Below are 244,809 nucleotides of genomic sequence, written 5' to 3'. Positions count from 1 at the left end.
GCTACGTTGAGAGTTCATCAAAGAAGTAACATTTTCAAGACTGCTAGTAGTAGACTAGCTCTGGGTCAGCCATCTCAATTGCAACCAGCATCAGGGAGAGAATTTTTTCAGTACTAAGCACAAAAATCCCATTCTTATATCTGATCTATAATGAGGGGGGAAAGCAATGAAAAGCCATTTAAACTTTAAATTCTCTACTGCTTAATATTTTTAAATGTTACATTACAGGTGTTTAAATATCAGAATATTTAAACTAAGGCTATTTAGAAATTGGAGATTACTGTCTTTCCCAGTCCAGTATAATATGTGTTTACTTTCTAGCAAATATGCATAGAATCAGGCTCTACTTAGCATGCTTGACAGATCTTGTGTTCACAGCTGTTATATCAGAGAAAACATGCATAGAACCGAGCTGTGCTTTGTAATCTTGGTAGAAAAATGTCCAGTTTGAGAAGAATAACATTTGTGCTTGTGAGTGCATGTATGCAGATCCCACTTGTTATCGATGGCATAGAATCTATCCTAAGTGAGTCCTACAGAACAATATAATGACCACTTTTCAAAGAGGGGACTATGTAAGATATATTGTTACAATTTGGCAGCATGATCAAATTAGATGTTTCATACAAATGTGTTGTTGCTTAAAAATGCTTTGTTTATTGAAAGACAACATCAGGAGGGCATGATTCAAATTCAAGAATCTGTAGGTCCACTTGCCACGTGTTGTTCTAAGATATGCTAAACACATCCTTCTCATAAATATAGAGTGGTGGCTGGCCACGCCTCCTCCCCAGCTTTTAATGACAACCAATCAGAAAGAAGCCGGCTGAGGGGCGGGAGGTGGGAAATTTGAACTTTGACTGCTCTGTTTTCTATAAAAATGTACTAAAATTCACTGCATGTATGTCTCTCCTGACGAACTATCGCAGTTTGACATCCTTTCCAGCTAGATCGCAATAAACAACTCGGTAACTTTTCTTCAACCTTGGTGAGATTTATTTGGGAAAATTTAGGGAAAATTATGGGTTCCTTCCTCTTCGGTTGTCAAGGCTTTGGACCCTCTTTGGTGGGTCTGAGGGCTCCCTTCTCCTGGGTGGGAGCCTCCAAATTCTAGCTCAATATCAATAGCATACAAAGAGCATTAACAAGAACTAGGCATATATATTATGTAATCATATGAACTCGGCTAGCATCTGTGTGGAGTCTGATATCAGTAATCAATTTCTCTGCAGAGAAATTCCATACTCATTTTAATGCAATTTTAAGTGAATTAATGCAAAAGCACCTCCCTAATTTCTATAGCATTTCTGATAGCAGATTTAGATTTGTCAAAAACAACTAAAGTGGAGAAAGTTCAGCAGGGAACTTCGGCCTGCTTATTAGCTCTCTATACATCTGTGGGAAGGCTAATACAGCACAGTATGTACTGTGAACACTTGATATGTGTCACCATCTTAACTCCTTGTTCCTAAAGGTGGGGGAAGTAATTAGGTAGTAGCTATTTTAGTACTGAGTCTTGACTAATAGGGCTGAATTGGTTGAAAATGGTGGCTGATTGGCAAATTGAGAGAAAACATTCATTACTCAAGCTTTAAGAAGAAAAGAATGGAGTGGGAGAAATCTAACAAGGAAAGTGGACTTGAGCAAAGTTTTGAAAGAACTGAATTTTAGGTTAGTGTCTTAGTGTGATCTAGCAATTTATGTGTAGGGGGAGATCTTGCTCTCTTTCTTTCCTCCCACTACAGTACTGAAAAGTAGTAAGAGAAGATGGTTGACTAGGGATGCCGCTCCTCCCCATGATGTGTTAGACTGAATTTTTCTTAGGTCATGGGGGTTCTGTGTGCCAAATGTGGTCCAGGTCTATTGTCAGTGGGGGTCACAGTGCTCTGACTTGATGCAAGGTGAACTCCAACTTCCATCATGTGGAGTCGATCCCGCAAACTCCTTCAATATGTTTAGTTGCTGCTCACTTCTGCTCTATTTGTTATGCAGACAGAGTTGAAAAGAATAGGAAAGTGTTAAAGGAGAGGCAGTGGGCAGGGTCATGCAAATGCCACACCAATGGAGAGAGAAAGAGACAACGGGATATTTGTGGTGAAGGAAATACATACAATCTAGGATGAACTTGTCCCCAAATGAGTGGACAATTTAATTTGAGTGGTGGGCAGTATGGTGTTTGGGGAGGCCATTGGCAGGGTTTGGGCTACATGTTCATGGTGCTTGCTGTAACCTCAAATGTTATTGGAGGGAGTGCTTTTGGTGGCTCCTCAGCACTGTGCATTATAGTTGTTTGTGGAAGTGAAAGCCTGTCTGATGAAGTGGGCATCCCAACCAAAAACACACATACATATTTTCACTTTTATTATATGTGTAGATGTTATATTCATATTTTCCCTTATAATTTAAATACTGGTATTGTCCAATAGTGCTAAAAATAGAAAATAAGAAAAAGCTGTAGTGCAGGAAGATGGAGTTACATTGGTGTATGAAAGTATGATCATGGCACCATAAATGGCAAATCGGCACAATTACATTAATGAACAGTGCTGCTATATTGGGGGTGCTCAATGCAGCATCTATTCCCTATCAACAATAATGTGACTGTAGTAAAATAGCAGCTTTGTTTGATAAGGTCCTCTGGACAGAAGTCTAGTGCTTGTATTTCATTGTCATGGCCTTCACACTTTGGCTCGAGAATACATTTGATACCAGAAACAGCAGCTGTGAAAACAGCCAGGATTAATACAAAGACTTTGAAATTTGTTGTAAGGTCTCATGAAAAGAAGTTGTTCCATTTAGCTATGGAAACTTGTAAATATATACCAGACTAACAAGCCACTGTGCAACCAACAAATCGATGAAGTTGTCTTCAAATTGCTCAGTCATGGTCCTGCAATTATACTTCTGAGTACCCTCTTAACCTCCCCCCTTCCAGCACTACCACTTCTCCATATATTTTAAATATTTATTGTAAAGCAATGTTACAATTCCAGCTTTCAAATACAAAAATGGCAAATATAACTATAAAAGATAAAATAAATTGAAAAAGTCCAGCTTTGGAATAGCAAGGAGGAGAAAGAAAGGAGAGGAGAAGAATCCCACTTCTTTTACATCACTTTACTGATATCATGTTGGTACAGCAGTGGAACAAACCCATCACACCAAAGTAAGTGATGGGAATTTTGTGGGATTGGGAGCTATTAGTATCAAGAGATGGAATCATCATGGAGAAGAGGCAGACCAGCAATGAGATGAGCAAAGTGGCCCAGCTGCAATGCTGATTTGTTTGTTTTGTGCAATAAAGCTAAGAAGTGCAGGGAGAAGGACTTGGAAAAGGTGGGGTATGTAGGAGAAAAGCAGCTGTAGTTTTATAGGGGAAACTAAGAAGATACACCAGTGGTTGGGTATAACATGTCAACAAATGTCATTAGGAAATCTCACAACAGCATACAACATGTGACCACATTTGCAAGAGCCCAGAAATACATTCATCCAATTAGTAACTAACTGTTCCACACATTCTAAAGGTGTATTCCAGTCCAGGACAAATCTTTTGTCTTATAATGGAGCTGGCTAAGCTAACGGTTTGAAAAACAAATAAAAAGGCATCCAATAAATGCTTTGTCTTAATGAGTCTGTGTTAAAAGACGTCAAAGTGAACAAGCTGTACGCATTGGAAAGAATGGATGGGTAATATAAAGACTAATGTGGCACCACTAGGACCTTTATAACAATAAGAGATTACAGGAAAAAAGCAAAGAAACACAAACATAAAATGAATTGCAATTAGTGATTGCTCGTACCATTTGCTAGAAGTTTTTTAAGGACCCTTTAGAGGAAGATGAAGAAAAATGTGCAGGAGAATTGTATTGGATCCTTCTTTACTTCGTTCCTCAATTGTTTTGAGATACATGTTTGGTTAATCAGGTTCAGAGAAAGGAATAGCTGTTTATATCAGCCTGTACCTAGCACAGTCTTTATACTGAAGTCATACAATGGATGGAGAGGTTCAGTGGGACTGGAGATTTGTTTGCACCATCTTGTCTTCACAAACCTGAAAGGAGCCACATACAACCAATAGCAGGTATCCCTGACAAACGTTGAAGCATATAGAAATGACCCACCAGGAGATGGGGGCGAGGAAAGTTGCTCCTCATGCCCCCCCCCCCCCCCCGACTTCTGGTGCATCATTTCTATGTACCAGGAGGACTCCAGGAGTACCTTAATGGCAGCCGGGTAAGTTATTTCTTCTTGTAAAGACTTTGGGCGGGGGGAGGGTGCCCTCCTGGTTTTCTGGGCTCATGATGAAGCCCAAATTTTACCAAAGATCCAGGTCTTACCAGATATCTAATTAATTTGGGACAAAGCAGGGTTTACCTGTCATTTGGATGCCTTCGGTAAAAGCATGACAGGTCCCACATTTGGGGCTTGCCTGGAAGGGCCCATAGTAGCCTTGCTAACCATCATTTAGCTACTGATGTGGTATAGGTGTGCAAGGTGTATATACATGGGAAGTTTAAAGAAGTTGCCTAAAATACCCCTTCCCATAGATTTAGCACACAAGATAGTTCCTCTACCTGAGGCTAAGCCTCAGAGCAGATTAACTGCTCCACTAGCACCGTTTCCCACTGAGTGTGGCTTTCTCCTTAGTTGATTTCCAATTTCCGAAGAATGGGGCATTTGGCACTGGTATGTTACCTTAAAGCACTGCTATGCTGATTTGCTGCCTTCATCTGACTAGTCAGCAAGGCTAATTATGAGAATTGTTTGAAGTATTAACAACATCTGGAGAGCCACAGTCTGCTCAGCTCTGAATTGCCCATCAAGTGAACTGTGGAAGTGAAACCTGAAAGAGGACTTTTAGTGGGAAGCTCATATTGTTGAATGATAAATCCCACAGGTTACTGTTAAGATCCTGGATGGCATGTTAGCAGAAAAAAAACCATTCTGTGCCTACTGCTATTTTAGTAGTGAAGGGTAGTGTTTCTTGGGTTGTGGAGAAGAAGGCATTTCATTAGCAACTAAATTGGCCTACATGTTCCTCTATAGCTTGTGCCCCCAGTAGTAGAAGTAGAAGTAGTTGTTGTTGTAAGGTTTTCTTCCTACAATTATGTAGCTGTAATGGGTTATGGGTTTTTCATATCTAAATAAAGTTCAAAACATGATTTAAGATTTTGTCATTCAGGAGCTCAACCTGGAAAAATGGAGCAGATGATGCAGTAGGAAAAATATAGTACAGGATAGGCAATGGGGTAATAAAAGAATATCTGCTACTATAAATGAATTCAACTCTCCCTGGCCAAATGAATTACATTCAAAGGTATTAAAAGACCTGGCAGAACTAATCCCTGAGCCACTGGCAGTAATCTCTGAGAATTCCTGGAGAACAGGAGAAGTCCTAGCAGACCGGAGGAAGCCAAATGTTGTCTCCATCTTCCAAAAAGGGGAAAAAGAGGACCCAATTAATGTCAAGTCAGCCTGACATCAATACCAGGAAAGATTCTAAAGCGTATCATTAAACAGACAGCCTTAAATTGCTAAGAACAAATGCCATGCTCCCTAAAGTCAGCATGGGTTTATCAAAAAGGAGTCATGCCAGATTAATTTTATGTCTTTTATGATAGAGTTACAAGCTTCATAGATGAAGGCAATTCTACAGATGGCATATATCTTGATATAGTAAGGCCTTCAACAAGGTCCCCCATGATAGTCTTGAAAGCAAGCTATTAAAATGGTGGTTGACAATGCTGCTTATGGGTGGATTTGTAATTGGTTGACAGAACAAACCCAAGGATGGTCATCAATGGCTCCTCTTCATTCTGGAGAGAAGTAATTAGTGCCACAGAGTTCTGCCCTAAGTCCAGTGCTATTCAACATCTTTACAGGACATGAAGCAAGACATTTAAATTGCAAGGAACAAGATGACACCTAAATGCTAGGAAAAACGTTGTGATAACAAGAGCTGTTTGATAATGGAACAAACTGACTCAGACGTCTGGTGGAGTTTCTTTTTTAGAGGTTATTAATTTTTAAAAGGCAGGAATGTCATCTGCCAGAGTTGCTTTGATTGTGTAACTCTGCATAGCAGATGGTTGGACTGGACGGCTCTTGTGGTCTCTTCCAACTTTATGATTCTAAGTTTTACAAATTAGGCTCCTACTGTGCACTAAGGAAATGCCCAAAGAATGTGGCAAACTGAAATTTCTTTTTAAAAAGCAAGCAAGCAAACATAACTTTGGCACCTTTCACAAGAACTTCAATTGGCAAATGTTTCTATGTTTCCTCCTGATTACTTGGAGCTTACAACAGATAAGGTTGCTAGGGTGAAAACTGGAAACAGCTCCAGTATCTTTAAGGTGATGTGGAAAAGGGAATTTCAGTAGTTTTTGCTTGTTACTGGTTGCATGACAAGCAACACCTGCTGGAATTACTTCTCCTACACAGCTATTAGTAGTAAAGAAGCCCTCACCATTTTTCAACATGGCAATCCTAACAACAGATCATGGGAACATTATCTTGAGGAGGAATCTGAGCTTTGTAGCACAAAAAAGATATCTTCTCCAGTCTGCGGTACAGTGTTTTACTACTCCGAAATAAGTAAGTGATGGAGCTAAAAACTACCTAGATTATTTTTTCTAAGGAGATGTAGAAGCCCTAACTTCTTGTGATGGCTGTATGCCCTTCAAGTTGCTTCCAAGTTATGTCATTCCTAGGGCAAACTGATCATGGACTTTTTTGGCAAGATTTGTTTGGGAAGGGGGGAGCTCTGAACTTTTGTTACTGCTGATAACCAGCTTTATTTGTAGGTTCTACTGAAATTTAGGAAATTTTATAATTATTATAATTCTTACAATTTTATTTGTGGGATTTTATGTGTGTTGTTGTTTTTACACTTATGTCACTGTGTATATACTTGAGTATTGTTGTTTATATGCGGCACTTGGAGTGCTACTGTGAGCCGCCCGAGTCCATTCTGGGAGAGGGTGGCAGCATATACATATTTCTTTATTATTTATAGCTGCCTTTGCCTTCCTCTAAGGCTGAGTGAAGATGGTTTGCCCAAGATCACCCAGTAGGTTTCCATAGCTAAGTGGGGGTTTCAACCCTGGTTTTCAGAGTTTTAGGCCAACACTCAAACCATGACACTACACTAGTGCTCTCTCTCTCTCTCTGTAGCTACTTTCAAGTCGCCTCATGACTTATGTCAACCCCATGATTTTCATAGGGCTATCTTAGGCAAGAAATACTCAGGTGGTTTGACCATTTCCTTCCTTAAATATAATGTACAGTGCCTAGTATTCATTGGCAGTCTCCCATTCAAATACTAACCAGGGCTGACCATGCTTAAGCTTCCAAGATCATATGGGATCTAGAGAGGAGAGAAATTCATTTTCTTGACATGCCCAGATACATGACTGTCATAAAAATACTGTTCACACTGAGCCTGGGTGGCATTAACAGAAGCTCTTAAGGCAAACTCACAGGGCTGCTTGGCTCAGCTTTCGCAGATTCTGGATCCGATCAGGTCTCCCCTGAGTATTTTGAGCCTCTCTGCCCACCTGGCTCAGCTGAACTTCACAATTTTCATGACGATTTGCTTGCTGTTTTCTGGCACTCAGAGGATTTTCACTGGATGCTGAAGAGAGTGGGGGGGGGGGGGGGGAGAGAAACGGCATCAGTGGTGGGTGTTTCAAGCATCTTTTTAATACTGATGCCAGCTGCCTCGACAAGTAGGCAGATCTCAGGCAATGAGGGGGGACAGGCGGCAAAGAGCCTTAGCAGCCCTCTCTCTCAGTTTCATCTCATTAATCTTCTCCATCACAGCCTTCAGCAGCAGCTATTGGTGTGAAGGGATCAAGAAAGTCATCAAACCTTTTTGCAATGAACTGCAGGATGGCCCCCACTGCATCCGCTTCAACAGCTCCGGGACAAACAATAGCAACGTGGTTCATTACATCTGGGAAACTGGGGATGACAAGTTTGTGGACCGAAAGTTTCATGCTGGTATCTGGTATTCTTGTGAGGAGATTCTCAATGCAGAAGGTGAGTGCTGTCCCTTTACAGTTCCTTTCTCACAATTTTCTTTGAGATAGTAAGCATTGTTATGTGATTTCTTTAGTGTGTTGGGCTGGGAAGGGCAGCAGGTAGGGAAAGAGAATAATTGCAGTGGCTCTGGTGATCCAAATATGATAATGTCAGACTAATTGGCAAGAAACCGACATTCGATTCACAGATCTGCTGATGGTGAAGCAGTTGTCAAACGACATTCCATTTTCAGTTTCCTAACTGCTTACCTCCCTGGATTCTTGTAATGAGCATAAAAAAGTGTAGCTGTGGGGTAGAGTAGGATGGAGGGCACTCATCCTACAAAGAAATCTTGCCCCCACATGAACTTTTCTTTCTGCCTTCTAATTTCCAGTACTGCAGTAACTGAAAACTTCATTTGAATATATAGAAATAGATTTTAGGCATCCAAAAGGGAGAGAAAAGGTTATCAAGGAAATGTGAATACAGCAGGCATAAGTTGGAATTGTGAATTATTGTCAGTGTCTCACTTTCTGCAATGCTAGAAATTTGGGGAACAAAGTACAATTTTATTTGGGGAGGAGGATTGTATTTGAAGATCAGTGGCCTCATTTTGCCCCACTTCCTTTCCAAGCTACACACTTGAGCATAAATAAGACACTGACTCTAAAGTACAACTGACTTGAAAAATAAATTCAAAATATACTATTAGAGACATGTAATAGCCAAGTGGACGTGGATATATTGTTCCTGAAGAATATTATTGGTAGTTATGTCACAGTCCTATCTGTAGCTCACATACCCATGTTATCTTTGTATTCAAATAAAAAGTTGGAAGACACAAGTATACCTTAACATCATACACCCTGTAAATGAATAGGACAGGGTGTTACTAAAAATTTGTGTGTGGAGTAACAGTTACACTGAATATATGACTTTACTACAAAAGGGAAAGTCATTTATTTTGCTCAGAGGAATGTACTAAGTAGGCTAAAATAATAGTTCGGGTAAAGCAGAAAGAAACCAACATCTTTATTTGAACTAACAAAAATGCCACAAAGATAAAACAAACATTTGAGCCCCTCAGAACGCTTTATCTGATAAGTGTTCTGGTGAACTTGAAAATTTGTACAGCTTTGTGGTATTTTAGTTGGTCCTCACATAAGCATTCTACAAGTGTAGATTATATTTTCTTCTCTTATGGCTCAGGATGACTATCATTATCTTTTTAAAAAAATCACAAAGCATTTATTTATTTGCTTTTACAGAAAACGTATGTGTCTGTTTATGGGTAGATATGTGGACATTTTAGACTCCACATACATTTATGTGTATTCATATGCACACTGCCTCTTGCTTTTTACCAGTTTCTTCCTCTGAGAGCCCATCCACACAGCCATATAATCCAGAATATCAAGGCAGATAATCCACAATATCTGCTTTGAACTGGATTATCTGAGTCCACACTGCCATTCAATGTGGGTTTTATACAGCTGTGTGGAAGGGGCCTGAGATATAGCCTACATTACCTGGTATTTAACCTAGTCCAAATATTAGGATATTTTAAATAAAATTTACATTGAGCATTGAACCAGAGTCAGCAGAGCTGTATCAAGGAGTAGAATTAAATATTACATATCAAATAAGGGATTTCCAGTCCATTTCCCCTGAAATGCGTTTGGAGGATAAACCTGCTCAGTGGAAAATATTTAACCCCAATTCTCTATTGTAACTCTCCCAGCTGTGTTTAACCACGCAACGGATATGTCTGCTTTGGGAAAAAAAATCTGGTGAGAAAAGAAACCATATGCAAATAAAAACCACCATGTTCAAGTTAGTTTACCCCTCTGAAAGTCTCTCTCTGCTGGGATATGCGTGCACATGGCAACACCCACGCACCATTAGCTTCGTGTTAATTATTAACAAGAAATATTGATGTTATGGAAAATTCATTTGCTCTAAGAAGATGACAGTCAGCCCTGGGAGTGTAGGCCTAAAGTCTCTGCACAAATCTCACTTCAGCCATGCACTTCTTAAGAGGCCTTTGGGAAGCCATTACTTTTGAAGACCAACCCCAATGGAAGCAATCAAGTGAAATTAGCCTGGTCCACTTTATGAATACAGCACTTTGAAACCTGGAAATATGGTATATGGCTGCTGTACATTACTTGTGCATCGGGATGTGTTTACATTAAACAAATCTCAGATTTTTAAAAATATATATCATTTTATATTGTCGAAGGCTTTCGTGGCTGGAATCACTGGGTTGCTGTAAGTTTTTCAGGCTGTATGGCCATGTTCCAGAAACATTCTGTCTTGATGTTTCACCTGCATCTATGGCAGTCATCCTCAGAAGTTCTGAGGTCACCTCTGAGGATGCCTGCCATAGATGCAGGTAAAATGTCAGGAGAGAATGCTTCTGGAACTTAGCTATACAGCCCGAAAAACTTACAGCAACCTATATCTTTATGATAAAGGAAGGCAGTCCTCCTCAGAGCTCCACCTTCTATAAAGAAAGATGGGTCTGCAGCAATATGGAGAAAACTTTGGGAAACTCATTTACTCACAGTTTGGTTTTGTTCCACCTTCCTCTTCCCTTTGTGGGCAAGGTAATGGGGAATGTGAAGCAAAAACACCCATTGCTTCATGCTCTCCAAATTGTCCTGATGTCATCTGGACAACTCTGATTACTCCTCTGACACCCCCCCCCCCAGCTGTTTTGAAAGGTCCCATGTTCTCTTACCTCCTCCATTTCCCTTTTGTTCTCAAGTTCACTACACATCCTGCAAAATAAATACAAACCCCACCAAAGTAGTTGTACTCAATCATTCTGCAGGTGGGAAGGGGGACTGGGGGGGGGGGGAGAGAATCTTGCCCTTCCCTGCAGGCTCAAAGCAAAGCAAACCACAGCAGCCTTTCTTAGCTTGAGAGTTCTTCCTCTTTTGCCATTTTGACCCAACTCTGATTCTGGTAGGCTATATGAGTCCTGATTTCCACCTATGAAATGTTGGGCAGTATGGTGTTTTGAATGCTAATTACAGACCTCTGGGCTCAAAGCTCTGATAGAAGGGGGCCAGCACTCGGCCAGCTTTTTAAAAGATGGCCACATCCCAAGGTAAGATTCAGTTCTTATAAGAAAACCTATCTTGGTTTTTACTTTTCCCTCTTTGCATAGAGAAAAGCAAGTGGGGAGCAAAACCCACAACCTGGCCAAAGCATTGGGCAAAGGCTACAATCAGCCCTTTGGCTGATGAGGACTAGTTACATTTATGAATATGAACATGATACTGATAGGTTCTCTGCCCCACAAAGGAAGTGTTCAATGAGCAAATGATCAAGCCTCCTGTCATTCAAAATCACCCTCCTCTTCCTACGATAACCCAAAGATGGAGTTGGCTACTTAGACTTTACACTTCAAAGTTTTTATTCAGTCCAGACTCTACTCTTAATGCCTCCATTTGTATGCTAATGGGTAATATTTACATATTTCAAGATCTGGCAAGACAAATCAGCTACGCTTATGGGCCCTCATGCTTATTTGTCTGAACAGGAGCCCGGAGTTCGACTCCAAAGGCCTGTTTTGACCTCAGATTTCCTTTGATTTCATTATTCATAATATTTCCTCCAGCCACAGGAAGTCATTTTCATGTTCCAACAATGACACCTTTGCTAACTAAGCAATATTTCTTCTCTGTGCAACAATGATTTGATTTTATTCTACTGGAGAAATAGTAATCCCTTATGCACACCTTTAGTCCCCTCAAAAGACTATCGAGGTGGCTTTTATTTGCTGACATTCATCTTCACAAATACCAGTGCAGCCTTTGGGAGCTTTTTGTTTATTTCAAATGATAGCATAAAAAACAGATTTTGTTCACAATTCCATGGTAGTACCAAATAACAAATGAGACTTCAGTAAGAAAAAAAATTCAGATCTCCATGAAGATAAAAATGCTTGAGGGAGACAGTGAGCGATTACCTCACTCCCTGGTAGTGTGGGAAATAAATATATTATATTTAGTATCTAGTGCTCTCAGAAAAAGTCTTCCTGGAGGAAGAGGAGGGATTTCATGGTAAGAGGGCTAGCAGGACAAAAAGACAAAGGGCAGAAGAGTCAAAACTAGGAAAAGGAAAAGAGGGACATAGAAAAGACCGATGATTAAAAAGAGCAAAGGAAGAGTAAAATAAGTTGGAAAGGTATCAGAAGAGATAGAGGAAGGAACCATAGGCAGGAATAGTTCTGGGAACAAGACCTGAGTGGGTTTTAAATGTGGTAGACTATGGGGAATGTGCAGGGCCGGCCCTAGGTAATTTTCAAGTGTAATTTTCAATTTTGCGCTATATGCAAATGTGTAACTTGCCTATTGCTTCAGCCACCCCTTAATTTAATGAGGTTCATCCTCGCTGCTTGGGAGTTGTAAATACTACAAATAACTGTTTTCCACTAGATTCAGAATTGTAGAACTGCCATCCGATTTGGAGCAGGGAATGTGCGCGTGCACACACACACACTGGGATCTAAACCGGCAGATATTTGTGTCTCTGAAGGCTTTAGCTTTCATTTTAGGGCATTGGTCTGGAGCCAGGGAGGAAAACAACCACACTGATCATTTTATGCAGTTTCAAAGCACTTTCACTGTGTGCGTGGATGGTTACATAGGAAAGGGCTTGCGAAGGGCTTGCTTCTGTGGAAATGTTGTTGCCAGGCTTTGAAGTGCATATAATACTCAGTGTGGTTTGAGGCCCCTTCTACCACACTCCCATATCAAATACCGATGGTCTGCATTGAACTGGATTATATGGTCATGTAGACTCACATAACCTGGTTCAAATGAGATAATGTGGGTTATCAGATTTAATAATCTGGATTATGTGGCAGTGTAGAAGGGACCTGGGAGACATGGGACCTCAGCGACACTATCATATAAAATCCGGATTTATCTGCTTTGAATTGGATTATTGCTTCTAGGCAATAAAAGAAAAACAAAGCATATTACACTCAGGGCCCTTCCACACAGCCATATTACCCAGAATATCAAGGTATATAATACACAATATCTGCTTTGAACTGGATTATATGTGTCTACACTGTCACAAATTCCAGCTCAAATCAAATTATTTAGATTTTATATGGCAGAATAGATGGGGACTGAGGGCCCTTCCACACAGCCATATAACCCAGAACATCAAGGCAGATAATACACAATATCTGCTTTGAACTGTGTTATCTGAGTCCACATTCAGCTAATGTGGGATTTTCTGCCTTGATATTCTGGGAAATAGGGCTGTGTGGAAGGGCCCTGGGTGGTATGGAATGGTGGAAGGTCTTTCCCCTTCTCTGCCCAAGAGAACTGGTGCCATTACACCAAATTGCCCAATCCCACAGCATTCAGCCCTGGCAGTCCAAGCGGTGTCAAACTGCATTGAGTGTACAGTGGAGATGCAGCCTGGAGGCAGAGGGGAGAAAGGGCCAGCTGGTGGGGCCAGGGGCAGAGTCAAGCCACAGCAGGCTCGATCAAGGGGAGTCTGAGGAGGGCTCCTTTCTTTTTCCATGCCAAAGCTGAGCCCACAGTTACCTACCTGGGTGCCTAGCTTTCCTTCCCTCTGTGTGTGTGTCTCTGCTCGCCCTCCTGAAGTGCCACCTCTCTGCTCCTGGCCGCACATGGGGCCGGCTCAGCCGGGTGAAGGCAGAGAGAGAAAAAGATTGAGATTGAGAAAGAGAGAGAGAGGAAGAAGGGATCCCCGCCTGTCTTCCCCTGCCTCTTTCCTCAGGGGCCATGGAGACTCCAGTGCCTGGCTGGCAGAGCAGTGCCCCTGGGCAAGTGGCGCCCTAAGCAAATGTTTAATCTGCCTAATGGTTCAGCCGCCCCAGGGAATGTGGGAATTGTAATCAGGACAATTTGCCAGAACTCGGAGTCCAGAATCATAGGATTGATCCCAAAGTTATCTAATCCAATTCCTGCCATGCAGAAATACACAAGTAAAACATTTCCCCAAAACAACCATCCCACTCCTTTTTAAAGACCTGAAAATACATTCTCCACCTTCCAAGGCAATCTATCCCACTGCTGGACAGGTCTTACTGTCAGGAAGTTCTTTCTAATGTTTAAGTGGGATCTCTCTTTTTAGTAATTGGAATACATTGGTTTGCATCATAGTCTCTCAGGCCACAGAAATCAAACAAGCCTGCTTCATCTTCTATATTACATCTCTTCAGATATTTAAGGATGACTATTGTTCTTTTCTCCAAGCTAAATATAGCCAGCTCGCTAAGCCGTTCCTCATAAGACTTTGTTTTCAGAGCTTTGATCATTTTGGTTACCTCTCTTTGGGCACATTTCAGCTTGTCAATGACTTTCTTGAACTGTGACATTGGAAGGTAAGCCTTATGGTTCAGTGTAGAGCTTTTTGATGGTCAGCTGGATAACAGCAATCTGGATATCAATACTGTTGCTCTCTGTTCATTAAAAGATAAAAGCTGCAAGAACATGAGAGGCACAGCTACTATTGTGTAGTGTACAAACAGATGTAACCCCAACTAGATGGCAAAAAAGACATTCTTTCAAGAAAATTGAAACAATGTTTTCTATATACCCTTTGCTATTTCAAATGCATCCATGGTAGTTTATATATTGTCTCCATTCATTAACCCATTTATATATTCTAAAGGCACCATATCCCATCTAATCTTGGAAGTGGGATCAGTTCTGGTTAGCACTTGGATGAGAAACCACTAATGGGATGTAATAATAATTTATTTATTTGACTAGTCATATGGCCATTTCAAAATACAACACAAATAAAATACAAGGCAAAAAGGAGAGGACAGCAGCTGACCTTCTATTTACAGCCAGAATCTTATTTTCCTGGTTCTTCTTTCAGGAAATCTGCTCTTTTCTTGATAGCTTTCAGAATAAAAAGGCTTACTCTGATTATGGTGGATCTTTCTTGTCCTTGCAAGAGGAATGCCAGAAGATCTTTTCTGTTGGGGGACCTGCAGTTGGATAATACTGGATGTAAATATCTGTATTGCAGTTCAGCATATGCTGGACAGTCAACTAAGAAATGTTCAATATCTTCTGCTGTTTGTTCTTCCCATACACAGAATCTCTCACTTCTTGGGGTGTTACAGTAATGCCTAGTTTGCATCATAATACCAAGTTGTTCAAACCTACTTCTAGTATATAGACCACCAATGAATATTAGGTGATGTAGGTCATATTCAGAGGAAGAAGCTGGCAAAAATCATAGAAACTGAAAAATAGAAGCAGGGTTGGTTATACTTCAGAGTTGTTGAGAATGCTGTTTGGAAGTAGAGTTATCCTTAGTTATCCATAAAAGAAGACCAAGAGCTGAGCCCTTGAAAAACCTCTCCAAACGCTACCAGGATTTTGCTCACTTAACTATGTTCAAAGGCCCCAAACCAGAGGGGACCATAAAGGTTTCCCATTAGAAACCTCTCCTCCCAGAACATTGGCAGACTGGCTTTTGATCCCATTGGGCAGGACTTGCCTTGGTTGTGCATGTATTGAATATCTGGTGCAGGATGTGATGAATTGGGCACAATGTAGTAAGAAGAATTGTCTCTCTTGCATTTTACATTTGAACATGCTGTCCCTCACTATACTAAAGGCAACTCCAATTTAGTTATTTCATGTCAAAAGCATTGTATAAATAAGTATAAAACTGATAAAAATAGAGGGAGCACAAGCAGATAAATAATTTTTGACCAAAAATGGGCAACAGTGACTGCATTTTCTGTAGCATTAAACAATTCTTCCTTTGTGCATGAAGCAGGGCATTGGGGACAAGCATAAAGATGTGGAGTTGTTTGTTCTGCTTCATAGTTGTATATGGTGGAGGATTCTTCTAGGTAGTGCCATTTTGCCAGGTTGTATTTTGATCTACCCACTCCACTTCTGAGTCTGTTCAGGGACTCCCAAGTTGCCCATTCTTGGTTTGCCCCTGGAGGCAGACCTTTATGGGGGGGGGGGGGCATCCATTTGGGATTTTCTGATTTAGCTGCCCAGAGGGATATCCTTGCTGTTGGTGGGGGGACGTTAAGAGGAGTGGTGGTTCTCATGAAGCTTTTCCTTGATTTGAGTTTACTGAAAGGAGCCAGATAGCCACGAAGTGAATGGCTTTCACAGTATTCAACCTCATTTCTCTCACAGTTAGCAGCAACTTCCCATCGCACATCATGGGAACAATGCCAGCTAGTTTGTAGAGTTGATTAACAGGAAGGCAACTCCAAAATAAGTAGGGATGTTTTGATTGTTGTGCTGGCTCCCAACTGGAGTACATGAGGTCTGTTAAAGATGTAAAATACACAGGATAGATCTCAAGATCTGGCCTCTCTTGTCTGTTCTTCAGGGCAAGGGGAAGAATCTCAGGGTATGAGCATTGCCTTGAAAATGTGTATGTGATTGCTATCCCATGATGACACACGGTGTATCATGCTTAATGATACCAGCTAGGGCTTCCCTTTGCCTCACCACCAGGCCCCATCCTGTGACATCCCAAGGGATCATTTCTAAGGTTTTGCAGCCAAGGACAACTCTGACATGCCAGGCCTAGTGTACAGATGGACATCAGAGCTGTAGGTATGTGCCAATTTCTAAAAAACAACAACATGTGAACAGTGGAGATAAAAGATTGTACCCCTGTCCTCATGTGGGACAACCATTGAAAAGAAGAGATATTTCATGTGGCACATCCTGCAAGTATTTGGGCCAGCTATGCGTGCACATGAAACAGCCATAACTCTGTTCTATTTTAAGATTTATAAAGATGGATGGGTATGCTTTTAGTTTCCTCCCTTGGGGTTTGCATTCCAAATAATGCTGGAGTATTTTATCTTGCTGCCTCTAGTTTCCCCTGCCATCTGCTGCTTTCAGGCTGTTTTCCTGTAAATGTTAGGAAGGCGGGGAGGCTAAAGTGGCTAATGAGACATTTGTTGTTTTTTTTAAAAAAAAATCTATAATTTTAAGTTTTCATTATATTTGCTTAATAGGAGAGAAGTGCCGAAGTTTTATCAGCCTGACACCCCCAGCAGATCGAGGTAATTATATACTGTCACTATTTCAAGTTATACCTATTTTTATCTTTATGTTTAGTGTTCTGACTCATGGCGAAAGAATTTTTTTTTAAAAAAAAAAAGACACAATGATAAGTGTATTTTTCATACATTGGCTTTACATTTCAAATCTATGGTAAGCTCACATTTGCATTGTATTTTGAATTTGTAGGTTGAGGATGGAATATACTTTAAATATCTCAAAGAAGCCCAAGTTGGATTTCAAAGTATAAGGCCTCAAGTTGCTGAATAGGGAGATTTAGGAAAATCCTCCTTAGGATCAAATTGTGTCATACTACATGAAAGTGACTCAATATCAAATAAAAAACTTTGTATCACCAAGTACAAATACATGGGTTCTGTGACATGTATAAGAGAGAGATGAAATTGGATATGGATGTTTGGGGTGGGATTCAAGTTGAATCTACACCTGTTAAAAAAATCATCCTTAATTCAATCCTGCTCCTGGTTGAACACATGATAGTCCTCTGGTTTCAAAAGAAAAGCATTTCTTTTATAGCAATGGTTCTCAATCTGTGGGTCCCCAATTGTTTCGGTCTTCAAATCCCAGAAATCCTAACAGCTGGTAAACTGGATGGGATTTCTGGGAGTTGTAGGCCAAAACATCTGGGGACTCACAGGTTGAGAACCATTGTTTTAAACACTATTTACTCCACAGATTCTAGGCAAAACAGATTTTTTACATGTGTATCCTGTGCCCTAAACCAAGATTGTGGTGGAATTGGGGAGTGGGTGGTTGGGAAGCAGGCCAGTTTGGTTATACAGGCATCCTCATCTGGCAAGCATGGTGTCATCTTTTCTTTTTTTCTTACATTCAGTGTATGTTGTTATTTGCATATTCAACTATCTGATCCTCTTCTCACTAGGGCTGTGTTTTACATTTTATTAAACTCAATGGGAATTTAATCCCGGGTTCTAGTAAAGATGTCTTGGATTAGGTCGCACTTCCAAATACATTTACATCGAGAGAACTCCTGTTTTGGGCCCAACATTTATGGGCCAGAGGGGAAATGTGAATGCCCAATACTCCTGCCACCCTGCATTAACAGTGTGATTTTATACACAGAAGTAAATCCAGCTGAACTCAGTGGATTACAGCTTCATTAGACAATAAATTCTCTATAGAATCAAAGAAAAATGGGTAGGGTTGGGCTATATTTTTTGCTGGTTTGTGGCCAATTGGTTTACAAACTAGCTATTCCATACTATAAGGATTATTATTATTATTATTATTATTATTATTATTATTATGTTCTTCTAAATCCTGAAGGAAGTTCACATTGAGAACTTTAAATGTTGTTGCCAAAACTGAATGAGGAGGCATTTAATTTTTCTGACAGATGCACACACACATTTCTAAACACACACAGGGATGGAGATGTCTGAGGTTTCAGGGGGAAAAGAACAGGAAAGCTGGGGTGTTGTTGTTACATTTGATTAAGCTCTATGGAAATGTAATCCTGGGTTTTTACCAAGATGTTTTAAATCAGTGTGTATTGGTGGATATTTGCATATTTGAATACCCAAAAGGAAAGCAGAATGGGGGAGCCCATTGAGGGAGTCATATGCAAACCAGTAAATGTGAATGCAAGTAGGCCATAGGAATGACAGCACAGTCTATTATTTTATATGAATATGCAGATACATGTATATCTCCATTTGTGCCAGGAAGAAGAAAAAGCAGCCTCTGTGACCTAAAAAATCTGATACAATAAACATGTTAACATGGTAAAACTGCACTTTTGTACAGATGTGACCTTAGGGTGGGGGACTTGTTTTGGGCCCAACATTTGATCTAAAGATTGAGTTTAGATCAAAGCAGATGTGTGATGTTAACAGGGTCAAACCATGGCAGGATACTGTGTATTGGAGCTGGGGTATAGCCCTTGTGTAGATTCAGCCACACTCTGCTACTTAAATTCTGCTCCATTATAGGCTCATAAAAGGCAAAATGTTCTTTCTAGTCTGTCCCACATTAAGAGTTCATCTCTGTTAAGACATGGTTATAGGTAAATCAGGATTGGTCCTAGTTATTCTTTCTACCATTTTTTCAAATTAGTGCTCATCTGTCAGGAAACTCAAGTATTGAATAACCAGAGTTTAATCCCAAAAAAATATGTATAAGGACTTTCCGGAGGTGCAGCTATGAGAAGGAGGTTATCGTATTTCCAAATATAAATTATTTGGTACTATTAAAGGGATAGTTCATTTTACACGGGGTGGAGGTGGTTTTACTCCTTCAACCCCCACCCAATAAAATGGACTATCCTCTGTTTAGGCACCCTTTTGTGCTCTGCCCAGATAATGTACCAATTCTTCCCCTTCCCCATTAATTTTCTCTTCAATCCCAGAATCTCTAGCATTGGAATAATATAAAACTTTAGTTGAACATTTAGAAAAAAGTTCAGACATTCAACAAAAAGTTATCAAGGATATGTGAACACAGCTAATATAAGAAAAATCCATGTGATTGGTTTTCACTGTCTCATTCTGTGCAATGCTTGAAATGTGGGGACAGAAGGAAAATTTCACTGGGAGGCAAAATTCACTTTGTAACACCAACAATTCTAGCTATGTAGCCTTCTTTGCAGAGGTATCAATTTGTAGTATGACTTTGTGACATGGTTGCCATGTTCCTTCACAACTCTGCACATATTGATTGGATTGTTTCAAATTGCCTTGTCATAACTCAGATTTTGACATCAGGCAATTCAGACATAGAAGTGACAATGATATCTCAGAGTCTGGGGAGCTGGAGGCCATGCTCTCCAGTGAATATGTCAGATACTGAGGATGCTGAAGATGTATGTGCCTTTCTGAACCACTAAGTAATAGAGGTTGTGCTAATCCTTGCAACTGTTAAATAGGAGATTCTGATTAAATAGGTACCTGGTGTTTTGGAGACAGCTACCATAAATCTCCCAAAAACTCCCCGGTATCTCTTTTACCCACAACTGCCTTATCTGGATGATTTGACAGTACTCTTTTGGCATTTGTGTTTTCTTGACCTTGTACCAGCTGTGCTTTGACAACTCCATTTACTCCTTGCTGGCTCTTGTGTCTGGACTGCTAATTTGTTGTAACAACTCCTGGACCAGTTGACAATGACCCTCTTGTTTTGCTTTTCATCTCAATGGATAACCCATGACTGACATTGACTGAATTAATTATTCAGGAGTTCTTGAAGTTCTAACTACTTGATTCCTGGGACACTTGCTGACTGGAGCACAGAGTATATGTGATGAGAGTTGGCATCTTTTTTCTGGTTCTGCTCTGGTCACCTACACTTCACCTGAAGGCTTTTGGGCATAACTTCACACTATCCTTATTTGTAAAGGGTGGTTCTAATTAATCTTTGTCTTCCCACTTTCCTAGTTGCATCTAAAATGTCCATTTTCCTCCCTTCCCCTTGGATTCATTCCCTGTGTTCGAAACTTGCTTCAGTTGCTGCAAACTGTGCTCATAGAGCTGTCTCTCCTATCAGGCTTGTTACTTTGTTACTGATTTGAAAAAGAGGAGAGTGGAGAAGAAGAATCCCAGGGAAGCTGGTGTGATGTCTACTCTAGGTCCAATCAGGGTTAGTTGGGAATAGTCCCAATCTATCCTTTCATAACTTCCTCTTCTCAGGTGTGAAGCAGCTTCACTTGGACAAGGAAGGGTTTTGAAGGTGTAGTTCTGAATGGCTGATGTCCTGACTAAAACAAACACTAAACTTCTACTTCCCCATTCAGATATTTTCAGTACCCTAAAATTATCAACTCTCCCACTCAAAAGGATTGGCTTTTAAAATTTGTACTCTCTTTGTGTGTATTGGCAATTGCAGGGGATGGATTGTGTAAATTAACAATGGCCTTGGGGTGCCAATGAATCTCCGTGCTGCTGCTGCTGTGCTTTGTCGTTGCAGGGGTGTTGTGGCTGTCTATTGCAGCAGAACTCCTCTACATTACTTTACTCCTGATGGGTGCCAGCCTCATGTTGATTGAAATCTGCCATTCCATCAGCATCCTTGATGGGCTGAAACTCAATGCCTTTGCTGCTATATTCACCGTTCTAGCAGGTAGGCATTACCTGATTTGAATGGCAGCCTCTTTTCAGCAACGACTTTTATCAACACTCTGATGTCATGTGGTGCAATGTTTGTGTTTAGACTCTGAAGTAAAAATCATAAGACATACAGTATGTGTTTGTATTTAAACCATGACTTTATTAACCAATCAAGAACCTTCAACAGAAAGACCCAAATCTTCTTTTAGTCCTGACTGGAGTAGACCCATTTAATCCATCACATTTATCTACATGTTGATTCACCATTCAACAATTGATTAAATGTCCCTCCTTTAGTAACTGAGGACTAGGCAGTCAGCTTACTAAAAGTGCAGTGAGCTGCCTTATACTATTTTGATTCATTTTCCCATTCTTGTTGGCAGTAACTCTCAGGCTGCATCCTGTCAAAGGGTGCATCTACACTATAGAATATTAATGCAGTTTGATACCACTAACAGTCATGCTATGTAATCATCAGAGTTTACGGTTTACAAGGTATTTTGCCTTATCTGTGAAAGTTTGCTGCTACCTCACTGAACTACAACTCCCATGATTCCATAGGATTGAGGCATGGCAGTTAAGGTGGTATCAAACTGATTAATTATACAGTGTAGGTGTAGCCACTATCTCCTTGCTCTCTCAAACTGGAGATGCCAGGAATTGAACAAACATATGGACAAATAATTTGACCAGGTTGTGTCAGACTACTTTCTATGTTATCATACATATTAACTCCACACCTATCTGTACCTGCATGTTTTCCTTCAAACAGCCATGGCTTCTGTGCTGCTCTGCTCTTAGCTATACCATTTTGTTTATACAAGTATCTCATGCCAAAAGCATCCAAGGGGATAGATTCAATGTCCACGTGTAACATCTCTTTGTAAAGGACGGGCTTTCCCTTTCTAATCCAGACAGGTACAAAGCATCAGGGGCTCCCTCCACCAAAACAGGCAGCTCTATGCTTTAAAGAAAAGATGACGTCCATATGACATTTCCTTGAAAATCTTGTAATCAATGCATGGTAGTGAAATTGTGATTAAACAAGTAAGGAGAGTGTTATTCTTGTTTTCTTCCCATTTTTCTTTAAGAATGTCACATGTTATTTTGAAAGTCTTATAATAAATCCAAACCCAAATTAGTAAGAGATAACTGCTAACATTGCTATTATCTAATCTTCCAGGCCTCCTGGGAATGGTGGCTCATATGATGTATACCACTGTATTCCAAATGACTGTCAATCTTGGTCCAGAAGACTGGCGCCCACAGACCTGGGATTATGGCTGGTCTTACTGGTAGGTTTGTGTTTTGGAGTGGGGGGGGGGGATAATGACAGACAAATGATCTTTTTGCGGGTAACTTAAATTTAGGACTTTGATTTTGACCATTTTTAAAAAATCAGGATTGTAATTAGAATACATTCCAGCTGAGGGAAAAGTGGGACAGATAAACAAAGCAAATGATCTACATACAAAGGCAGTTATTCAGAAGAAATGGGAAAAACTGTTATGGGGAGGAAATTCTCATATTTAAAATTTACTCTTTCAGAATTTCATATGAGGCACAGATAGATAGACCATGTGGTGATAAGGATATCTTCACAATCACAGCTGGTAAATCATAGTAAATGTACAGGGGGTGGAGACTGTGTTATCAGTGAGCTTCGTTGTAGAAACGAGAGAAGGAGATGGCACATTGTTTGTATTTGAATAGTGTATTGGCATAAGGCAAGCATTAATCCAATAATAATAATAATCACACCAGAAGCGACTTGCTCCTGACATGACGAAAAATAATCCAATAATGGTGATCTAGCAGTAGCACACTAGTAACATCACGACTTTTACCCAACAGTTAATTAAGAGGAGGGGGAATGGCACCTTGCATATTTTTGGGAGGCCTGAAGCCTTCTGGTCTTATGCCACATCCCATACAGCATACTGTTGGACCAATTCAAAGTAGCCATGTTCGCCTGGAATACCAGTATGCAAAGGGATCTTGTAGCACCTTGGAGATTTCCCCAAGAGAAAGAAGTTGGTAGCAATCTTTCTCCTTTAATCATGAAGGTGCTACACGTTCCCATTGCATGCTGTCTGACCAAGTAGCCCAAATCCTTTTTAATAGATATAATTGAGTTTGTGGCTGCTGCTCTGCCACAATCTCCCCATCTGGCAGATGTTAGGAAGGTAGATTATGTTAGAAGCTGTGGAAGAAAAGTTTGAATGGAAATTGGGTGCATTTTGTGAATATTTTCTGATACTGTGAAAGGAGCATAACAGTTTTGAGGGAGAGAGGACAGAAGAGGAAGAGGGAAGGGGGCAAAAATAATTGGCTGTGCAGTTACTTCAGGGTCAAGATAGCAAATAATGACTGTACGATCACTCATAAGCAACTCTGTTCTTTACTCGTAAAACAGTTTCATTGCATTACCAAATATCAATTATATGATGCCAGGAAATTATCAGATTCACTATATGATTTTAATTTATCTGAGGTGATGTTGTGAATGAGGAAGAAGGAGAACATTGTGTTTTTGAAGGCTTTCATGGCCGGATTCACTTGGGTCACAGCAACCCAAGAGGAGCATTGCATTGAAGCAGAATGGGCTGTAAATGGCATGAACAGAGGTGTTGGACACCCTTCATAGAATTGTTAATGGATGATCATTCTGTACAGCCCTAGAAATAATGAAATATAAAAGCAGAGTAGGTCAGATTGTGTTGTGATTTGAATGGACTTTTTTGACATTTTAAAATGTTCAGTATGCCCAGAAGACATAGAAATTGTACGTGTTTTTAAACTGAAGTATAATGGTAAGGATTATAATAGAGATCCATGCATTGGCTGCACAAAAGTACTTGAAGGCACATGTAAGCTGCAAGGTAGTACTTTTAAAAATCAATGAATTGTACACAAATGCATACATGCATTTCTGCAGTTTTATTAATGATGCTATTGTTTTTATTGACAGTCTTGCATGGGGCTCCTTTGCCTGCTGTATGGCTTCATCCGTGACCACAATGAACCGATACACAAAAACTATTCTGGAGATCAAATATAAACAGAAAAAACTGGAGAGAAGTTTAAAGATGAAACCCAAATACTCAGATCCAGAAAGAGGATGGACGATGTACATTGACACTGTGCACAGCACAGCTGGAGACTTCATGCACCACCTGACGGACATTCACACCCCGGTCAACCCTACAGCATTTTCAGGATTGAATAACATCCCTTTGGCACATTGTGAAGAATACTGTTAAACCTTGGCTTCTGTAGAAAGATGGATGATTGGCTTAGCCAGTGCTGATTTGAAGCATTCTTTTGTATGTCAAAGACTGATATTCTAACTGCAAAACATGTTGGTGACTTACAAAGGAAAGGAGCAAACAAAAAGAAAAGCCTTCTTTCTTTTCATCTCTCCTCTCTTTTTGCTCTGGTTCTGATTGAGGGCAACATCTAGTCAAAATTAAGCTCTAAAGTTGCATTGATTTTTAGCTGGCAGTGATTGACATAACCATTCTAAACACCAGAAATAGGTCCCTTTCTGTGAGATTTAATCCCAGGTAAGTGAACAAACACTTGCTTAGCTCTCCTGCTGAAATGAATAGGACTTAAAAATAGCACCCCATTTAGGCATTTTGAGATTTTGAATGCAGTTGTGATTATCATCAACAGCAACAATAATATGAAAAACAATAATCTCACGCAAGGATGACTATGTATTTTTTAGTAAGGAAAAGGAAATGCCACTATTCAGAAGGATCTCATATCACAACTAAACTAAAACAGAACTGAGCTTTAAAGGGAAAGATGTTTTTTGGGGGGAAAGACCCTTTTCCAAAATACACATTAAGTGTTGGAGCTTTGCTTCAGGAATCCTTTGGGGTTTAGTCTCTGACACCAAGATAGATGGCCCTCTCTCATTAGGGCTAAGTTTTACAACAGAAAAAAACAAATTCACCCTGCAAACTTCTTTGCACTTTTTAATAATGCCCACTGAGGCACCTGTAAAAGTTCTCTTCTGGTAGGGAAATAAAGAAAACTTTTGTATTACAACTTTCTACTGCCAAGGAACCCCTTGAGCAAATAATTACTATCTGACAAGTGAATCTTGCCAAATGGGTTTTTATACTTTGGCTAAGGGCAAAAGTGAAGTAAACCAAGGAAGTGATGATACAGATTTAATGGCTGAGTTATGGATCTCACCTCACATAAATAGTGTAGTGTCTTGTGCTGTGGATGATGATAAAAGCAGCAGCTGGCAAGTATGACACAGCTGTCAAACTGTGCCAAAAATCCCCCAGATCAGCTCAACTGTGGGATTCCATGACACCAGAGTTAAGTTTCTGTTCTTGGCTTATCTTCCAGAGTGCTTATCTTCCATTAGATGGAGTGATGTTAACTGTCTCAATGAGGGCAGAAACTGGGGAGCTCTTTAAAAATTATCACACACAATGAGTTATTAAATTTATTATAATGTCATTATAAAGTGACATTACACCATTTGAATTTTTGCTGAAGATACACAATTATTCTACATCAACTCTGGTCCTGGTCCAATACATCAGCAGAAAAAAAAATGTAAATATGATTGACAACAGGTTTTTCAAGTCAGCCAGTTTATTCCCACAGTCCCACTGGCTTGGCATAACAGATATTGATTGAATCATTTTGGAGGAGCTTCAAGACTATGTCTTACCACTGGGTTAGTGGTAGCTTCTCAGCCATTCCACTGACCTTTCTGATTGTGGGATAAAAGAATGGCATTGTGACACCATGAGGCAGTGCAGTATTGTTGTTGCTGTTGTTGTGTACCTGCAAGGGATTTCTGAGTTATGGCAGCCCTAAGGCAAATCTATCACAAGGTTTTCTTGGTGAGATTTGTTCAGAGGGAAGTTGCTTTGCTCTCTTCCAAGCCTGAGTGAGTATGACTTGCCCAAGGTCACCCAGTGGGTTTCCATGGCCAAGTGACGATTCCAGACATTGTCTCCAGAATTGCAATTCAACATTCACACCACTATACCTCACTGGCTTCCACAAGGTGGTATGAATACTTTCTTATGCAAGAGTAGAAATACCCCTGTAGCCTGAGTTGAGTGCTGTAACATATTGCCAGTTCAGCAAGAGACAAGCCATTGCAGCAAGGTGCTGAGTCATTTTTAATCTACCAAAAAGTGGCGATTATTTCAAGTTTTCAATAATTCAATTAGAAACTTTTAGAAGGAGATACAGGATAGGAAAGTGTGCTATGACAATGGCTCTTCTCACACCTTTCTCATGCTATTTGGGATACAAGAACAAACTAAGGACTTCATCCCACAGCCCCTCTCCAAGCATATCAGACAATGCAAGATCATCCTGTGGGTTTCCTGTTTGAGCCCATTTCTTAAGTGTATAGAAACACAAGGATTTTAAAGTCACTTGGGAATTGACTCCAGATGTTTCACTGTGCATAGAAACAGTTTAAACAGTGAAAATTAGGTGTGATGGGAATTGTTTTCTTTTCCTGTGTTTTTCTCTGTTGTGATGTCCTGTGGGAGGTCCTTAAAAACATCCCAAATATGCTGTTATTACCATTACTCTAAAGACAGCAAACAGAGAGGTAAATACTTTATAAATGCTATTCACAATACCAAAGTAAGGGTAATTTGCTGTATAGGAGAGTTTCCTTTTCCAGGAAACCTTTACTTCTGCAGTACATCTCAAGTTGCTCAAGGGTGGATAACTTATGTTTAATCTTTTAAAAATGCATTCAAATCATTTGTGTATTCTACAAAACATTATATTGTTTTAAGCATTGGATAGAAAGGGTATTATGCTATAAATTGATAAACCCCCTTTTAATATATGTATGTGATCATTCTCCTGTGTGATTGCAAAACAAAAGGATGATTCCTGTAGAAATGGAAGAAGGAAAACATGTGTGATGGAGGTAAAAAGTTATCTGGATCCTTTGGAGATGAAGCAACATGAACATAATGCTAAGAAGGCCATTTTCCCCGGTTCCCACCTCCCCTGGCCCCCAAAACCATGAGATGAAGTCCTAAGTGTTCCTTGGCTATCAGATTGTCAAGAGATTAAAAATTAATAAGGTATTTTTAATTACAAAAATAATGGACATGCACTGAAATAGTTAAGAGGATGCAATTACTAAGCAAAACCATTAGTTTGATATAAGCAGGTGTGCCTGTGAAGTTGTTAGCCTCTGTGTTAGAGCCTTTGTGTTAGAACCTTTGTGTAAGTCCTGTGTGAAGCTCCTGTGTTTGGCTCCTATGTAAGGTAAAGGCTCTGGGTTAGCAAAGCTGAAGCTCTGTGCAAGAAAAGCCAGTGTGTGAGCAGGGAAGCCAAGAGCAAAGAATGAAGAGCAATGAACTTTTATTTGTGTTACAAGAAACTTTATTTTGTAAGTGCTGCAACTATGTTATTTTTGCTACAAGGAAAAAGCCTTCGGAGGAAGTAAGAAACGGGTCTGTGAGTTTTTGTTCTGTTGTTCATTTTATGGCTGCAGGTGCTGGGTTACACCCCTGCAAGTAAACTACTCTGCTATACATTTACAGGGAGGGTCTTTAGTTTATAAGCCCACTCGTCCAACAGAGAATGTGATGGTTAAATAAAATGTCATGTCTATACTACTGAGGAACAGAAGAGAAGACTAACACAAAGGAAAATAGAAGCTGGCTAGTTATACATAATGGTGCTCTTAACTGTTGTTCAAAGCGAAGGACCTTGAGGATGCGTTATTTCTTTATTATTCATTTCCTGTATATCTAGATTACCTTCCAGCTTTAACACTTCCATTAAAGCTAATAGCACCAATTAATGGCAATTTACATAGCTAAATGCAAAAAAACAGAAATCTCAAATCTAAGATCAACTGAACATTAACTTGTTAAACATCAGGGGCCTTTTCACGCTGTTCAGTTATAATATTCTGGATTTTCTTTAATGTTCATGACAGTATCCTCTGAAATCCTCCTTGGGTTTATAATTTGTTCAGAGGATGGGGATTCTAAAATCCTCTTCTGAAATTATGAATCCCAGGATTCTGTAGGTTTTTGTCATTGCAGATAAAGTGGAATTGTAGCACTACGTTTGTGAAGTGGGAAAGGGTCACAGAAAGACAAAGCTGGAGAGAGACCTAGGGGATTCATTCCTCCACAGGGAGCTCCATATGATCTATTCCATGGCAAAGCCAATTAAGCCTTTAAGCCATTAAATTTAAGAAGGCATGACTGGAGAGAAAGGCTAAACAGACACTGGCATGGGGCTGGAAATTCAGCAAAAAAAAAGAAATATGGAGGTAAAAAAATTAAAAGAGTAATAAGAGCTGAATACAGTCGGCTCTCTCCATATATTGTACTATCCATGGCTTGAAATGCATTTTTAAAAAATCTGAAAAGCCAAACTTCATATTGCCACTTTATATAAGAAATAACATTTTATTACACTTTGTGTATAATGCTAATTTAGCATTTGGGGATTTTGGTATCAACCGGGGGAACCAAACCTCAGTGAATACCAAGGGCTCACGGAGCATATGTATATTTCTGTACAGCATATATATTTACATGAATTACCATATGGTGCTTCATAAAGGACAAGTCTGCAGTCCAAGAGGTTTATACATTGAAATAAGACATGGAGAAACAACAGATGGATGTGGAAAAATATGGAGATATGGCAAAAATATGTGATTGTTTCATTAGCATGTACTTTAGATTATTTAGAAATGTTGTATCTGGTTTTGCAAAAGTTAAAAATTAAACACTTTTTAAAATAGGAAAATGTTCAGCTTAAATAAGAACAGTAATTTTGGGATGAACAAAGAAAGAGAAGGGAATTGCCAGCCTGGGCATCCCAAAAGAAGCCTGGATCCAAAACAAGAACACTCATGACTTTCACAGACCACAATTTTATCCAGAACATGATGTACTCTGAATCTCCAAACAGAGTGGCTATTAAGCATCAGTTACTCTGCCTCCCTGATAAGTTGCTTTGACACAATAGTTCACATCCAGGCCTTGAGCACAATCAGACAATGGCTGATTGTTCACAAACCATCATTTACGTTTCCTTTCTCTGGAAAATGGCTACACTACATTTGGAATACTAACAATCTGAGATCATATCGTTGATGACATGATTAGGTTATTAATCAGTCAAACAGAGCCACTTTGAAATGGTCTAATGTTTTTAACATTACCTTGAAGTATATGAAAGTTTATGAAAGGGAAGTTTGGAAAACTATTTGACTGCTATATGAAAAATTGCATTAATCCTTTATTGCTGTACATTCATAGGATGATGCTCTGGCTCTTAGAGCAGTGGATTTCAAGCTTCCTAATGCCACGACCCCTTAATACAGTTCCGCATGTTGTAGTGACCCCAAACTATAAAATTATTTTTGTTGCTCCTTCAAAAATATAATTTTGCTACTGTTATGAATCACAATGTAAATATCTGATATGCAGAATTTGAATACTGGTGGAGTTGAAGGGGGGAGGTGATTTGGTCATTTGGGAGTTGTAGTTGCTGGGATTTATAGTACACCTACAATTAGTGAACATTCTGAACTCCACCAATGATGAAATTAAACCAAACTTGGCACACAGAATTCCTATGACCAACAGAAAACACTGGAAGGGTTTGGTGGGCATTGACTTCAAGTCTTGAAGCTGTAATTCACCTACATCCAGAGAGCACTGTGTTCTCAATCAATGATGGATCTAGACCAAACTTGGCATGAATACTCAATATGCCCAAATGTGAACACTAGGGGAGTTTGGAAAAAATAGACTATGATATTTGGGAGTTGTAGTTGCTGGGATTTATGTTCATCTGCAATCAAAGAGCATTCTGAACCCCATCAACAATAGAATGGGCCAAATTTCCCACATAGAACCCTGATGACCAACAGAAAATCCTGTGTTTTCTGATGGTCTTTGGTGACCCCTCTGACACCCCCTCGTGATCCCCCAGGGGTCCCAACCCCCAGGTTGAGAAACATTGTCTTAGAGCATCAGTTGGGGGAAAACCATCCAATGTTTGCAAAAGTGTATATGTGTGCGTGTACATACATATACATAGACTGAATGCTTGTATTTTCACACAGACATACAACTAAACCATTATTTTAAAAACACAACACTACTTTGATTCCATGTTAATGTCATCATTTGGAAACACATTCTGTCTTATAGAAAGTGATTGGCTAGAACAATAGTTACTTACATTTCTGTCTAAGAAATGCCACATGGTTCCATGGGAAGGGACAAGGGAAGCTGGGTCTATATCAAAACAACATAATGAAGAAGACCTTCCTTCAGAAGGTGACTCTCACGACAATGCCTTTGTCATTTTCAACTTAGTCAGGAAAGACAACTGGTGGCTATGAGAGTAATTAAGAGGAAATTGTTCCTCCAGTCCCTCTACAAGAAATTATTGCTACAGATAGCTATATATTTCCAAGGACTCTCTCTGTCTGACGCTCCTGCACAGACACCTTGTGCCAAGAAAGTGTATATTGCTTGCAGGTTATTGATTTCTGCCATGGCTTGAGAAACAACTTTATTTACTTAAGGAACAGTTGCAGACAACCAAACAACATTTTTCAGATTTTTAACTGCTACTTCAGTACACAAGGGGAGACATCTAATACAAAGAAAAGATTTCATGGTTTAATCTTTCACAAACTGAGAGCGTGCAAGACATGACTTCAGTAGTATTGAACTGGAAGCAATGAGCTTGGGGAGGTATAATTATTCAAAGTTAGAGAAATACACTGCACTCTGGTCCTAGATAAGTAGAATACATTTGCCTAACTAGGGGAACAAGATTTGAATAATAGGTAAAGTGGTAATGTTACTAAGACTGCAGTGGTATGATTCTGAAATAGACGAATTTAGGGCGGCTATGGGCAGTGAGACCCAAGCCATGGTCTGTGAAAACCTGAAACCCAGTGCCTGGCCCCAAGCCAATTGAGCTGGCAAAGGCCGCAGGCCACCCTGAGGGTCCGTGCTTGGAGAGCTGATGGAAGCCAGGTATTTTGAAATAATGCTCACCCAAGCTGGAAGAAGAAAGCCACTGAGGTATTTTATTAATCAATTGATTAAGATCTCAACCACGATCATTCGCCAAAGTAAGAAGATACAATATACAGCCAAAAAAAAAAAATTTCTACATTTCATCACTCAATTCTCCCAACCACTCAGCCAGAGCTGGTTTGTGATGATTGGTGGAGTTCCCCCTGCAGGAGGGACTGATCCACTCATCAGCCAACCAGGAGGTTTCCCTCGCTTCTGACACTGTAAGAGGCACTGTCCAATCGCTGAGAGCGAGGCAGGAGATTCAATGAACAATAGTATGGAATGGTGATTAAAAGAGAGATTATGTCCTAAAACAGGAAAATAAAAAACATGAATCGGACTATCCGGCCCTAATAGGAGTCTTCTTATCTTTTTGTATAGGGTGGATGTGCCTTAAATGGAACCATAACACCTTTGGGTGCTATATATTGGGCAGTCCATCCAAAATATTGTTTCTTTATCTGGATAATATCAGGGAAGGAAATGGTTTGTTTGCTATAGCCTTGTTCCTCCATAGGCTCACCTATGGAATGAAATGATGGATGATTAGATTTTAATGTCCAGGCAGTTGCTCCAAGGGGAGATTTGCCCCCTGGCCTAAACAAAGTCTATGGAAACCAGTTCTCCCACTGGTCAGTGTTATGCAGATGTGTCAGGAAACTGGAGGAAGTTTTCCAAGCAGTATATAAAAGGTCATCTCAGGCTTGGTGGCCAATATTCTTCCAAAAAAAAAAAAAAAGGATTTTTGTGAATCATAAGACACAATACATGAATAAAATACATGAGGAATCCTGGACCCCTGAGGGACTCAGTCCATGTGGTCCCCTAAGTGAGTCAAAGATTATATAGAAAGGATACATTTTAAGATCTGAGAAATAAGTTCAATATAATAAGATTATTGTTCTTCAGACTAGGGCATAGATATGCAAATGTGTCTTCTTCCAGCTAAGACCAAAAGCATTGTTACTGAGACATTGAAGGTTGTTTAGTGGTTAGCTAGGGACAGGGCCGTAGCCAGCAAAAAATTTCGGGAGGGGTTGAAATTTTCAGGGGGGGGGTTTAAAAATTTCACAGGGGGGGTTGAAACCTGCCTCCTAGCTCACGCTGAAGCAAAAAGCACAGCAGGGGGCAAAGCAGCCTTCAATAGTCTGCAGCTCCGCCCGTCAACCACCTCCACCAAGTCTGGCCTCCTTAATGAGAACATTCAACGCACACACCCCACAATGACAGTAATAATAATAATAATAATAATAATAATAATAATAAACCTTTATTTGTACCCCGCTACCATCTCCCGGAGGACTCGGTGCGGCTTACAAGAGGCCGAGCCCAAATACAACAGTAAAAACAACAACAGCAATACAGCAAAATAACTCAGAAACAAGGCAACATTAACAACACACCATGACACAATTAAAATTTGTGGCAGGGACAAATGTAATAATTAAAATTAAAAAGTGCTGGGCATGACCAGGTGAAAAGGGTAGGTGTTTGGGGGGGGGGGGGGAATGGGCATGCAGTTATCCTGGCTGGGGCTTGCTGATGTCCTTAGGGAGAGAGTTCCAGAGTCGAGGGGCCATCACCGAGAAAGCCCTATCCCTCGTCCCCGCCAATTGCACTTTCGATTCAGGTGGGATCGTTAATAGGGCCTCTCCAGATGAACGAAGAGATCATGTGGGTTCGTACACAGAGATGCGGTCACACAGGTAGATGGGTCCCAAACAGTGTGAATAAATTGTCAATATTTGCCTGAGATAGTCCTTGCAGTTCTGGAGGGTTCTTAATTTTTTTTCATCTCATAGACTTAGCATGGGGATTTGGTTAACCAGTTAAAATTCATGAGTAAACCAGGTTTTTTAAAAAATCTGAAACATTTCGGGGGGGGGGGGTTGAATCCCTAACCCCCCCCCCCTCGCTACAGGCCTGGCTAGGGAATGTCTTCTGTGGCATGAATTCCAACACATTTTGTTATAGATACATATATAAAACTTTGATTAAAATGTACACAGATTAACCAGTGATGAGTTTTTGTTGCTGTTAGTCCTTGTGTAAGCTGACAAAGACTTAACTCCTTTTTGAGTGTGATGCCCTTTAGCAAACTACAGATCCCCAAACTATAGATCCTTTTTATTTGGGGGGGGGGTCCCCTGGATAACAGTTCCTGTTTAGGGCATAATATTCCTGCACTCTCTTCTTTTTTTGGGTCATTACGGTCTTTGCCTGGCTTCAAGATGGCGATGACTCTTGCTTTCCTCCAGATTTTGGGGATCTGACAGGATGCCGTGCAGTTGTTCATCAGCTCCAGCAGCCAGCACCTTGCTTTTGGACCAAAGTTCTTGATTTGTTCCATCCGTAGATCATCCAAGCCAGCTGCTTTGCGATTCTTACATTTATTGAGAGCCATGTCCAATTCAGTAGATGTAAAGGGTTCATGGAGGTTGTTGTTCTCAATCTCTGGTTGTCTGGCTATTGGTTTCTTTCCTACTTTGGTGGCAAGGTTGGGTTTCCCGTTCTTCAAGAGTTGGTGTGCTATCTGATCTGCCTTTATGTTGGCATGGGTATTCGTTTGTGAGGGATCGTTGCTCAGCCGTCTCAGCAGCCTCCACGCCTTCTGGCTGCTCCTGCCCATGTCGACCTCTGTGATCAACTTGATCCACTGTTCTTTCTTGGCTTCAGAGATGGAGGACACAATGCTCTGCGCTGCCTGAAGAGTCTGCTCACTGAATGGGTCTTCATTGTGGAGCCTGTAATAGTTTTCCAACAAGGCAGCTGTTTCAGGAGTAATGCCCTGGAGGTAGTGGGTTCTGCAGCCTCTCGGTATAGAGGCCCGTGAGCAGGTTTTCACTATTTCAATAAAATGTTCGTATTCCTCAGGGATTGGCGCGACCGATGTGATCATGTCGTCTAACATGTCTGAGAATTTAGTCCAATCTGCCTTTCTGAAGTTGTATCTTCGTTTAAATCGAACTTCCTGAGGCCTTATTGTTGGGAACAGTTGGCATATTATTGGTCGGTGCTGTGTGTTTGGGATTGGTGGTCCCACTGATTTGGTGCATTGCTGTACGATGCTGTCGCTCACAAATAAGAGGTCTGGGTTATAACCTCGGTGCCATCTCCCGCTGTTGTAGGATGGTGGGAGCTTGCTATCATGGATGAGTGATAGTTTGTGCAGTTCAGACCAGGACAGGACAGCCTCTCCATTTCTGTCCTCTTGGGCATAGCCCCATACATGGCTATGGCTGTTGAAGTCACCAATTACTACCGCCCTTTGATGCCTGTCAAAGTTCTCGGGGGAGGAGAAGCAGAAATCTTCATTTGGGGGCTTTTACACAGAGGTGATGGTGATGTTATTAAGCTCTACTGTTATAACCTCGATATTGTTTTCTTCAGTGTTGTGGGCACTGCTGACTTGGAGGCCTGGTTTGACAAAGACAGCACTTCCATACTGCGCATGTGGTCTTTCCGCTACTAGGATCATTCCTGGAACTTTGGGTCGTTTCTGTCGTTCATCCCTGTGTGTTTCTTGGACACACAGCACGTCACATTTTTTATCTCGGCACAGTTCGTAGAGCAGTTGTTCTTTGGCAGCTGACATGCCTTCGATGTTGATTGCGATTATTGTCATGGTTGGTCCTGAAAAGGACCGTTGGTTGTTTTGCTTCCTTGTTTGCATGCTTCAAGTCGTCTCTGGTTGCTTCTGGGTTGAGAGAATCGGCCGTCTACGAAGACGTTGCCCAGGGGACGCCCGGATGTCTTGCAATCCTGCGAGGAGGCTTCTCTCGTGTCCCCCAAAAAGCTACAGACCAATCTCCCTGTTGTGCCACCTCTACAAAGTTCTGGAGAGACTTATTTTGCATAGAATTATGGAAAATATAGACCCCTGTCTAATCCCACAGCAAGCTGGCTTCAGAAAAGGCAAAAGCTGCACATCGCAAGTGCTGAACCTGACCCAGCACATAGAAGATGGCTTTGAAAGGCAGCAGATCACAGGAGCTGTCTTCATAGACTTGTCAGCAGCCTATGATACTGTGAACCACCGCCTCCTCCTGAGAAAAATGTATAATATCACAAAGGACTACCACCTCACCCGCCTCATAGGAAACCTGCTACAAAACAGGAGCTTTTTTGTTGAGTTCCAGGGCCAGAGAAGCAGATGGCGGAAACAGAAGAACGGCCTGCCTCAGGGGAGCATGCTTGCTCCATCCATGTTCAACATCTACACAAATGACCAGCCACTGCCAGAAGGGACAGAGAGCTTCATCTATGCTGATGATCGTGCCATTACTGCTCAAGCAGGGAGCTTTGAGATGGTAGAACAGAAGCTCTCCGAAGCTCTAGGTGCTCTTACTGCCTATTACAGGGAAAACCAGCTGATCCCTAATCCATCTAAAACACAGACATGCGCCTTTCACCTTAAGAACAGACAAGCATCCCGAGCTCTGAGGATTACCTGGGAAGGAATCCCACTGGAGCATTGCAGCGCACCCAGATACCTGGGAGTCACTTTGGACCGTGCTCTGACCTACAAGAAGCACTGCCTGAACATCAAACAAAAAGTGGGCGCTAGAAACAACATCATACGAAAGCTGACTGGCACAACCTGGGGATCACAACCAGACACAGTGAAGACATCTGCCCTTGCGCTATGCTACTCTGCTGCTGAGTATGCATGCCCAGTGTGGAACACATCTCATCACACTAAAACAGTGGATGTGGCTCTTAATGAGACATGCCGCATTATCACGGGGTGTCTGCGCCCCACACCACTGGAGAAATTACACTGCTTAGCCGGTATTGCACCACCTGACATCCGCCGGGAAGTAGCAGCCAATAGTGAAAGGACCAAGGCAGAGACATCTCCAGCTCATCCCCTGTTTGGGTATCAGCCAGCACGTCAACGACTTAAATCAAGACATAGTTTTCTTAGATCTACAGAGACACTCACTGGAACACCCCAGCAAGCGAGAGTCCAAAAGTGGCAGGCCCAAACCCAGCACCTCAATTCATGGGTGATACCAGATGAGAGACTCCCCCCTGGGCACTCAGAAGACTGGGCGACTTGGAAGGCGCTGAACAGATTGCGCTCTGGCACCACGAGATGCAGAGCCAATCTTAAGAAATGGGGCTACAGGGTGGAATCCTCGGCATGCGAGTGTGGAGAAGAACAAACCACTGACCACCTGCTGCAATGCACCCTGAGCCCTGCCACATGCACGATGGAGGACCTTCTTGCGGCAACCCCAGAGGCACTCCAAGTGGCCAGATACTGGTCAAAGGACATTTAACCAAATACCAAATTTACAAAATCTGTGTGGTTTTTTTTCTTTCTTTTTTCTTCTTCTTTTTTTCTTTTTCTTTTTAATCTCTGTGTTTGTTTTGCTCTGTTAGAATTGTAATACAATGGTTGCTGATGACACGATAAATAAAATACTCTCTTCTTCTTGTTTCCTACATCCAGGGCCATCCCAACCACTAGACAAAGGGAGATGGCTTCCTCAAGAAATAAGATTTGGAGTGTCCGAAAGGGGCAGCCAATTGGGTGCACAGGTATGTGCTTTCAGGTCACCTGTTAACATAGGGTGACTCTATGAATTCAGAGGGCTTTTTGTAGGCAGGTGATACTCAGGCTGGATCGACACTGTGCTATATCTCAGGATCTGATCCCAGATCTGCTTCATACTGGATTATATGAGTCTACATAGCCAGAAATTATGGGATAAGCAGATAACCTGCTATAGGATCCTGGGATATAGGACAGTGTCAATCCAGCTCAGAAATGATTTTGACTAGTTCTTTCCTCTGAAATATAGCCCACATCACTTGGTATTCATTGGCGGTGTCCCATCCAAGTACTAATGAAGGCTGATGCTTCTTAGCTTCCAAGATAAGATGGAATCTGGCGTCTTTTGGGAATTAAGGCCCCTTAGAGACCTAAATAGATATGGAGGAAATGGGGAGGTTGAAGGGTAGTGTAGGTTTTTAGATAGATATAGCTGAAAATGCACAAAATGTAACCAATTAACTTGTGATATATATGTTTATTCAAACTTCTTTTTTTTCCTATAAAGGAAACTGTCTGTGTACATTTCCAGGTCTGAGTCTTTGCTGAGATTGATCTCGATTCTGAACAGCAGCTGCAATAAATCTTGAACTTTTCAACCTTTAAAGACTTGTCAGACTTGGGTGATTAATTTGGACCACAATAAGGTGAAGCAAAGCAAATCGTTTTTATAATTGGCATGATAGCTTATTCCAAAGTGCTTTAGGCATACTTTGCATATCTGTCAATTTCAATGAGAAGCACTGATTTTTGAGGATATACAATAGCAATGTGTTCCCCTGAGAATGCTTTGCTGTGTCAAAAAAAATGATGGTTTTTACTCCTTACGAAATGTGGAATGTGACAGTGCTGGTACATCTAGAGAAAGACCATAGTGCAAGTAAAGCATTTTCTTCTAGAGCTGGGGCAAAATTCAGTCTTCCTGATGTTGTCTAAAAAATCATCATTATGAAGTTTCATTTCTTTAACCAATTCTTATCTTGGTTTTTAAAAATGTGTGTGTGTGTGTGTGTGTATCTTTTAGTCAAATGATCTCCTAGGCCAGTGTTTCTCAACCTTGGGGGTCGGGACCCCTGAGGGGTCGCAAGGGGGTGTCAGAGGGGTTGGCCAGGACTAAACATGAAATTCATTTTTGTTTCATATACTCTTTATATGCATAGTCTGAAGATAATTCTATGTACAGCATTTTCGATAATGTTGTCCATCAAACAAAGTCTGTTTACATTGAACCATCAAAAAGCAAAGATGTGACTATCTTGGTTAGTCATGTGGGTGATTTTGAATTTTGGAGTATGTTGGATTTTGGAATTCTGAATATGGGATGCTCGACTTGTAATGGGGTAATTAGATAAAGCAGAAGCCCTAGAAGAGGGCTATGACACCTACTGGTTTCCTAATATTTTGAACAACAATTTCCAAATTCCTGCACCAATGCAGCCAATTATCAGAGATAATAGGATCTGTAGTCCAAATTGGGAGGGCACCACATTGTTTCTCCTTGTTTATTCTGGTGCCTTCTGGATGTTTTGGTTTTGAACTTCCATGAATTTTCACCATTACTTGTCCAGCAAGAAATAACAGTACTATATGCTATATTTTAGAGGAAGGAACTGACAAAACCACCTCTGAGTATTTCTTTTCTAAGAAACCCTGTGAAACTCATAGGGTTGCAATAATCTGACAGATGACTTGACAAGACATACACAGTGCTGTACCTGGGGAGAAGGCTCAGTACGTTGGAAAGTGAAGACAGCTCCTCTGAAAAGATTAAAACCCCTTTAACAGGCAGGGAACCAGTGAAGAAAGGAGAAGATGATTTTTGTTGAAACTGGAATATTCCCTGACTTCTCCTAATATGGTGTAAAACTGGGTTAACTGCTTTTACTCTGCATCGTGACTGGAAACCCCTGGGTGTCATCTGGAGGTGGTGCAATGGGTTAAACCCTTGTGCTGGCTGCAATGGGTTAAATCCTTGTGCTGGCTGAACTGCTGGCCTGAATGTCAGTTGTCTGAATTCTAGAGAGGGGCTGAGCTCCCATCTGTCAGCCATAGTTTCCCATGTGGGGACACAGAATGGTAACACATCCAGGCATCCCCTGGGCAACATCTTTGTTGACGGATGATTCTCTCACACCAGAAGTGACTTGCAGTGTGTTCCAAAGTCGTTTCTGACACAATAAAAAAAATCTGGACATTCAGGAGCAATGTCTGATTCAATGCAGGGTATAGGACCAGTGTACAAGCCTCTTGATACTTACACAGTTTTCAAATAAGATTCATGAAAAATCACACTTGACCAATTGACAAAAATAATCTTGTTAGCACCAAGGTATATCTCCCTTGGCAAGAGTATGCAAATTCTTGGAATGACTATCCTGTACCAGAAAAAGTCAACTGGCAACCTAGATTTCAGGTTATTGATTTTCACCACAACCCTTGCTTAAGGAAACAGCTGCAAACAGGGCAACAACTTCTTCCAGAACTGAAGCTGCCAGTTTTGGAGAAAACATAACATACATAGGGAGACATCTAAAGGTGCCCGGATGTACTGCAAAGAACAGTGAAAAACTTTACAGAATCTCTGGAGTTGTATTAAATCTCCAGCAGTCAGAAATAATATCAAGCAACTCTGTTTCGATTCCCTGAAGTGGGGTGGGCTCCCGTCTGTCAGCTCCAGCTTCTGGTATGGGAACATGAGAGAAGCCTCCCACAAGATGGTAAAACATCTTGGTGCCCCCTAGGCAACATCCCTGCAGATGGCCCATTCTCTCACACCAGAAGTGACTTGCAGTTTCTCAAGTCGCTTCTGACACACACAAAAATTGGCTTATTCAGTGGCTGCAAAGGGAGTTCAAAATGAAAAAGTAGCTTGCACTTAATGAACCCAGAAGAAGAGAAAGTAGAGGATAAGGGAGAAACTTATCCAGGCAAAGGCAAACTGTTGCAGCCTGCCTCGTCTTCTTCATTCTTACTTATTAATGACTTTCACCATCATGACTAGACTTCGATGATGTTTGCTCACATGTGACCCAGTTTTCATCTGTGAAATTTTGGAGGACATCGAAATACTTCAAAATATTCCATATCTTGGCTCAGTCATAAATCAGAATGGAGACCACAGTCCAAAAAGCAGAAGAAGACTAGGATTTGGAAGGGTATCTGTGATGGAACTACATAAGATCCTGCAGTGTAAAGATGTAGTAAATCATAAACAAGGAGGAAACAGAGGGGAAGCAGATAACATTAGAAATAAAGATAAATTCTGAAGGAAATAAAAAAGTTTCAAAGATCATCAAAGACTAGATGGAAGTCAACTTTTTTATTTACATTTTTTCCTTTTCCTCCCCGCCCCCCCCCCCCCCCCAGAAGATGGTCTCATTTTTGTTTCCCCCCCCCCCCCCCCATTTTTGGGTCTTTTCCTCCTCCTCACATTCTATCTCTCCTTTTCCTACTTTTCTATTCAAAATGAATATGTTTTCCTACTTGCGATGTAAAAATCTTTATTCTTAAGTCTTTTAATTTTATTAATAAAAAATACTTTAAAAAAGATGTAGCATCAAGGACCAATGTTGGGATAGTCCATGCCATTGTATTTCCACTTTCTGTGTATGGTTGTGAAAGTTGAACCATGAGGAATACTTATAAGAAGAAAATCAACCCCATTCCAAAATGTAGTGCTGGAGAAGAGTTATGTAGATACTGCAAACTCCTAAAAATACCTCAAAAATGGATGCTAGAGCAATCAAGCCTGAACACTCCCTAGAGACCAAGATAAGTAAACTGAGACTGCTGTACTTTGTCCATTTCATAATTAGACAGACATTGACTCACAAGAAAGACAATAATGTTTGGAAAGATAGAAGACAGTAGGGAAAGAAGAAGACTTGGCCACAGTGGTTTAATTTTTATATTCCATGTTTTAAATGTCCTTTTATCTTATCTAATGGTGAATTGTCCTATCAATTTTTTTTGCCTAGTTATATGTTGTTGATTTGAGTTTTGGTTTATGTATGTAAGGCATTGAATTTTGCCGTTATTTTTGTGCAACCCGCTTTGAGTCCCCCAGGGGTGAGAAAAGTAAATAAATAAATAAATAGATGCCATTCCAGATGAATAGACTCAATCAAGGAAGCCATGGCCCCAGGTCTGCAAGACCAATGCAAAGCAGTTGATGATAGGAGGACTTGGAAGTCTTTTATTCATAGGATTGTCAAAATCAACTTGATGGGAGTTAATTTTAAAAAGCATACACAATTACTGAGGTTTGAATGAATCTAAAAAATGATGACAGTCTACAGGGTATCCATATATGTAGAAGAAGAATAAAACACCCACGTACTGGTATTTTTAAAGAGAAAAAACTCTGATCATATGTAAAAATCCTGAGAGCAACTTGCATCGAATTCCTTCCAGTGATATACTGCAACTGCTATGAAACAGTGAGAAATCTAAGGACTCCACCTTCCATCATTTAGGAAATGGTACAAGATTTTCACAGTGGTTCGAATACAAGAGTCTTGCTTATCCAACATAAACAGGCCAGCAGAACATTGGATAAGCGAAAATGTTGGATAATAAGGAGGGATTAAGGAAAAGCCTATTAAATGCCAAATCACATTACGATTTTACAAATTAAACACCAAAACATCATATTTTACAACAAATGGATAGAAAAAGTAGTTCAATACACTGTAACATTATGTAGTAATTACTGTATTTATGAATTTTGCACCAAAATATCGCAATAGATTGAAAAGCTGTGGATCCGGGCAGGAGGCTAACTGCGTTGAGTAATACAAAATGTTGGATGAGTGAAGGTTGGATAAGCAAGACTGTACTGTACTCTTAAATAAAAACAAACTTTTTTAACAAATGAAAGCTCCAAGAGCAAATCTAGCCTTTATACTGTCAAAATGATTAAATTAATAACGGCAGTCTCTATATCTCATTCAGTTGGTTTGCTCTTGAGAGCTGTAGAAAGACTTTGAAGCTCTGTGAAACAAAATAGGTCAGGTATGTGGCTGGGGCCATTGATACTATATTTACTTGTCAGAATCCTGTCATGCAGCTGAGCCCTATTCATAGCCACCTTCGCTCAAGGCAAAAGGCTTCAGTGCAGGGTGCCCTTCCTTTCCAAAAATGCCTATGAGTTTAATTAAACTTCTTGAATAAACCAGTTGGCGGGAGACACCTCCTCATCAGTTTGTTGACTCTGCAATTCCAAGTAAGTTATTGCTTTGTTACACAACTTCTGGCAAACGTCAAATGGGTATAATTTTATCAGAAGATTTGATCGAATCTTTCCAATTAAGTAAGATATATAACACAATCCCATCTTACTTTATTTGTCTTGCATTGAAAATGAATGGATTATTTAACCTGCAACACTACTGACCTCACATCTATTCGTAGGATGGACTAAGTATTACAGAAATTAACCCAATACATTTTTAATTGGGCATATGTCATAATTTTGATTTCTCAACGTAAGCATGCTTTGCATGTATTCATTTGGAAACTGACTTTCCAGAGCAACAAATTCATTTCTTCAATTTTATAATTTTTTTGTGCATGGATGTATTATGCATAAAATCCTAACCTGATTTAAGCTTCAACTTGGAACATCTAAAATTTACTTGCTTTCCAGCCTGATTGATTTTACTGTGATTTTTTAAAAAACAAATTGCATGGAAAAATAATACAATAGTTTTTTGTTAACATCTTATTTTATTTTTATTTTCCTGCTAGGTGAAGATGGGTGTCTTAGGTGTATTAATCCTCCCACTGCTTGTGGTTGTAATCAGTGGGGTTGTATATATTTATCGGACAGTAATTCAGATGATGTCAAAATCTGCTGTGCGGAGTAAAGTTGTAGTGATCACGGATGCTCTGTCTGGTGTGGGCAAAGGTAAGTACATAGGTGTAGTAAATTAGTAGTACTTCATAGTAAATACACAAAAATGCACAATAAGTAATGTTCTAGAAATCAGTATGTTTTGAATGGAGTCACAGTAGTACATTTTCTGGCATATGAAATATCCAGAATCTCACAAATCTTTATGGTTATTAGAAAGGAACAGGGTTACTAACTTTTGTGGTTGCAAATGAAACTCTAGAAACATAGGTGTTGTGAAAATGCTTGTTCTCCATAGAAGCCAGGGAATCAAAGAAAACCTGGCATGACAGGAAATATTTAAAAAGTATATATGTACAGATATGCAAATTAGTACGCCTTGGCTATTTAATTCTGTCACAGAAATTGGGTGTTTTTTCTGTTGTAAAAAGCACATATTTATTTTTAATGTCGACTTTTGAAATCCTAGTCTAGAGGAAATATCCTTGGCCTATCCAAAACCAAAGGTGCAATAAAAAAGATTCCTTCGATATATTTAAAGAACCCCATTCTTATAACTAGATAAATGTGTGCAGGTAGGTAGAGTTGAAAAGCTAGCTTCTTTAACCATAAGTCTGATATGAAATAAATTGCTCTATTTATAGCAAGGTGGCTCTGAGATCTAATTGCACGTACAGTAACTATCAGGTGGCAGCAAGATGGTATAAATAGAACACTTCTATAATCTATCAGGTATGCATGAGTGCTGAGCTTTAAGTTCTGGGACCAATAAATTGAAAGCAGAGGGTAATTGTGCAACTAAATTGTTTGTTGGCCTTTGGGCTAAGACCTTGAGGAGGTAATAGTGGTTCAGGTAATAGTTGGATTTACAGCGACACAAGGTATTGGGGGAATGGAAAGTGATTCACAGCTCTGCTAGATGGAGGTCTCCACTGGGCTTGCTGCTGCTCTGTTGCCCTCCAGGGAGCTGGAAACAGGAGGAGCCAATTGAGAAATCCTCATGGCTCATATGCAGTATGCACCACTTGGCAGCTGCAGGTTGGGAAGCACACTGAGTTATGGAGCAAGAGGAGGCGACCCAGTCAATATCCGTATCCCCAAAGGTCAGGGATTTACAGAGGTGTGCTAGGAGAGAGAGACAAAGGTGTGTCCTGGAGATTTTTTTAAAAGGAAAAGTTTAAAAAAAGGAAAAAAAGAAGAAGGGAGAGCGAGAAACTGAAAGAAAGGGACAATAAAAATAGAAAAAATATATATTCTTGGGCATGCTGATCACATGAAATTGTTGCTAGGATCATTCAGTGTAATGAGTGATGGGGAATCTTTGTGAAGGTTAGAGTTCTCTTTGGCTTTAGAGATTTTGGGAGTGAACACATTCACACACACACTCACTCACACAAACACAATCTACAAAAAAAAATGTTGCAGCACTTCAGCCATGCATCTAACAGTGGTTCTCAACCTATAGGTCCCCAGATGTTTTGGCCTTCAACTCCCAGAAATCATAACAGGTGGTAAACTGGCTGGGATTTCTGGGTTATAACACATGAGGACCCACAGGTTGAGAACCACTGGTCTAGAAAATCTGTCCTGACATCCAGCCTGTGTGCTCTTTATTACAGGTCAAACCCTCCTCTAGCTCAGTGTTTCCCAATCTGGAGGTTGGGACCCCTGGGGGGAGGGGTCATGAGGGGGGTTTCAGAGGGGTTGCCAAAGACCAGCAGAAAACACATATTTCTGATGGTCTTAGGAATCCTTTTGGCAGAGAAGGCTGAAGATCTTTCCACCTGTCCTTCTCTTCCTTTTTGGTGTTGGTGAACTACAATTCCCAGAATTCAAAAACAGCCCTGCCCCCAACCCAACAGCATTCAATGTTGGTCATGTAGGTAGTGTGCCAAGTTTGGTGTGGATTCATTGTGGGCTGGGTTCAGAGTTCTCTTTGATTGTAGGTTAACTCTAAATCCCAGCAACTACAACTCTCAAATGTCTAGGTCTATTTTCCCCAAACTCCACCAGTGTTCACATTTGGGCATATTGAGTATTCATGCCAAGTTTGGTCCAGATCTATCATTGTTTGAGTCCACAGTACTTTCTGGAGGTAGGTGAACTACTCCAAAACTCCAGGCAATGCCCACTAAAACCTTCCAGTATTTTCTGTTGGTCATGGGAGTTCTGTGTGCCAAATTTGGTTCAATTCCATTGTTTGGTGGAGTTCAGAATGCCTTTTGATTGTAGATGAACTATAAATCCTAGCAACTACAACTCCAAAATGACAAAATCAATCCCTTCCAACCCCACAAATTTGGTTGTATCAGATATTTGTGCCAAATTTGATCCAGTGAATGAAAATACATCCTGCACATCAGATATTTTACATTACAATTCATAACAGTAGCAAAATTACAGTTATGAAGTAGCAATAAATAATGTTATGGTTGAGGGTCACCACAGCATGAGGAACAGTATTCAGAGGTCGCACAATTAGGAAGGTTGTGAACCACTGCTCTAGCTTCTTGGCCGAAAGGGCTGGGCAAGTATTTGATAAGAGCCACAGATGAAAGAACATTTGATGAGGGACCAACTGGTGAAAGTCATGTTCTAAGAAACATTATAATTTTGCAGTGTTAATCAACAGTTATACAAAGAAAACCTACATTTTAATTGGTTTTGTGAAAAATCATGCCCCTCCGAGGATGCAATCCACCACCTGCTTGATCTTATATATGAATGGAATTTTTTTGCTACAGTAAACTGCTTGGTTATGGCTTGTAGTCTAATACCTTATTTGTAGATATGTGTGTGCCTTTTGTGATGAGAGCCAGCATTGGGAATTGACTTGGGTATTGAACTAAGGCATTGAGAGGCCAGGGGTTTGAATCCCTGCTCAGCATGGAAACCCTCTAAGTGACCCTGGAAAAAGCAATGTTCTTTCAGCCTTAGTGGAAGGCAAGGGCAAGCTCCCTCTGAACAAAATCTGTCAAGAAAAATCCTTGATCATAAACCTTAGGTCACCATAAATCAGAAATGACTTGAAGGTGTTTAACAGGAACAACTTTTGTGACAATGCAGAGTGACTTGCAACAGTGTCAGTACAGTCACATTCAGTGTGGGACAGCTTGGTCTTCCTACACTATTGATATTACTGAATCTAATTATCAACTGTGTTCCAAGACATGTGATGCTTGAGGTAATAATATTAAGCCACTGACATAATGGTGGCTGAAACAGGTTTCAGATGCTGAGTTATCTTTAGTGACAATTTGTTCTGTGAACAAATGTTTCCAAACATAAATTTCAGTTTTACATAACAAGTAAACTGAACTCACTTCCTAATGAGGTAAGATCAGCTTCATCCCTCCTGTCTTTTAGGAAGAATTTGAAGTCGTGGTTCTGGGGTCAGGTTTTGGACAGCAGGGATTATTAAATAGCGCTTTGGATGTGGAATTTGATTGGAATGGTGATACGGCGGTTACTACTGTTTTTATTGTTTTAATTAATGTTATATTTATTGTTTTAATTGTTATCATATTACTTTGTTATGTTCAATGGCATCAAATTGTGCCAAATGTAAGCCGTCCTGAGTCCCCCTTTGGGGGTTGAGAAGGATGGGGTAGAAATACTGGGAATAAATAAATAAATAAATAAATAAATACTGTAAATGCATTTCCAGCTCTGTTCTGCAGAGATGAGCAAACTGCAACCCTCCAGATGTTGGTGGATTTAGAGCTCCCAGCATTGCTCAGCCCTGACGCTGCTGCCTTGGCAGGACTGATACACTCCAATATAAGTACTGTAACAGATGTGGAGGAATTTGCACATCATGATTTTGACACATTTCAACAGTATCTTCTCCCAGGAGGTTGAACCAATTCATCGGTTATTGTATTCAGGAATGTCTGTAAACAAATTTAAGGGCAGCTATAGGGTTATTTATGCAGTTTATGGATCATGCAAAGATGTCAGTAGTTCAGGGATGTCAAACACTTTCATCAAAGGTGACATCAGCCTCATGGTTGCCTTCATGGATGAACGTATGGATGGAGAAGCTGTGGTACAGAGAACAATCTATAATTTATTTACATAGCAACCAGAGCTCTTTAGTTTGGGTACCCAGATGTTGTTTAATGACAACTCCCTTCACTTTTGATTATCCCCCATGTGTGGGGGAATGCTGTCTGGTGGAAAGAATGAATTTCCCCCATTTAACAGAAATACAGTTTCATGTCCAGTGTCATTAACCTGCCTTATTCACTGGTTTATTTTGCAGAATGCTCACATGTATTTCACGCAGGTGGAGCCAGGCTAGTTCTATGTGGTAAACACTTGGACAATTTAGAAGCTCTCTATGATTCTTTAACCAGTGTGGCTGATCCTACCGCAGTAAGTACCTGTGTACACATATAGCTTAAATATCCTTATAAAGGCTGTGCAGTTGACTGGTGTATGAATGCATTTTATAAGACAAGATTTTCTAGTCTGATCAGTTTGCTTTTGAGAGCCAGCTCTAACATTAAGCAAGTTTAGATGACTATCTAAGGCAGTGGTTCTCAACCTATGGGTCCCCGAGTGTTTTGGCCTACAACTCCTAGAAATCCCAGCCAGTTTACCAACTATTAGGATTTCTGGGAGTTGAAGGCCAAAACACCTGGGGACCCACAGGTTGAGAACCACTGAGCTAAGGTGGTGGATTCCTAGCTGTTCCTTCATTGCCCAGCCTACTCTAATTTCCTCAAGGGTCTGATCAGTGCTGGATGCAGGTCTAAACTGCTTGTCTGTCTTTCTTATTTCCTCATCAGATGAGCATGGGGGAAGTGGGGGAAAGCAGGGGTGTGTGGAGGGAACTGTCTTATACTGTTTCCTTCAATCTCTCCCCATTTTCAGGGATGGCCAACCATCCCACATGTTTACCATCTTTTCACTTTCTCCCGCTTTCTCCTGCCTGGAGTCAGGTAACACCCATCTCCTGAAGATGGATTTCAAGCTCTGTTTCCATTCACTTAGGAAATGGAGCCCCAAGGAGTCCCACCAGAAATGCCCTTATGTCATATGATGGCCTCTGTGGGATTTCTGTGGGGCTCCGTTTCTTAAGTGCATGGAAACAGAACCCGAAGAATGTCTAATAAGGTCCTAGTCTCCCTCTCCCAATGTCACAGGGATAATAGTCAGAAAAATTCCGACTGAAAGAACAGGTCAGGCATGCTGAAATTAATAATCTGTACAGTGAAACCAATTTCTGCCAGATAAGTTCCAAATCAACCTAAGTGGTCAATGTATAGGAGCTTTTTCCACAATAAAGTACAATAAAGTAATGTTGATATTAAAACATAACATACCTATCAAGTATTTTAAATTAGGGTTGCTGTTGTGTTTTGATGACATTGTTGTAAACCATTGTATGTTGCCTATGCCTTCATGTGTGATTTAAGGTTCTTCTGCTCCATTTTAATGTTATTTGAAGAACATGTTACTTCTATTACATACAATTTTCATTGCAGTATAACACCAATGAATCTGTTAAGATGAAGGCCAATGTAGAAATATTTAAAATTACATGACATGACTATCATCTTCATGTAAAGGGTCAGCTCACACAATGCACTTTTTGTCAATGTAAACCATCTCAAGCAAATGTCCTTGGAAACCACTCAAGTGGATATGAGAAATAACAAATGGTTAGTCTTGGATAATGACAGCAGCAGTGCCAAAAGTCCTGGAATAAATGGTACTTTGCTCAAAGGAACTACTGCAGATTATTTGGATCATACAGTAGTATTCAGTAATGTCCACTGACCAAGAGATAATCCTTGGATTTGATCCCCGGATTTGATTTACATCAAAATGCTTTTGGATTATGAAACTCATCACCCTTCTACACTATGCTCCTGGGAAATAGACCAACAAACTCCAGGAGACCTGCAAGTTTCTCCACCCCGGTTTAACTCTTTTCACAGTAATTGTTAGCCTCTTCTGATACATTCTAGTTAGTATGTTGTATATAAGGTGGGCAACTGGTTACTAAGTTTCTCTGTATGACCTTTTTCAACTCGGGAGGTTGGCCTATTCTTCACTACCTTCGCCTTCAAAAACATGGAAACTTACAAACATGGCATCATAGCAAAATACTGTAGTAACCAAATATTGCTTTTTTCTAGACATTTACACCGAAGCTTGTCCTTCTAGATCTATGTGATGTAAACTGTATTCAAGATGTGGCTAAAGAAATCTTGGATTGCTATGGATGTGTGGATATACTCATAAATAATGCTAGCACCAAGTTGAAGGGGACAGTACACAATGTCTCACTGGAACTTGACAAAAAGATTATGGATGCCAACTATTTCGGACCTATAACACTCACCAAAGGTATTTGAAAGCATGCTCTTGTTATTTCTCTTAAAAGATGGAGTATTGCGTGGATCACAATTTGGTTATGTTTTCACCCTGGGAGCCCTGGTGACACAATGGGTTAAGCCTTTGTGTCGATTGGACTGTTGACCGAAAGGTCAGCGGTTTGAATCCGGGGAGTGGGGTAAGCTCCTGTCTGTCAGCTCCAGCTTCCCATGCAGGGACATGAGAGAAACTTCCCACAGGATGGTAAAACATCTGGGCATCCTCTGGGCAATATCCTTGCAGATGGCCAATTCTCTCACACCAGAAGCGACTTGCAGTTTCTCAAGTCACTCCTGACACACACAAAAAATATCCTGGGATGAGCCAATTAGAATATTTTAGACATGAATATTATCCATAATGCAATATTCCTTAACGGTTCATGACTACTGTGTCTTTTCATGGGTGTGAGTTGGCCAAATATAAGCATTTGGAAGCCTCCTTTGTGTAAATGTGCATATGTTAAATTGAAATGAATGGAAATTTAAAATGTTTATCATCAGCTGGACTCATCACAATTAGTACTGTTCGGGGCACACCTTTATCCAATCGTGAACTTGGGGTAATTCTATACTGTAGAATTAATGGAGTTTGATTTTAATTGTCCTGCCCCATAGTATGGTAGTTTTACAAGTTTTATCCTCTCCTTCCAAATAGTGCTGCTGCCTCACCAAACCACAACTCCCGTGATTCTATAGTATTGAACCATGACAGTTAAACTTGTGTTGAACTGCATTACTTCTGCATTGCAGATGCACCCATGGTTTTCATTTTTCACTAGCAAATATAATCAACTTTGCACAGTTTAGGAAACTTTGTTGTCCTTCCATCCCAGAAGTGTTCTCTCCCACCCATTTAAGTGTGGGTCCAAGTATTCTCCCCCTTTCTCTCTCATGGAGAAAAGTGCTCTCTCCCTCTTCCTTATCCATCCATGTGAATCCAGGTTCTCTTTCTGCTTCGCTCTGCTTTTTGACTTGCCTTCCATGCTCCTTCATTTTACTTTTTCCCATGCCTTTCACTCCTCCTGACTCATTCATCCTTTCTCTTATCTTCCTGTTTTGCTCCTCTTACAGTCTTTAAGACCTCCTCTGTCCACTGAACCCCCACCCCCTAAATAATCCAAATATTATTAAACATTATAAATATGTATAGTCTTGGAGAAGACTATGGCTGCCATATAATCCAGTTCAAAGTAGATAATCTGGATTGTGTAGAACAGGCTTATTAAGAAAAGAATCCACTTATGTTGCTCTATAATTCTGCATTTGGATTCTTTCCCACCCACAACCCTATATTTCAGACTTGAAAGCTGAAGCAGTTCACATTCTGTTTGGTTTGGTGTCGGTGACTGGTATCAGAACTCAGTTGTTCTTGTTGCTACTGTGGGTGTTACTTACTACCACCAATGCTATTAATACGAATCATAGCCCCAACATTTCTCATATGAAGTACAGGGACCTTGATTTCACATTGAAAAGTAAGGGGGAGAAAGTGACAGCAGTGCAAAACAGAAGAATAATGTGCAATTACTTAGCAAATAGTTTTTTCTTGATTATATTACTTAGTGGTTGTAGGAACAGGAACACTGATGTTGTATCAAAAATATTATGGAAAAGAATGTAATGATGTTGTTACGAGAATCCCAACCCTGCAGAAAGGTGAAGCATTAACTAAATAAATCAATGAAAAGACCTAAATGGGACATTTGAAGGAGGTTCTCTCTATATCTCTACCTGTGGTTGGCAGTATTTTATATTGTTTTAACTAGCTTTAAATTACCTGGATTTTTATTTAGCTGACATAAGATTTAATACATTGTTAGTTTTTAGAACATATTAGTATTATTTATTGTTTTGAATTCATTTCATTGCAAACTTCCCTAAGATCTTCAGATGTAGGGCAGGATATAAATATTTTAATAAATAGAAATATAGGGAGCCAGCATGGTGTAATGATTTGAACTTTGGTGTATGACTCTAGGAGACCGGGGTTCACATCCCTGCTCAGCCATAAAAACCTACCAAGGTCCCATCTACATCGTCATATAATAATAATAATAATAATAATAATAATAATAATGTAATATAATCTTGATTATCTGATTTGATAATCTGGATGATATGGCAGTGTAGATCCAGCCTCAGTGACCTCGAGCAAGTCATTTTTTCTCAGCCTCAGAGGAAGGAAAAGGCAACCCCGCCCCCACCCTCAACCAATGTTGCTGAGTAAATCTGGTGATAGGTTCAACTTAGGGTTGCCGTAAATAAGAAATCACTTGAGGGTACACAACAACAACAAATAAAATAAAGGTGGGTTTCACAGAGGTATTTTCTGGACTTAGAATTTGGGAGAATGAATAGGTCCTTTTCCTGGCTTTATGGCTTGCTGGTACTAGGAAGTATAGATCTGCTTAGTGTGTCCCAGTGGCATGATAAACCTACTGAAAGTCATCTGGCATCTGTTTCAAAGCTCTCTGTCACTTTATTTATTTAAGCAGAGGCTGGAAAACAATGTGCAAGAGTTGCTGTAGTGGCAAGATGCCCTCTCTGAGCAATGGGCTGATGGAGAGGGCTGCCAAGGTTCTGTTCAGTCGTGACATTCTGAAATGTAGGGCTTGCTATGCTTTGCTGTGATTCCTTTTCCCATGGGTACTTCTGTTTAATAACACACCACCAATGTTTATCTGCTATGTGCTATGAGTTGGTATCTTAGGAAAATCCCTGAATGAGTTGTACAGTGTTCCTCTGGAAGGCCAAGGGTTCATTGAGACCCACCCTGGACTTCATTAGTTTTCAACTGATGGCTCTTGCACAACAGTGATCTGTTTGGAGGTCCTAGGGGTACCTGGCAATCCACTGACAGAAAAAGAAGGCCACACTCAGATTAAAGTGTGATATAATTACTACCCACCAATTTTGTGAGAAAATGCCTTGAAGGGGGAAAAAGACATAACAATTGTGCAGGGTCTTTGGGTTCATTTAAAGATGAGTCCTTTTGCCTGGAAGCATCCCATGTCCCCTTGTAGCGTATGAACTACTCAGAGAGGTCTTTCTTAATGAGGAACATGGTGTGCCTTACATCAACTTGCCAACCAATGGTTTGAGACTATTAAAGAAGTTATTCAAACATCTATGTGAGTGTTAATTCAGATCTACACAGATTGTGAACTTTTGTAAGTCCTCAAATGTAAAGAATAAGCGGAGAGTTTGTTCCATACTGATCTAGAATATGCTTTGCATGCAGAAAGTCCTAGGTTTACTCTGGAAAATATTTAAAAGACTACAGAGCAGGTGAAGAGAAAGAACTCTTCTGAGGTCTTGGAAGAGGGTTGCTAGTGAGAGATGATAGTGATCCAGACTGGCAAATCTGTATACTATAACCTGTCTTTGGTTGCCTCATATTAAGGAAACTGTAAAATAATCTATAGTTTTAAGGAAGGTTCCACTACTGTTTCCTCCCTCTCACTTCTTACTTTGTGAAACAAGTAGCTTGTTGGCATCCTTTCCCCATTCTGGGTGAGACGTTCCCTCTGCCAGCATAAATTGTAAACTTTTTGGGAAGAACAAGACATACAGTACTATTTTGGTTATGAATATGCATTTCCTAGGGTTTTCTTAGGCAAGGAACACTCAGAGCTGTCCACCCTCTAAAATATACCCAATTGCACCTGGCATTTCTTGGTGGTCTCTTATCCAAGTACTAACCAGAACTGAACTTGCTTATCTTCCTAGATGAGACAGTATCTGGAGCAGGCATGGGCAAACTTCAGCCCTCCAGGTGTTTAGGACATCAGCTCCCAATATTCCTAACAGCTGGTAAGCTGCCTGGAATTTTTAAGAGTTGAAGCCCAAAACATCTGGACAGGTGAAGTCTTCCCATGCCTAATCTGGTGCCATCAGGATGTAACATTTTAAAGACAAACATGGTGACAGTACCTATCCATTACTGACTGTCCAAGGTGTTGAGTTTGCAATACTTCTGGTTTTTCCAGTCCATACAGTACTGTGATACTATTCTTAAAGATCTTTATCTGTCATTTAGCCATGAAAAGAAATGTGTGAGACTAGGGTTAAATAAAGTATATGGCGTGTCCCCCTCTGGTAGTTGATTCTCATACTCTCTGCTTCTTTTCATTTTCCCCTCAGCTCTTATTCCCAACATGATCTCCAGGAGAACTGGTCAAGTTATATTAGTCAACAATATCCAGGGGAAAGTTGGAGTCCCTTTTCGTGCAGCCTGTAAGTTTATGAACACAACTGACCATACTGCAGAAACTGTTTGATATGATACTAATGATTGTTACAAATTCACTCAGTCTAAAGTCTAAGACCTTTAGCTCCTTTGAGGAAAAACAAGTACCATTTTTGCCAAATGCCACAACATTAACAGTTTTCAGATGTCAGAAGCTGACCTTTTTGTGGTACGATGCATGCATCAGTAATATGGCAGAGGGCTTAAGTTTTGTAGGAGGGATGGTCTGCACCCCAAATGCAAGATGGGTAGACCATTTGGCATCTGTTGTGACTGTTAAGTAGTTGTGGCTCAGCTGGGCTTTAAACTAAAATGTCCTTAAGAGCCTGTGTCTTTCCAAAAGGAAGTCAAAGAACATACTGACTCTTGGATGCAAGATTGATCAGTATAGCTATTGGCAAAGTACTCCTTCAAGTTTTTAAGTACCACATGCTTCTGATGAGCTGACACATACATTTGGGTGCATTCATACCAAAGTAGAAACCAAGATTTAAAGGTAACTTGACAAGTCATAATGGAACAATAGTGTGCTGCCTGCTCTTGCTTGTAACAGGAACAGCTAAACAAACCATGAAGTTTTGCTCCATTGTTAGTTTGCTATGTGAATTGGCAGCAGAACCCAGGATATTCCCTTTGGTTTCTTGTAAGGGAACATACTACAGATGGGAATCTGTCCATTACCAGACAACACATAATCAAGTACATAATGAAGTTAATTTAGCTAGCTATGTTTGAGTAAGCTGAATGAAAGAAAGAACATATTTGAGCGTGCTACTCATTCTGTGGAATCCTGGCTTCTTGTGTCATATGACTACACCCATTATCTTATTTTAATTTCTGAAAGAGTTACAAGATCAAATTTTGGGAGAGTCTTGGAATGAGGAGGCTCACTTCAAAATGGGATAGATAGATAGATAGATAGATGATAGATAGATAGATAGATAGATAGATAGATAGATGATAGATAGATTGCTCTGTACATCACTTGTTCTAAACTGCAAGACATACATTTTATGCTATTGTGCTGAAATTAATAGAATTATTTAAAAGATTAAAAGAAATAGTGCTAGGGACCTTCATGTCTGTATGGATTAAAAGAAATAGTGCTAGGGACCTTCATGTCTAGCAGCCCAAGGGTGATGAGACTAAGGATGCATCTGCACTTTAAAATTAATGCAGTTTGAGAACACTTTGATTGCCACAGCCCAATGCTATGGAATCATGAGTTTGGAGAGACAGAAAAGGCTAAATTCCTTGTAAAATTGTAACTATCACGGTTCTGTAGAATTGATCAATGGCTTTAAAAGTGGTGTCAAACTGCATTAGCTCTTCTGTGTAATTGCATGCTTTGAGGTTAACATGTCCTTTAAGTCAATAATACTATCTTTGTTTTGCTCCTAGATGCTGCTTCAAAGCATGCTGCTCTCGGGTTCTTTGATTGCCTGAGGGCAGAACTGCAGGAGTTTGGTGTTTGTGTCAGTACTGTGACTCCAAGTTTCATACGCTCATACAGTGTTCAACCACAGCCTAGCAACTGGGAATCCTCCGTGTGGAAATGTAAGATTCACACAAGAGGATGGTGTGTGGATGAAAGCGTTTAGGATAAGAGGACAGAAGAGGAAATGTGCCAAAGAGACAAAATTAGTTGGGAAGCTGAAATTTGGAATATTTAGAGGGGGAAAACAGCAGAGAGGTCCCACCTGATTTTAAGAAGCAGGGAGAGATTGAAATGCAGTCACAGTAACATCATGTGCTGTGTTATACTTTTTCCACTAGAGCATTGGTCCTCCAGGTGTTTTGAAATAGCTTCCAGAATTCCTAACAGTTGGTAATCTGGCTGGCATTTCTGAGAGCTAAAGTCCAAAACACCTTGGCTAGGAACCACTGCACTAAAGCAAAGATGCAAAATACATAGCCCTCCTGATGTTGCTGGATCTCAGCTGCTTTCATGTCTCATACTGGCTAAACTGGCAAGGTTGATGCAAGCTGTAGTCCTACAATAACCGAAACGTAACTTGACCTTCACCTCTCTCCTGCAGCATGCACTATCATCATGATTTGAATTACCAAGGTATGAGTAGTAACATTTCCCCCAGTAAATTAGGCACAATATTCTCAATCTATAGGAGGACACACATTCATTTTTCTCTCTCCTACCACAGTAGGTCTGGACAAATGGACAATTGTTGTAAGCACCTAGTGGGCAGTATTTCACATCACTCATCCTTTTCCATCTGGCTAGCAGTTCTATATTTTTTTTTAAAACCCTGCTGTATCTAGTATAAGAGGCAAGAGATAATATATCCCACCTTTCTAGAGTGTTTCTCTCTCTTTTTTAAACACACACACATTGCAGTTCTTTAAAATGACCAAAATGTGTGTGGCTGCCAGTTCTCATTCAGCAAGGCCTCTCCATTATAAGGTGATTTCCATACCAATTAGTTTTTAATCCATTGTCTTTTAAAAGCAATGGAGTCCTATACACCTACTCAATCAACGTCATAGCCTCCAACATTTAACAGATGAAAACCGATCATATATAGTCAAGCAACATCAGAGTGTGGTCAAGATGGTAAAAGTTATTGATGAGGAAGAAAAGCGAAGCTAAGAGGCTGAAGCTGTTTACTATTGCCTGAGCCTACTGGGAAGGGCAAGATGCCATCCAGTCCTCTCTTCTGCTCAGTTAGCTGAGTGCAAGCTATTTTTGGACTTTGGATTCATCAGCAATTGAAATAACACGAGAACAAAGGAGCTAAGTGGAAAAAGCATAGAGAAATTGTACATTTTAAAGGCCTATAAATGGTGGGACAATAGAGAACACATTGGAGTGGTCTCTGCCAAACTGGAACAGCGGAAGGGTGTGTAATGTGAATCTTTCTTTTCAAAGAAATTTCTTACATAATTGACTGGATTGAATGCCACTTGTGACCAGCTCTGAGATGAAAAGGGATAAAAAGAAATGGTTGTAGGAGGGTCATACGTTAATATTTTCTTCTCTGTCTCTTTTCCAGTCCTTTGCAGAAAACTGGCCTATGGTGTCCATCCAACTGAAGTTGCAGATGAAATTCTGAGAACAGTGAACAGGAAGAAACAGGAGGTGTTCATGGCAAATCCTATTGCAAAGGCAGCTGTTTACATACGCACCTTCTTTCCAGAGTTATTTTTTGCTGTTGTTGCTGCAGGAGTTAAAGAAAAACAGAAAATAGAAGATGAAAAGTGATTGCATTTAGCCCATCTACTTTGGCAATAGTGTTGCCAGAAGCTCTTTATTTTATGGAGGGAACTACCGAGAAGCTCAGAGCAGGGGCAAATGATTGGGTCCCAGAAGAAATGGCAAAAGATTTCTGAAGATCTGGAGGCAGTGGAGTTGGGAAAGTTAGTACACTCCTTGGTGACAACAGAGTGTCTTACCAACCATCAGAAATATCTGTGGTGGTGTTTGGTCTCTTAGAAATTACAGTTAGAAAAGAGTTAATAGAAAGTGCATTTATTTTAAAAGGGTTTGCTCAGTATGTTGGCTGTTGTATTTGGAGTAATTATGGAAAGAGACCTAAATGTGTGAAAGTGTCTTCAAAGTCACCTATTGACTTATGCTGATCCGAATAGTTGTGTGGGGTTTTCTTCGGCAAGGAATACTCTGAGCAGGTTTTGCCCGTTCCTTCTTTTGAATATAGCCAACAGCATTAGGTGTTTGTTGGTGGTCTTACATCCAAGTGTTAACCAGGGTTCACCATGCTTAGCTTCCAAGATGAGACAGGTTCTGGTGCCTTATGGCAATTAGGCCTCTCAGAAACCTAATGGGTTGGTTGAAGCACAATAGGAAATGAAGAAATTGTTAAAGATTATAGAAGCGATGTAGTTGAATTAATGTATGGTGTTAATCTGATAACAAAGTGCTGCTGGACTCAAAACGGGAATAGAGGGCAAATTCTTGAATGGAGTGAAAGAGAGCTGGTGTGTCAATATTTTATATTTTGGTGGTTTAGCTATCTCTTCTTCCTCCCCAACCCTTTAAAACTCAAAGTTTTTATAAAAGTCTTGATTTTAGCAAAAAATATGGGGTTGGTGGTTCAGGAAGGCAATACATCAGTTGTCCTCTTTAGCCTTCTCTGCCAAAATAGTGCTGATGCTCATCACAGCAGATAAAGTGGTATCAAGCTGTATTAATTATACAGTTGGACAAAATTGGATGGTGGGGACTCTCACACATCACAACGGGATTCTATGATGAAAACAATAATAACAAGTATCACCCAGTAGGCACTAAGGGTGCATTTGCACTGTAGAATTAATGTAGTTTGACACCACTTTAACTACCAGGGCTCAATGTTATGGAACCTTCTGATTTGTAGTTTGATGAGCATCAGCACTCTTTCGCAAAAAAAGTTAAAGACATTGTAAAACTACTATTCCATGATTCCATAGCATTGAGCCATGGCCATCAAAGCATTACTAATATGTAGACCATGGAAGACTAGGACACAGATTGGGTCATCCAACCACCAATGGCTCAAGTTATTGAGAAAAAGGATTGACACACTGTTCCTTGGTATGGATGGTATTCAAAGGCATTGTGTGTCAGAGTGTATTACTGGAATCCTACAGTGCCTTTGAAACTAACTGAAAGAAAAAAACTTTGAAGCATGATACCTATGGATACCAAGTCCATGGACAGATATTTATACCAATGAAAGGGCAGGTTGTGAGTTAATATAAATGGAAATGCAAGACCTGTAGATATGAGGATGGGGTGACGAGCTCACTTTAAATGAAAGGATGCTTAGGAAGAAAGATGGGAGAAAGGAGAGGAGATTCCATCTGAACATTAGGAAGAACTTCCTGACTGTGAGAGCCGTTCAGCAGTGGAACTCTCTGCCCCGGAGTGTGGTGGAGGCTCCTTCTTTGGAAGCTTTTAAGCAGAGGCTGGATGGCCATTTGTCAGGGGTGATTTGAATGCAATATTCCTGCTTCTTGGCAGGGGGTTGGACTGGATGGCCCATGAGGTCTCTTCCAACTCTATGATTCTATGATTCTATGATTCTATGAAAGCATATTACCTAAAGTGAAGATAAATAGATAAAGGTATGAATGAGAGGGGAGTTTTTGGAATGTTGTATGATACTGACTTGTGAACAGAAAATAATGCAATAAGTAGAGTGTAAGAGCTTACTAGTGCCTGGGAAGTTGATTAGTGTTACAATATGTTGAGTGGACCAGGAAATCATTGCATCGGTCTATAGGCTGGAGTTTGTGGATTATCCAACAACCTCATCAGACGGGCTGATTTGTCCATCGTATGCTGCTTCACCTCCTTTTACGGCACAGAGTCCTTCACATGACGTAAAGGAACTTCTGGCTGGGCCCCATACCAAAAAGGTACATGAAGCAGTACCCATTGGAGCCTTTCCTTCAGTGGGGGTAAGCCAGGTGGCAATGCTTCACCCCATGGGATGAAGAGCAAGGTAAAATGGGCATTGTGAGGTATGGATTGGTGGCTTTTCCATGCCCTCACCCCCACCAGGAGCCCATGGATTCACCCCAATGCAAGGTGAATCCATGGGCCATTATGACAAGGTCCCTAGAGCATTTCACAGGAATAAATATAGTCAAGCAACATCAGCTGGCAAAAGCTATTAATGAGGAAGAACATGCAGCTAAGACATGCTGCTGGACTTTGCTTTTGCAAAATGTCTGACTAAAAGCGTGAAATGTTGCCCCCTCATTTTGTCTCTGTGGAGTAAATTGATTGCAAACTGCTTTTGCACTTTGAACTCAGTTTGCAGCAATTGAAGTAAAAGCACAAAAGGGGGAAGTAAGAAGGGAGGAGACAGACATAAGCAGCTGAAAAGCTGGGACAAGATAGGATTCACTGGCACTATTCTTGTCAAATCAGGAGACTTGGGAGGTATGGAACAGCCCCCAAACTTTGAAAAGCAAAGCTATTTTCCCCTCCATTCCTCCCATAGAGGGTCCTAAACACGATCCTTCTGACATTATCCACTCCTGACACAGGGAAAGGACTCCCACCATGTATCAGTGATTTACAGCTGGAGTCTGAGATGTCTCTGCACAAGCATATAGTGTGAAAGAGATAGGAGTGAATTTATCTTTTTTGAACATTTATGGATGCTCATGCAAGGAGGGGGGGAGGGAGAAGGGGAAGAGGGAAAGCTGACATTAAAAAAAAACTATTGCTAAGCTTGGATTTGCTAAAGAATGCCTGAATGTTGGTACCCAAATAGTAGATGCTAGGCCTGGGTAACAACGGAAAAATTTGTTTCTAAAATCGATTTGTATTTGGGGGGTTTTTTTGTTTGGATATTTAAAATAATTACAAAATTTTCCTTTTAAAAAGTTCGATATTTATGAAATTTCATAAATGGTAAAAAATTAACGAATCGATTTCCGAAACAATAACGAATCGATTCGTTAATGGCGGACGCGACCGCGAAATACGCTAAAAAACCTCCAAAACCTTCTGAAGCTTCCCTCTCCCTCTGTTGTTGACTGTTGGTGTGATATAATTTTTTTTCACTAATTAAACCATAAAACTGGCCCAGACATGCGGAAATAATAACGAAACGACCTCAAAACAATAACGAAACGAATACAATATCGAAATACGAAGCATTTACAAAACGTTTTAAAATTCGTTTTTTTTAATAATTGCTCCAGGATGGTTCGTTATCGTTTTGTAATTGAAAAAATTAACGAATTATTAACGAATTACGAATTAACGAAACGAAACCGCCCAGCCCTAGTAGATGCTACTTGTTACCACTTCCCTTTCCAAAGGAGGGGAGAGGACTAGGGTTGCCAGAGTGAAACCTGGAGATGTGGCTTGTGCCTTTAATAGCCGTGGAGAAAATGGAATTTCAGAGATGTTGTTCAATATTCAGCTTCTTTATTACACATCAACTTTTCAAATTTTCTCTTCTGTGCAACCATTGAAGGGACTCGATGCTTCTCCCACTTTTTCTCTGGCATCCTTCAAAACCTTCCCCAACTCCACTGCCTCTTCATTCACTTCCTCTGGGTTCATTAGCTTAAATATTTCATCCTTCAGAAAGAGAAACTTCCAGCTCTAAGAACACAGTCACATTCACGGCTGCAATTATGCAAAATGATGAAGACACCTGTATGCACAATTATGAAAAACATGAAAGAATATGTAGATTGCGTCGCCCATTTTTCTAGATTTCTGATCCAGCAACCCTGCCCTGAAGTGAGATAAATAAAACCCTAGTTTCAAACATGTTCGTTGCCTGTCTATTTTCTATGAATAGCCAAAGAGGGATCCGTATATTTGCATTTCAATGTGCTCTGTAGATGTAATTCTGTACAACACCAGGCATATGTGGCCTCATTTCTTTCCATTGGAACAATCTTTCCAAAGTTCAGAATGGGAACACATGAGGTGAAACAAAATATCAGATGGGATTTTAAAATCTGTATTCCAGATAAACTTTGGGTGCAGTAATGTAAGGTAAATTTAAGCACTGGCTGGAGCCCCCGGTGGTGCAGTGGGGTGAACCCTTGTGCTGGAAGGACTGAAGATCAAGAGGTTGCAGGTTTGAATCTGGGGAGAGCACGGATGAGTTCCCTCTGTCAGCTCCAGCTTGCCACGCAAGGAAGCCTCCCACAAGATGGTAAAACATCAAACATCCGGTGTTTCCTGGGCAATGTCCTCGCAGACAGGCAATTCTCTCACCCCAGAAGCAACTTGCAGTTTCTCAAGTTGCTCCTGACACACACACACACACAAAGCACTGGTTTTAAACCAACATAGTAAAAATGTCATTTACATGCAAAGGAACAAAGTTTAATAGCCATTATTTAGCCACAGCATTCCCATCTTTGATATCTACTAGACACACATCTGATACTTGTAAACGTTAGTTTGGCAAAATGTATGTGGCTCAGTATGTTGAGCAGCCTTTTGCTGACCAATCCTATGCAAAAGACTTTTGTCTCTAAGCCATGTCATTGAACCAGTTTAACCTGATTGGATCGGACTCAATGTTGTCAACCAGTCAAGATTCGGAAAACCTGGTGTTCCTTACTTCCAATTACTCCATTTCAAAGGCATCCCTTGGGCCCCATCTACAGTGCCATATAATGTGATTTAAAACTGCATTATGTGGTCAACATAGACTCATAAAATGCAGTTTAACTGCTTCCTAAATATCTTCGTGTCACCTTAGATCGAATGCTCACATGTAGGAAACACTGTATGAACACCAAGCACAAAGTAGCTGTGCGCAGTAACATCTTGCGGAAACTTACTGGCAGCGCATGAGGTGCAGACCCAAAATTAATAAGAACATAAATTCTGGCCTTGTCTTACTCAACTGCTGAGTATGCCTGCCCTGTTTGGCATAACTTTGTTCACACGAAGGAGGTGAACATAGCACTGAATGTAACACACAGAATAATCATAGGATGTCTTAAGCCTACACTTGTTGATAGACTCCACAAGCTAGCTGGCATTGCCCCCCTGATGTGCAATGAGAAGTTGCTGCTAACTGTGAGGGAAATCAGGTTGAACACTGTGAAAGCCATCCACTGCATGGCTATCAGCCTCCTCCCAGTAGACTCAAATCAAGGAAAAGCTTCATGATAACTGCCATTCCTCTTAACTTCTCCCCAACAACAAACAGTATCCCTATGGGCAGCTAAACCAGGAAATCCCAACTGGATGCCCCCCCCCCCCATGAGGGTCTTTCTCCAGGGGTAAACAAAGAATGGGCATTGCGGAAGTCCCTGATAGACTCAGAAATGGAGTTGGCAGATCAAAAGACAACCTGGCAAAATGCCACTACCTAGAAGAATGCTCCACCTTGTGTGACTGTGGAGCAGAACGAACAACTCCGCATCTCTATGCTTGTCCACAATGCCCTGCTTCATGCACAGAGGAAGAATTGTTTAATGCTACAGGTAATGCAGTCGCTGTTGCCTGTTTCTGGTCAAAAATTATTTAGCTGTTTGTGCTCCCTCTATTTTTATCAGTTTTATACTTATTTATCCAGTTCTTTGGACATGAAATAAATAAATTGGAGTTGCCTTTAGTATAGTGAGGATGGACAGCATGTTCAAATGGAAAATGTAAGAAGCACAGTTTTTCTTACTGCATTGTGCCCAGTTCATCACATCCTGCACTAGGTATTCAATACATGCACAACCAAGGCAAGTCCTGCCCAATGGGATCAAACCCTGGCAAAATGGCACTGCCTGGAAGAATCCTCCACCATGTGCGACTGTGGAGCAGAACAAACAACTCTGCAGCTGTATGCTTGTCCACAATGATCTGCCTCATGTACAGAGGAATAATTGCTTAAAGTCATAGACAATCCAGTCACTGTTGTCTGTTTTTGATATGGAGTTGTTTATTGTCCATATGTTGAGTTATATTAATTGTATTGTTTTATTTGCTTATTGCTTGTTGTTTTTATTGATGTGTTGTTGGGCTTGGCGTCATGTAAGCCGCTCCGAGTCCCCTTGGGGAGATGGTGGCGGGGTATAAATAAAGTTTTATTATTATTGTTATTATTTATCCGCATATGCTCCTTCTCTTTAATTAGTTTTATACTTGTTTTATCTGTGCAATGCTTTTGACAGTAAATAAATAAATAAAATAAATAAAATTGCATTGAACTGCATTGTCTGAGTCTACAACTGAATATGTAATGCACTTTCAAGCTCTGCGTTTAGTTTCCAGAGGATGCTGACCGTAGAGCCATGCTGGAAGAGGTAGACATTTCCAGAAAAGTGTTTTCTCAGGGAAAGAAATAGCAATTACTTCATGTTTTTGTCACTTTTGTCACTTTTTTGACCCATTTGTTGGGTCCTTCAGCCCAACAAATGAGGAGGACTGGCTGTCTTTTTTATAGTAATAGTTATGATCACTATAACTAAAATATATCTAGTTGGTTATAACCACAAAAACATTCTTGCAAGCCCATCTTTCCTGTACTGTATCAATATAGCTAAAATGCTTCTGTTAATTTGCTTTTTGAACCACCTAATGCAGGCATGGACAAACTTGGGCCCTCCGGCTGCTTTGGACTCCAACTCCCACAATTCCTCACAGCCTCAGGCTCCTTCCTTCCTTTCCTTTCCACTTAAGCAACTGGGGGGGGGGGGGGAGGAAAGGGCCTGAGGCTGTCAGGAATTGTGGGAGTTGGAGTCCAAAACACCTGGAGGGCCCAAGTTTGCCCATGCCTGATCTACACTGCAGAATAAATGCAGTCTGACACCACTTTAACTGCCCTGGATCAACTCTATGCAACCCTGGAAGCTGTAGTTTAGTGATATTCCAGCATTTTGTGGCAAAGAAGGCCAAAGACTTTGTAAAACTACAATTCCCAGGATTTCATAGCCTTGATCCCCTGTATTGTAAGTGGTGTCACACTGCATTAATTCTACAGTGCAGATGCACCCTGTGTATCCCTCGCCCTACAGCGGGGGGCGTTTGTATTTCTACAAAAGTGTTACAATTCAGTAACTTTTTGCTTTTGTATAAGGCAAAGGCTTTTAGTGTTTCTCTGCGAAGGGTTGTTTGCTATTGCAATTTTGGAGCAGTTCTCTTTAAATTGTTCTTCTCTGAGAAAGACGAGGGAAAGGAATAGCTTACGTCATGAATAAGTAGGAAACAAACAGGCCCTGATACATACCGGTTCCATGGTGTAATGGTTAGCACTCTGGACTCTGAATCCAGCGATCCGAGTTCAAATCTCGGTGGAACCTAAAGGTGGAAATATTTTACCAGGGAATATTAATATAATATTTTTGTTGTCAATTATGGGAATAATTGTAACACGATTCGGATTTCAGAGGATGTGTGCCTCTGCCATTTATCTTTCTCGGACTCAGCTAGTAGCTTCATCTGAGGCCTGTGGCACCGACAAAGCGCCTTTCTTTAGAAAATGGAACGTGTCTCTTTAAAATTCGCACGTAAACAGAAGCCAGGAAAGGGATCCAGCCTGGGAAAGAATCACGTGGAGGACGTGCTAATAGGGGACTTTTCTGGCTGCTGAGCCGCCACCTGGTTCTATGGTGTAATGGTTAGCACTCTGGACTTTGAATCCAGCGATCCGAGTTCAAATCTCGGTAGAACCTGAAATTATTGTGTTCATTCACAAGGGTTGTTTTGGAAAACATAAAATAGTTTATATAAATTTGAACTTTTTTCATTTAGAACTGTCGAAGTACGCTGCTTGTTTTAAGGAGTTTATAGGAAATCCATTTCAGCTGGAGGGCTAAAGTAGCTGCCAGCAAGGCCACAATTCCTTTCTCCCTTTTTATTAAATGCAATGTCTCTGATTTGACACATGGGGGTGCATCAACATTGGAAAATGAGTGCAATTTGATACAACTTTAATTGTTGTGGACTCCTTATAGGTAGCTGGGGCACCAGCACTTTTTGGCAGAGAAGGTTGAAGACCTTGCAAAACTACAACTCCTAGGAAGAGTGAAAAGAGGAAAAAATGAACTGAAGTGAGATGTCAAGAAGAGCATGACTATAAACAGTATTATTGTACAGGGTTTTAAAATCGTATTTTGGAAGAATATTGGATAGTGATTTTCTTGTTTAAATGATGTTGTATCCCACTTCGAACTACAAGAAGAGGCAGGTGATGAATTCATTATTATTATAGTTATTGTTATGATTATTAGATACACAACAGGATTAGTACACAGCAAACAAGATCACTATGCTGGCTTTTGTATTGGATCACACATTGGACACTTCCCAAGTGTCTAGGACTGTGATGTATTGGCGAATAATGCATACAGATCCAAGTAGGGTGGCCTTTTGCAGCTAACAGCTGCTAATTTTGTCAGTGCCAATTGTTTTGAAGTGCAGGCCAAGGTCGTTAGGCACTGCACCCAGTTCAGTTGTTCTTGCAAACTCTGCGGCATGGCTTCATCAGTTGACCCACTTTTCAGAGGGTATTCTGTTTTACTGAGCAGTTGTCTTTTCCAAGGAATCTGTTTTTATATGCTATATATCCCAAATGCATTAGTTCCAATGCAGTCATTTAGGTTTCTTGTGAGAGCAGCCTTGATATGCTTTATGTATGTAATATGTCTATATCCCCCCCCCCCCTTTCTCCTAGGATGGGATTCAAGGCAGCTTACAATAATGTAAATAGATCCAACTAAAACATCAATTTTCCAAAGGAATCCCCCTTGCTTTGCCTCCTCCACCTCCCCATATCAGGGCCTGCAGCTATACAAGTCTCAGATGGTCTACTGTGCTATCAAGTGGGCTTAATTGCAGTGTGACAAGTGGCAACTTCGTTCCCAGACCATTAAAATGCAGTAAGTAAAGATAAAGGTTTCACCTGACATTAAGTCTAGTCGTGTCTGACTCTGGGAGGTGGTGCTCATCTCCATTTCTGAGGTAATGAGCCGGCGTTGTCCATAGACACCTCCAAGGGCATGTGGCCAGCATGACTGCATGGAGCACCGTTACCTTCCCACAGTAGCGGTATGGTCACCCTGCTCCCCTGATTCAAACTGTCAACCTTTCTGGTCAGCACGTTCAGCAGCTCAGCAGTTTAATCCCTGTGCCACCAGGGAGCACTTACAATGCAGTATTGCCTCTATATCTATGGAGGATTTGTCCCCAAATTTTGTATGGCTAGACAAAACCATGTGTAATAGTCAATCACATTGTAATGAAGGACTTCTGGCCCAAGAATACCATACAGTCATACCGGAGGATGCAGAAAATGTCTAGAGGACATATTATATTGGACCTAGAGAAGTGAAACCGTGGATACTGGGCCTACGGATATGGGCGTCATGCTGTATACATCCATTGCAGTTGGGCAACCACTTGCAAAAAGTGGTGTGTGTGTGTGTGTGTGTGAGAGAGAGAGAGAGAGCTGCCCTAGTTTTACTCAAGTGACTTACCTAATGGTAACTTGGCTATGCCAGGGAGTAGGTAACACCTCAGCTCCTCATCCCTGCTCATGTAAGAGAAGTGGTAATAGAAACAGGCCCACAACCAGTAAGAGGAACTAGAAAAGTGGTAGCTAGTCTACTTTGGGCTCTCCCGTGAATGTGTGTCTTAAAAACATGTCTGGGTTGAGGTAAAGTATAAGACATTAGAATATAAACTACGCCAGCAGATTTTATGACTGTGCAGGAAGACTTCTAATCTGTTTTAATCTTTTCAAACTCCTAAAAAAGGAGAAAAAAATCTTTAAAGCACCTGTACATCTGTACATACACATAGACTTTTTCGCATTCCAGTCTATTAAAAAATGAAGCATTTTCATACATCATTCAGATGAAAAAAACAAAAACATTGAAAGCTAGATTTCCCCAGACACATTTTCTGCTCCACCTCCTAAGCTTTGCTGATCCCAGTAACAAGATGCAAAGAATTTACACCAAGCACAAGACAATGGATTTCCTGGGGGAAAAGAACCTAGTGGACAGTTTAATGTCCACGTTCTGCACAAATGTTTATAACAATTCACAGTTGTCGTTAATGGATCACACTCTTATTGGTTTTTACTCGCACAATCTCAATATCAAGTGCTGTGTGTGCAATCAAAAAAGGAACTACATTCTAGTGATTTTGGTTCAGTCTCATTTTACCTTGATGCATCTTGGTGTTACATAAGTAAATTCAAGACAATTTGTCTTTTAAAGGAACAATTCACTTGCCAATTGTGTAAGCAGAAATTCATTATTTCTGTGTAAGTGGGAATGCATTGCTGTGTTGCTCTGTGAAACCATGTCTTGATATATGTAACAGATCTAATATAGTTAACATGCCTTATATCTTACGAGTCCATGTATAGAAAAATTGTAAAATTGTGTGCGTGTGCAGTTTTGCCCTGTTTGAATGAATTTTCATGCTATCAAGAGCAGGTCTGTAGTATGGATTTCAGGTGTTTTGAGATGCCACCTAGTCTAGACTTTTCATGAGAGCTGGATCCTAACTGAAGATACTACTAATTTATGAAGAACAAGGAATATTTTGAATCTGTAATATGTTGCTCCAATGTGTTGGCATGTTCTGCGGGTCCCTGAATACTCTATAAGGGAAAGGGATGCAGAAAGCCCTTTTGAATTTTATGAGATTATGGAATGCGCAAAGCAGTGGCTTAGTTTATTTTTCATTTAAATAGCTTCACCAGAGGGGCAAACACAGGAGCTGTTTAATTAGAGTTCCAAGCCAGAATTTCCTGAAGGCATGATACTCCTTCTTGTCTGATCTATAGATAATTCCAAGTTATGCGTATCTGCACAAAATCCAGGGCCAGCCACTCTAAATGTAATGGTTCCAATGAGTTGAATTTTTGTTCAGCTTGTCCAGTTTTATATCTCTTGGAAAGAGAACTGCACAATTTTGTGACTTTGCTTCTCGCTCCCCTGTTCTTGGTACAGTACAATAACATCAGGTTTTAACCTTGGTCACTTGAGAACACAGATGCAGCTTTTTAATACAATGGAAGCTTTCATTTTGATACAGCAAATGGCAGGCAGTACAATCTCTTGGGACTTGTCCTGGTGAAATGCTTTGAAGGCTAAGTTCGCAAAGCTAAATTCCAGATTTGTACCAAGGACCTTTATATATATACAGATACTCTTCCACATATAGTGAATTCCTATATACAAAATTGGCTGCAAAATAAGATACAGCATTTAAGACAAGGTGTCCTCCATTTCTCCCTTTATATGAGGGACACACATCTGAATCATGAATACAGAAAAAATCAGATTACCATCATACCAAAGTTATCAGGGATTGCACATCCCTTTTCTTTTACCATAGGAATGTAGACCTCTCTGGGTACGTTCATATGGAAGTGTCTCTTGCAACTTTTGTACAGGTGGAAATATGGAAAACACTCCTACAAAAACCCAGTATATCTCCTTCCCCTTCAGGACACACTCAGGACAAACATGAATATAATTGAGCCAACACATTTCAACACACTGTGGTAAGGTTAGGGTTTTCTAAGTATGTTGATATACAACTCCCATGATCTCCAGCCCGCATGGTCAACAGAAGGCTAAAGCAGGTTAGAGAGGGCTGCCTTATCCTACTGAGGGTCAGAAGGCACCAATGTGAGATGTTACAAAAATGGTTAAGAACCAGGAGTATTGAAACAAAGTGCCACGCAGAGACACCCTTTTGATTTTATACACGTGCAAGTCCAGGACTACCACAGCTACTATGAGTGCTTTTCCTAGCACTAGGATGTATTGTTTGTGTACCTGTCTTAAATGATCTTTTTCTCTCTTTTCTTTTACTAAGACAGCAAAGCAAAATATATACAGGAATACCTCAGTTAACAAAGCCTCTGACAAAGAAGCCCTTTTTACAAAGTCTTTTTCTGCTCACCCCTCTGTTTGCATTGGGAGAGGGATGAAGAACTGGAGAAACACAGACCTTCAATTGCTGGTTTGGAACAGTTGCATCTACAGTAAAGATAACAGTAAAGCTTGGATGAGCAAGATACTCCTCAGCTGATCTTTCTCTAGTTGTGCGTGTTTGCCTACAGCAGGCAAAATGACAGCAGCTTCCTCTAGCATCCCTTACTGGCCTTATGTGAAAACCAAAATAGACAGAAAAGGGCAATTAGCTTCAAGACTATCCCCACCCCACAAAGTATGTTTAAAAAGCATGATGTAGCAGCTTGAACATTGAACTACAACTCTGGAGACTCAGCCATGGGTCACCTTGGGCAAGACCCATGCTCTTAGCCTCAAAGAAGGCAAAGGCAAATCTCATCTGAAAAAATCGTGCCAAAAACCCCTTGGTCTAGGGAAGGTATGGGCAAACTTCGGTCTTCAAGGTGTTTTGAACTTCAACTCCCACAATTCCTAACATTCTACCAGCTTTTAAGAATTGTGGGAGTTGAATTCCAAAACACCTGGAGGACCGAAGTTTGCCCATGCCTGGCCTAGGGTCTCCGTAAGTCAGAAGTGACTTGAAAATACAACATCATTACATTTGGGCACTAAAGTGGAAATTCAAATAAAAGCTGAGACTGCTGAAAGGGGAAGAAATCTGGATGCATTTTAGAAGATGCTTTCAACTAGTCTTTAGAAGGTACAAAATATTTTTGTTTACTTATCCAAACGTTTCGTATCATGTTTAATTTTATATGTGCATACTGTTTTGAATAACGTTGGTAAACCTTCTTGAACTACTCTTCTTTTTTAGAGTGTAGGATCCTATCCCTATTCTTTCCATATTATTTCTAACTTTGGGACCAAAGTTTATGTTAAAGAAGTGTTATACGCCTAACCTGAATTTTGTGAACCTTTAAATATACCTTGGCTATACTGCTTAAAGACATGCTACTCAAATGTCCCCATGTCAAATGTCATGTCAAATGTAATTTTGTTTCCTATATCACCTTGTACTAAATTGTTTCTGAGCAAAAAGCTTCACTGCATATGGAAATTGCTTCTATTGCCATGAGAATCTGCCTAAGAACTGAAGACACTTGAAATGAAATGAAGCACCAATAATGAGGTTTCAAATCTTACAGTGTAAATATGACAGCCTTAAGATCCTCTTTTTTATATGGCAGACACTTACAAATGCTGGAAGAATGTGTGAATGCCATGGTAAAATCACAACAAAGATTACTCATATTTTTTGTTAAGGGCAGAAAAACACATGAAAGAGAAGCTAGGGGAGAGGCTAAAGTGCTGCTCCAAAATATTTTTAAGGGACAAGACTGGACAAATTAAAAACAGGTGAAGAGAATCTTTGGGAATATTTTCCAACTCTGCAACCCAATGCAAAAAAACTGCTTAAAATCACATTAAGAGGGTACAGTCCAACATATACTGCTGGTCTACAATTTCCACTCATTTCAGTGAGCATACACTGTACTTCTATCCATGTACTAATGTCACAAATGGGAGCATGTATGTTAGCTTAGTGCTTTACTTTTTGTAACTTATCATGCAGTCCTAGGCATATCTGCTCACTAAATGCCACTGAGTTCAGGAGTGTGCTGACAAGATTCAAGTACAATAAACTCTCCAAGGACTTAAAATACATGTGTGGATTTAAAGCCAACAGAAGTAGACATAACCTTTAAAAAATCACACAGGACTTCGCCATTAAGCAGGTAAGAGTACTGTGAAGTATATTAACAGTAGGGAACATTAACTTCGGAGAGAGCATGGTGTAGTGGTTTGAGTGTATAACTCTCGAGAACAGGTCAAATCCTCACTGGGTCATGGAACTGAGCAACATTAGGCAAGTCACACTCTCTCTTGGCCCCAGAGAAAGACAAAGGCAAAGCTCCTCATGTTGAAATCTTGTAAAAACAAAACAGGACAAACAAACCATAATAAGTTAACCTCAGGGTAGCCAAAAGACAGAAACAACCTGAAGGCACACAATAACACTATTACTTTCTGGAGCCCAAATAACTTAAAGACAACAGATCTTGTCTGATCTTGGAAGCTAATCAAGAGTGGCCCTGTTTTGTACTTGGATGAGAAACCAGTTTATAGTTCAGAGGAAGGAAATGGCAAACTACATCTTGAGGATTCCTTGCCTAAGAAAAGCCCATGAAGTTTGTGGGGGTCACTACAAATTGAGAGGTGGCTTGAAGGCACATGCGCACACACTCATACACACATTAACTTCTGTTTCATTTCTGCAGTTTTGGGTATTCTGGTTTCAGGCCAGTGGCCTCTGTATCTGATAACTTTTATCTTCAGCTTCATTACCTTCAACTTGCCCATTCCTGAAACTTTTGCCCAATAATCCCATTTTGCATCTGCAGTTATGTTATCTTTCCATCGTTCTGATTATTTACTTTACTCGGATTGCCTGAAAACCAAGATACTGAAGATGTGGAAAGTATCTGTCTTGAACTTGGCTGAGAATGTCCAACAATATGTCTTAATCTCACTGAAAGGTTAGGATCTCAGTATTCCCTGGGAAAGACCAACAGGCTAAAAATGGAAGGAGAGAACAGAACACTTTCCCTACTTTCCCAAAAGAGGAAAACAAATGATATTAAAGTCAATAAAAATTCACTACCAGCAGGTGGCAGAGTTCCTAGTTTTTCTTGTTGCTCAATTCAATCTGAGAGTATCCTCTTAATGTAATAAAGTGGTAGTGGTGTGCTATGGTAGGAACTTACTTAAATTACTGAAGTTTGCTTTATCTTATTTTGGTATCTTATATTGTTTGGCAATTATACAAAGTCTTGGATGAACTGTCAATTTAGCAAAATTCCTTTTTAAGACCAGTGAAATCCATGACACTGGATTCTTGGCAAACCAACTCATCTACTTATGTGACTGAGATCAAAGCACATTCCAGCATGCTCTGATCTTGTTATGATGCTTCATCTTGGAAGTCAAGAAGCTCGGTGCCCCTCAGATACATACACTGTTGGGCTCTGCTTAAATAGATATGGTCCAAATATACAATAAAACAATCTGACTTTACACAGTTCAAATGGAGAAGAAAGACAGTTCCAGTTTTTTTCACACATTGTGTCGATGCCCCAGTCTCTTGCATAGAATAGTTGCCAGTGCTGCATGTACAACAAACCTAGTGCAAGTCTAGTGGTTGAGTGGTCACCACTTGATATCCAAGCTGTTAGCAACTGGTTTTTCTGAGCTATACTTTGTATGCAGCGACTGCTGGACTTTCACAGAGTCCATTCCTTCCAACCATTCCTGGTAAAGTTTCTGCACATGACCATTGGTTTCTGGAAGTTGGACAGGAACTGCAGAATACACTTCCTCCATTTGCTTGAGAAGAGCCTTGTCTGGTTTTCCATCTTCAGTCTGAGCCTGACCTTTTCCATTTAAGCACCCTAGTTGTGGATGGTCAAGGACAAAAAGAGAAAAATGGTTTGCTTAAGCAGAGAAACACACTGGGCCAGAGTACTGGCTGCTGATTTGTGTGGTATAGAGCAAAAGTATGCCTTCCTTTCCACTGTGTCTGGTATACGTGCTCTGGAATACATCTCTGAATGTTCCACACAAATTTGTTGCATTCAAATGGGGTTTCGATGCTTAAAATCCAATATGTGCAATCTAAAATACATTCTGTCCCAGATTAAATTCAGAAGCTTACCACATCAATTGGGTTTATATGGATTGGTTCTTATCAGTAATTCAATTCAATTCCCTATAGCAGGCCTCCTCAAACTGCAGCCCTCCAGCTGTTTGGGCCTCCAACTCCCAGAAGCCCTCACAAGCTTGTTCAATTGTCAGGAATTCTGGGAGTTGAAGGCTCAAACAGCTGGAGGGCCACAGTTTGAGGATGCCTGCCCTATAGGATAGGTGGCCAATTTGTGCTCTCTGTCACAGATGTCTTTTAGACTGTACAACCCAACAAAAAAAAATCCTTGGTGTATTGATTATTAGGCCTGTTCCTGAGGTTATTTGGGGTGCTGCTTTGGGAAAACTGCATTAGACAGACTGCTTCCACTCTAGTTTCTTAGATATGGTTATCATGGTTGTTAAATGCCATATGTTCTGTATTAGAAAACACCGCAATGAGTCGCCACACCGCAATGAGTCGCCCTTGGGGCTGAGAATTGTGGTATATAAGCGCAGTAAATAAATAAAATAAATAGTGCCGATACAGGGAAACTTGTGCCATTTGTGGAATCAGTAAATCAAATATAATCAGAAAAGGAGCTAACATTTGAGGCACCAAAATTTGTACTGGCAAGTGCTGTGCTTGGTAGAGTTTCCTGGAGCTGCAGGTCAAAAAACAACAGAATCCTTGTACTATAATTTTAGTGCTGTAACACCTTAGCAAATGTTACCAATTTAGTATAATCAACAATACTGGGGAAAAAAAGCAAAAACCAGTATATTTCATATAGAAATATAGTGCTGAAGTATAGCAGTCTTTTCTTTAACAGCACTGCACAAAAAATCTTAGTAGTTTGATATATCAAATATGATTATCAAGGAGGTCCTTCTCTGTGTTCCTCTGCTAGACTTTCTTGGCTGTATTTACTGATTTACTTTATTTATACTTCGCCTTTCTCCCCAAGGAGACTTGCTCCACAAGCTGTAGAAACCCCTTCCCTTGGAGGCCTGACTGATGCTAATACCAGGCTTATTTCATTGCACTGTTGAACCACAAATGCTTACCCAAGCATTTTCAGACTTCGGTTTTAGGGGGTTTAAAAACAAACAAATAAACAAAACCTCAATCACATATCAAAACCAATAAAGGTGGGAATCAGAATCATTATGCCTGCTTAAAACAAACTGTTGGTACCCTCCAAGTGTGTTGGACTATATCTCTGATCATCGCTATTGATAGCTCAACAAATCTGGATGGCACAGAACTGAAGCAGGCTGGCCTGCTGTATGCATATGTATAAGGAGGGGGGGTGGGGGAACAGATTTCATGTTCAGTTGTTACCTCCAGGGCAGGCTAAAACTTCTACAAAATGGTAGGAACACTTTCCCTTTTTCAACTTCAGGACCATGTTTTGGATATTTCGAAAGCCATAAGCTGCAGCAAAGCGCAACACAGTCTCACCATCCTTTTCTAGTGTGACCTCCTGAAAATCTTTGTTTCTGAAAAGACAGAAAGCGAAACAGAGTGTGACTGCCTGTGTCTGTTGCATTATTTTTAGGACGACTGGAAAATACTATGTTGGGTGTTTTTTACAAGAGAAAAGGTGACAGGCAACAAAGATGTAGACAGCTGAAACTATTGGGAGGTCAGATATCTCCTCTACATAATGCTAAGTAATGCTTTTCATTAGCTCTATTCACCACACAAGTGAATATATATTTTTCATGGCATTTATATCCTCTTTATGTCAGGAAAGGTTCTCATTACAATGGAAGGAAAAGAAAAATGGAATGAAAAGGGGTGTGGGGAGAAAACATTGGCACAAGTTCTTAATGGTGATTGTCTTTGGACTGGTGGAATGGCTACTGGATATGATCACAATTGCTCCTTTTGAATACTGTAATAGATAAAGGGTTGCCTTTATTTATTTATTTGGAATATTTATATCCTGTCCTTTTTTGACCTCCAAGGAGGGACTCAGGACAGCTACCAACAGGCATCAATTCAATGCCGAAACAGTAAAACACATAATAAAATACAATCAAATGCCTAAAAATAAATATCAATATACATTAAAACAGTTTGCCAGGTTAAAACACCATCCAAATCTATCCAAATTGTGGTCCAATAAAAAACCTCACCATCTGCCTTATGATGGTTAAACTATAAACTGATAGTATAAAGTTCTGCATCCTCTCTCAGACAAGAAATGTATACATTTTTAAAATAGTGAAATGGTCAATCTTTCTAGCAAAATAGGAGCTTTGAGTAGCTTGTAATAAAGGCTGCCATGTCTTTTCACAGTAAGAAACTACCTTTATCTCCAGTGTTCACTGAAATGATACACTTCATGGACACTGTTTGAAAAACAATTGCAATAAAAGTGGCATAATTGATTGGGTTCCCAGTTTTGAAATTCTTCTGCTCAAAGTACATTACAGCTCAAGAAACTTTTGGAGGTCACAAGGCCTTCTAGGAATTTAGAGAACAGGAATGAGCAAGGATTTATTAGAAGCTGTGCTTTAGCTGAGTATTGTTTTTATACATTTCTTCCTACTGACCCTGGAACCTCTAGGATAATGCTGATGAAACAGCCACATGCCTAAATGATTCGGCTCAAGGTTGAAAAATACAGTTGCCCATGAAGTGGTGTCAGGGTGTGTTGTCTGATTTTTGGGATTTGACCTGGAAGTAACGGTTTTAACTACGCATTCCATGTGGATACAGATGGAGTATGTCCCATGACTGGCCATGGTTCCTTGCTTACATTCATTGTAATTTAACCTAGAAACCTGTAATTTAACAGATCCACAATACTTGTTTCATGAATTAATTTAACTTAGATACACAACTTACTTCAATACTTTGTACGTGAGTTCCTTCACTTCAGTATCAAACAGTTCCTTGGCAGCGTGTTTAAATATGTGCTCCAGGTAACCATCTGACCTTCTTCCATCATGCCGCATTAAATCACTCTCATTTATCCCACCAAATCTTATGGAATAAAGCAATCAACAAGGATGTGAAGAGAAGGATGACCTTGTGAAAATGAAGAATACTCTACAGAGCTTAGCTGGTAAACACTTACACTCTGGCAAGTTCTCAGCCAACAGTAAACTATATATTACTTAACTATGTTAAATGAATACAATAAAAAGCCAACAATTACACACATATTTATAACAAGAGGGTGATGTACTGATGATGAGAGAAGTTTAGTTTCACTGCATAGTCCACTGAGACCTATTCATATTTTCAGCACCACTATCTGCCCAGGGATGTGCATCGTGAAACAGAAGATACACCAGTCTTCCCTAAACTGTTGACTGCTCCAATGGGGCTAGTCCAATGGGACCAGTCCTCACTGGCTATGCTTCCTGGAGATGATGGAAACTGTGGTCCAAGACATCAGGAAGTCACCTGCTTGGGGAAGGCTGACATAGGCTAAAACAGTGAAGTGGCATTGGTGTTAAAATCTTATCCCCTTACAGTAGCAAATGCTTTTCAGATACCTGCTCTGCTGTCCAAATATAGACAGGTAATCAGATATAAGTGCCTGGAATTGTAGACTCCCCTTCCCATTTCCATGTGAAAAAAAGGTAAAGTGACAGCAAGTCGATTAGCCCCTTGTTACTCAGGCATGCCTTTCTCCTGTTCTGGAGCCTATAATGTGCTTCAGCAGAGGTGAGGGACTGTGATGTGGTCCACATTTTGTTTAGCTGATTTTGTCTTGGATCTGGGATAGACTGGGATCTGTTGCAGCACACGCTGGAGCTGAATTTCGATTTTTCTGGGATTTTAAAAATGTGTTGTATAGCTTTAGATGCACACTGCAGAGCTCATTGCCAGTGTGCATTTTGTTGCCACTGCAGCCTCAAGTTGGTTTCAAACTGCATTATATGGTCAGTGTAGATGGGCTCTATGTTATATAATCAAATTGCTTGACAGAGGCATGTATTCATTTAAAAGCTCCTATCAGAATCAAGGCCTTCTGTTTCACTACAGGGATTAAATTATAGCAACAAACTAGAAAAATGGTATATATCCAGAAAAAAGCTTAGTTACCGTAGCGATGGTTTGAATAGTCTTGCAATGTCTCAGAATGAGGACTTTATGGAACATTCCATTCTAAGTGCAATGTGTTGCTATGACTGTTAAGCCATACTTCTATTGCAAAACCACATCCCGGCCAGAATATACAGGCCCAAAACAGCCATTGGCATAATGGGCATTTCCTGGGACCAATGTACTCTAGCTGGGGATGAAACTTTGCCTGCCCAAGTGCCTGGAGCTGCTTTTGTTCTCCCGGCAGCAGAGACAGTGCAGTCTTCTCCTCTTGCACCTGGGAATGAGCTAACTGACAGGCGTTCTAAGAGGCAGCCGTCTATGCCAGTGGTCCTTAACCTGTGGGTCCCCAGATGTTTGGGCCTTCAACTCCCAGAAATCCTGGTAAACGGGCTAGGATTTCTGGGAGTTGTTGACCAAAACAACTGGGGACCCAAAGGTTGAGAGCCACTGCTCTATGCCTTTCTACTAGGTTTGCAAAAGTAAATATTGTAGAAATATACTAGGTCATAATAATTATATCCTGTGTTTCACACCTCTCTCTTTTTCTTTTTTCTTTTTTAAATCAAATGGCCAAAATGAAAGTGTTTCACAGTAGGTACTTACAAAGTATCAAAGGGCACTTCAGCTGCTTCTTTCAAGGATACTTTTGTCTGCTCCATGACTTGGAAGACTTCACCTGTTTGGGGAAAAATAGACTGCTCCTCAGTACATGGAGAGACCAGAAGAAATGAGGGCAAGGCACTAATACAGCAATGGCAAACTTGAACCCTGCAACAGTTGCTCCTAGTCTACACCTCCCATCCTTTATCATCACTAGCAATGCTAGTTGGTGATGCCAACAGTTAAACTTGGGTAACATCTTGAGGAAAACATAGTATCTTGTTCTGCAACAGTAACAGACTGCTCTCCATATAATAGCCCCCAGCATTCTAGATCTCTCCTGCATTACTTAAAGACAAGAGAAAAGCCCTACTGGAAGGCCAGGGAATCGGTTCCCATCCATCTATGTCAACCTGCTTCATGGTATGGGATGATGGGAATAGGAGTTTATTGGCCTACACAGGTTGTTACAATTTCTCAGCCATACTTTAACAAGAATAACTAAAAGACTACTTCCTGTCCTACTAGCTTGGTCCTCAAAATGGTCAATTCTATGTTTTAGGAAACCCACTAGGAAAGTATGAAGGTAGAAGTCAACTATCCCCTAGCACTCCAAAACTTGTAGCAATGCTCCATCACTGAGCATGAAGGTAATCTCTGTTGGAGAATACAAGCTTAGGATGTGTACTACGTAAAGAAGTTTCATTTGTCCTGACTCATTTTTGTGAATTTCTCTGTTGTTATGGCATAGGGTAGAAAGTATTTCCATTCCACTCATCATATAGTAAATCCATGAAACAGTGTTGGGGAACTCCATTGTTGTTATTATGTGCCTTCCAAGTCATTTCTAACTTCTGGAGACCCTAAGGCGATTCTATCACGGTTTTTCTTTGCAAATTTGTTCAGGGTCATTTGTTTTTGCCTTACTCTGAGAGAAACCCTAGTCTCTATAAGCATATTCCAAAATTCAAACCACTACATTGTGCTGCTTTCATGATTAACCATGTCAGATGGAAATGGCGGAGGCTTACTTAGACCAGGTTTGCACAACATGAGGTCCATGGGCTGCATTCGGCTTGCACAAGCCATTGGTGTGGCCTGCCAAGCGCATTTGGTCAAGAATTCATAGTTGAAAGGCATATTGCAGGACAGTCCCAGGGACATGTTCTCAGGCTATGTGTGATTGTGCAACACTGTGGATAATAACTAGCCCTATTGAGATGATGGACTTCTAGCCCAAGAATATCACACAGTTGCACTGGAGGACCTAAAATGTGTAGAGAGGGCATATTTTGTCTGGTGTGGACAAATGAAATCACAGGTATGGTTCTGCAATTGTAGAATTGTACTGTATATAAACAAAACAAGAATGGTCCTAGATGGCTTAGGAATAACCAACAGGGGGCAGTATGGTGGTTTGCTAGCAAAAGAAAGTGTTTCTGCCTGGCAACTACTGGTGGGAAAGGTTCCTGAGGCTCTCTCTCAGTACTGAGGCTAAATGTGCCTAAATCAGCACGGAGCAGGCATGCAACAGCCAACTGGGTAGTTGCTCCTTTTGCTGACTTCAGCAGCCTGTGCCAACCCTGGCACTATTATCCAGTCAGCAAACTATTCATGCCCTTGCTGACTAAGAGGTGCCTGCACCAATGCCTCCAGTGCTTAAAGGCAAGAGTAGGAACACGTCCTCATCTTTTAGTCATCCACTGCCAGTTGCAGATAGGGCCAATCATGTCACCAGCTGTCCCAGGATGCAAATGGATTATTTAGGGGTGGGGATGGGGGTGTGGACAGACTGACAGCTGTACAGAGACTGATTGCACCCTTTGTTTGTATTTCAGCCCTAACTTCTGAGTGAATGTTTGAGATAAGCAGATGCAAACTGCCTTAGTACTATATTTGTACAATTTGCATAGCTTGGGAAAGAGATATCCTTCAAAGCATTAAAAGTTTGGTCTTCCTGACCTTTCCTGCAACTCTCTTGTCTATTTCTTTCTTGAATATCTTTTATGACTCTTCCTGTTTGCACAGCAGTCACAGTCTTCACTGTGCTAACAAAGTCAATGCACATGTTCTTGGGACTATGAGGAAAATGGTATGCTTCCCTGCCTACAGGTGGGCCTGACTTCTCACACGCCTGAAATCCCAGGGCAACTTCTTCTGGCTGAAACGTGCAGGACAAGCAGAAAAAGCAGACCAGCAAAGCAACATCAGCAGCAACAACATCCAAATAAAAACAAACATCCTGTTGGCCAGAACTGAAATACCAGTCCTACTGTATCCTCCAGAGTTTATATGTAATGCTGTTTGTTGGTTGGACGAAAAATTGTGCTAGGGCTTGGAGAATCCTTTGGCCAAAGTTTTGGCTTGTTGTATGCCTGACTTCCTGCTCAGTTTCAGGGCTTATCCTAGTTTTGTGAGCGACCTGGGAGAATACAGTAGGGCTTTTACTTTAGTCCTACCCAACAATCCAAGAAAGAGAGAATATGCAGTAGCCTTCCTTCCTCACTCCTAACCCATAAAGTAAAACACTTTTCTCCACAAATACCAAAGCTGGCATTAAACGCATTAAACTTTGGGTTGCTTGACAGTACAACAATAATCTTTCATAGACACAACATTTGGGCAGAATACTCCAGAGGCAGAGGTTGGCAGAGTTACTTTTTGAGAACACAGATACCAAAGGATCTTCCACTCTGTTTTGTAGTTAGAGCCTGACAGATACTCAAACAGATCCAACAGACCTACAATTCTGGGAAAAGTTAATGTCACAATACTTTGTCAACAGGAAAACACACAAGACACTTTATCCTGCTCCTCACTACCTCTACCTCTCTCTATAAACACTACGTTGTAGCTATGAGGATACCTTTTTATTACATGACTGTTTGTTTCCCCATCATTCTGTGTAAAAGCAAACATAAATCGAGAAGGAAGATGATTCAAGAAGGTACTTACCAGAGGTTAAAACACAATCAATATCTTGTGAATGATACAAAGGGGCATAAACATCCTCTCGTAAAGCTTCCAGCTTCTTGTCATAGCAAGGCGCCACAATTATGTGGAAGATTTTATCAGGGGAAAGATTCTGATGGAGAGGGGAAACATGCAATCAGCACATTGCAAGAAAAGTTAAGGAGAAAATGCAACAATCTTGATGTTATTACACTCTTGGCTCTATTACTCCTTCCTTGGAATATTTGCTTTATTTTTTCAGGGATGTTTTCTATAGCACTGGCTCCTTTGCAAGGTAACATGTAAATGAATATATATGTTTACATCCATGGGAACTAGATGTATTGCAAAGAAAGACCACCACGATCCCCTCCAAAAAGGAGTGCACGATCCCCCCAAAAAATGGGGAAAAAAGTGAGCTGTAAAGCTACTAATTTTTTACCTACAATTACACCTTCTGGGAATCAATGGATCCTCGAGAGGGACTCAGTGTTCAACATCCACCACAGATGACCACAGAATTGCACTGGAGGACCTAGAGATTCCTAGAGGATGTTCTCTTCAGGAACCTAGAAGTCTTCCAGTACAACTCTATTGTCAATTTCTGGCAGAAATTGACCATACATTTATCATGGAGAATTTAGAGATTTCTATAGAGAGCATAGTAATCAAATCTGCAAATAATCAGGCTCACAAATGTGGAGGGCCAACAGTATTATGTAGAAATGTGTTATGTAAAAATCTGGGAAATAAATCTTTTTGAACCAAGGTGAGACAGTGCAATACGGACAAATGTCTCCAACTTCATGCAGAGAAAGAGCTAAGTGAATGGCATTACTAGTCCCTTCTGAAATTATCACAAAGCAACTCTGATTGCTGTATAGTTTATGTGATCTCTGATTCCCTAAGATACAAGGTATACGAATAAGTTTCAACATTTCAAGCCAACCTTAAAAACTGTGGAATAGACACCAAGAACTGGGAAGCTCTGGCCCTTGAGCATTCTAACTGGAGGTCAGCTGTGACCAATAGTGCTGTGGAATTTGAAGAGGCACGAATGGAGGGTGAAAGGGAGAAATGTGTCAAGAGGAAGGTGCGTCAAGTCAACCCTGACTGGGACTGCCTTCCATCTGGAAATCAATGTCCTCACCGTGGAAGACCATTCGCATCAAGAATAGGTCTCTACTATGGACCCATTGCCAAGACGCTACACTTGGAAGACAAATCATATGTGGAACCAAGTGATCGCTGATGATAATGATAACAGGTTTTTTATTGAGCACCTATTGATGTTTTCCTTATGCTTCCTGTTAGTTGTATCTTTTCTCTATTTTTTTTTAAAAGTAGATGAATAGTGTTAAAGTATGACGAAGAAAAAGAAAATGAGCATATACATTTGTAGCTCACTAGTCAAGACAAATAGTAGCCCCTTCTGAACTGAAAAAGTTTCTCCACATTGCTAGTTTGCTAAAACAATCCATGAAACCAACATCCAACAAATCTGGAGCAAAATCACTCTGTGAAAAACACATTTTCTCTTCCAACCACAACTATTCTAAAGAAGGAACAGAAACAGTTACCTGCTGCCTGGCAAAGTAACCCTTTATGAGGGAACCCATGATCTGCTGTGGTGATTTTGCAGTGCAAATGTGTGGAGTTACGAGGCTGGAGAGGACTCTCTCAGCATACTGGATCCAGCCTGGAGTCGGGGGACAGAAAAAAGACATGAAGGGCTAAGGATTATGATAGTAGAGCAGAAGGTATTCAAGAAACAAAAAGTGGAATTCCCTTTCTGATTGAATTAAGACAGTGGTCCAAGATTTTAAATTTGTTATTGTTATGTAAATCTCTTCAAATGGACCTCAGTCTGTTTAAGATTCTATATTAGGACTCTTGGCAAGATTTAGTCAAAGTAGGCTTGACACAGCTTTTCTCTAAGGTGGCAAACATGACCCAAGAGGTTTCAAAATCAGACAATGGGTTTCCACAACTGAGCAAGGGTTCAAACCCTGGTCTCCAAATGCTTAATGCAACATTCAAACTCATGGCACCATGCTGTTTTTTTGGTTTTGTTTTGTTTGTTTTTTTTGCAACATTGGCCACATCATATTGGGCTGTCCAGATTAACAGAAACTCAATCAATTTAGCAAGACTAGTAGAATAGAATGGGTGAGTTGGGCTCTCTATAATGGTCTTAACGTTGTAAATGCTTACATTTCTATATCTTTTAACTTTACCTATTTATTCTTGCTTAACTAAAGCATTAAGTATGACATCTTTTAAAAATCTGGTATGACTTTCCCCATCATGGTGGGATCTCAGCATTTTAAGAACACCCATAAGGACACGATCAGGCTTTGTCATTGCAGCAGGTTTGACTCATCTAAATGCTGTATTGGTTGGGTTTCCCCCATCCCCATCCCTTCCCTCCTTGGCTTAGTGTTATAATCACGCACTCCTTGGTGAAGTTTAATGGGCAAAGCCAAGCATCTGTTTACAAAGTGAGTCACTTGGTAGATTCATTGACCTTCAACTATCTATTCTTCTAGAGAAGAAACAGAGTTAAGTCAATTAATTCCAGCCTTTCAGCCTGCGTTCATCTTTTGTTTAGTTATGCAAAGAAGCTGTGTGCATGTTTTGCAGGGCCAAGAAGGTTTTTATCTGCTCCCACACAAACTCCCAGGCCCTTTGAGATGACAATAAAGGGGCAAATAATAAGATTGGATGAAATGCTGTCACAACACATGTTGAATATAAGTACATGAAAGTTAATTGGGACTGTTGAAAAACTGCAGTGACAACCCTTCTCCACAGTTCTTAACCTGCCAGCTAAGGAGGGAAATGAAATCCAATGGAATTAATGGGGTTGCCATAAATCAACATAAATTAATAAATGACTTGAAGGCATATATACACTATGAGGACAATGGGTAAGGACTGAAAATGCAATTGAAGCTCTTCAAAATTCCAGGAAAAAAATGTGACTTTTATTTTCCAGGTTCCTGTATACTCAAATTACTGGAGTTACTAAGAGTTGCAAAAGGTTATCAAAAAGTCATCTAGTGGAGTCTACAATGCTCACTGAAGGATTCTGGTATGCGAGTTTGCCTTTGCAGCAAACTTTTCAGCTGAGTTTCCATTTATGGTTATCAAGGAAGTGAAACTAATACTAGCCTTCTGGTGAAACTATGGTAGTACTAGCCTAACAGAAAAGCATGGAATTTTCCTAGTTGCCATGCTTTTAAAGGATAACTTAATATTCCAGAACATACCTAAAATGAGCAACAGACTAAGAAAAAATAGATCTTGCAGCTTCCAAAACTCCCTGTCTTCCTCATGCTTCAGCATCCATCTCAGAAATAACTGGTGGGAAAAATATACTATTTCTAGGAATGGATTCCTTACCTGGACAAGCTGAAGCAAACATTGGTAAGGCATGTTCTTCTTGATTTTGATGGCGATAGCGTTGCACAAACTCCTTCTGGCTCTCCAAAATACTAAAATCAGCAGCTATAGTGGTGTCAAACACATAATGCACACCTAGAGAAACAAAGCGGGACACTAAAATACACCCAGATCAGTGCTGTTGCTCTCACGCATTGTTTGGACTCCTTAGTCTTTTCAAACAATGTATAACTAAAGATGTAGTACTCATTTCAAAGACACAGATGTCCAAATCAAAAGCTATATTTCCTCAACAGTCAACACATACAGAAAATTTAATCAAACCATCTCACATTGTTTGATTAAATCTCCTGTCGGTTTTGACACGAAAGGGATTCCTTGTATCAAATAAACAGAGCCAGAGATAACCATACACAGATGCTTGATCATGCCTGAATCAGATTTTATCTAGAAGGCTTAAAATCTACTGCTTTTCCCTGTCAGTGACCACATCCGCATTGATCATTTAATGCAGTTTGAATTTAGGTTCAGACAACAAACTCACACAAAAGCATGTGAAAGAAACCCCTTCGTGTGCATTAGTGCTCTGTGGTTTGTGTAATCAACATCTGGTCCTCAAACATCTCCACAGCAAAATCACTTGCTTCAAAACTGGTTTGAAACTGCAGTAAATGGTCAGTTTAGCTGGGGGCTATATAGATATAATAGAATGAATTGGTAGTTAAAGTAGCAGAAAGGAATATCTTACTTCAGGCTACAAGTGGGAACATCGTATTTTTGAAAGCTTCTTTAGCAGTAATGCCCAATGAAATTGATTGAGTGAAAACTTTTCTATCAGATGTACTTGTTTTATTTGCAACCAGGTTTAGAATGGTGCTTAAAAATGTGCACCCTATCTACACACAAGTATCCCATCACTTCATTTTGCAGCATACATTAACTAGATTTTTTGGGTTTGTTTCACGGAAATCCAGAAACATAAAATATCTGAGGGGCACATTGCATTTTATGGGTCTATAGGAATGTTAGGAATCTGTCTTACAGCAGGTCAGCTGGCCTGTCTATCTACTCCAGCACTGTCCACTTCCGTCACAAGCAGCCTTCCAACTTTAGTGTAATCTTTTTCATAAGAAAGCCACAGATTGTACCTGGGATCCTCTGCACATGATTTAACCATAACCAACAATGGCTCATCTCCTAATTACCAAAAACATCTGTACAAAGGGGGCGGCAGAATGAGTTGGGAGAAAACCTATTTCTGAGTTCTGGAAGCTCTATGATGAGTGAGGCTGTGCGTGTGTGCAGGGAAGAACTGACAGCAATTCTAGTCATCCACAGCATGGACAACAGAGCAATGTACCCACTCTGTGAGAGATGCTTTGAAGCTTGTTTAGCTAATCCTCTGGATGAACAGCTCAGTTTCATTTAAATGAAAGAGAATCCTCTCACACTGTGTGAAACTTGAGGAAAAGCTTTTAGCCTTACCTATGGCTTGGCTACAGTAGACTTAGCCATGGAAGTCCATGATCTAGTTACATCCCGAATAGACTACTGCAACGTGTTCTATGTGGGCTGCCTTTGAAGACTGTTCGGAAGCTCCAAATGGTCCAATGGGCAGCAGCCAGATTGCTCACCGGAGCGAGGTACAGGGAGCACACAATCCAACGCCAGGTCCACTGGCTGCCAGTCTGCTACCAGGCACAATTCAAAGTGCTGGCTTTAGCCTATGAAGCCATAAATGGTTCTGGCCCAGTTTAACTGTCTGAACATATCTTCCTCTATGACCCAACTCGGAGGTTAAGCTTGTCCAGGGAGGCCCTGCTCTTGGTCCTACCTCCTTCACAAGTAAGGTTGGTGGGGACTAGAGACAGGGCCTTCTCAGTAGTGGCCCCTCATCTATGGAACTCCCTCCCCAATGCAATTAGATCAGCACCCTCTCTCTTGCCCTTCAGGGGAAAAAAGCAAAAATATGGCTGTGGAACCAACCATTTGGGCAATAAGGAATACAAGAAATGAACAGAGGTGATGTTCAACTGTCATTTGATATTGGAACGGCCTTGGATCATGTGATTTTAATGTTTATATTAAATGTTTTAACATATATGTTTATATTATATGTTTAAAAGTTGTTATGTTTATAATTTAATTGATAGTTTTATGTTATTGTTGCTTTACGTTAGGTTTTCATATTTTTATGAGGCATTAAATTTTTCCGTGAATATGTTGGAAACTTCTTTGAGTCCCCCCTGGGTTGATAAAAGCGGTATATAAATGAAGTAAGTAAGTAAGTAAGTAAGTAAGTAAATAAATAAATATGGCTGCATGCAAGCATCTCTTCAGCTTGCACCCATAGCTAACTAGGGCTGCAACTACACCTACCAAAAAAATCAAGTATACTGTACTCTGGAGCTGCCCCAGATACAGCAAAGGCATGCTTTGGAGCCCGTTTTGAACCCAAGTGGCTGGCCTGGCTGTCAGCACACTTGGCGGCCAAAAGCAGCTTCCTGAGAAAGCCTTGCTGGTGATGTTACTTCTGAGGTTATAAAGGGGTGCCAGCCATGTAATCCCAGAACTAATGTTCCCAGCAAAGTCCTGCCAGGGAACTGCTTCTACCCTGTGAAACCATGTTGTCTCTTTGACCTGTGAATACTGTATCAGGCTGGACATAGTCACTCTGAAGCTTCCTGGAAGCTCTCGTGTAAGTTGTGGATCCCCCTTGTGTCAGATTAATAGCTGGAAGTATTTGCTGTCAAACCAGCTGTACATCATGTGGACTTCTTACAGAAGATGAAATCTGAGTCCATTTTATTTGGTCCATGTGGACATGGCCTAGATCTGCATGAGGCTTTTTTACCATCCTTCCCAGTGTTCTCCTTAAATGTGTGGCTTTGATATTTTTAAATAAATCTGCAGAAAAATTGGACTGTTCTCCATTATTACTTTCAATACTTTCTTAAGTGCTCTCTTATAACACCATTTATAACAATTGTGAACACGCCCACAAATAATTTGCTTGCTTGGCAGTTTTGGAACCATGTCTTATGACCTGACATACGCTACAAAAGTTTACCAGGGAAGCAAAATGTAAAATGTTGAAAAAAAAGATTAAAAATGCTGTGTTCTCTTTTTTCTCACACAATAATAATAATAATAATAATAATAATAATAATAATAATGATAACCTACCCAGACATTTGAGGAAACCACAAAGTCTCTTGGCTGCTTCTGTTACACAGAGGTTGAATTTAGCAGCAAAATAAGGCAAGGACTGAGGACATATAGACACTGCCAACACTTTGTGTTTTGAGGTATCACATTTCTGGAAAACAATACACAATAAAACATAGAACTACACTAATGAAACAGTTAAGGGAACATAGGCATCACACAACTTTCTTGTGTATTTTTCCCAACACAAATATTAATCCAACTCCTTTAGTAAGGTTTCAGAGAGTGGGAATTTATTTCTTATCTCTCCCCACATTTCTCACAAGCCAGGGGTGAGATAGATAGCTAGATATGCAAAGAAAAGTCCTGGTCTCAGCTGCTTATTATGACAGAAAAGGGAGGTGGGGAAGACCCACCCCCCTTGGGAAAAGATCATAATATAGTGGGTTATTTCTTCAGGCAAAGTACTGAATTATTTATTTATTTATTGTATTTTTGCCCCACTCTATCTCAACCCCGAAGGGGACTCAGAGCGGTTTCCAAATTGGCAATAATTCAATGCCACATTAGCATAACATAACATTATAGTGGCTATAAGTCTGCTTTCTCTCTCTCTCCTTTGGTGTAGAATCTGCACGGCCAGATTTCAGTGGTCCATCATAGCTAACCAGTGCTGATGCTCACATCTGGACCCCCATATGTGGGCTTATCTGGTGTTGGCACTGGCGGGTTTCCCATACTTCCCATATCTTTGGGGCAATATGAGACAACCAAAACATTACCTACTTCTACTACTGCCCAATATGCTCATTGCTAGAGTCCTATGAAATTAGGAGGAATCATCTTAGGGGACATCTTGCTGAAAAGGCCTCCAAATCTGGAGTAGGCCATGTCTTCCTCATTGCCTTAACATGTAAAATGGCTGTCACAGTACAGTTCAGTACAGTTCAAGGAAGTGCTGTATTGATGTATTTTCTCTTTCAGTTTCCAGGTCTGTGACCATTGAGGGAAAGGATAATAGAAGGTGGGGGTGAGCTAACTCAAATCCTCCGCTCATTTAGGGGTGAAAGTCATGCAGCTATTCACATGCTTGTCTAAACAACTCCAAGTAGGCATAGTGAATGAAGATGAGGATTGCTGGGAGCTTCAGTCTAACATCTGCAGGAAAGTATGATTCCCACCCCTGCTCTAGGCTTCTACCCTGGAACAGCAACAACGTGGCCCTTGAGCTCACTGGGATGATGTTACCCATCCTGTGGAGACATTTATTTCCTGACAGTGGACATGGAAATCATTTAATGAAATAGTTATAAGTATCACATCCCACTGACTTTCAATTAGTAGTATAAGGTCTCCTCTCTTGGTACTCAAACACACACCTGAACAAAATAAATAAATATAAATAGATAAATAGATAGGTATATAGGAAGCAGCATGGTTGAAGTCTTTTAGATATAAAGAAAGAAAGTTTCCAAGGAGAACAGTTAAAGAAAGCAGTCTTGGGAGGTACAATTGAAATGAGAACAATTTAAAAAATGTTGTTTTCAAAATCCCAGAGGAACAAGAAAAAAAAGAATTAAAACAGTGGAACCAAGGACAACGGATAACCAGAGCAAAAGTAGTAAGGTGACAGACTTTATGGAACAAGTAGTCAATTGTGTCACAAAGTTCCAGTTTGACGTGTCGATATTATACATTTATATACAAATGCATATAAATGTCACCCATTTACCTTATTAAGATTCAATACATGGAAGAACTCCTTCTGATTCTGCTGGAAAACTCTGGCAGCCTCATCTGATGTTACACAATTGTCACAAGCTAGGCAGTCACTCAGGAATATTTTAGCATTAGCCAATTTATGGAATTCGCTTGGCTGAAAGTAAAAAAAAAAAAGTCAACAAAAATGTGATGCACAAAGAGGTATCTGTTGAGCACACTTGTTTCCAAATGTTGCAAGAGTCCTTTGATTGACGGTGAAACTATGATCAAAAGGGTATTAGGTACTTCATAAAAACCCCAAACAATCACCTATTTTAGCCAAAACATCTTTTTTTCAACGTCCTCTATGTGTGAGTTGCCACAAAAGATGGAGAGGCATGACATACGTCTAGCCTGCTGTAACAGCCTTATTATGTGTAGTCCACCATAATAAGACCACTGAGCTAGAGAAGATTACCTTTTACAGAAGGACAGTTCCTTAACTGGGTTGGAAACAATATGATTCAGAGATTAACTCAAAGGTTATTACCTCTGCATTTTCCTCATTCGAACTGAGTACATCAACTGGTGCATTTTGTCGGTCCCCATTTTTCTGTTTTTTATTACATTCCTGAAACATATAGGTCGTAACTGGTTAGTTAACAAATCACAGGTGAAAACATCATAGCATGGGATAAGATGAATCTTTTTGTGGTATGCTGCTGCCTCAGCGTGTGGTGGAGTGTCCTTTTCTGGAGGGTTTTAAGCAGAAGCTGGGTCATAGAATCATAGAGTAATAGTTGGAAGAGACCACATGGGCCATCAACCCTCTGTCATGCAGGAAAAGGACAATCAAAGTACCCTGGACAGATGGCTACTCAGCCTCTGTTTAAAAGCCTCCAAGGAAGGAGCTTCCAGCACAAAAGGATGGCCATCTGTCAACAGCGTTTTGATTGTGTGTTCCTGCATGGCAGAATGGGGTTAGACTGGATGACCCTTGTGGTCTCTTCTACCGCTATGATTATATATATATATATGTTCTGGGGACTAGAATTTTCTTTCCTATCTCTGGATATCAGCACACATATTTCTTTGACAATGTATACTACTCAGCCTACAGAGTTGGCTCAATTAAGTCTATCACCAGTATGTGGTAGGAACTAAATTGTGTACAACTATGAGGGTTACATTCAATTAATCTTGCTTGAAATTCATCTTCAATTTAATATGATTACATCCTGATTATAATGCTTTATTAAGATTATATGTAAAATATTTAATCATCCTATTTGTTCTGTCAAAGGAATTTCCAGGTCATCATTTTTTAATAAAACATAAGAATTGTTTTTATATATATAATAAAACTTCATTTATATCCCGCCATATCTCCCCGTAGGGATTCAGGTCGGTTTACAATAAATATCAGAAAACATTCAATGTCTTAAAGTACTAGACAAAAACAAAATCACCCAAATCACTCAAGTTCCACATACCAAACTGACATCTTCATCAAGAAGAATAAAGACATTATAAAATTAAATGATAAAATAAAATTACAATTTCACACCTAATTTTAGAAACAAAAAAGGAACAAAACATACCAAGATAAAAGGTATAAATTCATTAAAATTTATGAGTTTAAAAGCCAGCAGAGCCAAAGTGACACCAGTGTTTGCCCATATATATGCACATTTCAAAATATTTAACCATATTTTTGTTTATTTTACTGCCATTGTGTGTTACTTAACTTTTGTATACATTCACAAATGCTATATAGTGCTTTATTTATGGTTTTTGGTGGACAAAATGCATTTGCAAGCTTAAAAAAGAAAGTCCCACAGTTCAACCATTTACACTTTTTGCCAGTGCTCTGGTCCCTTAGCTTTTGGATAAGTGCGGGATGCCTGTTCTCGTTTTGGCATGTCTAATTCTGTGCCAACATAGGATTGGTTTATGAGACCTATAATCAACGTCTGCAGCCTCTGGATGAAATGATGTAACAGATCCAATTCTGTCTCCTGCATCCCAAATAGGGATCAAGGTTTTCATAAAGTCATAGAGTTGGAAGAAACCTCATGGGCCATTCAGTCCAACCCCCTGCCAAGAAGCAGGAATATCGCATTCAAAGCACCCCCGACAGATGGGTTTTCTTTTCATCCTGCATTTGGAAGCCAGTATATACATAAATGTTTTTGATACCACACAACTGCTGATTTGTTAATGGCCACTCTTATCACCTGTCTGGACTTTCCACACTTCAGTTCCTTCTGACTACACTGCGGATAGCCTCCACCCACTGAAGTAGGTGAACTGCCAACCTGAAGTCGTACATCTATTGAAGAAAAAAATATCCTCAAAACCTTATATTGTAATAAATCTGTTACTTCCAGGGCACCACTCTCCTGTTTTTGCAGGAGCAAGCTAACATGGCTTCTTCTGTGAAAACTGGTTTCATTTTTGAGCCATTTCATTTGATACATTATTTTAATGCTTTTCTGAATATTTATACATGTTTCCTTTATGCCCACAAAACTGATTAATATCTAAATAGTCACTCGGGAGAGAAACTAATAATACACAGAGTAAAATGAAAATTAAAAAAGAAAACAAAGGGGGAGGGAACGTTGTCTTAATGGGTCTATTGAGCTTGCTTTACTGCTAGTCCTTGTTTAATTTAATTTAATACACATTACGTTTCAAAAAATGCCAAACTGTTGGGACGCTGCCTTTTCTGATGTAATATAATACTGATTTTCAGGGAATGCCAATATCTAAAGATGATTTCTCCATCTGTTTGTTTCTGGTGTAATAAAAAGGTAATGCAAAGAAAGAAGAATCTGTACACTTGTTCTTTTTGTGGTATCACTAATGCCCATAAAAACTAGGTTTCTTTCCAGGCTGGATACATTGGTTTTTGTGTTTTTCATCCTCTATGCTTCTTAACACAAATAACAAAAAATAAGTAACACATTTTGTGTTACTATTCCTGTGTAATAATAAGCTTCTATGGGAAATAAACATAGTTCCTCTGAGTCCACAAGACAGATACAACAACTAAAAGCAATGTCAGAGTGTACATTTTGGAATCTGCTGCTTTGAGTACCTTTCTTGGGAGAAAACCAAATCAATAAATGTCCTGACCAACAGCAAGCTAATTGAAAGGACTTTTAAAAAGGCAATCTGCAAAATTCTGGCAATGCCTACTCAAACTTTACATTAATATGCATACTTTCAAAACAGATTGTTTCTGTAATAACATTATAAGCTGCTAAACTGTAAAAAACTGTTTACAGTCACAGCCCAAAACATCCAAGCAAAATTAGTAAAGTCCACAACAGAGGCTAGAAATGGAAATGGAGATAGTTTGGGATGATACCAATCAGACATTTGTTATTGTTATCACGTTACTGCTATATGTTTACTTGGAAGTACAGCTTGCCACATCCAATCGAAGACAGGAAAACACAAGTTTGTATTGTGTAGCCCAATTCTATAGGGGATTCTACAGATCAGTAAACATCACTCACCTTTTTGGTGCAATTGTCACACTTCATTTGTAGGTCTTATGTTTATTTTCTTTGGTGTTATATTAATGCTGCTCAAGTGGGTTTTGTTGTATCTGGTGCAGAGTCTTCTCTTCTTGTTGTATTCTTGTTGGAGAAGCCAAAGCAACTCCTTCTCTTCACCTGCCTGAAACAATAAAAACCATAAGCAGGGGTGATTGTCGTTTATTGCTACAAGTGCCTCTCAGCCTTCCTATAAACGGACCTTCCGTGGCCAATGGGGAACTTGGAAGGAGGGACGATTTGTCAGCAAAACTGCCAGTTCCACCTCTTTTACTGCTTCCTGAAAGAGGGAAGTTTTTAATCTTCAAATTGCAGAGGGAACTGAACAGCAACAAACGCCTGTGATGAATTCATCTAACACGGAAACACTGCCACACTGCAAATGTTTAGTTTCCTAGCAATCATTAGCTCCAATGAAACACGCTTTCATTGAACTCTATGCTGCAAGGACATCTAGCATATTGCCAAGTTCTTTTTAGAAAACGTTGTTTGTGCTTTTAAATACATTTTAACTGTACCCTAAACTTGCTTCTGACATGACACAATTGAACCTTATTAATAAACAAAACACATCGCTTCTTTCGAGACCATGATCAGTATTTGATTTTATAGCTCAGCGTGTCTCTTTAAGTCTAACAATTTTAAAAAAGGAAACAGAAAGATAAAAGAGATGAATTTTTGTACTACAAATCATGGATCAGACTGGAGATGACAGGTGAGTTGATCTTGAAAGCACCACTTATTTGCTGTTTTTTTGACAACTCGGATGTAATAAGTATACAAGTGGTCCCCTATAGCCATGCAATCTATATCCATAGATTATTTTTTTAAAAGCAACCTACATAATGCAAATCTGGATTTTGTCATTTTATATAAGGGAGACCATTTTACTATTCCATGGATTTTGGTATCCACGAGGCAACCTGGAATCAAACCCTAGCAGATACCAAAGGCCTAAATGGGAAAAACTATACGTATTTAAAAAGATGATTTTTTAAAATTTTATGCCATTTCTTTATTATTTTTGAAAAGTGAAGCAAATCAGCAATGAAAAACTAACAAGCATGGGAATGACTTACCAAAAATATATATACAGGAAGTCCTCAAGTTATAAACAAGATAGATTCTGTAGGTTTGTTCTTAAGCTGAATTTGTATGTAGAGGTACATTTTAAAAACCAAAAATAGATATATTTTTAGCTTTGGATATGATAGGAAAGGGTTAAGACTCCCATGGTGTTTATTTTGCTGTCTGTGCCCCTGTTCAGAAGATTCCACCTCGTTTTCTGTCCCTGTGATAATTGGATTTTGAAAAAAATGGCTTGCTGTGGAAACAAGTTTTGGGGATAAAGCTTCAGCTGAGACACCTTTTTCCTATGATAACTCTTTCAGGAGAGAATTTCCCTTTGGAGTAGATTTCTCTCACTTTCTGTTGTCTCAACCCTGTTTTTAACTATGAGTCATTTTTAAGTTGGATGTTTGTAACTCAGGGACTGCCAGTACTTGTAGCAATTCATTGACACAATTGATGACCTTGACTGTATACATTATATGGACAATTATTGGGTCAGGGGCATAGACATATCCTGGACTGTGTCTGTTGGGCCATTCAAGAGCTGTAGATACTATTAAGTGGGGTGAGGCACCTGTCCCTGGTGGCAACTTCTGAGTGTCATGAGAGCACAGCAAAAGGTTTGCTATTTAAACTATTGATCTATTTATTTATTTATTTATTTACTTCATTTGTATACCGCTCTTCTCAGTCCTTAGGCGACTCAGAGTGGTTAACAACAATAGTTTCAGTATACACAGTACAAAATCATCGAGCATTTAAAAGCAATAACATAGCAGTTAATTAAACATCAATATCAATACATCAATACATCAATATAACAATCCATCAGGTCTCATCAATAGAATCAGAATCCAGTCTCGTTATCCATTGTTGCATGTTCCAATAATCAATCAATAATCAATAACACTGCCTAGTCGAATGCCTGCTCAAACAGCCAGATCTTCACTTTTCTCCGGAATGCCAATAAGGAGGGGGGCGATCTAATATCTGCAGGAAGGGTGTTCCACAGCCGAGCGGCCACCACTGAGAAGGCCCTGTCTCTCGTCCCCGCCAGGCGGGCTTGTGAAGCCGGCGGGACCGAGAGCAGGGCCTCCCCAGACGATCTTAATGTCCTAACTGGTTCATAGGAGGAGATGCATTTGGACAGGTATGTCAGGCCAGAACCGTTTAGGGCTTTAAAGGCTAAAGCCAGCACTTGAGCAAATTGGCAGCCAGTGGAGCTGGCGCAACAGAAGAGTTGTATGCTCCCTGAGTGCCGCTCCTGTTAGCATCCTGGCTGCTGATTGTTGGACCATTTGAAGCTTCCGAGCAGTCTTCAGAGGCAACCCCACGTAGAGAGCGTTGCAGTAGTCTATACAGGATGTGACTAGAGCATGGACTACCGTGGCCAAGGAAGACGGCATCATTTGCTGTTTGGGCTTGGCCTCACGTAAGCCGCCTCGAGTCCCCGTTGGGGGAGATGCTGGCGGGGTATAAATAAATATGATGATGATGATGATTATTATTATCAACTGCCATCCAAACACACACATTGTATGTTTGTCGCTTCTGCTGTGAGAAGATTGGCTGTCTGTAGAGATGTTGCCCAGGGAATGACCAAATGTGTTACCATCCTATGGGAGGCTTCTCTCATGACCCCGCATGAGAAGCTGGGGCTGACAGATGGGAGCTCACCTCATCTCACATATTCGAACCACCAACCTTCAAGTCAGCAGTTCAGCTGGCACAAGGGCTAAACCCATTGCACTACCGTGGCTCCTATACTGAAAGCCAAGGAAGAATGTAGCCAAGGCTTTCCAACAGGAGCACAACTAGTTTTCAAAACCTAAAGAAGCAAGGCATGAGAATCCTATCTGCTGAACACATCTGCCAGTTTCTCAAAAGTCTGTCATTAAACATTACCATGTGCTCCAAGTGCCTCAAGGATGCCTCTGGTTCCTGTCTTCCCTTAGAATCATCTCCCTTTATGAGAACGTTGTGCCACCAGGCAATACGTAGTCGGGATTCTAAGATCTCTTTTGTTCCACATCACAGCTCCACAGAGTGGACCCAAGTGCCCTTAATGTCAAAATGTATGTGCTGCAAAGGGCATGGCTAAGATCAGAGTTTCATGTAAGATTACTAACCGACCGGTAGTTAGTGCCAGGTGCCACAGTTTCATTCTGTTGATCATTTTTTAATGAGGGCCGCCCACTGAACGAATAAACAACCAAACCAAAGGGCCATCCATAGAAATACATAACTACCATCTGAATAATATAGCAGAGAGGTTAAGCTATTGTTTATTCCCAGCTATGGAACTCCTCCCCCAGGGATATTAGATTGGCCCCCTCCCTCCTGACTTTCCGGGGGAAAAAGGTAAAGACCTGACTGTTTGAGAAAGCTTTTGAGAATGCAGAGGAATAGATAACATGGAAAGATGAATGATGAACATGGAATGGCCAGATGATCTTACTGGATAACCTTTTTAACAGGATGACACCAATGATTATATGCTTTAATGGTTTTTATTTATGTTTTTTATTGTAATGTTGATTGTTTTTAATGGCACTTTTATGAATGCCTGACATCAAATTGTGCCAATCTGTAACCCGCCTTTAGTCACCGTATGGCTGAGAAAGGTGGGCTGTAAATATATAAATGTTGAATGGAAACAAATCTCTGGGGCCCCATGTTTCCCAAACTGTGCTCCTCCAGATATTTTGGACTTCAGCTCCCAGAAATCCCAGTTGTTAGTAATTGTGGGAGCTGAAGTCCAAAGCATCTAGAGGAGCACAGTTTGAGAAACACTGCTTCTAGGCAATAAATGAAAAACAAAACATATTAAACTCAGGGACCTTCCACACAGCCATATAACCCAGAATATCAAGGCAGATAATCCCGCAATATCTGCTTTGAATTGGGATATCTGAGTCCACACTGCCATGCAACCCAGAGCCCTTCCACACAGCCCTATATCCCTGAATATCAAGGCAGAAAATCCCACAATACCTGCTTTGAATTGGGTTATCTGAGTCCACACTGCCATATATTCCAGTCCAAAACAGATAATGTGGGATTAAAAATTGCAATTCAAAGCGAAACATGCCCTCAAATTTCCACCCACAATATCCCTGTAGGCGTGGTGTGAACTTTGGGCTACTCCAACTCTGGGGAGCAGGGTTGAAGTCCTGGCATTGAGTCACTTTGGGAAAGTCACACCCTCTCAGCCCCTGAAGATGCAAGGGCAAACCAATTTTGATCAAATACTGCTAAGAAAACCTCTTGATAGGGGAGCCTTTGGGTTGGAAAGGACTTGAAGGCATATAACCACAATAATAACAAACCCTTAGCAAATACAACAAATCCCATGCATTTAGAAATGTGGGCCACATTCACTGGTCGTTTCCTCAAGGAAGGCAATTCGTGAAAAAGGGGGATTATTTTGGTGCCTATGAACAACCTGACAAGCCTGCAATGTGCTTCCAGCAGCCCAAGCGTTTGCTTTTGACCCCCCTTTGCTTTCCCTCCCTCTCTTTCTAGGCAGAGCCAATTCTCCTGCGGCGCCCTGTGGGGTCTCCTCCTCCTCCTCTGCCTTAAGCATTTAATAGCAGTCCTTTCTACAACACGAGACAGCGCCTGATCTGGTGGATTACCCAAAAGGAGGCTCTGCCTGTGTGGCAACTGGAGGGGCCTGCCTGGAGCTGTGGGCCTTTGGAAAGGGTTCAAGCCCACCTCGGCTGCCTCTTTCCTGCATCGCCGTGGTGGTGATTATCATCCTGGCAAAACTCCGCGCCAAAGTGCCCATTAGGACAGCCATCCCGAGTTCCTCCTCCCTTTGGCAGGCGCGGAGAGGGAAAGGACAACAACAACACCCAACATCAAGCACCCTAGGCAAAGCAGCGTCTACTAAGGAGGCAGGCAGACAGGCAGGAGCAAGCATACACACACAGAGAGAGAGAGAGACAGGGGGCACGCTAAGGAAGAGGAAGGGGAAGAGAGAGGAGCAAACACAGTACCTGGCTGCGTCAATCCCTTAAGTCCCGCACGGCATCCCTGGGAGGCAGGCAGGCAGGCAGGGGGTAGACCGAGCCTGCGCCTGGAAAGGGACCTGGATCACCCTTTCTTTCTTTCCCCCTCCCCCCTCCTATTTTTGGGGCTCGCTTTGTGTGTCCTCCCTCCTCCCCCGCCGCCTGCCGGCGTTCATTATGGACCTGATCTCCGTCACGTAGTCCTGTTCCAGCCCCAGCGCGGAAGGGAAGGGAAGGAAACAGCGCCCCCAGGCGGCAGGAAAAGAGAGGCGCAGAGAAGGAAAGAGGGAGGGAGGCAGGGAGGCTGGGAAAGACTGGGGAATGGAGAGGAAGACAGGCAGGAAGGAGAAGAAGGGAAAGAGAAGGATAAAGAGAGAAGGAAGGAAAGAGAAGGATGGGGAGAGGAAGGAAAAGAAGGAGAGGGGGAGAGGAAGAAGATGGTGAGAGTAAAGGGAAGGAAGGAGGGGAAGAGAGATAGGAAAGGAAGGAGGAAGGGAAAGGGAATGAAGGACAAGGAGAGAGGGGGGATAAGGAGAGGAAGGAAAAGGAGAAGATGGGGGAGAGATGGAGAGAGAGAAGGCAAGAGAGAGAAAAGGAGAGGGGAGAGAAAGAAGGAGAACGAGATGGTGAGAGAGGGGAGGAGAGAGAGAGAGAGAAAAGAGAAGGAAGGAGGGAAGCAAGGAGGGGAGGGGAGAGGATACAGAGAAGGAGAGAGGAGAAAAGAAGAGGGGAGAGAAAGAAGAAAGAGGGTGAGAGGGGGGAAGGAGGGAGGGATAAAAGAGAAGGAAGGAGGGGAAGGAAGAAGGAATGAGAGAATGAAGGATAAGGAGAGGGATAGAGGAAGGGAAAGAAGAAGAAAGGAGGAGAGGTAGAGTGATGGAGAGAAAGAGGGTGAAGAAGGAAGAGAAGGAAAAAGAGATAGGAAAGAAAGAAGGGAAGGAGGAAGGGAAAGATAGAATGAAGGACAAGGAGAGAGAGATGGAGAGAGGAAGGAAAATGAGAAAAAAGAGAGACAGGGTTGGAGAGAGAGGAGAGAAAGAGGGAATGAGGGAGAAAAGGAGAGGGGGAAGAAAAAGAAGGAAAGAGAGGAAGAAAGATGGTGAGAGAGAGAAAGGGGAGAAGGAGGGAGAGAGGGAGGAAAGGGGAGTACAAAGGGAGAATGAGGGCGAGGGATGGGAAAGATAGGCAGGGAAAGGGAGAGAGAAAAACAGAAAGAAAGAGAACAAGGAAAGGAGGGAGAAGGGGAATGACTGAGAATGAGAGTATTTCTCATACAGATACGCACCTATGGACACTGAGGAGGCTGCCTCAGATAGCTGATTTGGGGTCTCACCAGACAGCAGAAAAATGGTGCCTAGTTCCTGTTAGTCCCAGACTTAGAAAAAAAGGGTTTAATGGGGTTTTGGGCCTCAGGAAACATGGGGTGGCCACCTCAGAAGTCTGATTCTGGCTGTCATAAAAAAGGCAAGAAATAGAAGTATGTCTTATCTGAAATGATTGGGACCAGAAGTCTTCGGAATTTTGTTTTTGTTCTTTCTGATAGTGGAATACCTGTATTTCCAAATGTATACATCATGAGATATCTTGGAGATGGAATCTAAGCACAACATTCATTCATCTACACCTTATTGTATATACACTAGAAGGTAATGTCATACAACATGTTAATAATAATTGTGTAATTATTGACATTGAACCATCAGAAAACAAAGGTGGCTCAGCTCCTCATGTGAACAGTTTAAAATTTCAGATTTCAGAATTCTGGATGCACAACCTATAATTCAACTGATTTGTTTCTTTTTATTGCCAAAAAGTGGGGAAGCTGATTTGATCATTTTCTGTCCAGATACCAAAAACCTTACTGAATTCTTAGAAATCATTGAACGGGGCAGGCAAGGGTAAGTATCATGTGTAGCTTCACCTTAGCATCAAAATGTGGCTCGGCATTTTATCATAATAGTGACAGCCATGTCTTGCAATTCAGAGGAACAGTGATTCCACTCTGAAATTTAGTCCAAACTTTTAAACAGATCAACTTCTGTGGAGAGGAATGGGTTTTAGTATCTTTGGTAGATCCTTTAAAAAGTAAATGAATGAATCCCAGCTAACATGGAAATCGCCAACTACTAGATTTTAGGCTTCTGTCGTTGTTTTTCCCTTTACTGCTTTTCCCAGGACAAAATACTGGATGGTGGTCTGAGATCTTTTCTAAAATTGTGTATATCATAATTGAAATATCACACACACACACACCCCCACACACACACAAATATGTTGGATTACAGTTCCCATCATTCCTAGCCAGCATATGTGTAGCCAAACACCTCTGCCTCTCTCAAGATCTTTAGAAAGGCTCCTTTCTGAAGGTATTCTTCCATATAATCACTGATCCATTGGCATTCCAGACACACGTTTGAAATCAGTATTTATTGATTTCTCCATTTGTCTACTTTGTATTCTGACCTTTCAGGAAAGTTTCCAGAGAAGTTTATAAATAACTTAGATGTAGTTACCATGTGCAAACAGGAACCTGAAAACAACAGCATAAAAAAAAACGAAAGAAAAAAGGATCGAACTCTACACGCAAAGCACTAACTTGAGAGTGGGCAGCTGCTGTAAGTCGATTTTCTGTCCTGCTACACTCTGCAGCCCATATAGCTTTCCCAAAATGTCAAAAAACAAAACAAAAAAACCAAACAAACTCCAAACTGGAATTTTCCAGAAATCCATTACTATTTTTGAAGAAGAGAATTTAAAAAGAAAATGCACTGTAATGCACCTAAACAGCAAGCCATGGTATTTTAAAAGTGAATTGCTGCTTTTGATGACTACCAGGAGAATATTTTCATTCTTTTATTTTATTATGTGGCCAAAAAAAAGGCCAGCCCAGGTAGCCAGGAGAGAGGGGGCCAAAAAGACAGCAGGGTCACATTTTCATCCTTGTTCATTCTACAAATAAAGAGAAAGCTTTCAATCTACTAGGAAGAGAGAAATCCACCCATTTGCCATTTAATTTCATTTCGCCAATGTGTCAAGATAATGAGTCAGCTATTTCAGACAGTTGATTTAGTGTGCCATAACAAAGGAATAACAAATTGATAGTAATTGCATTTTTTCTTCTTTCGGGAGGTGGGAGAAATGCTTAGTTTTTTATGTGTGTCAGGTGCCAGAATAACTTGGCTAGCCTTGGTTGTTAGGCACTTTAATTTAGGCAAGTGTATGTGAAGGAGCACTTTTTGCCATGCCACTTCAAGGAACACGGGGTGCATCTACACTGTAGAATTAATGCAGCTTGACAGTAATTTAACTGACAAGGAGCAATCCTATGGGAGCTGTAGTTTGCCAAGCACCAGCAATCTTCTGCAGACGAGGCTACATACCCTGTAAAACTATAACTCATGTGATTCAATAGTATTTAACCATGACAGTTAAAGTGATGTCAAATTGCTTTAATTTTTAAAATGTAAATGTACCTTGGCTTGTCAGGTTATCATCACAGACCTGTACTGAGGCTGCATCTACATTGTAGAATAAATGCAGTTTGACACTACTTTAACTGTCATGGCTCAATGCTTTGGAATTTTGGAATTGTAGTTTGAGGAGGCGCAGAAGTCTTTGGCAGAGAAGGCAGTTAAAGTGTTAAACCACATTGATTCTACAGTATAACTGCATCCTAAAAGTACACTGGCTCCGGTTTCATTGATATTTGGTGAAACAAAAATTTAATATGCAAATAGACTAGAAAATATTACCTTTACTTTTGTTTATTGACAAAAATAAGAACGTAATTGTTTTCCATTTGATTGAAGCTAAGCATAATTTTCAGTCAACTGTTCCAGAACTACTGGAATTCAAAATTTGAAATGTGAAGTTCCATAGTCAGTAAGTATTAATCCGGAAGATGAGTCAGCAGGTGTTAATGAGTATTTTATGCCCCACAGACATACTGAGATGCTTTGGATTTTTTCATTTTACCTTCATGACTTAATTTTCCATGTTTATATGAAAACTTATCCTAACAAAAGGCTTTTGTCTGAAACAAACTGTTCCTTACTACACGATTAAAGGTTGATTAGGAGGTAAACTGAAAGTATTGAATCCCAGAACATGGAATGTGTCCTTTGTTTTCTCTCTGAGAAAGGATTATTTAAAATATTGTATTATAACCAGACTTTTCAGCAAGCTATTCCCAGTTATTTTGAAAAGCCAGAGAAAATATACAAGAATAAGTGCTGAGGCACTAGTGTAAAAGGCTCCATGGTATTGCCAAAACTTGACATTTAGTCTTACTTGAACTTGACACTTTCCGGGGGGGTTGAACTGCAAGTGTCATAATCCGCAGCTGCTGCCATCAAAACTGTGATCCAGTAAATTGAAAATTGCAGAGGTTTGCACAAGTGAAAGCTTCCCAGTGTGTTAACAAATATTGACACACATGAACTATACATGAAAGACTCCTATAGCACAAAAAACATCTCAGATTCTCTACCAGTCATCTCATTTTACAAGGTACTAGGGATTAATACACCTTACACACATTACATCAGTTGGTGAATTGGTCCTCCTTTGGCTTCTCCTTTTAAGTCATCTTTGCTAAATTACTCGTTTTAATTTTACAGGTGTGTGTTGTTAAATGCAACCTTTGCTCAAGAGGCAACACCAGAGAGCTGTACTTTGGACTCCTGTGTTCACTTCTTCCTTGTTAAGGTTTGCTTTATGGTATGTTTGGTTGATCACATACTCATGACTTACTTGTATGACTAACTCTGTCATGTTTTGTTATGGTGTGTAGGCTGTTGGATTATGTCATATATTAACACCAGCCTGTGCTACAATTTCACAAGTATACCTACTTAGAGAGGAGTCTCAGCTTTTATGGTTGTGCTTATACAGTTGGCCTTCTGTAATGTGCAGAGTACTGCACTGATGTGTAGGCAGGCACATCCCAATGTAGCCTCACATCATATTCTCAGGCTTTCTATGTCATTTTTTGCGTTGTTCATCATTTTGTACAAGGGATAACATTCTACTATACCATTGTATATAATGAGACTTGAGAATCTATAAATTCTGGTACCTGTGGGGGGCGGGGGGTTATGCTCACTCTTTTCAGCACAGGAGAAAAGACATGAATGCACAAATGGTAAAGATTTATCACCTCAAGACAGTTAATTGTAACACATCCAACTCCACAGCAGTGATAATGAACACTCCCACCTTAATTACTATGAAGAAGCATTGCTTGCACCACATCACTCATGTTTAGTTGAAATACACAGTTTCTTCTAAAATGGCATAATGGTTCTATGGTCACAAAAACATCATTTTTGGTTGGTCCAATTGTATTTTTAGATCTAAAGAAGTTTATGGTATTGAGATTACAGTAGCGTAACAGGACAACAGGACAAAGAATATGCAATAGAAAAAGCTGGATACTCATCTGGTTGCAATGCTTTGAAATACGTCCTCCTTTTACAAATCAAGAACAAACAATCCTAAATCAACAAAAGGCTCTGGGCCACAGTCACATTCTTTCCTTATCCTCACCTGACAATGTTATTGCGTACGTGTTTAATGTCTCATATAAAGCAGAAATTCAAAAGAACTTGATAGGCTTGATCAGCTTTCTCTATGCATTCGTACATGCCTTCTGGTGACAAGTGTAATTTACAATCTCCTTAGTGTTAAACCGCTTTGAAAGTACATGTATTACATTCTGCATTGCAAATTACTGACCAACAGTGAGATTCTGGATAGGTGGGAAAAGAAGCCAATCCTGTTTAATTTTTTTCTCTATAAAACACCCTTTTGAAGACACAAATTGTTCTTGTTTGTCCTAGGAGAGTTCCAATTTTGTTTCTGTACTATCAAGTGATAGTCCAACATGAAATGGCAATCCCTTGTAGTTACTTTACAGTGCTTCCAGATCCATTGATGTACTGCAGAGATGGATAGGTGAAACCTTTCAGAGCATTGTACGTATCTTGCCAACAGCTCCCTTTGAGCGAGTGTGTTGCAGTAGCTTAAGTGTCAGACTCTGGAGACCATAATCCCTGCTTCGCCATGGGAAGCGACTGGGAAGCTTTGGGAAGTCACACTCTCTGAATCACAAAGGAAGGCAAAGACAAACCTCTTCTAAGCAAATCCAAAAAAACCATAAGATAGGTTGAAATGACTTGAAGGCATACAGCAATTACTCCCATCAGCCCCAGCCAGCAGAGTCAATACTGAGGTTTACACGATTTGCAGTCAGTGCGGGATTTAGGACATATGAGGCTCTTGCTAGTTCAGGTATGAGGCCAGCATTACTAGTTTTGTGACACACTCCCACAGACTATCAACTGTAATGAAGGGGGAACTCTGCACGCTCTCAGAGATTCCTTTTCTTCTGTTCTCATGGGGGCAGAGAGGGGATGGGCAACACGGGAGAGCTGAGTCAAGGATGAGTTGAGCCAAATGGTGGACAGGTGGCTTGAAGCATAAAGAACTGTTGCACCACCAAAATGGGGCCGCAATCTTTTAGAATTTTACAGTGGATTAAACAACACAATTTTTATTGGTGTTCACATTTGTCTTTTTCATTGGCTTATTCTTTGTTTCCTGTATTCTAACTGGCTCCCTACTCTATGCACGCAAACAGCTAAGATAGAAACTTACTGGAACTTCATATCTCTAGCTCTGACCCTGACTTGCTTGAGCAGCGGCCAAACACTGGCCTTATCTTGTAGTTTCACATACAAGGAATTTGGGAGGGAGCTGTTTTTCTAAAAACTGCTGCATCTGCTCTTTTCTTTTAGAACTACAACTCCTATGATACATTTTCAGACTACAGCCCCTATACTATCATTAAGTCTGGAATCATTCAGAAACATAATGCCTTAAAATTTAGAATTGTACCAGATAAGCAAAATCCAACGAGCCCATCCTTAAGCACACCTAAGCACAATGGTAACTCTGGCACTGCTTGCAGTGCAAAAACATAATCAACGTAGTTATCCTTATGTTGATTAGTCTATAGTCCTGATTCTATGACTATGAAGGGCTTCACATATACAAGTTCTATGCTGTACTGGTATACTTATTATACGGTGCATTTGCACTGTAGAATTAATGCAGTTTGACACCACTTTAACTGTCATGGCTCAATGCTATGGAATCCTGGAAGCTGTAATTTGAGGAAGTGCTACAGGGAAACTGGCAGGGAAGGCTAAAGATCTTGTAAAACTACAATTTCCATAATTCTATAGCATTGAGTCATGGGCAGTTAACATGGTGTCAAACTGCATTAACGTTATCAGCTTGCACCTGAATAAACATGCAAAGGACTGGGTTGTCAGTCCTGTCAAATCCACTTATGGCTCCTGTCACATCACTGAAGAAAAATAACTTATTTTAGTTGAAACATTATTTGGTCAGGAGAGCGCTGACATGGTCTTGAACTGGTCTTCTTCTATAAAGTAGTTTCTTGCTAATTTTCAAAGAAAGAAACCATCAAATTGCCATCTTCCCTAGAATCCAGTTTTAGCCAGTCCTGTCAGCTCCGTTCAATTGATTCTTGTCACAGCATATTATTTGAGACCACAGAAATGCTGGACCACTCTAACAACCACCGTGTCAGACTACACAGAGAAGCCACTAAAATCCACAACCATGTGGACAACTTCAACGGAAAGGAGGAAATCATGAAAATGAACAAAATCTGGCTACTACCAGTATTTAAAAACTCTAGAATCCGAACAGTAAATAAAGAGGAAAACTAAAACAAAAACACCAAAACAAAACAGGGGAATTCCTGACAGGAAACAATCAGGGCCAGTTAACACTTTCCAACAAAGGATTCCCCCAGGCAGGAAGCAGCCAAGCCTTGAAGCTGCAAGGCCATTCAATGCTAATCAAGGTGGCCAATTGCAACATTCGCACTTGCCTCAAGCAGACAAGAGTTCTTTCTCCCACCCTGGACATTCCAGAGATAGATAAACCGCATTTGCTTAGTTTCCAACAGACCTCACAACCTCTGAGGATACCTGCCACAGATGTAGGCGAAACGTCAGGAGAGAATGCTTCTGGAACATGGCCATGCAGCCTGGAAAACTCACAGCAACCCAGTTAAAAGAACAGCTTTCTGTTTCCTTTTTTGTTTATTAAAAGGCTCGCTCTGTTGAGGATGGGGCCTGGGCGCTTGCCTGAACCCCGAAGAGGAAGCAAGAACGGGGCCCGCTGTGGCCTGATCTCCAAGGGAACGAGAAGGGGAAGTTCCGCCTTGGCAGAGCGTGTGTGGGGCGCTCTGGCTCCGCTCTATGGTTGTGGAAGACTCGGGTTTGCCGCTCCAGAGAACTCCTTGGAAAGGTGAGGCGAAGGCGGGATGGAGACTGAGGCCTGTGGGAGAGAGCGGAGCCAGCCCAGCATCCAGGGCAGGGCAGGGCAGGGGTGGGAGCCAGGGCCAAGGAGGAGGCTGGTGGCGCTGGGGATGAGGAAGTCACCCCGCGAGGGCATGGAGAGAGACTGCAGAATGGGTGCAGCTTGGCACTACTTGGACTCAGTGCTAAGGAATCCCAGGCGGTGTCGTTTGGTCCTTTGCAAAAGGCCTTGTAAAACTACAACTCCCGGGATTCCATCGCATCCAGCCATTGGTACTCAGAGTGGTGTCAAGCTGCGTTATTTCTGATGCACCCTAAGAAGGCTGGGCAGGGAAAGGACCCAAGCACAGGAAATAGTCAAAGCACATTATGACAAATGGATGTCCCACCTAAACCCTTCAACAGATCACATTTATAGGGCACATATTTCACTTGCAGAAAATGCTGGCTCTTCCCTGTGTGGCTGCATCTGAAAGCCTAGATAATGTTGAGATAGTAGACACAGCTTTGACTTGCATGAAGGAGTTTCCTGTGAGATGCCTCTGATGCAATCTGAACTGACGGCTGTTCATCCCACAAGCCACCCTTCCCTTTTATGGTCTGCGAAGGGAGGTTTCATCTGTTCTTCTGGTGGGTGCCCTTCCATCAATGGATGGGCCACAGTTAAGGCTCATTCTGTGTATCCCTTCTGAAATTCACAGCAAGTGCACTCAGGCCCTTTCCACACTGCCATATTGAGTCTAGATGAGTGGTTCTCCACCAGTGAATCCCCAGGCCTACAACTCCCAGAAATCCCAGCCAGTTTACCAGCTGTTAGTAAAACCAAATGAGAGACTCCCTCCTGGGCAAACAGAAAACTGGGCGACTTGGAAGGCTCTGAACAGACTGCGCTCTGGCACCACGAGAGGCAGAGCCAACCTTAAGAAATGGGGCTACAAAGTGGAATCCACAACATGCGAGTGTGGAGAAGAGCAAACCACTGACCACCTACTGCAATGCAACCTGAGCCCTGCCACAATCACAATGGAGGACCTTCTTGCAGCAACACCAGAGGCACTCCAAGTGGCCAGCTACTGGTCAAAGGACATTTAATAGAATACCAAGTCTGCAAGCTTTGTGTTTTGTTTGTTTATTTTTAATGTAATACAACTGTTTTGGTTCGCTCCTGACATGATAAATAAACCAGTTGCTAGGATTTCTCAGAGTTAAAGGCCAAAACATCTGGGGACCCACAGGTTGAGAACCACTGGTCTAGATGATCTGCTTTGAACTGGATTATTTGGCAGTGTAGACTCCCATAATCCAGTTCAAAGCAGATAATGCAGATTATTTGCTTTGATAATCTGGATTAGATGGCAGTGTAGAAGGGGCCTCAGGTTATCTCCAGCGTTGTGGGAGATCAGCGACAGCTCAATCAATTAATCTCAATTTCCCTTGTGTTCCTTTCAGTTGTAAAAAATATGCATAATATAATAGAGACAGTCCCTGAGTTACAGACATCTTACAAACAACACATAGTTAAGACTGGGGCTGCGATAACAGGAAATGAGAGAAATCTACCCCTTGGAAGGGAAATTCATTCCTGAAAAAGTTATCAAGGGGAAAAGGTGTCTCCACTGAAGCTTTCCCACCAATCTTTGTTTCCATCTCAAGCCAATTTTTTTCAAAATCTAACTATGACAGGGACAGAAAGTGGGGTGAAATCTTCTGAACAGGATCACAGACAGCAAAACAAACACCACAGAGGTGTTAATACTTCCCTGTGTTATCCAAAACTAAAAGATCTTTGGCTGGAGCAGGCATGTAGCCGGGGGGGGGGGGGGGGGGGGGCTCGGGGGGCTTCAGCCCCCCCCCCCCCCGAAATTTTCATGGTGGTTCGCGAAAAGGCCTTATTGGTGCATTATTTAAATTGTTATGTTTATTCATATCATGATCTGATCACCATACTCAATATATCCCATATGCATGGGGGTATTGGGGTAATGATACAAAAGGTTTGCTAGGCTAGACCCTCTTTCACTCAGACTCAGCCCCCCCCGAAACTCAGCCCCCCCCCGAAACCCCCCCTGAAAAAAAATTCAGCCCCCCCCCGAAACGAAATCCTGGCTACGGGCCTGGGCTGGAGTTACACTTTTAAAATGGACTTGTTCTGATGTACATACAAATTCAACTTAAGAGTAAACCATTAAAATCCAGTCTGTAACTTGGGAACTGCCTGTAAAATAAATATTGACATATTTGTAAAAAGATTTTCAAGAACCAGAAAATGCATGCAACACAAGGTTGTTATCCTATTGTTAGAGGGTGGGGGATGTAATTTAACATATCTAGGCAAGGGTGTGTTGAGACACAGTGTATAGGTGAGTATTTTAGCAACTTTTTGAAAGTGAGGAGAGAGGGTTTTAGTTCCTTTGGGAGGGAGTTCCAGAAGCAGGGAGCGACCACGGAGAAGGCCCCGTCTCTTGTTCCCACCAGCCTTGCTTGAGACGGGGGTAGGACCGAGAGCAGGGCCTCCTCTGCAGATTACAATGCTCGAGCCGGTTTGTATATGGAGATGTCGTTCTGCAAATAATCTGGGCCCAAACTGTTAAGACAGTAGATACTGTATAAGTTGTTTAAAGTTCATATCCTTCCCACCATCCAGCTCTATCCACCCTATGTCCTATCATATTCTTTGTTGGAGTGGTATATGTGGTCAACATCACAAATCTTTAGGTTGTTAAATGGACGGGCTGACTGGATTGTGATCTTGCCACCTCAGAAACATGCATCACTGATTTTGATCAGATGTGAAAGTCAACTTGACAAATTAGTGACTATGTAACAAAAATTGAAAAAAGAAATGTTCCTGGTTCAAAAGTGTTATTTCCTGTTTAATTGTGTGGTACTTACTTTGAAAGTAGTTATACTCCAGAAACTTCATTTTTGTGGTTGCCACAAAACTCACAGCAGCTCAGATGTTGAATTAGTTGAGATGCGGTGAGATATTCATTAAAAACTATACGCTGTAACATGTCCCATAAAGCAGAGTTTTGCAGTTTAATAATTTTTCCCCATGTTTTTATGATAGAGCCAATTAGGAAATGACATTTATAACCCAGGGGGAAAAATGTGTTATATAGGTGGTTATTCAGATACTGCAAGTGCAGGCTCTTAACATTTGAAATACATGGCATTGAGTTCTCTCAGTGTTGAAGTATGCATTTGACTTTAGGATTTCTGCATTTGATAATAAACAGCACATAAATCCTTACTATTCTTTGAACATGAAGAAATTTCCTAAGGAAATTAAAAAAACACACACAGTAATGGTTTTTTTCTATGTCATTATTTAGGTAATCTTTGTGATTGCTCCTAAGCTTTATAGATCATCACTCCTCCTTATTCCTAAAAATGTATATGATCGTTGAAAACCATTCAAAATCCGTTCTTCATTTGAAGAGGTCGCCCAGTATCAGATCTTGGTCTCTCCTTGTAGGTAAGCTATTCATCTTTTTGTCTAATGTTGCATCAGTTCTGAATAGGTTTTTTAAGTGTTTTTTTTTTCAAAAGTTTGTTTTCATACTGCAAAATATTTTAATTTTATTTTACTGTTCACTTTTTATATGTTGCTAATTGTGTTGTTTTTTAAAAAACTGTGAGCTGCTTTGAGGGTCAGTTTTGGGAAAAACAGGATATAAATAAATATACCAATATACAATAATAGAGCAAAACAACTGAAATGAAATATGAACTGTAGGGGGAAAAGCCCTCTTATTTGGACTTTTGTTTGGACTCCTCTTATTTGGACTCCTCTTTGTTGGACTTTTATTAAAATCAAGAAAAGCCATTTGATTGTAGTGAATGGAGCACAGACCAACCTGCTGAACAGGAGCCTGCATAGATGAGATTAGCTTTGATGAACTGATTGGAATATTAATTCAGACATTATCTCTAGGTTTCTAATTCATGTTGTATTGATATCTCAAACTTGGATTCAGTAATATGTTTATACCACATGTTCCTTCAGCCCTGTGGCAGTTAATTCTGAAACTTTTATGAACCAGCAAAATAATGCCATGGTGCAAGAATTTATGTACAGTATCTACTGTTCTGTTGGCATTGAACTATATCTTTAGCTGTACCGCAATATTAAAATCTTTTAGGTTCAAGAATCTAGGACATGTGTAGGAAAATGGTGATTAAATGGCTGAGAGTTTCATACATACTATTAGGTCTGATACAAGGAACTGGCGAAAAAACTTTGAAGAAGCTGTGTGCATTTCATGCAACGATGAAAAATTGGGAGGACTTGTGCATTATTTCTACAAGTTGTTTTTAAATAGATTTGCTTGGAAAAGTAATATTAGAACTGGCCTGATTTGTCACTTGGATAATTGGCATTTTATTTAGATTTCATGTAATATTTTTCTCATTGTTTAATATAGACTGTTCTTGTAGAGGTCAAGTGAATAATTGTTAGAAATTAGTACAGTTACAGTTGTTTATAAAGGTTGTCCAGTCTGAAAATAATATGAATGCAAGTGTCAACGTCTATAAGGCTATTAATGGGAACCTCTTAGGATCGAAATGTTTTAAGTAGATTAAATTATGTTTTAAATTTGTCCCTTTTCTTTCACTTTCTAGGGATCTCATCTGTAGGCCTGGCTGCTGCTTATTATAGTGAAGGTGACATTCATTAACTTCACTTGAAATTTGTCGTGCATTCTTATTGCCGTTGCCTTTTTTGCTCTTCAACAGTCCATTTGAAAAAATTGGTACCATTTCCAGGCAGTCTTTGCCTGGAAACTGCATAAAATTCCGCAGACCTGAAAACACACAAAACCAAAAAATTGCCTTTACCAAGATTAGAACCTTGTGTGTTTTATATTCTGGTATCACCAAGAAAATAAATTTGGGTTCTGATGTATTAAGCCTAATGAAGATTCTCAGTACCATCCAATTTGTGGAATTCCCTCCTCTTGTGTTTCTGCCTGAGACCAATGATGGTTTCTTTTTGGTGACTGGTCAAGACATGTGTTCTTAGTTAAGCGGTTGGGGCCTAATTTACTTTTAAGCATCTGCACAGTTTTGCCTTTAAAACTATTTAACTTTTTAGTGGTTTACTATGAGTGCATCTTGTTTAAATTATTTATTTTAACCTGGAATTGTTAAATTGTGTTATTATTTTGACTTTTTGCTGCCCTGAGATCTTATGACAAAAATACAGTAAATAAATAGAGGATGTAGTGCTGGTTGAGATTAGTGTCAAATTTTAAAATGTGATATATTATGTATTATCCAGATACTTTGGGGTGGAAACTCTTCTATCTTGCTGGCTGTTGCTTTGTAGCTGTGCAAAATCTGGAAGAGTGGGAGGTAAGCAATACTTTTTTTTGCACAAGATTTAGGTGCCTTAGCTGAGTTGATCTGAAAAATTGTGGTGAGAAAGAAAGAAAAAATCCTAACAACATATATGTAAATGAGAGATGAAAACAAAAATTATGTGTCAAAATAAACAAATCTATGGTGACATTACACTACAACATTCTTTGCATTACCGTCTGAAAAACTAGCAACATCACTTCTGAGTATTTCTTGCCTAAGGAAGGCTTAAGAAATTAAAGGGATCACCATAAATAAGTGACAAAGGCACATGCACACTATTTCTAGTGGTGGAATCTATAAGTGTATGATTTCAAGTTTAGTCTTTGTTTTTTTTCTAATTCACTTACATGGCTGGGAAAGACCTCTGCTTAGATGTTGAAGTAGCTAACGACACCCATCAGAAACCATTGTTTCAGGCAGAGAGACTAAAAATCAAGGAACAGGAGACCTCAGCCCATGCTCTGGGCAGGATTTCTTTTAAGTATAAGAACCTATCTCACAAGTCCTTCCAGATATAAATATAAAAACCAACACAATTGCCATTTGGTCATTCTTGATATTGCTGATGGAAAAAGTGACTTAAATCACTTAAATTCAATACATTTTCCCCCCACAGCAAGCTAGCCCAGAACTCTCTTTTATATCTAGGTTCTAGAAAAAGAAAACCCACCTTACAAGTCTGAAGTCTGTTGCGCACTAGAAAACAAGACCAATTAGTTGTTTGAGCCTTTCCTGTATAGTGATTTTGAATTTCACAACACATCCATAGGCTGATCTCATAGTGGAATGACTGTGATGAACTGAAAAGCTATTCTTTTCCATATTTAAAAAAAATTAGGTCATGGAGAATTATTTTTCCCTCCTAGTTTTGGGGAAAGGAAAAATGTGAATAAAAATGAGATTGTTGTTCATATATTTAAAAACAGTATGAATGTATGAGATCATGACTCAGCAATGTATATGGTTTTTAATCTGTTTGATTGATATGTGTTTTAATTGTATATATGTTTAGATTGTTTTATATTTTGATGAGATGTGTTTTATTGTTTACCTCTGTGGCATTTAAGTTTTGCTGGATTTGTAAGCCATCTTTAGTCCCCTTTGGGTCAAGAAGGATAGGATATAAATGAAATAAACAAATAATACACACACACACACAAAACAATTACATGTAGGTTAGCAATCTATGGAATATTTTTCCTTCCACGTGGAAGGACTTCCTACATAATACTATGCAAGTTCTTAGACATCAGAAAGAAAAGCCAATGAGAGACCTTCCTTTGTATTTTTTATTGTTATATGTCAGAGAAGACAGCGAAAGGGCCTAAATGCTTCTGTGAAAAATGTGTTTATTTTTTTTATTGTAGGAAGCTATATTTGACAAGGGTGCTGGAAAGATTTTCCTGAAGACTTTCAACCTTTACAAAAAGCTGTTGACCCTGTCAAAGGCTGGTCATGAACAAGGTAAAGCCATGTGTTAGTGAATGAACAGCATGCCTGCATTGAACAGAAGGGAAGTTAACATGGTGTATGCATTTTATACCTGTTAATGTGCATGTGTATATAAATTCTACAGTTGGATCACAAAGAATCCCAGAGCTTGCACAATTTTAGTGTCTGTTTCCTGCTTTCAAAAACTCAGCTGTTGTACATTACTTTAAAGCAGGGCACAAGAGGGTAATGGGGTTTTGGTTTACAGGAACACAGACTGAGCATCAACCTTTAATTGTGAGGGCAGTTATAGAAACAAACGGATTATTTTAGTGTAAACGAAGCGGATTATTTTAGTGTAATTAGAGGATAGTGTATCAGTGATATGTTGTTTTTTGTCGTTGTAGTTTATTGTAAAATATGTTTTATATGTTGTACACCGCCGCGAGTCGCCCTGGGGCTGAGAGCGGCGGTTAACAAATGCAGCAAATAAATAAATAAATAAATTATGGTGCATTTTCATCACAGGTGCATTTTCATCACATTTTCATCTGATACCAAAGCAGCAATTCATCAGCAATCCCTATATAAGTTCTAAAGGTTGAACTACATAACTCTTGATCCATTTGAATGTTCTTCCTGTTCTTCTGAAAGTAATGATACAAAGTTCTAAAAACACATTTCTCTTTGGATTCCAGAGAACAAATTTTAATGCTGGCATTCTACACTTCAGAGCTAGGAATTGTCTTAACAAAGCTAATTACAGAGATGAAATGCATGATTATGGCATATATTTCTAGTATTGTTAATTATTATTATTATTATTATTATTATTATTATTATTATTATTATTATTTACTTATGCCCTCCTTTTCCCACAAACGGAGAGATAGTTGCAACAATGCAGTTAAAACTTTAAAATATCAACTGTCGAATGAAACAACAGTTGAAACACTTGAAATCATATAGATGAAAACAATAATAAAAACATTAAAAGTACAATTAAAACAATAAAAAACATTTCAGTGTATTCTTTATGGAAGAAAACTTTATGAAATTAATGGTTCAAAAACAGATGACTTGAAGGCATGTACACAATACCCTCATTAAAACACCCTTGCTTTTTGCCTGTCTATTTCCAAAAGCCTGTTGCAGCTGTTATAAAAACTCCTGGGCTTAATTTTTTTCCCGAGAAGCGTTCTTTCAACATGATTCTGCCTTGCAATTGCTGTAGTATCTACAGAAAAGGTTGCAAACATGAAATGAATGCAACTGAAGAGAGGAGGGGTGGGGCAGAGAATTTTGTGAGATTGCCTCTTGGTGAAAGGTTTAGAAAGCTAACCTCTCTCTACTGCCTCTGTTATTTTTTTTAATTGACTCTTAAATTAATGGGGATTGATTGGAAACAGAAGAAAGGAAGTTTGGACTATTTCAGGACATGGGACTGTAAGTGCAATCAGCATAGCTGTTCAACAGTGGAATAGACTGCTTGGAGGATGAAGGACTCTCCATCTATAGCATTGTGTGGTGCCATGGTGGTAACAGATCAATATCTTGTTCTTTTGCCAAATAGTGGTGGTTCCACTGGATGAAATTCGGGCTGTGAATGTGGAAGAAGAGAAAGTACGTTACTTTGGCAAAGGCTACCTAGTTGTGTTGCGATTTGGGACTGGATTTTCGCATCCTCTGACGCAGAATGCAGTGATGGGCTGCAGAAGGTATAGTATTATTGTTCTCTTCTATTACTATTCAGGCTGTAGAAGGGAGCATCATGTAAATTGAATGTAATAATACAGTTTCCAAGAATCTAGCTACTCCTGTGCTATTTACAGATATACTTTGCACACTTTAATTGTATGATGACTATTTGTAACTAAGGTAGACAACTTCATCTTCTTAAAAGGATCAGGGTGGGAATATGGCACAAAGCAACAAACATGTATTTTACTTGTATGCATGTTAGAATATAGGTAACAGTTTCATGATTATAGTATATGCCAGACTACTGATGATAAACATTTGATATTTATTCTGTTTGGGAAATAGTCAATTGTAGAATACTTTGAAATTAGTGTGTGTGTTGTTTCAAAATCCAAGTTTCTGAAATTGGCTTTTGTTCTGCCACTTTCTTATTGGACTTGTAGGATACGTGGAGTGGTGCAGATTGTAATTATTCCAGAATAAAAATTTATTTCAGGCTGAGATCTGCAGTATTACTGTTTCATATATACTCAGCTACTCATTTTTTATTTATATAATAAAAAATCATGCATTTTTACAAAGACTTCTCAAAATGCCAGACTCTAGCAAGTTATTTTTTCCCCATAGGCAGCAGATAGCATTGACTGAAAGAGAATTGTATCATTAACTTTTCCCCCTCCCTTTTTAACAGTGATGTAGATGCTGTGGCCAAGCTTATTACTAACTTTCTTGAACCGAACAAGATGCCAGCCTACCAAAATCTTGAAGACAGCAGTGAAAGCGATGTTACTGATGAAGAGGAGCCCAAGGAGAAATAGCAACAAACCATGAGGCACAATAAGAAGGAACTCTTTGAATGGTACAGAACTGAACATCTTAAGTTCCAGATGTTCCAGATTGAGATTAAGTTCCAGATTGAGTCTTAACTTACATATTTATCCACTTTTCTCCATCTGAAATAATATCAGTTGGGAAAGAAAGACTAGGAAAAAAACTACTGTTTATGTCTTCCAGCCTTCCCACTCTGTGGATCTTTAATAGGAATTTATTGAGAGGAACCAAAGCAATCAGTGCTGTTCTTGGCCCAGTTCAAATGACCATTTAAACTCAGGATAAAAATTCCAAGGGCTGTATGCAATTTTTATACCCCTTCACCCGCTGTTGATTATTCCCTGCTGTCTGATTTCACTTCCCCTTCCTACACACCCATCCACCACTATCTACAGATGTTCATGTGAAGAAGCACTAGGAGCCGAGGAACCATTCCCATGAGTCTGAAAAACTTTCCAGAAGATGTCCTGGCACTTGTTGAAAATAGGGGCTCATAATCCTCTCACTGCTGCTTCAAATGGCAAGAAAAATAGAAAGTGAAGACAAGGAAAGTAATCACTTAATTAGGATGACATAAAGTCAAATGGGACAAAACAGTGCAAATAGAATAAAAATTACATTGGAACTTGGATGTGTACATACTTCCCATTCCATTGAAAGCAATCATGTGGGTCAGAAAGGTTAACGCATCTCCAAGCTAAACTATGGCGAGGTTTGAGTTCACAGGCACATACTTATACATACACCATCATAAACAGGAGGAGGAATAGGAGATTATCTCATTTCACGATAGTTTTGCAGTACATTCACGTTAAAAATGTTATTTTTCTTTTAAAAAATCAATGGTATTCAAAACAAACAAGGACTTGAAATCTGATCTAACTTATTTAGGACATACTTCTGTGTTTCAAGTCTTTATACTTGTTGGCATTTTTTTCTTGAGCCTAAAGCAGTCCATTTCTCTCCAAAAGCATGGCAAAATTGCCCTACATACCCTGAAAATTCACAGTATAATTTTTAAAATACATGGAAAAAATTGGCCTCTGCATTCACAGAAATGGGCACAAGGCTTCAAAGATGGATTTGGGGGACTGCACTTTACCCCTTCCTGGTTTAGGAGATTGTCTTAAATGCATAATTGTGTTGCCTCACTTACTGATGTGTTTTTACAAGTCTTGTCATCAGACTAGAATTATCTATATTGTGGCATTTTGGTTTCTGTTACCACTGCATAATTATAGTTATTTAATGTTAACTTTTTGGTCCTTTGTTCCAAAGGAAATTCCAGTGTTATCTTGATGTTTTAATTATGTATTTTTAAAAAGCCGATAATGTGGGAATTCTTTTATTTAGCCCCTGCAGTCATCTCATCTTAATCTAGATATTAACTCAAATCCAATGTTAATCTAGAAATGGTCTTAAAATCTATCTTGTTTTCAGAACTGAAACAGTCTGTCTCTCTCGCCCACACACATTCATCTCTTACTTAGATGATCCATTCCTTTTCTTTCGCACGGATTGCAACATATTCACTATTTGTCTCCATTCATATATATTTCAAACACGAGTTGACCAGTGTACTATTGTACAACCATGTTTGTTTCTCACATTGTATGCCATATAAAATGAACCAGCTCTTGTATTGTGAGGTGTATGAAATGTGTGTGGTCCAATTCACACACATTCACACATCTCACAATACAAGAGCTTTAAGTGTCCCTAGTTTTCACTTTTGCTGTCCTGTCCATGGAAGATATTTTCTTTGATTAAGTCTAGCTAACTTTAAATTCTCGTCAGGAGGAAAAATACCTCAGAGCCCTCCTATTGTTTGTGGTTTTATGGTTTTGAATATACATTGTGTTTTATAAAGGGGCATTTTTATCTGTTTAAGCACCATCTGTTGCTCAGTATTAAATTCTTGTACTGGATTTCCCCCTCTTTTATGTTTTCATTTGAATAATATATATATCTGGCTCGAAAACATCAACAATAACAAATTGGGAGGGGGGGGGGAGCTAAAAAAGATCACCCTGTAGTTAGTTTCTTGTTTAATACAGAACATAGTAAATACATGTTATCCTGTTTGAACTCCAAAGAATAATTTATTAGAGATATGTCATGCAAAGCTTTTAAAAATTCCTTAGCAAATAATTATGGAATTACAGTTAATACACATGATATTCCAGAAAGAATAGGGTTATTTTAATTTGTCACAAATTCATAAATTGTTAAGACTCCAGTCTATACATCATTCATCAGGAATAAGCAATACTTTTCAACGGAGCTTTATGTCTGGGAGGACTTAAAGTGCAATTTATATAACTTTGGTTGCATTGGCTGGGATTGTTTCTCTTGAATGTAGTTGAAGATTTGAATTCATGTTCAAGTTAAAGTGTATGACAAAGTGAAAAACTATCTGTTGTGAAGGATTAAGAATGAGGTGATCCACAGCAATGAAAAAGTGCATGTATTATTTTTTCTCTTCTAACTCTGGTGAGAAGGTGCCTGCTTCAGACTGCAGTAGTATTCCTATTCCTTTACACTGGGTAAAGACTTGAGCATGATGTAGTAGTTTGGATGTTGGAATAGGAGTCAGGGATACCAGAGTTCAAATCCTAGCTCCGCCATGGACATGTCACACTCTTTCAGGCAAAGGCAATGGCAACTCCTCCCAAACAAATATTGCCAAGAAAACTCTGTGATGGGTTCATGTTAGCAGTATGAACACGGTATTCACAGGGCTAATGGCCTTCCTCCACTGCTGTTCATCTAGGTCAGTGGTTCTCAACCTGTGGGTCCCCGGGTGTTTTGGCCTACAACTCCCAAAAATCCCATCCAGTTTACCAGCTGTTAAGAATTGTGAGAGCTGAAGTTCAAAACAGCTGGAGGAGCAGAGTTTGAGAAACACTGCTCTAGAGAATCATCGTTTTAGCTGATGAGTTAGTTGAGAGAAATCAGTTTCCTTTAAAGAACATTTTGGTTCTCATATATATCTAGGTATATTAAAAAGGTGAACTTTTAATCACAAGTGATCTTGCCAGTTAATGTAAAGTCAGTGTATCTAGAATCTGCTGGAGTAGATCAAAAGCCAATCTAGTCAACCACTATCTTTTCTCACAGTGTCTTCCCATGGTGCATCCACATTGTAGAATTAATGCAGCCTGACACAATTTTAATTGCTATGCTTTCCTACTGAATCTTGAAATTTGTAATTTGGCAATGCATCAGCTCTCTTTGGCAGAGAAGGTAAAGACCTTATAAAAGTAAAACTCTCATGATCCCATGGCATTGATTACAATTTCCATGATTCCAGATGTCTGTGGAAGGCCAAAAGCAAGACATGAATACAACAGCAGCCTCACAGTTGTTTCTACTCTACAAAGCCAATTCAGTCGTCGTGACTAGTAGTAGTCATGGGTGGCCTTGTATTTTATAATTTAACTAGTATCCTCCTGTTTGGCAGCCATCTCTATATTTTGTGGTAGCAAATGGTGTGCCCTACTTGATGTAGCACTTCACATTTTCTATTCCTGCATCATCCACCATCCATTCTCATGGGGCCACAATGGTTCTGGCTTTAAGGGAGAAACACATCTACCTACTGTTCCCACAGGAAATATTTGTACCATACGAATAACCAAATTGTGCAAAATATTAGGTTTATTTAAAAGCATAAAGTGTCTGTGGCATAAGATGCTGCACAAATTTTTAATTGAGAGCCTTAAGAACAGCCTGGACAGCTTTATGTCTGCTTTCATTTCTCCAGTGGACCCTACTCAGCCACATGCAATGCAATGGGCTGGGTGTCTTTTTTTCTCCCTCCAAGGAAGGGGAAATACCTGTATTTTATTTCCCTGAAAGGCCATCTGAATTTCAAGCTGCTGAATGCTTTCAGTTTTGATCCTTTGAACAGCAGATCTGACATCAGCAGAACTCTCTCACTTGTACCAAGGTCTACTGAGCTCCCTGATGTGGGCTATACCACTTTGGGCCATAGAACCATAAGAAAGCTATGAAAGTGCTTCTATTGCTTTATCCAGGTCATCTACTGTGGCCTGAAGTTTTTGCAGGCTGGGCTGGACGTTCTCCTCCATCCATTCTTCAATTGCAGATGCATAGAAGACCTTTTCCATGGCTGTACAGAGCTCTTGTGTCACAGCAGTCCATTTGGTCAGAAGCCTGAGCAAAAATAGTGATTAGAAGTTAATATATTTGCCATATGAGCTAAATAATAATAATTTTAATAACTTTATTTTTATCCCGTCCCATCTCCCCTCTGGGGACTCGAGACGACTATAGTAGTTTTTGCTTTATTAGGTCAACTTTCTCAAATTATGCAAGAATGTGTAGGTTCCCACCCCAAGTGAATTAATGTGCCACTCCTTCTGGAAAAAGGATGCCCTTCAACAGCAGGTTGGAAAGTTCATTGAAAACTTTTGGGATTTTTAGTCTGGAGAGTCCATAAAAAGATTTGTGAATATCTACTGAAGAAAACTCTGTGGAGAAAATATTGACAAGAGATCAGGGACCCCAAATTACCTTAATGCATCTGGCTGAAAATGATGAATCATTATAGGATGGATCTTCTTTCTCTTTCTGTGGTAAGGACTAAACCAGCCTGTGACATACCTACAGCACATATGAATGTAAATGAAACCTAAGTATCATATATTAGAAACATTACATAGCTTTCAAATTGACAAGGCATTTACTCAGGATGGAGTAGTTACTCCATGCTAACATTTAACTACACAGTACTCTGATGGTACTCTGATGGTTTAAAAATGAGTCCCACCCCATAATGTATGGTGGGAAAATAAATTATACTGAAGTGCAATCCTATCTCTTTTTTTTTTTACTCTGAAATAAGCTCTTCTGAGTTGAGTGGAGCTTACTCCAAAAAAGTGTGAATAGGACTGCAACTTCAGTGGCTGGATGAGATCAAAACATGGGTGTTAATTTTGGGTTTGTTAATACACTCTCAAAAGGCAATAATTTACATAGGTGTTCACTTCTAGACCGCAGTGGGTTAAAGCTCTGTGCCGGCAGGAATGAAGATCGACAGGTCACAGGTTCGAATCCGGGGAGAGGCGGATGAGCTCTATCAGCTCCAGCTCCTCATGCGGGGACATGAGAGAAGCCTCCCACAAGGATGATAAAAACATCAAATCATCTGGGTGTCCCCTGGGCAACGTCCTTGCAGACGGCCAATTCTCTCACAACAGGAGCGACTTGCAGTTTCTCAGGTCGCTCCTGACACAACAAAAAAAAAAAAAACAACCAAAAAGCTTCTAGACCAACAGTACTAGAGTACCATCTTTTCTCGGTGTCTTACCTGTTGTTTTCCAAAAGTTCATCCACTGAGGATTTGAGGTAGAATGCAATTTGGGTCACAAGTGAGAGAATTTCACTTCCGGGGAAAGTCCCTGAGATGTCACTGTTCAAAAGTAAAATACTTGTGAGTATTCTGAATAAATTCTGATATTATGAATTTGCTTTCTTGTATTATGCATTAAAATTTCTGACCCTGCTCTTTAGGTCTGAACAAAAATGCCAGAAAGCAAATGAACAAGATAGGTTTTGTGGGATTTTTATTTATTTACTTACTGACTGTACTTATAGCCCACCCTTCTCACCCCCGAAGAGGGGCTCAGGGTGCCTTACAAACTATGGCAATAAATTAATGCCAGATTCAGACAATAACAATATCAGTAAACAATAACAATGTCAGTAAAGTTGAATTTTCTTAAGTTGAATTTGTATGTAAGTGGGAACAGGTACATTTTTCCAGTGTAACTCTAGCCAAATGGATTTTGAAAAAAATGGCTACTTGTGGAAACAAGGATTGGCGGGAAAGCTTCAGTGGAGACACTTTTTCTCCATGATAACACTTTCAGGAGAGAAGTTCCCTTCTTAGGGGAAGATTTCTCTAACTCCCTGTTGTCTTAGCTCCATTCTTATGAGTCATTTGTAAGTCGGATGTTTGCAACTCAGGGACTCCCTGTATGTAAAGTACTAGAAAAGAATGAGAGCTTGGAAAAGCTAATTGAGGAGGCAGTACAATTATAATAATAGCCAGTGATCATGTTAGCTGTTATTTCTGTCATTTGCTCTTGATTCATTGTGATGACAACATTATGAATGAGATACCTCCCAGAGTCACTGTCATCAAAAATCCCCAGCAAAAACATTATATGATTTTGGATAATCTGATTTTAAATAAGTGGTTTTAGGTTTGGTATGTTTTTAATGATTCTTTTTAATGTATATATTTATTTTACTATGCATGTTTGCAAGGCATCAAATCGCTGTAAGCCGCCATGAGTTCCCTACAGGGGTTGAGAAAGGCGGGGTATAAATATGGAAAATTATATATTCACAGTTCAAAAATATGCTTATTTTTTTCTCAGTCATGATTTATTAAGAAACACCTAGTGACCTCTCATGACACCAAAGGTTTCCAAGCAAATACTAATCGAGAATCTCTGCCTTTATCTTTTATGCCAAAAAGATGTCAAAATCAGTAGTTATTTTAAATGAATAACTTTCAAATTCAAGCTTTATTTGATCACTGTTTGACTTTAACTTCTGACACTGCAACTGGCCAACAGAGAATCAATTCTCTTTCTATACTTTGGCTCCTTCCTAAAGCATGCTTCTTTTAGTCATAGATTCATTTACAAAAAAGCCATTGCAAACCAGAGCGTGGAGCTTTTACCTCATGAAAGTGTCTATTTCCAAACTGGAGATCCCCAGGAGTTTTTCAACATCTTCTTTTACCTTTTCTGAATAGCTATCTTTGGAAACAAAAGCAATTATATCTTTAAAAAAATTATATCTCATTATTAAAACACTTGAGAAACAAAATCAATACTTGTTGATGTGTTCTTTTCTTCTGTAGTATAGAAACCTATTCACATTCCTTCCATACTATTTTTCCACCTGGCACAAAATTTTCTGTTAAAGAAATAATGCCCAGGAACCCATTTTTTTGTTAACTGAGATATGCCTGTAATTACTTACAGTTTACATTTTTCCCACTTATGGCTTCATCAAGCCAGATATATAGAAATTTAGCTATCTGGAATTGAGCTCAAATAACCGAACAAGGATTATAACAATATTTCCATTTTATATGGTAAGGATGAGAGAACTTGTAGTCCAGCAAATTAGAACTTGGAAAGCAGTTTTAAAAAATAATGTATTCTTATCCATCATTTAAAATTAATTTGTATTTATGCTTCTGGTCATAGGAAATTCAGTATACTGCCAAGTTTTTAACTTGGTTTGTGGTTTTGTTCATATACCTTATAACTGTATTCTCAATTACAATATAGAAAAATCTAACATGATTTTAATACCGGTATTTTGCATTATAAATTCTTCAGAATTGAGAAAAAATTGTAATATACCTCTAAAGCAATCTTTAAAGGCAACTTTAAAAAGTCATTAGAAACTTATTTTTCTAATAGAGTAGCTTTGTTTCCATCTGCTACGTTGCTTTTGATATATTATTATTCTTCAAAACTTCAAATATATCATTATTCTTCAAAACTTCAAATATATTATTATTCTTCAAAACTTAATATTTTGAAGCTCTGCATCAGATACAATGATAGCACTCACAGCAAGTAATGAGGAATGATGGGAGAGGCAATCAAACAATATACAGTCTCAGATGTGACCCTGTCACGTTTCATTGCAGACAATATCTGCTCAAGGGTCATAACTTCAATTTCCCATGTTGTTATCCTTAGTTTCATAAATGATTGAATCAAGGGAATGTGGCTACCTATCAGATTCGGTTGCATAGAAAAATGCATGTCCTGACAGAGGATGAAGAAATTCAAACAGAATTGATAATTTGAAAGAATGTGCAAATTCTGCTACTAAACACCCACATCCAGCTTAGATTTGACTGAGAAGAGAGTTATACCATTCTTCAGTGTCTGGAGACATACAGCTAGGGATGGGATTCCTGCAGGCAGAAGTTCACACAGAACAGACAAGTGGTCATACCTGAAGAAAAAAAACGCAGTGCTGTTAAATAGCAGATAACACAGGCGTTAAATGCACGCCCTACGTTTTAAAATGAGCTCAAGAGGGCTAACAATACTGAAATGTAAAGTGTATACATGCATTTAGAAACACCATAAATTGTTTTAAAAACATATCAATAACTAGAACTCCTTCAAGGTAAGAACCCTTTCCAAAGCATATTGGCTGCAATGCCAAAAGTCTGTCCAAATAAAAATGCCCTTGCCTGCTAACGGAAAGACAACAGAAATGAAACCAGCCTAGCCATTCTTGGTAGGGAGTATCAGGACGTGGAAGCAGATACAGTGATGGGCCAGAAACATGCACACTGTTTTAACTGAACCTGAACAATTTTGGCCTTCAGATCTTTCCTAAGATGAGAAGCACAACACTGTTCAGCATATTCATAATGCCAAAAATCTCTCGAGCTCCAAGGGAAGATTTTGTTACCTTTGCCAGCCAGTCAGTGTGATTCCTTGGATGGCGCCCACAGGGATGCTCGCAGCCACTTTCAGCCACTGCTGGTGGTTTTTAAGGTGGGGTCCAATCATTGTTAAGCATTGGTTCACACCAGTGGCTCCTTTAAAAGCGCTTGCAAACCAGAGCTTTGGAAAGTCACTCTTCAGATATTTTTCTATAAGATTTACTGGAATGCAAGAAAGATGAGAACAACCAGTTAAGAATAATGGTCAAAATACCTCCAGCAAATGTTCAGAAGGGAAGAAACTAATTCTTTTACTAATCACTTTGTCGATTAATAGGCTATTTCTCACATTTCTTGTCTTTTTCCTAAGAACCCAGAGCAGCAGATATGTGGGCGATCTCAGTAAATAGACATGTTTTCTACTCCCAACACCAAAGGTGAGGGAGACAGATGAAGGATCCAAGCTTCAAGCTTTCCAATCTGACTCCATTACTAAGCCAGGAAGGGGAGCCCATGGCCTCCCAAACTCACTGAACTCCAACTCCGTTTAGCTCCAGTCTATATGTCAACAGTCAGAGTGATAAATGTTACAATCCAATCATTTTCTAGAGAAGAGCTTCTTAAACTTTTTCCACTTGCGATCCCCTTTTTGCCAAATAAATTTTTATGTGAGTCCAGGTACATGGGTGTATGAAATAGATATAAAACAACACTTTTACTGATAATGAATCAGCTTCTGCAAGTCTTGCCAAACAGGTTGATTTTCATTTTTGTGGCATGAAGCGATTTCTGCAGAGTCCACTGCAAACACTACAGATTTGTGTGAATGGGTGGCATTCAATTTTTTTTCACTGTTGCCAAAACTTTTTTGAGAACCCAACGCTGAGCTAAGGGGACCCCATTTGGTGTTGTGACCCACAGTTTAAGAAGCAGTTATATAGTGCAGTGGTTCTCAACGTGTGCTCCAGTGGGCCCTTGGGGCTCTGTGGTTCCCTCCCCCCCCCCCTGCCAGCTTTCCCTCCTTCTTCCTGCTCCTCCCTGCTTCCCTCGCCGCCAAAAGCTTTTCCCCCTTTGCCTTCCTTGCTTCCAAAACCGTATTTCCCTCCCACCACTCAGGGTTGCTCCTATTACTATTACTATTACTATTACTATTACTAGAAAGGCCTGGCAGAAGGGGGTTGGACTGGATGGTCCCTGAGGTCTTCCACTGAGATGTTGTTAAGTTTATGTCGGTTAAAATTGTTCTTCATTTTAAACATTATATTCATCTTTCTTTCCTTTGCTTGCCTGCTTTCTTTCTTCCTTTCTTTCTTAGAACTACAAACAAGATATATGCAGTGTGCATAGGAATTTGTTCATTTTTTTTCCAATTCATTTACAAACAGTCACCATCCATCTAGCCCATCTGTCAAATTTTGAAACACAATGTGTTAAAAAGTTGACCCATGCCTGATATATGTACTTTATATATAATATAATATATAAACATTCCTTGGGGCTCCATAAGAAACGTTTGCCTCAAAAAGGGCTCCGCAGCTGAAAAAGTTTGAGAACCACTGCTCCAGAGGACCACAAATTGTCTTGCACTAATCTAGTCATATAACACTGAAAATAGCTTGTGAAGAAGGCCAATACAAATGATATATTTATCATATGTGTATTCTGTCCTCCTTCAAAGGTCCTCAGGAAGGATTAGCTAGGTTTGCTCCATTTTGTCCCCCACAGCCCTATGTGGTGCCAGTTTGATAATCATGATTTCTACAATGAATTTTTCTCTATTTTACACACCCAACAGTACAAACCTTTAATGTCCACTTCAAGATCTGGAGAGTAGTCCCAGATCATCAGTTCCGTAAGTTGTGCTAAGCCAGAATCTGGAAGGAAGCAGAAATGTGATTATAAATATTTGTTGTTATCTGTTCTCAAATAGGCATCAATTGGATTTCTTCATGGAATATACAAATGTTCAGGAAAAAATGTCAAAAACAACATGCCTTCTGGAAAAAATAAAGAAGAGCCCAAGGTTGGAAGTGGAAGATGTAGTACTAAATCTCCGCTTTACTTCCTCTGAGATTCAGCACAGCATTTAAATGCTATTTATTCACATTTCATGAACATAGATGCACACATTTGTTCAAATAGTATCATGAATTTGTATTGTCGAAGGCTTTCATGGCTGGAATCACTAGGTTCTTGGGGGTTTTTTCGGGCTATAGAGCCATGTTCTAGAGGTTCTAGTATCATGAATTGGCTTGGTAGTTTTCAAACTATTTTCACCTGTAGTTTTTAACTTCTTAATTCTGTTCAGTGATGTGCTGAATCTGCTCAGAACATAATAAAGTTGTAGTTGGACATAAGGCTCAGGACACTAAAGTAACATGTTTTTTGAGAACTACTAGTCACAGAATTTTTTGTAGCATTTTGTGTAACATCCATGCCTATTCTGAGACTGGGAAACCCTTCTGCTGGAGGCTCTGTTTCTGCTGACAGTTGAATATGTTTTTATTCACACGGGCCCTTCATTTTTATTATAGAGTTATGTGCATCAAATTGAGTGTTGCATTTAATTTTTTATTAAAGCTATATTTTATATATTTTAACATTTTCTAACTGTTTAAATCATGTTTCAATAATGCTATTTAAAGTCTATTCAACTTTTACAAATTTTACATTTTAGCTCCATTTTTATTTAGAATTATTGTAAGCCACCTTGAATCTCATTCTGGGGAAAAGCATGGGTATAAATCAGACATGGGCAAATTTAGGTGTTTAGGAATTGTGGGAGTTGAAGTCCAAAACACCTGGAGGGTCGAAGTTTGCCCATGTCTGGTATAAATCAATAAATTAAAAACATACATTAAAGGTGAGGCAGAAATGAATAAAATAGATAAACAAATCTATCTTTCATTTACAGATTTCTGAAGCTACCTCCATTTACAATGCTTCTGTTCTGACAGCAATGAATTCCAGTGTTATAAAGCTGCTGCCAGAATCCCATTCCTTTGGCAACCTACCCTTCAGTGTTTCTTCATTCATTCCCCTCAGCATGTCATCCCACACAATTGGTTTTACTGTGGGATGGGCTGAGATCACATGGCTGGCCACTGCTTTCATGTGGGCCAGGCACAGCTTTTCAATTGTATTTTCCCCTTGCTTCAGCCACTTCTTGGAGTCTTTCCCTTCACCAAGGTAGTACACCTAGAGATGACAATCACCACAAGTTTAAGTTAGTTTCAGTTTGTTTTATCATGTGTTACTCACTGTGGAACTGCAAGGAAACAAAGAAGGATCTACCTGTTCTTGGTTTGTGTAGACCATGGGCTGGGGCACACATTACAATACGGAAGACAGATGCAAGTGAAAACAAGCATTTCTTAGTAACAAATATGCTCTCCAGAGAATACGGGGGGGGGGGGGGATATTTAGACATATACCAATTGTACAAGTTCTCTCACTTAAAAAGATGAGAGAGGTATGTAATTGACATCATAGGTAGACCTCAACTATGAAAGACAACATGAGAAAACACATCCAGAAAATCACATTGTCTGATTTTTATCAAATTTATTTGCAAATTATGGTGGAAAATAAGTATGTGGTCACCTATAAACAAGCAAGATTTCTGGGTCTCACAGACCTGTAACTTCTTATGTAAGAGGCTCCTCTGTTCTCCACTCATTACCTGTAGTAATTGCACCTATTTGAACTTGTTCTCAGTATAAAAGACACCTGTCCACAACCTCAAGCAGTTACACTCCAAACTCCACTATGGTGAAGGCCAAAGAGCTGCTGAAGGACCAGAAACAAAATTGTTGCCCTGCATCAGACTGGGAAGACTGATTCTGCAATAGACAAGCAGCTTGGTGTGAAGAAATAAACTGTGGGAGCAGTAATTATGAAATGGAAGAGATACAAGACCACTGATAATACCCCTCAATCTGGAGCTCCACACAAGATCTCACCCCATGGGGTCAAAATGATCACAAGAGTGGTGAGCAAAAATCCCAGAACCACACAGGGGAACCTAGTGAATAACCTGCAGAGAGCTGGGACCAACATTACAAAGGCTACCATCAGTAACACAGCGCCGCCAGGGACTCAGATCCTACAGTGCCAGACGTGTCCCCCTGCTTAAGCCAGTACATGTCCGGAGCCGACTGAAGTTTGTTAGAGAGCATTTGGATGATCCAGAGGAGTACTGGGAGAATGTCATATGGGCAGATGAAACCAAAGTAGCAGAAACACAAACGTCGTGTTTGGAGGAGAAAGAATGCTGAGTTGCACCCAAAGAACACCATACCTACTGTGAAGCATGGGGGTGGCAACATCATGCTTTGGGGCTGTTTCTCTACATAAGGACCAGGGTGACAGATCTGTATACATGAAAGAATGAATGCGGCTATCTACTGTGAGATTTTGAGTGCACACTTCTTTCCATCAATGAGTTGTTTTGGGGTGTTTTTGGGGGGGGGGGGGGTTCAGTGCATTCCTTTTTTATTTTTCTATTTTTCCAAATGAAACGCAAATGCCTATAACTGTCACAATCATAAAAATACAATATTTTTTTAAAAAAATAATTGTCACTGGATCTTGGGGGGCAGGGGTGGATGACAGAAGGCTAGGAAGGTCTGAACCTGCACAGCATTTTTTTTGGTAAACAAATGCAACTATACGAATCATATAACGAAGAATAAGTTTGGGAGGAACAGGCATAGGCAGTTTGTACACGTGTTAGGTATAATGTGACAAAAGCCCTAATGTCATTGCTTCATAAAGTCAGGAAGGATAGATTGACAAACATCTGATCATATATCTAAGGATTCACTTGTTTCTCGCCAGCAAGTTATTTTTGTTAAACGATTCAAGAAAACCAAAACTGAGAGATTTACAGAAGTTCACATGTTTTCTTCCCTGCTACAAACGCATTGCATACATGGAAGAAACACCATAGTTTAATCACACTAGCACAAAATCAGTCACATAACAAAAGGGTAGAGTTTAATACCAACATATTGTTGGTTTAATACCATATCATATTGAGTGGTATATTTTTAAATTACAGGTTGAAATTTGTATTTTCAGCTTCTATCACAATTCTGCTTATCTTGTAATTGCAGAATTGAACCTCTCAGTAAGATCAAGGAAGGGTCAAGGAAGACAATAAAACTTGAAACAACAAGCTAAGGTCTGCATTAGCCACCCAAGAGAGAGGGCTACACATCTCTCTGCCCCTGGTTCCACCCCCTCACAGTTTTGTAATCTAGGGGGCATTTTCACCAAGGTTTGGGTGGATTCCAGGGCCTGTTTAGGAGAAGTGACTTGTTGTTTTTTTTAAAGGTCAGCTCCCAGACTAAAACTGTTTCGAGTAGGAACATAGAATATGCTGGAACTGCACTTCTAGAGAACATTTGGAAGCAAATTATCTGTTTTTGACCCTTGAGGTCCTTGGAAAATGGTCTTTCCCACCCCCTAAAGAGCATCTGGGAGCATAAATATTTTTTACTCTTTGCCCACCACTGCCTTAAGAAGATAGTCACAGTGTAGCAGTTGCTGGACATAACAGTTCTTAAACAGTGCTGCCTCCCCGTTCTTGTGGTAGCAATGTCATCCCCAGATCTCACATCGTACCTCATCACAGCCAATGTGAAGCCATCGAAGCTCACCATGCAGGGCTACCACCTGGTCTATCATGGTGCAAACCAGTCTCAGGGATTCCTCTTTGTGTGGATTCACAGTGTTGGGGAACATTGCTACTTCCCGCAGGTGACAAAATTCTTTGTGCTTCAGAACAAACTGCAGAAAAAGCAAGAAGTAAATCCATGTATACACGGTAACAAAAAGAATCTGCAAGGCTGTGAAGACAGAATCCAGCGATCAAATGTAAAAACTGTTGACTTTTTCAGTAGTTGAATTTTTTTCCAGCTTATTTTTGATAAGACTTATAATTGCTTCAGTAGGAATCAGCTCCAAAAGTAAAAACATAGCAAAAGCAATTGTACAAGATGTCTTTGGATTGCAGCTTCTAGAATCTCCAAACTGACATGGCAAAGCTAGGAAAAGTTACTTTTGAATTACAGGTATCAAAACTCCCAAACCATGACAGTAAAGCTCAATTCCAAATTATTTAAAGATTACAGATTCAAGAATTTCCAAACCAATGTGGTAGATCTTGTAAAAATTAATTTTGGACAAGACTTACACGATTCCTAAACAAACATAGAAATACACATGCAGGGAAATTCTGAATACTGCAATAGAAAATCGAAACATTGAAGACAGGAAAAGTAAACAAATGCATCATTTAAAGAAGGTTTTTTAAAAAGAAGTTCACAAAAGTATGCTGATATTAGATGCTGTGGGGGCAAACAAAATGTACCCTTGTTTTGTCAGCAGAAATACCAAAGCAACTTTCCAGTAGGTGGCCATGATACCCATGAAAACTTTGTTATTTATTATGATAGCTGTATATTTTTATAAACTTTTACCACTTCCTCAACCATTGTTTTTGCCATTTCTGTGAGTAGAAATTTGAATTATTGTGAGGATCAAAATGTATTGCTTTTGTGTAATAAAGTATATGGCGAAACCACGTTTTTACATACAGAAAGAAATATCAATGATGTCTGTGAACACAGTGTAGGAAAAAAATAAATCTCAAGTAAGGAAACATCACATACCTCCATGTGTCCAAATGTTTGTATGAGAGGGATAACCTCTAACTCATGGAAGTTTGCCAGCTTTAGAATTTCTTTAATCTCTGATGTACTGGAAAAGGAAAACAGCGATATTAGTGGTATGTTTAATTACAAGAACTTGGGATCAGAATTTTAAACACACCCTTTTTGTCGAAATTACACACTAGTATCAACTGAACTAGTCTCTTATCAGACAGTATCTTCTGAGCCCACATTGATTATCACAGTCAGGGCTAAATCTATACAGTTATCAGAACAAATGGACAAAATTATGCATATGTTAATGCTCTGGTTCTAAGATCATAAGCATATAGACATAGGCATCGGATTAAAGTCTCACTGGCATTAGAAAACAGTTTACAACTGTGCCCTCAAGAGATTTTCTTTTTAATCTTTTCTTTTCATCATACTACTCTGTGGCTGAGGCAAAGTATCAAAAATATGCAGTTCTCCCCCTTGATATTTTGTTAATTATTATTAATGAAATTGCTAAAATAAAAAATAAAAATTTAAGGTGGGCGGTTTTCTGCTGGAGGCTTAGAAAGCTATGCTGGCTTTAGGGAGTGCTTAGTGCGATGAAGAACAAGACCAGATACACTGGCATCTTAATGGGCTCATGTTCTTTTCCATAGTTTTTGGATTTCTTCTGAGCCATGCCTCTCATTTGCTTGTTTTTTGTTTTTTTTTTAAATAGTTTTTATTGAAGTTTATGTCTATATACATCCAAGGGTATAAGGGTAAGGGTAAGGGTATGGTATGATAGTATGTGGAAAGAGGGGAATGGGGTAGGGGAAAAAATGGGGGGGGGGGCAAAATGAGTGTGGGATAGGTGCACAAAAAGGGTAGAATTAAAGGATTGGTGGGTGGGGGAGGATGGGGGTGGGGAGGGGGGGGGAAGTAGCTTCCCGTCAGTCTTCTGAGGGTTTTCTCTTCTTATTGTTGCGGAGTCTTCCAGCCGACCTAGGTTTTGGCTTTCCTTCTTTAGATGCTTGACAGATCAATTTGAAGAGGAACCGCCTTAGTCTTAATAAATTCTTTAAAGCCTGTCCAGTCTGTGTATTTATTTGTTCTTCTTAGTCTTTGTGAGAGGTTATCCATTTGAATAATTTCCAAGACTTTGATATACCACTCTTCCATGCTTGGGATTTCTTTTGTCTTCCAGAACTTAGCCAGGAGTATCCTTGCAGCTGTGCTAAGTAGGAATATTATCTTTTCTTGATTTTTGTCTAATTTTATATTTGTGATTCCTAATAAGTAGGTTTCTGGCATTTGGGTAAAGCTGGTTTTTATAATTTTTTGCATTGCTTTATGTATTTCTTTCCAATACTTTTTAACCAATTTACAAGACCACCATTGGTGGAAAAAAGTTCCCTTTTCTTTCCCACATTTCCAACATAGATTTGATCCAGTTTTATTAAATTTTGCGATATTTTCTGGCGTATAGTACCACCGGAAAAAACATCTTAAACCAATTTTCCTTTAGGTCGCTCGCTTCTGTATATTTTATTTTGGTTGTCCAAACCTCTTCCCATTGTTTTATTAGTATATTGTGTCCTAAATCTCTTGCCCATTTCACCTGACAGTTTTTAATCTGTTCTTCCTCTGTGGCCCATGTGAGTAGTTGGTCATAGATAATTTTTATTAATTTCCTTTTCTTTTTCATGATAAGCTCCCATATTCCTTGTTCCTGGCTAAAACCTAGTTTTTTATCTTCCTTAAATTCCTGATGGATTTGGTGATAATTTAACCAAGTGATTTTATTGTTTAGTTGTTTTATCTCATCTAAGGATTTTAATATTAAGTTTCCTACTTTCTCCTCTTCGTTCTTTTTTAATAACTCTTGATAAGTTAGCCAATTCTGTTCTTCCAATTCCCTTTTGTGCTTCGCCTCTATGGGGGAAATCCACAGTGGAGTTTTGGAATATAATCTAGCTCTATATTTTTCCCACGTCCTTATTAAGGCGGCTCTTATATAATGGTTGCTAAAGGCTTTTTCTACTTTTCTTTTGTTGTACCAAAGGTACCCGTGCCAACCTGCCCTGAGCTCAAATCCTTCTAATGCTAGTAATGGTCTATTTTCAAGGGTGGCCCATTCTTTTATTGCTGCCAAATTACATGCCTCATAATAGGCCTTGAAGTCCGGTAGTCCAAGGCCCCCCCCTTTTTTTTGCATCCGTTAAGATTTTTATGCTGATTCTTGGCTTGCGATCCTTCCATATACATTTAATCACATCTTTATTCCATTTCTTAAAAAGATAGTCGTTTCTTAGAACGGGTAATGTTTGAAAGAAAAATAAGAGTTTAGGCAGTATATTCATTTTAATTATGGCAATTCGTCCTAATAATGATATGTTCTGATATTTCCACTTATTCATGTCCTTTTTTATTTTCTCCCATAATATTTCATAGTTATTTTTAACTAGATTTATGTTACTTTTTGTAATGTTTATTCCTAAATATCTCACTTTATTTTCTATTTTTATCCCTGAGGTTTCTTGGAGCGTTGTTTTGGCTTTTTGGTCCATATTTTTAACCAATAATTTTGTTTTCTGCTTATTTAATTTAAATCCCGCCATGTTGCCAAATTCTTCTATCTTCTTTATCCATTTTCTGATATTGTTTATTGGATCTTCTGCTATACAGACCACGTCGTCTGCGTAGACTCTCAGTTTAAAATGGTACTTACCAATTTTGATTCCTTTTAGTGCTTGATCTTCATTTATGGTCCTAATCAGTGTTTCCATTACTAAAATAAACAATAGGGGAGATAGGGGGCATCCTTGGCGGGTACCTTGTGTAATCTTAATGCTTTTCTTTGACTCTTCACCATTTATTATAAGGGTTGCTTCTTGATTAGTATAAATAGCCTGTACTGCATTTTTGAAATGATATCCCATGTCCAATTCGTCAATTAATAATTTTAGATAGTTCCAATTGATTCTATCAAATGCTTTTTCAGCATCGATGAATATTAGTGCTATTTGTTTTTCGTTGTTTTTCATAGTACTCTAGAGTATCAATGATTATTCTTATATTATCCTTAATTTGTCTGTTTGGGAGGAAACCTACCTGATCTTTGGAAATCCAATTTTTTAGAATTTTTTTTAATTGTTCTGCCAAAATTATCGCAAATATTTTATAATCGGTGTTCAACAATGATATAGGCCTATAATTTTTTACTTCTGTTTGGTCTGTTCCTTCTTTATGTATCAAGACTATATTTGTTTTTTCCCAAGATTTTGGAACTTTTTTATTTTCTAGTATGTTATTTAGTATATCTTTCAAGAGTTGACCTAATTCATTTTTAAATACCTTATAAAAAATGGCAGTATACCCGTCTGGGCCCGGGGATTTATTTGGTTTCAACTTGTGGATTGCTCTATCTATTTCGCATGGGGTGATTGTGCCATTCAATATTTCTCTTTGTGACTCGGTTAATTTGGGTAATTTTAACTTACTGAGGAAACTGGAGATGTCCTCTAATGGGGTATTTGTTTTTTTATATAAGTCCTTATAGAAGTGAAGGAATTGGTCTGCTATATCCTGTCCTTTCGTGTATTCTTTCCCTTGTGTTCTTATTTTTGTGATTGTCTGTTTGTGTTTGCGTTTCTTAATTTTGTTAGCCAACCATTTTCCAATCTTGTTGGCATTTTGGAAATAATTCACTTTAATAAATTTCATTTGCTTCTCTATGGTTTCTATTTGCAACATTTCTATTTGTTTTTTAAGTAATTTGGAAATATGTACTAATTCCTTATCTTTTGGTTTTTGCTTTAATAAATTTTCATTTTTATTTAATTTCTCCATTAATTCTTCAAATTCTTTCTTTTTCATTTTCCTTTTAATAGCCTCTTGCTGTATCAAGTATCCTCTCATGACTACTTTCATTGTTTCCCATTGAGTTATTTTTGATGTTTCATCCCCTTTGTTAAAGTCTAGATATTCTACCAGCAGTTTTTTGTTCTTTTCTATATCCTTCTCCTTTTTCAATAGATTTTCGTTTAATTTCCACCGGTATACGCTATCATTTCCTTTCACCTCCAATTCTATAGCACAGTGGTCTGAAAAGACCCTTGGGATTATCTCTATCTTTGTTATTTTTAGATTTAGTGATTTTGTGGCCCAGGCCATGTCAATCCTGGTCCACGAGTCATGTCTCCCGGAGTAGTAGGTGTAATCTTTCGTTACCCCTTTATGGTGTCTCCAAACATCCATCAGTTGTAGTGTTTCCAATTGTGATAGAAAATTTTTGGGAAGTGATCCCGTTTTGCTTTTGCCTTTTGTTATCTTTCCTTTATTTTGCAATTTGTCTAGAGTACTATCCACCACCCCGTTGAAATCCCCTACTATGATTAATTCGTTATATTCCACTTTGCTTATTTCATTTACTAGCTCCTTTATGAATTTTGTTTTTGGTCCGTTAGGGCAATAAATATTACACAATAGGATCTTTTGGTTTTTTATTTCGATTAATATGCCTAAATATCTTCCCTGTGTATCTTTGAACATTTGTTTGGGATTTAGCCATTCTTTGGCATAAGTTGCCACGCCTCTCTTTTTCTTACTGTATGTTGCTTGGAAGATCTTTCCTAGTTTATCTTGCGTCAGGTGCTTGGTGTGTCTGTCGGCAATGTGTGTCTCTTGGAGCATTATCAGATCATAATTCTTTTGTTTCAAGAAGCTGAAAAGTTTCTTTCTCTTGCTAGGAGAGTTTAGTCCATTGATGTTATTTGAATATAATTTTACTTTGTTTCTATTCATGGGTGTTTTCAGGCATCTCCCACTGTAGCATGTCCTGCGGGACGACTAATTGGTAGTTTTCAGGAGAAAACTCTCTTAGTCTCTTAAGTTCCCTATCGTCTTCCTCTTCTTGTGTATCTCTTGGCCATTTGTATGCCCCTTTTCCTCTTTCATCTTCCTCTTCCTCCGTTTCCTCTGTCGTCTTTGTCTCTCTGCTGTTACCATCTGTGTTCCCCTTTTTCATTTTTTCATGGAATTTTCTTTGTGTTGGCTCTCTTGTTTTTTCTCTAATATGTTCATTGTAGAAGGTCTTGGCGCTTTCTTCTGAATTAAGCCAATATCTTTTTTCGTTCAGGGTGACCGTTAGTCCGTCTGTTTTATCCCATCTAAATTTTATTCTTTTCCTCGATAATTCTTTTGTGAGGAAGTAGAATTTTCTTCTTTTTGCCAAAATTTGTTGTGGTATTTCCTTCATAATTATTACTTTTTGATCTTTGAAGAATATTGATTTTTTCACATTTTCTTTTAAAATTTCATCCCTCGTACTCTTTCTGCAAAAACTTATCACCACATCTTCGGGGGTCTTATGCTTCCTCGCGTATCCTGTGGGCACTCTATACGCCCTATCAACGTCCTGTCCGATTATTTCCGTGCTCACATCTAGCAATTCTGCTAAGAGTACAATCATGTTTTGCTTTACATTTTGGTTTTCTACTTCTTGGAGATTTCGTATTCTTAATTGATATTCTGCTTCTCTATACTCTAATTTCTCTGTTTGTTGTTGTATTTTCTGAGTGAGTATTTCCAATTTGTTCATTTTGGTTTCTGCTTTCCCTTGAATTTTGATTATTTTTTGGTTTTCCTCTTTCACCTTATCAACGTCTTCTTTCAGCTTGCTCATTTCTTCCTTCAACTCCTTTTTCATGCATTGAATCTCTTTTTGTAGCTCTTTGTGTTGCGTATCTTGTTTCTCTGACATCTTCTTAATCTCAGCTAGAATATTAGCCAGTACTGATTCTTCTGTTGGAGCGTCCTTTTTTGTCTGTGCATCGTTTTGTGTATCTTGTTTGCATAGTGAGTCCCTTCTTGTTGATCCTTTATTTGGTTGTGTATTTTTCCCTTTAGTACTTTGAGTCGCCATTTTTATTTCGATTTTCTCAGTTTACTCTTGTTTTGATATTTGTCAGTCTCTTCCAGTATATGTCACTATGTTGGAATTATCTATTTTTTTTTTTTAAGTTAATTTAATATTTTTATTGTTGTTCTATATTTATAGTAGCCTGAGGAGAGATATTCAAACCGGTGACCTCACGGTCATAGCCAGAAATTATCAAGTCTGTCCCAAGTGTATTTTGTATATATATATATATTTCTATGCCTTTGTTTTTATTATTGTTATTATTATATATTTGTTATTATTATTTATCAATTGTATTTTTAACCTTTATATACCTTGATTTGGTTTAACTTTGTAGTACTTGGGTTATATATCTTATGTAGTTGGAACCTCTTACCTTCTTTTCCCTTCTGTCTGTCTTCCTTCAGTTCTCTTTGTGCACTGTATGCTATGTACCTCTGTTTCTATCTCTCTTGGTCCACTGTTTGTGATTCCTTTACTTCTTTACTCCTTCTTTCCTTCTTTCTCCTCCTTATGTCTTTGCTACTTGTTTTCCCTTACTTTTGTCCACCTTCGTTTTCTCAGTATCACGGAGCTGCCTTCTTCCTGTATTTCCTACTTTCCCTGTTTCTCTTCTTTCTTTTCTTACTTTCCTTTTAAAGTCTCCGTTTTCTTCTCGCCCCTTCTCGCGCGTCTTTAGGGCTAGCTTATCCGGTCTCGCGGGACTCCGGCTGCTCCGGAACTCTCGCGTTGTCTCGCGCGAGCTTGCCCGGTCTCGCGGGATTCCGGCTGCTCCGGAACTCTCGCGTTGTCTCGCGTTGTCTCGCGTTTCCTCGTCACGCGGCTCACCCACGCTTTGTTTTCCGGAAAGGGCAGTGGAGAGGCGGGGGGAGGGCTAGTCTGTCCTCCTCGTCCTCCCTCGGATCTCGTGCGGCCTTCTCAAGGACGAAAAAGAAGATAGAGTCTGACGAGTCCCAGGCAATGCCTTCACTCCTCCACTGGCGTATTCAAGGTCAGTGGGTGTTTGGTATTTTTCCTTTGCCGTATGGAGGCATCTTGTAGCGTCTTGTAGGCAGAGCAGGCAAAGTGAGCAGAATAAGGGAGTTGGGTTTTTTTTTCCCCCGATATATATTTTCAGGCCAGTCGCCAACAGCCCGCTGTACCTATTACCTCCAGTTTCCCATCAGTCGACCCCTTTAAGGGCCGGCTTTTGGGTATGGAGGTTCTGCAGGTTTTGCTGTCCCTACCCCGGGAGGGAGCGTACTCGCTCTACCCAGCTGTGGCGCTTCTCTTTCCTTTTGGTCTTTCGTTTCTTTACCCCCCTTTCCCCCTTTCCTTTTTGCTCCTTTTGCCCTTTTTGTCCTTCTCCTCTTTTCTCTGCTTCTCTCTCTTTTCTCTCTTACCTCGTTTAGTTTACAGAATGTAGTATGATATGGGGTATCCTTTTTTTTGTTTTCCTTTCTGTCGCTTCCCGTCAGCCTGTCAGAAGGTGTTGCTTTCAGTGCTCTTAAGTTGGTGTCGGTTGTAATCCCTCAGAGGAGCTGTCGCTTTTTATCTTTTGATATTCTTGTTGGAAGTTCTTCTTCTTTTCAATGTGCTGGTGGCCGATGGAGGAAGTCTGAGGCAGTAGCCTCTAACCAAGGAATTGCGTCCACTCTCTCTCTGTGTCCGTTGCCGGGCGTCTTTGGGCACCCCCTTGAGGGGGGAGCCTCTTAGACGCCGTCGGCCGGCGACCTTTGAGAGTATAGCCCCTGCGACCTCCGACCATCAACAGGGGAGGGGTTGATTGTTCCCCTGACCTGCGAAAACCTGGTTGTTCTGACTCTTCTTACCGGAGAGCTTCAGAACACGTCCACCATCATGCGGCCACCAACCGGAAGTCCCCCCCTCTCATTTGCTTGTTATCTTATCTACTCTACCAAACAATAACTAAAAAGTTATTCAGTTATGTATGTAATTGTAAATACATATCAAAGTGCAAACATATATCAAAGGGCACAGACTACCACTAGTATGACTGTGATCCTCTTGGAAAAGAGTCTAAATTTTGTCTGTATGTGAGTGCTAGCATTTTGTTGGTCAGTTTCAATAATTCTTAAATTGTGAATCAATATGTAGATAAATCGAATAGATTTAATGGATCAAATTTGTTGTATTGCAATGTGCCTTCATATTGATTCTGACCCTATCATAGGATTTTAGTCAAAGAGGTTTCCCATGGCCGCCTTCTCAGGATGAAAAAGTGTGGCTTAACCAAGGCATTCAGTATGTTTTTATAGCTAAGCAGGAATAGGAACTCTGCTGTGAGACCAATCTGGCATTGCAACTATCATACTACTTTAATTAGAATTGAAAGAGGATTTAAGCACATGTTTCCTGATTGGCCCAATCTTCAGATCTGTTTTGCCAGTCTCAACATTGTTCCCCTGCCATGCACCTTCCTTCTGCCACTTCAGTTCCTACTTTGCCCATTTCTCTTTTTGTTCTTAGTTCCCTTCTCTGGCCTCTTTGTTTACAACTGCTTCCATGGCTTTGGACATAAACATAAAATCACACACCATCTACTATGGATGAATCAACCCAGTGTAATTAACCTTTTACTGTCTTGTACTCAGAAAAAGAACAAAGCTGGGTATGGTAGATATATATGCCAAGTGCGGGGCTAAAGCATGGAGTAGTGACGATCAGGATACACAAAAGATAAAAAGGAGAATCAGCACTGGGATCAAGGCCAGATATTCCTATGTAAAGAGCTTGCTTCATAGTAGGAAATGCACTCCACCTTTTAGGCAGCTATGTATGCCTGCACACGATCTGCATTGGTAACTCTGCTTTAAATAATGTGATAACGCAACTAGAGGTAAATTCAAGATGGGTGCATATCTGAGAAGGTTAGACTAATGCAAACAGACGAGCTTATAAGGTGATTTACCTGTATGCATCATTTGCACAGAGTGGCTTCAGTTCGCCATCATAAGGAAACATATCTTCATATTCCAAGAGAATTCCATTTGCACCCAGGGCATGAAACAATGGGAAGACCTGTGGGTTGCAGAAAATATCTGACATCTCAGGCCAGTGTAGAATAGCAACATCTGCTTTTGTGGACATTAATACACCTTACAATAGGCCTATCCAGATACAGCCTTTCCGACCCTAGATATAAGAATATAAGCTTGCACCAGGTTACATTGTTTTGCTTTACTTGCAAACTAGAATGTCCATGGAATTAATCCTCTTTGTGAAACCTCCTATCTAGGAATCTTACATGCCTCTTGGTTTAAATCTTCATGCATATGTGTGTGTATGTGCCTTCAAGCTATTTATTGACATGCCAACCTCATGGAATTTACCGGGTTTTCTTAGGTAAGGGATAATCAGAGGTTGTTTTCCCAGGTTTTTTCCTCTGAAATGTAGCCTATAGCATCTGGAATATCTTACTCCTCATATATTATTCTAGAAAGCTAGGTAGAGGCAGAGAGAAATCTGCAGTTACATGCAGTACTGTAAATGATTTATAGTGCTTGTTTGACTTTCAGTTGTATATGCTATCACATTTTTTCTTTATTTTTTTCCTATTTTGCAAGTTGTGCAAGTTCTCACAGCAGAAAGAAATACAGCATGCAACATAAAACCTAAGGCTATCTGACACTTTTATGGAAAGAGAGGTACAAATGTAATAAACATGAGCTAGAAAACCAGACAGAATATCTAAGGAAACCTTCAATTCTCCTGACATTTATAAATACTGATGAATGTGTAAACTAAATTCCAGTGTAATACATACTAAAATATGAATAGAAACAAGTGTGATAGAAAAATTACCACTAGCTTTGAGAATTTCCTCTGCAGTTCTGTTCTGTGGAAACATAAATTCCTCTTACAGCAAAAGAATGAGAAAATGTCCTTATATGCACTGTGCTCTGGAATACCATCAAAATCGCTGAAGAACACAGAATAGCTCTTTTGGGTATACAATTTATGGGCAGAAGAATTTACTTTTACAGAGAAGTTATGGGCAACAAATCAAGAGGACTGCATCTGCACATAATCAATTCTCCACAGATGCACAAGCAGCTCATAAGGTTGGCACAAGAACGTGCGACACTGCTTTAGAAATACATGGTCTCATTGTGTTGTCCAGTCCAAATAAATCCCTGATTTATGTAAATAGTTACTATCTTGACAAGTGTGGCTGCTATGGATTTTTGGAAATTAGAAGACAGCATATAGAACAATGTAATATTTCTACTTCAGATTTAATGCTTCCTTAAATCTGTTTCAACTTTCTACTTTAGAGAAGAGGTCACTAGGTAGTAGTAGTTTTCTGAGAATTAGGCTTTTCTTTTTGTTTATTAATAAATATTATTATCTTTTAGAAGTATTTTCTGAAGGAGAGGAGGGGAGGAGAAAAAGAAGCTAAAAGAGTGACTCTCCTAAGCCCCCAAATGCACGCATGCACCCCACCCGCCCATCCCACACGTTCCCAACTCCCAGTCAGTCCCACTAAGTAAAATGAATCAAGAAAATAAAGGAAAATAAAAAAGATTCAAGAGAGAGGCCAAGCCAGAAGCCAAGCCAAAAAATACACTGAATGAAACACTGATGCTGCATAGGGGAAGAGGAGCCTTGATCAGCTGCCATGTGGTCCTGTTATGGATGGGAAAACATGGAAGCTGGTCCCTTGCCATTTCGGCCATCCAGCCAAGCCTAACAAGCCGGATTGGCCAAAGGGAGCCAACTACTCCAAATCCGTGCACAAGCATAGGGAAGGGGAAACATGCCCGAGGTCTTTGTTTTGCTTTCTGTGCCCCTGTTCAGAAGATTTCAGCTCACTTTCTGTCCCTGTAATACATGGATTTTGAAAAATGTGGCTTGTTGTGAAAAAGATTGGTGATAAATCTTCAGTGGAAATACCTTTTCCCCATGATGACCTTACAAGAGTGAATTTCCCTTCCTAGGGGTAGATTTCTCTCACCCCAATTCTTAACTAGGAGTCATTTGCAAGTTGGATGTTTTTATCTCGGGTACTGCCTGTAATGCAGTTCCAAGTTGCATTATACGGCAGTGAAGATCCCGCCTTAGGTGCAAAATACACTTGATACAAATCAGTAAAAACAACAGAACTTGTCACAGGCTGTGAAGCTAAACCAAGTCAACATGAACTTTCTGATCACACAGACAAACAATGACTTACCTCTGCCAGGTATGAGACCTTTGGTGGCGCTCCTTTGAGGTCCAAGTGCACCAGGCGCAATTCAAAGGGAGAAGAAGCCATTCCCTGCAGTGTACCTGGGAGCAGCAAACCCACGTGCCGTGCCGTTATCTGGAAAGAAGCAGTAAAGATTGGGAATAAAAGGGGCTTTCCCACATCATTAAACAGTAGGTTTTTTAATGCGGAAAATTTCTATAAACATTAAGCTTGTTGTTCAATGATGATGGTGATAATAATAACAACAATAATAATAACAACAACAACAACTTTATTTGCAACCCACCCCATCTCCTCAATGGGGTCTCAGGGCGGTTAACAGCACACAGGGGCAAATATCCAATGCTGTAAAGTGCAACCAACACATAAATAAATGGTATGTGCCCAAACATACAAGCCAATAATGCAGCAGAATCAAAATAAAAACCCCACCAAAAGATCTTATTATCTGCAAATATGTAAGTACAGGTTTCTGGAAATCTAAAATCCAAAATGCTCCAACACAGTCCACATGGGTGGCTGAGGTAGTGACACCTTTGGTTTTGGATGGTTCAATGTTTACATGGTTTCGTGAACAAAATTATAGAAAAATAATGCATGTGTCTTCAGTCTACATATATGAAACAAATGCATTCCATGTTTAGACATGGGTACATCTCCAAGAAGCCTCATCGTGTATATGCAAATACTCCAAAATTTAGACAATTTGCATTCCAAGCATTTCATATGAGAGTACTTTGAGAGGATTTTTTTCCATTAGTAAAGCCAATTCATTTTGTTTCTCGTGAGGAATGGAGAAAAGAGAAAAAGCCTTTCCCATAGCATAAGAGTTGGGCCCCATTGACACTGAGAAGGGTGGTATATAAATGTAATCTGAAACTGTTCAATTCAGTTCTGTGCCTGGTAAATAGTTTAAATAGTAAATAATTTGGCTGAGTTGAAGTGGCTGGGTTGGGTGCACCTACACCAGGCCTGGACAAACGTTGGCCCTCCAGGTGTTTTGGACTTCAACTCCCACAAATCCTAACAGCCTATGCAGTGGTTCTCAACCTGTGGGTCCCCAGATGTTTTTGCCTTCAACTCCCAGAAATCCTAACAGCTGGTAAACTGGCTGGGATTTTTGGGAGTTGTAGGCCAAAACACCTGGGGACACACAGTTGAGAACCACTACCGGCTGTTAGGAATGGGGGGAACTGAAGTCCTGGAGGGCCAAAGTTTGACTATTGTAATATTAATGCAGTTTACACCCCTTTAAACATCATGGCTCAATTCTATGGGATCCTGGGAGCTGTAGTTTGGGAGGCTCTTTGGCAGAGAAGGCCAGAGTGAAAAGAGCAAGGGCTACAGTTGAAGACAGTTCCATCTTGTCTCCTGTGCTTTACCAATAATATTATATAATATATTGTATATACATATAATATTTATAATATTATAATGTAATACAATATATTAACAATAATAATACAGTATTATAATTATATATTTTATATTATATGTAATATTGCTAATAATATTACAATATAATAGTATAGTACAATATAGTAATATATAATACTGATATTGGACTATGCTAATAATTTAATATATATATTGTGTGTGTATCTTGTAAGCTGCTCTGAGTCCCCTTTGGGGTGAGAAGGGTGGCATATAAATGTCGTAAATAAATAAATCTATATAAATAAAAATGTAATGTTCGTTTGTGGGATTAACAGAACTCAAAAACCACGGGATGAATTGACATCAAATTTGAACACAAGAAACCCAAGAACCCAATGTATGTCCTTCACTCAAAAAATTGATTTTGTCGTTTGGGAGTTGTAGTTGCTGGGATTTATAATTCACCTACAATCAAAGAGCATTCTGAACCCCACCAACGATGGAATTGAACCAAACTTGGCACACAGTTCTCCCATGACCAACTGAAAATACTGGAAGGGTTTGGTGGGCAGTGTCCTTTGGTTTTGGAGTTGTAGTTCACCTACTTCCAGAGACCACTGTGGACTCAAACAATGATGGATCTGGACCAAACTCTACACGAATACTCAATAAGTCTAAATGTGAACACTGGTGGAGTTTGAAGAAAATAGAATCTTAACATTTGGGAGTTGTAGTTGCGGGGATTTGTAGTTCACCTACAATCAGAGCATTCTGAACCCCACCAACGATAGAATTGGGCCTAACCTTCCACCCAGAACCCCCATATGGGCCACAGCAACGCGTGGCAGGGGACGGCTAGTAAATATATAAAGACCTTGCGAAACTACAACTCCCAGGGTTTCACAAAAAGAGGCACGGCAGTGAAAGTGGCGTAAACTGGGTTCATTCTAAAGGGCATAAGCACCCAGGAAAGGCAACGGCCTTGTGAAACTACAACTCCCAGGATGCTATAGCATTGCGCGACGGTGGGGTCCAACTGCATCAATGCTAGGCGTAGGTGTACATCCAGGCTCTTGCAAAAGAGCCAGCTGCCTTCCCCAAGGGTGCATCACCCTCCTACCTTGTAGCACGAATGCGGTTTGGCTCCGCGCGGGCTTCCAGGGCAGGCCCTCCGCTCTTTCCCCGCCGCTGGCCTCTCCCAGCTCTGCTCCTCAGCGCGCCTCCATTCCCAATCTGAGCTCGATTCAGCGCGCCTGCCCTCTCCGGAATCAGCTCGGCGCAACTTGATTGGCCGCCGCCCCCGCCGCCCATTGATTGGCCGCTCAAGACTTCCCTTTGCAGGCGCGCGCAGCGGCCGCCCGAAGGCATCGCTCGCGCCATGGCTCCGCAGCGGCGCGCGGGGGCCAAAGCTCCGGAGGGCGGCGGCGGAGGAGGAGGAGGAGGAGGCGGCAGCGGGGGCGCGAGGGCAGAGGGGCGGCGCCGGCTGAGCAGGTACCGCGCGAGCCCTTCCAGCGGGAGGGGAAAGGGCACCTGCTGCTGCCTCTCTTAACCAGGCTAGGCAGAAGCTGCATCTGCACTAGAGAACGGATGCCGATTGACATCGCCTGCACTGCCGTGCCTAAAGGCGATGGGGTCCCGGGAGCTGTAGTTTTGCAAGGTCTCTCTTCTCTGCCAAAGGTTGCAAACTGCAACTCCCAGGAGCCCATAGCCTTCAGCCTTGGCACTTCAAATGGAGTCAAACGGCACCCGTTCTACCGTGTGGATGCGCCCTCTCCCGGAATTCCAGGCGTGGGATTCTCAGGCCAATCAGGGCATACCTGGAATATTAGCACATGCCGAATGAAACCTCTTGCCGTGCAGATACATTGCAGAATTAATGCAGTTTGGCACCACTTTAACTGCTATGGAATCCTGGGAGTTTGGCAGAGAAGGCTATAACTACTTTTAGACCCCACAACCTTTGAGGATGCCTGCCACAGGTGCAGGCGAAACGTCAGGAGAGAATGCTTCTAGAACATGGCCACACAGCCCGAAAAACTTACAACAACCCAAACTACATTATGATGATGTATGATGCCTCATCATCATCATCATTGGAGCCCCCGGTGGCACAGTGGGTTAAACCCTTGTGCCAGCAGGACTGAAGTCCGAAAGGGCGCAGGTTCGAATCCGGGGAGAGCGTGGATGAGCTCCCTCTATCAGCTCTAGCTCCTCATACAGGGACATGAGAGAAGCCTCCCACAAGGATGATAAAACATCAAAACATCTGGGCATCCCCTGGGCAACGTCCTTGCAGGCGGCCAATTCTCTCACACCAGAAGTGACTTGCAGTTTCTCAAGTCGCTCCTGATATAACAAAAAAATCATCATTATTACAGCTATTCAGTAAAGGCAAAGGTTTCCCCTGACATTAAGTCTAATTGTGTCCAATTCTGGGAGTTGGTGCTCATCTCCATTTCTAAGCCAAAGAGCCAGCGTGGTCCGTAGACACCTCCAAGATCATGTGGCCATCATGACTGCATGGAGCGCTGTTACCTTCCCGCAGAAGCAGTACCCATTGATTTACACACATTTGTATATATGATTTACACACATTTGTATGCTAGGTTGGCAGAAGCTGGGGCTAACAGCAGGAGCTCACTGCACTCCCTGGATTCGAACCACCAACCTGTCAATCAGCAAGTTCAGCAGCTCAGCAGTTTAGTCCGCTGGGCCACCACTTTTACTCTCAAATAGACTCAGCTTGGGTCACAATAAAGCCAGTCCAATTTTAGAACCAAGGGGGCTTTTTATCTCTCCAAATAAAGCTCTTTTTTGTTGGTGGTACTGAAAGATGTGTGTATCTTAAAACTGGTAGCGTCTCAGGACCGAAGATATATGGTACTATGGGTAGAAGCGCTCGAGGGAAATGACAAAGTGTTACCCTTTTACTGCATGTGAATTCGTGTGAAAAGGAATTCGTGTTAAGTGTTTACTCTTGCATACATGAATGTATCCTGTGAATATGGCAAATGTACACACACCCTCTTTTCTCAGGTTTAACAGTTATGCATTGTTTTGTTGTATACTTTCAAGTTGCTTCTGACTTATAGAGACCCTAAGGCAGGGGTATCAAACTCATTTTCATGGAGGGCCACATCAACCTTATGGTTGCCTTCAAAGGGCCACTGAATCCATGGATGGAGAAACATTGGATAGAGATGGAAAACTATAATTGTTTTTACACAATGAGCAGTGCTCTTTAATTTTCCCCTAGTTTTCAGCCCCCAGATATTATTGAACAATATCATCAGCCATCACTTTTGATTATCTGCTATGCATACTAGGGATAGTGGGAATTGCAAATCAACTTCACTTGTGACTCTAAAGTTGGGGAAAGGTTAAAGGACATTTTAAAGTGAGGCATGATAGCTAAAGCCTTGTATCTAAATGGACCAACCATCACCTGATCAGGTTTAGGCTTACTGCGCCCCCTAACCTCCGCATGGAGGACCCATTAAAATGGTCTGCCCAAGGAGGTTTATGGATCATGATGGATTTCTGATGGCTTTTGGGGTGTTTCCCACCGCCTCGGTAGGTGATCCTGTTGATGCCTTGGTCACTCTGGAATGGGGAGATGACTAGGGCAATCGACATGATTACTTCGGAATGTCCCTCTCAAGTAGCTGAGCTAAACATTCCCTTGGTTCAATGAGGAGCTGGCAGCAACAAAGCAAAGGAAGAGGAAACTAGAGGCCGTGTGGTATTCAGATCCGAGCAAGTCAAATCAAACACGGCTAGATGCCTTTCTAAAAGTATATGCCACAGCAATAAAAACTGCACTGAAATCCTTTCTGGCAGCCAATATTGCGTCCGGAAGGAACTGTCCGGCAGAGCTATTAGAAGTTATTAGAGGCCTATTAAATCCTGCCTCTCTGGACGGGAGCCCTGACAGCTCGGCAGCTCGCTGTGAAGCATTTGCTTGATTCTTTGCGGATTCGTTTTGATCCGTTCTGGCCTGGACACCATGTTAATGGCAGTCTCTGAGGATGTAACACGAGCACCTGCTTGTCCGATTTTGATGGATTCATTTCAATCAACTGATGATGTGGACAAGATACTTGGAGAGGTGAGAGCAACCACATGCATCCTAGACCCCTGCCCATCCTGGCCTTTAAAGGAAGCCAGAGGGGGATTGGCTGAGTGGGTGAAGGTGGAAGGCAATATTCCAGTGAGCTTAAAACAAGCTGTAATAAATCTGCTGTTGAAAGAACCAGCACTGGACCCCATTCAATTCGTCAACTATTGGCCAGTTTCCAATCTCCGCATTTTGGGCAAAGTCCTGGAACGTGTGGTGGCTTCACAACTTCAGGTATTCTTGGAAGACACAGACTATCTGGATCCGGCAAAGTTTTGCTTTAGGCCAGGACATGGACCCGAGACAGCCTTGGTTGCCTTAGTGGATGATCTACGCCAGGAGCTAGACAGGGGGAGTGTGTCCCTGTTGATTCTGCTGGACCTCTCAGCGGCCTTCGATACCGTTGACCATGGTATCCTGCTGGGACACCTCATGGGAATGGGCCTTGGAGATACTGTTCTGCAGTGACTCCGGTCCTTCCTGGAGGGCCGTTCCCAGAAGGTGTTGTTGGGAGACACCTGTTCAGTCCCACAACCATTGACTTGTGGGGTTCCTCAGCACTCAGTATTGTCTACCATGTTGTTTAACATCTACATGAAGCCACTGGGGGAGGTCATCCGGAGTTTCGGGGTGCGGTGTCACCTGTACGCAGATGATGTCCAACTCTGTCACTCCTTTCCACCTGCCACTAAGGAAGCTGTTCAAGTCCTGAACTGGTGCTTGGCTGCTGTGACAGTCTGGATGAGGGAGAACAAATTGAAACTGAATCCAGACAAGACAGAGCTACTCATGGTCAGTCGCAAGGCTGAACAGGTCATAGGGTTACAGCCTGTGCTGGATGGGGTTACACCCCCCCTGAAGGCACAGGTTCACAGCCTGGGAGTGATCCTGGATTCATCACTGAGCTTGGAACCCCAGGTCTTGGCGGTGACCAGAGGAGCATTCACACAGTTAAAACTTGTGCTCCAGCTGCGCCTGTACCATGGGAAGTCTGACTTGGCCATCTGAACATGAGAAAGAACTTCCTGACTGTGAGAGCTTTTAGCAGTGGAACTCTCTGCCCTGAAGTGTGGTGGAAACTTCTTCTTTGGAAGCTTTTAAACAGAGGCTGGATGGCCATCTGTCAGGGGTGATTTGAATGCAATATTCCTGCTTCTTGGCAGGGGGTTGGACTGGATGGTCCATGAGGTCTCTTCCAACTCTTTGATTCTATGATTCTGCGGTAGTTCATGATCTGATTACATCCCGAATAGACTATTGCAGTGCACTGTATGTGACTGTTCAGAAGCTTCAAATGGACTGTGAACTGCCTTGAGTTGCCTCCGGGCCGAGAATGGCAGTATACAAATGGGGTAAATAAATTCAAACTCTCCTGACTAAACAGAACAAATGGCAACTTTCCAAATGTTACTGCATCACAACTCCCATCGGCTCCAGTCATGATGTCTAATGATGAGGAATTCAAGAGTTGTAGTCCAGCATCTGGAAGGCTACATAAAATGACATAGTGGGACGGATTTGGCTAACGGGCCTTGAGTTTGACATGTGTGCCCTAAGGTAAACTTATCAAACTGCATTGTATGGCTGTGTAGATGGGGCCCTGGATTCATTTCCCTACTCAGCCACAAAGCTAACCAGAGGATCTTGAGTGCTGCATGCAGTGTAATCTACTTTACAATTTAATTCCAGAGTAGCGTGGGAGTGTTCCCCTGAGCTCCTTGAGGAAAGAATGAAATAAAACTCCATAAATAAAACACTAACCCTTTTAACTTCTTCTGCTGATTATATGACTTAGAGAGCACAGGAGTAGGTGTCCAGATTCTCTGTGGAATATAGCAGAAGAGATATTTATAGCTATCTATGACTTATTCATGGAGAGTGAATTGTTAGTCTTAATCTTTTACAAAACTCATTCTGGCTGTTTATTGCTAAGTGCTGAAACACCCTGATGGATTTGCTGCTTGGGGCAAAAGAGGCCTAGGAAACAAAGACACGTTCACTGTGTAGAATTGTGCTGAAGTGTGTGTGGATTTTTACTACAATATGTAGTGCCCAGCTTTCCCTCTATGTTTACAATGGTCTCCAACTCAAATCCAATGTTCACCTTTTTTGTTTAAATTACCTTCCCAAAATAAGGGTGAGCATTAGATGTGCATAATATGGCAACTTATGAGCTCCCATTCGAGATACAGTAGAGTCTCGCTTATCCAACATAAACTGGCCAGCAGAAAGTTGGATAAGTGAAAATGTTGGATAATAAGAGGGATTAAGGAAAAGCCTATTAAATGTCAAATTATCTTATGATTTTACAAATTAAGCACCAAAACATCATGTTTTACAACAAATCATCAGAAGAAGCAGTTCAATACACTGTAACGTTATGTAGTAATTATTGTATTTATGAATTTAACACCAAAACATCACAATGTATTGAAACAGCTGTGGATCCAGGCAGGAGGGAGACTGTGTTGGGTAATACAGAACACTGGATGAGCGAAGGCTAGATAAGACTCTACTGTATGTCACCTCTAATTTAATTACCATGGGTCAATGCTATGAAGTGCTGGGATATGTAGTTCCGTGAGGCATCAGCATTCTTTGGCAGCCCCCATGATCCCAAACTATAGCCCCCCATGACCCCATAGCATTGAGCGAAGTCAGTTAAAGTGGATTCATTTTACAGCATAGATGCACTCCAAGGTTTTATTTTCCATTGCGGAAAGCTTTGGTGTTCTAACACTTTTGTTTTTCAAGAATAAATTATGAGCAGCCAGCAACTGTAATGCATATCTTTTTTTGGCTAAATTACACTTTTTGCTGCTGTGCATTATATTCGCAAATCCTTTTTTTGGTTTCAGGGTTTTGAAAATTGAAGTGTGCATTAGATTCAATGGCATGTTAGACTAAATACAGGTATATAAAATGTAAACACATTTTGTGTGCCTTCAGGTCACACAAAAGATGTTTACATTTTATATACCTGTTTTGGTGATTCCATGACTTTCATAGAGATTTCTTAGGCAAAGACTGATCAGAGGTGGTTTTGCCAGTTTCTTTAGTGACTCTCCTGATATTATTAGACTTCATCTCTTGATATTCCTCATTATTGAATAAACTGGCTAGGACTTATGAAAGTTAGTGTTTAACCACCATCTGTCAGGTCATATGCTTTCTAGTGTCACTTTAAAGTCATATAATCTGCTTTGCAATCTGGCTCTGAAGTCTACCCTCAAATGAAGATTTTCAGCATATGTTCTTCAGTTATAATACACTCTGCAATCATATTTTTGTTTATTTTTATTTATTCATTGAAACAAAATATTTGCATTGCATCCGTTAGTGTAGGGTCTGAATGTTAAAGTAAAACAGACTATAAAACAATATAAGTAACTGAAATTTTTTCAGCATTTAAAAACAACTGTACTTTTGCATTTTATTCCAAATAGTGGTCATGTTCCTCTTGCATTTCTGTAACCCCCTGTCAGTGTTTATTTTACTTTTGCTAATGCCCCCCACACCCCCAGGTGAAGAGTAAGTTGGAGTTTGTTATTAAGATGCATCACAAAGTTTAGAGATTCTGTTTCTCTTACTAGGGATTTGGTTTTGTTTTTCAGTGGTGTAAAAGGCAATGTCCCAAAAGACTCTCGCCGGAAGTGGCTGAAAGTGGCTTTCCTTCTCTCATCTGCCATGTTGGGCTACCTCCTGAGTGGGACTTATTTTCTCAGTGAAGATGGAGTTACAGAAGTTTTGGCCCATTACAGTGAGCACTTACCAGATAGATTCATCGAAATACCCTGCTCAGAGGACTATGACAGCCACAAGCGTTTTGAAGGTACTTGCACGTTGTAAATCAACTTGGTGAACTTAGCCAAAGAGGACTAGAGCAGAATTCCCACTCCTTCATGACTCTTCTAACCTTGGAAGCTTTTTTCTGCCTTGGGCCTTTTATTGTAATGCCATCTTTACACCTCCCCCCTCCCAACCTCTTTCAACTGAGCAAAGAATGAAAAATGTCACACTGAGTAAACCTATTACTTTCTTATCAGCCTCTACTGCCCCGTTTTCCTCTTTCTTGAGATAAATCTTTGCTTTCCATTTGACCTAAATACAGTATCTCTTTTATTCTAATATGCAGATTATGAAATGCAAATTAATTTCAGTGACACAGAGTAAAACACTTTATTTATATATATTTAAAAGTACTTGTGATTCTAAGATGCGTCCCATTTTAAGACATGTTGATTAGGGAGGAGGGGGAAGCACATCTTAAAATGGAAGAAATACAATACATCTAAAGCATATGAAAAAGAGCAAGATTGAATTTCCAGGCATGTAATATTATCCAATACAGAATCCAGAGGCTTCATTTTCTAGGACTTAATTCTACCCATTATGATACAGATTGAGTTCATCCCATTCTAGGTAAAATCTTAGTTACTGAAGAGGTCATCTGTGGCTATTATTATTATTATTATTATTATTATTATTATTATTATTATTATTATTTTGTTCCACTTTTCTCTCTTGATGGAGACCCAGAGTGGCTTGGAATCAAACCTTTTCACAAATGAGTCCTGTCCTACAATTGTGATGTATAATGCAGAGGTTTACAGTTTTAATTACTTTTGGTATTTTGCTGAAACTGCTTTAGGCATGGCAGAGCTCTATCTTGCAGGCAAAATTCCCTTGTATTAATAGGGAGTTGCTGTTAACTTGGCATACCTTCGGGCAGCACGTCTTTTTTGAATGTATTCAATATCTCATATTTGTTCAGTACCTAGAATTCTTTTGGACATTTCAGGGTTATTGTTATCCATTGTTATGTCATAAAACTCATTGGTTAACCTTGGGCAAATTAAATTATCTCAGCCGCAGAGGGAGACAAAGGCAAATCCCCTCTGAACAAATCCTGTGATTTGCCTTATGGTTGCCAAATGCTTGAAGGAACACAATAATAATAATAACAATAATAGTAATCATCATCATCATCATCTTTATTTGTACCCTGCCATCATCTCCCCAATGGAGATTCAGGGCGGTTTACATGAGGCCAAGCCCAGCAACGCAATACAATAAATGAAATCAGAACACAAACAACAGCATAAGAAATTACATAAAACATAAACCATAAGAATACAGCAGACAGTATAAAATTACAATAAAATCATTCATAACACAGAACAGTGAGTGGGCCGCATGTACAGAATACAATACTAAGGCTAAAAACATGAGGTGAAGGAGCAATGGAGCAGATTATTTGTGAGGGAGAAACTCTTCCGGGATGGGGTGAAGAAGGACCTTCGTACAGAGAGGGAGGAGGTATGCACTAAAGACCGATGTTGAGGGTTAACACAACAAAAAAACACTGGAAATGTTGAAAAAGTATCATGGTGTTCAGTGGTTTTTAACTGCTTACTGTTGAAATAGAAGGTATACTGAATTCTGGAAGTATTGATAAACAAAATTTAGAATACAGAATTTTTAAGCTATGCAACTATTCTCCCAACTATATGAAAGCACTTCACTTGAACTGGAATGGAACCAGAGTGCTGCTGGTACATATGGTTTTAAATGAGATCATAGTTGTGGAGAGCATAATAGAAATGTAGTGAAATTAAGAAAACCAGAATTTTCTTTAATAGCAAACTGGAAGAGCATGGTGGGAGCATCATTGCTCTGTATGGTGAAGGACAACCTTATGGTCAATGAACTGACTAGATGGTCAATGACCCTGGATCTCATCCTATGATACCAAGAGCCTGGTATGAGAACTGTTGATTAATTGACTTTGATTAATACAGATTAAAATGGACAACTACCAAGATCATTATACCTGGTTTCATAAGAGGAACTTTCTTCATAAAATGCAGGGACTACTGAAAAGGAAATTAAAGCAATAGTTGGAGATCAGGTCTTTCCAGAACTCTTGGAGGTTATTTAAGAGCAATAACAGGTCACTTAGAATTTATCTCAGATCACATACCAACAAGTTCAAGTGGATGTCAGTGTCATTAATGAAAGAGTTGAATGGAAACTAATAAATGGTTTATTTCAGAAAATTTATCGCCTGATCAAATAGAACAAGGACAACAAACATTGGCACGAGAAATACAAGCTGATAATAAGGGATGCAGAAAAGTAATTTTAGGCTTGTATTATTAGAAAATGAAGGAAATTTATCTTTCTTCATATACTTCAGAAGAAAGCAATCAGCTGAGTAGTGATTGAATTGATGGACAACAAGAGTGGAAAAGGTGTGCTAAAAAGAATATGAATGCAGAGGCAGAATAAATCGTGTCCTTCTGGCTGTAGAAGGTCTGGGGCTGGTTGTCATTGCCTAAGTAACTTTTCCAGGAAGGAATTCCAACCAGTTGAACCATATAGTAGGGAACCAAACAGTAGTGCCAAACAATGAAATTCTAGACTGTATTGAGATAACTGATTTATTCCAATAAAACAAACAGTGGCTCTATAATGTGGCTTCAAGAAGACCTGAAACACGGCAGCCACAAAACGCATACTGTCAATGCAAGCTGCAGCATGGATTAAAGGGTCTACAGCACATTAAAGAAAGTCACAGGAAAATCTCTGTTCAGCCCTTTAATTTGCTGAAGCAGATCCCAGTTCCCAGCTGCATTATAGTGTCAGTGTAGACGTGTCTCGAGAAAAGAAGACTATCTACACTGACCATACAATACAGCTCCAAACTAACGAGATTGTGGTGGCTACAAACATACACTGCCAATGTATGCTGCAGCATGGATTAAATCGGAAACAGCTCATTTTAAAAGTCAAATGAAAGTCCAGTGTAAGCTATATAATGTCCTGCTGCTGGTCCCAGTATACCCTAGATTCAGGCTGAAATCAGATCCTCAAAATGTGGAGCACATTGTAGACACCAGTAAAGTGCAGTAAAGAATCCAGAAAGTGCGTGTGTGCGGGGAAGGGGGTTGTACCAAAAAATACCCCATGGGCATGGTTTGGCAGCAGTGGGATCCCGGGAGGCACAATTTCTTACTGTCACTTTTCCTTTTTTCCTCAATTGTATGCCTCTAAAGCACTGATGTGCAACATTCCAGGACATAGGAAAAGAAACCTTGCAAAGCAGTTTGGGGCCAGGTTCTGTGGTAAATGTAATTACCTTCCTGGCCTCAAACTGGTTCCAGGCATGGCATTTTGATCATTTACACAGCAAAACCAGGTCATTTTAAACCTATTTCAAGTTGCATTATGTTGTCAGTGTAGAAGAGACGTAAGTCCAGAGATTGTAATAATGTGATGCTACTTTTTGTTAGGTGCCTTCAAATCAACTTCAATTTGGGCAACTCCATGAGTAATCCATCTCCAAGTCAGACTATCTTCAATAGCCCTGACCAGATCTTGCAAATTCATGGCTGTAGTTTTCTTGATTTATTATATCAAGCTGGAATGCAGTCTTCTTCTTTTTCTACTACCCTGATGGTTAGTTTAATGTTCTTATCTTTATTTTAACTTTTGGTATTAGTGATACATGTTCTGTGCCTCAGTCTGCTCCTGATCTTGTTTTTGCGGAAATCAGTATATATTCTGATTTCTAAATTAGCCATCAGATGATGCAGTTGCTTCTTGAGTTGTTGGAAGACTGTGTTAGTGATGAACAAAACTATCCACAGTCTTATATCAAGGCTTTCCTCCTTCATTATTTCGAAAATCATTTTTGGGGAGTTTGAGAACATTTTTTTCTAAAACATTAGGTATGTGGTTCCACAAGAAAATGTTCCACGATCTGTTTCAGGACAAAGCGTTTTTTAATTTTCTTTCTAGACATCTTTATTCATCTCTAGATGTTTCTTTGAGAGTCTAAAACAAGCATATGGACAGGATTGTTCTAGTATACTTTAAAAAGTTTTTGGCACAGGTCTTCATCAAAAACCTGTGAGCAAACTTTTTATTCAAAGGATAAGTGCACAAATTATGAATTTGTAACCAACTAAAGAAGAGGGGCAGAAAGTAGGACTAAATATACAGTTCTTACAGTGGAATTCAAAGTGAGGTGCAGAGATGTGAACATTTCTCAGATCCCACCAACATTCTTGTCCTTTCAAGTTATCTGCTGGGTTGAAGGATTTCCCCCCCCCCCCCTCTTTCTTCATGGAAATTGATGGATATTTTGGTATACATTGTTACTAATGTAGACCTTTAAAAATGTTTTCTAATTGACTGACGGGTACTGGAGCAGATTAAAAATGTACATGTTTAGTGATGCACATTATTTGGGCGTTCTTAGTAAGCTTGAAAAACAGCAAGAAAAAGAATCTGATGTTTACCGTTTCTGCCAGTGGTGGGAGACTGGGGTATGTTTTCATTACTAATTCTACAAACTGCTCTTTGGATACATGTGTTGTTAAATTTTGGGTAATGCAGATTTTCGAGCAAAGTGGTCAAAATTTCAGATGCTACCAAATCAACACAGTCTAACCAAAGCAGACACTTTGCAAAGAATCTCTAGAACAGTGGTTGTCAGTCTGTGGGTCCCCAGATGTTTTGGCCTTCAACTCCCAGAAATCCTAACAGCTGGTAAACTGGCTGGGATTTCTGGGCATTGTAGGCCAAAACACCACAGGTTGAGAACCACTGCCCTAGAAGAATTTTCCCAAGATGAGTGAGTAAGCAGTCACAATTTTCACATGTGTAGTGATTGTGAGTGATCAGGATTTATTTATTTATTTATTTATTTATTTATTTATTTATTTATTTGCCATACTTGTACCCTGCCCTTCTCAACCCCGACTCAAGGCGGAATTATTTTCTAGTGTTGTAAGAAGATAATAAATATTGACTTTGCACATGGTGGCTGTGAATTTCCACATTGGTGGCAATTAGGAAAAACAGTTAAATTTACAGTTACAGTTAAATTAAAACTGTAAAAAATACTGTAATGAGTTTCTAGAGATCTGTGAGTGCATTTGTCATACAAATCTGGAACAACTCAAAATAACAGCCAAAAAGAATAGAGGAAGTGAAACTTTTCTTATGTTGAAAGGTTATTCATTTGTAACCTTTCCACATAAGATTACATGTAACATTTCCAATTTTCCACATATGCATGCTAACTTAGGAAAAGTTATCACATGTTTGCAGTGGACAGAAAGTACATTCTATAATACTTCAAACATAATAGAGAACCCTAAGGTCATCCAATGAAGTTGGATAATTGAGTATTATTATTATTATTATTATTATTATTATCTTTATTATGTTTATTTATCCCCTGCTTTATCTCTCCCGAAGAAGACTCAAAGCAGCTTACATTAAAAGTATGACCACATAATTTTATATATCCAAATATGTAAACATTTAAACAGAATTAAACATAACGGTATTTTAAAAAATCACAGTTAAAAATCAGTTTTAGGACATAGAACCATTTCTCCTCCTCCTCCTCCTCCTCCACCACCACCACCACCATCATTACCAGTTTTATTTGTTACCTGTCTCTCCTCACTGCATGAGATCATAGTCAAACACATCAACATAAATAAAATATATGCAATGAAATGCATATATTAAAACACAATACTATAAAATACATATATTAAATTATTTTTGCATCTCTCTCAATATAATTTTCCAGATTTCCACATGAGGGCGCCAGTGATATTTTTAAAATGATATATTACATTCTGTAACCTGACTTAGGACATGTTGCAGTTGCTTAAGTTTCTGATTTTGTGGTTAGATAAATATAGTGTTAACTTGTTGCTCATCTACAGATCCTACCCAGTTTGTTACTCCCTTGAGGACAGTTTTGTGAGTTGCAATTTATCTCCTGCCAGGGAGATTTTTCCTTGCTCTGAGAATTGAGCAGTCCTCTTCCCATTTTTTTCTTAGTGCTGCAGTGTACCATTGAGTTCAGTTGTTTGAAGAGCTTACCAAAGAAAAGTACCACTTTGTAGTTATCCATTGATCTTGACATTTCTATCTCACCTGTGAGCAATAAAATAAATCTCAAGACACCCTGCAACTGAAAGCATGATTCACATGAACATTTTTTAAAAGAAATCAAAGTAACAATAAATAAGTGTTAATATAAAGAATAGCCATAAAACAGCACAATAAGTACCATATTGGTAAACAAAAGCTTTGTTTGCTTTCAAGAAAAAAAACAACCTTGTCGGAATAGAACAGGTTTAAAAGCAACCAAAGGGATCCCAAATAATTGTGCCACTTGCTTCCCTAGATACTAATTCAGCAGATGCTGAACCAGTATTGTCATCACTTGCTCACCTGCCTGGAGAGGAATATAAGGGGCCTCCTGGTTGGCAAGATTGCCTCCAAAGTGTGGGGTCTATTAGGATTCCATCTTCCTATCCAGGTGCCCTCTCCCAGTCTCCTGAGTGCATATCTTTGAAGGTTAGTGGCCAAGTCACCGTAGGGGTTCTACAGTATTCCATTCAACACTTCCCCTTCCTGAGCTGGCTGAGTTAGTCTCAGTGGCGATGTTGGATTCCCTTGGGCTAGTTTTGTGGGGAGATGTCGGCATCCATACAGAGAATTCTCTGTCTGGGGCAGCTTAGCATTTCATGCCCTCCATTTTATTATTTATTTATTTATTTATTTATTTATTTACTTTGCTTGTATACCGCTGTTCTCAGCCCGGGGGCGACTCACAGCGGTGTACAACATAGAAAGGACAAGGTTCAAAATTCAAGACACAATCTAAAATATCAATCTAGCGATAATCAAAAACATCATCATCAAAACATCAACAATATCAAAATACAAAAAGCCAATCTCGACGTCTCATCGTTTAAACCACAATCCAGTATCATTTTCCGTTGTTCCATTCCTGTCGTCATTACCAATTATTGCACTTCTTGTTCGAACGCCTTCTTGAACAGCCAAGTCTTCAATTTCCTGCGGAATATCATCAGGGAAGGAGCCAGTCTGATGTCCACGGGAAGGGTGTTCCACAGCCGAGGAGCCACCACCGAGAAGGCCCTGTCTCTCGTCCCCGCTCAGGCGTGCCTGTGCGGCAGGCGGGATCGAGAGCAGGGCCTCCCCGGATGATCTCAAAGTCCTGGTGGGCTCGTAGGCCGAGATGCGGTCAGATAGGTATCTTGGGCCGGAACCGTTTAGGGCTTTATAGGCCAACGCCAGCACCTTGAATTGAGCCCGGTAGCAAATCGGCAGCCAGTGGAGCTGGTACAACAAGGGCGTTGTATGCTCCCTGCGTCCCGCTCCTGTTAGTAACATGGCTGCCGTGCGTTGGACCAATTGAAGCTTCCGGGCCGTCTTCAAGGGCAACCCCACGTAGAGAGCGTTGCAGTAATCTAAACGGGATGTAACCAGAGCGTGGACTACCGTGGCCAAGTCAGACTTCCCGAGGTACGGGCATGACAACCAAGGTCTGTCTGATGCCACCCATTCTGCAGGACAAATTTTGGACCTAGTTTTCTGTGCAGGATGGAATAGTAGTGATCTGAGTGTGGAGGAACTTTCTACCCATGTTGTCATGGAGAAATCACTACATGGTGGACTTTAATCTTACTGGAACTCAACACATCTTCAAAGGGTAGATCTGATCTGCCCCAGCAGGTTGTGGATCCTGATGGATGATGTCTCTTGGGAAATCCCAGGTTTGTAGCTTGAGTTCATGGACTCAGATCTGAGTCTGGATGCCCAGGTTTTGACTGAGCCAGGGTGCATTTGCATAGTTAAACATAGTATGCCAGCCTTGCTCAGTCCTCAAGAGGTCAGATCAGGCTATGATGATACATACATTGATTACATTCTGTTTGGATTACTGTAACTTACTCTTTGTGGAGCTACCTTTGGAAACTGTTCAGAAACTTAAGTGGGTCCAAATGGCTGTGACTAGGCTCAGGAATTATGTAACTTCCCTATTGAAATGGCTGCATTGACTACATATCCATTTCTAGACAGAATTCAAAGTGCTGGTTTTTACCTTTAAAGCCTTGTACAGCTTGGATCCAGACTATTTGAAAGGCTGTATTTTCTCACATAAACCATTTAAAACATGTGGAAGATACCTTTCTCTCAATCCCTCCACCTTCACTGGTATGGTTAGTGGGAACTCAGTAGACAGCCTTCTTTGAGGTCCAGTTGGAAGGGTTCCTGCTATCTTTCCACCAGCAGGTGAAAATGTTTTTATTTAATAAGGCATTTAGAAATGGCAGGTAAGTGGATTTTTTAAAATAAGGAGACGATATAGAAGCTTCAATTTCTGTTGTGTGAATATCGATTAATGCTGTGAAACTTGTATTTTAACGTGTATTTTGAATCAAAGTTTGTCTAATAGTATTTTTACTTTTGTATTGAAAGGGGGAAGGGGGTTGCATTGTGCTTTAAAGGTGTGCATGCTTTCTTGGGTCCCTTACTAGGAGAAAGGCAGGATATAAATAAAATAAATAAAATGTAGGTACTCCAACACTGCATACCTGTAGCTGTTTGTTCCCTGACTGTGGAAGGAAATATTTTTCTTTGCTATTTGTTGTTTCTTTAAAGGCAATCAGAAGGTGTCACTCTCTGACTGAATAGAAGGTGATTCTTTTCCGTTCTTCCCAGGCATTTTCTTCTCCACAAATTATGAAGAATTTGTCTTGCTCAATGCATGGCCATTAATGCTACATCCCCAAGGATTCTCCTTTCTCTTATTTTAAACATTAGTTTTACATTTTCTGTATTAGAAATATATTCATGTTTTCAGCCTGCCATCCAGGCCTGTAGCGAGGGGGGGGGGGTTAGGGGTTCAGCCCCCCCCCCGAAATGTTTCAGATTTAAAAAAAAAAAACCAGTTTACTCATGAATTTTAACTGGTTAATCAAATCCCCAAGCTAAGTCTATGAGATGCAAAAAATTAAGAGTCCCTCCAGAACTACAAGCACTATCTCAAGCGAATATTTATTTATTTATAATTCGAACTTATATGCCGCCACTCCCCTGGGGCTCGGAGCGGCTTACAAGGACAGGCGAAAATCTAACACAATTTAAAAACAATTTGAAACAATTTAAAAACAGCAATATCAGAGATTAAAGTCCCGTCAAAACAGATATGTCTTACATGCCCTGCGGAAAGCTGATAAGCCCCGCAAGGCACGGACTTCAGGTGGCAGAGTATTCCAGAGTGATGGTGCCACTGCTGTGAAGGCTCTGCGCCTGGTTGCTGTTAGGCGCAAGGTCTTGACACTGGGAATTTCCAATAGATCTTGGTCCTCAGGACGGAGGGATCTCTGGGGTTGGGAGGGGGTGAGGGGTTCCTTAGGTACATCGGCCCCAGACCATGCAAGGCCTTAAATACTGACAATTTATTCACACTGTCATTACTTGCAGCAATAGCCGATGTAGTGAAGCAACCAAGTTTGGTGTGTGTGTGTGTTCTGAATGCTCTCATTAAGGAGGCCAGACTTGGTGGAGGTGGTTGACAGGGGCGGAGCTGCAGGCTATTGAAGGCTGCTCTGCTCCCTGCTGTGCTCTTTGCTTCAGCGTGAGCTAGAAGGCAGGTTTCAACCCCCCTCCCCCGCAAAATTTTCAACCCCCCCCCCCCCGAAAATTTCAACCCCTCCCGAAATTTTTTTCTGGCTAAGGTCGTGCTGCCATCCTTATTCTCATAAGGTTTCTCCTGACTGTGAAAAAAGTAAACACTCAGGGGCCTCATTTATTCTTAAATATCAGCCTTCTAATTTAGTATTTATTGTTAGCTTCCTCTGACATTTAATCGATATGTCTTCTCCAGGCCGTGTCTGCAAAGTTGTAATGTTGTTGTAAATGTCCACAGAAGAAAAATAGGTGGATTAGATCATTAAGATGAGCCACTCTCATAAAATATTAAAGTTACAGATGCATGTCTTGAGTGTTCAATAGACTAGTCCAGTGGTTCTCAACCTGTGGGTCCCCAGATGTCTTGGCCTTCAACTGCCAGAAATCCTAACAGCTGGTAAACTGGCTGGAATTTCTGGGAGTTGTAGGCCAAAACACCTGGGGACCCACAGGTTGAGAACCACTGGACTAGAAGGACTTAAATTGCATTGTTATTGTCTGCCTTTAAGTCCTTTCTGACCTATGGCGGCTCCAAGATCAACCTTTCCCAGAGTTTTCTTGGTATTTTTTCTTTCAAAAGAGGTTTGCCCTTGGGGAAGGACCCTTAGATAATGCCTCGAAGGCAAATACAATAGATTTAAAAATGCTTAAACAAGTTTTTGTGTTTGTGTGTTTTGCATGTGTCCTCCAGGCTGCACCCCTCGGAAGTGTGGAAGAGGGATAACAGATGCCATAATCAAAAGGGAAGAAGCTGAGAAAATCCGTAGGTAAATTTTATTTTTGATACAAACTTATCTTATTGAAGGATTTAAAGTGTGTGTGTGTGTGAGTGAGTGTAATAGAATTATATAAATTTTGCTTTTTTTATGCTTTTCACCCAAGATAGGAGGATGATATCTAGAGATAGGGAATAGTAGGAAAACCTTTATTCCTTTTCATTATATTTCAAGATTTTTAAAAAAGTGCTATTTGCATATTATCTATATAGAGGAAAATGATTGGAAGAGATGTTGGTGAAGATTGACCACACTTAGCATGGAAAACTGATCTCCAAACTCTCTTCTGGCTTGAATCTTAAGATGAGCTAAAAGTAGAGTAAAACCCCTCTTCTTTCCTACCCAACAAAGGTAGAAGGGATGGATTTCTCCTAGACACTATGGCAATCTTATCTGGGTTTCCCATCAGTGCCCTCTGGTTTTGCACTAGCAGCTTCCTTACTGGAAAGAAACCAAGTGACAGGACATATCAGAGTTGCGCTTGCCAGGCCTATCCCTCTCATTTGCTGGTCTTATCCTTTTTCTAACCCCTTCCCTTAGAATAATGTGTGGTGTTGCTCCATTAGTTCTATACAATGTCCCAGAATACTTGTTGGATGTCAGAACAAACACAAAGCAATTTATGTAAAGAGAAAGTATAATATCCAAAGAGCATATAGTGTATAATTTTATCAAAATTCCCAGTATACAGCTCAATACGGTGGCATAAAGCAAAGTGAAAAGGGGCAACTGCTCTCAAACATCTTTGTCAACAAATTATATGGCATGAGATCGGGGAATGTGCCTTCTTCTGGAGGTTGGAGGACTACAGCTCCCGTTATCACTCACTGTTAGCTAGGCTGACTCTGGTTGATGGGTGCTGTAGTACATGGACCTGGTTTACCTACTAGAAATGTGTAACAGCCCTCCTGCTTTTCCCTCTGCTTTCTTCCTTTTTAAGTGTGCTGATCCCTTTTGAATGAAACTCTTATAATAAAGAATAAAACTTTATTTATATCCCCCACCTATCTCCCTGTGGGGACTCAGGGTGCTTCTTAGCAGTGTCTGAAATGGATTAATGTTGGGTTACTTCCCAGAATATCATGCAAATCATGGCAAGTTAACAGATAATTAAACCACAATTCCCTATGGAACAATAATTTCAGATACTACAGAATACAAAGCAATGTTATTATCCTAGTCCTTCTTCCCATCTATCAATCTGGTATAGTAACCTGCATATGTATATTGTTTGTGGGCTCTACAGTTAGACGGCATCAGGATTTTAATGAAGTGCCTTTTTATTCCATATATTTTCAGTAGTGAGTTTGGGCAGCTGCTCTTGCCACACAAAGTTCCCTCAATAGAGTCAGTAAACACCCATTCTGCATATGAATTCCCGCATTTCACCAGAACAATGTTTCAATTTAATGTTTCAATTTAAATGAAAATCACACTCTAATCTTTGGTCATTTGTAGTCTGGAAGTCTGCTCCAGATCACTGGACTGAAAATAAATACATATTTATTTATTCCATTTATACACTACTTTTCTCCTGGATTAGGAGCCAAGGAACTCACAAAAGGATAAGCTGAAAATGATAACATTCTGAAAGGCAATTAAAATCCTCACACTAAAATAACATGTGAAATAATAAAATGAAATAATTGAAAAGCTATTGTAATTTTTCTGGTCACTTCACAACAGTATTTTTTCTGGGTATGACTAGGTTTTAGTTGTCTTGAGTCCTTCTCATCATGCTTTCCTTAGTAGCCCGTTTCTGCTAGCAAATGCCATCCCTACGTGTCTCGTGCTTCTTTGCAATTATGACAATTATTTTATGACCTGCAGCACTAAACAGCAAACAGTGGCACCAAAGCCTTGATTTGAGACTGTTGTTTCATCCACAGAATAGCAGAGAGGGGACTGTCCCTGGGAGGATCGGATGGAGGGGTGAGCAGTGTCCTGTTACCTTTTACATTCTTCTGGTGTCCAGGCAAGATGTTTCAGATTTCATTTTACCATGTATTCTGGGGAGTAATGGCAGTTTGGGAAGGAGATGTAAGACTCGACTGCACTCCTCATCTAGCTAAATATGGTACTTTGGACATATAATGGTACCTCATAGTTAAGTAAAGGGGAAGGCAACAGGAAAAGAGAAGTCAACATTACAGACATTGATTCAGTCAAAGAAATCATGACCCTGAGCTTGCAATGGAAGCCAACTTGACAACAAATAGCAGCACCATCACCACCAGTCAGTGCCTATTGGATGCTTTAATTCTGTAGTTAAATTAATAATGTTTTAATTCTGTAGTTGAATTAATAATGTTTTAATTCAACTTTTCTATATTTTTAACTTTAGTATGCCCTCTATCTCATGGATTCTGTACACATGGATTCTACTATTCCCAGTTCAAAAATATTTTTTAAAAAAAATCCAAAAAGCAAACCTTGCTTTTACCATTTTATTCAAGGGGCACCATTGTAAATAGTGGGACTTAAGCATCCATTGATTTTGGTATCTATAGGAGTACTGGAAAGGATCCCCGGCAGATAACAGGGCCCTACTTAATATGCATTTTTGATCAGAGCTGGGCTGGTGTTTGAGTTGAGTTTGCCTATAACTTTGGCAAACAGGGTTTGAAGTTTTGCTCAGCCCATTAAAATCTCTTGGTAAGTCACACTGTCACATCCTCAGGGGAAGGCAATTGCAACTCACCTGTGAATAAATCTTGCCAAGAATGCTCCATGTTAATGTTGCCTTGGGGCAGGCATGGGCAAACTTCGGCCCTCCAGGTGTTTAGGAATTGTGGAAGTTGAAGTCCAAAACACCTGGAGGGCCGAAGTTTGCCCATGTCTGCCTTAGGGTCAGCATAAGTTATTTGTACCGGGGGGGGGGGGGAGTGGAGGCTGGGGAGAGGTGGGAGGGTTTCACATGTGGCTGCATGGGGCTCTTAGAAAATCCCTACAGGCGCATGCAGCCCCACACTCTCCTCTTGTCAGGGGGGCACAGTGGCCCACTGCACCCTCCTGCCAAAAGGAGAGCTTGACACACAGCTGTGGAAGCCTCTCTGGCGGTGGGCATAGCAGCAGATGGTGGGGGAAAAGGAGGACAGAGGCCAAGGCATTGCAGGCTATCCCACTCCATCCTTGACCTGGGTTGCTGCTCTGGCTTCAAAGATACTGCTGGTGGTGGGGTCATCATGGAAGGAGGAGATGCAGCTCAAGTGATGAGAGAAAAGAGGTGTTTGGGGTCCATTGCTGCTGTTACTGCTGCAGTCTTTGGAGGCATAATGAGGGGCAAAGCAATCAGCCCAGCCTTTGGCATGGCCCAGGAAGCAAGCCCTGTGCGCTCAATCAGTGCAGAGCCGAGCTCCCCTTGGGCCAGTGGGGAAGCCCAGGCTCTCCAGGATTGCCTGGGCTGTGTGGGATCCTTCCTGGGCCAGAGGAGGGCTGGAGGAAGCAGCCCAAAGGGCCGCATCTGGTTCATGGGCCTGCGTTTGCTCATGCCTGTTGTAGAATCATAGTTTGAACTGCAGTATATGTAGACCCATATAATGCAATTCAGTGCAAATCAAAATGCATTATTTGGCAGTGCAATTGTAGGACAAAGCCTGACCATTGGAGTGAGTGCCTTAAATTCTAGGTCACCTTGGTGTATATCTGTGCATAAATAGTGATTAATGGATAAATCAGTTAACTTAAACTATTTAGGACCGAGTTAGATAGGATAGTTAACTGTGAATACAAATACAAAGCCTTCAGTATTTTGATCAGAAAATTTCACAGTATATAGCCAACCAGAAATTTTTCATCATTGTAGCCCTTTTGTAGTCGGACTTCCTTAGTAGAAACTGTGGTGTAGGACGATGAAGACTAGCAAACAGAAGGTGTATCTTTTTGTCCTCCTCAGCCTCCCAAAAGGAATGTCTTGTGTTCTTGATTTGTATACTGGTTGTCTGCTAGAATCAATTATGTTAACTAAGGAAACATGCTTAAAGTAGAAAACAAGCAGGTTAGATTAATCAACAAAGTATAATTTATTAATGGACAGAAATCTAAATTCAGTGGTGATGGTCATGTGACTGGTGTGGTTTTTTGACCTTTGTTGTGAGTTTTTAATATGGCTTTAGTTTAGTGAACCCTATTTTGTGCTCTAGATGTGTTTCTAGAGTAGTGAACTTGTTATGGCACATTGTAAAACAAGTAACACAGAAGAAAGAAGATTCAGGCATCAGTGCCAATTAAGATTTTGTTATCCTGCTGTATGCAAAAATCAGCTGACTGCAGTCTTGGCTTTTGGGATTGAAATTACTCTTCTTTGGAAACATTATGATGATTGTGTCTAAATAAAATTATGGAAGAAACTATCGGAAAGATCAGTGGTTACTCCCTCAGTACTACCAATAAGCTTTGTGACTGGCATTTTAAACCTGACCCTCCAATTCATGTTCTAGCAAACACTTTGTCAGACATCATTATCAGTAGCTGAGTTTGTTTGTCTTCCAGGAGTAGAGTCTTAGTGGTGGGTCCGTGACTATGGAGATCTACACGATCTATATGGTTTTTTGCAGTGCGGACATAGAGCTATCAGATGTACAGTGGGACAAATGGATCTGCTTTTCCATTCCTTCTAGAAAGAAAGATGGAATTATTCTCAGTCATGGTGTTGTGTGCTTTCAAGTACTTTCCAACTTATGGCAACCCCAAGGGGAACTTATCATGAAGTTTTCTTAGCAAGATTTGTTTCAGGGTGGCAGTTGTCTTTGTCTTCCTCTAAGGCTGAGAGAGTGTGACTTGTCCAAGAATGAATGAATGCTTTTTCTCATAGGCTTTCTCAACTTCCCAGTATCCTGTGAGTCTCTTACATCTTCTTTTGATTGAAACCAATAGTTCATAGTGGACTTACTTCTTCTCATCTGCTTGCCTCACTGGCATCTTTGTCAGGAAGGTGAGGGGCTTTGAGTTATACGAATAGGTCTTTGTATGCTTTCACAACATAATGATCTGCCTTCTATTGAGTCAGACCAATGTCCATTTAGTTCACTACTTACAATTCAGTAGCTCTCCAGGATTTGAGACAGGATTTGTTTTTTATCCCTATCTGGAAAAGTTAGAGATTTAATTTGCAACACTTATGCTTTATTCTTTGATTATGTTGTTTGCTTCTCCTGTTCAAAACAAGCGAATGAATGACACCTCTATCTCCAAATGGAAGCATGAAAGAAAGGTTATCTGACTAATCCAGTAAGCAATTTACTGAAATGAACAAAGGGTAGGAATCAAAACATCATAAGTGTCCTTGAGTTCTAATGTTTTCTTTATTTCAGACAGAAATGTGCCTTGATTACAAATCTGGCGTGGACTTAGCATTATTGAGTCTGGTTGCTTCTGGACTTCCTTTCTAAGACAGCATTATGTGTCAGTTTTTGCTGCATTATTGAGGCATCATGGAGGGGTGTTGTAGCCCTAGCTAGACTTTATTTGGGTCTAGTTTTCCTCAGAAATATTTTTTCCCACATTTCCAAGGAGTAGAACATGATCTTGAGATATATCTGGTATGAGATCACTTTTAGCAAAAGCAAATGTTTTTTGTCTTTTTTTCATTGAAGTAATTTCCTCCAACCAGTCTGACTCATTAATTATGGTCCATTTAGCATTTTACATCGAATATTTCCCTCTTCAAAAGCCAATTTTCTTCTTTCTCAGACCATTTTTCTATTAATATTTTACTCTTTGTGTCTATTTTTATAGTTCTGTTCTTTGCAATCCACTGGATTTATTTTCCTCTTCCTGGACTTCCTGTTAACCTAAATTATTGTCTTCTTCCTGCAACTCTTCAGACTTGCACTGCTTAAGGAAGCAGGAAAGATGCTATCAGGCTTGAAGTGAGAAATAAGTAAAATCACTTGGTAGCATAAAATGTATATCTTACTGTTGCCATTGATATAAAAGGCCACTAGTTTTTCTTTTAATGTCAGGATAAAAACCTTGAAAATGAGTACATACCATAATTTGAAAAGGTGTATCAACTTTTTGCCCTCCCAGATTAGGTGGTGGGTGGTAGATTTTGTTAGAGCTATAAAACCACAAGCACACTATATCTGTTTGATTCTATTTACTTACATGTAGTTCAAGTTCTGAAACATAGGTATTTTGTTATTGTCTGCCTTCAAGTTGGCTCTGACTCATGGTGACCTGAAGAGGTCCCTAAGATGGGGATTTCTTGGCTAAGGCTGTTCCCGTTGAGTTTGTCTTTGCCGTCCTCTAAGACTGAGAAATTGTAACTTGTCCAAGGTCACCCAGAGGGATTTCAAACTATGATTTCCAGAGTCATAGTTCAATGTTCAAACCACAAAACAGTTGAATTCTAGGGAAACACTAGATAATAATGACAGGTAGTAGTGTCAATGTAAATAGGTTGATGAATCTATACCAGATTTTGGTCTGAACTATAAATTAGTAGTCTGAAGTGCTGAACTCAATCTTCAAAATAGATTCAGCATTTTGGATACTCCATTTAGTTCAGACTGAAATGTGGCATGCATTTGTTTTCCACTGACAAGAGAGCCACCGGCTGTTGGTTCTGAGTAAGTCTTGTGTTGCTTTGCTTCCTGACTTACATGGGAAACAATAGGGATATGGCCTCCAATATTCGTTTTTTCAGGAAGGCAGATATACTTGAATTTTATCTCTTGTTTTGCTAATGTGGTTCCTCTTTTTTGTTTTGTTTTGTTTTTCATCCCAGGCTTCAATTCTGGACTTGCACTCAGGAGCGCTGTCTTTGGGGAAGCATTTTGTTAACATGTACAGGTAATGCAACTTTATGTCTTAGGCTCTGTGTGCTTGGAACTGCTGATTTTCATGCTCTTAGCTTCTCGACATGGGTTCAGGATTTATAAGAAGAATAGGAGTGAAGCTCTGCTGGTAATTGATAGAAACTTTGGACATTTTTCTTCCTTTACAAAATGAACATGTGATACCTCCTGTTGTTAAGCCAGGCCATTAGGAGATCAGTAGACTTGATATAGTCTGTTCGATCCAAAGTCTTAGTGTACATCCATAGTACTATCTTTAAGCCAGAAAGAAAGGGTTTTTAAAATATATATATAATTTTTCCAAGACCTCTGCCTATTCATTACAATTGTTTTAACTTTAGTCTTAGTAACAACCACCCTGAGATCATCCACATTTCTGAAATAATTGCATATTAAGATACTCTAATTTGATGACAAAGTGTAAGCAATTGACTGGTGCAAATATTTATTTTACATTGGTTGTGATTTCCCTTTGTTTCACTCTTTCATCCCACCTCCTGACTTCAGATACTTTGGTGATAAAGTCCATGACATCTTCACAGAAGAGGATTTTCAGTTATACCGGTAAGAGAAAAGTACTTTTTCATTTTATATTTATCGTTCTCTCTTCATTTTTCCAGGATATGGTAAAGGAGTACTTACAGTCAATTTGTAGTTTGTTTGTCTGAAGACATAGCTAAATACAAAATGACAATTCTGTGCTGTTGCAAATCTTTTTAAACCCCAATATGGCTTACCATTGGCTATGCTGTCCAAAGCTGCTAAACTCTGCAATACAACTTCCCATGGATGATCCAAATGCAGGGAGGAATTGTTTATTGCTTTACTCTGCATCACTGAAGATTGTAGGAACATAGAATTGGAAGAGAAAACAAGGATCATCCATTCCAACTTCATGTGCCATGCAGGAATACACAGCCAAAGCATATCTGTGAGATGACCATCCAAGAAAGGATTTAAAGAATATACTCAAGTACTGACCAAATAAGAAATGTGTTTAGTTTTACTTTGTAGTGAAGCACAATATTGTAGTGAAGTAATATTCTGAACCAGTGAATGTGTATTAAACTCAGTCAGAAGAGGAGCTGTTTTTGGCTATGAATTATGTGTTCTGTGGGCTGCAGTGACAGGAGAGAGTAATGCTCAAAAGGACTGTTGTGCCTGTTACAGCAGAACAGCTAAATAAGCTATTTATATCTCATTATGTAGGTATATAAATAGGTATAAAATCAAACATTTGCTTATAATAAATCAGCATTTGCAAGGCTTGCTATTTTTCTTTTTGTGGAGTACAGCTGAAGTGTTTTCTGCAGATTCCACTGTAAATCTGGAATGTGGGTTGATGTGAAATAACTTTTTGATTTGGAATACATCTCAGAGCATTGGTTTGTATGAAGGAGTGTCTGCTTCATTACAGATGTAATCACAAGTCTTGTTGCGTATCAGAGTATAAATTCTTGAAGGATTTCTCAGAACAATGCAGCCTGCAGATGGCCTTCAGAATGGCAGCTTAGGGGAATAGCTGGAGAGATGTCTTATTGTCCGCTTGAAAGGTTGATTGATTTCTGTGTGGATTGTGTAAATAGAAACCATAGCAATTGAACAAGATTTCTAAGTGATGGGCAAAGTTTATTGAAAGAAAACAGATAAGACTTTTAAACTCATTTGTTCGGTTGAAATGATTTTTCCTTTTGAATGAACTTCATTTTTTCTTTTCTCGATTTGGTGAACCTGAAATCCAGGAAAGTGGCAGAGTTGACAGTGAAAAAAAAACTAGTACTGTAATAATTCCTATGTAACTTGAGTATGAGAACTGTTAAATATGCTGTCTCCCTCTGTCTTGTCAATTCTGTGCCAGTCCTGTGGCAAAGAAAATTTGGAGGCTTCACAACCTCTGAGGATGCTTGCCATAGACACCCAATAGTAGCTGGTCCCCTAAGATTGCATTGGTGCTTTCCCTTCTTCATGCAATGACTCTCAACTTATCCATTCTGGCCCCCTAATCTACCCTGTACTTATACATAAGTACATTCGATTGTTTATCTGATATAATGTAGAGATCCAGGATCTGTAACCGTTCAGTTATTGTTGAACTACAACTCTGATCATGCCCAATCAGCAGATACGTTAACTGGCACTGGGGGGATAAGCTCCAGTGTATTTGGAAGGTCACTCAATTCTTGATCTAATGAGTGAGAGACCAAGGCCCTTTCACACAACATAGTTATACTGCCATGATTTCATTTTAACTGCCACGATAACAGTAGAATTATGGGTTCTGTAGTTTAGAAAGGGAATTCTCAGCCAGGTAGCACCAGTGCCTCTCCCAGCTACAACTCACAATTAAAGTGAAATCATAGTTCTATAACTGTGTAGTGTGTAAAGGCCCCTGGACACTTGATTCAGATCTTACCTCACCAGATGACCTTATGCAAACAGCACTGACTTGGCTCACTGTCTGCAATATGTTAATATAGTGAATTAAATCATACTGATAGGATGATCCTTTGCTATATTAATAGTTTGCACGCTCTATAAATATTTATTTATTGTAACAGGAGAGGAAACTTACATTTGTGTCATGGTACTTAAATTTCCTTAAGAAGCCTTAACATCTTGTCCTTTGCAGTGACGTGAGACAGAGAATTCAACAAAAAATAGCTCTTGCTTTTGGCATCAGCTCCTCTTCCATGTACTTGACAAAGCCAACCTTCTTCTCTAGAATAAACAGCTCAGAAGCGAAGACTACCCATGATGAATACTGGCACCCACATATTGACAAGGTAAGTGGGATGCTCAAAGGAAATTATTCCCCTCCAATCCTGTTTTCATGCCTTGCCTTTAATTATAGTCTTCAGCATGGCATGATTAAAGGTCTGTGCAGTAGTTATTGCATGACTTGATTAGCACTTTGGTGTTATGTAAGTTTCTAGGAAGTGACTCTCACTAAGCCCGATGGGACTTACATCTGGATTTGAGTACATATCTGCCCCCATTCATTATCTCTAGGCAGCTTTACCCAACTCATATCATCCCCTCTGGGTTGAAGAAGCACTGGAAAGCCAGCCTGTCCCCAATGCTTATGACCTGTGCTAGATGTTGAGTGGCAGTTTGCTATCCTTCCTCGTTTCTTAGGTAGGGAAGGCAAAAGAGAAATACATCTATCTCAACTGTCATTTTCAAGAGATAATAGGAACATTGATCAGTTGCTGGCCGCTTCTTCACTATTATTTCTTTCACAGCAAGGAGAAGCAAAGCACTTTTTGGGAACAGTTGATTTATGGAAGCAACAACTGTGTGTGGGAGGCAGGTTGCCTCCAGGGTGGCCTGAGTGTGTAGGATCACATTTGAAATTGCTTCTAATTGGAAATTTCCTGTTGAAATGTAGAAATCGAATGCCTCGGGCACAGAGGTCAAACCTAAGTCCTAATCAAATACTCTACCACAGTTGGTGACTCTCCTTTACATTTTCTGTATATTCCATATATTTTGCTGAATCTTCCAGTTGTGCTTGAATGTGTTTGTATGCATGTGCTCAGATTTCTATATCTTATCATATTCAGTAGTTGTTCTGTCCATTAAAGAGTACCTGCCTTTCCCTGTATATGACTTTGGAGAAATATTAGGTGAGAAGATTTTGCAAACAAGTATGCCTTTTTCAGTTTATGTGCACTTAGTTATGGCCAGCATAATTGGTCTGTTTAATCTGCAAACAGTTGAGAAGCATCTGTTGCTGTAGGTTAAGACTGGAAAAGTTGCTTTGTTGGAAGACATCTGCTGGAACCCCACAGCTACCATGATGACTCTGGAAGTTATCTAAAAAGTATAGTTTCTTTATTGTATTTTAAAGGGAATCAGAAGAATCAAAGTAGAAACTGAAATATACAGGTTAAATACAGGTCAAATAGTTCCTATACAAAATGCTTGGAAGCAGGAATTGGGATTTTTGTTTCCTCCTCCCACAGATTTTGGAATACCTGTATTTGCATGTATATACATAATGCACCATTTTGGAGTTGGGACCGAAGTCTAAACATGGCATTCATGTGTGTTTTCATATATAAATATATAAATATGTAAAGTCTGAAGGCAACTTTATACATTAGAAAACACCCAATGTGAAACATAAAAACAGTCTTCGATATGAAAACTGTGAGGGACAAACCTGCCATCAACATTTTAGTTATTGTAGTATCTGCATTTCTTTTTGCCACTTGAATGATGGAAGCAATCGCATAACACTTTTGCCATTTCTTGGAATTTTAGACAGACAAGATTTCACCCACATCCTGTCCTTTTTGTTTAAGAAGTTGGCTGTCTATTGTGCTGCTAGTTAATGTGGCCAAGCAGTCCCAAAAGCAGATGTCTAATTTTTCAATGTAGCTTTCCAAATGTTACTGATCCTTAATGCTTGCTTGCTTTTGTTTTAAGATTCCTTCCATTCTTTTGGAGGAAATCAGATTATTTATTTACCTTATTTATATTCCGCCCTTCTCACCACACATATGCAGCAAACATTCTATGCACAACTAGACAGACAATTATACATTGATAAGGGGTATATAAGCTTTTCTCGTCTCTTCAGCATCTTGGAAGGTGTTGCGCTTGATTCTGGCCATGGGGGGCGGGTGCTATCACTCCATCTCACTGCCAAAGAGCTAGTTTGTAACTTCCTCCTTTGGACTGAATTGCCGGCATTCCTTCTGGGTGCCCCAGAATATCTCCCCCACTTTTTCTGAACTGTACTTATTTATCTAATCACATTTATGTTTTTGAACCCCTAAGTGGGCTGAAGCTGGGCTAAAGGCCAGGAGCTTACTCTGATTCGGCTTCAAATTGGCAGCCTTTCGACTGACAAGATTGGCTACAGCTGGTGTTTAACCTGCTGTGCCAAAGCTGGGGTGCATCTACACTGCAGAATTGATGCAGTTTGACACCCCTTTGATTGCCATGGCTCAGTGCTGTGGAATCATTTTTTTGTATCATTCTCTGCCAAAGAGTGCTGATACCTCAACAATCTACAAATCCCAGAACTTCATAGGATTGAGCAATTACATTAAGTCTACAGTGTGGGTGTGCACTCTAAAAAAAATGACAATTTATTAACACGTTATCTTAAAACACAGCAAGCAGCTTTCTTATATAGTAGGTTGAAACTTGGCCACCTAGTGAGACTGTACAGAACTTGACTTGGATCTTTCCATCTCTAACTCACATAATTCAGCCTTCGCATCATACATTGTATTATTGTAGGAATCCCATATGTTGAACATACCATGGAAACAGGAAACTGCAGATAATAGTGAACTCCACTGAAAGCAATGACTTCTGTCAGAAGTTTTCAAAGATCAGGCCTGCACAACCTGCAGCCCCCCAAGTGTTTGGGCCTCCAACTCCCAGAAGCTCTCACCAGCTGTTTCTGTGGCCAGGAATTATGGGAGCTGAAGTCCAAAACACCTGCCAGGCCACAGGTCATAGGGTCTCATTGGAGGGCAAAGAAATTTCCCAGAGAGCTTATCATAGAATCACCTGAAGGATTCCTCAAAATGGCTGATTTAGTTAGGTGCATGGTTCTGGTCCCGTGGATACAAGGGTTGTTCTGAATATATGTATTATCTTGTAAGGAAGGAAGGCTGTACTGTATGAAGAAAGTAAGGGTGATTTTAGGTTTCTAAGGTTTTTCTTCTTTCAAATTCCATTTGGGGTGATTTATTTCATCAATCTTTTCCTTATTATTTTGCAGATAAATAGGAAGCTATTGTATGAGGTTTTCCCATCGTTTCTTTCAGTATCCATGTATCCATGTGGGCATGAGTTTCTTTGATCTGGCGAATAAAGTTATAGCCAACATCCCTGAGTCTGTGTGTCAAGTTTGGTCTTTATCAGTCTTTGTTGGTGGCTGCAGCGGTCTGTGGGAACTGAAGGGTGTGAAAGTACTACAAATCCCATCATCCATTGTCAGTCCTCCCCCAAACCTCACCAGGATGTAAAGGGGGTCATGGGGGTTATGTGTGCCAAGATGGTCTTGATTTTTATTTTGAAATTTACCAGTAGCGGCTTCATTTCCCAACTTCGGCTTATACTTGAGTCAATATATTTTCCCAGTTTGTTTGTTTTTTGATAAAATTAGATGCCTAGGCTTATATTCAGGTTGGCTTATACTTAAGTATATACAGTGTTCCTCCTTTTGAGAAAAAATCAGGATAAACATGTTAGAGGCAGAGGTGCATCACAATATATCTTGTGGCTGCCACATGATTCTTCCAATCAGTCTGTGGAGGGACATAGTTATTTCTTATATAAAACGCCCAAATACTGAAAAGTTCTGGAGAAAAATATGTCCCTAATGGCTTGCTTACATGACGATTATGATTTATATCCTCCAAGGTGTTTTGGACTTCAACTCCCACCATTCCTGACATCCTTGGGCCCTTTCCTTTCCCCTCTCAGCCACTTAAGAATGTTAGAATGTTGAGGCTGGCCAATCAGAAACCATATGCAAATTATACCACAGTGGTCTGTGGGTGTCCAAGCATTTTAAAGTACAGGGTTAGTCAAAATGCATAGGCCAATAAGCCATTCAATTGAATGGCTTATTGGCCTATGCATTTTGACTAACCCTGTACTACAAATCCCATAATCCGTGGTCCCAAACTGCACCAGGACATAAAGTGGGTAATGGGGGTTATGTGTGCCAAGTTTGGTCCAGGTCCATCACTTGTGCAGGTTACAGTGGCCTGTGAATGTGTCAGCCAATCAGAATGCTGCCACATACATACACCGCCTTCCCTCCCGCCGCATACAAACACTGACTTTTATTATATAGATGGTAAGTCTGGGAACACAATGCCTCACAGAAAAAGAAGCCAGGGATTATTGAATACACGACTGTTGAAACAACCCAAACATCTACTTTGGTTGCCAAGCCTATCTGGTTCTCTTTGGCCAAATCCTGAAACTTGCTCTCCCCATCCCTTCTCCCCTCATCTAAGAAAAATGAGCTCAGTAACTCAGAGCAAACCCCTCAAAGCATGTAACTTCTTGGATTAGTGACTCAGAGCAAACTTCTCAAAGCACAGGGGTGAGTGGAGAGCAGAATAATTTCAGAGTGAAAAGAAAATGAGGTGAGGAGAACATTTTACTTTGTTATCCTCATGCTCTGCACTTTGTGAGCAACCAAACACACATAACCAAGACGAAATTGTTAATTGCAGCTCAGCCCAAATAATATATAAAACCAGAGAATAAAATTAATAGAAATGAGGATGAGAATCAAAGAAACATCTTCGCTACCTGCCCGTTTGTTCATCACATAATAAAAAGGATCCAACTTCTTCTATATAAGCTTGTTATACGGTGAGAGTGGGAACACCAGCTTTTAACTCTAAAAGGACTGATATTTTGAGATTCACCTAAAGCCTGTTCAGCTGACAATTTACATGTTCCAGTGATTTCATTCTATCACTATTTTCACTCTTCTGCAAACCATGAGGCATCAGCTTCCTCCCAACAGAATAACAACAAGCCTACTTGATATATTTCATCTAGTCTTCATCCTTCTTCTGCTGACTTTTGTGTCCCTCACTTCTGTAATGAATTCAGTGAATCTAAAATACTTAATTTGTGAAAGTATAGGAATAATTTTAGTGTTAATCAAGTAATCTATGGAGTTCAGCCACATTGCTATGAAAGAAACAAATTAATTTACAGGGTTGCTGTGAGTTCTGGGATGTATGGCCACGTTCCAGAAGCTTCTGGAACATGGCTACACAGTCTGGAAAACTCACAGCAACCCAGTGATTCTGGCCATGAAAGCCTTCAACAACACAATCAATTTTCAGTTTTTTTCCCCTCAGGCAGAAAGCAATCAAGAAGAATATTGATCTTTCTTCCACATGCCAAGAATAAATATTTTCAGTTTTAGGATAAACACACAGAAGATAAATGTGTTTCTTCCTTCGAATCCATTAGCTTCATTGCCTTGCTTGTTTGTGCATCTATCCACACATTTGTTCTTCCTGAAGCTGGAAGCCAAATGGCAGTAAGAAGCTGGAATTTGCCCAAAGGCTACTGGATGCAGACTGCTACAGCTCTTAATGTAAGCCAAGTCAGACAATCTTAATGGAGTTGGCAATCAGATGGTTCTCAGACATTTTACTCATTGGATGTTGGGTCTTCAGCAACACTTCTGAATATATGTCAGATATTTGTACATGCAATGTCTAAAACACATAGTTATTTCCAACTAAACAATTGGATTAATAGGAACTTGGTAGGTTGACACTTATGTAAGTTCCACTGATTCCACATGTCTAGTCTATTTGGGTGACTTACAGACTTGGCCTAATAAATATTGTATAGTTCAAGACATTTGGCTAACCAAACCATTTCTCACTGTACAATGCTAGGTTTCTGTAGAAGTTGTGTGTGTGTGAGAGAGAGAGAATCTGCTTACTTGTAAATACCTAAAGTGAACATTCTCACTTTTTAATACCTAATCTTGTTAGATTTTAGCTAGTCTTGTAAGCCGCTCCGAGCCCCAGGGGAGTGGCGGCATATAAGTTTAAATAATAAATAAATAAATAAATAAATAAATAAATAATCTGTTTATCTGATCTGGTCTTTACATCCTTTACATCCTTTTGCTCAGATATGGTCCAACAAAGTTAGATAAAATGCATGCTAAAAAAACAAATGGAGTATTGTAAACAAATGTTTTAATCTCTTAAAGAGATTAAAACAAAAAGATCTATTAACAAATCCGCAAATGTTCAAGTTTCTTAAACAAAGCTGCTATGGAATTAGAGATCTTTATATGTTTTCTTCCCAGGTGACTTACGGTTCATTTGACTATACATCTCTGCTTTACCTCTCTGACTATACAGAAGACTTTGGTGGTGGACGATTTGTTTTTATGGATGAAGGGGCAAACAGGACAGTAGAGCCTCGAGCAGGTAAAGTTATAAAGATCCTAGATCTCTGTACTGATCCTTCCTTCTTTATGAGAAACATCTGGCTGCTTCTGCTGTTTAGCATTACGTTTACCTCATCTTCAGTCTTCATACTGGTTGGATCCTGCAGTCAGGCTGTATCTCTGTTAGTAGAGACAGTTCTCTCTTTACGCCATACAGGTACAATATACAAACTCTTCCCTTTTATAAATTTGGTTCCATGTTAGAGGCAAGCGAAGCAGCATAAGATACCACAGGAAATATCTTGGGGCAAGATGCCAATATTGTAGAATGTGGGTAGTTTTATACATTCAATCTACAAACAATTAAATGTTCAATGTATTGTCGAAGGCTTTCATGGCTGGAATCACTAGGTTCTTGTGGGTTTTTTCGGGCTATAGGGCCATGTTCTAGAGGCATTTCTCCTGACGTTTCGCTTGCATTGTTTCTATGGCAAGCATCCTCTGAGGATGCTTGCCATAGATGCAGGCGAAACGTCAGGAGAAATGCCTCTAGAACATGGCCCTATAGCCCGAAAAAACCCACAAGAACCTAATTAAATGTTCGACATCTTGTCAAGGTTGCGACTCTCAGATTGATCATTAACTGGAAGGTGGTGTGACTGATGATTCAATTTCAGGCTTCTGGTGGTTTTTTTCAGCTCTCAGCTGGACACTAGACACGAGCATGGTGTAGTGGTTTGGATGGTTTCCTGCCAGTGATTCCCACTGAGATAAAATAAACTCTGACCATTCCAAGTTTGGTAATCCTGCCATCCTGGGATGGGGGATTTAGTTCCAGCACATCTACAGCCTTCTTTTTTTATGTGCTGGAGCTTGTTCAGAAGAGTACCAGAAGCAGACTTTCTGTAACTTCATGCAGAAGCTTATAAGGCCAGAGTTCCCTCTTCAAGGGCAGCCCTTGACCTGTCTCATTGATGTCCTGCTTGTGATCTTCCCATTGGCAACATCGGTTCTGTTGGCCAAGAATTCTGATCCATCCAAGGTCCTCCTTGTATTCCTGTACAAAATATCTTTATATGTCTTTTTGGGGAATGTAGAACATGGCCAAAATTATTCTGGATGGTTTCTGTTAGTGATTGTTATGATTACATTTTGGCTCACGATCAAGCTGTATAAATACCATTGCTCTCAAAGGAACTCTGTAAAAGTTTGTAGGAATGCGGCAAGCCGTTTGTAGTTAAATCTTACTTCTGTGAATTGTTTTTCAGACACATGCTATGGATTTCTCACATTTCCTGGCTTCATTTAAAATTAGTTACTTACACTTTAAAAGGGCTGAAAGGTATACTCAGCTAACAAAGCCTCTGACAAAATCGTTTTAGGCTTGGTCAGTGACCCTTTTATTTTGTCCTCTGTCCAGTCAGAAGTTTTTTTTAAAATAGCTTTGGCATTAGAAGGATGGTAAAGGGGAACTGTTGGATGTGTGCAGTAAATAATGTGACAAAGCTTGTGGTAGGAAAAATAGAAGTCTGCTCAAATGGTTCCTACTGTGCCTATATGTTCCTGCCTACAACAGGCAAGGTAAACAGCAACTACATTCTGATTCCCTTACTGAGCATGCAGTACTAAGCAGCAGGCATTCCCAGCATGTTAATATGGTATTATAACTCTGGTCACCAACATGGAACTTATGAAAAATGAAGGTGGGTGAAATATGTAAGCATTCACACAACTGCTGCTTACGCTTAGAGATGAAATTTCTCAATTCAGGAATGAGGAATGTGCATCTCTCCTGATGGTGTTGATCAGTCATCCCTGACTACAGTTTGTGTTGGTTATAGTTCATGGGAGTCATGGCCCAGCAATATTTGGAGGAACCATTTAAATGAGCTTCCCCCAACTGTATTGTCCTTTAGATTTTCACGCCCCTCAGTTTTTGCCAGTCCCTGAGCCATTGACAACTGGTTCCTGACAGTTTACCAGAAAATGAAGAAAAAATGTTAACAGTGAGTACAGATATGCCTGTCCCCCACATCTGATTACCTGAGAAGTCCTGATTTAAAACATCTGAACAATTTGATAAAAAATTTCAAAGCTCTCGACACCTGACTAAGCAAAACAAATTCCAGATTATTTTTTTAAAAAAAATGGCATTGCAGGTCTGCATTGGTGCCCAGTTCTTACATGTGCCCCAGTGTAATCCTGAATGAAGTTAATTACAACAAAATAATGAAGAGCTACTCTTTCAGAATGATCTTCTCTAACTTTTCTGCTTCCCATCTACAACATGTCTGAGTTTTGTAAAGTCCAACAGACTAGGTTATTGATCTTTTTTCTTTAAGAAGCAGACTGATTATTTTTTGCCTTTCAAGCTCTTGGAAAAATGAGATCTTAATAATACTTCCATGCCTGAGTCCCTTTATTTTCTCCAACACTGGGAAAACCATAATAATAACTGATAAAAAAAATGTCTGTGATCCTTTTCAAGTTTATGGGTTTCTTATGCTTTGATGAAGAGGATATTATTTCTAAGTCGTTCTCCCAGAAATAATAATATGATAGTTTTCTCAGCAAATGTTTATCAGATGTGGTGAAAATAACATCTACTTTTGTTTTTGTTGTCTTATCTATACACTTCTTTGTAGCTAGTGTTGGAAATTCACTTATTTCTTTTTTTACCATCTCTCTGGAAAAGAACTGCAAGAAATGTATGTTTCTGCTGGTTTCTCCCATGTCATCAAAGTACCAAAGTGCACATTAGTAAAGGCATATCCTTCTGGATTTAGCTGCTTTTTCTTTGGCCTTGCTGTGGTTTCAAGTAAAGACTTACAAATTAGATCTGTTTGCAATAAATTGGCAGCACTTACCTTCTTCCTATTGTTTAGTTCATGTGTTACTTTACTTGGTCTTTGTAGCTGAGGTGCCTTAATGCTGGAACTTGTCCTCAGACTTGGTTAGTCTCTTCCAGCATAAAAAGGAGAAAGGGGAGAAGTAAAAAAATAGAAATGTGGCAGTACTCCCACAAGTGTATAAATAGCTACTCGGTACTGTGTCTGAAGAAGTAGGTTTACATCCACAAAAGCTAAAGCTAACATAAAATCCAGCTAGTCTTAAAGGTGTTGCCACATTTCATTTTTCCTCTCTCTACTTGGTAATCTAGACTTCCTTACAAGCCTATTCTACATTTATTGTACTGACTTGGTTCTTTCCATAGCATCAGCAAATTATATCAGACTACACTATTTTAAAGGATTTAAAAGATGGCAAACCATCAGAAATGGGAATTTTGAACCCATGGGTGCATTGTTTTGCCTTGTCCATTTTGTTGGTAGTTTAGTTAGACCCTGTTTCCTTCTCTAAAAGTCCCACGCTTAACTATTGCAAGGGAAACTGCTACCTTTCTGTAGCAGAATAGGAAATTCAGATCTTGTCTCTGAGCTACGACTTGGGATTTTTCCCATATTTGCTTTGCAATAAGGGTTGTCTTTTTACTGTACTGAACAGGGAATTGATGACATTTGAACAGAACTTTAGAAAGGAGGGAGAACAATCCTTGCCCCTATCATCTGTCCCTTGGAACATAAACTATTTCTAAATCATGTGATTTTTATCTTACTTTGCTCCCAAGTTGTATTTGTAAGGCAAGAGTCATAGAGTACTTGCTTTTAGGAGCACAGGAAAACATTCTCAAATCTCTTATGCATTTGAGAAGGACACATCCCATCCCTTATCTTTCACAGAGGAGAAGATACTTTCCTTGCTTAGATTTCTGATATACTGTGAAGCTGGTCCAGATCCTGGGCATGTTGTAAGAAACAGTGAAAAATTAGGAGCTATTTAGTAAATCCTTATGCCACTTTTAGTATCTAAAAATCCCCAAAGTTTTGTGTTCTACTTATCATATTGATATGCCCCTTTCCCCCACAACTGACATTGTTGTAATTCCTTGATAGAGATAGTGAACTAAGAACTAGGTCATATAATCGCAATTTTTCTCAAATCGATACTGGATTTTTTATAACTCTTTGCATTATCCACATTTGCTATGGGTGGCAGATTGTGTGGAACCTAAACAGCAAGCAACAGCATTCAAAATACAAATGCATTGGCTTTTATTTTATGGTTGCTGTGTTTTTTAAAAAGCAGGTGGAACAAAAAATTTTGACTGTGCCTTTCAATTTTGCTACGCTTGCAGGAGTTGTGACATGATGTACAAAGGCACAACATGCCACAAACCTGCTTAAACTGAAGCAGGTGAGTCTGCAATCATCTTTAAGATGTTGATCTTGCGTTTTCATATGACATGCACACATACATAATATTTACATCATTCATTTCAACCAAGAAAACAGGACACCTGAGAATATTCTGCTTTAAAAGTGCGTGTGCTCTCTGTTTGTGCATCTATTTGTAGAGTCTTTTTTCAATCAAGGGAAACGTTTTGGGAACAGGAACCTGTCATAAGTCTTTAGTACTCAGGACAGTTTCCCTATCAGGTGACATTTTAGTCTACAAAGGTGCTTGTTTTTCAGCAAAGCTAATTCAACAACTCTTCCAGGAAGAGGCAAGAGGACATTTTAATTATCAATATGCATCAGTCACATGGCTATGTTCTGTTTCCCAGAGGGTTAGTAGCCTTGTTCTGCTTTTCTCTGGCCATTTGAATGGAGCAGCCAATTTCTAGACACTACAAAGGACACAGGCCTGGGTTGGTTGTTGATAGTGAGCAAGCAATGCATCTTCATCCTACCACAATAAGGACCCCATACTGTGTACTGGAGAATGGGGCTACCATTTTATACAGCAAGGATAGCAAAATGTATATATTAAAGTGCTTGGCTGATAGCATCAGGCTATGGAGATGGAGGACAGTAAAACCAAAATTTTCTCTGACACTCAGTGTTTTGGACAGCTTCATTTCTCAAAAAGGCGGTATCAAGAATGCTGCTATGATTTGTATAGGGCTTGCCCCATGGAGATGTCTATGGCATTCTCTTTAAACTTGTCAAAGTCAAGGAGAGGTAAATCTGCACATCTGGCTTTCATACATAAGTCTGTGAAATTTAGGTAGCACTGTCTTGGTTTTCTAGAGTGTTCAAACCTTGTTTCAAGAGATAAGTCCCTGGGTCTTGCATCCAGCAGCAAAATATTGGAAATTCACTGCTATGCAAGAGTAGTATCCTGTCCCTTCATGCCTTACTGTATGTTCTTTACTTCCAGGCCGGGTTTCTTTCTTCACGTCTGGCTCTGAGAACCTCCATCATGTGGAAAAGGTCCAGTGGGGCACCCGTTTTGCCATCACCATTTCCTTCACCTGCAATCCAGACCATGGTATTGGGGATCCCGTTCTAACGTAACAGATGGCATAGATGGATTAAGAAGAGGAGCCCTGTGAGAGGAGAGGAAAAGAAAATATTAACTTCCCATGTAAATGCTGCTGCTTTTGATCTTTTAAACTTTGTTTAATGTAAATGTGAGCTGTTTTCATATACTCTGTGCCCTCTTAAGTGTTGCAAACAGTGCCTTAAGGTCCATCTTTGTACATTCCCTGTCAGTTTGCTTTTTGTAAGGCAGTAGTTTGGTTTCTTCCCACCCTTTAAGATCTCTTCACAGTTTAGAAATTGCTGTATATGCTACCACATTTCCTCACCACAAGGATTTCCTTCACTCCGTCTATAGGGTGCCCTATGAAACAGCTGGTGAGCAGATGAATACTCAGGAATGTGCTGTGAAGGACGGGTTCAATTGCTTCCAACCCTTGGGGCTTCCGTCACACTTCCTCTCATCCATAATTGGTCCCTACATTTCTCCTCCTCCTTTTCTCCATGGTAATGTACAAGCTTTGGTAAATAAATGGGGCAACAAGTTTATTGGCTTGTGCATTAGCACATTTTACACTAACTGGAATGTTTTGTTTCAAACTGTATACATAGAACCCATGAAAGTAGAATGGGATGAGCAAATTTTAGGTATGTGAGGACCAAATTCTCTCCCCTAAGATCAACTGCAGGCTACACTAAATCCAATGAAGATTAAAATGAAACACAAAACCTAAAATTAAGCCAGTGGAACTGAAGTTCTGGTTTCCTTTTTCAGCGTGGAGATGGGAAGCCTGCATGCTTATGCCCTTGGAGGTATCCATGACTTTTTCATTAAACAAAATGGGGGCACATAGAGGGAGTTGTAAGCTGCAAAAGTCATTTGGGGGAGCACTAATCCCTCCTGGATCACTTTGCACAGCCTTGCTTTATAACTTCATGGACACTACTCGTGTAAATGTTTTCTTAAAAACGAAAAAGCAACATTTCCATCTTTAATCTTGAACACGAAACATGTGCTTTGACTACTGGAATGGTTGTTGTTCCTGTACCCCATGGTTGTACATGAACTGAAAAATTATTTTATTGATTGGTAGGTGACTACTCAGGATAAAATAAAACTGTTCTGAAAAAAATGTTTAATCTGCTTGATATCTGACCTGTGTACTTGTAGAGAATACGTCTCTTCTTTTAAGGAATCTATTTATTTCGCCACCTGTACCTTAGATTCGAAATATTCAGCTAATCTCAGGATCTGTTAGGGGTTTTTTTGGAATGAACTCTATATCAACTGCACAGGATATGCAGTTATCAAACTGAATGTGAAAGAACTTCAAATAACTCCTTGTTTACAACAATAAGCAAGATGTCTCTGGACAGTGCCAGAGACATCTTGAGGGAAAATATAATTTGGCTGCACACAACTTTTAAATCATATTATATGGGACAATGTTATAAACTGGAAACCAATGTACGTCTTGCTTTTTATTATGAATGGCATTTTAGCTTAGGGAAGGCTGAACTTTTTATTCATGTTCACTTGTTATTCAGTCCAGTGTCTCAAGATGTAAAAAAAATATGACTGACATCAGCGGGAGAAAAAAAAGTGGAAATGGAGGCAAGCAAGTAGGATGGTAGAAGTAAGACAAAGGTGTAAGTTAATTCATCACTGTCTGACTTGTAGAATTCAATGTGTGTGTATTGTGTACATCCTTTTTGCTCCAGGTTTTCCTGGATTGCATAGATCAAAAATGCTACAGTATGAACCCCATATTCATGGGATGATTATCCACAGTTTTATGTATCCATGTCCAATAAATTATGTCCTCTCTAGGCATTTTCTAGGTCCTCCAGCGTGACTTTATGATATTCTTGGCTGTTCATTACAAAACGCTTCACCCTGTGAAAATGGGAAATAAAGGGAAGCCAAGTATAAACTGTTACCTCTCTTTGAAAAGCTAAATTATCTGTCAGTACTGCTGCGAGGCATGGTTTAAGAGAGCACAATTTAATCCTATGTGTCATAGCTGACTGACTCCCTCAAAGGAGATGTGAGTTGGAGACCCATACTAGAGTCTACTCTGTGCCCAGCAAGAGATGGTAAAACATGCTGAGCTTCTTATCACTACAAAACCAGTCATAAGCAGATGTAATGGAGTGATAGATATTCAAGTGCAAGGTTGGAAAGCTCTCCTCCAGTCTGCAGCTTACCACTCACTCCTTCCAATGGAGGATTTGCAAAAGCCTAACAGCATGCAGGCCTCAGGTTTTCCATTTCACCCTTCTGCAGCCTGAAAGCTTGACACTACTTTGAGCCTGAGTTCATTTGAATAACACACTAACACCAGGGATCAATAATTGCCAAAATGCCTGTAGGCTCCAGAATGTTTGTCACACATTCACATCAAATAAACCATGAAACAACCCATATGGAAGTGCATGTTGTCTTGATCCTGCATGCATCTGCATTTATTTTTATCTGCAAAATTGAATTGTATGATAAGATTTGATTTGCTCTATGCAGATGAAAGCTGCACTTTGGAGAAAATGGAAGGGAAATCTCTAAAAGGTCTATATGCAATATATTTTTTTAAAAACCACCCGCTTAGACAAATAATAGAGGGGATAAAAGGATGGAGAACTTGCTATGAAGGCAAACTGCAAATGCAGTGCCTGCTTCTCTTAAAATCTCACATCACTTCAGCTCTTATTTTCCTCCAGATCTACAGGATGAGCTTTCCCTTAAATAAGTTCTTTCTGGCAATACGAAAAAGATTATTCTCTCCCCACATCTGTCCCTTGTGGTTTTCCTGTTATAGTAAAGTGCTATCTCCATTTCTCCAAATCCTATCTATCTACCTGCTATTTATTTCAAACACCTTTTAGTTCTGCTGATCAGCCAAGTCCCCATTGCCTGTCATTCTTCTTCCCCAGAATCGATAAAGATAAAATGTTTTCTAATGAAATGGCATCTATCACGTGTATCTTGCACACACCCTGCATGTATATCTGTAAGTGACCCTGCTGATTTGTAGCAGAGATAATCATGACTCCTGTGTTGTCAAAGGCTTTAATGGCCAAATTCACTGGGTTGCTGTGAGTTTTTCAGGCTATATGGCTATGTTCCAGGAGCATTCTCTCCTGACGTTTCATCTGCATATATGGTAGGCATCCTCAGAGGTTTGTTCAGAATCTTTGGAAATTAGGCAAGTGGGGTGAATATGTATCTGTGAGGTGTCCAGATGGGAGAAAGAACTCTTGTTTATTTGAAACAAGTGTGAATGTTGCAATTAGCACTTGATTAACAGCTTGATTAGCACTGCATAGCCTTGCAGCTGCAAAGCCTAGTGGTTGCTGCCTGGGGACATCCGTTGTTTGGGAACTGTTAACTGGCACTTGATAACTTGCTATCTGGAATTCCCTTGTTTCTGAATGATGTTCTTTATTTACTGTCCTGGTTTCAGAGGGTTTTTTTTAAATACTAGTAGCCAGATTTTGTTCATTTTCATGGTTTTCTCTTTTCTTTTGAAATCATCCACATGCTTGTGGATTTCAGTGGCATCTCTTTATAGTCTGACATTATGTTTGTCAAAGTCGTCCAGCACTTCTGTGTTTTCAAATAGTATTCTATGTCCAGGTTGGTTTATCAAGTGATCTGCTATGGCTGACTTCTCTGGTTGAATTAATTCACAGTGCCTTTCATGTTCTTTGATTCGTGTTTGAGTGCTGTGTTTGGTAGTACCTATGAAAGATTAAATATTGATATTTTAAATATAATCCATGCCCAAATGAGATACATTGGTTGGGAATACTGTATGTATATTATGAATGACAATTTTCAGAACGAATCAATGAAGAAAGCATCAATTACTGTTTTCATTCACCAACCATTTGTTCATTATCTATGATTTGGAATCTTTTTATCATTTGAAAGGCTTGATACTTACAGAAGCAATAATGAAAGGCGATCATAGAGAATGCAGCCAAGAGCTGCTTTATGACAGTGAAGCTTAACATACATGAAAGGAAAAGCTGCTCAACAGTGGAGATGTTCATGTCAAAGATGGTTTGCTTTCAAAACAGACTGCACGGGGCAGCTAGGTGACAGCAGTGATCATGCCTCCATGAGAATGCAGATTCCATTTGTCTGACCTTTTCTGAGAAATCAGGAATCATGATGACTGAGTCTGAATTCCCTTAAAACAAAACTGAACAAAATCTTGCTATTTCAGAGCTCCTTCAAAAGCAAATTTATGCCCAAGGGGTTTTCCTGGTTATAACTGGCGACATTTCACAGATGCAACGAAACAGCAAAGCCAAATCTTTAATCATACTTCACCCAGGAAAAGAAATTCCACACTAGAAAAACAGGCTACTGCATCTTAAAGTATCCAATCAATTTTTTGTCAATTTTTCTCTTATGTGCAGTAGGAAAAATCAGCAGACCACAAGTATGCCGACAATCATGCATTTGTCCTAAGCCATTCAAAGTGATGGTTGATGGGCTGGTGCTAGTCTTTTGGTGCTGGTCTGCAGCAAGTTTCCAGGAGTGAAAGAAATGGTAGTGGCCAGTGGTCACAAATATGGTGCCCAGTCCCTGGGATATTGGGTAGAACACTAAACCTGACCTGAATCTTAATTGAGAACAATATTCCTTTCTTTCTCTACTTGGCCTGGAAACTGTTCTGTTTCCAGCACTAGAAAGAAAACCAGATGTAAAATAACAGATCACTTACCACCTAAGTATTTTTTTAAGTGGGTGAAGCAAGAGTCCACGTTACTTTTTGCAACTCTCAAAATCCTCCAGCCACACTAGGTAAGATGTGAGAGTTGTACTTTTACAAAGTACCATTTCAACCGTTTGCCTAGCAAGGCATGATTCTCCCCCTTGGGAAGCTCCTGCAATGGCCAGGCTTGACATAGCCTCCATCCCTCCAAATTTGACTAACCTTAGCTAGCAGTGACTATAAAGCATATGAACCTGCAAAATTATCTGGTGATACAGCTTTAGCCACACACAAAAGGGAAGCATTTACAGAATGACTCATTTTATTAAGGAAGCACAAGTATGCTTTTGTTTCTGATATGTTTCACGTTACAGTTCTCAAGAGAACTACATTTTGTTCCATGCCACAATTTGGTAATCACTGATAATTTGTTCCATGGATGCCTGAGGCAGATTTGCATCACTATGGGAATGCTAACAAGGTTGTTTAAATGTAACAACTGGCTGCTTCAGCAGCTTTTTCTTTTAGCATATTTCTGTTCTGGTGTTACAGAAAATCCCTGATCTTGAATGATGTCTAAAGTGATCTTGAATGGCTTTTTCAGATAATAACACAGACATTTTGTTTTCATACATGGTTTTTGGACATTTTTCAGCTCACACCTACGTGGGGAGAAATGCCGTGTCTGAAACCACTCCTGCATATTGGCAATCGAGTTAGAAATTGGATGTTCTTTATACATCCCATGTAAAGCAGTTCTTCACCTTTAGTTTCTATTCTGTCACTGGTCTGAGTGGTTGTTTTGGAGCAATCTTGTCAACAGCGCTGGTTAGATTTTGATTCCACGTATTGACCAGAGATCCAATAGGATCATTGGTGATGCCAGCCATAGAATCCTCTAAAGCCTCCTGGAATCTCAAGGATCCGTTAACCTTTGAAAGTGGACCAGGGGTAGGTTGTAGCTGTGATACTAGGCCTGACCAGAAAGTGATCTGTCCATGACAGCTTTGAGGTATTGATTACCTCCGCCCACAGATCCATATGTTCTGAGCTGAAAACGGCATCCAGGGTATTAACTGCCAAATGCATTGGTCCAGTTTCAAAAAATATGTCTGTATTCATTGTATATGAGATATGAGAATCTCATGATCATGTGTTTGACCACAACTCCTATCACCTCCACCCAACCTAAACATTGATGTGGTATTGTGAGACTTATAGTCCAACACCATATGGAGAATTAGATTTTGTATATCAATGCTTTATAGCAGTTGCTATTACACTTGTGTCCTTTCAACAACCCTGGGAAGTTGTTTTTAGCTTTTACTACTCTCTTCCTAGTAGAAGTTACGTATCTCTTATCTGAAAAACTTGGGACCAGATGTGTTTTGATTTTTTGGAATACCTGTATTTGAATATTACACACATAATGAGATATTTTGGAGATGAGACCAAAGTCCCAACACAAAATTAATTTATGTTTCATATATACTTTATACTCATAGCCTCTATAGAACTTTTTAAAAAAATTTTGTTAATGAAACAAAGTTTGTTCACACTGAACCATGAGAAAACAAAGGTTATCATTATCTCGGCCACCCAAATGTGGATTTGGGGGGATTTTGGATTTACAGATATGGAATGCTCAACCTGTACCAAACCAAAAGAACAGAAAATATATATAACTTTGCAAAAGATTGGACCTGTTGTTAGGCTCATTTTCTTATCACAGCAAAATTGATGTAGTTTTCTTTTGTACCTTTAAAAACATACTAATATTTAGAAATTAACAGATAAAGAAGCACTGTGGCTTCCTAGCTGTGCTTCCCAATGCTATGGATAAATCACACATCGTTCCATTTGTTCTCTATTACAAAAAGATCTTTGAAGCATCCTTTGTTGGGAAATTGCACAGCTGTGGTCCTGATAATATTCAGATATGAAATCAACAACATTCATTTAATGAAGAAAACAAAATTGACTTCCCATTAACTTGCAGGGCAGCAAAACAAGGCCTGCTGTGTATAAACAGAAGTGGGAAGCATGCAGCCCCCTGAATGTTCTTGGGTTGCCAGTGCAATGGTGGGAGATGTTCGGAAGGTCCAATGGCTCCCGGCTGTCTCCTATAAAATAGACTCAAACATACTCAAAGCTTCAATTTTCACATTTCCTTAGAAGCATTTGGTCTGTTGCAGATTGTCTCTTAACTGATAACACAGCAAAAGTGGTGGTCACTTTTATACCTTTAGCAATTGCTTAGAAAAGGGAATTTCAACTGGTCTAGCTTGTCATGCTGCATTGTCTCATTTTCATTCTGATCTTACAGAAAAGGAAAGCTGCCACCGTAACTTGTTGCTGGTGTAACGTAGGTTGGTAAATAACACATTTTGTCACTGAAGCCACATGTGAATCTTACTCCCAGATCAGCAGGCAAAGAAGGTTGGAAAACTGGAATAGAAGGGACCACACGCCATTTGATCTTGGCAACTAAGCAAAGTCAGTTCTGATTAGTACTCCAGGCTACATTCAGAAGAAGGAATTGGCAAAACTAACTCTTGAGTATTCCTTGCCTAAGAAAACCCTAATGAAATTCATGGGGTCACTGCAATCGGACAGATAATTTGAAAGCACACACTAATTCATACTATAATGTTTGATTCATTTTACTTGAATGAAATCTTTGTTTAAAATTAAACGCATGAGAATGAGAAGGATTATTGCAGCAAGTCAGTTACAAGTCTGGCTGGAATAATATACATACAACTAAATGGGAAGTTTTCCAGGGGTCCCATGACATTAGAACCCATTTTCTCCTTTTCTGGATCAATAGAAATGTTTTAATGCTAGTAGTTTTCTTAGACTTATTTTCACTAGAAGTAATTAGTGGGGCTTACTAGAAACGGGAGGGGAAAATATTTTAACAGAAAGTTTTCCATGAAGCAGGAAGTTTCTAACAATCGTTATCAAGCTTCGGTCTTTAAGGGACTCCTGTGACAACTTGGCAAGGGAACATTCAGCACAAAAGTTACTAGAGCCACGCATGTCTGCCTTATCTTTCCTTTCTGTTAGGAGTACATGAAATTCCCATTACCAAAATCCTAACCTAATGAGAAATGTATCCAAAGAAGAATATGTATCTGATATCTTTAACAGATGCATAGTGAGGGAATTTGGGGTAACTGAAGCTTGTTATTAAGGGTTAGGAAGATTTTTTTAAAAAGCATTAACACCAACTCCCTCTTTTATTGTATACAGATGTCAGGAGCCCTGCCTCCATTTCAGTTGGTCACTGCAGAGAATCAAAAAAGGAGATGGTAGAAAGTTATTGCTGATTTATTTGTGTTCATTTGAATGCTTGGCATTCTCTCTTCTATGCTTCAATTAACCTGCTGGTCTAATTTTTGTTATCTGTCTCGTTAATGAAAAATAGAGCAAAGTATTAAGAAAAGGCAAACACTGCATTAAGTATGTTTATGTGGATATGAATCCCACTGAGGCCATGGGACTTTATTCCCAAAGAAGGTTGAATCCCAATTGTATCAGTATTACAACTTGACACCATTTTAATTGCCAGAATGAATGCTATAGGAGCATGGAAACTCTAGTGTAGGAAGGATCAGCACAACAGAGATGTCTGAGAAATTTGTAAAAACTACAAGTCCAAAGATTCCGTAGCATTGAGCCGCGACAGTTAAATTTGAGTCAAACTGCACTAATTCTACAATGTCGATGTACCTGAAGTGTACACAGAATTCCAACCTTCGAAGCCACTCAACAATTTGCTCCAGCAGGAAATTGGTACACCTAAGTACCTTTCAACCTCCCACGCCACATGCACTGCCAGCTATAAAGCATCCTTCAAGCATTAAAAATGTACATTTTTATGTTCAATTATGTCTAGAGGATTCTATTTTAAAACTTGAGAGGGAAATCAACAATTATACCCTGAAAAGCAATTGAAAAAAACCAAATGTCAGCAACACAGAGTGCTTGTTTACATGGAAATATTAAAAATGTTCCAGAGGCACCTGAATAATAATAATAATAATAATAATAATAATAATACTTTATTTATATCCCACCCTATCTCCTTGATGGAATTCAGGGCAGTTTCCAGCAAAATAACAAATTTGCAAACATTCAATGCTGAAAATAAACAAATAACAAATCAAAACAGTGGATAAAACAATCTCAATATAAAAATGATAAAACTAACAAAAAACTAACAAAAAATTAAACTTAAACATAACATAACACATCACATGATAAACTCTTAAAAATAGACTAAAAAGATTTTAAAAGCTGAAATGCTTTACAGCATCATTTTCCTCACTTCTCTTGCTGCCAAAAGCCTTTTTTGCTCACCTTCCTCACAGCCCAGATTCTTTCCACTGCACCTTCCTTGCTTTCAAACTCGATTTCCCTCCCACCATTCAGGGGATGCTTTGATTGTGCTTTTTCTGCATGGTGGCAGAAAAACCTTGCAATGTGTACCAACCAACCTAATTTCATGTGGTGTTGAGACGCTCAACAAGGCCTCCTCTGAAGATCTCAGTGTTCTGGAAGACTCAACAACTCAACAACAAAGCATGCAGAATCAATTTGTTTTTATTTTTAAGATATAGTCTTTCAGATATCGCTGTCCAAATCAGTTGTAGATCACCATCATCTTCAATTTTGCTCAGAAACAAATTAGAAGCCAGAGTAGTTCTTACAAGACCAATGTTATAAGGTCTCTAAAATGCACACCTGATATCCATCTGGTTGCTGCATTTTACTCCAGATGCATTTTCCAAGAACTATACCGTCAGTACATGGATAATACCAAACTCCAAAGCTCTGGATGACTTCTCCTTGTGGCTTCATATAGATATTAAAAATAAGGGACAATACTGATTCATGTGCAACCTCATAGCTTTATTCTGATTCAACCACAGTTCCCCCAGCAAGATCCTCTGAGAACATTTAGCCAAGAAAGACTAGAACTGCTGCAAGACAATGCCCCCAAGCCCCATATCTGCCAGACAACTTAGAAGAATACTATGGCCAATGGTATCAAATGTTGCTGAAAGATCAAGGAAGAGCACCTCCTGGTGTAGGTCATCTATTAAGGCAATTTTTCCCATAATCATTCCTGAATCCAGAATGGAATGGGTCCAGGTAAGCTTTCCATTCAAGAAAACTTGGAATTGTGTTGTCACTACACACTCTAGGGCCTTACTTAGAAAGGGGGATTAGAAATTGTGCTGATGTTACCTAAGGTGGGTCCATTCAAGGGTTTTTTTTACCAACCAAGATCTCTTTCAGAGAAATTGGAAGATAGCATTATTACCAAGGCTATCAACAATCTCTACCACCCAATAGGCCAGTCCTCTTCTGGCAGTTTTAGTTAGCCAGGATGGCTATGGGTCTAAGAGATAAGTAGTTGGCTTCACCTCTCTAAGAAACTTGTCCACATCAATATGCTGAAAAAACCTGAAACTCATCCATCAAAAATGGGCAAATCTATGAATTATTGACATCTCTGACTCTGCCTTTAAGGTAAGAACAAATCCAAGTAGAACAATGTACATGTGTGTGAAGATGGTCCTTGCATCTATTTTCCATACACACACATGACTCCAGTGGCAGGAGATCTCTGATGATGTACATGGATCAAAACAAAGCATATGATCCTATGCAAGACAATTAGCATGAACAGTTTCCCCTTATCTATGTGAACATAATTCAAAGGCATGGCTGGATGAGTCTACAATATTGGTATGCAAAGAGATCATTTAGTACCTTTGAGACTAATTAAATTAAATTGTAGCATCAGCTTTTGTAGACTAATTTATAGCTCCAAATGCTGTGAACATTGTTTGTTCCATGAGTGGGAGGGACAAGCAGACCTGCAAATATTATCAAACTGAAAATCCCACAATCCCTCACCATTAGCGATTCTGTCTAGGGCTATGGGAGTTTTGCAGTCTAGCACCATCATTTGCAGTCTAGAGCCACACTACTGTATTGCATTGTAGTGGCCCTGATGATCTAACTTGCCTCTTCAGCAGAGTTCCCAATGCCAAAAAGCAGGCCATGCCAAGACACCCCTTTGCAGCCACTTTCTGTAATGGCTCTAACCCAAGCATGGGCAAACTTCGGCCCGCCAGGGGTTTTGGACTTCAACTCCCATAACTCCTAACAGCCAGTAGGCTGTTAGGAATTATGGGAGTTGAAGTCCAAAACACATGGTGGGGCGAAGTTTGCCCATGCCTGCTGTAATCTCTGTAACTATCTTACTCTGGGGGAGGGGGCAGTGTTTCCATGAACAGATTTCTCATCTGGCCACTTTGAAAATTTCTTTGCCATGAAGATCAGCTTTACCGAACAGAGACACCAGCATGAAGAAAGATGCATGTAATCTCAGTGGGATGCCACAAGCCCTCAATACTTTACAATGGAAAAGATTTAAACTTACAGCTAGCTCTGCCGCCTTACGACTAGCCTCCCACTGCTATACCTTTCAGTACAACAAAACCAGCAGGAGAGCAGATTATTTGACCACAGCAGCGATCCATCAGGGGAGCAGAATCTTAATCAGTTCAGTAAAAATGAGGCACAGCAGTATGGGGTACGCTGGAAGTGGCAAGCCTACTCTGAGCTTTAGTTAGCAATGAATTAGGGCAAAGAACAGGAAGCCATTTTCCATTATCTTCCAATAAAGCCACTCAGTACTGTGCTACTGCAGTAATAAGCACAAAAGTGAATGCATTAGAAATGCCAGAATAATTATTTTAAAAATACTTTCTGCTTCAGAAGGACATACATCGATGAGTTGCTTTATTTTCTTATTACACACATAATTCTCCAGAATATATTTAGGAAGTACCTGTAATAGAAATTGGCTGTTCCTTCAGCTCTGAAGGAAAGTGGGATCATTATGACAGAATGATTTCAAATTACTTCAGGGAGGTGCCACCAAGAACAAGTCTGTCTGTCTCATTAAGCCTGTTTCAGAAACCTTGTATCCATCGCCATTATCACCATCAGTGCCGTCTCTCACAAAGCTGTTTTTAATGCACTAAGGGGTTTTGTGATAGTGACAAATAATCTATCAAAAGTATGCTGAGCTGTGGTGATGACACATGAAGTCCATCAACTCAGGTCCATGAATTCACCACATTTTCACATGGCCTGACCTGGACACATCTGGCTAATGATGAGAATGGACTCTATTCACATAATTTGCACACTTATCACTGAAAGACAAAAGTAGTACATGCAGTTGTATTTGCTAGTTTCAGTTTTTTACCTTACATGTAGTACGTAAGATCAGCTTTTAAAGTGTAAGAGGGTCTTGCATTGTTTTAGTTAAATTGTTTTAAACAACCTTTAAAAAATGTAACCATTATATTTTAACTGAATGATTTTATTAACAATTGAACTCTACCCAATATATAACATGTGAACAAGAGCATGAGCATAGGGCTATGGCTTCTGAGAAAAGGAAACTCTGAATATATTTCTGTAGCCAGAAATTTTTTTTGGGAGGGGTTGAAAATTTCGGGGGGGGGGTGAAAATTTCGGGGGGGGGCTTGAAACCTGCCTTCTAGCTCACGCTGAAACAAGGAGCACAGCAGGGGGCAGAGCAGCCTTCAATAGCCTGCAGCTCCGCCCCTGTCAACCACCTCCACCAAGTCTGGCCTTCTTAATGAGAGCGTTCAACATTCCCCTCCCTCCAACTTGGTTGCTTCACTACATCGGTTGTGTATATGCTGAGGAGAGGTTTTGGGTTGTGTTTTTTTTTTTTGGGGGGGGGGGAGGTTGTCGTGTCAGGAGCGACTTGAGAAACCCAGGGGACGCCTGGATGATTTGATGTTTTTATCATCCTTGTGGGAGGCTTCTCTCATGTCCCCACATGAGGAGCTGGAGCTGATAGAGGGAGCTCATCCGCCTCTCTCCGGATTCAAACCTGTGACCTGTCAGTCTTCAGTCCTGCCAGCACAGGGGTTTAAAATAATGGATTTTGATATGACTGTAGATAAGTTGAGAGTTGTTCTGTGGAGAAGATAAAGTACTAGCAATCCCTCAGGGAGTCATTTTCCTACGCAGACATTCAAAAAGTCCAGAAGTGGCACCATGCTCGTGAAAGGGGTTGTGCTTCTTTTAGGTTCTCCTGGAATTGAAAAAGCTCTCGCCTTTTGCCATTTTACTCAGAGAAGGGGTGGTTCCTTCATTCCTTGTAAAACTTAGGATACAGTACTTACAGTGACCTGTGAAGAAGTTGACTCAGTTTTTTGGGGTTGGGTATTTGGATGTACATTCCTAGACTTATGCATTAGTCTACATCAGTGGTTCCCCACCCTTTTTTTTTTTGACCAGGGACCACTTTGACTAGGGAGCACTCTCCAACATTAGTACCAAAAGGGTTACTAATCGGTTTTTGGTCAACTTTAGATTCAGTTTGGTTATTTGGGATGCTGATTCAGAAAATGGCATTGGACAGACCACATCAGCTCACCCTTGCCCTTACCTGGGCTGGGCTCACCTGGAGGTAGATTCTAGAGATGCAAGGCTGGGTGGGAGGCCATTCACTTGGGGTGACACAGTGTGGCCATGGCCAGACCCCCCTCCCCAGGCTGCCTCTGGGCTGCTCCTGAGTTTTGGCAGAAGGAGGAGATGAAGCGGTAGCGGGCACTGCGCCGGCTGCGGAGGTACTCCTGGTGGCTGCGGGTGAGCAAGGTGTAGAGGAAGGGGTTGATGCAGCTGTTGCTGTAGGTGAGGCAGGTAACCAGGTAGTGAATGCCCTTCTGGGTGGGCCGGGCCAGGCCTAGCGGCCCGTGGTAGAGGGGCACCAGCTGCCAGAGCCAGAAGGGCAAGAAGCAGGCCCAGAAGAGCAGCACAATGCTGAGGAGCAGGAGCAGGACCTTGCGGCGTGGGGTGTGGCGGGGCTCCTGCTTGCGCGGCGGGCGCTTCAGCGAGGCCAGATAGGCCAGGGCCAGGCGGGCATAGAGGGCCCCGATGGCCAGGCCGGGCCCCACGATGCTGGTGCCGAAGAGCAGGCTCAGGTAGAGGCGGTAGGCCTGGGGGCTCCAGGTGGGGGCGCAGAGGTGCTTCCCGCCGGGGCCCCGGCCCAGGCTCACCATCAGCATCATGGGCAGCGCCAGGAGCAGCGAGAGGGCCCAGGCGGCGCCAGCCAGCGCTCCCTGGGCCCTTGGGGTCCCGGCGCAGCCCCGGGCAGCCAGGGGCCTGGCCACGGCGCGGTACCGCTGGGCGCACATGAGGGTCAGGGTGAAGATGCTGGCGTGCATGCTGAGCAGGTCCAGGCTGAGCAGGAGGCGGCAGCCCAGCGCCCCGAAGGGCCAGTCGCGCGCCAGCGAGGTGCTCACGATGAAGGGGATGGAGCCCAGGTAGAGCAGGTCGGCCAGGGCCAGGCTGGCGAGGGAGGGCGCCAGCGGGGACACGCGGGAGGAGGAAGAGGCCGCGGAGCTGGGCGGGCAGCAGCAGCAGCAGCAGCAGCGCCGGCCCGAGCGCCACAGCAGCGCCAAGGTGTACGTGTTGCCCGAGACGCCGGCCACGCACAGCAGCGACAGCGCCACGCCGAAAGCCCACGCCAAGGTCGCCTCCGCCGCCGAATCCTCCTCCTCCTCCGAGGTCCCGTTGGCCCGCTCCTTGGCGCTCAGGTTGCGCTCCATGCCCGGCCCAGACCCCCCGTCCAGCCAATCACGGGCGGGTGCGCGCGCGCTCAGTCTTACTTCCCAGAGCACCTGGATGCGGGCTCCAAAGGGGCGCAGAGGGCTTCCAAGTGGCGCGCGGGGTGAGCAGTTCAGCCAGTCGCAGGCGGGCTTCTCGCAGGAGGCGCGCGCGCTCTCTCTTTCCCAGTCCCAGGGCACCGGGTGCCCAGGAGCCCCGCGGAGGCGGCAAAGGAGGGCAGGGAGAGAAGGCTTCCTGGCGACTCCCTGCCTGCCTCCTTCCTCCCTTGGAACCCCGTGGAAAGGGAAGGCGCTTCTTCTCGGTCCGGCGTGGGCACGGGGCACTAGCAAGTCTTAAGAGGGTGCCCTCCAAAGCACGCCGCCTCGGAAGCGCAAGCAGAGGAGGAGGAGTGGCACTCTCCTCCTCCTCCTCCTCCCGCATCTATGAATTTCCAACTTTACACGGTTGTCCTCGCCGTGTCGAGCTATATAAAATGAGACGATTAAGTTTTCTCTTTCCGAAATGCTTGGCGCCAGAAGCCTTTCCGATATTGGATTTGTTTGAATTGGGGAAAAATCATGAAGGTGCATACTCTGTGGCATTCGAGCATTTTGGCACCACTTTAAAGGCCTTGGCTCAGTGCTATAGGGGGCTGGGAGTTCTAGTTTGGCGAGGCACCAGCGCTCTTTGCGAGATAAGAGTAAAGATCTTGTCATTTATTATTTCTCCCATTTATTATTTCTCGTGTCAGGAGCGAACCAAACAGTTGCATTATATTTATAAAACACACACACAAAGTTTGCAAACTTGGCATTCTGTTAAATGTCTTTTGACCAGTATCTGACCACTTGGAGTGCCTCTGGTGTTAATATAAGAAGGTCCTCCATGGTGCATGTGGCAGGGCTCAGGTTGCATTGCAGCAGTGGTCTGTAGTTTGCTCCTCTCCACACTCGCATGTCCTGGATTCCACTTTGTGGCCCCATTTCTTAAGGTTGGCTCTGCATCTCGTGGTGCCAGAGCGCAGTCTGTTCAGCACCTTCCAAGTCGCCCAGTTTTCTGTGTGCCCAGGAGGGAGTCTCTCATTTGGTATCAGCCATTGGTTGAGGTTCTGGGTTTGAGCCTGCTCCTTTTGGACTCTTGCTTGCTGGGGTGTTCCAGCGAGTGTCTCTGTAGTTCTTAGAAAACTATTTCTTGTTTTAAGCCATTGGAGTGCTGACTGATATCTAAACTGGGGATGGACTGGAGATGTCACTGCCTTGGTCCTTCCACTATTGGTTGCTTTTTCCCAGTGGATGTCATGTGGTGCAATACCGGCTAGACAGTGTAATTTCTCCAGTGGTGTAGGGTGCAGACACCCTGTGATAATGCGGCATGTCTCATTAAGAGCTACATCTACTGTTTTAGCATGGTGAGATGTGTTCCACACTGGGCATGCATACTCAGCAGCAGAGTAGCATAGCGCAAGGGCAGATGTCTTCACTGTATCTGGTTGTGTATCGGCTTTTGTATGATATTATTTCTAGCACCCACTTTTTGCTTGATATTCAGGCAGTGCTTCTTGTAGGTCAGAGCACAGTCTAGGGTAACTCCCAGGCATTTGGGTGTGCTGTAATGTTCCAGTGAATGCTCAGTCCTCTGCCCCTTGCCTTGAAGGTATCAAGATGGAGCAAGGGTGAAAGCTTCTTGGTAACCCCAGCAGTCTTAACTGTGATTTCTGTTTCCTAGTTGCTGTTAACAGAAAACAACAATCTCAAATGCCAGCAAAGACCATTTGTTTCACTGCATCCTGGTGTATGACAGTTGGGGCTTCCGGAAAATGTGGTCAAAGTTCTCAGAATTCATGTTGTTTCCATTGTGACAGTTCAAGGAGAAACAACCTCAGCCAGTGAACTCCTCTTGTCCTTCCATTTTTAGGCTTCTATGATCATGCAGCTTTCTATCTGTTGTGGATTGCAAATCCCAGCAGCCCTAGCCAATACAGTAAATTGGGAGAAATGTTGGCCATTGCAGTTCAACAACTTCTGAATGGCCAGTTTCCACGCTGTCTGAGGATATGTAGACAAGTCATAAAGAGAAAGGGGTTGTTTCTGTGCATTCTGGATCATTAATTGCCTGCATTTGAACTCTTTTTCCAACCCCTCAATTCCTTTATTAACAGGCCTGTCATTTTATGATAGAAGTCTCATAAGTATGAAATTCAATTGACTGACTTGCACATATCTGCATCTGAATTTCTGAACCCAAATAAACAAACAAGTTCTTTTAGCATACATCACAGTCAATTAAACTTGTTGTCCTTTCTATGTGAAGAAGAACTGTTCTGAGATGGGGGCCACTGCCTCTTGTTATTGTGACAGTTGCATTACAAGCTGTTAGCAAGTAGCACCAATTCTCTACTGATCAATTAATTCAGGACACACTTTTAGTCAATCAATGAAGATTAGGTCAATTAATCTGAGTGGTTGCAAGCTCACTGAATCAGCTATTTAGAGAGAGGCAGAAGAAGAGAAACTTAGCCCATACTGAGCCAGAACAGGACTTGAAAGGTGATGAGCCAGTTTGAAAGGAAGGCGATTTTGAAAACTTCTGTTAGTCCCTTAATGCAAGATCAAACACTATTTTGTATGCACTCATGATGCATCATTGAACTCTAAATATGCCAAAGATAGAAGTGCTTCTTAGTGGAGTGAGTTCACACATTGGGGTGCAGGAGGGGATATGTTATGACCCTGATTATGGCATCACTCAAAACTGTTTTGTAGCCTGCAACCCCTCTAAATTAGCTTTTCCTGGTCAAAACAAAATACTTGTACAAAAGGAAGAGCATCAGTTGCCTTTTCTAGAAGCCTCTAGTAATTGCAGTTTGATCTAGTCAACATTTTACAAACTTTTTTCTAAATTAGAAGTGAACTTCTGACTACTTCCACTTCTAGTACTTTATTTCATCTGTGCTCAGTATTTCAGACATAATCCTTATTTGTAAAGATTTGTTTTCTTTCCTATTTGATTTAGTCCATAAATGTGTCTCTAGATTTTCATAAATTGTATGCATTAAGACTTAGTTGTACTGGCTTCTTCCTCTTATCTGTGCATGCTAAAGCTGCACAGTGAGAAAGGAAAGACATTTTTAATTTGTAGATTCTCACTTTAGATTTAACATTTACTTGCTTGGAGTAACCCCCTCGCCCAATAAAGTTATAGATTATAGTTTAGTGGGGTTCACACTAAAAGAACCATTGGAATATATGTTGTTGTTGTTGGGTTTTTTGGTTTTTTTTAAAATGACAACATGTTTTATCTTTCCTGGAGCTAAACGTATTATGAGGTATTTTACCCTTGTAACCACATTTTATCTTTTTCAAAACTCTTTGAAGTAGGTTTAGTTGAAAGGCTATGACTAACTGAAAGTGGTCATATGAATGCTGTGAGGAAGCTGGGTTTTCAACTGATCTATAATGTCTACTGGGCAGAGAGAGAGGGTGTAGGCATAGAGTTTGGGATCACAGAGAAAGCAGTAATTTGGAGCAGACCCTGCACAGATAATTTGATTTTAAATGATGCATTGTTTATTTACCATCTTTGTACTCCGCCCTTCTCACCCCGAAGGGGAAGCAGGGCAGTCTTACAACATGTAACAATTTGATGCTTTATCAAACAACAGCAATAAAATTATATTTGTCAAAGTTGTCATGCACATTCATACACACCCATATAAATCTTATATTTATTGCTTTTTTAAAAATAAAAGACTTTTCTAACTTCATTACATAAATTTCAAGATTCTTCTGCTTAAAGTAGTAGTTCTGTGTTTTTTCTTCATTAATAACCTATTGACAATTGACTATAGCTTCGTTGGTAAAGAATCTCTCAGATATATTTGTGATTTTATCAGAGCGAATGTTTTTAGCACTCCACAGAAGAAGGCAATGGTCAACTACTCCTGAAACGATCTATCTTGAAAATCCTAGGATCAGACAGTTCAAAATAAAACAAGAGAAAGTCCTAAAAAGGGAAACATCCAGGTTGGAAGGCAACTAACAAACTCTTGAGGAAGAGCAGTGAACATGTGTAAACACTCTGGTTAATGGTGCAACTAGACTCAAACCATAAGAAAGTTCAGCTGTTCAGAAGTGAAAGGAAAGTCTGAAGCTACACATCATACATTATAGGAAGCATGAACCAAGGAAAACTAGATGTAGTAAAACAAGAAACTGAACCTACAAACACTGCAAGGTCTCAAGAGAGTGGGTTAGCTGTGTGGAGACAAATGGGACATTTTGAGTCAGAAAACTGCACAGTGCTTTCCTCAGGAAATGAAAATTTAAGAAGAAATTGGGTGAAATTAATAGTGAGGAGAAATGTAAAGAAAGCCATCAAGGGAAATAATGAATGAAAAATCTGGCTGAATAATATCAACAAAACTTTAGATGAAACCCATCAATAATCCAGACTTTTGCTGCAATGACAGAAAAAGAAGAAATGCTGAAATTCAAGAAAAATTCAACACCACACTTGCTAGAATGGCTCACCCACATGTCACAAGTGGGACTGCTTTTGGAACTGCTCTAAAACCCAAAACCTTATAGGTCAACCAGTAATTTGATGAAGTAAAATATAACTACTTATGTTCCAAGAAAAGAACTTCTGCACCCCTGTTTTTAAGAGTCACAAATTTACAGTGGTCCCTGTTAAAGTCAAATGAGGATAAGTGTTCAAGGGAGAATGTATTTATTTACCCTATTTATACCCCGCCATTTTTTTACCCTGAAGAGAACTCAAGAACGACAACCCCTTCAACTCTGATGAGATACAAAGATAGTACATCCTTTGAGAGTGATATCACTCATTCCTTGTAAAGATCCAAGTATTGGGATTTAAAGAGGTCTTGAACTTTCAGTCAAACATATTAGAGAGTTTTTATTTCCGTGTTTAATGTTTTAAATGTTTTTTATCCTTTGCACACCACCTCAGGGCTCCTGGTGGATGGAGAGACAATAGATCAATGTAATGAATAAATAAATAACTGGTAGCTAGCAAAAGCAAGCAAGCTTCAGCGACAGACCAAGATGAGAAAAAGAGTTGGTTAACAAGTTCAATTAAGTTCGGTTTTCCTGTGCTTTAAATCAAAGGTCATAGCAAGATGGAAGGAAAACAAACCCAACAGAAATAAGCATACAGTACAGCCTCAGAGGAAGGCAATGGCAAACATCTTTTGAACAAATCTTGCCAAGAAAACTCTCTGATAGCTTTGCCTTGGGGTCAGAAATGACTTGAAACACATAGCAACAACAAACATAGCTTCATCTAATTTTAAATAGAGCTATTGCAAGCAATCTAATGTAATGTGTAATATTTGTTTCTAGTTTCTAGTCATCTAAAGACATACGTATTTTTTTGAAAATCTGACATTTTTGGATCACAAGAAAAAAACAGGCAATTTTGACCCTGTGAGAATATCCCATATTAAACTCAACAAAGGTTCTGGATTACTTCCATGGAATACAAAAGACCCCATCCCCACAACTCTGGACCACATGGGAATCTGCCCAGCTAATGACTTCTCTACTGTTGATTTTAATTTATGATTGTTGTTTATTTGCTCAGTTGCTTCCGACTCATGGACCAGCCCATACCAGAGTTCCCTGTTGGCCGTCAACACCCTCAGCTCCTTCAGAGTCAAGCCAGCCATTTCAAGGATACCATCATCCATCTTGCCCTTGATTGGCCTCTCTCTTTTTTTCCTTCCACTTTCCCAAGCATCATTGTGTTATCTAAGTTTTCCTGTCTTCTCGTGATGTGGTCAAAGTACTTCATCTTTACCTCTAATATGACAGTCCCTGTTCTGAAAGCCAGTTGCTTTCTCTTTCTCAATGCAACAACAACAACAACAACAACAACAACAACAACAACAACAACAATAATAATCTTATACCCCACCACCATTTCCATGAAGGGTGACTTCCATATGGCCACAATACGTAAAAGCAAAAAACAGTACATAAAAGTAAAAGCAGTCCACAAAACAAAATACCTTAACATAAAAGCATCATACATTACAAACCTAGATAAAACACACTAAAGCTAAAAGTATAAAACCAATTACATTGAAGCTCCAGCAGGCGAGGTTCAACAAAGACCAATGGCCAAGATTACTAAAGTGGGCGTGACCAAGCTAAAAGGGCTGGACAAGGGGTAATGCAAACAGCATACCATAGGGCTGGCAAAGTGGATGAAGTGCAAAACAGAGTACTATCTGGCGACCTAGGGACTGGGCATATATGACTAGGGAGTAGATGTCCTGAAAGACTTGCTGGAATATTCAAGTTTTCAGATCCCTACGAAAGGAGGAAAGAGTGGGGGCTTGCCTAATCTCCCTGGAGAGGGTGACTTGAAATGTTTTTCTTCCCATCAGTATCCTGAATAGCTTAATATCTCGTCATTAGTTTGTAAATGTTCTTAAAGATTCTTAAACTTAAGCTGTGTTATTCCCAATTTCAGCCTTGCAATGACATCCAGAAATTACTTAATAACTGTACTTCTTTCCTGATGCATGTGTGTTGAGGCTAAATTTGCCATGAAATCTGAAAATAGAAATGAAGAAACAGTTGGGAAAGGTATGAAGGGCCTGTAGCTTGAACAAATTTCCTTCAGAAGAAGCACATGGATATTTAATACATGGATATGTCTTTTTGGAGTTACTTGATTTATGTTTACTTTTTTTTAATGCTGCCTCTTTGGCAAACTTTGATCTACTGATTAACTGGAGCTAAATGCACTGTCTGTACAAATCAACACAACAAATGAAACAAAGCAAAAACAGATGTAGATCTTCATTTTCCTCATATGGCCAGAACTGTATGTTCTATGAATATTCAGAATTGGATCTATACTGTGGCAGAGATGGCATAGAGATTATGAGTAGATACACCATGGCAAGTGTGTTCTGAGTCACCAATTACTCTGTGCCTCTTTTTCTAATTGTATCTTTCATCAGATTCATCACTTCACTCTTTTTATTTTTAACCTCAAGGACACAAGAATGAGTGAACTTGTTTTCGGCTGCTTCTGATACTAAAGCACAAACCAATGCATTAAAATGACAAGAAAAGATATATACCCGAATATAGGGATTATTTTTACAGTAATAGTTTGCTAGTGGATATGCTTTTTCAGAGTGTGGCAGGTTCTCCACATTTAAACAGAGTTGGATGGACATTTTTCAGGAGTGTTTTAGATGGAGATTCCTGCATGGCTGTGGGTTGGACAAGATGGTCCTTGGGAATTTCTTCCTAGATTCTAGAATTTCATGTCATGTTGATATAACAGATTTTCAGTGAGTAGGCATCCTAGGGTGTGTGGGGAAATCTCTGAGCAGAACTGAGGAATGATCCCCAGTGCTCTACCCATGTTCATCCAGATTGCTGCCAGCTGCTCTTTGCATCTTCAAAATTTTTAGCAGATTCATCCAGTGTGGCTTCCCAATAGGAGGTTAAGTGTTGGTTTAGCCCCAGTTACCTGAGCGCTGCAGGATTATAAGCATTAATGGAAAATAGCTTAGCAATATCCAACATTGGAGCTTAGGAAGTTACCAACCATGAAGTACTCTTCTGCTGTACTGGCCTGATCCTACTATTCCCTTTCAGCAGGCCAACTGAACATTTGGCAAAGAGATAAAATTGTTGAATAAAAACAGATGCATTGTACATTTTTCAATATGAATCATATCTTTTTAGCAAGAGTAGCTGTGTGGTAAAACACAAGACAGATCTAATCAATGAAATAATTTTACCTGGTGCTAGGTACTGCTAATATTTTAAAGTAGCAAAAAGTAAACAAAATCCCCATGCTTTATGAAATACATTCCATACGGCAATGTCACTTCTGGCAATGGGGGAAGAGGAGGATTTTGATGTAATGAATTTAATATATAAATTGAGATATTTGCAAACATTATGGAACACACACTTAATTGTGTGTGTTCCATAACTGTATATCTCTTTTAAATGAATCCAAGTTGTTTATGGGATCCAGTTTGTTTCTTTGGAAGAGCAGGCTTCCAGGCCATGCATCACTGAATAGAAGAAAATGAAGCGACTCTCAAGAAAATGGACGTTGATCTATTCCTGCTTTGTGTCATTGAAGATTTTCATGGCTGGAACCACTGGATAGTTGTGAGTTTTCTGGGCTATATGACCATGTTCCAGAAGCATTCTCTCCTAAGGATCTATGGCAGGCATCCTTAGAGGTTGTGAGGTCCTGTCATAGATGTGGGTAAAATGTCAGGAGATAATGATTCTGGAACATGGTCATACAGCCCGGAAAACTCACAGCAACCCAATTCCTACGTTGTCCATTACATTCATGCTATAAACTAAAATCAAAGAATGGTTCAGCTAATTTGAAGAAGAAAAAGGATTCTGTCTAGCAATAACAATAAAACCTTATCTTGTTCTCTCTCTCTCTCTCTCTCTCTCACACACACACACACTGCTCTGAAGGATTCTCTGAAGCACATTGACATCAAGGAGTACATAGGAAAACATTCTGTCCTGCTTTTATCCTAATACAGAGATGTCAGATTTTCAGAAAAATCTTCTGACCCAAGAATAAAGTGAAGCAGTTTGGTGCCCTGCATTCTTTGAATTTGAGAATAAAGTGTATGAATAAATATTTTGTATCCATCTTAGTCCCCATTCTTTGTTATTATCTTTTTACTCATATGCATTTGCACAATTGTAGCCCATATAAAATGGCAAAAAGGAGGGATATTGGGCAGGGAAAGATTGTAACAGCAGTTTAAAGACTGATACATTTGAGCTTTCATGAACATCTGTCCACTTCTTCAGTTGTACTGAACTGAAGAGAAATCCACCAGAGTGGGAGACTGAAAGCAACGAATACTCATGCGAAAGTATACGTAAATCTCTAAAATGCTACTCAATTTTCCTCCACTCTTCATTTTATGCTGAAACAGACTCATATGGATTTCTTTTTAAAAATTTGTTTCTGTCTAGGATCTCATCTTGTAAATGTCACATAGGTTCCCACAGGCTATTTGAATAACACTATGAAACACAACTTTTGTTCCAGGGTTATAAATGTCATTTCACCATTGGTTCTATCATAATAGCATTATCCTGCAGCACATTTTGCTATAGTTTTTTTAATAGTCTCAACCAATTCTACATAGTTTGTCGCAGCCACAAAAACGAAGTTTCTGGAGTATAACAACTACTTGAAAAGTAAGTACCACACAATTAAACCGGAATAACACTTTCAAATTAGGAACAGAAAATGTTTCTGTGTAATTCAAAATTAAGATCATTTTGGGTTCTGAGATTTTCAGATTAAAATTGGAGATCTATAAATTGACCCCAGTCATAAATGTTATGCAATAAGATCAATCATAGTTTGTAGCTTGTCATCCTGTCTTCCACACACAACTATCTTTTCCTGTTTGGAAATTAAAAACATATATCTTAGCTAAACAGGTATTTCCAGATCAAGGTAAGATGACAGATAATTCACTGTTACTTCCTTTGGGAGGTAGGATAAAGAACATTTAATCTAACCTACTTGCAGAACAAAGTGTGAGTCCTAGTACTGCAATGATTGGGAACCAAGGAAGAACTGGAGGGTTTTCACAAGTTGCATTAATGAAACAATTAAGCCTTGCAAACTGTAGTAAACTACTGCTGTACTGGATGAACAGGAGATTTTGCACACAGCTCTTTCCTCTTTGCAGCTCATCAAAACAAGGTAATTTGTACCATTGCCACATATTCTCAGCTCCAGAAAATCCCATGAAGGTTCAATTTAGGGGTGCCATAAAGTCAGAAATGACTTGAAGGCACACATTAACAACAACGACAACAATTACTATCTGGAAAGAGATTGGGAGATTCTGGGGTAAACCCTGAGATTTGGCAGCTTAAGTTGCACTGCATCTCTCCGAGATTCCTGTTTGATTATTACACAGGATGTTTCAAAATGATGGAACCAATTTCAAAGCAGAAATATTTAACGACAGCAACATGTTAAAATTACACAAAAAGTTACAAAAGCTTCATGAGTTAGGAAGTTATCACACTTTACTATTTTAGCCATAAACAAATATAAAAAATAACTCACCCACTTCACTTAGGTAATTCCTCGTCATCCGAGTATGATGGCCTTCCAGTTGTAGGGTCTTGGCGGTGGATTTGTAGTGACTCTTCTTGATCCACATATTCTCCCACAGTGAAGACATTGGTTTCTAGGTGGATGGCAGTTCTGGCCAGGTTTGGCTTGATGTGCCTTCCTCTTGGCACGTTTCTCCCTTTTGCCCTCCATTAGTGCCTCTTTGAATTCCACAGCACTGCTGGTCATAGCTGACCTCCAGTTAGAGTGCTCAAGGGCTTCCTTGTTCTCTGTGACTATGCCACAGTTTTTAAGATTAGCTTTGAGCCCATCTTTACATTTCTTTTCCTGTCCACCAACATTCAGTTTCCCATTCTTGAATGGGAGTATAGTAACTGCTTTGAGAGATGGTGATCTGGCATTCGGATAACGTGGCTAGTCCAACAGAGTTGATGGCATAGGAGCATCTTTGCTTCTTCCAGCATGCTGACATTTACTGAGTTATAAAAAATAACTCAGTAAATAGAGACTATCTCATTAGACCTTATGTTGTAAGGTTGCCATCTTGTTGAGGCGGGGCTGTTAGTGTCCTGGGAGAGGCGTCCAGTGGGCATCATTTCAAACTCTATTCCCCACTATTTCAAGGGCAATTTCAGATTGGGTCCATCTTTGTGAAAAACCCTGTACTTTATTCAAAATCATGACATCTATTTTTTAAAAAGATTAGCCTCAATTTTTCTGACCTGTTCAACATATTACACACAATTCCTATTCTTTTAAGCTTTTGCCAAAATCATGAGCTAGAACATTAAAAAACTCTGTGAATTTATGATAATTGATATCAACATGTTTTTCGTAATGCACTGGAACATCAGTTGACAACTGAATAGTAAATAGGATAACTAAAGAATTGTGTGAGTGGAGTTTTTAAAGATCCACTTTCTAGGGTTGGTGAAATAGACCTGTGCATTACCAATGTATACATGTTGTTGCCTGTATCAGAAAATAACTTGTTAAGTCTGTAAAATGAAAATGTGGCAATCTCCAATAGGCTGTTAGTATTATCAATGTTTTAACATGATCTCAAAACAACTCAACAATATGTAACAAAACAGAAGTCTCTCAAGCAAACTAAAACAGTTTTACTATGCAAATGGATTTAAATGAATTTTCCCAAAAAGAATGCTCCCCATGCATTTTTGATAACTTATTTGGGAGTGATATCACAATAGTTAAGTTAATGCTAAATGGCTTCAGGCATTTGAAAGAGACAAGCCAATGTTTTTGGTGGGAAATAATAATCCAGGTCTATCTCCCTAAATAGTGCTTTATACACACCTGCTTTAGCACCACAGTGATGCATTTTAAATTGTTTCCAGACTGACACGCCACCATGTCCATATCAGAAGAAAGAACAAATTGGGTTTATAAATTCCCAATTACTTTTTCTTATCCATGGAACCAGATGTTGCTGGGCATCAGATCCTATTAGCCCCATCTACAATAGGCAGCAATCAGAGTTAAGGAGAGTTGTAGTCCTACAACAAATGGAGGGCCACAACTTCATGGTCCCTCTGTCTTGTGTTCCAATTGTTTGTATCAAGCCTGTTTGTCATGTTCTGCCTCATCATTTTGTTCTTCCAGCTTTGGCTTTTCTGTTAAACACTGCTGGAAAGAGATGCGCAAGACTCCCTTCTGCTTTTTCCTCTTCTGCACCCCACCACAAGTCAAAATTAAATTGTCAAAAAGATGACCTTTGAGACTGTGGAAATGATTTTCGCTACCTTTTTTTGGTATATTAGTAGTAATCCCTTGTCTCAGTTTATGTTCCCCAGAAGCTATATTTTTTTCTGTAGCAATTTGATTACATTGCTGAATGTTTTCTAAGGTTCCAACACTTTATCACTTTATTGGTTGGTTTCAAAGGACTTGGTAGTCATTGAAAGATGTGATGTCAAAAGTCCTTGTCAGATTATGAAATAATTACAAGATAGTTTCTTTGATCTTCAACACTTTTAGTTATACCTCACAGAACTGTGAGGGTTTTTCTGTCATGAACCCAATTTATACTTCACTGCAGTCAGTGGAGTTAATTTTTCAGGTGTTTAGGGAGAAGGTGGGATAGGTATTGGAAAATGCAGGGATGTGGTATCCTAATTAAATATTGTTTTGGATTTCTGGATTGGGTTGTTGCTGTGTTACAGCTTTGATATTTTTACACCTGCAAATAGCTCTTTATGAAAAATCCAGGCATTTTCTTATGATGTTGCTCATACAGCATCTTTCTCCACCACCATATCTGGTTCTCTTAATATTTGACAATTACTGCATCATTTCTAGTGATAAATTTTAAGAAACACATTAAATACTTCTGTATTCATGGATTCTATATCCATAAATTCAATCATCCATAGCTTTGACAGATTACACTCAATCAATACTCAAAAACCAAACAAATGATTTCATCATTTTGTATAAGGGGCACCATTATACCACTGTACATAGTAGAATTCAAATATCCAGTAATTATTATACTTATGCTGGATCTTGGGACCAACCCCTTGTGGATATCAAGGGTCCATTATAAGGTTATCCTATAACCAAAGGGAAACTTGCTGCTGAATTTAGTTGAACTTTAAGTTTATTGTTTTCTTTCTCAATCTATTGGAATGTACTGTGGAAATGACCAAGTATTAGCAGCACTTTTGATAGGAAAATCCTGAAGGCTGAAGCATTGCAATTGGATTGTGTCAAACCATATATTCACTACTTAATTGTGTCCCGGGGCTCTAGCTAGGTAGCCTTATCACTCCTCAGAGAACCAAAAACTCTCATAAAAATTTGTTGATAGGTAGAGATTAGCAGAGCGGTGTGTCTTGTTTCCTCCCCCCATCCAACTTTGGCATGTTCTGGTAAATTTTGATCAGTAACAGAAGAAATGACATTTTAATAAAAGTAGTATTTTAACTGTGTGAACTACCAGTGTTTGTCCTTCTGTTTGGAGCTATGAAAAAGGATTCATGGATTTGAGATGAAGTTCATTAGGAATCATACTGTGAAAATCATGCAAAACCTATGCAACTTGTTGCAATGTCTCTGACAACCCAAAAATCTGTATGTGTGTGTGTGTGTATTAGTGTATTTTATCAGTTTTTTGTATTTTATGATGCTTTTACTTTATTTTTTATTTCTTATTTTTATTTCGCACTATTTAATTATTAAATTATAGTTACATTGTTTTATATTGTTAAATGTGTTTTGTCCTGATGTAAACTGTTTGTATGGTTTTTCTTTGGGTATTGAATGATTGGCATATTTCTTGGAAACCACCCTGAATGGTTGAGATAAGCCAGTCTATAAATAAAGATTACTACTACTACTACTACTATTTTAAGACCTATTGGGAAATGAATTGACATTGATGTAGCCAAGAAAGTACTAAGGATTACAACCATCAGAATAAAAAAGTATTGTATTCTTCCTCTACATACACATAGCCCACACATATGACTCTCTAATACAGTGGTTCTCAACCTGCAGGTCCCCAGGTATTTTGGTCTACAACTCCCTGAAATCCCAGCGAGTTTCCCAGCTGAGAACCATTGCTGTAATGTTTTTATCTACCAGGTGGTTGCACTGTTTATTTTGAAGATTTTGCTTGAAGTATCTTTTATTTGAAAATTACAAAATCTAGGAAGTTTCAGCTATGTCTAGATTCAGCAGAACCGCACAGACCTTAATTTGAAAAGTGATAGTATATTAAGTAAGCAATGACGAAGCTAAATAAAAAATTGTTAAGCTGGCAGAAAGATATCTGTACATGTGCAGCCTGAACAAGAAAACTCTAGATGCTGAAAGTAGGTTTCCAATGTACATTGGAAACATTTCTTTCCTAAGAGCACCATAGGAATGGAGACCAAATGTCTTACAATACGCATGAATAAAAGGCAAGTTTTTAAATTCCATTGCAAAACATCACTTTAGCAACCAACAAAAACAGTGAAACAAGATGATACATTTATAGAAGCCAGCCAGGCAAAAACACTTGAAAACACATAAAAATAGAGAATTATGAGAACAACTTGGAGAGTATGTAATTCAAACTATAAATATATAACTATCAAACTAATGGCAAAACTACATGCCTTAAATAGCAACACCATTTTACAGGAAACTAACCCTTCTGCAAAAGACCTCATGTACCAGCTGGAGCCATCAAGACAACTTGAGGAAGGTTCAGCAATTGCTCCAAGAAGGGAAGAGAAGGGGACGAAGAAAAGTGTAATCCTGTTTCAATGAAAAGGGATAGGTTTTTTTTTTTGCAATAGAGATCATTACAAAAATGTTATTTATATCTAACAGCACTCACTTTTAATGAAGTTATAACAGTGCCTTACATTTCAGTCTGTATGGGCTTAGTGGTTGCAGTTACATTCTATGGAAGTGGCAGTCCAACACCATTGAAAAGGCCACACATTGCCCTTATGTGAGAAAAATCCAACCAAAGCATCCCAGCAGGCAGCTCTCCAGCCTTTTTTTGAAGACACCCAGACATGGTTTCCTTGTTGAACCATGATAACTGTCAAGATGTTCCAATGTTCAATCCAAATGTTTGTTGTTCATTCGTTCAGTCGTTTCCGACTCTTCGTGACCTCATGGACCAGCCCACACCAGAGCTGGTCCATGAGCTCTGCTCCTTCAGAGTCAAGCCAGTCACTTCAAGGATGACATCCATCCATCTTGCCTTTGATCGGCCCCTCTTCCTTTTTCCTTCCATTTTCCCCAGCATCATTGTCTTCCCTAAGCTTTCCTTTCTTCTCATGATGTGGCCAAAGTACTTCATCTACTTCACGGTTACTACACTGTTGCAGCGAGAGCAACTGGTCTCGCGAAACCCTCTCATAATAATGAGGCTTATTAAATATGGTTTTCTGTGGGTGAGCAGATGGTGACTACTGGATGGCATATGTTCTGTATCAGAAACTAGACCTGATGTGGTCTATTCAGTGGAATTTTCTGAATCAGCACCCCAAATAACCAAACCAAATCTAAAGTTGTTCAAAAACTGATTCGTAATCTTTTTGGTACTAATGTTGGAGAGTGGTCCCTGGTCAAAGTGACCCTTGGCCAAAGTAGTCCCTGGTCAAGTGTCCCTGGTCAAAAAAAGGTTGGGAACCACTACTTTAAACATTTTAAAGTGGTTCTATATAAGTAATTGCTTGAGTGAATAATTCTAATCAAAACAGAGTGTGTTTTTTTTTTTTGCAGCATTCTCACACAGAAAACAATAATTATGAAATGTTGTGGAGGAACAGTTTCATTATCTCTAACTCTTAGCACCTATCAACAGTGGGGGCTGATGAGAGTTGTAGTTCTACCAGACCTGGAGAACTGCATTTTTTCCAGTCCCTGAACTTAAATCACGATAGTCACAAAGAACAGAGCCTGAATCATATATTGCCATTCTAGAAAATATTCCACTAGAGGAGCCCATGAGCTACAGTTACAGACATGTTCTCCTCAGATTTAAGAAGCCTTATGAGCCACACCATTTGAAATGCTTCCTGCTGGGTATGTTGTTTTTGTGCTGGTTTTATGGACATAGTGTTATGTGACTGACTATCAATTTTTATTCTTCTAGTGATTTTTAACTTTTATGAGTTTTAAAACATTTTCCTCTGGTTGCTTCTGTATAAACATTTTTGCTAGTTTGTACTATTTTATTACTGCTTTGCAAATTTAGATTTCATAATAAATTACTTGTATTTGTTCATGGACATTGTAAGCTATTTATATTCCATGTATTGTTGAAGGCTTTCATGGCCGGAATCACGAGGTTGTTGTAGGTTCACAACCTCTGAGGATGCCTGCCATAGCTGCAGGTGAAACGGCAGGAGAGAATGCTTCTAGAACATGCGGATACAGCCTGAAAAACCTACAACAACCCATTTATATTCCATTTCTTTTGCATATTTTTGCTCCAGAGACCCTTCATTGGATCTGAAATCTTGAGTATTCTTTGTTTCTTTTCCAGCTTATATAAGTGGCTAATCTCCATATCATTTAAAAGGCCATTATTGGTGGTAAAAATCCTTGAAAATGCCTGGCACTTTATCAGAGGGCGCTTCAAGACAGGATGAAAATCCACACCAAAGTGGCTTTAAAAAACCTGCCTTGGTATGGATTCCAATCCCCATGCAGCTCCAAAAAATTGGACTTTCTGGGGAACGGAGTGGCTACATCTTCCTGCCTAGTGCCCTCCTGGCACAAGGAAATGATGCGCTAAAGGGGAGCGGGGTTGGGGTGAGGAGGACAATCCTTTTTGCTCCCAATCTCCGGGCGCATCATCTTCTCATGGTCAGATACTTTTTACTTTCCCGTTAGGTGTAAATTTGGGGCTTGGAGGAGGAGGCGGGTCCCCCCCCTGTCTTTTGGGCTTCAGGAACCTAAACAACTGAGATAGCTGTGTGGATTGTGCCTAGGAATCATGTGACACAGTCCCTGGGTCCAATCCCCACAGGGTCCTATGATCCAGATCTTACCAGGTGTTTAATTAATTAGGTTTTACCGGAGGCATTGTTGGAACACCTCCGGTAAAACTTAAATAGGTCACGGGATATGGGCCTGTCTATATGGACCCAGAGGCATCACATTGATTGATGTCACTGAATATGGTAACTCATGATGGCATCCCTAAGGATCTTCTCCTACACTATTCGACAGCATTGCGGCTAAAATACTGGTGTGTGTGTGTGTGTGACAAAAAAAAAGGCTATTAAAAATCCAGCAGCAATGACAACAGTGCATGCCTGAAGAACATGCAGATGAAGCTATGTTATTCAAAGAATAATTGAAATTGAGTAGCAATGACAAGTCTGACTAATGTACATGCACTTTAGAAGTGCCAAATAATAAATTAGCAGAGTTTTAACATTTAAATTATATTGATAGAGTACATATAAAATGGGCTTATGAAAAACATTTTCATAGTTACATCTAATAACAGGGATACCACCTTTTCTCTCATTAATGCACCAAATGTAACTACTAGTAATTTAATTATATTTTAATAATTACTTTTTTGTATATTTTCAATTGTATTGTGAGCCACTTTAGGGCATAAAGAAATATAAATAATGACAATAATTTTCAAAGAACGCTAATTTTTCCTGAGATTGTTTTTAGGTGTTTAATAATAAAATTAATAATTTATTTCTTAATATTTTAAATAATTTTGAGAAGTTTAGTCATAGGTGAAGAATCTTTGATATTCACCTCTCATAAACACTAACCCAACATTATAAGTAGTCAGGAATTGAAGAAGTCGTAGTATCAGGAGGACTTAAGGCTATTCACTCATCCAGTGTGAGTTTGTCCACCTTATTCCTTAGGATATAAAATATCTAACATGTCTGTATTAATCTGTTTATAATGATCTTCAGTACTTGACTATTTTCTAGGACAAGTTCACTATCTTTTTCTACAGCTGTTACCGATGCTCAGGGCTGTCAGAGGAGGTCCAATGTAAAAACCTCATGGAGCTGCGTTATACTCAGATAAGTAATGTTCTCACTCTTTCTGAACCTAAAGTATTGGAGCAACTGAACATATATAATAATGTTTTAGAATTTTGTTAATCTGTTTTTAAAAACCCTCCAGGTCTCACTAGATTTATGGTGGACATGAAATAATAATCAGTAGAAATGTTTTTTTTAAACTCTATTTTAACTCTACACACTAGGCCTGTCGGTTTCGTTTCGTTAATTCGTTATTTCATATTAAAATCGTTATTTTTTGCATATCCGAAGCGATATCAAAACATATTTTTAAACCCGGAAGGGTTTAAAAATATCGAAGCAGCAGCCCCATGTATTTTACGAGCTTCAGCTCGTGTCGTTAATGGCATGGAGGCTGCTGCTGAGTGGTGCTGCAGTGCTGGAGCCTGGGAGCCAATCCGGCGCTCCCAAGCACCCCAGCAGTGCACCGTGGCAGAAGCCGGATGGCGCGCGGAGGCCGCTTGTGAGCGCGCGCGCGCCATCCAATGGGCTCCGGCTCCTGCGCCCCCCTCCTCCTCCTCCTCCTCCTCCTCTTCCTCCCAGCTGGGAGGAAGAGGAGGAGGAGGAGGAGGAGGAGGGGGGCGCAGGAGCCGGAGCCCATTGGATGGCGCGCGCGGGCTCACAAGCGGCCTCCGCGCGCCATCCGGCTCTGGCTCCTCCTCTTCCTCCGGAGCCCATTGGATGGCGCGCGCGCGCTCACAAGCGGCCTCCGCGCGCCATCCGGCTTGTGTGACTTTTCAGGGCTGTATGACCATGTTCCAGAAGCATTCTCTCCTGACATTTTGCCCACATCTATGGCAGGCATCCTCAGAGGTCTGTTGGAAACTAGGCAAATGGTGAGTTATATCATCTCTAATACTATGGAATGTCCAGGGTGGGAGAAAGCCATTGGTGACCATTACTGCAACATTCTTAGCCTGTTTGATCAAGAAAATTTTTTTTTCTAAAATGTTTTGTAAATATTTACGAAAATTCGTAAATAACAAAACATTTTTTTGGTAAGTTTTGTAAATATTTTTAATATCGAAACAAAAAAACACCCCAATTAAGAATCGAATTTAGAAACAAATTTTTTCTTGATCAAACAGGCCTACTACACACTATCAGTTCCTGGAACATTAATTAAACAGGATAATTAATCATTCTTAAATCTGAAGATTACATTTCCACACTGGCATACAAAATTCTGATGGATTAATATAAATGGTTTTTCTTTTCAACATTCAGTTGTCTCACTATGGTGTTAATTGCAATGCAAAGCAGAGTGGAACTAGAAAGGATTTGAATGGATCACATATTGATATGACTCAACCAGTGAAGTGACTACAAATGATGCAGTCATTGTAAGATGCTGTTTGCCACCATATTATTGTATTATTCTCACTAATGCTTCTTGCTGTTTTATAGCTTTGCATTCTCCATGCATAATCTTCCAAACGCCTGATTGCTAGTCAGCTTCTTTCATGTAAGTTGAGGCCCTATATTTTCAGCAAGATTCTATACATAGTTCTGGTGTCTGAAATCTTGGGTCCTTCCTGGTGTGTGGCAGCTCTCAATTGGTCCAATGAACACACAGCAGGCGCTGAAGACAAAAACAGAAATCAGTTTTATTCAACTCTGGCCAGAGTGCTTTCCAGATGCAAGCATCGGTATTATATAGAAAAGGTACACACATTTGAGAACAAGAAGAATAAAGGTGATCGGTGCAGTCCCAGGATCCGCAATCTCATTGGTTCAAAAGTACATTCATTTACAATTTGTGGTTGATGCCCATTAGGATTCACAATCCCATTGTTTTACAACTACATATATTGATAACTTGTGATTGGTGCACAGTGTGGAATAAACTGTCATTGGTTGCATTTGAAGCTGTTTGTTGTCCATTTGTGTCCATGTCTAGGATGGTAAAAGATTGGGAAGGAATGTTCGTGGAGAACAAAGGGTAGTTGATGAGCTTGCCACTGGGGACATTGGTCCCATGGGAGTCCCAGGTTGGCACAATGGGTGGCTGCATCCCTTGATGGGTCTCGACAGCCTGATGAGTGGATGCTAAGCCTGGAGCTCCTATGAATGGGAAAAGAAAATAAGAGAACTAACTATTAGGAATGGACTCACAGTGAGTAAAAAGAGCTTCTTTGCCTGGGTGAGTTGTTAAACCACCCATAAATTTCTTTGTTGTCAGGAAAGAGAAGCTAAGCTAAGATAAATCACATTTGGTTTTGCTCCCAGAATGCTGAGCATCTCTCAATGGTGATAAGACCAAACTGAGATCAGCAACCTAGCAAAAAGTAGGAAAAGCAAAGCTTTATAAAATGAGGGAGTAAAAACCAGCCCAAACAGAGAGCAAGGGCAGAACAAAAACAAATTAATCATTGCCTACGACCCCGGTCCTCCAACAGAATCTGGGAAAGAGCACAGGAGACAGGATCTGTTAAGAATCTCGATGATTGCTCATCCCAGGGAAGGAGCCATACATTTAAAGACACAATGGTAACGGTACGAGATGGAGAAAGGGATGAACCAGAGGAAATCACAAATAAAGAATTACAACATCAGATTCAAGGGATCAAACATATGATCTTAAACAGCACTCAAGAAATAACAACTAAGATCATCGGGCTAGATAATCAAATTTAAAAAATTACAAGCAACTTCACAGGAACTGGAAAAGAGAAACCAAGACTTGGATTTAAGAGCAGCAGCAGTGGAAGTACAATCGGTGGCAAACGCAGCAGAGATAAAACAATCTCAAAAAAGCCTTCAAAGGATGGACTTGAGGGTGATAAATTTAATGAACAGAGATAGAAGAATGAACATTCAGATTAGGAATTTCCCAGAGATAAATGGAGAAAGTCCTGGGATGTTAAAAAGAGAATTCATGAAATGGCTTAAACTGAACTCTGAAACAGACTGTGAGGAAGCCTAGTTTGAAAGAATCCATAGAGTGGGATATAAGAAGACCACCCCTCTTCCTTGCGACATCTTGGTCAGATTTGGGAACTATTACTACAATGACAAGATAATGAAAGCACTATGAAGATAGGCAACCTTACATATGAGGAGACACTAATACAGATTTTTCCAGACCTGTGCTCTGAAACTTTGGAGTAGTGGAAATCCATTTGCCAATGTACCACCATTTTACAAAGCCAGAAAATTCAGTACAACTGGGGCTATTTGGTTACTTGAGGTTTTGCTGGAGAACAAACAACTATAAAATTATGTCCTTGATGGGTCCCAAGATTAGGACAAAAGGATGAGAAGGCATCTTAATAAGCTTATGGTTTAGTCAGACCTGGGTCTTTTGTGAGACAAAACACCTGTCAGGTTGCCATTATCTTGTTTATTGTGAATGTGTGAGTCTAGGGGAAGTGTAATGCTTGTGCATTGCGTACCTAGTGGGTGAATGAGCAAGACTTTGAAAAGAAGGCTTGGTGGTGTCCTTTGGGGATATCCAGAGGATTCTCTAGGTCATCTGTCCAGACCCTGATGGTGATCCTGTTTTGGGGGATTTTAAAAAAGAACAGTTCTATCAACAATTTCCCACTGGTTGCTATGTGTTCTTAAGCTGGAGCTTGCTACTGTCATGTGCCTTGTACCTGACGATTGTGGATTTTAATTCTTAAAAGAAACTTAGGATTCTGATAGATATTTGAATTCACAATATATTACATATAATTATTGTAGGTTCAGTTAATTGCTTTGATTTCTGACGAATATACATTCTAGTACTATAACAAACACTGATAGCTGAAAATGCTTATTAGTTGTGTTTAAAATTCTACTTGCTTCAGTAGTAAAACATGGTAGTGGTTGTTTTGACTATAGTCTACCATCTGTATTCATGAATTTCATATTCCTCCTATCAACCATTCAGAGTGAAAAAATATATTTTTAAAAAATCCAAAACACAAATCTTGATTTTGCCACTTTATATGAAGGACTACCATTTTATTACATAATTGTTCAAAATGGGATTTGAGCATCCACAGAGAAGCTGGAAACAAACCCTACTCAACTATAATGTATCTTGATGCAAACCAAAATATATTTCAAAGCAAAGCTAGATATGCAGATGTTGGAATAGTTGTAGCATCAGAATGCTTGGAATTTTTTTACGTTAGAAACTCATAATTAAGAACTTTACATTTGGTTAGAAATTAATTAACATTCTGCCTCTCTAATAGGGTAAGAATTTGCGTGTTTCTATTCTGCATGGTGAAATATATAATTGGAGAGCCAAAGGGTTTTGTTCTTAATCCTCTTGAGATATAATGATCTTCTATGTTCACTGTGTCCAAATCATTTCAGGCTTTGAGAGCAGTAATCCTATCAATAGCAATGCTAATTCCAATGTCTGTAAACTGTGTCAGGGAAAGGCTACGTATATTTACATCAGTTTGCCAGGAGATATCCCCCCCATTCCATTATGCAGAAATATTGACAGAAAAGCTCTATAATTAGATTTTTTTTTAAAAAAAAAAAGCATGTTGACATTCATCGGTCTATAAAGCCTATTTGTAGGAATGACTTGAGCGAGTGGCTTGTGTCCTCTTGGAACATAGATTTGGTAGCACAGCTGGCCCTCCATATTTGTGGGTTTGACTTTTCAGGATCTGATTATGCACAAATTTAATTAATGTGTTCTCTCTAGGAATCTTTAGGTTTTCCAGTCTGCTTTCTATGGACAGCTATCATTCAACATCCTGTCTGATGAGGTCAAAGGATCTGTGCTTCACATTCTTCTGTCGGAGCACATTGAAATGTTTACATATGACAGTAGACCAAGAATCCGAGTTCTCTCACAACTGCATTACAGAGAACAGATTATTGTTGCAGACAGAAGCTGCAGTAAATGGAAAGAAGTGTCTTCAGCACTAACCAGAGATATCAATTTCTTACCTCTTATCAATATGCAACAGTTAACAAGAAACTGAGGGCATGTTAATACTTTCACATGTTAAAGAGATTGAAATAGCAACAGATATAAACTAATGTCACAAAAGATAAGATGTGAAGATAATAGGGCTTGTGTTTTAATCTGGTATTCCTCCCCACCACCACCACCACCACCACCATCACAATATTTTATTCTGTGACTTCTTCCTGAATACACAATCATGGAATGTAGCTGAAATTAACCTCACAAACAGAAAGCGATTACAGTTGGGGCATGTACATTCATGGCTTAACAGTGTATTTTGGCCTTCTAAGTTTAATTGCAAACACCCTGTATCTTGTTCATATTGATTAAGCATTTCCTCCTTTCCTTCTCAGAGGAGAACTTTACAAAGCATCATAAGAAAAACTTGAATTATAAAAAGTAACAAGCGTAAAGCATAAGCAACAATTTAACAGAGAGCTTGGTGGAGAGCCGACACAATACAGTGGGCCTTGGATATGTGTTGAGGCTTGGACCAGGGCTCCTAAAATCCATGGATGCTCAAGTTCCATTACGTGTAATGCCATAGTAAAATGGTGGCCCTTTTACAGGATGGCAAAATCAAGGTTTGTTTTGGTTTAAAAAAAATAAAAATAAAGTATTCAAGCCCCGGATGGTGGATCCATGGATACAGAGGGCTGACTGTGAAATTAGAATTTGTTACACTGATTCACTAAATAATTGTCTCCAGTGTCCACAAACATGAAGAAAAGTGTCCACGAACATGAAGATAACTGCTTTATAAAGAACAAAGCCATGGTTGAAATCCAGAACTCCTGCTAGGTTTCATAATGTGCTGCTGGTTTTCAGCAACAGGAGACATCCTTTCTCCTTCTCTTCTTCATTTTATTTTGTTCCTTTAAAATTCTTTTATGGCTTACCTCTAACTAGTCATGTGTGGATTTGTGCTGTCAGTCTCCCTGCCTTTGTTTCTCTCAGTGTTGGCATATCTTCCACTCAGATGAAAGCCAAACAACCTCAGATGCATCAACTGCCCTTGGGCATTTCTTCATCTCCTTTCACGATTAACTATCAAGCAAGAAACATCAAGGCCAGAAGAAACTTGTTCAAGAAAATGTTAGAAGATAAACTATGGACTGAAAAATTTGAGAGATAGAAAGTGAGAGTATAAATTGTGAATTGTTACATTGACTGATGTGTGGCACTAACAGCAGATATGATCTGGATTTGCCCTTCACGTGGGTTACCTATCTGAACATATCTCCCTCTATAACCTACCTTGGAGGTTAAGATCATCCTGGGGGTGGGGGGGGGGTGAGTGGGATGGTGGTCCTGTTTTTGGTCCCACTCCTTTTGCAATCGCGACTGAGACAGGGCCTTCTCAGTGGTGGCCCCTTGCTTATGGAACTCCTTCCCCAGTGAAATTAGATCTGCCCTATTCCTCCTGACCTGCAGGAAAAAACTGAAAACATGACTTTGAGATCAGGCTTTTGGCCAGTAATGGGAGTAGTGCAATATGAGACTACAAATTAATATAATGACAACTCAGACTGGCCCTGGACTATGATTTGGATCATGTTATTTTAATTGATATTTTAATGCTATGTTTTAATGGGTTTACTTTTAATTTTTTGTTTATTTACTGATGTGTTAATATATGGCATTGAATTGGTGCCTTTGGAAGTCTGCCCTGAGTCTACTTCGGGTTTGAGAAGGTCAGGATATAAATTTATTTATTTATTTACGATATTTCTATCCTGCTTTTCTCACCCCAAAGGGTGCCCAAGAGGGCTTTATATACAGGCAACACTTCAATGCCCTAAAACACAATGTACACTTAAATAAATATTAAAATAGAATTTAAAAGTACATTAAAACAATTAAAACATTTAAAAACAATATATTAAGAGTTAAACACGTAATACACGAGCGTAATCTGGGCCATTCCAATGGTCATTGCATATTGTTCCAAATCTATCGATTGCACAAGTTCTTCAAAGGCTTGGTCACAAAGCCATGTTTTCACTCTCTTGCAGAAGGTCAGAAGGTCAGAAGGGAGGTAACATCACTGGGGAGGGAGTTACACAGTTAAGGGGCCACCCCTGAGATGTGGTAAATAAATAAAATAATAAAATTCAGAAATAAATAAAATAATAAATGGGTTGTTAGGCTCACCATACATCTGTGTCACTGACAGAGCACTATTATGGAGCTCCACTGTTATCATGAAATATCACTGCAATTTTCTTAAGCAAGAATTTAAAATCCCAAATTTGTTTCATTAAATTTTAGAAAGCAATGACGGGAGAATATGTTATCATTTTGGGGAAAAAATCACATACCTCAAATCAAGATGCCAAAATTTAAAAATTGCCCCCCAAATACTTGTCTTTGAGGTTTCAAACAAGATCATACACAGACACAATTCAGTTGAAATTCCACAGCTTATTTATCTATTTATTTAATAAAAGCTACCTCTGCCTACCTGCCACCTGAGTTCATCTACAATAAAAGCATTAATTCCTAACCAAAAGAAACACACCAAAAATGGAAGCAAGAAGTAAGAAAACTGCGTTACTTTATATTTAGCATCATGTATATGTATTTACTTTATATTTTGCTTTTCTCTTGGTACAAAAGAATATTGCAGGTATTGCTGAAAAACTTCCAGTGAGTGACACATGTCACATTCCTCCAGGAAATAAAATTGCATGAATATTCATCATTTTATTGCAATGTCACCAAAACATTAAAACAACATAACAATATATGGGAAACACACCTATTAAAAAACTGTGCACAGTCAATAAAACATAATTTTAAAATATACACATTTTTAAACTTCATGTAAGTCTATGCTTTCCAGCTACCTGTCAGCTTATGATGACTCAATGAATTTCATAGGGTTTGCAAGATAAGAAATACCCAGTAGTAATTTTTCCAGTTTCATCCTCTGAAATATAACCGAATGCACCTGGCATTTGCTGGTAGCCTTTCTTCCAAGTACTAACAACAACTGTCACCATATAGCTTCCAAGATTGTAAATCGGATGTGATGCCTTCAGCATGTTTAGGGCACCCATGGTATAATAAAATATATATAAAAACTGTAGTTAAAATAAAAAAATAATTTTGAAACCTCAGAGTAGAGAAGAGGAATCTATTCACTAACCTTGCTGTTAACTTGTTTGTGGAAGCTGGTGATCCAAGAATCATTCCAATGTACTTTCAGGATGGTAAAGTGACTTAATTGCAGCATTTAATTTTAAATCCATTTGCATTAAACCTTATCATGCTGCCCCCGATAATAACAGCTAGTATTCAAGGGCTGAGACCCAATAGAAAACCTTTACTAGTGTAATACTTCTGGGTTTCCACTGCTTTCAGCTGCGCCATGCCACTATATGGCACTGGGGTGCACTTCAATGACCAAGATGTGGGAGGCTTCCAGACATCATTTGGCTGCACTCCTGCAGCTGGAGGGTGGGGGAGTAGATACCCTCCCAGACATTCAATATGGTTAAATCCTTGTCTATGGCTGCATCTATAATGCCATAAAATCCAGTGTAGGAATACATAAAGACCCAAAACATCTAGGATGATCCAGACCTTGTCTGATGCTTTAGCAGTGGAGACTGCAGTCTCGGATTGCCATGCATGATCCCAGTTGGCATCTCTACAGCTATCCCAAACTCCCCGGGCTCAGGCAGCCCAAGGAGGTGTGATGGTAATGCCTTCCTACCCTCCTTGCACCACAATTCTTTACAAAAATGATGGAAAATTCTCCTTATCATGGCAGCATGGTCTGTATTTCCTGGATCTGTGTCTGTGAGAATGAAATAGAGTTTTGGATAGGTGGGATTACTGCTGCAAAGCTCTGTTGCATCCTGAGTAATTCAGATCTAGGAAATATAGATCCTCATGGTAATGATATGGAGAATTTTCACTCCTTTTTAAAGGGGAGGATTGGGGTGCAGGGAGGAAGTTACTGTCCATGTTCAGCCCTGTCAAACCAGCTCTGGCATGGATGGGCTGGGTAGTCAGTCTCCTCCTGCAACCTGGTACAGCCTCCATGTGACTTAGAATGGGTATTTCAATGCCAATTTCAGTTATGTTATATGGCTGCGTGGAAAAGCCCTTTGAAGGGTACATTTCTGAATTTAATATAGAAACAGGAAACAATGGATAATAGTGAATATAAAAATAAATGATTTCTGCAGGAAGTTACCATGGAGTTGTGTCAGAGGATACAGAACAGGTATGCGCAAACTCCAGCCCTGCAGGTGTTTTGGACTTCAACTTTCAGAAATCCCAGCCAGCTTACCAGCTGTTAGGAATTGTGGGAGTTGAAATTCAAAACACCCGGAGGGCTGATGTTTGCCCATGCTTGATCTAGAAGGAATTTGCTGGGTCCCCCAGGACAACCCTATAATAACCTTTTGCTAAAGCATACCATAGAATTGCACAGGGAACCTAGAATATTTCTAGAAAGTATATATTTTGTCAAATGTGGGAAGCTGAAAGCACTGGTCCTTCCTATGAGCAATTCCTATGAACAGGTTAGGCCTTACCTTCTTCTGAGACTGAAAAAGTATGACTTTTACAAGTGGGTTTCCATGGCCAAAGAAAGACCTGATCCCTGGTATACTGGAGATCTAGTCCAAGGTTCAAACCTCTACCCTCTGGCTCTCACAAATGCCACATTAATTCTAAAGATAAATCTATGCAAATACATACACTGAAAAATGAGGTTTCTGTCCAGGGCAACTTTGGGTTCTTGGACCTATTTAGGGCAAAACACAAAAACATTGGTAAAGGAACATCTGACTCTTGGCTCCCATTTGAAGTTTAATCCACAGCCAAAAAAATATGATCATTTACTTGAACAGGGACTTCTAGATTCTGCCACCACTGCTGCTATAGTACTTTTCATCTGCATGAAGCATAGTTACTCAATCCTGGAATACTGGCCAAGAACAAAAAAACAGGATAGTTTATCTGTCACATTTGGACAGAGGCCTTTTCATTTAACTTTGTCTAATTATATTTTAATTTCTGCCTCGTGAGTTAGAATGTTCTAATTGTTTCATGCAACACAATTCCACAAACCTGTGAAGGGCTTGCTCATCTGCAATTATTTCCACTGTCAGAATAAGATAAGGGTATTTGCAGTGGGCCCATTTTACAAAGCCTTCCATAGCACAAACATCATGTTTACAGTAACTAAACAATTAAAAAGTGTGAATGATGCTAATTGGATTTATACTCTTTTGTCAGTGTAAATTACAGTGTGGGAATGGATCATAACATAGGATGTCTATGATAATTAGTCCAGTGTCCAGACAGGATGTTTATCATGACATTATTCTGGCACATTTATCAACTTTTGGAGAAGAACAGAATTCCACACACTTCTTTCCACTTGTAAATCTTTTTTATTTCCCCTCCACTTTGTCTGTCTTGTTCTCACCATAACATAAAATAACATTTTGGTTGGGAGGAACAAACTCGCTTCATAACACATTTTTACTGGACGTATTAAATGTTGTCTAGCTGAAAGCATGTTAGAAGCACAGAATAAACAAGAGCAAACAGCACATCTTTCTATTGCATTCTCTGGCTGTAATTAAAGGATATCAACAGGATGGGGATGTTTTTCAGAACACAGTGGGTCTTTAGTATCCACTGAGATTTGATTCTAGGATCTCCCAGAGATACAAAAGTCCCATTATATCAAAGGGAATAATGAAATGGTCTCTACTATATCAAATGGCAAAATCATGATTTGCTTTTTAGAATTTACAATTTTTGCAGAAATATTTTCAAGCTGTGGAAAGTAGATTCAATCAATGGATGAAAAATCTATGGATACAGAGGACCAATTGCACTCTTAAATTTCATTAGAAAAAATAATGCATTTATGTGAAGAGACATGTTGAACCAATCCAGTTGCTTTGGCTTTGGAATTTGATCATTTATGAGTGTCAAACCCTAATTTTGTGACTGATAAAAATGTTTCAGAATTTTATCCGAGCTTTTTGGAATAGAGATTTCTGGACGTGCTATGTCATTAAAAAAATATTATTAGGAAGGAGGTGTTTGTTAATATCATTCCAAAATATAAAAGACCATCTGATTCTGTTCTACCAAATCCCTCAACATAGCAAAAAGAGCTAAATATTTCTGGTAAAAATTTATTTTAATCTCAGTATATTTATTTTTCTGATTGCATCAGATGCCATCAAATTTCAAAAGGGGGACATGCAGGACATATGCTCCTTATGTTCATGAATCCAGTGCTGGTTGATGTAGGTAAAAGCAACGGTTTCCCCTGACATTAAGTCTAGTCATATCCGACTCTGGGGGATGGTGCTCATCTCCATGTATAAGCTGAAGAGCCAGTGTTATCCATAGATACCGCCAAAGTCATGTGGTTGGCTTGACTGATTGTAGCACCGTTACCTTTCTGCCAAAATGGTACCTATTGATCTACTCACATTTGCATGTTTTCAAACTGTTAGATTAGCAGAAGCTGGGGCCAACAGAGGGAACTCACCACCAGATTCAAACTGCCAACCTTTTGGTCAGCAAGTTCAGCAGCTCAGCACTTTAACCCACTGAACTGCCAGGAGCTCCGATTGATGTGAGAGAAACATATTATTGAAAAGAGGCTGCATATTTTAGAAAACAAAGTAAACAAATACTATTTTAGCACAAGCAATACACAAGAGATAAAGTGATTGACTTGGAAAAGATTAAGCCTTTTGTATTCTCCACTGCTCTTGGACAGAAATCTGTGGTTGCTGGTTGTGATCTTACTTCTTCTATTTTTTAGACTGTAGCTTCTTTATGTTACTTGCCGTATATACTCATGTTTAAGACTAGAAATTTTAGTTAAAATATCAGCCCAAAAATTTGGGTAACTTATCTATTGGTCAATGTGAGTACTTCACCTTAATTAACTCTTACCTAGGGCTAAGTCACCCCATAGTCACCTACGGATGTGAGAGCTGGACCTTATGGAAGGCTGAGGGAAGGAAGATAGATGCTTTTGAACTGTGGTGCTGGAGGAAAATTCTGAGAGGGCCTTGGACTGTGAGAAGATCCAACCAGTCCATACTTCAGGAAATAAAGCCTGACTGCTCATTGGAGGAAAGGATATTAGAGGCAAAGATGAAGTACTTTGGCCACATCATAAGAAGAAAGGAAAGCTTAGAGAAGACAAGGATGCTGGGGGAAATGGAAGGAAAAAGGAAGAGGGGCCGACCAAGGGCAAGATGGATGAAGCTTCGGGATCAATCAATATCAGATCCCACTCCACTGTACCCCAATTATAAAGAAACGGGCACTAGCGTATTTCGAGCATCCACACACAGCTTGGACAGGGTGGTCAAACTATCCCACCTCTGTCTGGACAATTATAAAGATGGGGATTTACTATAATCAATCCCTACTTTGTTGTGAAAACCAAATATAATGCTTGAGGGGTATTTTTAAGTTTCTTCCGCTGCCACCAAAATGTAAAGGAACACCCTAGCTGCCAAACTAAAGATCTATTTGAGACCACCAGGCACTGTGCCCTTTTTATTTCTTCTTTAAAAAAACAGTTAAGAATGTTTAGGAAACTTCAGCCACAAAGGCACACTTGAGTCAAGCTTTTATATTTAAATAATCAATGAAAGTTTATTGATTGAAAAAACAGGAAAGTAAGTGCAGGTCAATATCTTGGCTGTTACAGAAAGTATTTGCTTTTGTCTTGAATGTGTGATGGTTACATGAATAGTTCTATCTTAGGTACAGTAAAGTTGCTTCTTTCTTTCCACTAATAAGAAAATCTTAACAGGAACTGAATCTCTGTCAGGAATTCTTCTGTAGCTCAGATACACTAACCTAGTCCTATCTAGCTACAACCCAGCTATAACCCTAATAGCTGTTCAGTTTGCTTCAGCTAACTTGCTGGCAAACCACTGGCAAACTTTGCCCTCTCCTAACTCCTAAACCACAAACTTCTAAAACACCCTTCTTCTTCAAACTCTAATCTTCAACTCCCCCTTTCTGACTGAAAAGGCTCTTTTTCTCTCCAAGCCTCTCTAAACTCCGCCCCCTTTTCTAAACCAATCCTGGCCGTTCTCTGCTGACTCAGGCCTAAGACACGCCCCCTCTCTAATCTCTCTCTAAGATGGTGGCTTCCCTGCACTAAAATGGCTGCTGCAGCTTCGCCAGGCCCACCTAATCTGCAAACTAGCTGGCAGACTCACTCTAGGCCCTGCAAATCCTGGCTGCAAAAGGTAAGGGACCTTTACAGATGGCATCCTTGAAGTGATTGGATTGACTTTGAAGGAGCTGGGGGGTGGTGACGGCCGACAGGGAGCTCTGGTGTGGGCTGGTCCATGAGGTCATGATGAGTCGGAAATGATTGAACGAATGAACAACAACAACAAGAGCTAAGGGCAACAGAGACCTGGCGCAGAGATTTACAAACATTACTCAGCTGTAGCAACAGAACCTACTGCTCCACTTAGTAGATATTGTGAAGACTTGACTCCTATGTACCTCCTTAGTACCCCTCCCCAATAGTCTCCTTTCTTATTCGAATGCACCAGTATCATATGTTTCTGAACTCCCAACCAGCCCCAGCCTGACCTGGCGCTGAGACCTACAAACATTTACTCAGCTGCAGCAACGGAATTCACTGCTCCACTTAGTAGATATTGTGAAGACTTAACTCCTATGTACCTCCCTAGTACCCCTTCCCAATAGTCACTATTTAGATGTTTTGCTTGGTCATTACTGTATAGATTTGTCTCCTCTGTACCTCCCAACTACCCCTCCCCAATAATCTCCTTTTCTATCGGTAGCATTTGGCAGATATTGTGACAAGCCTATAATAATTAAGGCACTGTTTTGCAGATCAGCAACGTATATATGTCTTCATTGCCCTAGCTGACTTACTGTAACATCTTTTGTTACTATAGTAGTTTCACGCGCAATACACTCTCTTGCCTTGAAAGACTGAAACAGCACTAGGCTGATACTGGCCATATCTAGGAGATACGCTAAGTTCTCATTCCACTGACGTATTTAACACACTGTAACTTGCTGATATTGTGCTGACTCTTTTCCGGTGCCCCTCCCTGAACCTCTCCCTAATATTTTCCTAATACTTTTCAAATGTATTGGCACTACTCAGTGATATTTAGTGATACGGTATAAATTTGATTGCTCCATACTGTTGTAATCCATTGTACCACTTAGGGGACACTGTCAAGATTTGATTCCCATGTACCTCCCTATTACCCCTTCACAACAGCTCTCTATTTGATTGATGCTCTGTCTGGTCGATACTGTGTAGATTTGTCTCCCTTATACCTTCCCATTACCCCTCCCTAATAACTTTTCTTACTACAGGTCGTACTTAGCTGATATTGTGCCGATTTGCCACCTTTGTACCTCCCTCTTACTTTCCCTGACAACTCAACAAACGAGTGTAAATTAACTAACCATCCCCAAAAAATAGTAAAGAAACAAAATATAACAGTGCAACAATGGCAGCTCTGCAAAAAGGGAAAATAGAAAAAGAAAAGGAAAACGATAAGGAAGCTGAGAAAAAAACCCCACTCAACACTAGAAAAGGCTCCCTACCTGAGGAACCCACCATAAAGGACCTTATGAAAGAATTACTCAAAATACAAGCAGAAATAAAGACAATCTAAAACAATCAAGAGGCACAAAGTAAAGCCAGCAAGAACGAGACTGAAGCAATGAAGAAAGATATGAAAGATATGAAAGAAGAGCTGCAATCACTGCAATCTCTAATGAAAGAAGAGATGACCACCGTAAAAAATGAAGTAGGAAAACTAAAACAAGACAATACAGATCTACTCAAGGATAACACCATAATTAAGAACCACCAGGAAATAGTAAAGAAAAAAGTGAGAAGTATGGAAGAGGTGATAGACAGAGTCGAGAACCAGCAGGAAATGATGGAACTTAGAGAGAAAGAGACTCAACTTAGATTCAGAAATGTGATAGAGGAGGAAGAAGAGAACATAAGAGAAGTAGTAGTGGACATGATTACGCAACTAACTAAAAAAAGAAAACCAGATGTCGAACTAGAAGTTGACAGCGTCTTCAGGATACAAACATCACATTCCAGGAAATTTAAAACCCTGAAAGACATTATTGTACAATTGATAAAGAAAAGCACTCGGGATGAAATACTCAGAGAACACTCGAAATTGCCAATACAGCACAAAGGAAATAAAATTGTAATCTTGAAGGAGATACCAATATCAGTACTTGAAAGAAGACGCAAATACTATTTCCTGACCGATGAGTTGAAGAGAAGAAACGTAAAATTTAAGTGGGAAAGGAGGGAAGGTCTAACAACAACATGGAACGAAAACAAGTACTGGTTAACATCCGAAGCCAAAGCAAGAACTTTCTGGGAGAAGTATTTGAAAAAGAAAAACGAAAATAAAAAGGGAAATGAAGAAGAAGTAAGAGGGAAGGGTACACTTCACCACAAAGACTACACCGACAGCGTAACAAAGAGACTCGATCTCCTAGACGAAGACGACTACGACAACGAAAAAGGAAGAAAAAGACCAAGAGAAATATCACCAGGAAACTACACCTTTCAGAAAGAAACTACTAAGACAGATATAGACCAATTAGCTAAGACAAACGATAATGATGGCAAGAAAAATTAGAATTTACTCAAATAATGTTAACGGACTGAATGGCCCATATAAGAGAAGAAAAATTTGGCACCATCTAAAAAAATGTAACTATGATCTAACCCTTCTACAGGAAACACATATTTCTAATAAACATATATCACACTTAGAATGTAAAGCGTTGGGGAAAAGTTATTACGCGTCGGCACTAGAAAAAAAAAAGAGGTCTAGTAACGTATGTTAAAGAAAACATCCCTTCAGAGTTGGCGCTTAGAGACTCCGATGGTAGAATTTTAGGAGTTCTGATAAAAATTGAGGACAAAAATATCTTGGTCTGCAATATATACACACCCAACGAGGCGAAGAGTAATTTTATAAAAACCCTAAAAAAATACATTCTAGGAACAGATTACGATGACCTATTACTTATGGGGGACTACAATGGGGTGGTGGATACAATTAAAGACAAATCAACCAATGCGTTAAAAACAAAACAAAAACAATCAGGGGCTCTCCCAAAGACCTTCATAGAGCTAAAAGAAGAACTGGGCCTAACAGACATATGGAGATATCATCACAACAAAGAGACCGACTACACGTTTTTTTCCAACAGACACTCAACGTGGTCACGCATCGATATGGCCTGGGTAACAAACACCATCATACCAGACATAACTAAATCTGCAATACTACCCATGATCAACTCTGACCACGCACCCATAGAGCTACAAATTCAAAACCAAAAAGAAAAAAAGACCACCTTCAGATGGCGACTGAACGATAAAATACTCTCAACACCTAAAGAAGTGGAAAAAAATAACTACTGAGTGAATATTTCAACTTAAACACAGAAAAAACACACCCACTAAAATCATATGGGATGCTCATAAAGCATTTATAAGAGGCCATCTAATCGAGCAAACCGCGAGGATGAAAAAGGCCAGGAACAAGGAATGCGAAAAACTAGAAAGGGAGCTTACTAGACTGGAAGAAAAACTCAAGGCAAACCCAAAAGATACCCAAATATGTCACCAACTAAACATACTAAGAAAGAACATAGATACACTTCAATTAGAAGAGATAGAAAAGAAGTTGAAGTACACCAAACAATATTACTTCGAAAACGCGAATAAAATAGGAAAAGCACTCGCTAGAAAAATTGCGGTTAAAAAGCAGAGTAGACAAATAACAAAGATAATGGAGGGAGACAAACCCTTGTATAAGACAAGTGAAATCATAAACCAGTTCACGAAATTCTACAAAAATTTATACAAAGACGAAAACATCCCCAAAGAAAGAATAATGCAATATCTAGCAAAACAAACCATTCAAAGAATTTCAGATGACCAACGAAAAAAATTGAATAACCCAATATCTCTAGAAGAAGTTTCAACAACAATTAAGAAATTACCGTCAGATAAAGCTCCAGGTCCGGACGGTCTTATGACAGGATACTACAAGACCTTCCAAGATATATTAGCTCCCCATCTGCAGAAAGTAGCGAACAAAGTCATGGAGGAAGGAGAATTACCCGACACAAGGAAACACGCTACAATCTCACTAATCCATAAGAACCATACGGACAGCACAGCAGTAAAGAACTACCGCCCTATCTCACTTCTTAACACAGATTACAAAATATTTACGGCAATATTAGCATCTAGACTAACCAAGATACTAACAGAAAGAATTGAAGAGGACCAGGTCGGCTTTTTGCCAGGAAGACAACCGAGCGACAACATAAGAACAGTAATTAACGTTATTGACTACTACGAAAAGAACATTAAAAAAGAAGCTGCTCTTATGTTTCTCGATGCCGAAAAGGCATTCGACCAAGTTAACTGGGACTTCATTATATGCCTACTCAGAGAAATGGATATAGGGTATCAATATCTAAATGCTATTACTTCCATTTATACCTCACAACAGACAAAACTAGTTATCAATGGGCAATATTCCGACAACATAGAAATTCAAAAGGGTACCAGACAGGGGTGTCCCTTATCCCCAATACTCTTCATAACAGTCTTAGAAGTGCTGCTACAGAGAATCTCGACCAATAAGGAGCTGAAAGGACTGAAAGTCAAAAACCACACATTCAAAACAAGGGCATTCGCAGACGACATCGTCTGCTTTATAGAAAACCCATTAGATAACATCAATAAATGGTTGAAAGAAATAACAGACTTTGGCGAGGTCGCTGGTTTCAAAATAAACAAAGATAAAACTCAATAACTAAGAACATGAATAAAAACAATAAAGAGAAACTGCAGAACATCTCAGGTATCAAAATAACAGGTGAAACTAAATATCTAGGAATAATAATAGCGACAAACAACGCTCACTTAATAAAAAACAACTACAAAAAAAATGGAAGGAAATAAAGAAGAAAATCAACTCCTGGAACTCGCTAAATCTTTCCCTACTAGGCAGGATTGCCACAGTAAAAATGAATGTCCTACCAGACGTCTTGTTCCTGTTCCAATCTTTGCCAGTCCTAAAATCAAAAACCCTCCTTAACAGCTGGCAGAAAGAAATCTCTAAATTCATTTGGAAAAGTAAAAAACAAAGAATAAGTCACAGAAATATGATTGATGATAAGAAAAGGGGAGGCTTGTCCCTCCCCGACTTACAATTATATTATGAAGCAGCATCACTAAGATGGATAAAAGACTGGGCGACCTTAAACAAACGTAAAATTCTAGCACTGAAGGGTTTCGATTTACATCAAGGCTGGCACGGCTACTTATGGAGAGGCAAAGCGGAAAAAGAGAAGTGCTTTAAAAACCACTCAAGTAGAGCCGCACTTCTTAAAGTCTGGAATAGATACAAGGACAGATTCTATAGGAGAACCCTCTTATGGTTTTCCCCGAATGAAGCTCAACATCTGAGGGACCTACCTAGAGAAAAATGGCTTACTTACGCCCAGCTTCTGAAAAGAGACTCTCGAGAAATTAAATTAAAATCCCAGGAAGAACTCAAACAACTTGACAAATCCATCTTCTGGTTCCAATACCAGCAAATATTAGAGAACTATAGAATTGATGTCAAAAATGGATTCCAGACTCAAGAAATCTTCTGGGATAAAATACTAAAAATCGAGACCAAGATGATCAAGAGAACATATCAACAATTGCTGACATGGGCAACGGAAACAGAACAGGTTAAACAAAACATGATCCAGTGGTCCAGAGATATAGGCAGACCAATAAATATGTCAGAGTGGGAGGAGGTCTGGCGCCAAAAAATTAAATACACATATTCAACTGAGATGAAAGAAAACTGGTATAAATCATTTTATAGATGGTATTACACACCAGACAGGATATCCAAATTCAGCAAAGGGAAAATCAAAAATACCTGTTGGAAATGTGGGAGACATAAAGGAAGCTATATCCACACATGGTGGAAATGTAGGAAAATAAAAAACTTCTGGCAAGAAGTCAACAAAGCTATACAGATAATACTAGGACAGAAAATAAAACTTAAACCGGAAGCAATGTTGCTGGGAATCACAGACCCCCTCCAAAACAAAAACTCAGACAAATTGTTCTTCTACTTCACCACGGCAGCCAGAACAGTTATAGCTAGGGTTTGGAAATCTACAGAAATCCCCACGATAGATCAATGGATGCTAAAAGTATGGGACATAATGAATATGGATATCTTAACACATAAAATATCTCAAAATATACCAAAACCACCTAAAACCAATTGGAAAAGCTTTATAGACTATATCAACAGATTTAACAATGAAATTAATATCAGTATGGAATAGCGAAAGCTCTCAAGGGAATGATCCTAGTTATCAGACGTATGACAAATAAAAGGAAAGAAAGGGCAAACTATTGCCTATTATGACAATAACTGTCCAGAATATCCTTGGAAGTACTTTTATTGTCACTAGGGGTTTTCAAGGTGGTGGGTGTTGCTAGAATCAGGATTCACAATTTGCCCCCCCCCCCCTCAGGCAACTTAACCCTAAGGCTCAAGACACCACACTGTTTTCTCTATTTAGATTCAGTGAACCCAAACCCCCTGCGCATTCGATTTACCTACCCCCTTAGCACTGCCCCCTACCATCTCCTATTATCGCTGACGAAGAAGTGAAAGGGGGGAAGGTGAAAGGGGAAAAAGAATAAAGAGAAACAAACGAAATCATGTAACAAGCAAGATTAATTAAGGGGGGAGAAGGGGGGACAATCATGATCACGAAAATATATATATATGTGTTAATTTGATGCTATGCACGAAAACATGTCACGTTCATTATTATCTTGCCTGTCTTGTTTGTCATTTGTACATGTATTATGTGTCACTGTTATATGTTTATTACTGATACAAAATCAATAAAAACAATTTTTTTAAAAAAAGAGCTAAGGGCAACAAATCCAGAAACAGTTGGTCATCTTTGAGAGAGGCCAAAATCTTGAGAGGAACTGGGAATTTAAAATTCAGTTCCTCTCAGAATTGAGGCTACAATCATAGACATCCTATGATCCATCCCCACAGCCCAAACACTCAACAGATCCAAACATTGCAGTAAGGTCTGAATCTGTTGAGGGTTTTTAAAAAAACCAAAGGAAAACAATAAATCCCAGTTTACTCTGGATTAATCCGGATTAACTGGAAGCATCATTTGGATTTCAGAACGTTTCACTTATCCACTAATTTTTGGCAAATTTTCAAAAATTTTATAAACAATTTTTAATAATAAAGAAAATCTGTTCCTGGTTTGAAAGTATTATTTCCTGTTTAACTGTGTAGTCCTTATTTTGAAAGTAGTTGTTCTACTCCTGGAACTTTGTTTTTGTGGCACAAACTTTGTTAAATTGGTGGAGACGCCAAGGGTCATCCATTTAGGAATTCCTTCCCAGCACAGAGATTTATTTATTTACCTGAGAAGTATGAATCAGTCCTCTTCTTTGCACCTGGCTGTTGTTAGGGAGGGACAAATCGCTCTCTTCACTATCCTGATTGATGCTTTTTCATGCTGATGCATTCTGGAAAATGTAGTTTAGGGCAGGACCTTTTGAATTCTCTGGCATAGAGCTCCTCCCTTCTCAAATTACATTTCCCAGAGTTCTGTGCTGTTCCCATAAAACACTGCTTCCTTTTTTCCTGCTTGTAATGGCAATTTACAGAGGAATTGGAGCTTTTTTCTGCTTTGCATGCTTGCTTGTTTTCTTGCCATGAAAATGACAATCAAGCTGACATTGGGAGGGAACCTTCTGAGATTTACAAAACTAAAACAAAAAAGTGGGGTAAGTTTTGATTCTAATTTTTTTGGTATGGGCTACGAACATGTGTCAGATATGACTTCTGACCAACAAAACTTCCAATTTTCTTCTGAATTCTGAGACTTTAGAATTTTTTGCACATGGCTACTAGCTAAATAAACTATCTGCCAATGAAAATAAATTCGACTCTATATTGGTTCTTCACACCCTCTTCGATTGCCAGAAAGCTGACCAGGGAACATCACTGCGCCTGCTTGACTTACATGATGATGTGACTGAGCCACTTAACAACTAAGTTCAAAACAACAAATGATTTGCTGGTCTCAATGAAATTTGGTCTGTGTAGTGGCTGTTCACAAAACCTGACTTATGCAACATATTTTTGAACAAATTTCTTACATCTCATTCCTAACTGCTAGTAACACTTAATTTTTATAATGGGAAAAATATCCATGCCAACTGAATTATTATGATAGTCTATTTAAGATACTCAAAGCAAAAGTTAGCAAGTCAATGGGAATACTTTAATTCAGGAGTACTTTAACTGTGTATTCTTGCATGGCAGGGGACTGGTTTGATGGATCATGAAGGCTCTTCTTTGCTGTAGAATTAATGTAGTTTGTCACTACTTCAGGTGCAATGGCTCAAGGCTACTGATTCACGAGATTTGTAGTTTTATAAAGTCTTTAGTCTTCTCTGCCAAAGAGTGCTACTTTGTCACCAAACTACAAATTCCAGAATTCTACAATATTGATCCATGACCACTGAAGTGTTGTCAAATTGGTTTAATTCTACAGTGTAGATGCACCCTAAAGTCTGCAATTTTATTCTATCAACAGATGGAGCTGGCTCACTGCTATAATATACACACATTCTGATTTCATTTTCTCCTTATCTGAATGCAGGGGAACACTTTAGGGCTTGCCTAAATTTCCAAAGAATTACAAACATACTGCTAAAAAAAGGAATCAAAAACAAGGGTCCACAGGTTGGATGCATTCTGAAGTTAGTTCTTCTCTTTTTCTTCCACAAGAAAGTTCTTTGCGGTTCCTTTCTTCCTGGTCTGATTTTGAGCAAGCATAAGATGACTTTTTAGGAAGGTAAACAAACTGAACAGTGATTTCAAATTTGTTTGACAGCCTGAGGTAACAAAATAATTATTGATTTTTAAAAGATGAAATCTGAATTAGAATGTTTCTGTTATAAATACTCTCTTTAAAAACATGAGCGATTCCACATAATGTATTATTTGTGTAAGATTGATTTGTAATCATGATCATTCTGTTGAATGAAAACATCTTTAAGGATATTATTAGATAAGCACTCTAAAACACAGGGACAAGATGTTCCTTTACAATCTCACAGCTGATTAGGATACAGTTCTGCCAATGCTAGAATGAAATTGTTTAGCATTTGCCTCTTTAAACCATGGGGGAATATTTATAGCATGGAAAAATAGGAAATATGCTTGTTTAGAAACATAAAGGTTTACCATGCTTAAGGAAATGCCTAGGGATTGGGACAGGCTGATAATAGAACATAATAGCCAATGCAAGGGTGGGCAAGGTGAACCCTCCTGAAATTGTTGTTCCAGCATTCCTTCCAATGAGAGATGGTTGTTAGAACTGATGGAAGTTGGGGACTAAAAATCTCTGGAGGACTGCAGTTTGTTCACAACTGAGCTGATTTATAGGAAGCAGAAAGACCTTGAATGCTTATGAGCATCAATTTTCCCTTTGATAAAATGTGGAAAAAATTACAATATGACTCCCGGGATAGGTAACCACAGTTTTGAGTATCCATATGTGAAAAGGTATGTAATCTCTAGAAATTTTAAGGTCCTCCAGGTAATTCAGTGGCCCTGAAAATCCTGAAGGATGTGGGATAAAAGGAGGTGGCCAGAAAATGCACTGTGACAATGGTTTATGAAAAAAAAATCTTTATATCAGATTGATTTGGCATGAGGCGAGCTTTGTGGACTTGTGGGAGCTTCTTTGTGATTCCCAGGGTGTCTGTAGAAACTCTACGGAGTGGAACTGTATCTCTTTAATCCACATACTGATCTGGATTATGGACCTCATCACATGGAGCTTTTTCCCCATCATAGGACACTTCATCTTCATTTCAAGGACAAAGAGACACAGAGCTCATCCCATGATGTTTGCCTACTTCCAGCCATCATCCATTGCTCTTCATCCTTGAAATGGAGATGAAGTGTGCTGAAAGGAAGGAGCTCAGAACATGGGTGAGCAATCGTGTTCTGAGCTCCTGGTGCATGCCAGAACCACTGCCAATGCTGAAAAACACATGTGATGGGATCTGACAGATTCACTCATGTTGAATCATTTCAATGATATGGAGGAACGGGCATTCCTTACCACTTTGCTTCCATTGCATTTTCCCCTTAATAGTAATCTAGGTTTGAAATTGTGCTCTTGCGAGCTTTTTAACATAACACTGGTCTAATAGAGGAAAAGAAAAAGTTTAGCAGGAGGAGATCATGGCAAAGGGGTTTAAAATAACATTAGTCTAATGAAGGAAAGCAATGCCTTGCAAAACAGGATTGCTGCAAAGGGGTTTATATTCACACTAGTATAATGGAGGGAAGGATGGCATGGAAAAAAACTTATCATTGCAAAGGGGTTTAAAATTCCCCATACTTTCCACCCCAAATGGGATGAGGTTCATAGTAATCTTGGCTTTTGACATTGAAGTTTTCCCTGATTTTTTAAAAAAAGTAATATGGAGAGGGTGGAGAAAAGTATTCTCCATGTGACGGTTTGAAAGAGGGCAACAATTGGGGGGGGGGGGGGGGGGAACTGAAGAGGAAGACACATATGATGGGAAGACAGAACTTGAAATGGGATGATTGAGGATTGAAATATATGATTCCCTTTGTTAGACAAACAGTCTCCCATGCTTCTCAAGGTCTGTGCGATGAGGTCCTAAGTGGTGTGGAAGAGCCCACAGATATGCAACCACCAGATGTTACCACAGAGATATGCTGGCATATTCTAGAGAGAACACATCTCTGAATTTTTTATCCCACCCTAACTAAATATGCCCACATAAATAAAAATTCTTTGAAAAAAATATTGAAGGGGCTACGGTGATCCTGGGATATAGCCATACATGTAGCAATATGCCCAAAGGGCATGATTTTTCACAGGAGAGAATTTGTAAAATTCAATGATATCATGGGGTCCAGATTCTTCATTGTTAAATATTTTGTGGAGAGTTACTTTAATATTCTTTACTAAGAATTGGCACATTTATGTTACCTTTGGCAAGGGGAAAAAGCTTTTACAACGTGTTTTCATAGATGTTTTAATTAATGTATGATTTAGTATTTGCAAGTCAAAGATATAGCTGTATTAGTCTGGAATATCAGTATGCAAAGGAATCTTGTAGCACCTTAGAGACTGACTGAGAGAACAAAGTTGGTAGCATAAGATTTCATAGACTATGTGTACTTCCTCAGGTGCATAGCACTTCCAAATTGTACTATGTTTTATTGAAATGTTTCAATATGTTATGAACTACTTTTCATCCTAACACAGGGAGAAAGGTGGGCTAAAAAGGAAATGAAATATGAAATACAAATTAAAAATGGCCATGGGATCTTCTTTTGAGAAAATTGGCATAGGCTGACTTTTCACACTACACAAGTGCTATGATCCCATAAGTGCAATGGAAAGATATATTTTCAGTCAGAGATCTCTAGTGCTTTACCAAACCACATGACCCAGGATTCATAGCATGTAGCCAGGTTAATGTGTGATGTGAAAACCATTTTGGTGTTATGATAAAAGCATAACATCAAAGATAGATACTAGATAGATACGTTTTATTGATTGGCCTAACATCAAAGAAAGCTAAGAGACCGAACAGAAAGGAACATTTTTCGTGAAATCTCATGTCCATGTATTTGGTTCACAAATCAGATCATCATAAATGGAAACAAGCAATCTCACAGCAGTAGTAGTATTTGAGAATATCAAATAATATAGCATGACAAACACTTTCATTCTTCAAAGCATAGATAAAAACATAGATAAAAACTCTAAGGAGTATGGTCCTTCTTGAGTAGTAGTCACAGTTGTAACAAATGTCTCTTTTGATTTGTTTTAGATCAGTGGTTTCCAAGATTTTGACCAGGGACCACTCTCCAATGTTAGTACCAAAAGTGCTACAAATCAGTTTGTGCTCAACTTTAGATTCAGTTTGGTTATTTGTGGTGCTGATTCAGAAAATTGCATTGGATTGTGAAAAGTCCTAGATGGCAAGAATGAAATCTTACATTGCTGTCTTCTGGTCCCACTATAAATGTTACATCAGAACTTTTCCATCATGGTGGTCTACATAAGAAAAGGAATATTTCAAAAACATTTGCCTTTGTTGAGAAGTTTCCACCAGATGTTACCACAGAGAATATTGAATGACGCTACCTTGTGTGACTACCTTTCTCTGATTTCTTCCCCTTGGCTTCTTCATACCTTGAGCTTGGGTGTAGGATGAAAATGTGATCTCTTTATAGGTGATCTTCCATACCTAAGGGTTCTCCATCCATGGGTTCAACGAACTGTGGCTTGGAAATATGGAAACCCCTCCCCATTCAAAGGTTCCAAAAACTTATTTTTTCCGTGTGCTAAACACTACATTGATGTAGTGTTCAGCAGATGCCAAAATCGTGTAGCCTCAAGCCATTTTGCAAATCTCTAGATTATCTCCTGCACTCATTTATTTATTCATTTATTTCAGACATTTATGTTCTGTCCTTCTCACCCCTGGAGTGGGACTCAGTGCAGCTTACAACTGGCAACCATTAGATGCCAACAACAACAATAACAAAAACACAGTTAAATATTAATTAAAACATCATCATAAGTTAAAAAGAAAATTTAAAAGAGACAAATCCCAGTCCAAGTCCAGTGTCATAATTCAAAATTCTTCCATTGTCAATCCCATGATTCCTTTGTAGTTGTTACTGCTGCGACTGCTGCTGGAAAGCTTGGTCCTACAGCCATGGTTTCAATTTCTTCCTGAAGGACAGGAGAGAGGTGGCTGACCTGAGTTGTTTGCCATTTTACATAGGGAATTCCATCTTATTATGCCATTGTGTGTAATGGATTTCAAATCTGACCTCCAGTGCTTCAAACTCAAGAAAGTTTTTTTTAGAAAAAATAATGCATTTATTATGGAGCTCTTGGCAAACTATAGTTCTTCTGGGGGGTGGTATTGTGGCTCAACAGCAATTGTTAAATTTTATGTACACGTTAAAACTGTCACGTATACTTTCTCATTGCATTTAAAAATGCACTTACAGTATTTTCTGCTTATTAACTTATGGGACTACAGTTAATGAACATGAGAATGATGATGCTTGATGCTTTTGAGACAAAAGGACAAGCCTTTGCCTCAAGGAGTTTGCGGTCGCATTTTGGATAGAGGAGACAGAAGTGGGGAAAAGATGTGTACATAACATCTTGAGAACAAGGAAGAAGTGCTCTTGTCTTCAGATGAAATGGCTTTATTGCTATGCCAGTTTCCACTTGTATGACCTAAGCCTCTACATATTTTGTGTTAAGTACATTATGCTCCCAGGTATTCACCATCTATCACAGAGGTGGGAATCATGCTATAGAGCAATCCTATCTACTGGGTTTTAGGGGGATATGCAGATCTCTAGATCATGCTGGACTGCAATCGCCAACAGCCTAAGTTAGTGCAGCCAAAAGTCAGGAATTATGGGAACATCATCCATTGGGTTTCATGATTCTTATTCTGGTTTAAAAGTTCCTTGATTTGATGATAGCCCCCACAGGACAATCAATACTGTACTATGTGTTAGGCAAAAATGACTAAAGATTTTTCAAAACTACAATTCCCATGATTTCATAGTATGTCTTAGTTATATTCCATTTGGATTCCTGTAACATGCTCTACATGGGGCTGCCTTTGAAGAGTGCTTGGAAACCACAGCTGGTCCAAAGAGCTGCGGTTGGCTATAGGGAACGGACAAACCCCATGTTGCAACAGATCCACTGGCTGCCAGTTTGTTTCTGGGTACAATTCAAAATGCTGGTTATGACCTTTAAAGCTGAAAATTGCTCAGGTCCAGGCTAACTGGCTGACCTCATCTCCTTGTACAAGCTTGCTTGGGCTCTGAGATCCTTAGAGAGGCCCTTTTCTTGATCTTATCTTCATTGCAAGCACAGTTGGTGGTGGGTATGAGATAGCAGACCTAGTCTCTCAGTGGCAGCCTCTCAACTCTAGAACTCCCTCCTTCACACATACGTCACAGCTTTCCTCTGAAACATTGGGGAATATGTGACAAGCCCATGGTAACTTGGCTGGGGAAAGTCTACAGAACTGCTGTGATACACCTTGCCAAAAGGGAGATGATCAATGCCAGGAATTTTGGACTGTATGGTGGTTTTATTTCCTCTTCATTAAAACTCTCACAAGCATATGCACTACAAACTTAATATCATACAAGTAAAGTTGTGGCATGTCACTGGATTTATACACACAATGAAAAGTACCGGTAATTCATAAAATGAACATCACCCTGTGCAAATCGATTTAAAAGTTATACTATGATAAAAGAATAAAAAACTAGTTTGTTATACTTATATCACAATGACTTCATTTTAATTTCAATATCAAAAGCTTTTCCTTTATTAAATTTAAATAAAATCAAAACAACCAGTATAAAAAACCCCAGCAATGACATTCAACAAGAGAATTTGGTCTGCTGTTTTGAACATTTTCTGTGGCTTTTACATCAAGTAGATAAATGCTTGAGGAATTAGTGTGGTTTCAGTTTGCATCTTAGCAACACAACTAAGTGAATGATGTTATGAACAGACTCTGCTAGTTGCTATTCATAAGCACTCAAGTTACCATAGGCTCTATTTCTCTTCTGGGAGATTGCTCTCAATTTGAGCAAAGAAACTTGTTTCATAGATCTGTGCATATATAACAAGAAAGTTGTGTTGAGTTATTGAGAGAAGGTGGAATCACAGGACCCTAGAGATAATGTTTACCACTAAGCTCCACTGCTATCAGTATGAGATTCCTTCTTTCATTGCTGTTCAATTCATTGATTAAAGCTTTGTTGTTCATTGGTTCAGTCGTTTTCTACTCTTCATGACCTCATGGACCAGCCCACACCACAGCTCCCTGTTGGCTGTCACCACCCCCAGCTCCTTCAAGGCCAATCCAGTCACTTCAGGGATTCCATCCATCCATCATGCTCTTGGTCGGCCCCTTTTCCTTTTTCCTTCCATTTCCCCCAGCATCATTGTCTTCTCAAAGCTTTCCTTTCTTCTCATGATGTAGCTGAAGCACTTCATCTATGCCTCTTCTATCCTTCACTCCAATGAGCAGTCGGGTGTTATTTCCTGAAGTATGGACTGGTTGGATCTTCTCATGGTCCAAGGCACTCTCAGAACTTTCCTCCAACACCACAGTTCAAAAGCATTTATCTTCCTTCGCTCAGCCTTCCCTATGGTCTCACATCCGTAGGTGACTGTGGGGAATATCATTGCTTTAACTATGCAGATCTTTGTTGCCAGTGTGATGTCTCTACTCTTCACTATTTTATCGAGATTGAACATTGGTCTCCTCCCAAGAAGTAAGCATCTCCTGATTTCCTGGCTGCAGTCTGCATCTGCAGTAATCTTTGCACCTAGAAATACAAAGTCTGTCACTACCTTCATGTTTTCTCCCTCTTTTTCCCAGTTGTCAATCATTCTTGTTGCCATAATCTTGGATTTTTTTTATGTTTAGCTGCAACCCAGCTTTTGCACTTTCTTCTTTTACCTTGATTAGAAGGCTCCTTAGCTCCTCCTCACTTTCTGCCATCAAAGTGGTGTCATCTGCATATCCAAGGTTGTTAAAGTTTCTTCCAGCAATTTTCACCCCAGCCTTGCATTCATCAAGTCCTGCACATCGTATGATGTGTTCTGCATACAAGTTGAATAGGTATAAAACCCTTCCGCACGCCTTTCCCAATCTTGAACCAGTCTGTTGTTCCATGGTCAGTTCTTACTATTACGACTTTGTCCTTATATACATTCCTCAGGAGAGAGATAAGGTGATTTGGTATGCCCATACCACCAAGAACTTGCCACAATTTATTATGATCCACACAGTCAAATAGATTTTTTTCCTGAAACTCCCTGCCTTTCTCCAATATCCAGCGGATTATAGCTACTGCAGCAAATGATAATTATTTATAATTTTTGCCATGAGATCTTTTGAGCAGGTACTTTCTCTGTCCACTTCCCTCACATGTGCATATGACAGGAACATGGAAAAAAGGCCTCATGGTGGCTGTTCCCAGTTTCTGGAGAGGCTTGATTGATACTCTCCCAGTAGTCAGGGGAAGACCTTTTTGTTTCAGCAGGACTTTGAGGATTAACCACTCAGGGAGAAGAGGTTTGTGTATTTATTTATTTACTTTGTTTTATATCCTGCTCTCTGTCCCTCACTGAGGGACTCAAGGCTCATCCGCACAGTTCCTTTATCCCAGGAGCTCCTGATTCAAAATGGAGGGTGGCCAAATGATGTCCTCTGAAAACATGGGAAGAATCTCTACAAAGTGCTAAATTGCAAGATTTTCAGTTGCAGGAATATCTCATTTCTGGCCGAAAAATGTAAATATTCGAATCTCTGTAAGTCCCTGCACTCGGAAAATACAGGATTTTTAAAATGTTGGTTTATTCCCAGGTTATACATGTTGGTTCCTGATTGGTTGTATCCTAAAAACATGGCAACAGTTGACTAGAGGGTGAAAACTATCCTGGCAAGAGAAGCTTCATCCTCCACACATTTAATGAAGTTTCTGACACACAAACAAAGGTTTTTGCCATGTAATCCACGTTCCCCATGTTTTTATGATAAAAGCAATGAAGAACAGACATCCATAACCCAGGAACATCACCCCATTATTCCCAGGCACACGTACATGACCAAACCTGTCTGGACAGATGGCCATGCAGCCTCTGAATGATAGTAATAATGACAAAGTTCTGTTCCTTGCTTGAAAGTGTCAGTTCCTATTGAATAGTGTAGTTCTCACTTTGAAAATAGTGTTCCTACTCCACAAACTTTGTTTGTGTGTCACAAACTTCATTAAACATGTGGAGGATGAAGTTTCTCTTGTCAGGACAAATAGTCAACTTTCACCATCTTTTTAGGATAAAAGTAATGAGGAACAGATATGTATGAGCCAGAACAAAACTTGTATGAATGATGCACATATTCGTGGCTGCGAATTTAAAGGTTTTTTTTAAAAAAGCCGAAATTTCCGGTGGATCTTCTTGTGGGCGTCATGAGATGCAGAAAGCCTGCATTCTTTCTGTAGTAGACTGTATACAAAACTTTAAAATATGTAATCCCGGCACAATTTTTTTTCCTTTGCATAATCTACCTCCCCGCCATCTTTTTCTGAAAACAAATAGGATAAAAATGTGACTATTGAATAGTGAAATACATTATATAGGACAGGTCTTCTTCAACCCTTTTTATTTGTGACACCTTTCCTCCTAAGAGATTTTTATGTGACCCCATATATAAAATAGGTATAAAAATCAAGCATTTACTGGTAATGTGAAAGGCTTGCAAAACAGGCTGATTTTCATTTTTATGAAGTACAGTTGATGCCTTTTCTACAGAGTCCACCGTATATTCAGAAACATTTTACTGTTGCCAATTTTTGGGACCCCAACATTGAGCTAAGGAGACCCCCTTTGTGATCAGGACCCACAGTTTAAAAAGACCCGGTATAGGGTAATGTCAAAAACTGGTAATCTTGTCCTCAAAGCATTTTGCAAACCTTTTGTGGTCAAGCTTTGAGCATTCTTTTATTCAGGCTACAAGATGGTTAGAAGGAAGATCATTCTACTTCCAAGTGGTGCCTTCATACGTGATGGATTACAATCTCATTTGCTCACAACCAGTTTTGTGATTGTGTGAATTGCAAGGGGAAGGAAGGCTGAAGTAAAGACACACCATATACTACCTCATAAGGTTCCACAGGACAATGTCCTGATAGTGTGACTGAGGTCTTTGCTTTTTGTTTTTGCTGCTATTACCTTACTTTACTTACTTAGACGATCCCTCATAGTCCGAGGATGATGGTCCTCCAAGTTCGGTGTCTTGGGGGTGGGTTTGTAGGTGGGCTGGTATTACCACCAAGTGATAGGCTCAATAATTGGCCCCTGTTTATATGTGGT

At 39.8% G+C, this 244,809-nt stretch overlaps 7 protein-coding genes, 1 long non-coding RNA gene and 2 other non-coding genes across 13 annotated transcripts; 6 read left to right on the top strand and 4 right to left on the bottom strand.

The window, feature by feature from the left end:
• The first annotated feature begins 7,665 nt into the window (after nucleotides 1-7,665).
• GSG1L2 (GSG1 like 2) lies at nucleotides 7,666-28,462 on the top strand. Its single transcript, XM_060764551.2, has 5 exons — nucleotides 7,666-8,043; nucleotides 17,039-17,086; nucleotides 21,027-21,179; nucleotides 22,350-22,461; nucleotides 24,138-28,462. The coding sequence occupies exons 1-5, from the start codon at nucleotides 7,749-7,751 to the stop codon at nucleotides 24,427-24,429; spliced, it is 900 nt and encodes a 299-aa protein (XP_060620534.2). The 5' UTR covers nucleotides 7,666-7,748; the 3' UTR covers nucleotides 24,430-28,462.
• A 13,439-nt stretch (nucleotides 28,463-41,901) lies between these two features.
• Nucleotides 41,902-60,563, top strand: DHRS7C (dehydrogenase/reductase 7C). The gene is made up of 7 exons (XM_060764552.2): nucleotides 41,902-42,038; nucleotides 42,563-42,722; nucleotides 46,933-47,045; nucleotides 48,818-49,028; nucleotides 53,201-53,293; nucleotides 54,708-54,863; nucleotides 56,318-60,563. Exons 2-7 carry the CDS (start codon nucleotides 42,569-42,571, stop codon nucleotides 56,524-56,526), a joined length of 936 nt encoding a protein of 311 aa, XP_060620535.2. The 5' UTR covers nucleotides 41,902-42,038; nucleotides 42,563-42,568; the 3' UTR covers nucleotides 56,527-60,563.
• A 3,417-nt stretch (nucleotides 60,564-63,980) lies between these two features.
• Nucleotides 63,981-64,052, top strand: TRNAQ-CUG (transfer RNA glutamine (anticodon CUG)). The gene has a single exon. It is a non-coding gene; the product is annotated as a tRNA-Gln (tRNA).
• A 300-nt stretch (nucleotides 64,053-64,352) lies between these two features.
• Nucleotides 64,353-64,424, top strand: TRNAQ-UUG (transfer RNA glutamine (anticodon UUG)). The gene has a single exon. It is a non-coding gene; the product is annotated as a tRNA-Gln (tRNA).
• A 2,022-nt stretch (nucleotides 64,425-66,446) lies between these two features.
• On the bottom strand, nucleotides 66,447-105,017 carry NARF (nuclear prelamin A recognition factor). 3 transcript variants are annotated; one of them, XM_060764556.2, is made up of 12 exons: nucleotides 104,938-105,017; nucleotides 91,791-91,953; nucleotides 88,814-88,894; nucleotides 88,295-88,438; nucleotides 86,581-86,713; nucleotides 83,395-83,529; nucleotides 81,570-81,688; nucleotides 79,993-80,122; nucleotides 77,041-77,113; nucleotides 75,226-75,363; nucleotides 73,711-73,868; nucleotides 66,447-72,136 (listed from the first exon to the last, which is right to left on the bottom strand). In XM_060764556.2, the coding sequence occupies exons 2-12, from the start codon at nucleotides 91,815-91,817 to the stop codon at nucleotides 71,895-71,897; spliced, it is 1,380 nt and encodes a 459-aa protein (XP_060620539.2). In that variant the 5' UTR covers nucleotides 91,818-91,953; nucleotides 104,938-105,017; the 3' UTR covers nucleotides 66,447-71,894. The 3 variants fall into 3 exon arrangements, with proteins under 3 accessions (XP_060620539.2, XP_060620537.2, XP_060620538.2); XM_060764554.2 differs by lacking the exon at nucleotides 104,938-105,017 and adding an exon at nucleotides 96,902-97,120; XM_060764555.2 differs by lacking the exon at nucleotides 104,938-105,017 and adding an exon at nucleotides 96,618-96,774.
• A 97-nt stretch (nucleotides 105,018-105,114) lies between these two features.
• CYBC1 (cytochrome b-245 chaperone 1) lies at nucleotides 105,115-116,528 on the top strand. 2 transcript variants are annotated; one of them, XM_060764561.2, is made up of 7 exons: nucleotides 105,169-105,259; nucleotides 108,606-108,748; nucleotides 109,897-109,938; nucleotides 110,555-110,628; nucleotides 112,005-112,101; nucleotides 113,642-113,786; nucleotides 114,461-116,528. In XM_060764561.2, exons 2-7 carry the CDS (start codon nucleotides 108,664-108,666, stop codon nucleotides 114,585-114,587), a joined length of 570 nt encoding a protein of 189 aa, XP_060620544.1. In that variant the 5' UTR covers nucleotides 105,169-105,259; nucleotides 108,606-108,663; the 3' UTR covers nucleotides 114,588-116,528. The 2 variants fall into 2 exon arrangements, with proteins under 2 accessions (XP_060620542.2, XP_060620544.1); XM_060764559.2 differs by lacking the exons at nucleotides 108,606-108,748; nucleotides 109,897-109,938 and having other exon boundaries at nucleotides 105,115-105,259.
• A 1,714-nt stretch (nucleotides 116,529-118,242) lies between these two features.
• HEXD (hexosaminidase D) lies at nucleotides 118,243-143,464 on the bottom strand. Its single transcript, XM_060764558.2, has 13 exons — nucleotides 143,323-143,464; nucleotides 140,811-140,939; nucleotides 138,546-138,655; nucleotides 129,739-129,826; nucleotides 128,690-128,854; nucleotides 126,076-126,259; nucleotides 124,864-124,935; nucleotides 123,088-123,283; nucleotides 122,537-122,619; nucleotides 121,319-121,397; nucleotides 119,936-120,037; nucleotides 119,140-119,229; nucleotides 118,243-118,779 (listed from the first exon to the last, which is right to left on the bottom strand). Exons 2-13 carry the CDS (start codon nucleotides 140,889-140,891, stop codon nucleotides 118,611-118,613), a joined length of 1,419 nt encoding a protein of 472 aa, XP_060620541.2. The 5' UTR covers nucleotides 140,892-140,939; nucleotides 143,323-143,464; the 3' UTR covers nucleotides 118,243-118,610.
• An 80-nt stretch (nucleotides 143,465-143,544) lies between these two features.
• OGFOD3 (2-oxoglutarate and iron dependent oxygenase domain containing 3) lies at nucleotides 143,545-184,094 on the top strand. The gene is made up of 9 exons (XM_060759829.2): nucleotides 143,545-143,693; nucleotides 149,934-150,151; nucleotides 160,550-160,625; nucleotides 162,524-162,566; nucleotides 167,365-167,429; nucleotides 167,942-167,998; nucleotides 170,064-170,217; nucleotides 176,265-176,388; nucleotides 181,569-184,094. The coding sequence occupies exons 1-9, from the start codon at nucleotides 143,581-143,583 to the stop codon at nucleotides 181,703-181,705; spliced, it is 987 nt and encodes a 328-aa protein (XP_060615812.2). The 5' UTR covers nucleotides 143,545-143,580; the 3' UTR covers nucleotides 181,706-184,094.
• Nucleotides 184,095-194,894: 10,800 nt separating this feature from the next.
• On the bottom strand, nucleotides 194,895-196,439 carry LOC132765549 (urotensin-2 receptor-like). Its single transcript, XM_060759830.2, has one exon. It carries the CDS (start codon nucleotides 196,068-196,070, stop codon nucleotides 194,967-194,969), a length of 1,104 nt encoding a protein of 367 aa, XP_060615813.2. The 5' UTR covers nucleotides 196,071-196,439; the 3' UTR covers nucleotides 194,895-194,966.
• Nucleotides 196,440-215,330: 18,891 nt separating this feature from the next.
• LOC137096072 (uncharacterized) lies at nucleotides 215,331-223,946 on the bottom strand. Its single transcript, XR_010909225.1, has 2 exons — nucleotides 223,384-223,946; nucleotides 215,331-215,807 (listed from the first exon to the last, which is right to left on the bottom strand). It is a non-coding gene; the product is annotated as an uncharacterized lncRNA (long non-coding RNA).
• Nucleotides 223,947-244,809: the final 20,863 nt, after the last annotated feature.

The sequence above is a fragment of the Anolis sagrei genome, chromosome 2 (genome assembly GCF_037176765.1).
Source record: "Anolis sagrei isolate rAnoSag1 chromosome 2, rAnoSag1.mat, whole genome shotgun sequence".
In the NCBI taxonomy this organism is placed as follows: domain Eukaryota; kingdom Metazoa; phylum Chordata; class Lepidosauria; order Squamata; family Dactyloidae; genus Anolis; species Anolis sagrei.
This window is presented reverse-complemented; position numbering and strand designations above follow the sequence as displayed.

Excerpts from the sequence above, each read along its gene's own strand:
- DHRS7C (XM_060764552.2), top strand. The coding sequence starts at position 42,569 with ATGGGTGTCTTAGGTGTATTAATCCTCCCACTGCTTGTGGTTGTAATC. Across the intron at positions 53,294-54,707 it reads AGTCCCTTTTCGTGCAGCCT|ATGCTGCTTCAAAGCATGCT; the intron begins GTAAGTTTATGA and ends TTTTGCTCCTAG. Across the intron at positions 54,864-56,317 it reads GGAATCCTCCGTGTGGAAAT|TCCTTTGCAGAAAACTGGCC; the intron begins GTAAGATTCACA and ends TCTCTTTTCCAG.
- GSG1L2 (XM_060764551.2), top strand. The coding sequence starts at position 7,749 with ATGAGGGGGGACAGGCGGCAAAGAGCCTTAGCAGCCCTCTCTCTCAGT. Across the intron at positions 8,044-17,038 it reads GGAGATTCTCAATGCAGAAG|GAGAGAAGTGCCGAAGTTTT; the intron begins GTGAGTGCTGTC and ends TTTGCTTAATAG. Across the intron at positions 22,462-24,137 it reads GATTATGGCTGGTCTTACTG|TCTTGCATGGGGCTCCTTTG; the intron begins GTAGGTTTGTGT and ends TTTTATTGACAG.
- OGFOD3 (XM_060759829.2), top strand. The coding sequence starts at position 143,581 with ATGGCTCCGCAGCGGCGCGCGGGGGCCAAAGCTCCGGAGGGCGGCGGC. Across the intron at positions 143,694-149,933 it reads GGGCGGCGCCGGCTGAGCAG|TGGTGTAAAAGGCAATGTCC; the intron begins GTACCGCGCGAG and ends TTTGTTTTTCAG. Across the intron at positions 167,999-170,063 it reads GAGGATTTTCAGTTATACCG|TGACGTGAGACAGAGAATTC; the intron begins GTAAGAGAAAAG and ends TGTCCTTTGCAG.
- HEXD (XM_060764558.2), bottom strand. The coding sequence starts at position 140,891 with ATGGCTTCTTCTCCCTTTGAATTGCGCCTGGTGCACTTGGACCTCAAA. Across the intron at positions 119,230-119,935 it reads GAACTTTTGGAAAACAACAG|GTATGTCACAGGCTGGTTTA; the intron begins GTAAGACACCGA and ends TATGTGCTGTAG. Across the intron at positions 118,780-119,139 it reads TTTCAGCCAGATGCATTAAG|GCTTCTGACCAAATGGACTG; the intron begins GTAATTTGGGGT and ends ATTTTTGCTCAG.
- CYBC1 (XM_060764561.2), top strand. The coding sequence starts at position 108,664 with ATGTATATGATCGTTGAAAACCATTCAAAATCCGTTCTTCATTTGAAG. Across the intron at positions 109,939-110,554 it reads TGCTGCTTATTATAGTGAAG|ATACTTTGGGGTGGAAACTC; the intron begins GTGACATTCATT and ends TGTATTATCCAG. Across the intron at positions 113,787-114,460 it reads GCAGTGATGGGCTGCAGAAG|TGATGTAGATGCTGTGGCCA; the intron begins GTATAGTATTAT and ends CCTTTTTAACAG.
- NARF (XM_060764556.2), bottom strand. The coding sequence starts at position 91,817 with ATGAAGTGTGACAATTGCACCAAAAAG. Across the intron at positions 88,439-88,813 it reads CGAATGAGGAAAATGCAGAG|CCAAGCGAATTCCATAAATT; the intron begins GTAATAACCTTT and ends TTTTACTTTCAG. Across the intron at positions 75,364-77,040 it reads GAAGTGCCCTTTGATACTTT|ATTTGGTGGGATAAATGAGA; the intron begins GTAAGTACCTAC and ends TTATTCCATAAG.
- LOC132765549 (XM_060759830.2), bottom strand. The coding sequence starts at position 196,070 with ATGGAGCGCAACCTGAGCGCCAAGGAGCGGGCCAACGGGACCTCGGAG.